This window comes from Bombus pascuorum, chromosome 7 (genome assembly GCF_905332965.1).
Source record: "Bombus pascuorum chromosome 7, iyBomPasc1.1, whole genome shotgun sequence".
Classification (NCBI taxonomy): Eukaryota; Metazoa; Arthropoda; class Insecta; order Hymenoptera; family Apidae; genus Bombus; species Bombus pascuorum.
Window position 1 is genome coordinate 2777662 of NC_083494.1, and position 231313 is coordinate 3008974.

Sequence of the window (231313 nt, forward strand, 5' to 3'; positions counted from 1 at the left end):
TATATATATATAATGTACATACATATACATATACATTATGTATATATATATATATACATAACATTATTTATTGTGCACTATGTTATAAAAGGACAATAAAAAAGGAATTAATACCACGCAGTGTCTTTTATAGAGTCTTAATTCTCACGTTATTATTTTAAATCTAAAAGATATCTGTAAGCGCAATTTCCATTTTAATTATTTAATTGATAAACAAAATTAAGGAGCGTGTCTTTTGAAAAATACAAGAATTTAGCCAAAGTTGTTTTATTTTCTTTTTTTTTTTTTTTGTACACCTTATAAGCAAGTGAAAAGAATGTAAATGTTTTTAGTACTACATTGAACGATACCTGTTTTACAGACGCCTGTCCATCGACGACGTAAAATCGATTCTTTAATCCTGCTACATCCTTGGAATCATCTTTTTATCTGATCGTGTCTGTTTATCAGAATATTTCTTACGATCGAGGGAAACACCAGTGAGGATCGTTATTGATATACGTAATTTTTCGTTTCAGTTTTGTGTTAAATCTTTCTTAGAAGATTTAAGACCTTTTGCTCGCTGAAGCAAGAACCAGATTGCAGCATTTACATCCGAGGGACGACAGTTAACGAGCAGCTCTTTGAGGAAATTAACGTAAGTTTTGAGATTCATCGTATTATTAATTTCAATTACTCGTAAATAATACGTCATCGTATTTCTAACGATACTGTTATGATGTCGATAATGACGTAATATGTAGAATGGGAAATACAAAAATATTATGTCTGCAAACATTTATTCTAATATAAAGTATCGAATAAAATACGAAATTATTTCATTTGATAGTTAAGCAATAAAAAAGTATGCAGGAAGATCATTCATGTAAATTAATGTATAAGTATTTGAAAATATCTAAGTAAATATTTTATTAGAATTATGCCCAAGCTTGCTACGTGCGTGTTGCACGAGATTCTATGCAAACAACAGATAACGAATAAAAATAAGCAGTCAAATTTTATTCGCCACTAACCAGAAAATATCCAATCGAACAGGTATTTATTCAACTAAGAAATTATTCGTGCGAGAATTTATTACAAACAAAATGTAATCGTGCAGTTTATTCGAATACAATTATGTATTATGTATAGATATTTATCTGTCACATCGAGGATAGACGTGGTACTAGACAGTAACGTTAGCTTTCGTAACTAACCTTTTTCAAATTCCACATTAGAAAGTTTATCGTTCTTTGGTAAATTACTCGTTTGATAAATTAACCCTTTACACTCCTATGTCGAGTGTAACTCGACATCAGTTATCTTAGGAGCTCTTTTGTTCAGTCTCACAGTTGACATTCTTTCAGCCCCACCTTTCTTTGTGCAACATGCGAAAGAAAAGCAGGATTGTATCCTGGAAATTGTTTCAACATATATCGTACACTTAAGAATTACAAAGTACAACAATAGTGCGAATAAAACTGGTATTTACGTGAATTTGTTTCTTCCTTTATTTATTTAAATTGTCTTGTTTTTTAGTTAAAGTAAATTTCAAATAAAACACTTAAAAGAGTTGGCAGCTGCTGGTAACGAAATCGAAAACCGAGTGCAAAAGGTTAATAGTAAGAACTGTACTAATATATGTATACCTGTGAAAAATTCAGTGGAAATAAACGATCATTCGTGTTCTTATTCGAACGACTCTACAATCGTTATTCAAACAGGTAATAAAAATAAATTTGTAAGATTAAATTAAAATAATTCATTGCGAATAATAAACGATAAACCCACGGATAAACTTATGAAATTTATTTCAATCTCTTACTCTGACAAGTATTTATCTTACTCTAACAAAGACTTATACATTAATTTACATGAATGATCTTACTCTAACTAATGATCAACTCTGCTACATGCATATTAACACTTTACCGACCGATAGCCGATTAATTCGTTTTTCGTCGCCTACACTTACCGACCGATAGCCGATTAATCGGTTTATGTCTCCGACGCTTACCGACCGATAGCCTATTTATCGGCCTTTTGTCGCCGACAATATTTCTCATTATTTGAGCAGTAATTTGTTATTCAGTACTAAGGTAACTTGCTCAGTTTCGTCAACTGTCCTAAAACGCGAGAGAAAAGTAACTGAAGCGGTTGATATGTTAAAAGAAGCATATGGAGTAAATACTATGAAGCCACTAGTCATTTACAATAGGCTGAAAAGGTTTCACAAAGGAACAGAAAACGAATGGAAGGTGAAGTAGTTATAAATTAATTTTTGCCCTTATGTAAACGCTTATTTTTAATATTCAACTCTGATTCGGTTGTAAATAGCTTTCCATTTGTTTCCATCATAAAAGATATAACTTAGGAAACACGAAGCTAGCACCCCGCTGGGGGTAGCCACCCACATGCTATATTTATTTTATTTTATTTTTTAGTTACCAATGAGATATAACACTTTACCAAATGTCCTTCAGGACAAATTGTAAAAACCAAAATAAAATAAAAAAAAAAAAATTTGTTTCCATGCTGTTTTCAGTTGCTGAAGTTTCTTGTTCATCGCACACTGAACAGTCTTCTTCTATGTCCTATTATCTATTTCTTTTTTATAATTTTTTTTAAAGTCTTGACATTTCTATGGTAAATATTTATCACAGAATAATACCACGTACGGAATACAAAATTATTGTCAAATTTGATATGCTTTATCTTCCCTTTTATGACAACTTTACACAAAACGCTCTGAGATGCTTTCTGTCCGAGTTTTAGGGATAACAAGTTTAGATGTCGACTAATTGACTAACAAACCGAGATGTATTCTAGTCGAGAAGACAATAGCAAGTAAAAATCTGATCTGTTATGCGATATTTATAAAAATATTGATGAGTATTGACCGTTCTCCAGCAACGGTTACTCGAGGGTGAAGTTAGGAAAGTTCTTCCCGTGTTTTATAGCAATGAGCAATAACCTTAAGAAACTTCTCGAGTTTTAAAATGTTTGTAACAATGGACTGTAAAAAATGCTAAATTTTGCTAAGGTTCCTTAGGATTATCATGGGCCTGAGTCGATATGTCTCAACAGCTGGTGGCTATCTTGAACGAGGGATGGATTGTTTCATGACAAGCTTAGGGATGTAACAGCTGTTATTATTTGTTATTACTGATTTTGTTTGTCATCTGATCTTGAGATAGCCTTTTCTTCGTACTAATTGCATTTATTTTAAGAATAACTAACATATTTTGTCAGACGGTCAAAATGACCGCTCACGGTATGCAAGGCAGAGTACAAATTTTTCTCAGAAAATAAACGAGCGAACTAAAATTAAATACCGACAAATATATGGTATGCATGTCTTAGGAAAAGTCAGAAATTATGAAGCTTAAATCCGGTTAAATTTGTGCAGAAGGTCCGTCAATTTGACCGCGCCGGTAGGTTTAGTGACAATCTTCCTCATTATTCGAGCAGTAATTTGTTATTTAATACTAAGTTACCTCGCTCAGTTGCGTTGTTTTGCAAGCTCCCACAGTTTTATACCAATTTGAAAAGCGATGAGCAAAAAGAATATAAATATAAAGCGAAACAGAGCCGGCGCCAGGGAGAATCTGCGCCTGAGCTTCCGGTCGGACAGCTCTGAAAGTGTTGATCAAGGACAAATGACACAGCTGTTAGTTTAAGGATGCAAAAGATGCACGTTTATTCGGTAAAATAATGTACAAATAAATAGTTGTGTGTTGGGGATGAATACAATGCTTTTCATCGATCTTCCTCGCCATCGCACATCCGAACGTGCAGTATACACGTTCTCTGTGCTTTAATGAGTCTCGCAAGGATCGATTATCGTGTCTGTTTCCTTCGCTCGCTCGTTTTCTCACACTCTCGCTCTCTCGCTCTTTTTCTCAAATTTTCTCAAGTACATACTCGCATCGGTGTCTCGTTTTATTCATTTATTTCTTCTTTATTTCTCGTTGGAAACGAAAGTGGAGGCTATAATATACGTACAAAATTTCTGTGAGAACGACGTCGTCCATAGTATTACACGAAAGACTCGATAAACGACGATTCGTCGTCGAGCCAGGGTGTAAAGAATTCGTCGGATGTTCTCTTCTTTCTCTTTTCCCTTTTCTCTTCTTTTTTTCTTTGTTCAAATGTTTTTCACGATATTCGAACGAACAAATTGCCGTGGACGTTTATTTCACTCGTTTTACTATGGATTCATCGAACGACGTCAATCTTCTTTATTATCAGTGTGGGGGCGAGGGAGGAGTGTACTGTTTATGTTCCTTACTGTACTGGAGCTTTTAGTCATATATAGCGATAACCATTAATATATGCATAGGTCTTTTCGACACAGATACCGAGTATAGGGCATACTATTTTTTACCTTTATTTATTTATTTATTTATTTATTTTTTTCCTTTTAATTCGATCGTGGCGATGACAGTGGTAATAACGACGAGTAACAATAATCGTAGCAATAGAAGTAATTAAACGTAATGATAAGAATAATAGCAGTAGAACGACACTGATTATTAACGTTAACGATAATCATATAATAATAATAATAATAATAATAATTGCAACAGACGTACAAACTAGGCTAGGTGGACTTTCATAACTGATCCATACATTTAGGGACAATTATAACGTAAGATCATGCGTCTTGGATTTACAAAACGTTCGCTGGATCGATCAATCAACCATCGACTACAAACCTCGTCCGCGTTTTTCTCAAAAAAGCCTCAAGCACAAAATGTAGATTATTCGGCAATGTTACCTATTTAATTATCAAATTGAAATATAAAAACGAATCTAATACACGTGTCATTGCTTTACATGTAAATTTGTCAATATTTATAGGATGAAACGTAGCCATCATCAAAGGAGATTCTAAAAGTCTGCACTGCGGATCGCGATAACGAAAGTGAAAATTCAGATTCGGATGGCAGGTGGATGGTCTGTAGTCGAGGGTTGACGATCGATAAAAGGAAGAGGAAATAGAGGTGCCTCCGGTTGGAGATGCCTCCGTTTACGACCGAATTCACAATCGGAAAGGTATCCCTTCTTCGCGATGCTCAGTTCACGTTAGCAACTGTACGCTCGTGGAAAAGTAGGCCGTATCGTATTACACCGCTACTTCCATCTACTTGGTATAAAAAAGAACCGTGGAAAACAGTAGTAACCGCTGTCGATATAAAAAATCGTTATGGCGCTCTCTATATCGGTTATTGATTACGTGATCGTCGAGAGAAAGTCTACGTACGGCCGTTGTAACATTATTTACGTACACTAGAAACGGGGGTGGATTTGTGGAGAACGGGGGATCGTTTCGTCGTATCTTCGATCCAAACGGAAGTCCTCGGTTCCTCGACAACGATCGATCGACTCTGGCCACGAAAATCGCCACTACTGATTTCCATACAAATAGATTTCAAAAGATCGATTCGCAAACTATACATATATACTCGATACGCAAGCATTTTTCGGCAGCACCTTCTTTAATTTAATAATTTAGCGTTAGTTATTTTCATTGTGTTTTGTTACCCGTTTAATATTTATCTTCGACTATTTCTTTTTCTTTTTTTTTGGGACGATGACAACGCGTCGTTCGTCATTTCGAAATTTCTGCTTAGTATCGTGTGCCACGAATGGGCAGACTGATACAACGATAGGTCCTTGGATGCGGTCATTTTTTGACTGTGTTTGCTTTTTTTTTTTTTTTTTTTGGTACTTGGATGTTCTTAGTCTAGGTGTTTTAAAATATTCAATGATCTTTTTTATTCTTACCCGCTTATTGGAATAGAATGTGTAAAAAATTGTATGATATCTGTATACTTCTTAGGGAACTATTAAGATAAATTATCTTTGCAATCATTTGAGACAATCGCTCGTTTTTGTAGTGTAACAGTTTGTTTAAACGAAATGTTACTCCAGCCAATTATCTATCGACACCGATTCGCGTGTAAAATTTTCACAGCGTTGTTAACAACGTTCGTCCGTTAACATCGCGGGAGAACGAAGATTGTAATTGGAAATGATCTCTAGCGAATTCGAGATCAAATAAATTTCCCGGCATTCTCAGGTCGAACGTTCCTTTGATATTCTTGTTTAAGTGGCGAATGCGAAAGATTGCATGTGTCTGACAAATGGCCATAATTGAAGTCATTAGAGACGTAATTTCTCTGAACTGATTATTGGTCAATGCTCCCGCGATAAATTACGAGAAAAGGCTATTAAGAAATTACTTTTACGAATACCACGATCTCTTTGCTCGAACTCGTTCACCTCGAATATCTTGAAATTACAACGACGATCGAGATTCCTAGAACTTCAGGATATTTCCTAACAAGTACAGAATAGAATATCGTCGAAAAATGTAATTACTTACAATGGGACACTTTGAACATTTTTAATAAGTTGAAGTTTCATTTTGCCACACTATTAACGAACAGTTTATTCATCTGTCCATATAAATATATTCTGCAATTATAATTCTCGTGAAACCTTACTCGTCTCATTAGGCTACCGCTCGTATCTCGAGTTACTTTTTATCCTAATTAAAATTCATCGATGACCTCGAAGATGTACGTTGACGAATAAAAAAGTGAAAAGTTTCTGAGCGAACTTTTTTACGTTTTACGAAAACCTTTCACGTAGCACTGAAACGGGAAATTACACGCGTCAACGATAATTTTCTAATATGTTCCTTAAAGCTAGGAGATACGTTAACTATAGGATGATCGAGTGGAGCGAAAAGACCACTCTGAAAAGGCGTAACAGCGTTGAAATTGTAAAATGTTCTTCGCAATGTTTGAGAACCTCCCACCGTAACAAACGTCACGCGATTTCACTTTCAATTGATCGAAGAGCGCCTGTAAAAATACCATGAGCGAGGCTGGAACGAGTATTGTGGAAATCAAAGACAACCTATGCATTGACGTAATGCAAATTTATGAAAAAGGAAAATGTATCTGCAAAGAATCCTCTTAGGTGCGAAGAAAGCCGAATGCCACAGACAGGAGCTGAAAGACAATTAACCGACGTCCATCGGCATTGCCATTCCAGCACTGTCGATGACCATTTGGAGCGTGAAATTGTCATACTGCAGTGTCTTCATTGGAACGTAGAACATGTTCGAATAAGAAATTAAAATTCTTCAGCTCTTCTGCCACCTATGGTGTTTTCTACGAGCGCTCTGGATCTCGAAGTTAGGAGATCTCATCTCGCTGTTTCACAGAGCTTGGGAAGCTGGCGCCGAACGACGGACAGATCTTTTGAAATCGCTTTGTCCACCAGTCGCTTGAAACATCGGACGATCGGAATTGAAGCAACATCGCGGTCGCGTTGAATTTCGAAAGAAAAAGAATAGAAGAAACAGCTTGCACGAAGAAAATCGGAATGACGCATGCGGAAAACCGGGCTTAGGGTGGGGTTAAAGGGGACAGTTTCCACCGGCGTTACATGTGAATTATAATCGTACATCTACCGTATATATGAATACGTACATTGTATATGTAATTCCATCGTATCGTTTAATCAGCCTCTTTCATCGACAGCTATAAAACCGATATTTGAACAGAGATCGCAGTTAATAATTAGCGTCGCGCGAATATCGCGTGCATGCGACTGATATAGGATCATTAACAAGTTCAGATTGGGTGATCGCTGCCACAGACATCTAAGAGCGTCCAGCTGATCGATCGCGATCCTCACGTGGATCGCCGATGTTTTTGGCCGATGTTTCCTGTGTTGCTTCACTCTCTTCGCGTCTTAAATGGTAGTTTAATTAATCGCTTAAAATCATAATTAATAACGCCTTAAGTTGCTACGCTTTTTTTTTCTATCACAATATTTCTTTTTCTTTTCTCTCTCTCTCTCTTGCGCTCGCTCTCTCGCTCTCTCTCTCTCTCTCTCTCTAGAAACAGAAACAAAAAAAGGGTGGGGGCAATGAGAACGTCTCGTCTCGTCGTTTAGTTCTTTCGAATCCGCAAAGAACGAAATCCGTTCGCCTAAGTTACGTTAGGTAGACGCGTGAAGGCGCGTCGTGATCTTCCGTTTCACGAGCGCGCGTCGTATGCTTCGTCTCGACCCCGGAAGAAAGGAATGCATCGATTCGACTCGCGTATTGAGCATACGTTTCATCAGCGAAGCTTCTTCGATTCGATGATAACGAGGATGGCCGTGTCGCGCGCTTCCAACACGCCACGCGTCTATACATGTGTGTATGTGTGTGTGTATGTGTGACGAGGAATAATTCTTAAATAATTAGCAACAAGGTGTTCTCTTCCGTTCTTTCGAATCAGTGATCATCGTCATCTCGGTCGCAATTCCTGTCGTTGGATGATCGAAAGCGCACCGGAGACCGAGAACGTCTCGCGAGCTTCGCGTATCGCTAAACAAGAACTCGACGCATCTTTTGGCACACGCTATTTCGCACGAACAAGCGCGCTTGCCTCGCTGAATGTAACACGATGAACCTCGACCTCTTTCCTTCTTTCTCTCGTTCGTCGCTTCCTATCCGCTCGCAGACCAATTTTAGGTCGATCACCGATATCATCCGTTTGGTACGCGGCTCCTTCGCGCCGAATCGTCTCCGCTCTGCGCCACTTTGCGCACGATCGTCTCTTCCTCTCGCCAGTCTTCCCTACGGGTGCATGAACAATCGCCATACAGCGAGCTACATACGAGAACGTGTACTAGACCGTTACGATTAGTGTAAATATATTGTCGGATATATCAGAGACCAGTGTTCTTCCTCTTCCGTAATATGTTTGTGGCTAGCGGCCGGATTCTGCACGATCGCGCGGGATTAAATGCAGTTGGTAAAGCAACTTTGATCTTCTCTTCGATCTTTGATTCACTCGAATGTATCAGATTGTTTTTTTTTCTTTCTTTTCTTTTCTCTTCTCCTGTTCTTGAGCAACGATATATGTACGACAGCATGGAGATATTTTTGATGGAAAAAGAATCTGTTTACGAGCGTGTTCGACCGTCCAACCGCGGGCGACGTGGAAATCGCTCATTTGCGCGATCATCGTGTTGCTTCGAGTTTGCGCAACATCCGAGCGATACTTCTGCTGGGTTCAATCGCATTTCGTATTTGAACGTACGCAGTCGTTATAGTTCATGGACTGTCTTTAAGAATTAGATTTCTCGCAGGAGACGCGTTTTTATGGAATAACATTTATGGTACAAGAGATAAACTCTCGTTCGGGGCATTTAGATCTCGTAGCGGGATCTTTGATACTCAGAATGGAAGAAAACAAAGGAAAAGACATTGTTTTTGTATACTATTGAAAATTTCCATACGATAAACTAGAGAAGATATGGACTAAAACACAGCATAGACAAAAAGTTTGGAAAAATTTGGAAAATCGCCCGCAGTTGTAGTCGAAAATCTTAATTCTCTTGCACGTAGTAACGAACGTAGTTGAATTAGAAGAATCAGTAGATGATGTACATGCTCGCACAAAGTGGGGCCCGACAAAAATAATGAAATTATATTGGAAAATATAAAATTACAGATTTTACTACAAAAAGTCGATTTTGGATTTTAAATACTACGCGCTGCTCTGCAGTTGCAAGCATTCTCAAATTATGATTCTTCCATGTTATATTTATATTTTGTTCGGTTGATCGAGCGAAATTTCGGTCTTCGAAATTGCCTTCCTCGCTTACGAGCCTCGTCATTCGACGAAACGGTTGCGATCAGTCGTCAGAATGGAATAGCTTGTTTTGCAAAATTCAAGATACAAAGTGACGGCTTAATCTCCATGCAAACCACAAACATTTTACACTTCGTGTCTCAAGATTCTGTTCTCAGGCCAACAGTTCCGCCGATCGTTTTCTCGTTTCACGTTTCGTCTAGCTACGTATTTACAGGACTAGAGTCTTATTTAAAATCTGCTGGTGCCTGCTCGGTCGCGGTTCCAATTGCGATCAAAAGCCGCATCGAGTCGAACGATGGTTGCGACCGTAAGTTTCGGCGAATCGAGAGAACGTGCTGCTGGTTTGGCGATACAAACGAAGCTAAAACTTAGGCGATCGGTCGAGCTAATTTCTTAGCAGCTTGCAGCTGATCGCGGCCACCGAGCAGACAGGCGAATCGTGAGCGACTCGTATGCGTTATCTTAAGTCTAGAATCTTAAAGACTATACGTGTAATTAGAGCCCACGATAATTTCCTACTCGAAGTAGTCGTCCAACCATGTGTCCTCGATTTAATTTTTCATCAAAGCACTAATCCACGAAGCACCATCGAAGGGATTTTTCAACGAATCCTAGGAGTCTCTTTTTCTCGATTAATTTCACCTAAGCGTTATTTGTATGTATGTGTGTATGTGTGTGTATGTGTGTATTATCGTGGGCAGAGATAGCGCTAGATCTTACGAAGATGGTGAAATTCGTTAATTTATCTAAAATGTGACAAACAAAAGAGTTTGAAACGTTCTTCCTCCATCGTTCCACTATCTTTGTCTATACCTTTGCTGATGTTCGTTCTTCCTTTTCTCATCAGAGAAAACTGCCTTTTAATCTAATTTCGTTCGCGTCATCCTTTTTCGTAGACGCATGTTGGACGATGACGCGCGAGTCATATCGGCGCAACGACTCGGTTATTATTCTTACACACGTAAGAACGTTTATTGTACCGATGCTGAAACAAACGGGGAACAATATTCCTCTATCGTCGTGAGACGGTCAACTATTCTAAGTAAATCACGAATGCACCGTGTAAAATCGAGTTCTCATCTTCGACAGAATTTGCTGCAGCAACAGTGGAATGACATTTATAAGTTTACATACAGTCGAATAGCAGTCGATGTTTCTTTGCGAATGTATAAGCATGGATTCCCTTCGATTTCTCGAAATCTCTTCTTTTCCCTAATCTCGCGCAACTTTCCCGCCGCTCTTTTTCGAAAGCACATGGCCAGTCTAGTGGCCGCAACGAAGTACGGATCAATTCGTTGCGAATGATTCCTAGGGGTCCATTGATTGTCGTATCTAAAGTTCTGATGGGGAAACGTTGAGTACATTCGACAGTATCGCGTCCATCGTACTTGGAATTCTTTAACACTAGAACAACCCACGATCAAATATGAGACCTGTACCAAAGGAGCGAAAGTAACAGATATAGAAAATTGTACATAATTGGAGGCAAAAGGCCACTTTGTCCATATACTTTACAAAGAATCACTCGAAATTCCGAAACTACTGCTTCGCCAATTTACAGAATTATTTCTAAAGGATCGTAAATTGGTCATTTTCGCCACTCTGGGTATTCTAGTGTTAAAATCGTTCGACTCGAACAGAAGAGTAATTCGTTTCGACATTGTATCTGGCTTCTCGACAATTTTGCCATCTTTCTGCAAACATATCCCAGTTTCCCATATTCTTGTCTCGGCGTGCAATCGAACACGAAAACAAACTGATTCAGATATTCGTCCGGTAGATTGTCAGTGAGCTTGAACATTTAAACCGCTCGATTCTTCGTCTTTGTAGCGATGCGGAAATTTACCAACGATCCATTAATACTGGCTTTAGAAACTTAAACTACACGGTTGAATTCTTATTCGCCATCGTCTTCTAGAAGCGTTACAAGCGATTACAAATGAAAGGTTTCGCACTGATCGGATCAGCCGATTATCCGAATCATCGCCGTGAAATTCAACGAGGAAAGCGAGGGATATCCGAAGCGATTCTACGTACAGCGTTACGCAAAGATCGTGGAATCGTTCGTTAAAAATTACAAACAGAACAAAGGCAAGGTTTATGCGCTTAGGTCCAAAGCCAAAAGCCGCGTCTCCGCCGAAGCAACACAACGAGGAACCTCCCGTTCCGTTGCCTGTTGTTGCTGCGTGTTCCACGTCAACTGGTACAATCACGTTGTTCACGCTGAGGAAATGTTCGCTTTCAATGTGTTGCTACGCGTTTCTTAGTTTTCATTTGATCTTTGCTGCCGCGATTCGAAGTGGACAACAAGCAGCAACATTCGTCACTGACAAACAGAGACATTGGACAACGAGCGCCACATTTTCCACAGACATAGATCGACAGGTCCTCGTCGTTGCTTCGGCGAAGACGCAACCGAAGGATCAACGCGTCGATCTTTTGCATTTCGTCTCGGCTAACGACAGCGACAGCGATCGATCTCGACGAAATCCTATGCATTCGGCCGCGATCTCAATTCCTGTTCTTGAAGACCGCCGTTTCGAAGCTTCCGCAGACTTTCGCGCAGAGAATGGCCGATTCGGTTTCTCGCTTGGCTTGAAACGAGAGTCTTCCGAAAGAGGAATCTTTCGAAATATCGCGCGAGTTTCTTTCCACCGATATTAGCTTAACTCTTTCACAATGTAAGCGTCGACAAGCTGGCAGATGCAGTTTTCGGCATACAGTTTCGTATCTTAACTCTGTGTACTCTGACGATATCGAAGACAGAAATGTGAAAATTGCTTCTCGTATCGTTTGCATCCATACGGTACGCTACGTAAATAAATTTACAAATCTTTAGGTACAGTCGTTGTTTCTTGCCAAAACCTAGCGTTCAAAAAGTTTCGTTGTAAAAATGAAAAATCCTCGGGACGCGTTAACATCGGCCAGAAGCCGAACACGCGCTTTGCTTAACGTTAATTATCCAATGAAAAGGCTGTCTAGGTTTGAAATTTGGGACTCTTCGTCGTGTTCTTACACCGTGAAAGAATTAAACTTGGACGATCGATGAACGCAGATTACTCTAAATACAGGGAATCTGACTTTTGCGGGTCGCGCTGTCGAGTAGTCGGAATTTCTTGTTTGTCCCATCTATTCGTCTACCTTCCACCTTCGAAGAGCCAGCGACGTAACTCGAAGAAAAATCACTTTTCCAAGGGAACAAGAGGCAGAGAGGTCCGCGTTAGTGTCTCGTATGACGTGATCGTGTTTCTTAAATTTATACGGTGTCCAATCACGCGAGGTTTAACAAATTACGTCTCGCCAAGAGACACGACGCTACAAAGCGTTCCAACTACAGAGATGTTGGCAACGACGTAGCAGTTAACGCGTTGCGCTTCCGCAAATTGTTAATCGTCTCGCTTTTTCAAAGAAGGTAGACGCATCTCGTGGGTCAGATCTTGATCAGAATCCTCGCGATTCGATACGCTTCTCCTTCGTAGCACGTATGCGCGTAAAGGCCACAGGTGAGAAGCATGATAAGTCTGTTATAGAAGAGAAAGATTTTAATTCAATACGTTGTCGACCAGTTTCATATTTGATTTTAGAATTAAATACAACGTTTTTTCATCTTCCTGAGCATTTAAAAAAGCTTTTCAACTGTTTCGTATGATCAAGTGACGTAGCAGTAAAGTAAGAAAAATTGAAGAGCGCTTGTAGAAGACACTGCGAGTGGCAAGGAACAAGCTTTTCAAAGAGGACAAGAAACTTTATGCGCTAATTTAATCGAAATTTTATGTGCTCCTCCTCTCAGTTGTAGAGCAAACTCAATTCCATCGATTGAATAACTGGCACACACCAAGAAACAATGAACCAATTTACGCTTAAACTGCACACTGCAGTGTTTTCATTAGTACGCGCAACGTATTCCACTAAGAGGTCAAGATTCTCTAAACTTTGCCACTTGCAAGCGCCCTTCGAATCGACTCATCATGTTTGCCCGCGTGGTCTTCACGATGCGACAGAAATAGCAGCGCTGTGCTGGCTCGAGCCGAAAGAAACGAAAAGGAGAAAAAAGAAAAAGAAGGAAGACGGGCCGATTTACGAGACATAAAACGAACGAACTACTAGCAGTTTGAAAGCGACTATGGTTGGACAAATCGTCGTTGTCTCGGCTATCACGCCGGCAGCGTGAATTATTCAGCAATTTGGGCTGGCGGGGCGATGCCGATGATCGAACGTTTGCCAATAACACGAATTAACTTAGCTCGTCCGGCCGTCTACTCCGTTTTAATTCACACAGCCGCGGAGTCTGATATCGCCGAACCCCTTGCTCGCGACAGAGATCTAACTGCCAAGAACGAATGGCCGTGGTAATTGCGCGCGATCATCGTCACGGCGTGGCAGCCAGATCTGGCTAGAAGCGGGCACCACGCCGTGACCGATGCTTGCCGCTTTCGAAACTCGAGCACCACGATCGTCCGACAAATCTCGGATGCCGGGTGTTCGTCGCGCAATCGAGCCTCGTCATCGTTGCTTCCGCCTTTCTCTTCGTTGCCGTAGCGGCCGCTTTTCTTTTGCTGGATTCCTAAATCGATGGCGGCTCCTTGTCGCAACGATGCACAAAGCCGTGTTGCTGCTCGGGTCATCCACTCGACTGCTCGGGCAGCAGTATGCTGACCGATTTGCGATTCGCAGATCCGTTACTGGCGTTGTTCGTGTTATTGACCGTGGCGAGGGCAGAAGGCGGTCGATGCGATGGAGCGACCACTCGCACTTCCGGCCGCGGCGAAGCTTCCCTCAGCGGGCTTCCTACATTCGCTAGGTCCTCTGCGCTCGTCAGCGTGGCCGTTCTGCGATAAACAATAGTCTTGATTAATGAAGTCATGAAGAGTGGAAGAAGAAAGTGTACAAATCAATGTATATGTCGTTTATAGTATATATAGTTAAGGAAGCTATGAAGAGTCAAGGAAGAAATTCTCCAGGTTAATGTGTATCTTATTTGTAGTATATGTAGTAAGTAGTATTTATAATATTTATAGTATATGTAATTAACGAAGTTAGGAAGAAGTAGAGAGGAAAGTCTACAAGTTTTTTTTTTTTTAATAGTTTATTTTTGGTTTTTACAATTTGTCCTGAAGGACATTTGGTAAAGTGTTATATCTCATTGGTAATAAAAAACATAAAATAAAATAAATATAACATGTGGGTGGCTACCCCCAGCGGGGTGCCAACTTCGTGTTTTCTAAGTTATATCTTTTATGTAAAGTCTACAAGTCAATGGATATGTCACTTATATTATACATGACATGTATAATATGTATATAGATAATGAGGTTTGAAGAATCAAAAATGGAAGTGTATCAGTTTATGCAGTGTTATTATTATACAGATAATAGTTAATATAATATATTTTTAGTATTATGCAGTTAATAGTTAATAGAAAAGTCTACAAGTGGATGGATATGTCACTTATATTATACATGACATGTATAATATGTATATAGATAATGAAGTTTGAAGAATCAAAAATGGAAGTGTATAAGTTGATCAGTTTATGCAGTGTTATCATTATACAGATAATAGTTAATATAATATATTTTTAGTATTATGCAGTTAATAGTTAATAGAAAAGTCTACAAGTGGATGGATATGTCACTTATATTATACATGACATGTATAATATGTATATAGATAATGAAGTTTGAAGAATCAAAAATGGAAGTGTATAAGTTGATCAGTTTATGCAGTGTTATCATTATACAGATAATAGTTAATATAATATATTTTTAGTATTATGCAGTTAATAGTTAATAGAAAAGTCTGCGAGTGAATGGATATGTCACTTATATTATACATGACATGTATAATATGTATATAGATAATGAAGTTTGAAGAATCAAAAATGGAACACCCACGCAGGCATTTGAACAGGACACTTGTACAGATCATACTCATTACTGTATAGAGAGTGGGGCTCAAAATATTTAAGGGATCATGGATCACTACCTATGTCTAGTCTGAGAGTAACTGGCCAACAATCAACAATTCTTCCATACTTTGTTAATTATATCACTCGCTTATATTTGGTTCTGTAGTTTTGTTTAATAAATATCACAGAATATTATTTTAACATAAACATTGTGTCTTCCACAGATTATTAATCTTAACTTTAAGATTAAATTCTAACAATAAATCGATCAGTTTATGTAGTTTTATTATTATATAGTTAATAGTTAATATATTTTTATAATAGTTAATATAATATATTTTTAGTATTATACAGTTAATAGTTAATATATATTATATTATATTGTTAATAGCTGATGAAAGGTAACTTTTAACTGTATATAAATATATTTTGTATCTCGAAAATTAACCCATTTTCCCGCTTTTCGAACATCTCTATGAAAATGCCTAATAGATGGGAGAAAACTCAATGTTTCTAATTATTTTGTTAATGATAATTCTATCAATAACGAAGTTAAACGCGTTTTAAACATGAAATAAACATGTTTTGGCCCAATATGAAGATAATTTTCGCTTTTTATTAATGTAATTAGTTTTCAAATATCGATTATTTTATTTTTTAAGTTTTAGTTGTGTTTCTGTAAGCATGAATAATTTAAAATACTACAGGCACGAACATATTTTAGCATATAAAATTTTTTCACATTATTATACATTGTTGAAAGTTATTTGCGAATTTACAGGAACATATATTTTGCAAATAGTAAAATCACGGACATCGAAGATATTTTGTCGTTCCAAATATGTATAACTTTCAATATTTGGACGAAATATCAGATTCAGAGGAATATTGAAACATTTTATTTATCGTGGATGATAAGAATTCTACCCTACGAAGATTTCGATTCGAAGATAGATGAACAGCCGTCGTAAAAGAGGAATTGAACCGTGTTTTCGCTGACACGTAGATTCTGCACGAAACGTAATGGGAACCGAGTAATAAACGAAGGAAATATAATATATTGAATTTATATATTAATTGTTAAATACAGATATATGTATTGTTTTACAGATTTTATTAAATTTCTAAATAATAATTGCAACTTCTCACGAATATTTCTATAATTCACTATTAATTATATAACAATAATTTGTTAATTCTATAATGTGTTAAATTAAACGTTTCTTGCAATTATTTTTGAGAAACTACCATAACGCTTCATGATATTATCAAATAACAAGAATAACTAGAAAATAACGAAGAATAATAAAAACTCAATTTATCTACAGTACATCCAAGTGATAATTAATTTTTTTTAAGCTTGTACTACGATTCGAAGAATTAAAAAATGGCAAGAAATAGGCAAAATAAGTAAACAGATCATGTCCATCTTAAATAATGTTAAGATCGAAGTGTAAAATGTGTTAATACTAGAACTACCGATAGTTAAGACGAAGCTATTTCTACTAAAACCAGACAAGATGACTGGTCTTTAAAAAATACGTAATAATAGAATATTTTTATATTTATTGATTTGTTACTTTCTTACAGAAGCATTTGGTATTATTAATCCATCTGCGACCATAATCTTTAAACAAGAGTTAACACATTTATAAAATTGTACACCCAGTCGTTTTGTCTGGTGTAGTATTTTTAGTATTAGCATCTAGCGATCGATCCGAAATTTTCCTGATAACTGATATCATCATATAGAATAATACGCAATAAAAATTTTAAAAACGTGTGGGAAGTTGTACAAAACGAGGAAACTAGTTAATTGGGGTTCGATAGACAGATTACAGCACCCTTTTACACTTTGACAAATACCAGTCATTTTTATTGGTATTGGTATAAGTATCCTTGATACAAAATTGTTTTGAGTTTGAATACATAAAAAACAAAATAAAATTCGTCATATTATTCTTTTAGTTATCGTTGCAAAAGTCATTACATCATCGCGGAAAAAAGACTTAACATGAAGTAGGAATTTTCAAATAAAATTGTAAAACGAGCCAATTTGACTGGTGTGGTAGTTCTAGTGTTAAAGAGTCTTACAGATCTTTAGATTATATATATATATACAGCTATAATTCTTCTTTAAATGCGGAAATACAGAATTTATTATATAATTTAATTTTTTTTTTTTTTTGTATGTGTAAGTTTAACGTCGCACTGCTTCGCGAGAGACACACTCTGTATTCTAGCAGCATTGGATTCGATAATTTAATTGCCTAAATCCTTTAAACCTTCTAGATAGTTGCAAATTTGTAGAGCCTGTATCGCATTTTATTCCGAGATTTGCAAGTAATTTCCCAGGCTTTGTTCGTTCGCTTCTAAATGACTGCATCGCTTTAACGGGGTCCTCTGTCTTCCTTAGTCTTATAGCTACGACAAGAATTGGTCTGGCGCTCTATGAAAATCAGTTTTCTTTAAAAGCGAGACGACAATGGCCCCAGAAGAAAACCATTAACAAGTGAAAGTCGTTCACGAACAATTGTGCTTTCGAGACAAAGATATTCCACCGGATTATGAAAAAAGTAGGAGTTTAAAAATAGATTCAATCGGTAATTGCATGTCCGTATAAAGATCGCGAAGGCCAAGAGTATAAAATCGACGTATAAAATCAACCTATGAAAACCCTAAATGAAATTAGAAGAGGTCCTGATATATGTAACTTCTGAAACAGATAGAAGCAGAAACGAAACAATTTCGATGACGAAGTAACGAAAAGACGACTTGAAAATTACACACAGTATTATTAAAACTACAAAATAAGGTAATGGAACTTTAATGCCTCGAATGATCTATATTATACGATTTTATTATATATATTTATAACATTATAAATATTATACTGTGCTGTTAGACGTACGTATTCCAGATTATAATATTAGTTGTCCGAAAAGTTTCTTTCGTTTCATAAGGTGATAATAATAGATGAACAACAATTTCTGTTTTATATTATTTTATTGAATTAGGTATGATCCATTTCGTTCTATTTCTATTATTATGTTCGTGCATAATTCAATAAACTAATATAAAACAAAAACATTGTGCGTCTATTATTTCCTTATAAAACGAAAGAAACTTTTCGGGCAACCTAATACATTGATCTGGATGAACACGGGCTGGTGATGACGGAAATAAAGATGTGACAATGTATTTGCCGAAGCGAAGTGCCTAATGAACCTTCAATATCCCAACGGTCCTTTCGTCGAATGTTCGAGAACGCCTAACAAATGCGTGGATAGTGGGGATATTGAAGGATGACAGAAAAAGAATCAGATTCCGCCGAAAGTCAAGTTATAAGAGTCTCAGTCTTGAAAAATCGCGTCTAGAGTTCAGAAGTAATTTGTAGCTAATGAAAAATAAGTGTTAAGAAATAAATCCTCTTCTTTTTTCTATTTTTATTTTTTATTTAGATCTTCGATTTCCTTTTTTATTTTACGTGACACAGGCGTCATCGATCTCACGACGATGGATAACGCGACGCGATTGTGAGAGTCACGTGACAGAGGCCGATGCAGGAAGCACGTGGCCCATCGCACGCATTCGAGTTCGATAGCTCGGTTGAATATGCAACAGCGCCGCCTTGCAGTTCGCATTCTAGATAGGTCAATATTCTTGCAAGCGCTTTGTGCGGCGCGCTTTTCGCTGATCGTTTATCTTGTAGCGTATGGCATGGTGCTCTAAGCATCCGCAGAACGATGAATATTAATCATCGGCGACGCGTACCACGGGATATCGATGCTGGCAACCTGGTTACTATTTTTTCCCAATGATTTATCGCATGCAACGAGAAATCGGATAACAACCTTGTTGCATACTTGCGACAGCTATCTCATAGATATAAGAAAGATCGATGATTTATCGCTTGCAATTGTTTAGCGTTAATGGCGCGTGCGAATATGTTTCCGAGGCTGGATAACTATTATTAATAACTATTATTTCTATATGTTTCATCATCCTCGAAAATGTATTTAAACAGACAGTTGAACTCTGTTATATAGAATTAATCTTCAAAATTACGAAAGATTAGTTAAACACACTTGTTATCTTTATCGTGTAAAAATTTCCAACATATACAGCAATCCTTGCATTATAAAATTATTAAAAGTGACTCGGTAGCCATAGTTCCTTTTTAGTTGTATAGTTGCTTTTGTAGAACCACGTGATGGTGCGTAATAATCGTCCAATGCTCTTGAAATGGTAAATATTGTTAAAGTAACAATATATAACGTTTTATTAAATACAAAATTTATATAGAACAGAATAACTATTTTATATGTAACAAAATAACTTGAAGCATTAACTAACACCGCTCTATTCTCTTATATATCTCAAACAGGAATGAATTTGTCGTACTGCACATTCATTCGTTCAATACATACACGATGCACTCGTCTCATGGCGTTTTCCCTTTGTCTTCCTCTCTTTCATTCCTCGCTCGTACAAGACAGATGTATATCTATTTTCTAACAAACCTAAAGAAAGTGACGAATGTCCTAATATTGTGGACATTTCTATTTAGCGATATTATTGAGATATGTGTAATTTTGTGTATTACACTGGATTAGCCGCGTAGTAATGACACACATATATGAGTATGAGTGTGTGAAGTATGTGCGTGCGCAGCGACTCGTAAAACACAAGAATGCAATGTTTCCTACGTTGGTGGCAAAAAAGATGGCGTGAGAAAAAGAGTGCTGAGACGCGTACAATGTTTATCTATGAGTATCTGGTAAATCACATATTATATAAATATGAAACTATTTTAATATCATTTCTACATATAATGTGAGTGTTGCTATACATTTATTTCAGCGACTAAGATCCACAATTCTCAACAGATATTATGGCCGAATGGCAAATTCGTGTCAGAGGAGAAACTTAACCTTTTACACTCGAGGACATTTTTGGTCGAGCGTAGCAGCTACTTTTGATGATTTAGCGTGTACGTGACGCGCGTCTCACAGCTAGCGTAAATATATTTTATATACAAATTAACTTACAAAAATATTGTATTCTAATAATTAGTCTATATTTAGTCTAGCATAAACAGGAACTGTCGCCTCTCGCTCGCCACTGGAGTTGCAGCACGGAACACCGCTTTTCAAGTGCAAAGGGTCAAAAATTTGCGGGAAACGATGCATCTCGTTCCAGCAGATTGTCTACATTTCTACGATAATTTCAATTAGCGACAGTAGAATTGTTAGAGTCGCAAATGGCTTCAACGTAGAACGCCTTGATTTTGATGCGGATATAACTGAATTTCCTGAATAGTATCAATCCGTAAAAAGTAAGCAATATTTAAAATAATATTAACTAGGTTACGCGCTATTTAATAAGCCACGGAAAAAGAAAAAAATAAACAAAGAGCAGAAATAAAATACACTCGATATAGGCGAAGCTGAATTCTGCTGGAAATCAAAATGTTTAAACTAACTTTTCTCGGTTTTAGGTCATTATAGGTCGGTAGGGTTCTGCACAAAAGAGTCTAATTATTCATTATATCAACAAGTCTCAACATTCGGTGGAACAGTTTTCAACGTCTATTTAATATGCTAATTCTTCAGTTCTACACTAATTCTTTACTAAATATATAAGCTGTTCGCAAAATTGTAGTACAAGCGGAAAGAAGATTCTGAAATTATCTTCATTTAAAAAAAACCGAATTTGAATATTCGTTAAGATCGTACGCATCTCCTGCCCACAAAGGTCCACAATTTTCGGAACACCTTGTACATATTCAAACGTTAAATTTCACAAATTCAAGTTAAAACATCTTCTAAACTAAAATAACTTTTCCACACAAATGAGTTAATTTCTTTTTTTGTAGGAAATACCTATATGAACTATACGATCAAATTAAAAAAAAGAAAAGCGTGTCACCTTCGTATAACCTCTAGTTGGCTGTCTACGAAGAAGCTAATTACACCGGATTATGTCAGCTCCGATACCATACAACCTCTGTTCGTAACATCTTCTCGTATTTTCGATACTTAGAGGAATAATCGCGTGTATGTACTTAAAAAGAACATACTGTGTATAAAAGTTTCCTAAGTGGCGATTTTCTAAGCTTTCCGTATAGTAGCCACTATGCGTAACATCCGTAAAAATGCGATTAATTTCTGTCGAACGACACGTGCTATTTTGCTGCTAGGATATTGGAGAATCTTTTTATTCGAAACGAATTTGACAGTCGAAAATCGAGCAGCTTTGACGGTTAACGAGAATATCGTTTACGCAGCTATAAAATTAATCGCGATAATGTTGTTATCACATTTATATCGTGCTGCTGCGTCGTTTAGGATGGCGCTGTTGATTTTCACGTATAATATCGTCAGGGGCGTGTAACGCAGCGCCTTGAGTTACGTAGATGCATTTGACGAGTTCCCCCAGTCCAATTAAGTATTCAATTTCGCCTATCGATTTCAATTTCTCATCCCACACCCTCGACGACGATGTGACTCGGCCGTCGTCTTCACCTTCCCATCGAAATAATCATCGTCGGCTGGGCGAAAAGCAAATTTCATCGCGGTCTATCGAAGTGTCGTTGAAACGTGAAACGTAAAGTCGTCGGTCCTTTGTTGTTTGCTTTCGTTGCGATTTCTTTGGCGCTTCAGAGATAATTGAGAGATAGTGGAACGAGAATATCGTGGAAACGCGGCAATTGTCTTGGTGGATTATGTTTGTTCTCGCTGACGAAACCTTTCTCGCAGAAAAAGAAAATATACTTATTCGTTTCCTTATGATTTATACTTTTTATATTATTGATTTATATTATTGATAGTAATATTTTGTACACGAAATCATGGCTTCGCTTATATCTTTCTAGGGAAGCTGGAGCATGTGCAATTGATGAGTTATTTTGCTCCTGAAATTTGATATTGTAAGATTGATAAATCGCTAGCAAAATTGTGAGATGCGAAGAAATATATAAAATCAGTTGTCAGTTCCGAGGCCTTCGAGTCCTCAGTTCTAAGAAAATATTTTCAAAAAAGAAGCAGCGACTGATAAATTTTATCAATATAGGTAAGACGCCACTAAAATATATGTAGTTATCACGTTATACATATAGGAAATCATTATACATACGCGATAGCTTCATAAATAATGATCGAAAATACATGATAAATATTTAAAACGAGCACAGAGTATTTTGAAAAATCAAATTAGTAAGAGATTCGGCGGATAAAATTAATTTTACGAATTTATGTTATATAATTCGTAGATGCTTTGGTGGATAAAATTAACGTTAAGAATTTATGTTATAATATTTAATATAAATTTCTACATATATTACATATAGCATATTTCTAATATAAATCTGTGTTTGTACACTGATCCCTCAACTGGTACACTCAATCGCATTACGTTTAATGACATTACTAGCAAGTCATTGTACGTGTACGTATTTTTTCTTTTGTACCGACAAACTTTATTCGCATTTTCACTTTCATTCGCGTAAATTGAAGGACGGGTGTGTATATCCCGGTTGAGATGAATTATTCTTCTCTACAATATTGACGTTTAGCATTAATAGCAATAAAACATTAGTGTAACACACACAGCCATGTCATATTGATACCGTCTATATCTCGATGTTTCCCAAATGTGCACCATAGACAATTGATCATTCCAAAAAATATCTGCAAAAATTTCATTCGAAAAATACATTAATGTACGCGTGCTTGAATTACGAGACTCTTTTTGCAAGGAGACTGGTCATACCGTTGTAGAAAAATAGCAGCTGGAAAACAGAATAACAATACTCAACATTTCTACGCATTCACAATGTCGAAGAGAAACTGGTACTGTTGTCGATAACATGCTCCTCTCGTTCACCTATCCCCTTTCCATTCTTTTTACGAAGCTGCATGGGATCGAGGGTACATTCAAATAGAAAGTTTAACACATGCGAGTAGTTGGCAATAAACGTTAACGAAGCCGCAGTTACTATTAGCCACGATCACGTCGATAGCCAAGGGATACAGTGAATGGATGCAGCTTTGCTTGCGTGTACGATAAAGCACGAGAGGTGTATCACTAGACTTTGAACAGTGTACTATATCAGCGCGGAATATAATTCTGAATAAATAACGAAGTACGAGCATTTGTACTACGCTGCATTCACTGTACCATCGATACAGCTTTTGTGTTTGTTATATACACGGAAATCATTATATCTTGGGAATGAACGCTCGAAATAAGATTCTGGAAGCTGGCGAAGTTTATTGATTCGTATGTTGAACATGTACTACGCGTACAGTGCTGTGAATAATTGCAGACTCGAACGTATTTTCCGCATTATTTCTTCGATATTTCCAAAAAATCATTGTTCATGTCTGAATATTGTTCAGTGAAGTTGTGTTTGTAGAGGGTAGATTGAACGCTATGGGATACGAAGCGATGTTACATGGCGAATTATTGTCTTTCATAGGCGAAATAAAAGACAAAAGACAATGTTTCAGCGAGACCGAAGCGTGCTTTCAAAATTTCCGGATAGAATACGAAAGTTTACAATAACAGGAAGCTACCTGTGGAAGATATCGCGCAACTTGGAAAAAAGGTAAATTTCCGCGTGGGCGGATATTCGAAACGGAACTTTAAATAAGTTAGAGGATAGCGTGCTTGGCAGATTAGTAGAAGTAATCAAAGATAAAGGAAAATCAACTAAATATCGAATGAGAAGGTAACGAAATTAACATTGAGTTTATATGTGTTCAGAGCGAGAAACAATTTTAGGAGAAAATTTAACTGTTTGCTGTATCTTCTGTTTTCTTTCATATTGTAATATGAAATTATATAAGCGATTTCACCGATTTTTGTTTTAATATTACAACAAACTTTAAAATAGGGCAGTGTTTATGATCAGTCGCTGTACATGGAACACAAATGCGTTCCTCATCCACAAGATTGCAAATAAATTGTTCATAGCAAACCCGCTAAAGATCTACAGGAACCTATAAGGAATCGTCATACATAAAAGATGAATTTTTCATAGTAAAAACACGAAGGATACAAGCAAAATGTACTTCACGTGTCTAAGAATTATCTACTAGATAAAAAAATGAATAATCCAAATTCTTCAGCGAAATTGAAAATTTATTAAAAAGGAAATACAGCCAGTTTTCCGGTCAAAATATACACCGTTGTTTTCTATAATTTTAAGTCATGTTACCATTTTAATGGTGTCCATCGTGGAGAAATGCCGACTTGTCTACGACAAGTTCCAATTATCGTCAAGCCCTTTTTTTTGTTTCATCTACTAATTGGAAGTGGATATCGGATAACGCGTGTTTCATCGATCGGAAATAATCTAATAATCCAAAGAAGGAAAATGTCTAGCGAACAAACTGGTTGCTGCAACGTTTTCCACCCAAGATTCGTCGTGATGTCTTTTGTGGCAGAAGCGCTCGGAAGAAGTTGTCACGCTGCAATTTCACAGAACGTTCTGCTTTGTCAATACGCTGTTGATTGGATCTTATTTAACCCTTTGAGCGCTGTGTTATTCGACGTTAAGCGTGTGCCGTGGGCTGCCCACTCTTTACGAAGAAGCACACCGTGGGCTGTGTATTTTTTACGAAAGAGCGCAAGTTGAGCAGACTGAATTTTTATTGCAAAATATATATTGATTGTAACTAAAACAAATGATGTAATGACCTCAGAAGCTTTAATAACCGTTTATTTCATTAAGCAATAATAACATGAACAATATAAAAGTTTGAAATTATATCTTTTAAATTGAAAATTTAATAATTTTGTATTGTATGGTAAATCTAAAAGCATCTGCGATTATATTTAGCGCAAACAGCGCATCTTCGTCGTGAAGAATGTTTATTATTTCCTTTAGTTGTGCAGGATGTGGGCAAATGCCTCTCCGTTAACCGAAATGAAAGGTCGTCCGAATGAACTCTTCCTCTTTTAGCCTTTACTCTGCGTGGTGGGTATTTTTGCAAAATATCTCTTATGAGAAGCAGATGAAAATTTTTAAGTGTTCCAGTTTTATTATTAGCATTTTTCTAAAGAATATATGAATTATATATAGCAAGGTCTAAGAGGTGGAAAAAATATCTTTTATACCATTTTGTGCTTTTTTGAAAGCAGTGAAGTTCTCTTTTTTTTTCTAGTTTATTTATTTAAATTTTTACAATTTGTCCAGAAGAACATTTGGTAAAATATTATATCTTAGCGAATAAAAAAAATAAAAATATAGCATGTGGGTGGCTATCCCCAGCGGGGTACCATCTTCGTTTTTTCTAAGTTATATCTTTTATGATAAAGCAGTGAAGTGAACTCAAAATCACATCGATTTTATCAACTGCGCCCATCAAGGCATTGCAGTCTGCTTTGGTTTGCCAGTTTGATAATTAATTTTTTTTGTTTCAACGAAATCATCAGAATGTCAGGTGGATAACATCTATACGTCTTTTTTATCACGCCACTTTAACGCCACTTTTAGCCTAAATTGAATGGTTATGTGAGAACGCATATATGCGTTTATAGCGCTCGAAGGGTTGTAGCGGCACATGAGTAGAGGAAAAATTGAAATCATGTTGTTGTTTTGCCTCGGAGTATCAAAATAATAAATAAACTCCGGACAAAACAATGTCGACGCTATGTGCAACCGTTAAACAAAGACAAATTTGAATTTTCTGACTCCCCCGTATAAACAAATGGACGCGATCGCGAGCGAATCAGTATATACAGAGTATTTACGAATTATCAATCAATATCTACGAGTTATCAGCGAGCGAATACGTTTGTACGAGCGTCTCTCGTCATTATTTATATCTATTAATTTATTTAATTATTTTAACCCATCTGCATCATGGCCCTTAAGTAACTTAACACGTTCGTCGCCACGTCGCACATATCTGTGGGGGGCCAGTCACCAAAGGATGGTGACGCTCTTCTTGTTCGAGTTAATTAAGTATACGATATTATATATAGGATATACAACATAAAAATATTAAAAACTCATTATACCATACTTTTTATTAATTTATATTCTGGATAATATATTACATTATTCTATATCGTATGGTATTTGTTAAAACATTCCAAACACACTTGGGCTGATTTTGGGAACTTCGAAAAATAGTTAGACTCCGTCATCACTACTCTCCTCACTTTCAAATATATTTTCACGCTGTTTACTGAACATTTTGAGGAGGAAAAAATCACCGATGTACGTCTCACAAGTATGCTTCTCGACTAAAGGAAAGATCTGAGATATCTGCCATGAGATCCCCTGGAATACTCTAGCTGGATAGCTTATCGCTTTCTCCATTTCAGAAATAAATAATATTTTCTTTACAATGAATCGAAGGGGATAAAGAATGAATTGAAGACGATAAACAATGAATCGAAAGCGATGGACGATGAATTCCCGCTTGTCGCTCTATTTACGTTCTGCGTACTGGCAGTCGGATTTGGGCCCCGCAGGAAACTTAGCCGAATCACGCTGGACAACGAACGTGTTAAGGGGACATATGAAGGTATCAGCGGCGTTTAACTGACGACTGGTCCCCATCACCGCGCGCGATCGGTCGTAGGTGCAGTAAATGATATCCGAATTCTTCATGCAGTTTATCGAAAGTTTACTGTTAAAAACGATTAGTAGACAATGTTACCTCGCAAACATCGCATCTTACATTCTTTATAACAGAAGAAAAAAGTAAAAATTATTTAGATTAAAATGAAAATTACGCAGATCGCGTAATAATCCGCGTTTGGCGATAGAAGACAGTCGCAGCGCGCGGATTAATCCGCACTTGGATGCAAATGGGTTAAATATATTTGACAGGTTGCAAGTTCTCGTTATTCTATATTACAATCTTCTACAAGTTAAAAACCCTCTACAGGGTTAAAGATATTTTTCCACGATCCAAATCATCCAGATCGAAGCGTTTTAAAGTTGCAGAAAGCAAATGTATACGACAAAGATATACCTTGATCGAGCAACTTGCGATACTTTTCTTTTGAATTTTACTTTGGAATATTTGTATCACTCATTTGTATCATTGATTTTTCTCTAACGATTTTATTTCTTCCCTTAACATTTCCCACCTTTCATTAATAATTTATTGGAGCGTTGTTACATTACCAAGAAAAATACTGTTATAAGTAAATAACAAACAGCAACAATTCTATATAAAATAATATCAATAGTAATAACAATATAAATAAACCAATACTGTTACTGGACTGTTAGCAAAATAAAATCAGCGTCAAATCAAATTTCGCAATTCGGAGAAATTATTCTCCAATACTCGATCATATTCGAGATCCAAATATTTGACATTTCAACTGCAAGCAAAAGTCAATGCAAAGGTTAACGCATGCAAATTAATTCTACAATTATGAACATTCGATGCATCCTAATTTTCTTCCACCTTACTTCGATTAACAATAGTCTTCGCTTTGGTATAACTCCAAAATACATAGTCGTCGCTATACCAGACATCGATCTCGTTTCTTCGTACTTTCTTTCGACTCGCTGCTACTTTTTTCTTTTTTCGAACGTGCACGTATCAGATTCGTTAAAATTCCCACTCTTAGGTCAATGATTTTTCATTTATCACGTACCCTTTCTATATACCGTATCCTAGTATCAACTTGCAGCGAACTGTGTTCGCTGCGTTACGGTATAGTGATTTATATCATGGTTCTACCGGTGCATCGATAATGTTGGAAAAAGGAACATCATGCGAATATATAGGAGCGAGTGTGCGTCTCGCTTCGCTTCGATGGCTTTCGTGTTTTTCCTCTGTTATTACGGACCACCTCGCTCTAATCGAATTCTTATTTCGTAGCGAACAATACGCTGGATATAAAACCGCGGGTGCAGAACACGATGCATGGAATGGAATATTGTACAGATCGTTTCAAAGAGTAGATATGGCTGTAGTTTACAGACGAATATGAATATGCTATGTACGTATTTATGCATCAGGTTGCCTCGTAAATTGACGTGGAGATTCTGCTGTGCTTGTTAAAAGTACACGAATCGTAAAGAATATTCTATGCAGGTAGAATTTAGAAGAATTTCATTTGCTACCTGTGTGACAAGAAATTGTACGAAATATCTAATGGCTGGTAAGATTTGGATTTATCGTAACAAGAAACATGAACAAATTGAGAGTTTTGTTATTGTGTTAAAGATATGCTCGCGAGGGACTGACACGTGTGTGCAAGAACGAACCTTTTTATTTAAATGATTCTATCACATCTACAGCAGATATCTCAATTTGTTTGATCTCATTATCGATGTGCGTAATTTCTCAAACATCTGCGTTACTATTTTATGGTAGACATAATTTATAATAAAGTTAAACTACGAAGTAGCGATTGTTTTATTACGATAGAATCAAAGCTGATACCATGAAAACGTATAAAATTACACGACTTACCTTTGCTGGATTCATTTTTAGGATTCATCGTTTATTAATCATTCCTTGGAATTAATGTTCAGAAATCAGACAGTTTTACGATGTGCACAGTTTCGTACGTATCGTAAAACTGGTTACATTTTTAACACACAACAAATACGGTATACAGTATATAAATAAAAATAAACAAATAAAATAAAAATAACAGACAAAATGAATAAATAGAAATGTAAAAATATATGTTTTAATGTAAAGCAATTTTATTGTTCGTGCTAGTAAGCAAATATCATATTTAAAGTATTCTATCTCAAAACCGACATCTTCCTTTCTAACACATGTAGATGAACGGTTTGGTGTGTGATTACCGACAAAATTTACATCGACACCAGTTTGACTGACACCAGTTTCATCCACATTATTTATTCACCGACATGTACAAATCACTGACAATGTTTTCGTCGACGTTCGTTTCACCGGCACAGAATTTTAATTTATATACAGGGTGCTCAGTGTTCACGTTGTTAGATCGTTTTTCTCGTAAACGATAAGAGGAATGAGTGAGTGGTTCAAAGCGAATTACATATTCACGGTATTCTTTTCGCAAGCGTTAAGGTCTGTGTGCGTTTTGTATACATCGAATCCTCTCGTCATTTTATGAAAAAAGCTACAGTGTTGTGGATATTTGTAGACTGAAACGCATTTTCTGCGTTGTTGCTTCAAGACTGATGGAAGTAATAAGAAACAAAGTGGAAACTTGTAAGGAAATTAACACTGAGTTTACACTTTTTCACGGCCAAAGATTCAGTCTCGCTATCGTGAAAATCTAAAAGTGGGCTTGAGTTTATAATTATTCACGACACAGTATATATTAGGGAAACATTGACGATGTTTTCACTCCAATTTTGTCGCATATCATATGAAGAAGAAGGAAAGACGAAGTACTTTTGTATTTGTGTTTCCTTTGTCTTACATGCGATAAATTTTACAAAATTAAAAATCCAAAAAGGAGAAAGAGAAAATTCTACAAAGTTAAAATATCAAAATTAAACCGATCAGTTTTCGACTCCGTTGCTCCAATATATTTTTTAAGGTTTCCATCAAAGAAGAATTTTTTTTTATTTAAAAAAAAAAAACATAATAATAATGCAACTGCGTAATATGTAGTTCACCTTGAACCATTCATCCTTTTCCTCTTTCATTTTTCCTCCTAACTTCACTTATCGTTTACGAGAAAAACATTGGGAACCAATCAATCTTGAACAGTGAACACACTTTATATATCTGTATATTTTCGAATATCATTAAAAAATAACCGAATCTGTCAAAGAAAAAGATATTTTTATCGCGTGACTTTGTTGATTATATATAAGAGAAAAATAAAAAGAAATACGGTAAAAATACGATAAGACAGTAATAAAGTTACCAATGATCACACATCAATCTTAAATGTATGAATACGACAAATGAAGTATCTTCCAAAATTATTAAAAACTAAATGTAAAAAATAATCGAGGGAAATAATATTTTTATCGCGTGACTTTGTTGATTATATATAAGAGAAAAAATAAAAGAAAATACGGTAAAAATACGATAAGATAATAATAAAGTTACCAGTGATCATACATCAATCTTAAATGTATGAATACGACAAATGAAGTATCTTCCAATATTATTAAAAACTAAATGTAAAAAATAATCGAGGGAAATAATATTTTTATCGCGTGACTTTGTTGATTGTATATAAGAGAAAAATAAAAGGAAATACGGTAAAAATACGATAAGACAGTAATATAGTTACCAGTGATCACACATCAATCTTAAATGTATGAATACGACAAATGAAGTATCTTCCAAAATTATTAAAAACTAAATGTAAAAAATAATCGAGGGAAATAATATTTTTATCGCGTGACTTTGTTGATTATATATAAGAGAAAAAATAAAAGAAAATACGGTAAAAATACGATAAGATAATAATAAAGTTACCAGTGATCATACATCAATCTTAAATGTATGAATACGACAAATGAAGTATCTTCCAATATTATTAAAAACTAAATGTAAAAAATAATCGAGGGAAATAATATTTTTATCGCGTGACTTTGTTGATTCTATATAAGAGAGAAAATAAAAGGAAATACGGTAAAAGTACCAGTGATCACACATCAATCTTAAATGTATGAATACGACAAATGAAGTATCTTCCAATATTATTAAAAACTAAATGTAAAAAATAATCGAGGAAAATAATATTTGTATCGTGTGACTTTGTTGATTATATAGGAGTGAGAAAATTGAAGAAAACACGATGGTAATGTAACAGTCTTGCAGATGTATCGCTACAGGTGTACTATCTGCCAATAATAAATACCTGTTATATGCACAAATACGTAATAGAAACAACGATAACAGATGTTACCTTCTTATTGCCTGGTGGATTCTCATGCAGCACAAGCCGTATCGGTCACGTAAAAAATTACAAGTATACTAGTGCATATCATTGAAGAAACAATCCGTATTCTACAGCGAGTTGCGCGTATAAACCTACCTACATACAAATTTGTATTTGTTGAAGCATCAATACGTGACTGAATTTTTCAATGAATTGCTTTATACCTCATACCACGAGAATGTACGTATTTGAATTTATTTTTATAAAACACTTTACAACTGCGTCAATATCGTATTGAAGACACGAGTATCATGATTTTATCACTATAGTTTGAAACAATGCAGAAACATTAAAATATTGTTATATCTATTACTATTAAACTATTATTACTATTAAATAGTGTTATATAAACAAACAATAGTGTTATAATAGTGTTATTTAAATTATTACTATTAAATAGTGTTATATCTATTACTGAATTTGGATATTTCTTCTTTAACTGTAGGTTAAGGTATCTTAAGGTGGCGATGTATCGTTTCATTGGTAACATACCAAGGTGCACCTATTAAGGATCTTAGAGTTTTTGATTGGAATTTCTATGTTGGAATTACTCGCTGTTCCCCTATATATATATAAGATATATTTACTTGCAGTGAACATTCTGCAATTTTTATGTGTATTTCCGAATTGGTTTCCTAGAAGTGAGTCTCACTTCTAGGAAAACCTACATCTTCTCTAGTGTTTAATTTCTTTTTTTTTTTTGGAGTTTACAATCAATTCTCACTGAGAATTATAAGTAAATTATTCTGCCGTGGTACTATAACGTGAATAATAGATGATTATCGTATGTTTGGTTCTAGCTGAATCTAATGTTTAGATCTAGAGGGTAATGTGTTTTTAGCCTGCAGATCTGATCCGTCGTGTCAAGTAATTGATTAACTTGCAGGTTTTAGTGGTTGTTAATTCTTATGTTATACCTATTACTGAATTTGGATAATTTTCTTTAACTGTAGGTTAAGGTATCTTAAAGTCGCGATGTATTGTTTCATTGGTAACATACCAAGGAGCATCAATTTTTGATTGGAATTTCTATGTTGGAATTACTCGCTGTTCCCCGTAGTTGATTCCCATAGGTCCAAACCTAATACTTAATATGGGTGTTTAGTTTTTGGCACAACTATTCTCTTTACAGCGGCTTCTTTCTCTATTATATGTTGGCAAATAAGTGAATGCGGATTTTGTCAATACTACCTAATGACAAAATCAGCAATCACTTAGTTGCCAACCCAATAGTACCGCGGAAAAAATCGTCGACATACAGACAATGTGGACGATAAGGCGCAAATGCCGACAAGCCGAAATGGTCGGCAAACTTCAATACGCCTAACGACTATCAATATATTTCGGTATCACAGTCGTTGATCGTTCAGTTAGCCACCGGAAAGTGAAGAGTGAAGAGTCGTTAATCGAGAGTTGTGATATCACACTATTGCATTAAGTCCAAGTTAAATAATCATCGTTTTCTGTTTAATCTACTGTAATAAATCCATCTATCAATACATTATCATACAGGATAGAAACCACCTGAGATGTAAAACCTCAACTATATCAACGTAGTACCTCAACTATATCAATACATTATCATACAGAATAGAAACCATCTGAGATGTAAAACCTCAACTATATCAACGTAATTTCGAGATTCATGTCCCATTGCAGTACTAACGCAACACTATAACACACACAATACATCCACGAAAATTACCTTGTGTAATAAATAATCAAACAATTTCGCGAGTATACTTCCATGGGGGCCCCGTCTCCCAAATATGGATGACGCGCTTCTTGATCGAGTTAATTAAATATAGGATATTATATATAGGATATACAAGATAAAAATATTAAAAACTCATTATACCATACTTTTTACTAATTTATATTCTGGATAATATATTATATTATCCTATATCGCATGGTATTTGTTAAAACATTCCAAACACTTTTGAGGTGATTTTGGCAACTTCGAAAAATAGTTAGACTCCGTCATCACTACTCTCCTCACTTTCAAATATATTTTCACGCTGTTTACTGAACATTTTGAGGATGAAAAAATCACCGATGTACGTCTCATAAGTATGCTTCTCGACTAAATGAAAGATCCGAGATATCCGCCATGAGATCCCCCGGAATACTCTAGCTGGAAAGCTTATCGCTTTCTCCATTTCAGAAATAAATAATCTTTTCTTTACAATGAATCGAAGGCGATAAACGATGAAATCCTGCTTATCGTTCTATTTACGTTCTGCGTATCGGCGGTCGCATTTGGGCTTTGCAGGAAACTGAGCCGAATCACATTGGGCGACGAACGTGTTAAAGAAAATTAGAATTTATCTTTCACAGGCAAATTATAAACGAAAAAGAAGTTTGTAATTTCAAAATATAAAAGTTACAGATGGGAATATATCACAGCAGAGATACGCGAGAGAATTATTCATGGCAAATTGATTGAATGCCTTGAGAAGTCTGCTAAATAAAGATTTTCCGGTATTTTTACGATGTGAAATATACATGGCGAAATGTAATACCTTCTTTCGGAAAGTTAGAATCGTGTAACTTCGTTTTAAAAATAGTTTTACCAATGTTGCCAAGGTACAGAAAAGCTTTCACGTTGCGTCTTACGCTTTAAAGTTGGAACGGATGAACTTTTACTTCTAGCTCCTAACTTTACTCAAAGGGAAAGCTTTCCTAGGATTTATATCGTTTATAAGAAAGTGCCCATCAAATATAAATAAGAAGTTTCTTTCAGAAGACACGAATATTTTTCTTTGCTACGCCACTCGCTACTTCCAACTATTTAAAAAGTAAATAAGCGCGATAAAATAAAAATATCGTTTACCCTACTCGTAAAAGCGAGGTGAAATAAAAATAAATTTCCTACATCTAAAGTAAATGGCTTGTCCATTATTTTACCTATAAACATCTTATTTATTGCTTCAGTGATATTTTTTCGATAAACTCTAGGTGTAGACTATATATACGTTCCAGACGAGCTATTCTACTTTCATTTATTATGGTGTTTCTTTCTTTCAATTCATCACTTGGACAATTACTATAATCTTTTCATAGAACTCTACGTTGTACTTGATGATATGAAAAAATGTAGAAATTCGAATAACTTGGTAACTTTCTTGCAGAGAAATTTCTAAAAAGTTTGCCAAGAAATTACTATATCTGATATAGCTAACACAGGACGACGATTCTCTGATTAGAAAAGAAAAATCAGCTGATCTGACACATTGTTGCGACAAGGAATGTGATAACGCCTTCATCGTGGACGTACGATTCCTTTGATATCGTTGTATCGATCACGCTCTTGTTTTCACTTCTCACATATGCATATTGCATACATAAAAACATAGTGATCGCACCAATGACAGGTTTCCATATTAGGATCTCTAGCGAATAAATTGCATTTAGTTACACAGGGTCGTCTAAAAATCAATCCCTACGATTTCTCAAACACTTCTGACAGTAGAGCAATTCGTATAAAAGAAACAAACAATTGTATCAATGTCTTTAACGTTCCTGTAGAAAATTAAGTACGATAAAATTGACGAACAACTGATGAAAGAATACTAATATATCATTTAATGATGTGATACGTATAAAATGTTATAATTAATGCCCACGTAATTTTCTCTCTTTCTCCAATTTCAAACTGCGTCGCATGTATAATTTCATTTTATTGTTAAAACATAGAAGCCTTGTATCTGTTGCGATTGTTGGATGAACACTTAAGGGGAAGTTGATTACGATTAATGCACGTTGATTATTAAGTTTGAGCCAATTGATTTCCAATCTCAAATTAATCTTGAAATTGAAATTTAATGAAAACTCGTAATAATTGTTAGATAAACGCCTAAGACCAAGTTGATTATTAATTAATACCCGCGTAATTTTAAGTCAGTTGATGTCAATTTCAATTTCACATTGGTCAATTTCAAATAGCGTCACACGTACAAGTTCATTTGATCGTTAAAACGCAGAAACCTTTGATCCGTAATAATTATTAAATAAACACTTAAGGTGAAGTTGATTACGATTAATGCACGTTGATTATTAAGTTTGAGCCAGTTGATTTCCAATCTCAAATTAATCTTGAAATTGAAATTTAATGAAAGCTCATAATAATTGTTAGATAAACGCCTAAGACCAAGTTGATCATTAATTAATACCCGCGTAATTTTAAGTCAGTTGATGTCAATTTCAATTTCACATTGGTCAATTTCAAATAGCGTCACGCGTACAATTTCATTTGATCGTTAACACGCAGAAACTCTTGATCCGTAATAATTATTAAATAAACACTTAAGGTGAAGTTGATTACGATTAATGCACGTTGATTATTAAGTTTGAGCTAGTTGATTTCCAATCTGAAATTAATCTTGAAATTGAAATTTAATGAAAGCTCATAATAATTGTTAAATAAACGCTTAAGACCAAGTTGATTATTAATTAATACCCGCGTAATTTTAAGTCAGTTGATGTCAATTTCAATTTCACATTGGTCAATTTCAAATAGCGTCACACGTACAATTTCATTTGATCGTTAACACGCAGAAACTCTTGATCCGTAATAATTATTAAACAAACACTTAAGGTGAAGTTGATTGCAATGTAAGTAGAAGGAACATGGCACGAACGTCTAATTCATGGAGATAGGTAATCTTGATATACCGTTAAGAGTACGCACACTTCACTGACCACGAATCGAGCTTCGAGTTTGCACGTGGCTAATATTCTAGCACGTGGAATGCGGCCAAGCTATCGAATAACCAAGTACAATCAACGTTAACGACCGCGTGTACGATGTAAGTAGACTTCAATATAACAAATTACCGATAAATCTACGTCCTCTGGTACTGTAACGTTAAGTGGGAAACATGTTCACTGATAAACCGTGTTGTTAGTATTTTAAGGCTACCACGTCCTAAGAATTTTTACATTTTTAATCTTTTTCTCATTTTATTGAACGAAAAGAATTTGGAATATTGTTAACCTCTTAGGTACAGTTGAATTTTGTTTGTTGTTTCTCGCTGTTGTCTTGCTGGTTGTTTCTCTATACGGCGGAGTTTGACGAGAATTGCGTGTAAACGATACAATGTGCGACGGATAAATTATAATTATAATAAATTATAATTTTAATATATATTTTATTATATTATATTATATTATATAAATAATATTATATTATAATTTTTATTTATTTATATTATATTATAATTATATTAATAATAATTAATTAATATTATATTAATTATATTATAATATAATATAATAATTAATATTAATTATTATAATTATTAATATTATTATATTATTATTATTAATATTATATTATATTATAATATAATATAATAATTAATAATATAATTTTTATAATTATATTATAATTTACATTAATTATATTGTAATTTTAATATATAATAAAAAATATAATAAATTATAATTTTTCTTAAAGATACGATGCATATACTTTAGCTTAAATAATTTAATTTAATAATTAATATTACAATTGAGTGTGATATATTTTAAAGCACTGTACGACACATACAATTTGTCACAATTTTTACACTCATAGCGCGATAGTGTTTTTCAAATTGCTCTTCGTTTTCTATTTTGAAACTATATTTTGAGGTGGAAGATTCTAAAAAATTATGAAGATACGGATCGGCATGTTAAAAAGAGCGTCTAACAATGGTATTTTTATTTTAACGAGAAGCAACAATTGATACCTCACACTGGCGTATCAAAATCGAAAACAAAAACTATATATTCTGTCTGTATATCGTTAACATTGTTAAAAAAAGTGTGAAGCAAGACAAACGAAAAAGATCATTCAGTTCAAACGGAGCGAATGAGTCAGTAAAGTGAGCCACCATAGTGGCGCATCGTACCTAAGAGGTAAGAAAATGTTCAACCCTTTGAACTTCATTGTCGAGTAACTCGAAATTAATTTTTCTCACAAGTACTCCGAGTCGTACTAGATATTTTTAAATTGTCAGGTTAAATAGGTATTATATTTGGTAATATTTTTTGTAATTAGATAAGCAATATTATATATCCAATGCCATTAGCAAAAAAATTGTTTAAATTTCTTCCTATCAATCAGCTGTTTGATGAAGTACATTTTAAATAAAATACTTAAGACGATAGAGTGTTATTGAAAAGAAAATTAGAAAAGAATTAGAAGTTGAAAAGGGATAGCATAAGACTGAAAGGAGAAATCGTGCATACAAATAAAAAGTTTGTTTATATTTTGTTCAAGTTGAAGGTATTTTATAATGTTAAAAAAATACAATCGGCTCGGAAATAACCAAAAGAAACATAAGAAGGTTAATAACTTTTTTTTATGTAGGTTTTAACGACGTATAAACTGCATCTACGTGGTATATTTACCATAGATCTCCAACTTTTAATGTAACGTTGCTTATTTTATGCTGATATTATACTGATTAGATTCATTCTATTTATTAGAAAATCTGATTCGTAGTTAATAAATTGTACGTAATTACGATCAGAAATCTTTTAGAAACATTTCACAATCAAATCAAATAATAGAAGTAATAGCGACAGGTCGCTTCGGTTCTCGAATTTCGTATATTCCAACGTCGCTTTAGTTTCAACTGAAAAGAGGTTTTTAACATTTGAAGAATATTCAAAATATTAAAACATTAATATCAAAACCTTTGATACTTCAATAATTCTTCACGCGCAATTTTTCCATTATTTTCCATATTTTCCTCGAGTATAAGTAGAAAAATGGTAGAAAAATAGGATGATACAATGAAAAATGCCACATTTGATAAAATACCTGCTCAGCCATAATGTTTCAGTATCTAGTTGGATATCCTTTAAAAGTTGGGCTTATCTCACACATCCTACGGGCATAGCTATTCCTCGTGATGGAAGCGTTACGCTCGAGTAAAGCGATATTTATTGAACGCGCCGTGGCGGCGAACGAAGCAAATGAAGAAAAATTACCTGCGTTGCGGAGGCGGCGTAGGCGTTCTTGATAGAGGAAAACTGGCGACTTCCCTCGTCACCGACAGCGATCGAATCGATCCGAATGTTTGGTCCGGAGATAAATTGGCACCAACACTTTGCACCATCCCGCTACTGAAACAGATCGATTCGCTGACATCAATTAAACCCGTAACGTAATAAGAATCTCTCAACTTACTTGGTCGTATCGGTTAATAAAAGATCTTTTATAGCACAATCATGTTGGCAGTCTTGTATTCCACTGATGTGCAATAGGCAAAAAGTAACAAAACAACGATTAAAGTTTTATTTTACAAATTCTGGACGCGTTGTGTTTAAAGTATCTGTATGTGCCTATATATTAAATTAAATTATGAAGAATCAAGGAAGAAATTCTACAAGTCAATGTATATCTCATTTACGGTACATATAGTTAACGAAGCTACGAAAAGTCAAAGAAAAAAATCCGCAATCTGTCAATCGATGTATCTTTTATTTATAGTGTAGTATAGTAAATAGTGTTCATAGTACAGCATTTATAGTATATATAGTTAATGAAGTTACGAAGAATCAAGGAAGAAATTCTACAAGTCAATGTGTATCTTATTTATGGTACATATAGTTAACGAAGATACGAAAAATCAAAGAAAAAAATCCGCTATCTGTCAATCGATGTATCTTTTATTTATAGTGTAGTATAGTAAATAGTGTTCATAGTACAGCATTTATAGTATATATAGTTAATGAAGTTCCAAAGAATCAAGAAAGAAATTCTACAAGTCAATGTTTATCTCATTTATGATACATATAGTTAACGAAGCTGCGAAAAGTCAGAGAAAAAAGTCTGCGATCTGTCAATCGATGTATCTTTTATTTATAGTGTAGTATAGTAAATAGTATTCATAGTACAGCATTTATAATATATATAGTTAATGAAGTTCCAAAGAATCAAGGAAGAAATTCTACAAGTCAATGTGTATCTCATTTATGGTACATATAGTTAACGAAGATACGAAAAGTCAAAGAAAAAATCCGCAATCTGTCAATCGATGTATCTTTTATTTATAGTGTAGTATAGTAAATAGTGTTCATAGTACAGCATTTATAGTGTATATAGTTAACGAAGTTACGAAGAATCAAAGAGAAAAGTCTACGAATCAATGTGTATCTCATTTATGGTACATATAGTTAACGAAGCTGTGAAAAGTCAGAGAAAAAAGTCTGCGATCTGTCAATCGATGTATCTTTTATTCATAGTGTAGTATAGTAAATAGTGTTCATAGTATAGCATTTATAGTGTATATAGTTAACGAAGTTACGAAGAATCAAAGAGATAGGTCTACGAATCAATGTGTATCTTATTTATAAGACTCGTAAGAATACAGTTTCGATGAAATTGCGATAGTATTAATTCCCTTTTACGTGATCGGCATGAGCCAAGCAGCGAGACTAACTGAATTCAATTGTACAAAGAATAATTATTATATTCATTCACGAGAATGCGCTTCGCTTGGCATTTTACGATGAAAATGTAACGGGGAAAATGATGTAAAGGATTTATGTAAATCAAGCTTTTGTCGTGTAAATGTATTTATGCAAATAAGGATGATAATGTAAGCCGCTTTTATTGCGTTTCCAGAGATTAATCATATAATGCCAATTGCGAAAGAAATATCAAGCGATATGTCACATACATATACATAGTTTCAATGGCAAAATGTGGTATTTCATATACGTCTGACGGGGTTCAATATGGGACAAAAAATTAGACATATAATTTGCTCCTGAGAGGTATCAATTTAAGGGAAAACGTATTTGTTTTTCTTGTCTTCTCATACGATAGGTTTTACAACATAAAAGTGAAAGTATCTGGCAAATTAATAGTTTTTACATATGAATTGATTATTATACGAATAGATATTTTTTCAAAGAGGGTGTCAAGACGAATCGATTAGTAAATTAAAACTTTTATGATTCCATTTAAAAGAACGTAAATCATCTGCATATCACCTGTACGCGTTTATCCATAGAAAATGTAATTGCACGAGATTATGTTCCTCTCGATATCATCCAATTCCTGTCTGACCATTTTTTTAATACTATGGATAGTTTATCGGTATCTCGCATTCATAGATTGAAAGGGCATAGTCTGTAGATATTTGAGACGTAAAATGCAAAATATAGTCACAAAAGTACACCATTACCAAGAGAAGAACTTGTTCAAAATTGGACCAAAAGACTTGAGCTCTTTTTGAGAAGCTAGAAGAATTAGTTCATTAGATGACGTGTGAAAGATAAAAAAATTGTACAAGGTGGACTTTACTATCTTCATCGCCATTCACATCAATTTCTCAAAATTTTCTCAAAATTTCTGCTGCACTTTATCCAGTGACTAAGTGATTGTGGATTTTGTCATTACCACCTAATGACACAATAGCTTCTCAAAAAACCTCAGCTCGTATGATCTAAGTTTAAAGAAGTTGATCTATTTTAAATAAAATTTATAAATAATAAATTGATAAAATAACTTCTTTAAATTTTACTTTAAAGATGTTATTAGCACTCATAACATAATGGCTATAATCTTAACTATGAAATGATAAGTTACATCACTTCTTAATATCATTTTTGTAATTATTTACTTACATAGTTGTAGTGCACTAAGCCATTAGGTTTTTTTTTGTAGGTCATGGCAAATACAGAACGTTTAAGATATCACAACGTGAACCATATACTAATTATAATTTTGGTACAATATTGAATTATATACAATATATAATTAACCTGTAAATTACTCTTAAACCGTATTGTTTTAATTGTAATTTGTAAATTAGATTATTTTAAGTAGGACAATGTAGATTATAAAATTGTCTTATATAATAAAGAATTTCTTATATTCTTGCACGAATACTTTTGTGATTGATCATTCGTATTTGTTGTTTTCGAATGTTCCATCGTTTCTGTTGTAGTTGACTGATAGAGGAACGAGTGGATGAAATTGTAATATAAAAATATGTTGAAATAAGTAGTGTACGCTGATCCAGATTCTCACTTTTACACTGTTACAATACAATAGGAAGAATCCATGACAGGGTTCATTATTATTAATAACAGGGTTATTGTCCTTTGCTATAAATATATAAATATAAAAATATTCTGTTTAAAAATAAAATAAATTCATATAAAATATATGAATATAAAAATATTCATATATTTATAGCAAAGGACATTAGCAAGAAGTTAACTTGTTGTATAGTTGTAGCTGAAGGCTGCAAGAAACTGCAATAGAAATCTACTTATAGCTCTTTTGTTTCTACACCTTGCAATGCAAAACAAAATTTATATTCAAGCGCACAATAATATGAAGCTCTCCTTATTTTGAATCTTTTTCATTGAATTCTATTCTTTTCGTAACAGCGGTGTCCAGATCACGGATATGCAAAAGGAAAAGGTGTAGAGTTTTTCTTGAAGTAATTACTTCAACAGTTTCGCGTTAGGAAGCGGAAACGAACCGCGTGCAGTTGTCGTTGCGAATCTGCAATGTGAAAATCAACCGAGAGTAATTATTAGAATGTAGAGTGTAATCTTGATTCTATTCGAAGAATAGCGTTTCACTTCTCTACATAAATAGTATTATATCACACAAGGTCTGAGATACGACTTGCTTCAGAATCAAATGAAACCTATTCGACATAAACAGTAACGCAAGGCGATAATTTAACACATTCTTTTACCGTTTCTCGGAAGTGTTTTTATAAATATTTTGAGCCGTTATAAGGTGCACGCAATATGCAAGTACATACATATATTTCGCGCTCTAGAAACAATTTTTACCGCTCTTCGTTGCCACTTTCGCGAACAATTTTTCTTAAGTAATTGGTTTCTTGATGCACGCTGAAACATGACACATAGTGCATCATTAGCAATAGGAAACACTGGAATTATGTGAGAGAAAGTAGTGGCATTTCACGTATATATTTTTCCTAGCACATGTCGGCCTTACACGTTCCATTATAATTTTCATATCGTGAAAATCTATTCTCCTTGTCACGTCTTTCACCTCTGTGACGACAAAAGCACGTGAAACAATTTTATTAGCGCCTAATTACGATCGTTTGCGCCTATGTATTATTAATGTACGGCAATTTGCAGCGCCAGTACGTCTATACTTATGCGTCTATGAATAAATTGATAACGAGATTCAAGGTTAGCCGATTGGCTAATTGAACATTTAAAAAATTACACTTGGAACGTTCAGTAACTGAATATTTTAAAAGTCATATTAAATATTTACATTCTTATTTTTTATTATTCTTTTATTATTTATTATTCCTTTAAGACACGTTTACTTCGAATAAAAAATTTTCCAGCGACGATATTTCAAAGATTTTACTATTTACAAATATATATAAAATTACAATAATATATATGTCGGGTTATCGTTAAGACTTGGGTTAGGGGCGTGTAATGAATCTTCACCGGAATTATTCGTCGTTGTCACACAATCGAGGTAGCGTTTATTGACAAAATTATGAATGTTACAAGATTGGCAAGTGGCCGCGGTAATTAGACACTAATGACAATGACCTTAGGTTCGATAACGAATCCGCGGTCAACGGAATAACAGATGTACTTTGCTCCAAAGTCTAAGTCGGACTCGACTTACTTCTCGCGATACAAGGATTACTTGACTAACTCTTTATTGAAACGTGGATTATTCACCGATCGTACAGATACTAGATGACTGACCAGCGAGACTGCAAGAAAAGGAATGACTTTCCGTCACGACGACGCTGCAGAGGAAAACTATGATGGGGTGTGCCTAAGAGCACGAGATCATCAGATTCGTCTAAGACAACCCCGTTCAGAAAGTGAGGGAAATGAACATTGCTGTTAATTGGTTAATTTCTATGTTGGTGGTTGGAAAAGAATGCTAGCCGTCCTTGAGAGGAAGTTTCTAGCGGGAAGCGTCGTACGTGAGGAAAGCAGATCTCCCGTATCTTCCCGTAGTAGGTGACAGATTTACGGACTCTTAGGATAAAGACTGTTTGTCAATTTGAAGAACCTTAATTAACTAAATCCTAAGATTTATAGCGCGTCCTCAGGCTAGCTGAACATGTACCGTGAATGATGCATCAACATCTGGCGATCATCTTGCCCGAAGAATAGGGTCAGTGTGTGGCGAGCCACAGGGCAGAGACCGTTGGAATGTTTACTGTTAGGTGTCCGTACAACTATTTCTTTTTTAGGGACAGCCCTACTACTCCATCCTAAAGTTCTACCTAACCAATGGACAATTCATGGTAAAACATTTAGACGCTATAATCTCAACATTTCCAATAGAAGCTGGCATACCCCAAGGCAGTGTCCTCGGACCCCTGCTGTTCAACATCTACACTGCAGACTTACCAACTTCGACAGATATAACCACAGCGACATTTGCTGACGATACAGCCTTATTAGCCTCGCACTCAGACCCGACAATTGCCTCCTCTACTCTCCAGCGAGGTATCGACTCTATGGAAGAGTGGTTCCACAAATGGCGCTTCAAAGTCAACGAAAACAAATCCAGCCACATAACTTTCACGCTACGAAAACAAACTTGCCCACAGGTGACGATAAACAACATACCTCTTCCAGATAAGGAGTCAGTCAGATATCTGGGCACGACTCTGGACAGAAGATTGACATGGAAACAACATATCTTAGATAAAACCAAACAACTCAAAGAAAAATTTTTAAAATTCTACTGCCTTATCGGCTGACGTTCCAACTTAAACACGCAAAGTAAAATTACACTATACAAAGCCATGTTAAAACCTGTTTGGACCTATGGAATCCAACTATGGAGAACAGCGAGTAATTCCAACATAGAAATTCTTCAACGATTCCAATCGAAAACCTTAAGATCCCTAATAGATGCACCTTGGTACGTCACCAACGAAACGATACATCACGACCTCAAGATACCCACAGTCAAAGAAGAATTATCCAAATTCAGCAATATACACAGCACGAGAGTTAACAACCACCAAAACCCTCTAATTACTCAACTACTCGACACGTCGGAACAGATCCGCAGGCTTAAAAGACATTACACCTTAGACCTAAGCACTAGATTCAAATAGAATCAAACATACTATAAACACTTATTAATCATGTCATAGTACCACGCCAGATAAATTTACTTAAAATTCTCTAACGAGAATTGATTGTAAAATAAACGCAAATAATAATTAAAAAAAATCTTTGATATTGTGAAACTTATCGTACGAAAGACAAGGAAAGCATAAAATCAAAAAAGCGTGTAAAATAAAAAATCCAAAAGGTATTACGCTATCTTTCATACGATAAGTTTCGCAACGGTAAATTTTCCGACTCAATTACCTTAAATTTTCCAACCCAAGTACCTTAATACCTTCCTGCAGAGGATTAAAGAAAATGCATCGAATGGAGTATAAGAAAACGTATTATTTCGTTTTAAAAAAATAGTAGCAACCTTGATATTTCATACAAGTAAAACATTTTCGTATTGCAATTTGCAGTCGATTAAAAGCTGATTAATTTACGTTCAAAACGTGTTTTCATCGGACTCACATACACTCACGTTATTCATACGTATATTATATTTATATCATGATGATGCGATGATGTTCACGCGACTGATCTCAAAAAACTGGAAATAATATGAACATAGTCTGTCCCTGATCGTCTTACAGCAACGACGATTCGCGTTTTCTTCTCAAACGCTTCTCGTTAGCTGTCCGTAAAGTTTGTTACAAAGTGGCGGTTTCCTACACGGATTACATAAGTAAGTACACGGTGTGAATCTGTTGGCGGAAATTCCTACAATATTAAGCGAGAAAAACGTGCGCGTACAATGAAATCCGCGTTGTTGAAAGCCACCGCTGTGTTCGAGGGTCGACCGTGTTGTTATCTACGAAAATCTAATGGAAGTTTCGTGTTAAATTATCGCACGAAGCAGCTATTTGCTTTTAAAGCTTCCCTTTAATTCGATATATTTCTCGAAACGTGAAAAATGACCGAAGCAGCGGAACAGTCTGGAAAAACAATGCATCGCGACTGGATCGATACGCTTCCCTCGACAGGTAGGAGAGTCCCATAGCGATTACCGTCTGCAGGAGACGACGAGAAGGGGCAAGTAGTCGGTTGAAGAGGACGGTTATCGATATATTACAGGGAAACCAGGCATTTCGAGATGCTGCGTTATGAATTATTCAGAACGAGGTGGCACGGCAGAATGTCGACGTTGTAGCGTTGTAGCCGACAAACCTCGAGCCTGCTAATACATTTTCTCGCGGTGAATTGGCCAAGTTTCCGCATGGAGAACTACCCTTCGTAGACTTGTTATGCCGACGTGTTCCATCCTGGTAATGATGTATCGATTTGGCAGTTCGTTAACGAAACTTTTAATTGCGAAAGAATCGCATCCTTTGCGACGATGGCGGAGCCTCGGCGTTTCTCGTTAGAAACCTGATTGGGGAAAATTTCCATCATTTATGCGAGAGACTCAGGAAGTTGACATTTGCAGGGCTCAATTGAATTGTTTGAGACGGAGTATTTCTGTGTATTATATTCTAATACTCTTTGGAGGATTTGAGAAAAAGAGAAAATGCCAAAGTTTTGCCATTTTGTACATAATGGCAAGTGTATAATGGGAAATGGAAAATTCTATTTGTGTCTTTGACTTTTCTATAACGTTTTTCATTTTCTATAGCAGTTTTCTGCTTCCTATATATCTTACTAGAGAAGTTGTTGGGATGTTTAACTTCATATATTATATATTTATTTATAACTATAAAATGTCTGATTATTATTATTATATTAATTATTAGAATGACGAAAGTGGTATTTTTCGTAAAATAATGTTCCGCGTATATTATTATAGAAAACGTGGAATATATACCTTTTGAAATTACAAAAACGTATATCGTCAGAAAGTAAAGCTGTGCTTTAATTAAATGTGAAATTAAACGGACGATATTTTTAGAAGCTGAAATATACGATTTATGTAAATGCAAACGAATTCATTAAAATTCTCAGAAAGTTTAACTCGCACCATTATCATTCCCAGCTCACTTAATACATAATTATATGCATTCTCATAATTCGTAAATATGAGACAAAATTATTAGTATCACAAGCTTATTTTTAAATTAATTTGCAAAAAATAAATTGAGTTGAATGCGTAATTTGTAATCCACTAATTATAATACAAATATTTAATTCATAATTATATCATTAATTCTATTGTGTTTTGAAGTTCTTGCTACTGCTTGGGTTTAATTACAAATAGCATAAATTTATTATCATTATATTAATTTGTACAAACGAAATTGAAAACTAATTGTGTAATTTGCAATTAATTAATTATAATACAAACACTTTATTTATAATCATGTCGTTAATTCTATTGTGTTTTGAAGTTTTCCTTGATACTTGTGTTAAATTACAAATAGCACAAATTTATTTTTATATTAATTTGCACAAACGAAATTGAAAACTGATTGTGTAATTTGCAATTAGTTAATTATAATACAAACACTTTATTCATAATTATGTCATTAATTCTATTGTGTTTTGAAGTTCTCCTTGCTACTTGCGTTGAATTACAAATAGCACAAATTTATTTTTATATTAATTTGCACAAATGAAATTGAAAACTAATTGTGTAATTTGCAAATAATTAATTATAATACAAACACTTTATTCATAATCATGTCTTTAATTCTATTATGTTTTGAAGTTTTCATCACTACTTGCGTTTAAAATATTCATTATTCATTGTAGCAATGATTCAAATACGACATTTCAACTGGAAAAAGGAATAATTTTAGATAAATAAAAAATTATCAGTCTACATCTGCTATAATCAAATACAAAATTGAAACTTTCTACTTGATATATATATGGTATGCGAGAAAACTGGATGAAATTGGAAACTTTTCTTTTATTACAATTTTCCATAACTTTTTCCCCAGAGTACTATAAATAATTAACGCGTAGTATTATTCTCATATTATATATTTATATATAAAATATAACTGCTCGCGTTGCCCTCATTTTATAAATCAATAGCCTTGAAAACACTTAAAAAATTGTGTGAAAATAACAAACGAAGAAATTTTACCGTTCCTCGGACTGTTCACTTATGAATTACAACGATAACAATCTTCTATACCTTGTGTTAAACAGAGCAACACACTATGAATAATAAACAGCCCATACGGTTTATCACATAACGAATAGTATGATAAATGACGCGGTTTCCTTTTTTACCGAGCTTTAAATATTTCATCCCATAATAATTTAACAACCGTTTGAACGACGTAGCAAGTGTAGAATCGAAGATCGATAAGAATCTATGCGCGAGTAAAATTAGAATCGTCACGGACTAACAGATTAATGAAGTTTATTCGATGCATTTTAATCTATTGAAAAAAAGAAAATAAAAAAACAAAGCAATTTTATCATTAGATACAATCATCTTGGGAAATTAATGGCATCGTCTGAAAATTATACTTTCATCTCTCCCTTAAACTACCCAATCCTATTAAAGTAAATTGTAAGTAAAAGTAAATTGTTGAAAATGTACGTTCTTTCGAGAAAAATTTTCAAGAAAATTACGTTGACTTTTATTGGAATCATTACATAATTATATCGAAACATCTATCTTCCTCGTATGCGCCACTCTAAATATTAGTTTGACCGAAAAGTTTCTTTCGTTTCATAGGCTGATAATAGATGAACAACAATTTCTGTTTTATATTATTTTATTGAATTAAGTATGATTTATTTTGTTCTATTTTTACTATTATGTTCGTGAATAATTCAATAAACTAATATAAAACAAAAAACTTTATGCGTCTGTTATTTTCTTCTAAAACGAAAGAAACTTTTCGGACAACCTAATACAACCATCTATATGCAATTATACATAGATACTATGAATATTTATTTGGCAATTACGCCGAGTAGGTTTCTGCAATATAAAGACAGATTGTTGATGAAGTGGCTAGCCATCTACCACTGGGAGATATTCTGCCTTCGAATCCCAGTCGGTCCGCTGATTTCTCAACAATTATTTACGAATGGTAATAATTGGCTTTATACGCGAATGGCCTTTAGCCATACAGAAACTATGCACGTTATATATATCCACAAGCGGTGTACGCGCAATGTCAAGCTGTGTTGGGCTATGGACACGATATTGGCCTGACGTCAGGTCACCCTATTGTAGTATCGGGAGGATGCTACTTAATAATCAATGAAGGTTTGTTTAAGAATACATGGAATGATACAGATGTTGATTAGACAGGAAACGATGGTTATTTAACGTGAACTAATCACAATAACGTACTATACTTTAGACAACTCAATAATTAATTTGCAACTCTCGTCACAACGGATCAACACTAGCTAGCAACTAGCAACTAGCGGACAACGCCAGCAACACTATATCGACAACGCAACTCGCACTCCCTGACTTCTCGATTCACACTCTTTGACTTCTCCACTGACACTCACTGTGAATTTGTCTCTCTGCCTTAGCATCCCTTTTGTCCCTTTGTCTTAGTCTCGCCACGCACGTGTTACGCAACCGCTCGTGGCCAGAGTGACATAGGTCTTTTTTCTACGAAAGTCTTCAACTGAAGAACCGACGATACATTGATGGGCCTGTCGGCACCTCGGCTCGCGACAATGTTTATGGTGTACCCGATATTTTTAGGCCTTTTTGTCCAAGATACTACGCTATGCTATTAGCGCAAGAAGAGAAGCGAGGCAAAGAGAAAAATGGACGTTTTACAAACAAAAATCACCAGAGGTGTAATGAAATGTGTAAATGGCCAGGGGCCTTTCGTGTTACAAGGCACGAATGTAAATGTTTAATTTAGACCTCTGGACCAATGTTTTTTTTTCTTTTTTTATTTTATTTTGGTTTTTTACAATTTGTCCTTATGAACATTTGGTAAAGTGTTATATCTTATTGCTGAAGAAAAAAAAAAAAAATAAAAATAAATATAGCATGTGGGTGGCTACCCCCAGCGGGGTGCCAGCTTCGTTTTTTCTAAGTTATATCTTTTATGTCTAGACCAACGTGAAAATAAATAAAAAAGAAAAGAAAAACAAGGAGTAAGCTTGTCATTCTAACGATCATAATTGGTACACGATCATCGTTTTTGGAATTATCATTGGATTGAATTATTTCCGGATCAATGCAACTCTGTAGTCTGTAAAGTGGTATTTTTGGCCCAACTTTCGTTTTACGACTTTCATATTGCAACTTCCATAATGGAATGACAATCATTGAAAGCATATTACTCGTCTCAAATAACTCTGTGATGAGAGATAACGTTTTAAACGGAGAATATAAAGGCGTGAAGTTGAAAGTGAAACTAACTGTTTCAATTATTTATTATGCTACATTAAAAGATGCACACGTGTGATATATTTTCATGCGTACAAGCAGCTATATTTTAGTCATTAGATTACAATATATGCATGCTTTTGTTACTTATAGAAATGTGCAAACTTGCTGACAATTTAAGGAGGTGTCCTGAATTAGAATGTTCTAAAACAGCGTCCTTTTGTGATTTTTTTAGAAGGGAAAGGATGAAATGAAGTTGTTGAATTTTGAGGTATGGTTTTATATATATTTAACGAATACAAAAAAATTTTTTTTAAATATAAAGAAGAATTATAACAGATTTCTAAGCCTATTTCATGGGCTGCTGTTTTCAATCGGCGTGAAAGATCAATCTCGTAATTCTTGACGGAAACGAAAAACCAAAAAAGGATGAAACTATTATATATTTTTCTTCTCGATGAACTAAAAGGGTTCGACAAAAAGATTATTTAAATAATTGTTATAGAAATTTAAAGTTTATTTTTTCTTTTTATAAAACACAGTTTTTCTTTAAACCCGCCAAAATTTTTAATTTCACGCTATTTTCTGCCTTTTTTTTAGTTCATCGAGAAGAAAAATATATAATAATTTTATCCTTTTTTGGTTTTTTGTTTCCGTCAAGAATTACGAGGTGGATCTTTCATGCTTGAAAATTGCAGCCCATGAAGTAGGCTTAGAAATCTGTTACAATTTTTTCTTTTATTCTAAACAATTTTTTTTGTATTCGTTAAATATATATAAAACCATACTTCAAAATTCAACAACTTCATTTAACAAATTCAACTAAAAAAAAAATCACAAAAAGACGCTGTTTTAGAACGTTCTAATTCAGGACACCCCCTTAAACTTCAAGAGACTTAGATTAGCCGAATCTAACGTTTATTTTTAATTACGTGTCCGGAATTTACAATAGTATAATCACTGTTTTAGTGCGCGTTATTTTAAACAGAGAAAGTACATAGTTGCTAGTAACTGTGGCAAGTGATGCGACGTTAAATAATAAAACAAACAACGATAACAAATAAATGAAAACGTTTGAACGAAGTCAGTACACTGTTTTTGCCTGAGTTCGAATTGAAACACGCGATATCGTAACGTGTCAGTATACTTTCTACAGCTGCTATGTCTCTGTTCGATTGCTGAATATAACCCCGTATGAAGTATAAATAAGAAAGGAGGCTTATTTTTAGCAGACACGACCTTTACAAGAGGCTATTCCGATTCGCATTTCTATCAAATATAAACGAAACGCAAACAGGCATTGTGCTTTGAAAGAAAACATCAAGATTCAAATTTAATTGATACAAGTTCGCTTGTAATCCCATTGCAAAATAGACTCTTGGTAACTGGAGCCTCAAGGAAACAGCTAGTTAGAGAAATCTTTATTGTTTAATGAACGAAAATTCGACACGTAGAAGTTTCGTTCGAAGGCACAATTACGTTCACATTTTCAACAACAGGCAAGCGTTTAGTATTTTAAGCTTTCTCTTGGAACTTGTTTCATTCGATGTGCATAAAATTACGCGTGCAATTACGCTGCCGATTGACAAAAACTCATTACCTTGCGTGAGTATGCACTTGGTCGAAGGGCGAAGAAGTAGGACACAGTTTGTGTTGTTTTACGTCATTTCAGATAATATTAGGTTGTCCGAAAAGTTGTTTTCGTTTGATACGGTGATAATAGATGAATAACAATTTCTGTTTTATATTATCAAACTTCGACTAAAACTTTCCTACGATATTGTATAGAAAATGAAATTTTGTATTTATAAAACACCTTTGTAGATGCACAGAAATGTTACTTGTGATTTGTATATGTTGTATATGTTACACGTTTGCAACAATATTCGATGAAATGGAAACCAGGATTGAAGTGTTGCATTTCTCCTTGCAATTTTCAAATCATATTCCAATCATGTACATGTCTAATTATATTCCAACCATTTACATGTCTAAGATATTAATCGAATTACACGTCTGCAACAATGTTCGATGAAATGGAAAGAGAAATGGAAACCAGGATTGAAGTGTTGCATTTCTACTTGTAATTCTCAAATTATATTCCAATCATGTACATGTCTAATTATATTCCAATCATTTACATGTCTAAGATATTAATCGAATTACACGTCTGCAACAATGTTCGATGAAATGGAGAGAGAAATGGAAACCAGGATTGAAGAGTTGCATCTCTCCTTGTAATTCTCAAATTATATTCCAATCATGTACATGTCTAATTATATTCCAATCATTTACATGTCTAAAACATTAATCGAATTACACGTCTGCAACAATATTCGATGAAATGGAAAGAGAAATGGAAACCAGGATTGAAGAGTTGCATCTCTCCTTGTAATTCTCAAATTATATTCCAATCATGTACATGTCTAATTATATTCCAATCATTTACATGTCTAAGACATTAATCGCATTACACGTCTGCAACAATATTCGATGAAATGGAAAGAGAAATGGAAACCAGGATTGAAGTGTTGCGTTTCTACTTGTAGTTTTCAAATCATATTCCAATCATGTACATGTCTAATTATATTCCAACCATTTACATGTCTAAGACATTAATCGAATTACACGTCTGCAACAATGTTCGATGAAATGGAAAGAGAAATGGAAACCAGGATTGAAGTGTTGCATTTCTCCTTGCAATTTTCAAATCATATTCCAATCATGTACATGTCTAATTATATTCCAATCATTTACATGTCTAAGACATTAATCGAATTACACGTCTGCAACAATGTTCGATGAAATGGAAAGAGAAATGGAAACCAGGATTGAAGAGCTGCATCTCCCCTTGTAATTCTCAAATTATATTCCAATCATGTACATGTCTAGTTATATTCCAATCATTTACATGTCTAAGACATGTAAAATAGAGATCTGCTTATTACTTTAACGATATCTACAACAGTTCTTCCCCTACAACTGCGTTTTTAGACTGTGGAAACTAACAATTTTGTTAGGAAGCAAGTGAGAGTATTTATTTACAAAGATAAAATTTTAATACATTTATACTTCAACCCGGTAAACACGTTCGATAAACATTTCCTTATACTTTATTTCTTTGAAGAAGATAAGAAAACTAACTAGATAATATTCACTTTGAGAGAGAGGAAAGGAAGTAACAACTGGTACAAAATAATTGTATTATTAATTGCAAATAATTGTAAATAATTATAAATAATTGTAAACGCGAAAGTCTAATACGTTTCTTTAGAATAACAAAGTAAATAAAAATAAATTACAAGTCTCTGGTCTCATAATTTCTTCATATTCAATTTTCAGCAATTTTTAAGGCGTGCAGAGGCTCGCTCTAAATACGAACTGCCTCTTATTGATAAATTAACAAATTAATACGAGTTCATAGGAGAAATTTGCCTAACACTTTATCTCGGTCGGTGAAAGCTAAAAATTCGGAATATCCGTTTCGATCACCGTTACGCGTGCGTGTTTTCTTTCCAAATGTAAATTCGAAACCAAACTGGTTGTATCCGACCCAAAAAAAAATTCAAGAACAAAATGAGGAGCATGCGACGTTAATGGAACATTTCTTACCAAAAGAAAAATTATCGACTTCGAGATGCGCCAAAAGGTATGAAATAATTTCTACCTTATTTGTACTTTATTTAGACAAATATACGCCAACGAGTAAGATTATTCATTTGTTTACTAAACGGCATATTAAATATATTACAAGCTCTTCGAAGGCGACAATATGACAATCAAACACTTGGAGACTCAAATTGTTGAATACGGTGTCATAAATGACATTGTGTGCGAGAAATGCCATTAAAATAGATTTAAGCATCATGCGAAATACGTCTAATGAGGTTCATCGTGAAAAAGAAAACAATTTGTGCGTGTTTATGCAGCCTGGCAGCGATGTGCGCGAGATAGGGAAATGCTTATTGTGTGAATATAATCCTCGATCAGAAGCGGTTAAGGTTATAACAGCTTGCATTTTACTGTTTTCCTTGTACGAAAATAAACATTTTCTTACTTTGCATTCAATAATGAAGCAAACGTACGCATTTCTTTTATTGATATTAAATCACAAAGATAAATATTAAACAGTAAATGAAAATGAAATTAAATGTTAGGATTAATTTTTTCAATTAAATGTTACGATTAATTCTTTTAATTAAATGCTACAATTAATTTCACTTTTATTTACTGTTTAATATTTTCTTAGTCTCGCCTTACCTTGCACTCAATAATGAAGTAAACGTAAGTATTTATTTTATCGATATTAAATCGCAAAGTTAAATATTAAACACTAAAAGAAAGTAGGATTAAATGTTATTAATTAATTCTTTTAATTAAATGTTACAATTAATTTCACTTGCATTTACTGTTTAATATTTTCTTAGTCTCGCCTTACCTTGCACTCAATAATGAAGTAAACGTAAGTATTTATTTCATCGATATTAAATCTCAAAGTTAAGTACTAAACACTAGAGAAAAGTAGACTTAAATGTTACGATTAATATAAAATTATAAATTTGTATTTAATCATGAGTTTCCTGCTTATAAAAATAGTGATTTAAGAATTGTGACATTTATGGAAAATGCAAGTCGTTTTATATTATATACAGTTAAACAACTTGAGTATAATTATTGAACCAGAAATTAATCATGCTTTTACTGATACGAATTTTATCATGTTCTGGTATTTATATTCCTTTTGTAAACCTACTTATTTATCAAGTTTTCATTCCATAGAACATCCTTTGTTTCGACGTTGAAAAATTAATTATTTCTCAACTGTGATGGTGTTCGTATGCTTCTCTGTATATGTCGATGCATAATACATATCGCAATTATAATTCTAAGACACACTTTGATACAAACAACAAGATCTGAATCTGTTTTTTATTACGAAAAGATTTTATTATGTACGTGACGATACCAGCGGCAGTTGTTTTAAATATTAACAATGATGAATGTAACATCTGCTGTATTTTGTAATAGGAATATAATTGTTGTTGTTGATGATGCTTATGGAATGATCTAGCAGGAAGCAGTTACGAAATTTGAAGTTAAGAGACGTGATTGAAGTGCGCGAATGTAACATTAGAATAATAGTTGGAAAATAAGAGAGAAAGAAAAGTGGCACAAAGTTGATTATACAAATCAGAGATATATATTCTAATTACGTGCTAAGTTTGAAAAATTAAAATTAAAGCAATAATCAATTTTTGTTATCTACAAACAGTTATCAAAAGAAATTGCTATACTTGAGAAATAATTTTATCCTCTTTAACTAATGTTAAACAATATGTATAACAAAAATATTATTTCAAAGTTACTAAGGAGAATTTGACAAAAATTTTTTTAAATTTTCCTGAGTAATTTACCTAAAATTAAGTTATAATAGCAAAATTCTTTACAAGATGTATGTGAATATCATTATAGAAAAAACATTTCATCCCCAACAATGGGGTGTCGCAATGGAGTCTGTGTTTAAATAAAAATCAAAATTTGAAGTCTGCTTAATGTTTTGCTAAAAAGATATTTTTAGTAACATTTTCAGATGGATTATAATTAATGTTAGATAGCATACATAACAGAAATATCACAAAGCTGATATCGATAAAAATTCATCAAGATTCTCATAACCAATTTACAATAAAATCAACTTATAATAATAAAATCCTTTACGAGAGATGCATATGAATACTGTGATAGAAAAAACATTTCATTGCCAAGAATGTCGTGATGGAGTTCACATTTTATTAAACAAAGGACAAAGCTTCAAGTCTTAGAGCTCTGTTCTGCTAACAAAATATCTCTCAGGTGGATTATTTTCAACAACAAAATTCTCACGTTACTACAATAATTGAACGCTAATTTGTAAGCAGGAAACAATTTCCTGTGGTATCGTAAAAATGAAGAAGAAAATAGGACTCATGAGAAAAATCGAAAGATCTTCACGGCTTCTCTGAACTTTTAAAAACGTTTAGTTTCCAGCTACACATGAAATAATTCAAACATCTCGTAATATGTTTATACAAAGCAACTGGTAGATCCCCGAGAGAATCATTAGACACGGTACGCTAATAATTCTGTTGGAATTCGTTCAAACGTTACTCCAAGCCCTGAAGCATGACTCGAGCCGAACAAAAGAATGACGCGCCTGTTGCGCATTACTGACATTATGATCCAAATTAGCTGGTGATTAAAAGAGTCTGCCGATATCTTTATTCCACTTGCAGCGAACATTTTAATGCACGTAATCGAATTTACAAGTTCAAGCTAACGAATAATTCAGTAGATCATGTAATTAGTTGCAGAAGAAACCTCGTATAGTGTTAGATATTCGAACACAGAGTACCAGAATCTTTTACTTCATCTGAAACTAACATAAAGCAGGCGAGATGTATATTATGCTTCCCTATTTTACCTGTGTATTACTATTACTATTATTGTGTTATAATTTATTGTTAATGTGACTGTGTATTATAATCTAGTCACTGATAATTAGACTACGGATTTTTATACAATTTTTTATTAATACGAACGGAACTAAAGTAACAGAACCTACACAAGAATTTGTTTCGTCCGCTGAAACCTATAAGGTGTACCCTACTTTGAGTATTTTACATGTTCTTGTACGTTATACGCAATTTGTGGATTTCTGCATCTTCAAATTTATTAAAAATCTACAGTCTATTAACAGATAATAAAGTAAGCAAGGTTCATTAATAAAATGAAATCTGTGATAGAAAAAACATTTCATCCCCAACAATGGGGTGTCGCAATGTAGTCTGTGTTTAAATAAAAAACAAAATTTGAAGTTGGCTTAATGTTTTGCTAAAAAGATATTTTTAGTAACATTTTCAGGTGGATTATAATTAATGTTAGATAACATACATAACAGAAATATTATTACAAAACTGATATCGATAAAAATTCGATAAAAATTGTCAAATCAAATGGTAAAACAGCAATGGAATGAAAAGACGAATAATTAATTTTTGCTCTTTGTCTTTGTTTTTCACGCATTTATAACGCTGTTTCGCTAATCCTGCTTCAGAGGTATCGCACGTCAAAGTCAAAGAATTTTATAAAAATTGTTCTGTAAGTGATGGACTAGTATAATCTTTTACAAGGATTAAATAAGTAAATAAATTTGGCGAATAAATAGAACAGATTGAAACTCACCTAACCGAGCCCGAGGTGACCAAAAATGGCATAGGTGTTGGGCATGGGCTCAATGGCGAACTGCTGACTGAACTACGAGTGCTGCTTAACACAGAATGTGGACATTGTGGCGGACCGCCATGTGCACCGGAAGATGCGTTTCCACCTTTGCTGGAGGAACGTCCCTTCAGACAGGGGATTTTCGACCAACCGCTAACATCGTTGCCCGATAAGCCTGTGAACAAATACGTTGATCGATCGTACTATGCAGGTGATAGCAATTTCACTGTATGCATTAGCATTGCACAGGATTTAGAGCGTCTGGGCGGTTGCTCTATTTAGTGTAGCGCTTTGGCATATCAGATGTACGCTTCGAGCGTTTATTTAGGAACACTTGACCAATTAATCTGTAAGATACATATTGATAAAACTGTGTTGGCGAGCATCTACCTTCGAAACAAATGTTCATTTCATGCAGTTAATTAATATCGAATACACGATGAAAATAAGTACCTCATACGCGGTCATCTGTTTGTGGTGAACAAGAGCGAACAATAACGTTGCCAAAGGCATTTATATCTAAAAACCGAAAACCTGATGCCAATCGTTTTGACTGGTTTGGAGGTTTTAGAATTAAAATAGGAAGGAAGAATAAGGATTTGGAATGAATAAATAGTTGCTTAAACTAATTTGTTACTTTCATTTTTCATAGCAAGATGAAATAAACACCTGATGCCAATCGTTTTGACTGGTTTGGAGGTTTTAGAATTAAAATAGGAAAGAAGAATAAGGATTTGGAATGAATAAATAGTTGCTTAAACTAATTTGTTACTTTCATTTTTCATATTAAGATGAAATAAACACCTGATGCCAATCGTTTTCACTGGTTTGGAGGTTTTAGAGTTAAAATAGGAAGGAAGAATAAGGATTTGGAATAAATAGTTGCTTAAACTAATTTGTTACTTTCATTTTTCATAGCAAGATGAAATAAACACCTGATGCCAATCGTTTTAACTGCTTTGGAGGATTTAGAGTTAAAATAGGAAGGAAGAATAAGGATTTGGAATAAATAAATAGTTATTTAAACTAATTGGTTACTTTCATTTTTCATAGCAAGATGAAGTAAACACCTCATGCCAATCGTTTTCACTGGTTTGGAGGTTTTAGAGTTAAAATAGGAAGGAAGAATAAGGATTTGGAATGAATAAATAGTTGCTTAAACTAATTTGTTACTTTCATTTTTCATATCAAGATGAAATAAACACCTGATGCCAATCGTTTTGACTGGTTTGGAGGTTTTAGAGTTAAAATAGGAAGGAAGAATAAGGATTTGGAATAAATAGTTGCTTAAACTAATTTGTTACTTTCATTTTTCATAGCAAGATGAAATAAACACCTGATGCCAATCGTTTTAACTGGTTTGGAGGATTTAGAGTTAAAATAGGAAGGAAGAATAAGGATTTGGAATGAATAAATAGTTGCTTAAACTAATTTGTTACTTTCATTTTTCATATCAAGATGAAATAAACACCTGATGCCAATCGTTTTGACTGGTTTGGAGGTTTTAGAGTTAAAATAGGAAGGAAGAATAAGGATTTGGAATAAATAAATAGTTGCTTAAACTAATTTGTTACTTTCATTTTTCATAGCAAGATGAAATAAACACCTCATGCCAATTGTTTTGACTGGTTTGGAGGTTTTAGAGTTAAAATAGGAAGGAAGAATAAGGATTTGGAATGAATAAACAGTTGCTTAAACTAATTTGTTACTTTCATTTTTCATAGCAAGATGAAATAAACACCTGATGCCAATCGTTTTCACTGGTTTGGAAGTTTTAGAATTAAAATAGGAAGGAAGAATAAGGATTTGGAATGAATAAATAGTTGCTTAAACTAATTTGTTACTTTCATTTTTCATAGCAAGATTTTGACTCGCAATTTTAAATAAAATAACAAATAATTTAATTTCAGTACTAATTGAAATTCCAGTTGAAATAAAATCCCTTTTGACAGGGTCTGAGGTCCAGATTCGACTCGAGACTGCGCGTTCTACGCCACAAAGCTTCTTGTAAATCTTTGTTGAATTAAGTTACGTTGATATAATACCAATGTATAGCAAATATATACACAGATATTATTAAAATACGTATAACAAGTTCGAATTCACAGAATTGTGTTTTATAACATCGCAGCATTCGGTGTGAAAATTCTCCTCGTCTCAATTACCTTCGCAATGACATTTGTGTTTCTGATACAGTTGACAGGATCAGAAATTATTTCCGGAAATATTTATTCAAATAAATAAAAAAATAATTGTCATATAATTATAACCGTAAGAATAAACCAAATAAAATGACGTTTTAGATATTGTATTTCGACTTTGCTTAACTTTGTTCCGAGAAAGGTCACGTTGACCTTTCTGCTGATTATTGGGTTGGCAACTAAGTGATTGCGGATTTTGTCATTAGATGGTAATGACAAACTCCGCAATCACGTAATTGCCAACTCGATAATACCAACGGTTTGCGTCACGTTTACAAAACGGATAAAACACGTGCGAGTTTCGAGAATTCCGATATTTTAATTAAGCGCGTCATTAGTTTTAGAGACAACAGTATTTTATATGCTTGTTGACATAATAACATTTATCATACATTTATTTCTCGGATTGTAGATTTGGTGCACAATGAACATATATATATATATATATATATATATATATATATATATATATATATATATATGACCATCTGAACTAACGGGCTTTTTAATTACCGTTGATTGGCATATGGACACATGGTGTGTCTGTTTTCGACGGGAGGCATCTGTGCAAGGCGTCAACGACTCTAATAAAAAACGCCTCGAAAAAAGAAAATTGTTTGTAGATTCGACAGGAATATTTTTCCATGCGACAAAAATTTTAACAAAAGCATATCCAAGTCCATTCACAAGAATATTTTATCACAGAAATAATGCATATGAATTGAATAAATTTAGAAACCGAGTGAAATTGAGATAATAAAGATGAGAATGTCGAAATACTTTGTTTTTACGTTAAAAGTTGAAACCACATAAATATGGATTTAACAATGTCGGAGAGGACACGTTAGAGTTAATATTTTTAATAATAGCAATGTAATGAAGCAAATTGGATATATTACTGACGAATTATTTAGTCAGAATAAAGTGATGCGAACAATGTGCAGTTAATTTCAAGAGTAATCGCGATAATTATTTTGTGTTCAAAGCAATATAGTGGCTAAAGTAGGGGAGCATATTCAACGTGATATCAAATTCCCTTGTTAATTACAACTTTATTACAATAATCGAAGGGGAAACACGAATTTGGTGATATAATTTATTACTCGATAATTAATTACATTTTTCCAAAATAATTGATAATAGACATGTAAAACGAGTTGCCTACGTCCGAAAAATAAATAAACTAAAAGCCAATCCTTTTCTTTTTTATTTGCGTTCATTTTACAATCAATTCTCTTTAGAGAATTTCAAGTAAATTTATCTGACGTGGTACTATGACATGATTAATAAGCGTTTATAGTATGTTTGATTCTATTTGAATCTAGTGCTTAGGTCTAAGGTGTAATGTCTTTTAAGCCTGCGGATCTGTTCCGAGGTGTCGAGTAGTTGAGTAATTAGATGGTTTTGGAGGTTGTTAACTCTCGTGCTGTGTCTATTGCTGAATTTGGATAATTCTTCTTTGACTGTGGGTATCTTGAGGTCGCGATGTATCGTTTCGTTGGTGACGTACCAAGGTGCATCTATTAGGGATCTTAAGGTTTTCGGTTGGAATCGCTGAAGAATTTCTATGTTGGAATTACTTGCTGTTGCCCATAGTTGGATTTCATAGGTCCAAACAGGTTTTAATATGGCCTTGTATAGTGTAATTTTACTTTGCGTGTTTAAGTTGGAACGTCGGCCGATGAGCCAGTAGAATTTTTTCAATTTTGATTTGAGTTACTTGGTTTTAAGCCAATTCTTTTGAAACGAAGCTAGCCAAACTGCACAAACAGTAGAACGACATAGTAGCAAAGATATTTTTATCTATACACGTTTAAGAAACTACAGTCGACTGTGCATATATTGTATGGGCTTTAATTATTCAAGTTAGAAATTACTTTATTTTACGCTTAAAAAAAAAAGAACAAGAAATAAAAATTACCAGCAGCTGCATAGAGATACATTATTATAAAAATCAGAGACAAAAGCTGGCAAAAGTCACAGGCAAAAGCTGGCCAAAAATCACAGGCAAAAGCAACTCGCGTTACGAACTGCATACGAAGTATTATCCGTGTGCGTTCTAGTTGCGCGCTCTGGATAATTCACATCCATAAATTATTCATAAAAAGTATCGCAACGTGCTAATTTTACGATATCGTGTTCCTTGTTATGTGGAGTGCTTGCTAATAAAACGTCTGCTCGGCAAGTTGCAAAATTTCCCTAACGTAGGAAGTGGAGACGAGGCGCGCGAGCGTGCGAGCAACCTTGACCGTAGAAGGTCGAAGGTTTTCGCCTAACGTAGAATGCGAAACGCTGCTGGTGGTCGTGGTGAACGATAGCAAGAGTGGTTGTTGGCGTTCACCGCGAAACCTCCACTTATCGTTAACAAAGGCCAAGCCTTCCGTGTAACTCGGATGAGGGCTTGAGCTTTAATGGCTTGCGACCTGTTTCTTTCCTGCGTTTTTAGCTGGAGAATCGCGAGAAGCCTCGTAATTATTTCAGCGAGACGGCATTACCATTAATTACCATTTTCTTCACATTTTGATTACACGTGTTATATTTGTCGGATTAATTCACAGTCTTTCGAGAAATATTATTTTCCACTTGAGCTACCGTGTATTTTTATTAATTAATATATCACAGGAAATAACGAGTTATCTTTTTTCAAAGAAATATCTTTTGGCTTTGTTGCTTTTCGTTATTTTAAATACAAAAGAAATATTATTAATAAGAAGGAATAGCAACACTAAGGCAACAAATTGCTAATTAACTTAATCTTGTTTTAATTTCAAGGGGAAACGCGCGGGTTTGAATTATTTTGGATATAATTAACAAAGAGAACAGCTGGATGTTAAAATATGAAAAAGTATATAACTGAAGTAACATTTGCAGGTAAAAATAACACAATATTTTACGTTGTTTTTATACTATGTACGAGAATTGATATTAAATTTCAACTTATTTGTCGTAGAAATTTTAATATCTACTTTTTATTTCTTTTAGTTCGTATAATTCAGAAAATATGAATTTCTATAATTGAAAAGATTTTTAATTTACGTGATTATTTTCAATAGTATAATATGCGATATAAAAATAAAATTGGTATTTATTGGTAATTCATCAATATTACCAACGACTCGTTTTATTTATAATACAAAAATTCAATCGTATTCAATTATTAAAAACGTCAAAATATTAGTCATATTTTTAAATAAAAACAGTTTATCCACTTTCTGTCCTAAATTCTTTATCGTTGAAAATGCAAAGCAAAACTAATCTCTGCTGCGAAACACTGTGTATTAAATAGAGTTTATATTTGTTACTATTTCACACGTTAAATATATCTCACGCGCATAGTTTGTATTATATAAATATTATTCAACAATTGCATCGCTTCTTTCGTGTAGAAATACAGATTCAATTATGCGAAAATGATATACTATAACGATTTTAACGTGGCAAAAATTAATTTTTCTGAGTATTTTTATTCTCGCTTGCAGATACTTTGTGATACTTAGACAAGTCACAATTTTTTTTCCTTTTCTACATTGTTTTTATTTTCTACAGAACGGTACAGGGAAAATAATGATCTATACTGTCATACATAATTTTATACTTATTATAGAGACAGTTAAGTTTCGTTTTATTATTAAGTTGTTATGTTTCCTTTTATTATTTGAAAACGCGTGGTGTTGCAAAATGCTGATATGGAACAGCTGATACAGTTCTTAGTTTCAACAAATTTTGTAAATATTATCTACCAACCATAAGCAGAGGAGATATTTAAACCATAATTAATTTATATCCTAACATGTGTTATCGAAATTAGTATAACTCTGTTAAAAATGCTAGAGATTGCGAGGAATTGTAATTTATAATAAGTTTCAACGTAGATCAAAATTTTGTTAATGTTAAAAATGCCAGAGAATGCTAGGAATTGTGATTTATAAGAAGCTTCGACGTAAATCAAAATTTTGTTAATGTTAAAAATACTAAAGATTGCTAGAAATTGTAATTTATAAGAAGTTTCGACGTAGATCAAAATTTTGTTAATGTTAAAAATGCTAAAAATTGCGAGGAATTGTAATTTTTAAGAAGTTTCGACGTAGATCAAAATTTTGTTAATGTTAAAAATGCCAGAAATTGCTAGGAATTATAATTTTTAAGAAGTTTCAACGTAAATTAAAATTTTGTTAATGTTAAAATTGCTAAAAATTGCGAGGAATTATAATTTTTAAGAAGTTTCAATGTAAATCAAAATTTTGTTAATGTTAAAAATGCCAGAGATTGCTAGGAATTGTGATTTATAAGAAGTTTCGACGTAGATCAAAATTTTATTAATGTTAAAAATGCCACAGATTACGAGGAATTGTAATTTATAAGAAGCTTCGACGTAAATCAAAATTTTTTTAATGTTAAAAATGCCAGAGATTGCTAGGAATTGTGATTTATAAGAAGTTTCAACGTAAATCAAAATTTTGTTAATGTTAAAAATGCTAAAAATTGCGAGGAATTATAATTTTTAAGAAGTTTCAACGTAAATAAAAATTTTGTTAATAATTCTATAATATCCTTCATTTGCATCTTCAATAGTTTGAAAAACAGTCAAATAACCGGAGGAATAGATCGAGAACCGACTGTAGCAGCTTGTAAAGCTCAGATTTAAATTAAAAATCGGCTGCATGTTAATTTGAATGCAATATATTTCTGCATATAATCGGTTGTAGGAAAAACACTGTAAAGAAGGTCATGAAAATCTTAATCTGGGAAAAATATGTATATTGGCGTTATTCCGAGAACGAGCAGATTCGAACTCCCATGTGCCTTCTTCAGAGAACGATAAAAGTTGAGGGAAAATAGATGTGGATGACCCTGCACGAGCGTGGCTGAGATTTCCTTCTCAAGACACTCGAGGACCACACAGTGAAGCTTCGCCCGTGCAATCAACAAAAGTACGACTTCCTGAAGGCGTGATAGAAGGTCGGATATCTGAGTGGATGTTCACTCGTGTATTCAATATTCCAGTATGTGCCTATACAGCAAATTTGAACAAATTCTCATCGTATGGTGCATACACAGCTGCTACTAATTTTCAAGTTATTTAAAATATCATTTTAGTTTTCTTCGTTTAAAAAATGGACGTGCGAAAAAATTGAAACTTGTTACATTATTATATTAATTAAATTATAATAACTATATTATAATAAGATTGAAGCATAGGTTTTTAAGATTTGAAAATGTGTGTGAAACATACGACTGGGTAATTATGCGAATAAATTAAAGTTCTATAACTGCACTGCGGATGTTTAATGGAATTTCATATTCTTTACCAACGTAATCAGAGAAATGGAATTTAGGTAGAAATTTGTTTCGTCTACTAAATATAATAGCGAGCACTCTACTTTGAATACTATAAATATTTTTGCAGTACGTGTTACACGTGCTCTGTAAATTCTTGGAACCTTAAATTTCCCAAAAATCCGCAAACATGATAACATCATTGTTATAAATAAACATTTCTGTTGTTATTATTATTATAATATAATGTGTTATAGGATAGTTTAATTGTACTACGTATATGGTTTATCCAGAAACTTTATTCCATTCACGATAATAATATTTGAAATATATTGAAAATATATAATATTTATCTTATTGTGAAGTCGACCGAGTGAAAATTAATATTGTTCACGAACAAGTTTGCCAGTATTACGTTACAATTAGATGCATGATTTATCACGTTTTCAAACATTCACATCATACATCAATTTTAGACATAGTTGTGTAAAGTAAGTACTGTGTCACTTTAGTTTTCATTTTATCAACATTTTCACTCGCAATTTGTTCTCCATCAATTTACATTACCGAGCTCTGGCTTATGACGTGCAGTCCAAAGAGAAATGCAAAAGATTTCCTTCATACTTTCTTTTACTATTATTCACCTTTCTACTATCGCTATACTATACAACTTTTTATTATCATTCAAACTAACATCTCTATATATCTCCAACCTAGATTCTACAGTTTCATGAAGATTGATGATGTAGAAGCATTTCTAGCACTATGATTTATATAGTCTACTACCGTAAAGTGTCTGTTATTATTAAACATTTATTAAGCAAGTCACTTTATCTCTACGTTTCTCGATAATATCGCGTTTATTTTATTACATTACTTCGCTGCTTTGCTCTTAACGCTTTTACTGACAGTTGTAAAATAGTATTGGGTCGTCCGAAAAGTTCCTTTCCTTTTATAAGGAAAGGAACTTTTATATTATATTTTATATTATTTTCTCGAATTACGTATGATCCATTTTGTTCCATCGAAACAAAGATCACAACGTTCGACAGATTAGGTTTCATGTTTGTACAAAGATGCGTCGTTGTAAAAGACGTGCCTGTAAAAGAAAGACACCTTTCGACAACCTAATAATTCATGATTCATTCCATCATTCACATTCATAATGATTCATAACAGAAATTTATTTGAGGAAACCGGTCAAGATTTCGAAACTGGTGTGTCATTTTTCATACCAGTTAGCATCCTCGTATGTTATTTCCAATAAGAAAGCATTCGACGGTTGCATTTCATTTCACGCGACTTCTTCGAAACTAATAAATCAATTAAATTAGAATTAAATCTAAATCGAAAGAGCCGTCTTGTGTCAGCTTACGAGAATCATCGGTCTACTGGGACAAGACAGCCGTAGCTATTTCAATTTAAACTCCATTGAAATTTAATCAAAATTTGAAAGAAATATCAGGTTGTCCGAAAAGTTTCTTTCGTTTTATAACGAGATGATAGATGCGTAGCATTTTTATTATTTTTTATAATTTTATTCAATCCACTTTATGATCCATTTTGCTCCAACAGGACAAATGTACATCTATTATTTCCTTAGAAGACGAAAACAACTTTTCAGACAAACTGATATAGTTTTACATTACCATAATAATACACGTCTTCTCTATTATTATTTTTCAAGCTGCCAAAGTAGAATAAAAACGTAATCTATTACTTTGCCATGGTACTCGCGATCTGTCCGACCCAACACGACTTTCCATTCTTCGCGTTCCCGACCGTAGAAAGTTTTCGCCAAAAAAACGACGAGAAAACGAAGCAGAGCAAACGATGGCTCGCCCAATAAGTCGATAGCATCGTATCGAGCAGATCGGCTGCGCAATAAGAGCCGAAGAAATACTCTTCAAGTTCCGCGTATTGGAAAACCACTCGGAGGAGGGTGGGCAAAATCCTGGAATGAGGATTTCTTTGATACAAATAGAACCGAGATGTATATAACAGTCTGTATCGTTCTTCCACTATCGTCGAAGTCCTTATACCTCGATAAGTTCGTTCCATTACAAGATCAGATACCTCGGTTCCAGGTAGAATCTATCGCTGGTCAACCGTGGCTGATTGTGAGAATATCGATACAAATACAATCTCGGTTTGTTAAGATTTTTAATTCGATCCATTCGATAGTCGTGTAATCAATTTCGTGGAAATTGAAGGAAGAAGGTTTCCCATCGAGACAATTATTTTATTTCTATCGATGATTCAACTACTCAGTCGTACGACTGGTAGAAAATAAAATTAAAAGGTGATGATGAAAGCGGAGATTAAATTGCGGATATTAACCCTTCCACGGTTCGTGTTGCGTACGATCGACAGTGTATTTTAACAAATTACTATCCAAGTAATTAAACGATAGATGTGCTCTCTTCTTTCTTCGAATTTGCTTTAACGTTGCTTCGACATTCAATGTTACCAACGCTACATAGTTCCTTGCTTGCTACAAGGAAAGAACAGCAACACATCCAAACCAGCTGGCTGCTGAAGCGAGCAAAACTCACATAGAAAGAAGACTAAGAAGAAACCTGACTTCACTAAAGAAATAAAATAGTCAAACTCGAAGATGGTATCCCGCTGGGTAGCCATCCACATGTTATTTAGCAATTAAGTTAGAAAAAATTACCAAATGTCCAGCTGGACAAATTATAAAGTGCAAATTAAATAATAAAATGAAAAACATTTGCTTTCTCCAATACCACTGCCCACTACCCGCTTTAAATTCAAAGCTTGAATCTGAATTGTCAAGTAAAATCTGCTTGTTCAGAATCTTTGGTCGGATTTTGAGAATGAGTATATCGCGAGATTTATTACTTTCTCTTTGTCCCTGTCTTTATCCGACACGTGTGCAAAATGAGAAGCTTCTTCTCTCCCATGTTGATTTTTAACGGTTGTTAGATTTTCGAACGATTTTCTCTAGACCTCGGTATATATTTTGTTTATTATTTAATTTGTACTTTACAATTTGTCCAGCTGGATATTCGGTATATGAGTTTCGACAGCTGTTTATACCGTGGATGATCAGTAGAGATGGCGTGCAAAATCGCTAACAGCCATTTGTCACAGCGACCGTAAATTCACGATCACGGTCGTGATATAACTTCATTGACGACCGTGATCGTGATTTATTTATCTTGATTGAATTTGCTCACTGTGATTTTAATTCTCCATCTGATTGAATTATTTCTTACAGAACGTTTCGATATAGTTTGCATAAAGATACCTGCGTATAATGTAAGCCTAAGAGTACGTTTCCTGCGTATGACAAAAATTTATTTAATATTAAGCAACCGGCTGTCACTTTTAAAGGGACACGAAAAGATCACTGGTGATTATAGATACAGTATAAAATTACACAAGTTAGGGATTTTTTAAAAATATATGTTTCCTTGGAGCTTCACCTTCATACTGTATGAAAAAAGGAAGAAGGAAAAGAAAAGGCAAGGGAATAAAAAATATGCCGAGTGCAAAGAATCAAAAGAATTCGATTTTCTTTTCTCTACCTCGCATCAGTGTTTTAAAAAGTAAAATACTAATTCTTCCCTTCGATTTCAAAGTCGTAATATTCACTCGATATCGTTGACATAAAATATACGGGTTATGTGACGCGCGCAGAGAACAGATATGCTCTCCGCCGATCAGAAGCGATCAGGAAAATCACAGATCGCTGTGAAAAATCATCGTGCTTGGAAACGAACATGATTCACAAGTAGAAGTTAGTATGATTTCTGTTCATACTCTAAACTCGGCATAGAAAATAAACTAAAAATCTACAAAGCGATAATAAAACCAATCTGGACGTACGAAATATCGCTATGAGGGACAACAGCAATGAGCCACATAAATAAACTAGAGTCGCTACGATCGAAGATACTGAGAACAATAGTCAACGCCCCATGGTATGTCAGAAACGAGGATATACGCAAAGAATTAAAAATACCAGCGGCGAAAAAAGAAATCGGCAGGTACGTAGAAAAATACAAGGAAAGAACTGCAACACATCCAAACCAGCTGGCTGCTGAAGCGAGCAAAACTCACATAGAAAGAAGACTAAGAAGAAACCTCACTGACTTCACTAAAGAAATAAAATAGTCAAACTCGAAGATGGTATCCCGCTGGGTAGCCATCCACATGTTATTTAGCAATTAAGTTAGAAAAAATTACCAAATGTCCAGCTGGACAAATTGTAAAGTGCAAATTAAATAATAATAAAACAAATTTGTTTTCTCCAATACCATTGCTCACTACCCGATTCAAATTCAAAGCTCGAACACGGTATCCTGCTGGGAGTAGCCACCCACGTGTTATTTAGTAATAAAGTTAGGAAAATTTACCAAATGTCCAGCTGGACAAATTATAAAGTGCAAATTAAATAATAAAATGAAAAACATTTGCTTTCTCCAATACCACTGCCCACTACCCGCGCTTTAAATTCAAAGCTCGAACATGGTATCCTGTTGGGAGATGCCATCCACGTGTTATTTAGCAATTAAGTTAGAAAAAATTACCAAATGTCCAGCTGGACAAGTTATAAAGTGCAAATTAAATAATAAAATGAAAAACATTTGCTTTCTCCAATACCACTGCCCACTACCCGCTTTAAATTCAAAGCTCGAACATGGTATCTTGCTGGGAGATGCCATCCACGTGTTATTTAGCAATTAAGTTAGGAAAATTTACCAAATATCCAGCTGGACAAATTGTAAAATGCAAATTAAATAATAAAAAAAAATTTGCTTTCTACCCTCTTCAAATTTAAAGCTCGAAGATGGTATACCCCTGGGATTAGCCACCCACATGTTATTTAGCAATAAAGTTAGAAAAATTTACCAAATGTCCAGCTGGACAAATTGTAAAGTGCAAATTAAATAATAATAAAAAAAATTTGTTTTCTCCAATACCATTGCCCACTACCCGCTTCAAATTCAAAGTTCGAAGATGGTATCCCGCTGGGTAGCCATCCACATGTTATTTAGCAATTAAGTTAGAAAAAATTACCAAATGTCCAGCTGGAAAAATTATAAAGTGCAAATTAAATAATAAAATGAAAAACATTTGCTTTCTCCAATACCACTGCCCACTACCCGCTTTAAATTCAAAGCTCGAACATGGTATCCTGCTGGGAGATGCCACCCACATGTTATTTAGCAATAAAGTTAGAAAAATTTACCAAATGTCCAGCTGGACAAATTGTAAAGTGCAAATTAAATAATAATAAAAAAAATTTGTTTTCTCCAATACCATTGCCCACTACCCGCTTCAAATTCAAAGTTCGAAGATGGTATCCTGCTGGGAGTAGCCACCCACGTGTTATTTAGTAATAAAGTTAGGAAAATTTACCAAATGTCCAGCTGAACAAATTGTAAGGTACAAATTAAATAATAAAAAAAAATCTCTGTTCATCAGCCAGCCCATTGCGTAACCAGATCCTTCTAATTGTCAGTAGGAAATCTTTGTCGTCTTCCACGTTTCATGGGGCACCGTGACTTCGAGTGTCTTGGAATTATCGGTTCCATGCACGTGGACAACGATGAGCATCGAACAACAATCTGTTGCTGCTCTGAAACTATAACATCCGCAGCTCTTAGAACCACGATACTCGTGAAGAGTATGCGCCGCTATCAGCCTAAACCCTGATGGCACATTTATGACTCAGGCTATCGGCAATACGATACTCTCGGGAATAAATCAACGAGCGTGCGACGCGTCGACCTCGACACGTGACGATCTCCTCCATAGAGAAATCGACGCTGATATACATATGCAATATACGTATTAATTTTCAATAAGGTTTTTCACTAATGTGGTCAGTATTATGGATCTTCCAGCTCTTGGCCTGATTTTATACAGTTTTGGGCTTTGAAAAATATTTGAAAAAATTCCGAGATACTATCATAGTCTTTAGTTTACTATACGAGTGATACCTTAACGAGATGTTTAGATCTTACTGCGATAAGAATGAAGATTTGACGGAAAATTACGGAAAGATGGAAATTTGTTTGAAGGTACACAGTTTCGCGTTAACACGTTCACGCCGTGGGGCGGCGCTCGTATTTATGTTTACGATAAGCTTACAATATTGAATTGTTATGTTTTTAAATAAATCCTACTTTTTTCAATTAATAAATGTTAAATTTGCATTGTTTAAATTTTTAATTATATGATAATTTTTTCTAGTTACTAAGCAAACCACATTTTTGATGATACGCACCATCTGATGGAACGTTCAAGCGTGAGCCACCGGTGGTGCACGCCGTCTGACGGGAGACTCGAGCGTGAGCCACTGGTGGTACGCGCCAGCGTGAACGTGTTAAACAAATATTTAGAAAAGTTATTGTAGGATTTTACGCAAGACTACGATCTTTTGAAGAGACGTAAAGAAATTGACCAACTCTTAGAAAAGTATAATTATTTCGAGATCTAAGTTTGCGGGATTTTTCAAATAATTATTTATTATTGGAAAATTATCCGAGACACGCGTCGAAAAAGAAAAACTCCGTATGTCATACTTGCTAATGTAGGAGAAACACAGAATTCATATGAGATGCCAGGGTCAATTTCATTATATATGTCGAGTTCTCATTGGGCTTAGGGGCGTGTAACAAATCTTCATTTGGATTAGCCATTGTTGTTATACAATATAGATGATATTTACTGTACAAATATGATTATTACAGAATTTGACAAGCAACCGTGGTGATAAGATACTCGAGATGCTAATGACAATGATCTTAGGTTCAATAACGAATCCACGGTCAACGGGACAGCAAAATGCGCTCTCTTCCAAAGTCTAAGTCGAACTCAACTTACTTGTCCACAATTCAAGTGTAACTCAACTTACTTTTCCACGGTACAAGTAGAACTCAACTAACTCTCTCGGTCCAAGTGGAACTGCACTTATATACTCTTCTCTGTACCTCTGTGTCAACTATATTTTTAAGGAGAGCTATACAACTACTCCATACCTCTGTTAGGTAAAAACGTCTATCCCGTGACTGTGGCTACGTTTAGCGACCAGTTGTGTCACTTCGAGCTCAAACTTACTGTCATAAATCTCGGGCACACATAATCGGATTAAGTTATAAACCACTACTAAGTTTTATTATTTAAGCACAGCTATAATAAGAAGTCTAGACTAAAGTATTGGGGGTCTTCCCAAAAATTCCAAAAGAAAGGCCCTGATATCCTTTATATGATCTTAATTTCTATTTTTCTTAAAAATATGTCGCGATCTTCCTACTAAAATCTGGACATTTAACACATTCACAATGTCTTGTGTACTAATAGGCGACAATGGGGGAGGCGGTATTAAACCAACATGATATTTTATTAATAATATTTATAGTTACTATTGCATACTAAGTTGCGTTTGCGTGTTGAAAATGTCTCTTGTCGGCTATGATGAACCAAAAATCGTCTTGCGATCTACTTGTTGGCCACTCCTGATACACACGAGAGATAAGTATATATATGTCGGGTTGGCGTTAGGGGCGTGTAATGAGTCCTCGCCGGTGTTGTTCATTGTTGTTGCACAAACGTTTATTACACTGATATAGCTGGTACAAGATTGACAAGCGGCCGCGGTAATTAGACGCTAATGACAATGACCCTAGGTTCGATATGGCGAATCCACGGTCCACGGGATAACGAATATACTTTGCTTCGAAGTCTAAGTCGGACTCGACTTACTACTCGTGATACAAGGACCGCTTGATTAGCTCTTTGCTAAGACGTAGATTATTCACCGATCGTACAAACACACTAGGCGTGTGGCTAATGAGACTGCCAGAAAGGGAATGACTTTCCGTCACGACGACGCTGCAGAGGAAGACTATGATGGGATGTGCCTAAGGGCACGAGATCATCGGATTCGTCAAAGAGAGCCTCCACACGGAGGGTGAGGGAAATGGGCGTTGCTGTTAATTGGTTAATTTCTATATCGGCGGTTAGCAAAAGATGCTAGCCGCCCTTGAGAGAGAGTTCCTGGCGGGAAGCGTCGCACGTGAGGAAATCTGATTTCCCACATCTTTCCGCAATAGGTGACAGATTTACGGGCGGATAGAATAAAGACTGTTTGTCAATCGGAAGGACTTTAGTTAACTAAGTCCTAAGATTTGTAGCGGCTCCTCAGACTATCCGAGCATAAACTGTGAATGATGCATCGGCATCTGGCGATCATCTTACTCAAAGAATGCGGTCTGTGTGTGACGAGCCGCGGGGCTGTTACAATGTTTTATTGTCAAGTGTCGGTACTGCCAATTCTTTAAAGGAAAGCTATGTAACTTCATATCTCTGTTAGGCGGAACGTTCATCCCGCGACCGTGGCTACGCTTCGGCGACCGATTGTCGCCTCGAGCCTAAAGGCTCATTGTCACAAATTTCGAATGACTGTGTTGGGTTATTTCTTAAATGTTACGGTATTGAGGTTTTCCAAGTAACTCCAACGGGGACCCGGTGTCCTTTCATCTCCGACATATATATCGAAAAAAAAAAAGAATTTGCATATAAAAAAATTCACTTAGCAATAAACTGGCGTGGGCGGTAATACGAGTCGCTAGCTTTAACACAGTGCTCACTTTACCTCCATGATATTCAGAACTGAATTGAACCAAGCAAATGATATTTGGACGGTCGAAGACTTGCAAGCGTAAGCTTTTCTACGCGTGGAAACCATGGGGTCTGACAACTTCCTTTCGGGGAAATTGAACAAATTTCATCTGGACCCCATTTGGACGACCCGTATTTTCGGCAGTGGGTTGACAGAGCTAAATATTCAATGGGACCATTTTTAACACTGATCGTATTTCTAAAATGGCCACAAATGCGTTGTATTAATTTCTTTACTACATTTTATTTCTGTATATATATAGTGTGTGTATAAGTATCTTGTAATTTCTATATACATTTTCAAATTGTTTCCAAATTTTACCATTATGATCATCACAGTCGTGTATTATTACAGTGCTGAAATTTCAAAATGTTTTATATTGCACATACGAGATATAAAATATAAATGGGAAATATAACAATTTTCTATGGTAAATATCCAAATACTTCCGCGAACCTCTGTCTGCGATATTAACAGTGGCAAAGTTGATCGTAAACTCTTCAGCGATAATTTAACACTAGAACTACCACACAAGTTAAATTGACTGGTTTTACGATTTTATTTCAAAATTCCAACTTCATCTTATATTTTTTCCCGCAATGATGTAACGATTTTCGCAACGATAACTAAAGGAATAATATAATGAATTTTATTTTGTTTTTCATGTATTCAAACTGAAAATAATTTCGTATCAAGGCTACTTATTGTTCGTAATACTTGCAACCAATTTAACACTAGAACTACCGCACCAGTCAAATTCACTGGTTTTACAATTTTATTTTAAAATTCCTACTTCATGTCATATTTTTTCCGCAATGATGTAACGAGTTTCGCAACGATAACTAAAGGAATAATATAATGAATTTTATTTTGTTTTTCATGTATTCAAACTAAAAATAATTTCGTATCAAGGATACTTATACCAATACCAATAAAAGTGGTATTTGTCAAAGCGTAAAAGGGTGCTGCAATCTATTTATCGAACCCCAATTAACCAGTCTCCTCGTTTTGTACAACTTGCCACGCGTTTTGAAAATTTTTACTGCGTATCATTCGACATTATGACATCAGTTATCAGGAAAATTCCGGATCGATCGCTGGATCGCTAGATGCTAACACTAGAAATACCACAGCAATCAAAATGACTGGTTCTACAATTTTATAAATGTGTCAACTCTCTTTTAGGGATCCCAGATGGATCAATAATACCAACAATGTACTACATAACATGGAATTGCTTCTGTAAGAAAGTAACAAATCAATAAATATAAAAATATTCTATTATTACGTATTTTTTAAAGACCAGTCATTTTCACTGCTTTTGGTAGAAATAGCTTCGTGTTAACTATCGATAGTTCTAGTGTTAATGAGATAAAAATCCACACTTGAAGCGGACAGTTAGCAAAATAGAATAATATGCTTTTTGAACACAGCAATGAAAAACGATTTCTGATTGTGGTAGATCAGTGATTTAACTCTGCTAAATGGCTCGTTATTTAACAGTGTCGAAAGTTATAATAGCATAATGTTCGGGGAATTATCACACTTCCAAGTATGAAAATATTTTGTGTTTGTGATAAGTAGACTTGTCTAGTTTTGTGAAAAAATAAAGAACAAAATTCCTTGAGAACAGAGATTCCGTTTAAGCGACGAGTGGCTTGCACATATTTTTCGATTATGCAGATACACGATTATATCTTGACGTAATAAATTTCCTGTATAAATTATTCATAACTTTCGTGTTATCTCGCCTCAAAACCGGCAATATGCAACAAGACAACATGGCAAAATGAAAATAGAAAAATGATTGAAGGGATAATGAGAACAACGAGTGGTCCAAAAGCTACAAAGCGTCACTAAATTATTCCGATCAATTTCTTGTTATTAAAAATTAAATCACTCGACTGAATTATTCAAGTTCGTACATTATATAACGTAATAACTAATGTAACGAAACAGACATAAGAAACGTCTTTAAAACGCGATAAAAATGAAGAAAGAAAATGACCAAAATATTAAGAAACAAAGAAATTTTTAACATACAAAAATATAACGTATCTTTTGTATTCGTCTTATTTATTTTGAATTTTCTGACAGTCGAACGATTCATACGATGCGGGCGATATTTTTCTATTATTCTTTTATCAATCTACGTTTATCGTTCGTCGTTCTTTAATAGCAACTTCGTAATCTAATAATGTTATGTCAAATGGAACTCGCCGATGTTCAACGATTAGACCACCGCAGTGACAGAACGAAATTGAACGTTACATAATCGCCGGTGAGTCCATAGATGAGCGATCGGGAAAGCTCTCGATCTTAATAAAAAGCGACCAGGCATTTAACCACTTACTTATGTGTTAAAAGCAAACCTGACCTACTTGCAGCGAGAAATGTTTACGATGTCGCTTCCGTTGTATTAATCGCCTTTCGTCCGTGTTCCTTTCCTCTCGCGTTTCTCCGCAAGAAAATAAACCTGCGGTTTGTACACAAATGGCCGTTTCTTACGATGAATTTTAAGCAGCTTGTTTAAAGTAAATTTTGTATATCGTGGCCCGATACAGCGAGCTATATCGCACGGCAAAATTTAATTTCTACAAAACATTGTGCTGTGCTTGCGCGCTTTTTCTCTGACAATGTCATATTCGCATTGTTGACAATTTGTTAGAAATTTATAAAACTTATTATATCGTGGTCAACGTGTTAACTTGTATAATAACATTAAACTCGACGTAATTATATCAATGTGAAGAAGAACGAAATTGAATAATAGTCTTGATGATATTTCTGGTACAAAACAAAAAAGAACAAAATTGAATAATCTTCTTAATATTTCTATAACAAGATAATACAGCTACTACACGCTGTATGATAACTAGATACATTATAATATAATTAGATATTATTACTATAGAATGTTATTAGTCATTATTATGAAGAAGAAGAAGAGAAGGAAATGACAGAATTAAAATGCACGAGAATGTGACGATTAATGGCACACGGTTGAAGTTTTACAGCAAACTGTCGTGGAAAAGGTTACTCAAAGATTATTTGTCTTTAGCTACAAACCGCAAACCCTTTACACTTTATGCTGCAAATCAAAGGGAAATGTTGTCGATGTCAAGTTTCTGGGCTCATGAGATAATAATAAACGGTAAAAAGTGTAATCCTAGGAACGTTCTAAAAATGTTAAAAAAGGACATCCAATTATACACCATTTCGTCTTTGCATTTTTAATATGCTGTAGGATGCTGCACATTGATCAACAGCGTAGAGCTATAAAGCAACGATGTTACAAACGCTGCTGTTTTTTAAATTTTCCTTGCATTTTACCATTATCTGTCACATTTTTGTCAGATCAATTAATTTATAAAAGTAAATCATTTGTTTCTCGAGGACTAGATATTACTTGTGTATCCACGTGATGAAATTAAGCAATTAGTCAACAGTGAAGTTGCTCGGTTTGGCTTCCGGCAGGATCAATCGTCGTTTGATAACGTGGAGCATGATCTGCTCCAAACTTTTGCACGACACTAACGCGAGAGTTGTGGAGTGCCGATTCCTCCGCAATAAAATAAGTACAATCGTCTTTTACTCAAAGCTGACATGTTATCCACGATAAAACTTGTCCCACTGTCGCTAAATTGTCATAGAAAGCGTTGTTGATACGCGAAAGAATGTCAGCAACATTTGTAAATGTGTACATATAGTCACGTTCAGAAGCATATTAGATTATCTTATAATGAGATTATCATATAATACCGTAACAATTGGCCCAGTTTATGAGAAAAAGTCTATCCATCGATGGGATTAAATTTTTTCTTAATGATTGCAACAGTTAACAAGTAATGAGATAGCAATTATGTTATTCTGTATGTTATTTTCTATTGAAAAATATCCAGAATGAATTAAATAGGAAAGTGCGAGAGGTCTGTGTAAACTTTGAATTCGATTTTGTAGAACCGCCCTTTTTTATTTTCAATAAAAAATAATTTGAACGTGGAATTGAGTGATAAGAAATATAGCAGAAAACTTAATGGAAAACTATTAGAAATATAGCAGAAAACTAATGCTAAATTAAATTATTTTAGTGAAATTAAATTACCAATCGACTGGCCAGTTGAATCATCGCACACGACAAAACAAAATAGCTTTTTGTAAAATATGCACGCATTTATGTTAATCTTACCTAAATAGAATCTCGGTATGTGTACGTTGCCTCTATTTTGAGGTTGTTAGCTCAAGCATCTTATTATAATATTTTTCCTTAATATATAAAGGAGGAGCTTGAACAAACACAAGGCAATTTTCATGAGAAATGTTATGAATAGTAACAAATTTCCCCTGAGAATTTTCATATTTATAGGATCCTTACTTGGAAGAAATAGGTTTCTTACTTGGCGATATTTCTTGTTATCATTTTCTACTATGAAATCTACGAGTTGAGCGTGTAATTATTCAGATCTCAGCAGCTTTTTATGCCGTGAAGTAATTTATGCATCATTTGTGGTAAATTGTATAAAGACATGCACAGATGTTATTGATAGAAGAAATTATGTAAATTTTTCGAAAGGCAAGTCAGGAGAAATTCTTCTAATAAGTATAACACGCATGAACAAGTATATAATCTTTAATTCCTATACTGAAATTTAGCTCCTGAAATGACGTATAGTATTAGATTTTACAAATTTCAATTAATAAAAAGACAGTACATTGTAACCAATGTACTTAATCATATTAAGTAACATGTAATCTTAAAACATAAGCAATAATACAATGATATTATTGACATTATTTTTAAAAACTACATTTCTCTGTTTAAACACATGATGTAGAAATATTGACGATAAACAATTAGACGTTTATTTGTATAATAAATATAAAATATTAATAAATTGCTGCAACACAAGTCTCGACGACCTTCCTGTCTAAATTCTCTCTGCCATACTCACACAACCCGAATGTAGCCATTCAATAATATGATATCACGTTAATACCATGTATTTCATTTATTATAATAAATTAACTACATTTATTCCCATAAAAATCGATATGTTTAAGGGACCCAAATTTCGTTCGCTGATGGATCTTTCTTGTTAAGTGTTCCAGCCTGTAAGTGGCGATTGGAATTTAAAATAGAAATTCCGCTAGTTCAGTGACAGCAAAAACGAAGGACTTCGTCACTAGGTTACGTCTTAATATTCGAAGTCGTATTCCAGCATCTAAAGTACGTGATTCTAGAATTTATTTTTGGCGATGCTTGGCATATTGCTCCTATTTTTATATTCCAAAGTGGCCATCTCGTTCCGTTACTTATCTATATTATTAGTGTTGGCAATTATATTAAAAAATGCCTTCGAAATTAGGGACGCGTGTTTCGGAAAGAAATTCGAAAGAGAGTCATCGAGTGAAAGCGGAGAAGATGAAAATGTGGCCTGTTTTATACGTGGCAATCAATTTCCGAACGATACGGGAGAAGAAAAATGTATTAGATGCTCCGCGTGCTTCAGACGATGCTATGAGCTGCGGACAACTATATCACAAGCTAACAAATTTCTATGTGATTTTTATATAGATCGTGAGATTTGTCTTATTTCATACGAACATATTTCGAGCGCATGAAGAGCGATTAATATAAACATTTTCTCGCCAAAACTAAGGGGAACAAGTTAGAAACGCTTCTTTTTAACAACTGAAAGACGCATTCTTTTACATGCATATTTTTTACTCTGCTTGTTTGAACTTTTATAAAACATTGATTATAAATCTTCGTTATTGAGCACTCAAGGTAATTAAATAAATATTTTCAGATTAAAAAATTGATTTAGTTTTGGATAAATGCTGAGGTTTTTGGGGGAAAATATTTGGGCACCTTGTCCTAAAATATTACAGTAATATACTTCTTACTGCATTTTCTGTACACGTTTTTGTCTACCTTTTACAATCACGAGTATGCAAAATAAATAATTCGTTAATTTAGACTCGCTGTTAGTAAAATTGCCAGAATCTTATTACGGAGTTTACTCTAAATTCTAATTTGAAATAGGACGCGTGCAGCGTAATTATAAAATTGCTAATGGTCCACGACCGATCTTAATTCGTTGATATTATCCTAATACCACAACGAGATTAATCCATTAAAAAAATGATAATATCGAACGGCAGATAGTTAAGCTCCTTATATCGAGCTTATAGCGAGCTTCCTCTATCGCTACAATTATCTTTCTGAATGCAAGTGGCTCTGCTAGATGTGGCGCGTCTGGTTTATTGTCGTCATTTCTCGAGCCAGCTGTAGCTAACACCTGTTATTACGAACTTTACCTCGCCCAGGTGGTAATCGCGCACCGTACTTTACAAATTACGACCAGCAATTTCACTTCTACGACGCAATTAGTTTTAATTATCGGAAAGAATTATCTACCACCCGAGAAGTGAGATCGTTCAACGAACGGCGGAGATTTTTTCTGTCGTACGCACAAGTCAAATGTAATTTTGGGGAAGTTTATTCAATGAAATTTAATAGCTTTGCTCTGGGTCTCGTGTAAAAATTATACTAAAATATAATATATTATTATACTATTACACAATCTATACTATTATATTATATTATACTATAGTATAGATTATACTATCTATTTTCAGCGAAATTGAAGTTTAATTAAAATCTAGTTAAACAACGTTTTTCAAAGTACATAAAAAGACGAGTCGACCTTCACTCTATTCCCTTTTTGAATTTGAATTTACGTAAAGATATCGTGCATTGTTTTATATTGACAACATAAAATGCTTTTTGTTTCAGTTACTGTTCTGTTTTAATGTTTCCTGATTTTGGATATTTACAGTCATAATTCATATATTTGAAAATGTGTAATAAATCTGACGTTCACAAAGAAACGAATAATGGAATTTAGTTGTTGTAATAGCTCAACCTAATTAACAGTAATTTGCAAATAACTAACGCTATTGACTTCTTTCAATGTGCAAGAAAGTGACAAATAACGTAAATCCTTAGGATAAATTAGACGACCGATTCTGGAAAATCGAGTTTATTTTGGGAATAATTAAATTAAATACAATAACAGTTAATAACAAATCTGCTATAAATTTTACCTGGAAAATAGAAAATCGATTTTCTATGTCCTAAATTACTGTTCTTCTCTTGTGATCTGTTCTATTCAGCAAATGACTGCGGTAAAACAAAATAAAAGTAAAAAATGTCGGTTAGCAGACAGTTTGAATTCTATAGAATTTACATATATTGTATATAATTACGTATAAAAATACAATTTTAATAGCAAAATCAGATAATAAATTTATTTGCTGTGGAACTACCCGTCGATAGTATTATCTGTATATTAAATTTTAAAGCGATTCTCCTAAAAAGTGATTTATGATATTTGTTCACCTATGATGTTGACGTGTTTACATTTTTGCAAGAATTTATCATACCACGATATATAACGAAATATTTAATATGCAAAATGATGGATAATACAATGTTATTAGCACAATAGAAAAGATAGACGAGAAAGGATTAGAAAATTTCTCGAAGAATGACAGGTCGTAGGCAGAAGAAAATACAACAAAATACGCTGTAATCAATTCAACAAAGAGACAAAACGAATTTGCGTACAGTATGTCCCTTTCAATAAAATTCTCCTGCACTACCCACTTGCAACACCTACGTGTATTGCTGGATACATTTCACAGACACGTTCTGGCCGTGCAAAATCGACTATGTAATTCCATACTATTTATAAATTTTGGTATATTTTATTGTCTGCCTACACACAAACGAAAACCATTACTGTGCGCGTAATTGAGTTGAAGAAAAAAAAAAAAAAAAAAAAGAGAGAAGAAACGAATGTTTGTTATTCTTTTCATTAGGCGCTATTTAATTCGGTTCTCTTATTTTCGCATCCATCAAATTATTGTTACGTGGTAGCCTAAATTTTTTGCAATAGAATATGTTTTTGATTTATTTTCTTATTATTGATTTATCGTTTACTCGTCTGTTGTATCATATTCCAGGAATATTTAGTTACGATACCAAAAAATATAATAAATATTATATATGAAATATAATATAATATATAGAATAAAATAAATAATGCGCAAAAATATTTTTTCCTCGGTTATTACGTTCATGAAGGTACACGTAAAATCAAACCTCTCACGTTAAATTTTCAAGAATAAAACTATGGATGACCTATCGATATTTCACTCTCTTGTATCGTAATTTACGAACATTTGAAGCAAAGGTATATTAGTAATAACGTAAAGTAAAAATATGCCAATAATGACATATTTTATTTGTATATGTGTGTTATGTAATATTTTGTAACAATGGTAATATCGACATTGTATAGAAATAAATGTATATCGAGGAATTGTAACGTGCTGTTAAAAAATGACTTTTTGTAAATAAATTCAGTATTAGTATAGCACATTAAAGAGGAAACGTGTTTGCAAATTTAGAGATAAAATATATATTTTTAAAGCAGATAATACAAATTTTTACGCAGTCGAAACTGCGAAACGCGACTGAACTAGTGACCTAATTAAATTAATCCTAAATTGCTTCTCGAAGTACTGACGCGTTCTATAAAAAGACAAGTTTTCATCCCATTTTTTTAACATTCCCTACGAATACATACAAAAGAAATGGTATGCTATATGAATGTATGTATCAGCAATTTTTATTACGTAGATCTTGCGTAACACTTGGAATACTTGGAACACACTTTTAAATGAAATTTGTATTTGCAATGAAATTTTCGATTTATAAACCTGATTCATAAACGCTAATTATAACTGGAATTATCGGATATACAAATATAATTATACTTTACCAGAAGAATTATATTAAACACAGTCACTGTTCTCTTATATTTAAAATTGAACGTATCTCGATTTCTCCATACTTTCAAGAATGAATAAGATGATTTGTACATTTTTTTCAATAATATTATAATAAATAAAATTACAGAGAATATGAAATGCAACGGGAAGTACATTCAATCTTTATATATCCGTTATCAAGTTTGTGGTTTCATACTGTTACGAATATTTGATAACAAAGCGTGAAACGTGAAAGGCAACAGAAATGAAAAATGCAGTTTTTAACGAAAGTGGAATATCGATTAGTTAAGTCGTTTCCAAAAATTTTCCACAGATCAGATGTCTAAAAAATATTTCATACTGTATGCAGTTATAATATAACAATATTATACACAGTGATATCATACGTAGAAGAACATTACTGAGAAAGGAAACATAATGAATTTAGGATTGTATTTCGATATAATATATCGATACGAATACACGAAAATGCAGGAAAATATTTTTTATTTAACTGAATGAAATGAACTATTTTTGAAATAAAATATACAATAATTCAGCGGGTTGCTTGCGAAATAAGATCATGTTCAATGAAATGAAAAGGATATAAAAAGAAGATAAAAAGATACTGTAATACTTGATCATAAAGTCTAGTTGACTATCATGTTCATACTAAAGAAATATTTTTATCGTATTTTCGCGAAGCTATTCACGTATAAAGTTAATAGACATGGTCATTTTTGTTCATGGAACGTCAATCGTTATACAACGAGATGTACGAAAAACTTAAAAATATTCAAGTTTCAACGTTTTTACGCTGCCCATTGTAAAACTAACAAATAACACGCCTGATTGAAATATACGAGTTTTCAAAGATACCAAACGTTTCATCCACATTATAAATTTTCCACAATCCGTTTTCTCTAACATCATATTTTTAAATTCTCGGAGATGTATCACGCATGATATAAACTATCTTCCCTTACGACATTTTTCATTAACGTTAACGTCTTACAATCTCGTACAATTTACAATCTAAAGCCACGTTCCGTTTGTTTTTAACCATTTGACTTTTTAAACCGTTTTAATCGAGAAAATACTGTTTACTGGAATATTTGTGACAACGAAAGAAATTATGTGTATACGAATGAATTGATGAAAGTCTCACGAAATTATATCAGGAAGAAACGACCAATTTTCCTAAGGAATCAGATTACACAGAAAGTAGTCGTCTCAGCACCTGAGGTTCTGTTGAAAAAATTACTTGTGCAAGATAAAAAAGGATACAAAAAAAAATCTGAAAATGTTAGTAGAAAAGTTAGGTGATTTACTCGGTATGATTAAACTTAAAGTTCCGGAGAAGTGGATTTAGTTTGAAGAAGCAATATCAGAGCAAGAATGAAAGTAGAAATAGCGTTACGTTATCCGGCAATTATTGGTTCTTCCAACTCAAGAAACAGCTGGAAGAACCGCAACTGCGCTTGAAACTTGAGAAATACTCCGGTTAAATAAATAACAAGTGGCGGAATGGTTCTAAATTACCTCTACACAAGCGACTTAAACCAAAGAGAACATTTCCAGTCAAATAAATAATATATTGGTAGAGTGAAGCAAAAAGTAAATTAGCGTTATATCGACAAAAAGATTGTTTTCTCTCTGCTACGTCATTTCGATTATTTTTGACCCAATTGTACTTTCCTGGCGTCAAAAAATATTTCAAATTTAAGTTAAATTTCAATGAAATAATAAATTAAATTTAGATAATAACTAAGTAAATTCAGATTAAATTTAGCTCGAGAAATCTCGAGACATAATATTCCAATTCCTAATGACGTAATCCGCGAAACAGTTCATGCGGTTTTCACATAATCGCTGTTTCTTGTTTAATCGATATCAGTTTATTTCCAAGCCGCATCGGTTACTTCAACTCTGGTCGATATCAGCGTACGATGCGTTGAATCTGATTGTCGTAACGCACCACTTACACGTAAACAAGACACCCGCCAAGAAACCCATAGAACGAAATCTGAACAATAGAATTACTCGCCAAGGGTGTGCATACTCATAAAAGATGTAACTTAGAAAAAACGAAGCTGGCACCCCGCTGGGGATAGCCGCCCACATGCTATATTTATTTTTTATTTTTTATTTTTTTTTTTCTTCACCAACAAGATATAACACTTTACCAAATGTCCATAAGAACAAATTGTAAAATAACCAAAATAAAATAAAAAAAAAAAAAAAGGGTGTGCATACGAGGAACGACTCATAGTCATCATGGTCAAGTCCCTAGGCTGTCCGCCAAGTGAAGAGGATGTTGCACAGAGCAACGAGGACTGAACACGTTCACTGTCGTGCGAAGTTTACGTAGTTTGTCTGAATAGATCGAAATATGAGATGGAATAAATACATTGAAATATATTGGAATACGTAGAGCCACGATAGATTGAAATATACTGCGCCATAACGTTTCATTCTTGCAAACTATTATAATGCATTTATGCACTTTGTTTCTGACAATGTCGTTTGAGCGATTCATATCGTAGGAAATTTCTTCGTACGTGAAATTTGTCTTCTTTTAACAATTCTAGAGAATTTAGTACCGTGGCTCACCGACGACCCACAGTGCCAGGTAACGCGTTATTCTTTTTCACCGTGAATTAAAACGATGATATGTTGGAATAAAACTACGTTGGGAAATTTATAAAAAATATTCTTTCATATGAATTTTATAAATATAATTATTTATCTGCTGATTAATAACCGTCCATACGGTAGATTTTGAAATAACAAACGTTTTATTTATTCGAGTATGACGAGTGCTAACGATTATAAATCTTAATGGCTGTAAATAAATTTTAATTTGTTGTTTTCTACAAGCTCGTGCGAGCTTCACGATGAAGAAGTTAAAGAGCGAAGAAAAGCACGCGTGGATTTTGCACATAATTATTTACCTGTTGATTAATAACCGTCCATACGGTAGATTTTGAAATAACAAACGTTTTATTTATTCGAGTATAACGAGTGCTGACGATTATAAATCTTAATGGCTGTAAATAAATTTTAATTTGTTGTTTTCTACAAGCTCGTGCGAACTTCACGATGAAAAGGTTAAAGAGCGAGGAGAAACACGCGTGGATTTCAGATATAACTATTTATTTATTGATTAATAACTTCCCAAACTCCCCAACTTCCCATATGACGGATTTTGAAATAGCAAACACATTAATAATTCATACATCGTCGTGATAGATATAAATCTAAACCACTTATAGTTTACCGTGTGCTCGCACAGGCTTCACAATAAAAAGGTAAAAGAGCAAGGACTATATCACGTGTAAATCTAAGACATAATTATGTACCCACTGATTAATGACAGCGAATGAATATAGAAGAAAGAAATAGCAAAGATATTAACGACAATTATAAATCTTAATAGTTCTAAATAAATTTTCATTTATGTATTTCCACAATGAAAAAGTTAAAAAGAGCGAGGAGAAGCACATGTGGATTTTGCATATAATTATTTATACAATTGATTAATAACTTCTCAAACGCTTCAACTTCCCATCTGGTAGATTTACAAATAGGAAATACATTAATGATTCGTGTATATTTATGACAATTATAAATCTTATAAGTCAAATTCATTGGTTTTACAATTTTATTTTAAAATTCCTAGTTTATGTTATATTTTTTACTACAATGATGTAATGACTTTCGCAACGATAATTAAAAGAATGATATAATGAATTTTATTTTGTTTTTCATGTATTCAAACTGAAAATAATTTCGTATCAAGGATACTTATACCAATACCAATAAAAGTGGTATTTGTCAAAGTGTAAAAGGGTGCTGCAATCTGTTTATCGAACCCCAATTAACCAGTTTCCTCGTTTTGTACAACTTGCCACGCGTTTTGAAAATTTTTACTGCGTATCATTCGACATTATGATATCAGTTATCAGGAAAATTCCGGATCGATCGCTAGATCGCTAGATGCTAACGCTAGAAATACCACAGCAATCAAAACGACTGGTTCTACAATTTTATAAATGTGTCAACTCTCTTTTAGGGATCCCAGATGGATCAATAATACCAAAAATGTACTACATAACATGGAATTGCTTCTGTAAGAAGGTAATAAATCAATAAATATAAAAATATTCTATTATTACGTATTTTTTAAAGACCAGTCATTTTCACTGGTTTTGGTAGAAATAGCTTCGTGTTAACTATCGCTAGCTCTAGTGTTAATAGATTTAAATAAATTTTAATTTATATTTTTCCACAAGCTCGTGCGAGATTCACAATGAAAAAGTTAAAAAATTCGAGGCAATGCCCGCGTGCATATTGCACACAATTATTCGTTTATTGATTAACAAGTTCCCATATGGCAGGTTTTGAAACAACAAATAAATCAATGATTCGCGTATCGTTGTGTCAAGTATAATTCTAAACGATTTAATTAATTCTAAAGGTTTTCCGTGTACTTCGCAATAAAAGGGTTAGAGAGCAAGAAAAAGGACAGATTGGAACGAACGCAAAGGGGATACTCGTAAGATCGAGGGCAACAGATGTCATGGACCCAAAGGGCGGTGCACGTCCTACTTTACCAGCCTCCTACCAACCCAACCAGCCACCAAGCTCTACCTTCCCTGGCAACTCCATTTCCTCGTGCTATTCTCGTTCAACGATTTATTATTTTCCAGCGATTGTGTTCGAACCTGCATCTCAATTTCCGACACTTTTTCGACATTTCACGTTCCAACCCTTTCAAAGCGTAAAATGAGGTAAAACTCGACCATTATCGATCCAATCGAATTTTTTTATCATCGAGAAATTTGTTGAGTTTAAGAGAAACACGACCGAATCGTTGTGATTTCTAATTTAGATTCAGTGTTGACGTATTTCTAGAGAAAAGAAAAGAAGAATTAGGTATTTTATAACTAACCTAAATCGGTTAGGTTGAGACACGAAAATTCGGGAAACTCGAGGGCCATTTTACATCTTCACGTCTTAAACGTCATCGTAGGTAACGCAATTATCAATAGATTATTTTCTACAGAAATTTGCAAGCTTTTATTTTTTGTCTTTGACACCAAAAAACGCAGGAAATTTTCACGATGAAGAGATAATTATTTTCTAAATTGCTCGTTCTAAATTTTCCATCGTTTTAAGAAGAAGAATTGGCTTTTATATCAAATGATATATTCTTGAATGATATACATTAGATTGTCCAAAAAGTTTCTTTCGTTTTAGAAGGAAATAACAGACGCATAATGTTTTTTGTTTTATATTAGTTTATTGAATTATGCACAAACATAATAATAGAAATAGAACGAAATAGATCATACCTAATTCAATAAAATAATATAAAACTGAAATTGTTGTTCATCACCTTATGAAACGAAAGGAACTTTTCGGACAACCTAATATATAAAGAATATTAATAATACAGGATGAGACATTCTGTGCTAATGCAAAGTTGCATAATTCATTGCTATGAACCTAAAAAATGAAACTTAGAAGTTTATCTAAACAGAGTGTAGATCCTCAGACTCTTAGACTCTAAATTGTCTCTACTTTATCTCGTTACATTGTCTTGGTATATTTTAAGTATTTCTCATATATCTCGTGAATTATTCGCATTTCTACACCTTCAAGATTTCCATAAACGGTAATTCCATAAAAATCGACGGATTTCTTCAACATTTCCATTCTTCGTCGCGATTATTAGCAAACAAATTTGGAGACTGCGTATTTTCATAGCTGCAGTCAGAGTGCAACAAACTTATTTCAAAATGCTGTAGTTTGGAAAGAAAATAGAAGTGAAACTTCTCGTAACACGATCAGTTGAATTTACATGGGAATGAGCAATTTCCTATGTACACGCTCAAACAAGAACAAGAACAGAAGTTCAAGCTATCCTCGCACGTATCCTTAGATTGCACGCGAAACACGTCCACATTTGCAGATGCTTCTATACAGTTTCATTCGCCGAGATTGAATATGTGTGTCAACGAGAGAACGAAAGCACGGATTAATCCGATCTTGACCTGAAACGGCTGAAACGCACAGCGTGGAAGACGAGAGCGAACGCGGAACGACGCTCGAGCGGTTGCTTTATTGATCGACGGTTCTGTAACGCGACGACAGAACGCGAATAATTCGTTGATCCGCCCGCTGTAACAAAGCTTCGAAAATGCACTCACAGGTCTCAATGAAATGTTCGGCTGGTCGTTTCTTCTTTCGGAAAAATGCCATCGTGCGTCGTATATTTCTGCTCCGTCTCAGAATCTCGGTAATTTTATGCAAAAAATGTTGACACCAAATGCAGCCAAGCGTAATATTCCGGCGTCCCAAATAGCGTACAGTAATTTAGGCAAATCGAGGATACGAGCGCAAATGACTGTCGAAGATGGTTTCGTGTATGTACTTTATCATCTTCCGAACTTCATTGCATAAGTTAGCCTCCTTTTTCTAAATCTCGATCTTTTTGTCGTTGCGTTGTGCTGCGTTTCTTCTGCAGTGTTAAAAAAGAAAAGAAAAGAAAAAAGGAGAAAATGACGATTTATCTCGGAAGCTTCCAACCGCGAAAAAGTGAATTTCTGACCAATGGTTTTTTGCACATCGAACGTCTAAAAGCTGTCCTGAGTTGTTCCAGTTGCCCTAAACATTGTTGCAAACTATCATTTCAATGTCATATTTGGTTTAGGTAGGGCTGGCGTGACCTTTTGCGGGGTCAGGTTAACAAATTTTGCGGGGCCTGAATATACATTGAAACCCTACACTTAAATTTTACAACGAGGAATTATTTATTTACAAATGCTGTTACACGTTATATATTTTTTGTAAGCAGTTTTTTTAAACAAATCCAAGTAATATTTTTTCGCATTCATCATTCGCTTTCAAGGGGCGAAAAATTCGATAAAAATAGAAAATCTGTAAACACGTATGACTTTTGCAAAAACTATTGATGTAGTTTCATTTCTCTAAAAAATACATTTCTCTGAAAGCGCCTGGATTTTTTTTATCTAAAATAGTTTCCAGGATATGAGGACTTTTCGGAGTTACACTGAACTTCCAACTTTTCATTTTTCTCACTCCCTTAAACTGAATCATCGCTACTAAAAAATGTCTTCTTCTGTTAATGGTATCGTCATTCTGTAAAAAGTTAATCAAAATCGGTGTTTTTTAATTGGGTAATTTTCGTAGACCGCGGGATCGGGTTCCTTAACCAACTGGCTGAACCTGCCTTGCGCCGGCCCTGAGTTTAGGAAATAATTTGGGAAAGCTGTACCCATAAAACGATGGGAATTTCTCTTCATTTGGTGAAGTTATTCTTGTATTTGTGTTCTAGTCTTCAAACTTCTGTCCTGAATTGTTCTAGGACTGTGAGTACGTGTTCTAAGAACCCTATACTTGTTCTAAGAACTCTAAACTATTGTTCAAACGAAGAGAAACGTTCATTGTCTTGCGGATACAGTTCTCCCAAATTATTTCGTAAACTAAATGTAAATATTGCAATAACACTTTGGAACAATGTGTAAAGCAAGCGGGGCAATCCAAAATAATTTTTAAATGTTCGACTTGCAAAATAATGTGAGTCTGGTGAAAAATTCACTTTTTCGTGCCTCTTTGTAGAAAATGAAGGATAAAACTTGTCCGTCTAAGGCCTCATTTTCAAGAAAATAGAATTTGAACGCGTCTAGTTAAGAGTCCGTCTGGTAGATTTTCGAATTTATTTTTGTCGAAAACAAAGCGTCTTATAAACAAATTTTATTCTACACTTTCCACTTATTTTCGCGCGTAGGATCACCTTCTGTCGATTATCTAGCCCTGCCCAGTCTGGAAATAGCCACGTTCAGGTATACTTGACAAATGTTCAAACTCAATTCTCTCAAAAATTATGCCAAGAATGAACAAATTGTGTTCTACATATTTTTCTTCCTTTTGCACAAGAAGTCACGTCGTGGCAACTTTTGCATGTTATTCGAGTATGTAGCTGAGGCGCCTATCTGGGTGGTTGTCCTTTTATTTTAAGAAAGTCGCTAAAATAACAGAATCCCCTTGCGAGCTTGAGTCATCGTACTGAAGATCCCGCACGATGACTTCAGATGATCACTATGCGTTCGTAGGAAACTCATATGTACTTGTAACCAGACCCATAATCAATCATCCTATGCAATTAATATGTCGACGGATAAGGCAACTGTGTTAAATCTCAATTGGTATAATTGTTCAGCCAGCATACATTAAGGCAGCTGCAGTCAGGAATAGCTTTCCATGTCACATTGGTTCTTGTATTTATTCCTTGTATTTGTATATTCTTTTTTAATTGCTATTCTAACATCAACCTTCTTCACAGTATCATACATATATCAATAACGTATCAACCAACCAAGCTCATAGTGCACTGCTTCATTTCTGTTCTCTCGTTCAATGCAAAAGAATTCATAAAAATTTTAAAGAAATAGAAGGAATTTTAAATGTGAAGATAAATTTTAATAGCAATTTTCCGATGCAGTGTGTGCGTTACTAAAATTAACTAAGAACTGTACAAACTGTATCCGTTTTACTGTGAACCAGAAAGAACTGCATTAGATATTAGGAGGTCTTTCCCATGGACGAAGAGTGTAAGAAAATTGACTTATGATTACGCTGCTCTTCAAATATTTTGATTTGCTGAAGGAAGCGAACGTCTTGTTAGAGGAAGAGCCAATGTTCTCAAAGAACCACAACTGGATCATTACCAATTTCGAGTTGGTAATTTGGCGTTCAGATTGAACATTTGCGAAGCGTGTGTGATCGAATCGGTGGTGCAATTTTCTGAAATGGAGCTCGTTTGGTGGTTTTGTCAGCAAAACTACGATAGCGTGAAGAGACATCGTTAACATTATTCTAAATTTTATTTTATCACCCTTCCTTCTTATGAACATATATTTATTTCCATTAATTGCGAATTACTCTCGAAAGTTTGCCTCTGTCTCTCACGGTTTTATTTGCAAAGAATTGCCAAGGCGATTGTTAACTGTATCACGTCACCAGTAAATAGAACATACAAATATAATACATCGAGTAGATATAAACGATTGAGTTTTTCAAGTATTAAAATTTATTTGCCTCCGTACAATGTTGTTCGCAATACTTGCAACCAATTTAACACTAGAACTACCGCACCAGTCAAATTCACTGGTTCTACAATTTTATTTTAAAATTCCTACTTCATGTTATATTTTTTTCCGCAATGATGTAACGAGTTTCGCAACGATAGCCAAAGGAATAATATAATGAATTTTATTTTGTTTTTTATGTATTCAAACTGAAAATAATTTTGTATCAAGGATACTTATACCAATACCAATAAAAGTGACTGGTATTTGTCAAAGTGTAAAAGGGTGCTGCAATCTGTTTATCGAACCCCAATTAATCAGTTTCCTCGTTTTGTACAACTTCCCACACGTTTTGAAAATTTTTACTGCGTAATATGATGATATCAGATATCAGGAAAATTCCGGATCGATCGCTAGATCACTAGATAACACTAAAAATACCACACCAGTTAAAACGACTGGTTCTACAATTTTATAAATGTGTCGACCCTCGTTTAGGGATCCCAGATGGATTAATAATACCAACAATGTACTACATAACACGGAATTGCTTCTGTAAGAAAGTAACAAATCAATAAATATAAAAATATTCTATTATTACGTATTTTTTAAAGACCAATCATTTTCACTGGTTTTGGTAGAAATAGCTTCGTGTTAACTATCGGTAGCTCTAGTGTTAAGTTACTGAAATTCGTAATCTACGTATTTGATATTTGCATAAAATTGAAACTAATAATGCAAGGTAGCAAAATCATAAAATATCGAAGTAATAATTTTACATTCCACAATAAAATTGAATATTTTATCGCATCTCTTTATCTTCTTCGCTATTCAGTGACTTGAAACGAAAGCTATTTCACGATAGTTGTTTAATATGCCTGCAATTACTCGGTGTGGATACAGATTTTTGACGCAAAGCAGTCATTACTGTTGAATATATCTAACAATATTTCGTGTACATGCGAAACTAAATTGCCATTTCCCTTCACCTGCATACGAAATTACGGTGTATCTACTTTTCGAAGCTATAGTCGGTCTTGTCCGGATTTATCAAGCTCTCGTTTTAAGCTCACCAAGGTCTCGTACCAAATAGATGATTTGTTAAAACGTACACGTTACATGTACGCCTATTCGTTAACTTAATCTTACTGCAACTTATTGGACATTTCTACGAAACCTACGTTCGCATATGCTTGTTTATGTTCGCACGTAAGTGCTACAAATTTGAAGAAAAAATTTTATTTCAGTAGAATGGACTGTATTTTAGAATTAGAGCGCATTAAAAGAAAAAGGCGTGTCAATTTTGTTATAGGAAATTGCCAATGAGATTCCTTCGTAAGTTTTATAGTATAAAGTATATATAATATGTGATAATAACTTCGTATTATTTACACTAAATTTGCGCACACTTTTGTTGCTCCATTAATCTCCAGTTTGTTACAACGTTCAAAGTGAATGAATTATACGAACAATTCATTTGCAATTATTATATTAGTAGACATAAACTGTTATGACATTTATTACGAATGTTTATTTATCTTTGCACTCGTATGCCGAGTGTGAGTCGACATCAGTTTTTATCTCAGGAGCTCCAAATCAATATAGATGTCCTAGAAAAGCAGGATTGCATCCTGGAAATTGTTTCAAGATATATCGTGCACTTAAAAATTACAAAATACAACAATAGCGTGAATAAAACTGGTATTTAAGTGAATATGTTTCTTCCTTTATTTATTTAAATTCTCTTATTTTTTTAGTTAAAGTAAATTTCAAATAAAACACTTAAAAGCGTTGGCAGCTACTGGTAACGAAATTGAAATAAAATTCGGAGTGCAAAGGGTTGAGGTAAATATGAAATTGTAAAGAGACCTGAAGAAAGTTATTTTTGAAACAAATAAATTGAAAAGCAGAAATCAACGTTTGTTTCGCCGCAGAGTTCCCCATTTTCAAGTTTCCACGAGTTTCCACTTCTGTTCTTATTATATTATGCATTACGCTCTATTCCATCATTCACGTTCCAAGTGAGCGATTACCGCGAGCAGACAGGTCTTGGTAAACTAGCGAATATCTCCGCACCCGTGAATAATTGTAATCTGAAATAGTCGAGAATAATCTCAATGCTTGGCTTGACTCACAGTTCGGACACACGCGGCAAGATTTAAGACTTAAATGCACTGCATAAGTTATTTTTATCTCAAGATAGATATACGAAAGTACTTAATGTAGCGGCAACATCAGACTATCACTGGACTGTGGATTTTTATGCAAATTTATATTTTTCAAACGTAACCAAAAAATGGAATATAAACGTAGATTTGTTTCTCCCATTAAAAATTATAACGAGCACTCTACCTTGATGAATATTTTATACATTTTGATATACTATACATATGTATATGTTCCGCATGTTCTTCCACTTTGCCAATGAATGCACCAACATTATAAACAAATTAATTGTATAAACTTCACTAATCGTATAAACAAACTAAACGTAATTAGTTCAAATATATATGCAAAATATCTTTTTTAATTCAAATTTCAGTACGGTAGGAAACATGTAAGTAAAATATGAATAAAATAAGATATACACAGCAAAACGGTGTAAGTTATCAATTTTACAGAATGAGGATTGAAAATGGAAGGGTTAAAGAATTCCTTTTTTATTTTCTTTCCAGTTAACGTATTCTATGCACACAGCTCAATGGAAATGATCAAGTAAACTATGACGTTTACCCATTCAATTTACGACTTAGTTCTCCGCAGGACCTGGTTCGAGCTGACGAAAACCGACCGCGGCTTAAACTAAACTGTTTATCTTGCAAATCAAATTATCGGCAACGTCGTGAATAATAACGATTCTGTTAATTAGACTATCCGATCTAATACGGAAAATCTTCTTTCAACGAACAAGAAGACTTTCAACGTCTTACGGGAAAATCCGGCGTGCGATTAAGATAAGAAACTTATATTCGCAACGATTTCCTCGTAATCTCTTAAAATTAAAAATTAAGATAAAGTAAAATTGTTGAAAATGACAACGTGAGTTCGTGCTCGCTATCCATATGCAGATGCGCTAGTTACAATAAACAGTAACTACAAGATTGTTCTAGATACAATCGATAGGTTTAAGATCTTCTTTTGTTTTTATCCCTAGTCCATGTAAGAATGGGCAATAAAGGTTCTTCGACTCAGAACGGTGGAAGGATTTATCCAAAGAATAAAATAATAGCTACTGTGATCCTACCTCTGAATATAGAAATAACAACAAAAATTATATGTAAAATAAAATAGAAATTTTCAAAAGAGAAAATAATATTCATAGAAAATACAAATAAAATTAAGAATTTCCCCACGACACGAAAGCGCAGTATCAAAAACAGCCGACAACAAATGGCAGAATTAAATAACTCATACCACAGTTACCATATTCCTATTCGTATCAGGGGCCTAATAAATTTCGCTCGAAAAATTCCGCTTGAAATTCCGAGTATCGTTGATATTTCGCGAGAGGAACGATCCATTGTTTCCGAAAAGTCTGTGAAAAGAACTCGACGTCGGATTTAATCCCCTGGAGGGCGCTCTTCGGTAATTTTTTCTTTCTTTTTTTTTTTTTTTTTCTTTTTTGAGGTGGTTTTACAGCGTTGTCTGGAGAAGTCTCTCTACGGAAGACTTTTTACGCTTCCATAATTAGTGCAACGCATTTCAGGTTCTCTTACGGAGAAGGATTCTGTCGATGTAGAAGCTGTAATTAACGTGAGAGCCGTTTGAATGCCTTTTCACGTTTTCGGAAGTACGCTGGTTTTGTGTTGGTACGTCCGCCTTCGTGCAAGAACAAACGTTGAGATAACCGTATCGGGATAATCATCATACTGACGCTTATTTTTCCTTCTCTGTTCGCCCGCTTGAAGAAAACAGGAGAGTTGAGAACGTGGTCTCCGCCCCGGCAGCAACTTTTCTACCTGACAGATAACGTATCTCTGGTCGTGGGAATTCATGTTAATTAACAATTCACTTAACGAGCTTGTTAACTTAGAAAAATGCTCTCGAAAGATATGAAAGAAAAGTTAAGTATCGTTACAATAGCCGGAGGTAGCTAAGTATCTTGATAACGGGAAAATATCTTTTGTAACTCGCATAACTTCTTTTTAATAGATGTTATTAGTAGTAAATTTGATATGAACGCGTGTGAACGAAAGTTTCCAAAATTTTTTAAATTCATAGTTACTAATCATGCTGCTATTTCATCCTCAAAATTTTTATTTGAAAGAAATTTATTTTGTGTTACTCTGGCATTCCAAAGTACCAGAATATTAGAAATAATTTTTTGGTTCATTCCATTACAAAATATATTCTTTTATGTACAGTATCATTTGCCATAAAATGGATAAAAATAATATTTTTTTAAAATGATTAAAATATAAGAGATACGGCTTGCTTACCTATGTAATTAACTTCACCTAATTAATTTTAAGTCACAGCAACTTTTATATTTCTTAAACTCATTAAGGCGACATGACGTTTGATATTCTTTTAATTAATTTGTGTCATCAAACTCTGTCGATGGACATTATGATTATGAGAAAGAATTCTAAAAATTTGTTTAATACTATTTTCGTTATCGTTTCTGTTTCAAATATGAAACTTGAAGATTGTTTTATGTCTTTAATGTTACGTTTATGCAATTTTACATATTCTTTCACTGCTTGGTTTTTAATGCTTTAATAAATTATCAATAAAGAATAAAAATCGATATTGAAATCGGCAGAGCGAAAAAGCAATAATAGAAACCGTATCAAATCGCAATTTACATTTATGCAATTTTGATATATTCCTATACTGCTTACTGTCGAATATGTTGCTAATCTTACAATACAGAATAAAAATCGATATTGAAATCGACAAAACGAAGAAACATTAGCAGAAACTGTCTTCAATACCATTTTATCTAAGAATTTACATTTATTAATAACGTTAAATTTCTGCAATTTTTACATCTGGGTCTTTAACGCGTTAATAAATTATCAATAAAGAATAAAAATCGATATTGAAATTGACAGAGCGAAGAAGCAATAGCAGTACTGTCTTCAATACCAATTTACATTTATTAATAACGTTAAATTTCCGCAATTTTTACAGCTGGGTCTTTAATACGTTAATAAATTAGCAATAAAGAATAAAAATCGATATTGAAATCGACAGAACGAAGAAACATTAGCAGAAACTGTCTTCAATACCATTTTATCTAAGAATTTACATTTATTAACAACGTTAAATTTCCGCAATTTTTACATCTGGGTCTTTAACGCGTTAATAAATTATCAATAAAGAATAAAAATCGATATTGAAAGTAACAGAGCGAAGAAGCAATAGCAGTACTGTCTTCAATACCAATTTACATTTATTAATAACGTTAAATTTCCGCAATTTTTACAGCTGGGTCTTTAATGCTTTAATAAATTAGCAATAAAGAACACAGAACGATATTAAAATCGACAGAGTGGAAAAGCAATAGCAGAAATTATCTCCAATTTGAATTGACCTAAAAATTTAATAACGAGACTTATCGAGTGTCTCAGGAACCAGTCTTCTCTACATATTGCTGTTTAATATTTTACGTGAGAACAGTATCGTTAGGGGCACAATAGGGCCTCTTCATCTTCCATTCAACCTCTTATTACTCGGCTTTGTGGACGGGTTTAATTAACAGTTACGTTACACCCTGTTTCCGTATTTCTGCGTAGTCTGACGTTAACAAGATTCCTTACCGCCCCTTATGGAATACGTCTCTTTAATTGCACGGACAAGGATATTTCGGCCACGTAAATGCCGGTAAATTTCGTTGCAGAATCCTCTGCTGGGCGGAATCTCGAATCTTACCAGCCCAATAGCCATTATCCGATTTAATAATCGCGCTTACTCCACGTCGACTATACGTGCTGCGCGTAAATTGACACCCGTACAGCTTGTGGATCAGCTGGATCTTTAAAATTCAATTACTCTTGATCAGTAACATCGCTACCAATGTAGGATAATACGCGGATGTTCGCTACGGACGTCCGCGCGAGGGTTCGTTTGCGAGCAAGATAACTCGATCACTATAAATGAGGACGATTTAATTTATTTGCCTCGTTGTCTACGTTCGCGCAAATTCTCGTTCAATTGCCTTTTGCATCAGCTAAAGGAATATTCTCGGAACACGTGTAACTTTTAGGATATTGAAAAGCTTATTTTTGTTATTTGTTTATCTGTTGCTGAATGTCCGATTCGTATGATCTGATAATTCAAAACGACGATCTCTACATTTCTCATCATCTTACGATCGAAAATATAACGTCAGAGTATAACATATGATTATTATGAAATATAAATATTGGTCGATATTTATGCAAATTCATATCTTTCTAAAAACAATGGTAAAAGCAAGACCTAAATAGAAATTTGCCTCGTCTTCTAAATATTTCTTTTTATAATAATTTGTCTAGACGTTTGTCCTTGAACAAAATTAACGATGTTGTAATTGTAGTACGTAAACGTTTATCCAGCTGGAGGGTAATAATAATTGCATAAATGCAATTGCGTTAATTCTAAGTACAGTAAGTTATATACTATACTAAGTATAGTACTTTCGATATTTTCCATATTTCTTCACACTGTTGCAGTATTTATACCTGTATTTTACTATATAACATTCGATGATAACATAAAATTGATATAATATTTTATTAACATCAGAGTCGTTTATTTTCACATAATTATTGTTTCTTCAATCCATTTCTTTTCCCTTTTCAAATTAGTCGACATACGACACTGTAAGTAGTTCGATGAGAGTACGTGATAACTGACGACTAATTCCACTAGAAATTAGAATTTCATGACGACATTTCCTCACACTGTTGTAGTATTTATACCTGTATTTTACTATATAACATTCGATGAAGTGTAAAATTGGTACAGTATTTTACTAACTATAGAAGTCGTTTATTTTCACATAATTATTGTTTCTTCAATCCATTTCTTTTCCCTTTTCAAATTAGTCGATATACGACACTGTAAGTAATTCGATGAGAGTACTTGATAACTGACGACTAATTCCACTAGAAATTAGAATTTCATGACGATATTCTTCACACTGTTGCAGTATTTATACCTGTATTTTACTATATAACATTCGATGATAACATAAAATTGATATAATATTTTATTAACATCAGAGTTGTTTATTTTCACATAATTATTGTTTCTTCCGTCCATTTCTTTTCCCTTTTCAAATTAGTCGATATAAGACACTGTAAGTAATTCGATGAGAGTACTTGATAACTGACGACTAATTCCACTAGAAATTAGAATTTCATGACGATATTCTTCACACTGTTGCAGTATTTATACCTGTATTTTACTATATAACATTCGATGATAACATAAAATTGATATAATATTTTACTAACATCAGAGTCGTTTATTTTCACATAATTATTGTTTCTTCCATCCATTTCTTTTCCCTTTTCAAATTAGTCGACATACGACACTGTAAATAGTTCGATGAGAGTACTTGATAACTGACGACTAATTCCACTAGAAATTAGAATTTCATGACGATATTCTTCACACTGTTGCAGTATTTATACCTGTATTTTACTATATAACATTCGATGAAGTGTAAAATTGGTACAGTATTTTACTAACTATAGAAGTCGTTTATTTTCACATAATTATTGTTTCTTCAATCCATTTCTTTTCCCTTTTCAAATTAGTCGATATACGACACTGTAAGTAGTTCGATGAGAGTACTTGATAGACTAGAAATTAGAAACGAGAGCTAACGCATTAATCAAATTCATTACATGCTATAAATTTCCTGTAAATGTTAAAGTGTCCTTTTCCCCTTTAAGAAATTGGCTAGCAAAAATTCTTTTGCTATCGGTTTCTATACCGCACAAGGTAGCAAATTAATTTAAAATATCACTGGCTATATTGCTGGTAAAGATACTGCTCGTTAGCTCCCTTGTATACGTAAGAAACCCACCACCCCATGTATATTTATAACACTAGAAATATACGATCGTTCCCCTATGGCTCGAAACTTCTTATTTCTGAGTTTGCTGCCATTTTTAGTCCTTTGACTATGTTGCTCACTACGCTCTCATTTTACATCATTCAATTCAAAGATAAAAATATGAAATACCCTGACGATTAAACGGAAAAATTGCAAAAACTATTTGTTTCATCAAATGATTATTTTATCGACATTTCGTTAGATAGATCAGGGATTTGTGGCGCAATTTGGCCAATATTGTTGCGTGCCAAATTTTACAAACCACAGGTCATGATTTAACAGTACCAATAAATTCTATTATACGACAGCAGAGAGTTTAACAAGGAAGAACGAATGGGATTGTACAAATAAATGTAACAAATTACAAATCATTTCAATTTACAAATCATCTCACTCGTTTGATTATAAAACTGCAAATTTCGGGTCTTCATAATAATATTAATAATATTCTTATAAAATATAATTTATTATTAATAATATTAATAACAAATTCGTGTTTTAACATACTTGGAAAAATAGTAGCAATAAATTTTATTACGTTACAGGGGCAATTTTCAAGAAAAAGCGACTGAAATTCTACAAACGCGTATGACAAAATGCCAATCGTTCGATTATCACGAGATTATAAAATTGCAAATTAATATTTTTACGGACATACTTGAAAGCTAGAAGCCAGGTAGAAAATTAATTTTTCTATTAAAAAGTACAAAGAGTACTTACAACATTTTGGATATTTTATATACAGGGTGAGTCACCGAAGAGTTTAAGCTGAAATATTTTCCATGTTATTAATTATATCGAAAAATGTTCCAGATAAAAGTTGAACGGTTTCGATTCAAGGGGCGCGTGTTTTGATGTTATTATTCTTTCCGTAGGTGGGCGCGTGAAGGTCACATGGAGGTCAATTTGTTTTTTTTTTTATATGCTTAATTTAGTAGATATTTTAACTTTCAGTTTTACAAACTTATCGTATGGAGGACGAGGAAAACAAATACAATTTTGCAAGCTAAAAATTCAAATATTTACTAAACTAATAGTCTTTCCACATATACAGCTTATTAATAATTAATTAATGAAATAATTAATTAACTTTTTAATAATCAATGTGCTAAAAAATATATGCTTCCATTTAAAAAAGCAAAGTTGACTTCCGTATCACCTTTGCGGGTCCACCTACGGAAAAACGAAAAACGCCAAAAATACTTCTTTCCAAGCCATTCAACTTTCATCCGAAACATTTTTCCATACAACTAACAATATCGAAAATATTTCAGCCTAAGCTCTCACGCGACTCACCCTACTTATTCGCATTCTGTGCATCTTTGCATCCTCAAATTAATTATTACTTAATAAACGATCGAACAAGAACACTTACAACATGCGACTGAAATTAATCGTACATTAATTTTTCACGTTCTCTATTCAAAACTGCCAGCTGTATTCATTTTTTCTTGTTATTTTTGATTACGCAGAACGTGTATGCATAACGTGCCTGAAAAATCCGGCGCTTTTACGCAACCAGCCACAGCCATCGGGTCAATAATGAATTTATCAAAAGAACGTGACGAAATTGTGCAGTCGCGTTTGAGATCGAGTTCGGCGAGTCTCAACGTTTACGATCCACGGAAGCAATCATTTCGCCGCGTTGTTGTGACGATATCAGTGGATTGCAACCATCCGTGCACGCCATTGCCATCAGCCAAATACCAGTCCGCTGAAACTCGAATAAACAGTCGTGGCCATCGACGATTCTGTAATTTGGTCAACCTGTCCGACGGCTATTCGAAACATGTTGCGCTTTTAACGGAGAAGGTTGAATCGTACGCGAAGAACACCGAGTGGATTTCGACGGTAAAATCTACGGAAAATTACGTACAGCGTGTGATGTTAAATTCACATCCATTTAATTGGAGAAAGGATAGAAACGACGAAATGTTTGATTCGAGGAAATTGCAGATAAAATTATATTTTAACGCAGACATCTGTATTCGCATATTCGAACGCTTAAAGTATGTTATATTAACAGATTGCACATGTTCGTACAGATTTATGTTTGTACAAATGCAACCAAAGAGATAAAAATGAGATTTTTATGTGATAACGATTACATTGCTTTGGATATTTTAAACCCGCCAGTTTACTTTTGCATAAATGCACAAACACCCGAAATCTGTTAGACAGAACCGTAAAGACTGGGAAATTTCAAATATAAATTTATAACGAAAATAAATTCTCGTCTTCCTTTTGAATTCATTTTCAATTCTAGCTAATTTTGCGTATGGGAAAGGCGTATCCATTTGCAGCGATTCCTTCAACTTTTAATATTATGTTATTCGAAATAAAATCTACTTCTCTGCTTGAGAAGCTTTTTCAACGCTTCCTATGGCGATTATAATACTATGATATAATAATAGAACACTATGGATCTATCTGTTTATTTGTTGTACTTATACTGAGCTGTATCTAGATACTATTCAGAAATAAATGTATTTATGAATGCATATGTATACAAGCTATTGTGACCTTTGGCCTTTGCACTCACGCTTTTTACCTTTTCTCGAATTCTTGTCAAAATATGTAAACAGTGCTCATAACCATGCACACTGTTTAATTATACACTGTTTAATGTTGAAGTGGTCACCACTTTTAAGAAAACTCTACATCTGCTCTTTTACATAAAAGACATAACTTAGAAAAAACGAAGCTGGCACCCCACTGGGGGTAGCCACCCACATGCTATATTTATTTTTATTTTATTTTTTTTTCTCACCAATAAGATATAACACTTTACCAAATGTCCTTCAGGACAAATTGTAAAAAAAACCAAAATAAAATTAAAAAAAATCTGGTCTTTTAGTTTTCTCAAGCACTGAAGCCATCGACAACGTACAAACAAAAGACTGGGTCGAAGGCAAACCATAAACTGTAGACAGGCGACGATGACTTTAGGGTTTTCAGTCGTAGGGTAATACTGCTAGCGTGCGGATCTGGATCAGCTCAATTATATTCCGAGTTGTATTTACACTTTAGTATCTAAAATATATATTTTCCACCTTACAATTTATACACGCGTTCCTTTGTATTCATATACATCTAATAACCTCAACATTTAACATACACATATTATTGTATAGTACGTGTACATGAAAAAAATAATTAGTCCAATAGTGTGGAAAATGTGAAAGTAAACCCATGTGGTGCACATAATACATTTAATTTGCAACGGTTTCAATCAATTTATATCATTCAATTCGCTGAATTCTTCTTTCCTACTATTTTCCCTTTTTATTATTTTACATTGACTTTACAATTTTATACAATTTTTGTATCTTCGGTTCGTTAAAAAAGCGAAGATTTTTTGTTCTAACATTTTCTACTTCGAATAACATAATTAATAATTCAGTTATAATTAATTAACGAAGTAATAATTAATTAACGAATGACCGACGTTCATATCGCGTATCCAATTGCTTTGATATCTAATTAAATTATTGACTGTTTCTAAAGCAATTTAGCGCAGCTGTTATGTATCTACGAATTAATTACGATGAAATATCAAGTTTCGCCACAAGGGCTCGACCAATGTTTGCTGATTTTCGCGGACCTTCCCAAAACTATTTCGATAGAGCTTCGTCTATACGCACAAGGTCCATTTATTTGAATGAAATTTTAGTTGGTATCCGATTAAACGATTTCCTGCTGATTGAATCCACTTGTCTAAACTCCTATTACACATATGAAGCCTAGTTGCATGAATTGCTTGCCCTCCGTCAGGTTCGTATAAACTAGCAGTAATTCTGCTGTAACTGCCCAACGTACCATCCGCGTATTATACTTAATTTCTCCCAGCCATATTCCTTATCTGTTATTTTCTATATCACAGAAACTCATATAATGTTCATATATTTCTGTGTACATTTACTTCCCGGCTCGAGTAAAAATTCCATTCCCGGTTTCGTGTGAGCACCATATAAATACGAATATTATAGCCACGTTTTCGAACTCATAAAGATATAACTTAGAAAAAACGAAGCTAGCACCCCCATGCTATATTTATTTTTATTTTATTTTATTTTTTTTCTTCACCAATAAGATATAACACTTTACCAAATGTCCATAAGGACAAATTGTAAAATAACCAAAATAAAATAAAAAATAAAAAAAAAGAAACGTTTTCGAACTCTAACATATACTGAATATTCGTGCAAGAATTCCGCACGAGGATTAATATTACGACACAAAGTTGCGACGATATACGAATGAAAACTATACAGGGTATCCCAGTATTTTTCGACCAAACGGTGTTAGTACATAGGCGAAGATAAGGAAAAAATATGGTATAAACATTCGTCGTTGGAAGCTTCGTTAAAGAATCATAACAAACGATACACGGAACGAGCAGTAAACAGTAAAGAACGTGCTACTATCGCACAGTGTCTTCCTAGCTGTGTGCAAAAATGTAAATTATATAAATTGTATGATATTAAATTATAAAAATGTAAATTTGTCTATGCGTTATCTTTCAAGAACAGATAATAATAAATCCACAAAGTTCTGCATAAAACCGATAGAATAACCAATGCTATCAATAATGCCGTGAAGCCAGCTTTTTGCTGTCTGACCGTCGCTACTCTTCTACTGAAGAAACAGAAGATTCGACTTGTCACGTTTCTCCACTAGTCTTCGTGCGCTTTTAGCGGGGGAAAAAATTGGAAAAAAGAGGGGAAAAAGCAAAGAGGAAGAAAATACACACGTCACGCTTCACTGAAATGAAGCCAGCATGGAGACAAGAGCGTCTGTCTGCATCCTGGTAGCATCGCTTCCAGGATAGACGTGTTGTGTCGACGCTGAATGCGCCAGGGAAAACGAAGAAACACTCTGAAAAATGAGATTTCTGTAAAGAGAAAGGAGTGAAAAGCAGACGTAGGCTGGCGTTGCGATGGAGACAAGGCAAGAGCCAGCTGCACTAGCGAGCATTGGTTCGGAGGCGAACTCTAGTCCTTGAGACGTGTCATCCTTTTCAGGATTCAGATAGGACGCAGATACGCGCACGGCGATGAATGCAACTGGTATACGCGAGGGCGCGGCTCGTTTGGATCGGAAAATGCACAGACAGAGGCGCAATCCAATCGGATAGAAATTAAGAGAGTGGAAGCTGAGCTCGACTCGGCTTGAGCGTAAAGCGAGAGAGACTTGGCTATCCCTTGGACAGTTGGACGAAGCTGGCGATCGCAGAAAACAGAACAGTGTTCGTTCGTCCATGATTTGCTCGGCTGAAATTTTAACTGTATTTAAAAAAAAAAGAAAGAAAACTACCAAATGAAAATATTAAAAAACTGATAATTTCTTTGGATGGATTTGGGTGGACAAACTTGAACAGAACATGGACGATCATATGCCACATAAACGTTAACGAAAAAGTTCATGTGGCGGTGATGTCAAGTGTTTTTTTAATTTTTATTCGCTAATAATTGTTTTTTCAAAGGCAGACAAATTAAAATTCTGGCTGGACAAACGCCAACGAATCGTGCACAATCGTATTCCACATAAAAAACAATGAAAACGTTGATGTAGCGGTGATGTCAAGTATTTTCTTAATTTTTATTCGCTAATAATTGTTTTTTCAAAGGCAGACAAATTAAAATTCTGGCTGGACAAACGCCAACGAATCGTGGACGATCATATTCTACATAAAAAACAGCGAAAACTTTCATAGGGTGGTGACGTTAGATTTTTTTAAATTTTTATCTGTTGATAGCTTTTTTCTTTTTTTTTTTTTGTTTTTGTTTTTGAGAGTGGACAAATGGAAATTTTGGTTGGACAAATGTGCCCAAGGATTATTGTTTGGATTTAAAAAAAAAATCTGGAGGTTTCACTCAGCGTTTTTGTCCGCTGTTGTATTATACCCGAATCATGAATCGAATTTAATCCTGAAATGGACACGAGAAACTAATGAAATCGGAAAGGTCCTTTTCGTGGACGTTGTTTAAAACGACCGTGCCGCGATATCTCGTTCCACCTGATCGAAATCCTGGAGAATTCCGTGTAATCTCTGATGTTTATAGACCTATTCAGCGATTCTCGCCATTGCACGTCGTAAAATTGACATAAAAGTTGGACGCTGTTCGTACTTTAGGATTGCTAATTATGCAAATTGGTATATTCGCCACGGACGAAAATGTGCGTCAAGCGTTTGGTTCTACCTATTCTAGATAAAGAGTCAGTCAGATATCTGGGCACGACTCTGGACAGAAGATTGACATGGAAACAACATATCTTAGATAAAACCAAACAACTCAAAGAAAAATTTAAAAAATTCTACTGGCTTATCGGCCGACGTTCCAACTTAGACACGCAAAGTAAAATTACACTATACAAAGCCATGTTAAAACCTGTTTGGACCTATGGAATCCAACTATGGGGAACAGCGAGTAATTCCAACATAGAAATTCTTCAGCGATTCCAATCGAAAACCTTAAGATCCCTAATAGATGCACCTTGGTACGTCACCAACGAAACGATGCATCACGACCTCAAGATACCCACAGTCAAAGAAGAATTATCAAAATTCAGCAATAGACATAGCACAAGAGTTAACAACCACCAAAACCCTCTAATTACTCAACTACTCGACACGTCGGAACAGATCCGCAGGCTAAAAAGACATTACACCTTGGACCTAAGCACTAGATTCAAATAGAATCAAACATACTATAAACGATTATTAATCATGTCATAGTAGCACGTCAGATAAATTTACTTAAAATTCTCTAAGGAGAATTGATTGTAAAATAAACGCAAATAAAAGAAAAATTTTGTCAATATCACCTAATGACAAAATCCGCAATCACTTAGTTGCCAATCCAATACTTTCAAACATAGTTATGAATAAAATATCTGGTCTACAATGTGATAAGAAAGGAAAGCTAAATTTGTGACACGCGAAGCGAAATAAAAAACACAAGTGTTCGCTTTGATATTACACTCACCAAGTTATCTCCAATCATTTCTACTTTACATCGAAAACAAAGATCGAAGAGATACTTTCACCAACGTTGTAAGCTCGGAACAACAAGCGGCAATTTTTGTCGCGTTCTGCTTTTACTGTAAATAACCGTGCAGTGCAAATGTTATCAGTCACGCACATTTTGCTGGTGCGTATCAACAAATGCGAATCGACAGTCCCCTGTCGAATTATTAATATCGTATCGTTAAAATTAAAATCGATTTCAAAAGATACGATCTTTGTACGCCCACCCATTTGCCTCGTTTATAGACAAAGCGTATTATTTACAAATTCGCGTATTATTTACAAATTCGAATTACCTTAATTAATTGGTAATTAATCGCATAAAAAGTTGGAAATCAGATACAGCAGAATGTACAGTTTACATTACATTAACATTACAGTAACATTATGGTTGGCTTGAAAATGAATTTTAGAAGGCGCTATCTTTATACGTACGCGTATTTGCAACTTAAACTTTTTATTCTGTTCAATATGGAATGTCAAAATACGTAATTCCTTTTTTAACAAAATCATTCGAAGATCACATCGAAGATCGTTTCCATTTTATAAGAATTAAATTAATAGAATATCGTTCATTTGTAGTTTTATTTGATTTACAGTAAGTATCGATTTATGGAGAAAATGTGTTGACAAATTCGACTTTGGAGATTACTAAACCACGGACATTATACATTTTTGAGAAATGAAAAATTCCACAAATCTACAGACTGCAGATAATATGCAAAAGTATATTTAAATGTGTATAATTGTTGAAAATGACAAGGTGAGTTCGTGCTCGTCCTTCATATGCAGATGTGCTAGTTACAAAAACAGTAACTGGGAGATTGTTCTAGATACAATCGATAGTTTTAAGATGTTCTTTTGTTACTTTGTTTTTTCTCCTAGTCCATGTAAGTGTGTGCAATAAAGGTTTTTCAGCTCAGAACGGTGCGATAGAATTATACATACAATATAATAATAACTATTGTGATCCTCTGAGTATAGAAATAACAACAATAATATTTAAAATATAACACTTACTGTGATATTTAGTAGACGAAATAAATTGCTATTCACATTCAATTCCATTCAAATTATGTTTACAAGGACAGAAATTTGCATAGAACATCCGTAGTCTATTAATTACGTAGAGAATAATAGGATAATCAAGTGGACCAGGTGCATCGATTAGTCGACAGTTGGCCTAAACAGGAAAGTTATGACCTAAAGTTCTATATTTATTTCAATTTGGCACGATCGTTGCTGATCTGCGAAACAAAACGTGCAGAAACTTAGCAACTACCCTTGTTCTCCTGACATGATCCAGAGACTTCGCTTACTATCCTTGGCAGACTTTCATTTAAAACATTTTAAACATTTAGCGAAGAAATTAATCTTCCAACGATTGCTAACTCTGCTTTAAGAACGAGACTTCCCTCTAAAGTTCAGGAAACGGTCCGTTTCACCCTCCAAATGCGAATTTCAAAGTCACTTTTCACTGCTACTTTATCACCATATTGTGTTATTAACATTATCCAATTAGTTATATTATTTTTTGCTATCTAACATATTTTTATACATATTAATGTAATCATCTTTTCATTAGAATCTTCGTAAAATCGTTACATATTATCTGGACGAATTCTAGCAATTTTGTAAACGCGTTTTCGTAATCGTATTTTTATTAGGTTGTCCGAAAAGTGACAAAATATGAACAACAATTTCTGTTTCATATTATTTTATTGAATTAGGTGTGATCCATTTCGTTCTATTATATAATAGAGTTATTTAGTAGTTAATTTAGTACTTGTAAATCTTATTGTGACTTTTTCATCCTACACTAAAGTTTAAAAGTCGAAAGTGTTTATTGTACGAGTTTTGTATTTATCGTAGATAAAACATATTACACATTTATTTTGTAAATATAAGATTTAAATATATAATATGTGTTGTCTACAGTAAATAAAAAACTCATATACTAAACACTTTTGGCTTTCAAATTTTAGCATAGGATGAAAGAATCACAGTAAGATTTACAAGTATAGTGGTTAAAATATCGACGCATATCGCATTTCTATCGAGCTTTATGTTCCACCTGCATGGCATGACATTTTTGCAGCCTTGTGAAGATATTGCTAGATATCATACAATTTAATGTACTTGGACCTAATTGATTAGTATTTGATGCTATACACTGGCGTGGTGATACCTTTTGCAGCCACTGTATCTACAGAATATCGGGTTGTAATACATCCGCGCAATTATTTCCTCTGCCAAATAATGATAAATCTATAATTTATCTAAAATATATTTACAAAATAAATGTACAATATATGCGATAAATACAAAACTCATACACTAAACACTTCTGATTTTTAAACTTTAGCATAGGATGAAAGAATCACAGTAAGATTTATAAGTACAGTGGTTAAAATATCGACGCATGGCATGGCATCATCTGCATGGCAACACATTTTTGCAGCCTTGTGAGGATATTGCTAGATATCATACAATTCAATGTACGTGGACCTAATTGATTAGTATGTGATGTTAGTATGTGTGTGCACTGACGTGATGATGCTTCTTGCAGCCACTGTATCTATAGAATATCGGGTTTTAATACTTCCGTGCAATTATTTCCTCAACTATTCGCTATCGAGAAAATGTTGCAAATGAAACACAGTCTGTTTCGAAGTGGATTACGGATGGCTGCCAATAAATTACTGGAACAAGTTTCGAGGGGTTGGAACTATTCAGGGTCAGAACGAACCAATATATTGATTGGCAAAGTTGTCCTCTCTAATACGCAAGATAAAGAACAATTTCTAGGCGGTTAGCGAAACGAGATTTTAAATGTTAACCCTTTGCACTCCGAATTTTATTTCAATTTCGTTATCAGCAGCTGCCAACATTTTTAAGTGTTTTATTTGAAATTTATTTTAACTAAAAAATAAAATAATTTAAATAAATAAAGGAAGTAAAGAAATTCAATTAAATACCAGTTTTATTCACACTATTGTTGTATTTTGTAATTTTTAAGTATATGATATATCTTGAAACCATTTCCAGGATGCAATTTTCTTCCGCACGTTTCACAAAAATAGGTGGACATGAAAGAATGTCGAGTGGGACGCGACAAAGGAACTCCTGAGATAAAGACTGATAAAAACCGACATAGGAGTGTAAAGGATTAACAAATTTTCAAATTTTCAATTTGTTAACAAATAACGTTGAACGATTATTGACTACTCGAAGGGCCAACTTTTCGCAAACTAGTGAATTCTTTTTTGGAAAGGATGTCATTTTCCTTGTGCTCGAAACAGGGTAAGTTGTACAGTGTCCATTTTTTAATTTGTCGTAATATATTAAATATATTGTAACGTATTATATTCTTATTAATAACATACATCGATGAGATATTAATAAAAAATTGACAAATTCGTTCAAATAATTTTACATTATAATACAAGACAAAACCGAAAATACAGCAAACGAAAGCTTTTTTCTTTCGAAACCTGGAAACAATGAACATTTCTCCTAAAATTGTGTTTTCGCCTGTGAAGAAATATAAACTCAACGCTAATTCTGTTACGTTTTCATTCAACGTTTAGTGGACTTTTTTCTACTTTTGATTGCTTCTACTAATTCATTAGGTATTTTATTTTTTTTCTAACTTACACGATATTTTCTAAGGTAATTTCTGATCGCAAATGTTTCTCGCTAGAATTCCCCGCAGGTTCTCGATCGGATCAGGATACGATGCTATTCTACGATACGATTCTACCCGGAAATGTTGGAACTAGTTTTTCCTAGCAACGGCTGTACGAGTAGTCGCTGAAGTCTCGTTGAAAAATTGTCTTTTGTCTTCTATTTCGGCTACGAAAGGCAACAATTCGCCGTGTAATATCTCCTGATATCCCATAGCGTTTAATTTATTTATTTAAAAAATAATTTCACTTAACGTATCCAGACACGATCGATGATTCCTCAAACATAATGCGAAGAAAATATGTTTGAGTCTACGATTATTCACAGTGCTATTTTTATTTAAACATACAGATTTGTTTAATAATCCCATCTTTGTAAACATGGCTAAAAAACAGTGTACGAGAGCAATATACATTATTTTGTTAATATTTCAGCAACATATATATATATATCAATGCAGCGTTTTGCTTAAATTTGTCGAGCCGTATATTCCACAGAAATATCTCAAATGCAAAGAAATATGTTACGCGTGTGCAACGTGCGCATGTTATCAGAGATTAATAGCTACATACATCAGCGATTTCTGTGAGAAAGTTCATAGACCTGCTATCACGCGTAACTCTTGATTGAACGATTTCGAGGAAGAAACATTCGACCTTCGATCCTAATAAATCACAGTTAAACGTTTACGGTGCGGATTCTGGTCGAGAGGATACGATCACGCAGTGAGAAACCGAATCCGGAGCTGTACAATTTAGATAAATTGTCTGGGTGGGCGCACAGGGGAGAACACGTGCGACCTCTAACACTGGCATTGCAATCTGCCAGCTGTAACTCATGCTTCGTACAAGCACCTACTTCACAAACTGTGAATATAGAATTCTTTTTCTTTTCTTTTCCTTCTTTTTTTTTTTTTTTTTTTAACCATTCGCATTCTATCATGAGAAATCCATCGAGACCGCAAAGTTCTATTTATCGAAAACGTGACCAGCTTGCAACACAGCGAGTGGCAGAATAGAAGAACTAGCTTACTTTGGTTTTATTACATAATTCTCCTTTATCCGAAAGTTTTACGTAACAGCTTCAGCGATTTGTTTAATGTTCCTACTTATCGTCAATTTTTTTTTAGATTTTATATTGCACGTGTATATACTGTATTGGGAAATTCAGTTTGATTGATAATTTTTAAGTAATTCGATAATTTCAATGGTAGTAGTAGTGTGTCATATTTCTCTATTGATTAATTCAACTTTGCTAATAAGAATAATTTCTCATATTTCTCTATTAATTAACCATTCAATGTCAACAGCAATGTCTCATATTTCTCGAGTAATTAATTCAATAACCTTAATGGTAACAATAATTATTCGTATTTCTGCAAGAGTTAACTATTTAATGTTAGTAACAGTATCTCATATTTCTCTATTGATTAATTCGATATCTTTGGTACTAACAACAATTCCTCATATTTCTGCATCAATTAACTCAATACCTTCAACAGTAAAAATATTTCATCCTTTTCCATCGATGATGTATCATATTCGAGGAACGAAAATATATTCTGCTAACATACGAGAACAGAATGGGTTTCACACCCATTTGTCTTGCGTTTCTCTATTGATTAATTCGATATCTTTGGTACTAACAACAATTCCTCATATTTCTGCATCAATTAACTCAATACCTTCAACAGTAAAAATATTTCATCTTTTTCTATCAATGATGTATCATATTCGGAGAACGAAAATATATTTTGCTAACATACGAGAACAGAATGGGTTTCATACCCATTTGTCTTGCGTTTCTCCATTGATTAATTCGATATCTTTGATACTAACAACAATTCCTCATATTTCTGCATCAATTAACTCAATACCTTCAACAGTAAAAATATTTCATCTTTTTCTATCGATGATGTATCATATTGGAGGAACGAAAATATATTTTGCTAACATACGAGAACAGAATGGGTTTCATACCCATTTGTCTTGCGTTTCTCTATTGATTAATTCGATATCTTTGATACTAACAACAATTCCTCATATTTCTGCATCAATTAACTCAATACCATCAACAGTAAAAATATTTCATCTTTCTGTATCATTGACGTATCGTATCGGAAGAACGAAAATAAATTATGGAAGCATAAAAGAACAGAATCGTCTCGTAGCCATTCGCCAAGAATTTTCACGTACGTTAGTTTTATCGTCCATCTAGTTGATTGCAACAGAAAAATAATTCAATAATATCAATATCGTCGTTGTATGTCTGTCCATTTCTACGACATTCTTGCGAACGTATTAACAAGAAACAAGCGCGCGTGTCGATGATAAAGTTCCGGTGTTGCTATGATTTTTGAAAAACGTAATCCCGCGTATCGCAACGAAAACCAATTGAATTTCGCGTGAAACTGAGAAACGTCATGTGTCTTCGATACGATACGGAAGAAGAGAAATGAAAGGTGCAATCTCACCGAAATATCAAAACGTCAATCACACGTGGCTTTCGAGAAACTAGCCACTTGGGCGCGAAAACGAGGCATGATATTCAGTTTCCTAAACAACGAGCAGCCTGGAAACTTCATGTTTCACCGCACGTCGAAAATTCAACGGGAGCGGCCACGTCAAAAGCAGCACTTCGGCCGCGTGTCTTGATAAATTGATGTTTTCCAAAGCATTTTTCTTTTTATTTTCCACGCTCCGCAGCATCAACGACGGTTACACACGTATTGCAGCCGAAATTGACGGCCGACATAACAAATTCCCGAGAAATTCCTTCTCTCACCTGCCGTTTATTTCCCGTTCGCCGAGCTTTTCAAATTTTTAAACCGCACCGACTGTGTCTGGCCTACGAATATTTAATGCCACTTCCCTCTACTATTCGGCGAGTCTAAGAAATTTACAGTCGCAACTTCGAGTTTACAGCTGACCTACATTCAGACGCTAGGTCGAGGCCTTTGCATTTGCACCTTTTTCGTCGATAATAATTTAATCTTGAACGTTGCTCCGTTTTTTAAGAGTTTTACAAAATCTTCCAAATGCAAAGAATTCCGGTGAAAAGTGTGGTAAACGATTTTTGCTGCTGTTACAAATATCTGAATTAATATCGAATGGTAGCGTTTCTCTAAATGAGGTTTAAGCTTCAGTTACGTTTTTATTTTACTTACATATGAAAATTGTATATCTTTTTTACGATGGATTCGTGCTCTTTCGTTCGACGCTTTTATCGCAAGACTTTATTGGAAAATTAATTTTCTATTACACACGCCTTTAAGATATCAGCTGAAACCTTTGTATTTGAAGCACATCCGATGTATGTACTACGTACAGGTTCGATGAACCCGGTTAAATATAGCGACGACAATGAATAATTTAGCGAGATCTAATCGTTTTCAGATTTCACATTTCACATTATTGTCCGTTTCTGGCGTATTCAACACGCCAGGCGAAAGATTCCAATAAAATAATATCATCGCAGATTGTAGCATCTTTGAAACCTATTATTCTTACTATTATCTCAGTCTTGTTATTATTATTATATTGCATCTTATACATGTTGTACAGAATTTTGCAAATTTATATAACTTCAATTGCGTCTTGCACATTTAATATATAGAATAATTATAAATTTAAATGTGTTTTTAGATTTTTCATAATATTAAAAAAAAATTGAGCAAGTCTTTGATATTATTTTATATTGTAACGTAAAACAAAGATGAAGATACAACAAACGAAAACTGTGTTCTCTTCAAGTCTAGAAACAATTCAAATTTCTCCTAAAATTGTGTTTCTTGCTGTGAGAAAACATGTCTTTGATTATTTCTATTGCTCTGTTAGGTACACTATCCACTAATTTATTTAAATCTTCGTTTCTTTCAGGTTCTCGGTCGAGTTCAGACCAGGACACAAAGTTGGTGACGATGATGATTCCATTGCAAAATCTTGAAGCCACTTTTTTGTAGCGGTGACAAGGTGAATAGGAGCATTGTTTCGTTGAAAACTTGCCTTTTATCTTTTATTTCAACAAACGTATCAAGATATCTTGAGGTTTCTTGAAGATATCGAAAACATAATGCGAAGGGAACGTGTCCAAGTGCAAAATTATTCACAGCACTGCATCTATAGCCAATTAATCAGCAACAGTATACTCAATTATCTTCATTTCTACAATCTAAGTTTTATTTGTCACTGTATGTCTTCGTATAAGTCCGGTGTATATTTAAACCCACGTTATAAATCACCGGAATCGCTGTTTAAGAAAACATCCACCTCGAAATATATCAAAGCTGGTTTAAACACTAAGAAAGATTTATCTGACATTTTTTAAATCCTACTTTATAAAACCAGAGCCGACTCTCTCGCCAGAATATTTGTACACAAAAGCGAACGCGCTACGTCAACACCGCAGGAACACATAGAGCAGATATCCGCAGATGAAAATTGTCGGGTTAACGCCGACAACAAGATGCTGCAGGAGTCGCAACGCGTGCGACTGGCCGACAGAATAATTTGATAGACTCGTATTAGCCTGAATTCCTACAATCCAGTTAGCTACCCTAGCCCTGATCCAGCCTCGTCCTGAATTTAGAGCAATTGACACGAACTGGAACACGCTGTGATAAACTAACGTTTCCGATAGGCTTCCTAAGACAGGTCGAACCGGCGTTCTCCACGCCGGAAAACTGTAAAATGCCCTCGAGGAACGTTCGAACTTGTTCGATTGCTGCAACTTGCAGATTTCGTTATTTCATTAACCGTCCTTTGCCTTTAATCGCGACCGATTTATATCGAGTATTTATAAGGTGTTGGCGAATTGAAAATTAAATAAGAAGAATTGTACAGCATTTTGCAAATTTATATAACCAATTGCGTCTTCTATATTTAATATATAGAATAATTATAAATTCAAATGTTTTTTTAGATTTTTCATAATATTAAAAAAAAAATTGAGCAAGTCTTTGATATTATTTTATATTGCAACGTAAAACAAAGATGAAGATACAACAAACGAAAACTGTGTTCTCTTCAAGTCTGGAAACAATTCAAATTTCTCCTAAAATTGTGTTTCTTGCTGTGAGAAATTGCTTGAGGAATTGCTGTAAGAAATTTTCTACTTTGTACTTTATATTTTATATTTTATACTTACAGAAGTGCGTGTTCTAAGAAACCGAAGAGTAGATTTTAGCGACTGGTATTTTATTGATGGTCGATCGGGTACAAGCATTTAATTTATGGTCGATGTCTCGGGTATTTGTATTGTTAAGACGCGTTTCTTTAGAGTTTCTCTATAAATTAATATTTGTTGCTATACCTTTCCCTCCTACAAATTTATATAATCTACTGAAACAATAATTATGATTACGCAAAAATAATCATGAATCACGTAACTGTGATTATGATAATGAAGTATTAGTAGTAACGCCATCAGTCGTAAATTAATCCGCTTAATTTCAACTTACCATTATTATTGCACGATTTTAACGAAATTTATTGCAGACAGGTCGCATTGCAGGTAAATATATTTTCTAAGAGAATATTTTACAATGTTTACGAATTTGTGGATAGCTCCATTAAATAAATCGTAATTTTTACAAATATCCTTTTTGCAGGAACAATATCGATAATAAAGCATTTGAAAATATGGAACTCGTATCAATAACGAAAATCATATCAATAATGAGAATTTATTCTTGCAGTTCGTATAATAAAAAATTATTGTATACTGTGTCTAAATATTTGGACTATTTAGACTATGTCTAGACGTTGATAAATATGCGTATACTATGTGTAGGAATCGTTTATTTTCACATTCCCATTTAGTAAGATACAATTACATTAAGAGAAAGTATTGCTGTTCTATAAATGTACGTCGATATTTTATTTTAGACATTTTCTAAACATGAAATAGTAAATCAAATATTTATACACATTTTCACATTTATTTTTCACATTTCAGATTCTTTTTCACGTTTAGCGGGATTCAATGAAATTAAGAGAAAGTTTCGCTACTCTGTACACGCACGTCGATGTTCAATTTTGAACATAGTCTAAATACGATAATTTAGTCGAATCTTCAAATTGAATATCGACGTGTATTATTTTACGGAACAGCAAAAGTTTCTGTCAATTTAATTAAGTATTGCTAAACGAAAATGTGAAAATAAGTGGTTCCTAGACATAGTAGCGTGACTATGTTACTATCAACAATATTTTATTACTTTTCAGCAACGTGGAGCGATGCATTGCGATAAATACGATCAGTACGTTCATTTGTTACTCGCCAATGACGCGAATAGCCATCTAATCTTGGAATATTAATCTGTGATGATTTTTTGCCATGTCAATCTGACACCAAGTGATATATAACTTGGAAAAGTGAGGGCTGGTTGATGGCTAATAGACATAACATAACATTGCCGTTATTTTCTTTTGAACTTTGCTCTACGACTGGCAGCGAAGATTATTCGAATTTGATGTTTGCTCCGCAAATTCAAGACGAACGTACAGTATACAGAATAGCGTTGAATAATAATGGTAGACATGTACGTGGGACCACGACTGAGGCGGAAAATTTTTCTGTTTCCTCGGACGTTCATCGAATAGCCAATGGAACTGCAAAGTATAAAGGGAATATACATTTAGAGTTTCTGGTCGAAGCAGAACGTTCTACGCGTGTGTGTTATACCGTAAACTGTAGAGTTAAACTTTGATCAGCCTCGTTGCTCGACAATGAGTGAACGGTGGAGCAGAAATTCTCATATTCGGAGCCGAGGAATAGAACACATTTTTGATACATCGTACGAAAACCAGGATCACCGTTCTGTTATTTGGAATTTATTCCCATCTTTCTATAAAATGAATTGTCGATATTGCGAGTTTAATGGAAATTCAATTTAATTTGCGAAAATTATCTTGCTAAATGAGAGTCGAGTTACGTGAAAATATTAAGGTCCAGTAAATTTACTTAGTCTAGTTAAGTTGATTTGAAAGTCGGATACACGAAGATAATTTCATTTTGCTTTACTTGTAGGTTTTACGCGAATGAATATGATACTTTCGAAATTGAACTCGTTAAGAACCAATAGACGTCTATATTACGCACATTCACAAAGATTTATTTACTTCTCTGTGTTAGGCTGCTTAGGTTAAAATAATTGCCTAAAAGGTTTATATAATCAACGAAGCATGTACTATTTTGCTTTAATATCCTTTGTGAATGGGCACGGTCATTCCAAAACTTTTGTTTTTATATCAAGAAATGTGGACTACATTTTTTAAATTATTTAACAATCACACGCGAAGAAAATTTCCAAACATTAAAATAGTTGATATTTCAATATTAATAGCGCGGAGGATATTCCGATAAATTTTTGAACGAAAGAATTAGAATTAGATTCAAAAACGATTCTTTTATGAAAAGCTCATAATTTGTTCTTTCATTGTTTTTATTAAATAACATGTAATTATAAACGATATTGATTCGTATTATTCGTACGTCCATCGTAGTTATATTTATAATACTTTACAATATTCTTCAACTTTATTATACAACCTAGTAATTAAAAAGTGATTGAAAGAAAATTCTACTGTTTGAAATTGCTTGGAAATTCTCTACGGTTTGCTGCAAAAATTCGTTACGTATTTTACATTGTGCGTTTTACGTTTAATTTGTTACAGTTCATTAATATTCAATGGAATGCCCGATCAGCTGAAAATTAACGCACGTGGAAAGTTCTTTGCTTTGGCATTAAATAGAAATCTTCCAGTCCTCGCTGCGATTCTGCTTCTAATTTTAACTTATTACATGTAGCCCAAGTAAACAGTTATCATACATTGTTAGTTAAACTATCACGTGTTGGAAAATTTGTTGGGTAAGTGGCGGCGAATGACGTATGCTGGCAAAACTTTCGATAGATGATGTAATTTAATCAGGCCATCAGATTTTTATGATCTTCTCTGTTAATCCTTCACAAGCGTATGTTGCTAATTACGCTCGAATATTTTCTGCAATTCTAGACATCAACATTTTCCGCTTCGTAATGTAGCAATCACGAGTACTGAAGATAATTTAAAACTCGAGATCAGGCATTTCCGAGATTTGTATTTTACGCGCAAGATGTTTCTAAAACGTCAGGGACTTGTGTATTATATAACTTCAATCTCCGTACGAAGTTTCAATTTTATCAGAGAGTAAAGTTTTATTATAATTATACTGCGAACGTTCGTTTACAACGTGTTTATTCGAAATGATAGCTATACCGTGGCTGTCGCTCTATTTATTATAACGTTTATATACTACTCGACTCCAAGTATACAGGGTGTCTGCGAAATTATACTACAAACGTTCGGATGGTGACTTTAGAGACAAAAATAGTCGAAAAAGAAGAATAACATTTTTCCCTTTGAAGCTTCGTTTTCCAGGGAAATTAAGTGGAAGATCCGTCAGATAGCCGTGTGCTAATTGTAAGTTTCCATATAATATAATTATATATAATTTAATAAGATAAGCAAAGTTATGTGTATAGCAACGGGGTCGACTTATTACGTAAATAAAATGATTTACAAAAAGTAATACCCTTGTCCTTATTTATAAAAGCATTCCAAAGGCGGGCAGTACGGAAATAAGATAAAAGCAACGATAGGAAGCAAACCGTGACACTGTTCACGTTGATAAATATCGACACGAGCGGAAAGAGAAGTCGGGTAACTAGAAACCTACAATTAGCACACGCGTATTGGCGGATCTTCAAACCGATTTTTCTTGAAAACGGAGCTTTAATCTCTTAGGTACGATGCGCCACTATAGTGGCTTTCGCGGATGTCATCTTATATTACGACGCGCCACTATAGTGGCTCACCCTACTTACTCATTCGTTCACCGTTTGAACTAAATTACGTATTTCATTTGTCACATTTCTTTTGCCCTCGCAATGTTTTATAACAGTGTTAACAATATACAGGCAGAATATATAGTCTCTGTTTTTGATACGCCAATGTCAGATATCAATTGTTGTTTTCTGTTAAAATAAATATACCACTGTTAGATGCTCTTTCTAACATGCCGATCCATATTCTTATAATTTTTTAGAATCTTCCACCTCAAAATGTAGCTTCAAAATAGAAAACGAAGAGCAATTTGGAAAACACTATCGCGCTATGAGTGTAAAAATTGTGACAAATTCTATGTGTCATAGTGCTTTAAAATATATATAAATATATTTTATATATTCATATATATATTTTTTATATATTTATATATTTATATATATTTATATATTTTTATATTTATATATATATTTATATATTTTTATGTTTTTATATTTATATATATTTATATATTTTTATGTTTTTATATTTATATATATATTTATATACTTTTATATTTATATATATTTATATATTTTTATGTTTTTATATTTATATATATATTTATATATACATTTATATATTTATATATATATTTATATTTATATATTATAAATATATTTTATATATTCATATATATATTTTTTGTATATTTATATATATTTATATTTAAAATATATCACTCAATTGTATTATTAATTAGCAAAGTAAATTATTAAAGTTAAAGACCTTCGTCGTACCTTTAAGAAAAATTATAATTTAATTATCAAAAACTTCCTTCTAATGTGCTTGCGTAGAGAACAGCATTATCCGTCACACATTGCAGTGCTGTACCGTTTTCGCGTCAAACTCTGCCATACAGAGAAACAACCCCGTACAAAAATCAAAACATTAAAGGAAAAAATGTTATTCCTCTTTTTCCACCTATTTTTGCGTGCAGAATCATCAGGCAACCGCTTATACCATGATTTCGAGGCACTCTGTATTGAATCTCCTATCGTTCAGAAGTAGAGATGAAACGTGTAGAACCTGACTGAAAAACGCGCCACTGGAAGACGAGAACAGGTGCAAATTGCAGAAGACTAAAAAGCCTTTGTATGTCTGAATGATTAACAACGTCTCACCGTCGAACGTGTGTTTACCAAACAGCAAATATTGCTAAAATCATGGAAAAACGTATCGTTGTACGCTCGCTAGCCTGGCATCTGAAGAGGGAAAGTATCGTTAAGTACAGACAGAATGTCGACTCACCAAGCATCTTGACGCCCTGAACAGGACTCAGAGGGTAAAAATCGCCGTGGAGAGGACAGTGGAAGCCAACCCTGCGCTCCCTTCTTCGCGCCCTTCTAGTCAGCATGCAAAGCAGCACACCGAGGGCGAGCATAAGGGCGCCCACGACTATGCAGATCGGTCCCAGGATCCGCGAGTTGCCAGTGAACGCGATTCTAGCTGCGTACGAGTCCTTGTCTTCATCCTGGCCGGGACCGCGATACGACGCAGCTGAAACAGAAAAATGAAGCTCGCGTGAGCACAGAGTCAAGCGATGTTAGTCATTTTCCCGCCCTCTGGTGAACGATTAATCGGCACCTTTGTGGCGGCAATTTCTCTCCTCTCTTTGCTTCGACTCTCCTTTCCGTCTCTTTCGAAACGATCGCCTCTTTTCTGTTCCTTTCGACCGTTTTCTTTTTTCTTTCTATCACTTTCAATTTCTTTCCCTTGTATTAAACGAGAACTCGCAAACGACGATGGAATTTTTAAGGCGCGGCGCATAAAGGGACGCGTAATGAGGTTTCGTAATTCAAAGCCCGGACCTGGGACCAGCTTCCCTCTACTTTCTTTCGGGATTTTCGGCCGCGTTATTAATGTTTCAAATTTAATCTTGCCGAGTGCTCGCGGCTAAGTTCACGCTTCCACGAACGTGCGCGCCATATCAAACTGCCGGGCAATACTCGCTGTGAAGAAACGGTCCAAAAGGGAACAAACAGAGAAAGAGAGAGGGGGAGGGAGGAGAGGCGAAAGAGAGAGAAAGGTGATTTTGCGGGGCAGGTGATTTTCAATTAAATAAGCAAGGAAAGACGATGGTGGGACGGCTAGTACCGTTTCGAACCCATTACGGGGAAATTGGTACTTGCCGCGTGAAAATTATGATCGACGGTAATATCCCGCCGTCGTGGTTAATTAAGCTCCTTCAAATTGCGATAGACGTTTGTTACAAGGACAAGTTAAAGAAACAAGCTTTCTAGTAGTGTTTTGCTACACGCTGCAGTTTCACTTCTGCAGATAGATGCAGACCAAGTGACCCAAATTTCGATCTGATCAATTTTTGTTGTTAAATGCTGTAGCCGGCAAACGGTAATTGCAGTTTGAAATAGAAACACCGTTGTTTAAGTGAGAGCAAGAACAAAGGAATTAGCTGTTTCCAGAGTTTTCTGTAAAGTGCTCTGTTTTTTTGTGTACCTTTTCTTTCTTAATATATAATCTTTAATTTCTATATTGAAATTTAGCTCCTGAAATGACGTATCGTATTAGATTTCACAAATTTCAATTAATAAAAAGACAGTACATTGTAACCAATGTATTTAATGATATTAAGTAACATGTAATCTTAAAACATAAGCAATAATACAATGATATTATTGACATTATTTTTAAAAACTACATTTCTCTGTTTAAACATATAAATGTAGAAATATTGACGATAAAGAAGTAGACGTTTATTTGTATAATAAATATAAAATATTAATAAATTCCTGCAACACAAGTCTCGACGACCTTCCTGTCTAAATTCTCTCTGCCATACTCACACAACTCGAATGTAGCCATTCAATAATATGATATCACGTTAATACCATGTATTTCATTTATTATAATAAATTAACTACATTTATTCCCATAAAAATCGATATGTTTAAGGGCCCAAATTTCGTTCGCTGATGAATCTTTCTTGTTAAGTGTTCCAGCCTGTAAATGGCGATTGGAATTTAAAATAGAAATTACGCTAGTTCAGTGACAGCAAAAACGAAGGACTTCGTCACTAGGTTACGTCTTAATATTCGAAGTCGTATTCCAACATCTAAAGTACGTGATTCTGAATTTATTTTTGGCGACGCTTGGCATATTGCTCCTATTTTTATATTCCAAAGTGGCCATCTCGTTCCGTCACTTATCTATATATTAGTATTGGCAATTATATTAAAAAATGCCTTCGAAATCATGGACGTGTGTTTTGGAAAGAAATTGGAAAGAAAGTCATCGAATGAAAGCGAACAAGAGCAAGAGGTGGCCTGTTTCAAAGTGACTTAAATGCATCGGGAGTATCGTTTTTATGGAACTTAACCACCATGCCATGCGACAGTTAAATCTCTATTGTTATTAAAATTCAACCTAGTCTCAATTTGCATAGTATAAGTGAAACAATTTAATTAATTTTTCTTCCAGGAGATGGAATTTCTCGCCTCTAAGAACTACAAATTCTGTGTAAAATCAAAAGTTTGCGAATGAAATTTGTTAGAAATCACGGAAAATTTAAATATCTTACTGACAAATGAACTTGAGCATTCGTTATGCTTGCATCGTACGAACGTGTGTTCTTATTGCCAAATTTTTTTACTATTGTACACGCAATAGAGACTTCCATCGTTTGTGAACAGTCTACAGCTGCTTATGCGTTTATGGGAAATTTAATGCTAAAACTATCACACCAGTCAAATTCACTGGTTTTACAATTTTATTTTAAAATTCCTACTTCATGTTAAGTCTTTTTTCCGTCATGATGTAACGAGTTTCGCAACGATAACCAAAGGAATAATATAATGAATTTTATTTTGTTTTTTATGTATTCAAACTGAAAATAATTTCGTATCAAGGCTACTTATATCAATACCAACAAAAGTGGTATTTGTCAAAGTGTAAAAGGGTGCTGCAATCTGTTTATCGAACCCCAATTAACCAGTTTCCTCGTTTTGTACAACTTGCCACACGTTTTGAAAATTTTTACTGCGTATCATTCGACATTATGATATCAGTTATCAGGAAAATTCCGGATCGATCGCTAGATCACTAAATAACACTGGAAATACCACACCAGTTAAAACGACTGGTTCTACAATTTTATAAATGTGTTGACCCTCGTTTAGGGATCCCAGATGGATTAATAATACCAAAAATGTACTACATAACATGGAATTGCTTCTGTAAGAAAGTAACAAATCAATAAATGTAAAAATATTCTATTATTACGTACTTTTTAAAGACCAATCATTTTCACTGCTTTTGGTAGAAATAGCTTCGTGTTAACTATCGGAAGCTCTAGTGTTAAGTTACTGAAATTCGTAATCTACGTATTTGATATTTGCATAAAATTGAAACTAATAATGCGAGGTAGCAAAATCATAAAATATCGAAGTAATAATTTTACATTCTACAATAAAATTGAATATTTTATCGCATCTCTTTATCTTCTTCGCTATTCAGTGACTTGAAACGAAAGCTATTTCACGATAGTTGTTTAATATGCCTGCAATTACTCGGTGTGGATACAGATTTTTGACGCAAAAACAGCCATTACTGTTGAATATATCTAACAATATTTCGTGTACATGCGAAACTAAATTGCCATTTCCCTTCACCTACATACGAAATTACGGTGTATCTACTTTTCGAAGCTATAGTCGATCTCGTCCGGATTTATCAAGCTCTCGTTTTAAGCTCACCAAGGTCTCGTACCAAATAGGTGACTTGCTAAGACCAGTCATGTTGACTAGTTTTGGTAGAAATAGCTTCATGTCAGCTATCGGTAGTTCTAGTGTTAAAGACGCGTACTGCACACAAAAACACGCTGGAATACATAAAATATTCAAAGTATGGAGCTCGCTATAATATTTATCAAGAGAGAAAGGTCTCTACTCAACTTCCATTTCCTTAGTCTTGTTCGTAAAAAATATAAATTCGCATGAAATATAAATCCGCTGTTTATAAGTAATTAATAAACACGATGAAATTTTCTTCAGACTACTGGCAAGTTTCGTAGATGCTTCGATTTTAGAATAATAAAACACGATGGCTAACGCACACACGGTCAGATGCAATTCACGGGACGTGTTAAAATTAACTTAACGCTGTACCAACAACACCAACGCGTTCGTGTCACCGTGCTGTTCACCTGAACTGTGAACGTCGTATTGCAAAGTAGTCCGTGTATGGACATATAATATGCGTTCTGTTGATAATCATTAGGTAAATCACGCGCTAATGATGCAAGTAAATTGATTGGAAAACTCCTGTTCCATGAACGTCAAAACCTGACTATACTGTTTTCGTCTAAATTTTCAGTATAATGGGACGTCGAGGGTCCTAGCTACAGTCGACTTGCTCCAAATTTAGAATACTCTTGCTCCTTTCTAATCTCCTTAGGCTATCTTCTCCTCTACCACGTTTTTAGGATTAAAGCAATTAATTCAATTTCTGCCTTCTCTTCTCAAAAGTCATCAGAATTCCTCCCTTGCTTTAATTCTCCAAAGAATAGAAGTTGGGAACTAAAATTATATAAAATTTCTAATTATCCATTGCAATTTATTACACGTAATTTAATGCTACTATTATATTCTAATTAATTTCCTCGGTATCGATATTTTTATCACCTAGATACAGATCTGCGTGTTCTTCTTTACAACAGATTTCTTTTACCTAAATAATTATCGAAATTGTTGAACAAATTAAATTTTGTTATTAAAGTAGCTATTATCTTTACGAAGATATGAAGATGAGCTGCTCCGCGTTAGTTTTACATACCGAGAACACTGTTCTATTTCGCAAGTGTTAACGATCGACATCAGTTACAAATGACGAAGTTAAATTGTGAAATGATCTGGCGTCTGTTAAGATCTCGTACTCTGACGACGTGTTTATGAGCGACTCCAAATGCTGACATTTCATTTGTATGCAAAAGTTCTAATGTAGTAGTTTATGTCAAAGACCTAAGAAACTTACCTACAACTTATCTCGTACCGTGTTAATTTGCACGATAACAGTACGCGCGTATGTTTGTCAAGTGGTCGTATATAAAACTGATAAACTCGCCTGACAGATCTTATTTCGTGTTTATTTTCATATTAATCCATTAATTCGTGATTCCAAAAGAGATACATTTTCTTCTAACGGGAACTATACGATCACGAAGAGGATTAGCATTGCAAAAGTAATGTGATTTGCGAGATCTCTCGTTGCATAAAGAAGACATATTTTTCTAATCCAACTAGGAGAAACCATCTAAATATGCATTTTGAAAAACACGTTCAAACATAGAAGCAGCCAGTTCATTGCATAAACATTGAGATTACGTCGTTGGTGGTCGTCAAATAAAATAGAACGTAGCTTAATACAACTAACTTGATCAAGCTTTATCATGTCAAAGGTTCAACAAATCCGATCGTAAAAAAAGACTTTTAAAGTGACACGTAGAGCCGTAAGCACAATCTCTTCGTTTTTAAATTCAAGCACTCAAGAGATCTCAGAAAAATGTGCCAGACGTGTATAATCCTCGAGAAACGTTCATCCTCCTTCTGATAGGATTTTCTCCAAAATGGGATGCTAACGATAAACATTGCAATCTCCGCGTAATTTCAAATTGCTTACATCAGCAAGGAGAATGTATTTCTTAGATAAAATCGTGATAAGCTACCGTCGTATTGTAAAGAACGATTACTTGGTTGATGGTGTAAATGTCGTAAATAGTAACTAACCATCTTCAAGGAAGACATTCGCAATCCTGAAGGGATAGCAGTTTTTATGATTATGCGACAATTTTCTTCACGCTCCCGTTAAAGCTTCTTCTCGTTTAACCGGAACGTATGGCTGTCTCGATGTCATGATTCGTTTAGAGAGACTTGTCTGGTTGAAAATCGTACGTTCAAAAGTATAAGAAATATTTAATCGCTTCTGGTGGAACATAGAGTAGATCGAGGAAATAGTTGAATTTTCTATTATTTGTATTGATATAGGTAATATTTATATTATAATATGATGTTATTATTATTATCATTGTTATTATTATTGTATATAATTAATATTATAGAATTATATTCAAGCTACACTCAGCAATAATATTACGTAATTAATATGGTTATTTGTATTGATATAGGTAATATTTATATTATAATAAGATATTATTAATATACTTATTATTATTATTGTATATAATTAATATTATAGAATTATATTCAAGCTACACTCAGCAATAATATTACGTAATTAATATGGTTATTTGTATTGATGTAGGTAATATTTATATTATAATATGATATTATTAATATACTTATTATTATTATTGTATATAATTAATATTATAGAATTATATTCAAGCTACACTCAGCAATAATATTACGCAATTGATATGGTTATTTGTATTGATATAGGTAATATTTATATTATAATTTGACATTATTAATATACTTATTATTATTATTGTATACAATTAATATTATAGAATTATATTCAAGCTACACTCAGCAATAATATTACGTAATTGATATGGTTATTTGTATTGATGTAGGTAATATTCATATTATAATATGATATTATTAATATACTTATTATTATTATTGTATATAATTAATATTATAGAATTATATTCAAGCTACACTCAGCAATAATATTACGTAATTGATATGGTTATTTGTATTGATATAGGTAATATTTATATTATAATAAGATATTATTAATATACTTATTATTATTATTGTATATAATTAATATTATAGAATTATATTCAACCTACACTCAGCAATAATATTACGTAATTGATATGGTTATTTGCATTGATATAGGTAATATTTATATTATAATTTGACATTATTAATATACTTATTATTATTATTGTATATAATTAATATTATAGAATTGTATTCAAGCTACACTCAGCAATAATATTACGTAATTGATATGGTTATTTGTATTGATATAGGTAATAATTATATTATAATAAGATATTATTAATATACTTATTATTATTATTGTATATAATTAAATTTATAGAATTATATTCAAGCTACACTCAGCAATAATATTACGTAATTGATATGGTTATTTGTATTGATATAGGTAATATTTATATTAAAATAAGATATTATTAATATACTTATTATTATTATTGTATATAATTAATATTATAGAATTGTATTCAAGCTACACTCAGCAATAATATTACGTAATTGATATGGTTATTTGTATTGATATAGGTAATATTCCTATTATAATATGATGTTATTAATATACTTATTATTATTATTGTATATAATTAATATTATAGAATTATGTTCAAGCTACACTCAGCAATAATATTACGTAATTAATACGGTTATATTATTATTTGTTATTAAAGTTATTCTCTTTCTACGAGTCTTACGTATTACACCAATATATTTCCAATATTACGTATTTTTGTGAATACTAAGCGTTCTGCCAGACATTTTGAAATTTCATTGCCAGTGTAATGAAACGCGTATAATATTGGTAAAATTTGAAACGGATCTGGAAATGCATATGCATAAAGTATTTATTGCAAGTATACGCTTCGCAGATATCGCCAAAGTATCTGAACATTGTATTAATAACTCACGATATTTAGTATCACTATGTTTAACATTGATATATATATTTGAGATTAAATACCATTCGTGTCATATAATAATTACTGGCTGTATGTTTGTCATAAATGTTTTGCAACTTCAGAGAATAACAATCGTTCTACATACTCGTACAAGAATACTTAATTAAAACATTTATAGCAAAACGAGATAAACCTGATAAATTGTTAGAAAATTATTCAATTAATTCTTCGATCGATCAAGCATTATTACCTCATTAAGTGTGAAATCTTAATAAAGTTGAATATGCTAATAATTCTTATTAATTACCATATATGTAATAAGGTTAATGCATTCATTGCTTCAGCCAATTTAAATATTCGTGTTAACAGGTTTGCAATTACTATAGAACTCTTATTATATTTTTTCTATCACAATGTATCGTATTTTATATATATCTACTGAAATTTCAACAATTGAAAAGATTGCAAATATCATTAATATAGAGATAATCAATACTAATGAACCAACAAGAAATTTCGTTTTATCGCAATGACAGAGATCAATTGTATACATCAAAAATATCACTATACTATATAAAATATGTAATGCACCTGATTGAAATCGCCGATCAATTATTAAACAAATAATTACGATTTGTTTGTTGATTTTTTAAAAACGTAATGAGTGACATTTTTCATCGTCTTTTTTTCACGTGCTACTGCTACTACAAACCGGTTAAACTATCCAGATCATTACGAGTTAACTATACAAAATATGTACTGTAATTGGAATACTGATCGACTTTTAAACAAATAATTAGAATATGTTTGTTGGTTTTTTAAAAACATGATGAGTGACGCTTTTCATCGTCTTTTTTTCACGTGCTACCAGCTACTACAAACCGGTTAAACTATCCAGATCATTACGAGTTAACTATACAAAATATGTACTGTAATTGGAATACTGATCGACTTTTAAACAAATAATTAGAATATGTTTGTTGGTTTTTTAAAAACATGATGAGTGACGCTTTTCATCGTCTTTTTTTCACATGCTACCAGCTACTACAAACCGGTTAGACTATCCAGATGATTATGAGTTAACTATACAAAATATGTACTGTAACTGGAATATTGATCGACTTTTAAACAAATAATTAGAATTTATCTCGTAAAAAAAGCGATGCTTTGGGTCATTTTTTATTCGTGTATTATTATCTACTACAAATCGTTTGATCCATTTGGATATTTATAAGCAACTATACGTATCGAGCTAAAAATGCGAAAAATACAGAAGAAATCTTACTTCTCACCGAGAAATCGGATACAGAGAATTCCCCTGCGTTTCAAGTTGATTCACGTTATACTTTCATTATCTTTTTCGATCCACCGGAAGATAGTGATTACTCATGGAAACACGTGGGAGAGTATTAAACGAGCTTTCCTGCGAGCCACTGGAGAAAGTTATTCTCCTATGCAGCGATCTTTATAAGGGAAGAAACTCGGAAGACAGAGAAGAAACGAACGAGGCATACGTAACTTAACTCGTTCTCGATTTCATTATACGCGAAATCTGTATGCAGATTGGAACGCGTAGGCAGGCGAGAAACTGCTTGTAGCGATTGAAAGAATCGTTTAAAGTTTAAAAACGCTTATTACGTGTATTAACGTTCGAAAGTAGCCAGACACTTGCCTGTTCCAAATGTACCATTATGTGCCTTACGGACATTAATATGTCACTTTTATGAATTTCATTCATCAATTTGTTGCATAACAAAGTATTTCTTTTCGCTTCGATTATGAAAGAAAATCAAGAGCAAATATCAAGGCAAATAATAATGGAACAAATATTACTTGTAAAAAATATTGAGCCTCTGTGTATTTAAAATAGATTGTAAACTAAAATTACTAATATCAATGGTAGATCCTATGAGAAAGTAGAACTCGTAAAACTTATATTTTTAGATAGAGTATGTACACATGCAACAGAGCAACGGGCTGTTCCCCTCGAAGCTTAAAATTTTCGTTCCATAATACAACCTGGTCAGGATGATTTTTAACGACTTAAACTGCAATCGTATGATAAAATATAGAGATGAGAGTAAAAGAAAAAATAGTAAGCAAAAAGATATTTTAAAAGCGCAACTAAGAATAGTGCAATTTCTAAGAAACTAAAGTAGTTTAAATCGAATCAAGTAAAAGTTTTTAGCCTTTCCCTTGACCATCTCGAGAACGAAACTGTGTATTTTAAAAATTTACGAAGACCAGTTCTCCAAATTCTATACAAATATTAAGACGAAAGCAACGTTTTACAATTTTCTGATCTCACAGCAAACCATTTACTTGCAGCAAATTACGTTGCAGCAAAGCAACTCGTCAACGCGAAACCTTCGTGGGCTCGAGCTGAAGTGAATAAAAAATCTCCTGGCTTCTTTTTCGACCATTTTAAGAACATTTCTGAAAACTTTATGAGAATCAGCTCCGCGTAGTCTCAACGAACTCCATATAAATGCAACTGAGACGAGAAAACATGCGACTTTTACCAGTGTGAGATTTAGCTGAAAGCTACTTGCGCATTGTTCCGAAGAAACCTGTCAACCTTAGACCTCGATAGCTGGTGAAAAATAAGAAATTTCCCGATACGTGATCCAACATGTAAAGTAGCCGGTTGGCGAGCGTAAAAGAAGCAAATGGCGAGGAACGAAAGGGAAATGGGCTACAGGACCGGTCTCATCGACGGAGCCAGAGGCAAGAAAAAGAATGGCGAAAGAGGTTGGAAGGACTGACCGGTTTTGATAAATCGGTTGGTAACAACGGTCCGGACCCGTATCCGAGAAACCGTGGCCAAACAAGTAAACGACCAGCTGTTGCCCGTTAGTGAGTCTTTCTTCCTCTGCTTCTTCTTCTGCTCCTTCTCCTTCTTCTTCTTCTTCTTCATTGCCCTCTCCTTCTTCATGACATAAACGCTGCATTGCCATCACCGAGTTCGATCACCTCAAAGAATAGTGGTTCTCAAATGGTGTACCGTAACGAGCCGAGCAAAATGGCCGATAGATTCTGAAGCGAAGATAAAGGCTGCGTGACGCGAATCTCAACAGCCCTCTTAGCCGTGTATCAAGAAGCAAGATTTCAATTTCCAAGCTGCTCAGTTTCAGAGAGTTGAGCAAATATTCGTGCGTCTGCTCGGTTGTTCTTTCGCGCAGCTTGAAAGTGCGCTTTACCTCAAAATTCCATTAAAATGGTAATTCAGCTGATAGGTCGTCCGTGGTGCTGCGAGATGTCGAAGAGGATTCTTCGATTATCCGTGTTACGGCGATTTCTTCGGATAACATCGAAGAATCTAATCGAAAACGTCGCTCGTGAGACAAAGACACTTTCTCTACCTGCACGATACTTGGGCAATTTTTCTTTGTATCACTAGGTTGCGTAGCGAGTTCGATATTTCTTCAATGGAACGTTGGCAATCACTGTGCGAGATCTAGGTAATCGATGCACGTGCGCATTATTCTGTCAAATTAATCTTTGCAAATGCATTAACACGTTCGTCGCCCAGCGTGATTCGGCTAAGTTTCCTGCGGGGTCCAAATCCGACCGCCGGTACGCAGAACGTAAATAGAGCGAAAAGTGGGAATTCATTGTTTATCGCCTTCGATTCATTGTAAAGAAAAGATTATTTATTTCTGAAATGGAGAAAACGATAAGCTTTCCAGCTAGAGTATTCCGGGGGATCTCATGGCAGATATCTCGGATCTTTCATTTAGTCGAGAAGCATACTTGTGAGACGTACATCGGTGATTTTTTCCTCCTCAAAATGTTCAGTAAACAGCGTGAAAATATATTTGAAAGTGAGGAGAGTAGTGTTGACGGAGTCTAACTATTGTTCGAAGTTCCCAAAATCACCCCAAGTGTGTTTGGAATGTTTTAACAAATGCCATACGATATAGGATAATGTAATATTTTATCCAGAATATAAATTAATAAAAATTATGGTAAAATGTGTTTTTAATATTTTTATGTTGTATATCCTTTATATAATATCCTATATTTAATTAACTCGATCAAGAAGAGCGTCATCCATACTTGGGAGACGGGGCCCCCACGGAAGTATACCCGTCACATAGATATGGGTGACGTGGCGGCCAACGTGTTAAGCGGCTCGTTTACTAACAACTTTGAAGATTTCGTTGTTTTATTAAAAACTTTAGATGCGTCTTTTATCAGCATCGTACACTTGGTTTTATAAATAGATCGGGTAGCTCATCTACTCCATAGCTTCAAAGATTTTGTTGTTTTATCAAAAAAGTCACCTCTATTTCTTTTCCAGGATTAACAGAGTTGAAGAGAGTTGGAGAAATTTATGCGAAAAGAAAAAATATTTATCGTAGACTTGGTTTTGTAAATGGATTAGGAGCTCATATACTCCATAGCTTCAAAGATTTTGTTGTTTTATCAAAAAATTCACCTCTATTTCTTTTCCAGGATTAACAGAGTTGAAAAGAGTTGGAGAAATTTATGCAAAAAAAAGAATATTTATCGTAGACTTGGTTTTGTAAATGGATTAGGAGCTCATCTACTCCATAGCTTCAAAGATTTTGTTGTTTTATCAAAAAATTTACCTCCATTTCTTTTCCAGGATTAACAGAGTTGAAAAGAGTTGGAGAAATTTATGCGAAAAGAAAAAATATTTATCGTAGACTTGGTTTTGTAAATGGATCAGGAGCTCATATACTCCATAGCTTCAAAGATTTTGTTGTTTTATCAAAAAATGTACCTCCATTTCTTTTCCAGGATTAACAGAGTTGAAAAGAGTTGCAGAAATTTATGCGAAAAGAAAAAATATTTATCGTAGACTTGGTTTTGTAAATGGATTAGGAGCTCATCTACTCCATAGCTTCAAAGATTTTGTCGTTTTATCAAAAAATTTACACACGTTTTTTGCCCAGGATTAGTAAACTTGAAGAGAGTTGGGGAAATTTTTGCAAAAAAGAAAAGGAGAATATTTGTTATTTATTGTGCGTGTACGTACAACTTGGACTCGACTCACGCGACTGTCCTATCCACGTGCAATCTCAAAAGCTGATAATTAAGCTACATATAATTTACCAATTACATCGACTTATTCTAACATCTTTGAATCCGATATGTTCGCTATAAATAAATATTCAACTACGTTTAATCACCGCAATGATAATCATATTAAATATTTAATTATAATTAACACTAGAACTACCACAGCAGTCAAATTAGTTGGTTTTACAATTTTATTTTAAAATTCTTACTTTCTTCCGCGATGATGTAATGACTTTCGTAATGATAACTAAAAGAATAATATAATGAATTTTATTTTGTTTTTTATCTATTCAAACTGAAAATAATTTTGTATCAAGGCTACTTATACCAATACCAATAAAAATGACCGGTACTTGTCAAAGTATAAAAGCATCCTGCAATCTGTTTATCGAACCCCAATTAACCAGTTTTCTCGTTTTCTACAACTTCCCACACGTTTTGAAAATTTTTACTGCGTATCATTCGATATGATGATATCAGATATCAGGAAAATTCCGGATCGGTCGCTAGATCGTTAGATGCTAACGCTAGAAATACCACACCAACCAAAATGACTGGTTCTACAATTTTATAAATGGATCCCAGATGGATTAATAATACCAAAAATGTACCACATAACATGGAATTTCTTCTGTATGAAAGTAAAAAATTAATAAATATAAAAATATTCTATTATTACGTACTTTTTAAAAACCAGTCATTTTCACTGGTTTTGGTAAAAGTAGCTTCGTGTTAACCATAGTTCTAGTGTTAAATACGTAATCCTAAATCCAGTGATTCTACTCTGCCACGAGAAAAGTCTGTAACCTGATCTACAGAATAAGAAGAACTTTTATATCAAATAGTCGTAATATTCGTTTTTTCTCCTGCTTCTCCGTTGCTGTCATTAAATGATAGAAATACAAGCGTAAGTTCTTGTAATATTTTTTGAAATGTATCAAAGTTGAACAAGCTCATTGCACAACTGACTATTTTATATCAAAACTCGGTAGACCGTGCAAAGTCACTTCCTTTGTCATAAATTACATCACAGACGATTTTTAGACATATGAATTTAATATGCGTTTCCTGATGTGTTTTCGATGAGGAGTATTCGTATATGGAAATGCGCGATTTGGTAAAATGGAATAAATTTTAAACAGCAACAAGAAGCAGAAAAAGAAATAGTAAGCCAGTTAAGCACGACTGTTAACGGCTAATTAATTCTGAATTATACGGGTGCGTAATAAATCATCTACATATTTTATTTATAAGATGCCGGGTTGGCATAGGCAAATCGATCCTCTTGAAACCTACTGATCATTTGCGATGCAAATAAGTATCTCCATTAGTTATGTATATTGACAAAGACAAAGTAATAGAATTTAAATAGAAAATTAAAACTCGTTAAACGCGCCATACCAATTGCTATTATTAATCGTCGTGTTACAGCTACGTAATTTGTCATAGGATGAGATTTTTTAAGGAGAAACATCCTTAAGCTGATACAGAAAATATTAAAGCCAATAGAATTTTATATTTTTAATAATTCTCAGCATTTAACATTGATCAACCTGAAAGCTCGCGTTAAAATACCAATAAGATGATAAAAATTAGAATTACAGAAAATGTTGTAAGTAAGTTGTACTTAAGTTTGATTGAGTTATTGAGTCTTTTTAAGGAGAAATATCCTTAAGTTGATACAGAAAGTATTAAAGCCAATAGAATTTTATATTTTTAATAATTCTCAGCATTTAACATTGATCAACGTGAAAGCTCGCGTTAAAATATCAGTACGATGATAAAAATTAGAATTACAGAAAATGTCGTAAGTAAATTGTAATTGTTTAAGTTTGATTGAGTTATTGAGTCTTTTTAAGGAGAAATATCCTTAAGCTGATACAGAAAATATTAAAGCCAATAGAATTTTATATTTTTAATAATTCTCAGCATTTAACATTGATCAACGTGAAAGCTCGCGTTTAAATACCAATAAGATGATAAAAATTAGAATTACAGAAAATGTTGTAAGTAAGTTGTACTTAAGTTTGATTGAGTTATTGAGTCTTTTTAAGGAGAAATATCCTTAACCTGATACAGAAAATATTAAAGCCAATAGAATTTTATATTTTTAATAATTCTCAGCATTTAACATTGATCAATGTGAAAGCTCACGTTAAAATACCAGTACGACGATAAAAATTAGAGTTACAGAAAATGTTATAAGTAAATTGTAATTATTTAGAACGTGAAATTCATAAATTAAGTTCATTCAAATTGGCTACTGCAAAAATAAAAGAAAGGGAGCACTGATCGTTCGAGAAACAATAATTTTGTAAGTGTAATATCCAGATATTGTACGACGTAAAATAAAACAGAAACATATTTCTATGTTTTGTTTAAACATTCGCAACCTTCATTGTGTCTCTCTATTTTTCGATATTTTTTATATTTTTCATAATTTTTAATTGCTATTGCTACATCATAACGTCTTTTTATTATTAACAGCTCTTTACCTGTGATTAAATAAAATAAAACTACGGATATTTATACATTTATAGAAAATTCGAAAATGTGAAAATACACAAAGTGCACGCGATAATCAAAAATACATAAAATATTGAGATCACAGCTTATACTGTTCAAAGAACGAATCTCTGTTTAAATTTCGCTGCTTCGGCTGCATTTATAAAAATATGAATTTTCGTCAACGTTTACGGTCTGTCTGCACCAAACGTTTAAAATATTATCCTTTGATAACAAGGCAAACTATAGTGGGATCAATTTACTATCAGGTTTTAGCAGAAAAGAGGGCTTCTGGCAGAAGGTTAAGCTCGCGTGGATCGGGAAACGAATGAAGGATTAAAAAGGAATTACGTGGCCGTATCCGTTCAAGACATATCGATTGCATTGAAACGAAAAAACGAAGCAGCATGTAACCAATGTCGCTTCGTTGTGACTTGTAATAGCATTGCGTAATAAGGATCGAGGATTCGTAACTAAAAAAGAAACGACTCCTCGTTTCTGTATAATTTCCACCGGCTAATGTTTGTCGATCGTACGAACAATCTTCGATTGTTCTTTCATAAGAAGCCTACCGTTTATTCGTCGTCCGAGTAACTCGATCGACGCAGTAATTTCCTTCGAATCGATCAGTCGCAATGACTTGGCCGTTCAAACATCGACTACCAGCTCAGCCTAGAAACAAGGCTTCTTATTCGACATAACTAATCGAATTCCGCGAATGCGACAGAGGCTTCCGTCAGATCACCGGAGAATGCCGAGCTTGGAATGGTAAACGTTTGCATTATGCTATATAACGCGTGTTTCCTAGTTCCTATGTGTTTGTCCAATTCGCAAAAGCCGTCTCTGTTGAGACGTTGATTAACCCTCGATATTGACGTCTAGGCGTCTGCTAAAATTAACTCCACCTACGGAGTAATCGTCTCTCGATGAAATTGAAATTTTTATTTTATTGTCTGAATATAGAGGGATTGAAATTTTTATTTTATTGTCTGATTATAGAGGGATTGAAATTTTTATTTTATTGACTGAATATAGAGGGATTGAAATTTTTATTTTATTGTCTGAATATAGAGGGGAATTTTGGAACCTCGGAAGCTTCATTATTAATTATGTTATTATATGTAATTAAGCTTGTTTTATTCAATTGTAACGAAAACGATATATTATTAAATGACACAGTTATGTCGAAGGGGAGGAGAATTGAATTGAGAAAACAGAGAGTAATTTAAAATATAGATGAACAATACCGTGAATAATTATAAGCTGAAGCCTATCGTTAGATTTTTCGTGATATCGAAAGCAAGTTCGAGGAAGTCGTTTATACAACTTGGTATTATAACATAAAGCGAAACTGAAGATACAAGAAACAAAAATTCTCTTCTTCGGAGGTCTGGAAGAAATGAAATTGTTCTCTTTGGCTGTGAAGGAGTATAAACTCGGCGTTAATTTTATTACATTTTCGTTAAATATTTAGTGAATTTTTCTCTATTTTTGATTGCTTCTACCAATACGTTAGGTACACTATCCACCAACCTATTTAAAGTTTTCTTTCGAATATACGCCCACGCGGATTTTATTCTTTTCCCAAGCTGCACGGTACTTTTTTTTAATAGCTGGCTTCTTCCGATCGTGAAATTTTCTCGCTAGAATTGCCCACAGGTGCTCGATCAGCACTCAATGCTGGCCATCGTAATAATTCTATTCCGAAATTGTGAAACCACTTTGCTGTAATTGCGGTTGTACGAATAGGAGCATCGTCTCGTTGAAGAACTGTCCCTTTGTCTTCTATTTCCCTTACGAAAATCCCATAGCGTTCAATTTATCTTTTACAAGAACTTCACTTAACATATCCAGTCACGATCAGTAGTTTCTCGAAAATATCGAAAAAACAACACAGTAAGCGTGTTTGGGTCTATGATTATTCGCAACACTGTACACATAAGTAGATGTTATTGTTAAGATTTATTTATTACGTATGCGTCTTTGTTTATGAGTAAGTTTATGTCTATTTTATTAGTAGCTTACGTGCAGGCTGCAAGGTTAATGTTCTATTGTATCTTGTAGCATAAATAATCCTATTCCATTGTATTCTAACTGAATCAATTTTTATAAAAATATTTCACAAAGTTACTAACACCATAGAGTTGTTATATAATCTGGGAAAATATGGCAAGTACATTTTTGAAGATTTTATAGCCCCCATGCCACTCGATGGCTAAAAGAAAGACTTTGATATGAAGTAGATGAAATGCACACATAATATATCAAGTATAACACACGGAGGGAAGTGTCGTACCTTAATAGTTACACTGTTCTTCAACAGATACCAATGCATTCGCAATTTGATAAATTTTGTCAGTGCATTATTTTCGGTATGTGCTATAGAGAAAATAATAGAAAATTCACTTTTTGTCCCTTTCGCGTTACTCGATGGCCAAAAAGGATATTTTAATATGCAGATGAATCGCCTAATATACGAAGCGTAACGAACAGAAGCAAGTACACGTTGTACTTTAACAACCTGTCCTTTCATAATCACATTTTCCTGCAACAGTTACATCAATGCACTCGTAAGTCATCAGATTGAATTCTGTTTGAGAAACAAAATTTGTTGTAGAGCTTCTGCTTAATTTTATGAGTTACAGTATGGAAACGTCCTAAGGTAAATATCGATGTTATGATAGACGCTTCATCTTGCATCACCGACAATCGACAGATGTCTCAGAAAAAGCAAAGTTGTGTTCGTTTTTTGCATTTGTTGACAAAGTGGAGAAAATATATTTGCAACTGAAACCATCGACTTTTTACCTTGCGCTCGTTAAAAAGGCATGAGAATTGAATGAAATGTGTAGACGTTGCGTTGTACATTGACATACACAGTTTACGTAACGAGCAAACTTGACACGACACGTCGAGAAAGAGTTGAATTATACTTCCTTACGTTCGTTTCATGATGTAATGACAATATGGCTTCGAGGAAGACTGCTATCCGCGTTATGTATGCCCCACAGCTATTACTTAACCTCAAGTTTAGCTTAATCTGGAGTTTACGAACTAAGTTCATCGGATTAACGTACGATCATGTAGCATGATAATGATCTAATATTGCGAGCAGGTAATTAGTTATCTCAAGATATTAGGGTTATCTTTAAGAAATGTATACAATAAACGAATAAAACGTTAACTTTTCAATAGTAACAATGGAACTGAAGAACATTAAAAAATATATATATGTCGGAGATGAAGGGACGCTGGAGCCTTTCTTTCGGAATATTTGGGAAGATCCCCAATACCTTAGTCCAGACTTTTTATTATAGTCGTACTTAAACAATAAAACTGAGAAATAGCTGTTAATGAGTTGAGTCAATTATGATTATCCGAGAATTATGACAGTGGGCTTGGGCTCGAAGTGACGTAATGGGTCACTGAACGTAGCCACGGTCACGGGAGAGACGTGTACCTAACAGAGGTATAAAGTAATTAAATAACTCTCCTTAAAAACAGGGATTGACCTAAGGAATACGGAGAGGAGTATATAAGGGCAGTTCCACTTGGACCGAGGTGCAGTCCGATAAGTTCGACTAGCCCAGTGAACACGTACATCGAGTTCCTAATCGCAATCGTCATCCCGTTGACCGTGTATTCGTTATCGAACCTAAATTCATCGTCATAGGCATCTCGAGCACTCGATCATCGATATCACTTGTTAACTTTTGTAATACATTCCTATAAACAAACATCATCTGGTATAAGACAACTATGGACAACTCGCAGCAAGGCTCATCACACGCCCCGTTTTCCAAAGATGATCCGACACACATATGTAAATTCTACAGAATCTAAGTACGCGCCAATCGACGTTTTCTACTTTTCTTTTGTTTTACCGGCAGTCATTTGCTGAATAGAATGGATCACGAGAGAAAAACGGTAATTTAATTAAACGGATTTTCCAAGTAAAATTTGTAATAGATTTGTTTTTAACTGCTATTGCATTGAATTTAATTATTCGCAAAATAAACTTGATTTTCCAGAATCGGTCGTCTGATTTACCCTAAGCATTTATATTATTACATATATATATTTTTCTTGGTTTTTTTTTGTAATTTATTATATTTATACTATATATATTTTTTATTGCGTATATATATACAGTTCAACAAAAGATAGTAGGAACACGTTTTCAGTTTGCTAATGTGCAACGAAACATACTTTTAAGCTGTATCTTCTTTTATGAAATCTAAATAGCCATAATTACCAAATATTGAAGCATACGATACCGATATCAATATAATAATCGAACTGAATGTAATGTGATTATTCATGAAACACTTATGCATCCAAGACAGATCAGTAAGAAGAGTAGAAAGTGAAATTTCATGAATACTAATTCAGTTGATCGCTTATTTCAAAAATTCTTTTCTAATAATACCACTAAAAATTTTTATCGAAAAAATCCTATAGAAATTAGGAAAATACGAAAAGCTTCCAAAAATCGTATTTCTCATCGAAGAAGGAATAATAATAATAATAATAATAATAATAAGCGGACGTAATAGGAGCGGATGTAAAAGTAAAAATACATAATTCAACAGAACGAAGAAGAATATGTTTTCTTGCTTATCTGCTCTTTTAAATCATCCTCATTGATATTATGCACGGTAGTCCATGTAAGCGTAAACGTATCATTTAAAATATAATAAAATAATATGCTTATCTGCTCTTTTAAATCATCCTCATTGATATTATGCACGGTAGTCCATGTAAGCGTAAACGTATCATTTAAAATATAATCAAGAAACACGTTGGAAGAGAAAGATGAATGATTCCAAAGAATACCATATCCGCAAGATCGCAAATTTTTTGCGGGTGCAGCACAATGCACAACGCGTGTGCACTTGAGAATTGCAATATTTTCCTCGTATTGTTTTACGTAAGCGATGATCGAGGTAAAGCGATCGAGAAGTAATTAGTTCGCGAAATACTTCAAGTAAATATCATCGTTTAAAGAGATATGAATTGCGAAATATTTTCTGCTTACAGCTGTGACTGATCTTATCTGTACTTTTAAATCTTCTAAAGAAACTCTAGGCCGCAGATATTATTCTTTTCATTAATTTTATGCTGCATTACACGAGATTAAAGAGAGACGCAATCTGACAAAATAAACGTTTCCACGTAAAAAGAAAAATATTCCTGTTATCAATACGCGATGCTTTCCTCTGCATCTGTTTTCATGAAAGAAGCGTTTATTTCGTGCAATACGCGTTTCTCTGTCTACGATAGAAAGCTGCAGAACATCAACTGAAAAAGACGTTGAATAATAAATCTCAGTTTACGCGAGAGAGTATGTAATCAAGCTTACACGCACGTATGGAATTATAATCCGAAATGTATTAGAAACCGACATTCATTCGAAAGTTGCTAGACGTTGGAATTACTCGTTCTGAATTTTCACTGCATACATTAGACTGGCTGGCAACTGATTTACGAGGGTCTCGTCAGGCTCGTATATCGAAAATTAAATTTTCCACGCCCCGGTATCTTGCAAAGAATTTTCTGGCGCCGTTATCTTCATCGAGGAGGAAAATCGCGCCATTATCTGCTTCGATATACATAGGGTTCGTCAGCTACTTTTATTCCCACTACTTTCCCACGAGTAATAAATTTATAAACAAGATAGAAGCTTCACGGCAGACCGAGCAATTTTTCTAATGTTCCAAACCTGGTTTTTGCGTAGTGGAAAAAAACATGAATATTTTTTAACTATCAGCTACGTATAACTTTCTTTGCGTTGTATGAAAACGATTAGTGAGATAAATTCAACGACTCGCAATGTATTATGATAGGAGACACAAAGTATATAAAATACAAAATAATAGAAAAATTACGAGCACTTAGCAACGTTAATAACATTGTTATTACTGTTTGGAAAATTCTATAATTTTGGACTCTGAATTCGCTAAAAACCTGAGGAAATTTTGCGTTTTTATATTTTAGTGATACTATCCTGTCGTAGTTTATTATACATTATAATACATTGTAATATATTATGTAACGTTGATATATATCTCTTTATAATTATTACGTTCAAGGAATTACAGCGACCAATTTAAAATCGCTTAAGTATCATTTACAACTTAAAATATCCAGTCGGAACATCGTATCTTCATCTTTTCTATTTTTCTCACAAATCTGCCATTTACGATTAAACGCTAAGAACTAACAGCTTAACTGTTTATGTGATGTGCAGCATAAAAAATGCTGGCGGAAGTTGGTGCAATTTCCTGTGATGGTTTCCTTGGTTCAAGATTCAAGGAAAAGTTCATTTCCGTGTAAAAATCAGATACGTCTTCAGCTGCAATCTGTTTCACAGTCGTACACGTTGCGAGTTGTGCTTTCCGAACTCCAGCCACGAGAAAAGTTTGCATGAATGACTATTTACGTGCGATATAACACGTACGAAAATATACACAGTAACGATAAAACTTTATTACACTCTTTTGAAGTGGGTGTAGTGTGCTAAAGCAAGAAAAACAAATGTCACTTTTATCTGAAAATGTTACATTCTCTTTGCCTTCTGAAAACAAACTTCGCTACTATTGCAAACGTTCAAACAAAAAGAAGCCAAGTTCAGCAAGCAAATTATAAAGTAAACCAAAGGCTGGGAAAAAATTTGCGTAGAAAACTTTTACATACCTGCACACATGTGCATGGTACATTTATACGGAATGTAAGAACAAATATTCCTACAAACCTGAACTCTTCCCACAATTTAAAAATTTAAGAAGAACGAAACCTTCGAAGACGTTAAATATAATATAACTAAATAAAATGGATATAATATAACGAAAAATTATTAGATATAATAATTCTTTTAACAATTATTATTTTATTTTATTTATTTTTGTTGAAGAACGCAAGCCTATCCCTCTATGAATTACTCTTTAAAAAGTGACTGTAACTAACCGAACAAAATAAAAAAAAAAGGCAGAATATCACTGTCCACCCACGTTTAAATAAAATGGATGTCGTGTGTCTCTCCCACTCACAATCCATGCATCAACCAACATTTACAACAAATATAATTAAATTTTTGCAGTCACACACACACACACACATACTGCTCACCGATAATTTTCCACATAAAAACCGATAATTTTCCACATAAAAAGAAAAATAGGGATAAAGACAATACTCTACGAGGAAAACTTAAACGGACTGACTGCAGACACCAGGTGGAGGTACAACATGGCCCTCCCCCAAAAAGACACTAAAGACAAACACAGAAAAAACACAAAAAAATATTGGTGGATTCCAAACCCATAAGAAAATATAAGTGAAAACTACCAATTCGACAAAAAACCATTCCTACCACCGTGTAACCTAGATGTAAGTACTGTAGATATGTAAATACTGTAATCATTGTAAATAATATAATTTAACACCCCCCTCCCCTTCCCTCTCATCCCCCCCCCCAAAAATCCCACAACGCATAAAAGTAATAGACCGAGGAGTCCTGTTTTGCGGCCAAGTTTCAGGACAAAATACAACACACACAAGAATACACAAAAATCACGCACCAATGCGACTTAAACCCAAAAAACAAAAAAATAAACGCAAAAACCGAAAATCCACGACACATATTAGACCATGGCTACGTCGTACCGACGCGTATCGGTACTTTTGCCTAAACACACTATACTCAAATTCATTGTTTATTGTGAATCTCAAAAATGTACAAAAAATCAAATATTGGCTAAATAAACTATTTAAAAAAAAAAAAAAAAAAAAAAACACATACTGCTCAAAGTAATGCAACGTTATGCCTTAAATTAAATATATAAAAAAATACTTTATACTTCTGATTTCAGAGATTCAGTAATTTTCAGAGAAATTGGGAACGCAGCTTCTTGGAGAGAATGAAATATAAAGTTGCAGCTCCTACGTGTTTGGTTGAACATCCTGGCTCCTAACCCATAGCTCGTGCTCGCGTCTAATTCTCTCAAAACAAGTTAATCTTTGATCATTCCTTAAAACAAAATGTCGAGAATCATGATAGACACAATGTTAATCTAACCATAGTTCTCCGAAGACGCGCTCTATAATTTGCAGTGTTACGTAACACGAAAACTACTGTGCATCATATCTCATCTTAGACCGCAGCAAATTTGCTACTGTTAGATCATAATTTAATAGTAATTCCAGCAGCGTAAGAGATTTCAGACTAAAACGCTTTAATTAAACGTTACGGTTGTTAACATTTTCAAAACAGACTAATCTTGCCGAAAAATTATAAAATTATAAAATTAAAAATTATGACGCTATAATTATTACTTCGACTAATTATAACTAATTATTTCCATCTACAATTTCCACTGAGTCGTTAATAGCCTGTTATAGTGATTGTAGACAGTCAGCTAAGAAATATAAATATTGATAAATATTGATGCATGGAAAAAATATTTTTATTGTACGCGCATACTATTCGTATTTGCGTATTGTATGAATCTACTGCTTATACTAACAGTGATATACGTATATCGATGTATTCGTCAACTTTCTCGTATAATTCGAGAATGTGCATCCTGTGCACTTTCTCCAAAATGGAAAGTACCGAGCCACTCTTCGCCACGGCGCAACAATTATTTTGCATTGAATTACCAGTTCAAGATACCGATCCATCGCTTACGCAAGTTTATTACGCTTGTGCATTTGTTTAGTCTTCGTTATATCGACTGCTTACTGCACTGAATATTAATGTCGTCGGTAAACAGCAGATTTTTATGCAAACTGGGATTTCCGAAATAATTTGAAAAATAGAGTCTCTGTGGAAAATTGTTTTACCTATGAAATGTTACACAAACCACCACATTTTGCATATTTGATACGCTTTTTTATATCACGTAGATTTTGCACAATTTTACATCTTCAAATTTGCCAGAAATGAATAAAAATCCGTCTAGTCATAAGCAATAATTGCTCGATACATTTTCACATAAGAAAACAAGCAAACTTGTGGAGAGAAGTTCGAAACGAATGAATTTGAACTTTAAACTGGAATGCTTTTTCTGGAAGATAAGAGCGCGTTTGAAACATCATTTTCAAACGATACGAATATTACATAATTCACGAGAGAATAATCAAGCAGTCAAAGAAAATCGAATATCGATATGTATTAAAATAATGTATTCAGAGCAGGAAATTTCATTTGTTCCTATTGAACATCGATATTTTTATCTTCCGTAGAGTTTAATAAGCGCTCGTTGATTCCAGTAAAATTAGATGAGAACATAAAGGCAATCAAACAAAAGAGGCGATTACGTGACGAGAATTTAACAAATGTTAAAATTTCAATTGAAAGAACATGGAAAGCACAGAACGTAAGAGCAACGCGAAAAGAATAAAGAGACGTTGAAACGCTTGGGTTTAGAGCTCTATGGAAAAACTAACAACGTGAATATTATACTACGAATTGGAGAAGTCACGGCGAAGAAGAAGACGTTGCAACACGGTCATTTGCTCGTGAATGTTCGCTGTTTCCTCTTATCAGAATAGATTTAAGAAAAATCTTTGTCTAAGGTTCTCGACGTTTTCGCGATCGATAACACGACAACGGCTTAATATCCTCTTGAAAAGAAAATGTTTCGTTGTTATGCATCCTTATTTCCCTGCTTGTTATCGAAAGAATATTCTCTTACTAAGAAACAATCTCGTTGTTATTGTGTATACCGATGTATATTGTGTATTATATGTAGCGATGTACTTTCTCATGCATCGATCGATGTAACTCGTTGCTTCTTCAAAAATATTCATTAAACTATCGATGCCGGGTAAATCATCGATTCAAAAGATGTTTTAACGTCGTGTGCAGTGGCTCACGAAACTATTCGAACGTCCCTAGAAACATTTTATGTTCGTATTATACAATTTGTACAACATATTATACATATTGTAGAATTTTGAAATTTCATTAGCACTGCAATTACGTTGGTAGAATCTGAATGAATCTGAAAATGCATATAAAAATTGCGAGATTTTTATTGGAAGCATACACTTCGCAAAAATCACCAAAGTGTTTCAACAGCTCATTAATCGGTGTGTTAATAAGCCACCATATGTATAGAGACTATCTGGTGCTAATTGTTGCTAATAAATAAATGTTTAAGAACTGTATAAATGAACTTGAATACTATTCAAATTGCATATCAATAAGTCTATATATATTCACAATAAATGTCTTGTAACTTCAGTATGCATTTTCAACTGTTCCTATTATAATGTAGACAGTCGCGTCTCGTTACAGTAATCAGGAAATTTTTAAAAGGTTTCATACAACGCATTCGATATATTCGCAAAATACCTTCGCGAGGCGCCGTATATTCGACGGAATTGTAGGGCAGAATCTCACGCTGTTTCTTTAACTACAAGAGCAAACATCTATTAGGTTAAAAGCGTTCAACCGTTTCTTGCTGTTCGGCAAGCGAAACAATTCTAATCGATGCTCGATACGAGCGAGTAGTTGTGGCATGTTGGCGTGCAGCTGGTTCGTTTGGTACGAGGACATTTTCACGAAATCGTTAACAACGGTCAAGGATCTGTCGTTCGTCACTTTGTCTCGATATTAGCAGACAATTGGAAGCAGAGTACAATGCTGGCAAATATAGAATATCGATATTATGTAGGTAGTTGAGTGGGTGGAAACAATGAGGAAGATACAAACCAGTGAGCACAGCGCCGACGAGCATGAAGAGAAAGCCGAATGCCGGAAGAGCAATCTGGCAGTTCGCAGCTATTACAACCCCAGCTACCATGAGACCACCCTCGATCTTCTCCACCCTTAAGCGTGATATAGGGGTTGGACATTTTAATTTCGCCCCGAGTCCGCCACTCAGCGCACCCTCCTCAGCCGCCATGGTGCTGGGCCTGGAATAATAGATAAACAACAATGCTTTTAGTCAATTGCACCCGCACAACAGGACGATGCTGATTCTCAATGAGTTGATAATAATGTTAACGAGTGACAATGGCGCTTTGTCTACGACGACGATCCGAGCGTTGTCGGATAAAAGAAACACCAGGTTCGACGATCATTTGAAATTTAACAGGTTCTCTGACATTTTTACATTTATTTGCTTCGTCTGAAGGAAAATATACTCGGTGACGATTAATTCATGATTCTTAGGCAATTGGGTGTATTCTATGTTCAATTATCGCCATGGAATCGTATTAGCGTAGAAATTTTATTATTATTTATATATAATATTCTATTATTATTTTATTATTTTTATTGCTTCTATAATATTTTATATTATTATAATAATTATTCTATAATATTATTATATTATTTTATTATTGTTACATATGGTCAGATTAAAACGCCCAAAGTCATATGTCTTGGAAATATTCTGGAAATTGGAAAGTATCTGTAGAAAATGAAGTAAGAATTAAATGCAAATTTAATACCGTAAATATTTATATCAGAATTGTAAAATATCCATTTCTTTGGCGAATTAAAATTTCTAGAGAAGCACGAAACATATGAGAGGAGCTGCTTGATTATTGTTATTCATCGTTAAAAAACGCACATGTTACGAATTCATTTCGATGTTTTGAGAAAATATACGAAATTCTGAAAAAAAAAAAAAAATAGAAATATTACAAAGCTATTAAAAGAACGATCTATAACGGAAAAAAAAAAAAATCGCGGAAAAAAAAATTGGGCTCAGCCGGGATTTGAACCCGGGACCTCTCGCACCCAAAGCGAGAATCATACCCCTAGACCACTGAGCCGCTCTGTTTATTCTTTGCTATACTTTCATCACAACGTACAGCTCGTACTAAAAAATTCGATTATTTTCCAAATTATTCTTTACACGTGTTACCTACTTACGTCAAAACGATCCAATTACAAGAAAAATATTTATACGTAAATATAAACGTACATATAAAAGAAGAAAAACATCATCTCAACATAATTTTGATCGTTTCTTTCAACTTTACTTCTGAAAATATTACGAGGACGATTCTTATGCTTATAGAGAATGTTGTATGTAAAAAATATATTTTTGCAAAAAGGTTGCGAAAAATTACACGGGCTCAGCCGGGATTCGAACCCGGGACCTCTCGCACCCAAAGCGTGAATCATACCCCTAGACCACTGAGCCCCTTGGCGGAACAGATTTCGGGGTGCAAAATTCCGACTGAGAAGAATTTTGCTTTATAGAATCACTTTTCTTTGTTAATTCGTTATCAAAATTAAACGATATCATATCCTAAATAATAAAGACGAGACATTTCAAAAACTGTACTATGTTAGACTCTTTTACACCGCTGTTATTCCAATAAGAATATCTTATGCTTATTACGTACATATATTTCGTATATTCTATGAAATATATACGTTTCGTACGCATGTAAGTTTTAAGCGAAGAGTTTGTTACTTTTAACTAATATAAGTAATACGTACTTTCTACAAAATAGGAAATTACAAGGAAACGATAAATTGTTTGGAAGGAAAATTTTCTTCTAGAATGAGGACTTCTTCCTTTGGGACATATACAAAATATTTTTAAGGCTTCTTAAAAGCATAAAATTGAAGCTTGAAATTCAATCTGATGCTTCACTTATTTAGAAACGACGCATTACAATGGTATTGAAACATCAATTTCTTTATCTGTCATTAGAATAACTTATAATTATATAATTCATTATAATATAATATAAATTATATTATATCATATTATATTATATTATATCATATTATATTATATTATATTATATTATATTATATTATATTATATTATATTATATTATATTATATTATATTATATTATATTATATTACATTATATTACATTATATTATATTATATTATATTATATTATATTATATTATATTATATATTATATTATAATATAATATATTAATATAATGTAAATAATATAATTAACTACATATTCTATATTAGAAGAATTAATCGTGGAAATTTTGTTCTAATTTATCACACTCGTTAACTATAGAACTTAATTTCGATAAGACGTATCTATAATTAGAAATATTCCGCAGCAGTTTTCTAAGTTTAGCAACTAATTAACACGATGCCCATCTTCTGCTATCTATAATATCTTATTTCCAGGTACTTTGAGTAATGAACATTTCATATAGATGAAAGTGTACGGATCGATAATATTAGATTATCAACGATCATTAATTTCTCGATGCTCTAACAATTAACATTAAGTAGTTCGCATACTGCAGTTCTTATTACATTCGCCTACAATTAGAAGAATTGTATGCTACTGAAGAGCATCCTTTCTAATTTTCTTCCTCAAATTATTTATGTATATTATTATTATTAGTTACTATTATTATTATTTGTATTATTAGTATTTAATACTATATACAAATTAAAAGAACGCAATATCGATAACTAACGATAACCGTAAGAGGAAACAAATTCTGATTTTCATAACTTTATCTCTCTTTCGGTGTATGCATTCGTCTTATTCCCCGTTATAAGTTTATCGACTTTTGTAACTGTCAGACTTTTGACAGTTGCGCACTTGGTGAATGGAAAGGGGCGATCAATCAAGTAGAAAGATTCCCAGTTAATTATCGCAGGAATACGCGAAGAGCAGCGTGTGTTCGTGACATCAAGGTAACAATGACAAATCTTGTAAAGTAGTTGAACGTTCATTGGACAGGAGCGCAGTGTTTACGAGGTCGAATAATTGAATCGGCCTGGCGTGCAGTGCAACGTCTGTTAATTCCATGGAGAAGCCAGAGCAGGCGATTAAAACGCATCTCCGTGAAGGAAAGATAATTGGCACAGATGCCCTTTGCAGGCCATCGGGTCGTTAAACGGCGCGTTCTATCGTTCTTCCTAATTCGAACAGTCGATTCATCACGAAACCGCGAATATTTATGCATACATAGGAAATTTACATTCATATACATTCATAGGAAATTTAAAATTGCTTATAGCAAAACTGCACAGATTATACCTTGCACGTTGCATATGATAAAATTCAAAGATAATTTATATAGAGCGAATTTTTAAATTCGATATGTTATTAATTAATTTTGCACGGTTTAGAGTGGAGTCTCGCTTATTCGAGTCCCATTTAACCGAAGTTCCGCGTTATCCGTGATGATTTGAATTTTTTTTTTATTTGCGTTTATTTTACAATCAATGCTCTTTAGAGAATTTTAAGTAAATTTATCTGACGTGGTACTATGACATGATTAATAAGTGTTTATAGTATGTTTGATTCTATTTGAATCTAGTGCTTAGGTCTAAGGTGTAATGTCTTTTTAGCCTGCGGATCTGTTCCGACGTGTCGAGTAGTTGAGTAATTAGAGAGTTTTGGTGGTTGTTAACTCTTGCGCTGTGTCTATTGCTGAATTTGGATAATTCTTCTTTGACTGTGGGTATCTTGAGGTCGTGATGCATCGTTTCGTTGGTGACGTACCAAGGTGCATCTATTAGGGATCTTAAGGTTTTTGATTGGAATCGTTGGAGAATTTCTATGTTGGAATTACTTGCTGTTCCCCATAGTTAGATTCCATAGGTTCAAACAGGTTTTAATATGGCTTTGTATAGTGTAATTTTACTTTGCGTGTTGAAGTTGGAACATCGACCGATAAGCCAGTAGAATTTTTTAAATTTTGCTTTGAGTTGTTTGGTTTTATCTAAGATATGTTGTTCCCATGTCAATCTTCTGTCCAGAGTCATGCCCAGATATCTAACTGGATTTGAACTTGACCATAGTTTCATTCTTTTCCCGAATTTTAACGCGAGGAGTAGGACAGAGCAAGGAGTGAGAGATATTGTGAAAGCAGCTAATCAAACTTCCAACCGATTAAGCAATGTGTTAAACCTAAGTGCGTGTATGATGTTACATTATCAACATTTTTCTATGATTTTATTATACGATTTGTAAACGTTAATTGACCTTTTCTTATTATCCGAATTTCACGTCGGATAATCGAGATTTTTGTATTTTTATATTACTGTATTTATTATTATTATTATTGCATTTATTATTATTATTACTGTAACATTATATTACCATATTTTCATTGGGTTTTCGGATTAAACGTATTTTTGTCACTCTGTCGAACATTTTAGTAAACTTTCATTTTAATAATCTCGAACATTCTAAAAGATGTTAATGATTATAACATTAATTACGTCATTGGTTTTATATAATAGCGTATTTCGTAGATGGACATATCTGCTCAAAAGTTTCAAAATATCTCCGATTTTTAATAATATTTTGGTACTTGGTGCAGATTATAAATTATAAATTATATGCTCTTCTTTACTAAAACTGTTAGTATGTCACGCTCTACTTGTTTCTTTATCATATAAAATATGAATTATAGTTATAACATGATTCGTCTATAATTTTTTCCAATTAAGAGCAAATATAATAATTGACCGGGGTATCATAACGTGCGATACTATGTTTATAAAATATCCAAGGTACAGTGCTTGCTATAATATTTGTGGATGAAACGCCGGATAGATTCCATGTAATCAGGTCTATAAAAATACCAATTTGCATAAACATCTGTAGTAGATTCGTCATCGTAGATGTCTAATCCTACCCATAAAATACACTTGAAAAGGCCTTCGGATTTTTAATTAATTCGTTTCAATTAACCGGTTCCAAGAATATTTTGATAAATTTTTTCGAATAGATGTGAGTGACGTAAGACTATACCCAAAATGGAATTTCGTCGAGGCGAAACTATTCTCAGCTGATGTTTAATGGTGAAACATGGAAACATTGTGACTGTGTTGGAAATCTATTTCGTAATTTACAATAGGAATATTTACCGTCTAATTGTAACGGAGATTTCTATTATCAAAATACATTTAACGTGAAATATCCTCGACACGTAGTAAATTCGGTAGTTCATGGATTAATTTAATCGGTGAACTACGGATTAAGGTATTTCGTAATTAAGGAATTTCGGCGTTGTACAACTTTGATATTCAAATGTAAATATTCAAATGAAGATATTCAAATGTAGTTTCGTCGTTCAGATGCACTATCAAACTCTCTGGTATAAATAGTCCAAGTTAAGTAACCTGACAAAGATTAATAGATTAGGATACAATTTTCGTGTTTTGTTACCCAAAATCTAAAAAAACATTCTTTTGAACCTATACGTACAATATTACGTACTGTTAATAGCACTCTTTAATAGCACGGAAAATATGTTCTTTACTCCTCCCACATTTCCATAATATTGCATAAAATAACACAGATATCAATCAGAGTATTAAATCTAATCCTAATTAATAACCTGATGTAACAAACTAATCCCAGTTAATTCGAATAATGAGAAAGAAATCTTATAAAAATTCACTGAATTATTAAAATTGTTGCAAACTACCATATTCAACGAATATTACGTGCAAAGATATAAATTATAAAACTAAATTGTGAAATTCTTTAGCGCTTTATCCCCAAAAAATGTCCATCATTTTCATTCGTTCTACGTAGAAGTCGTGGTAAAAGAGGTTACACATAAAGGATAGCCCTGATCTGTAGCATGGACGAACGTACCAAGTTCTACATACTAAAGCTTGCGGCAGTCGTGTTTTACAAGGAAGCCGAAGCTCGCTGTGAAAAACGGCGGGAGGAGCGCAAAGAATGGCGGGTGTCGCGGAAAAAATTTATCTTTCGCCAAGTTTTCCACAGCGTGCTCGAGCGAACCGGTTCTACGACGATCAACAATGTGGCATTCGCTACGAAGAGCTTGAAAAGAGCAGGGGCGTTGGTTTTGCGCGACGGAGTTAAGCTCTCGAGCTTTGAGCTCCCGTCGCCCAATTAACGTCGACCAACCTACCCGCTCTTCATTAAGCAAGCCGACCTCTTGCGTCGCATAATGAAAAGGGTACCTCGTTAAATCCATGTCGATGCACGAAAGAAAATAGAGAAAAAAGAACGAACGGAAGAAAAGACCGGCGAGAAAAAAATGAAAGTTCTCGTCGATACGCTTGTACACTTAAGGGTAAATAAATACCATAGTTTTTTGCTGGACAACAATCGTGTGGCTTGCGTGAAAATATTTCTCCCGTTTGTATAATCCTACTCTTCCTTCCTCCATCTAGAAACCACGCGGGGATCCTCCATCCTTTGCTCCGCGTGGAAAAATCCACTTACAAAGGATTTCGTAATTTTATGGTAAAACGTGACACGGTGAAAAATATTCAGAATCTAGACTATGCTGGGAGATACAAAAAATAGCAGGGTTTGAAAATAGTAGGAAATAGTTTGTACGGTAGAAGTTAAAATACTAACTAATTAAATAGTTAGTTTTTATTTATATATTATAGTACCAACTAATCACAGCAGTAACAACTATTGTACAAGCTAATCACGACACAAGCTGTTCGAATAATTGATCGATTTTATTTTCATAAGAGAGAGAGAGAGAGAGAGAGAGAGAGAGAGAGAGAGAGAGAGAGAGAGAGAGTGTGTGTGATGTTTTAATTGTTTTACGAATATTCGTTCTATAGATAGTTTTGAACACGAATGTAATACGAATTCTGGTTTACCAGTCATTGATTATATTAATTGCAAGGAATTATGCTTAAATTTTCCATTAATCGATATGTTGATAATTAATCGTTTCGTTGATTTGTTATTTAATAATCGATAAATAACACGATTTATTGTGTATGTATTTCTTCGGTTTACGATATATGAAGAATTTCATGTTTACATTTGCAGGAGAAATGCTAATTAGGAGAAAAGAAATACAAATAGAAGTGAACATAAATGCATATGTCTGTCCTAAATAAACATAGGAAAATATTTATGTGGTAGTAGACAAGACAAATTCGTATGATTTTATGGATCGCTGCTCTTTACTTTGCTGCACGCACGTGTTAAGATTGAATGTTAAAAATTGTGAAGAAGCGAAATTTGTCTCGTGAGTCTGCACGACCACACAACATGTTCTGACATTGTGGAAATACCATTACGCGTTGTGGACGTTTCCCTTTACATCCATAACATGATGTGACACTGTGAGACTTTCAACGTATTTCTCTTCGGTTATTGCGCGATCGAGCTGAGGATTGGTACTTTCTACGTGTTAATCTGTTAACATCGAGGTGAATCGGACAGACTCGAAAGTAGACGACAACGCATCGATAAAAGCTGCAAGTAATACGGTCGATATATATATATATATATATTTATACATTTATATTTATATATAAATATATATATATATATTTTTTATTTTATTGATATTTTATTGATATTAGGTCGTCCTTTCTTTTACAGACACGTCTACAACGATGCATTTCTATACAAACATGAAACCTAATCTGTCGAACGTTGTGATCTTTATTTTGATAGAACAAAATGGATTATACGTAATTCGATAAAATAATATAAAACGGAAAATATTGTGCATCCATTATTTCCTTATAAAACGAAAGAAATTTTTCGGATGACCTAATATAATGTAGATCTAATTAAATGCAATAGAAAAATTTGCAAATTTTGCAGTTTTTATCGATGCATATGTATATATATATATATATATATATATATATATATATATATATATATAGATAGATAGAATTTTGATGATTTATTCGCTAAAGCCTTCAATAATATTTTTGTACTTTTACAATTTTGTTTTATGAACAAACCATATTATATATTATTTTGACCACTGACAAATATATATATATATTTATATTTTTATAAATAATATTAAATATATATATATTTATATTTGTCTGTACTTGTACAATTTTGTTTTATGAACAAACCATATTATATATTATTTTGACTACTGACAAATATATTTATATTTATATTTATATAAATAATATTAAATATATATATATTTATATTTATCTGTACTTGTACAATTTTGTTTTATGAACAAACCATATTATATATTATTTTGACCACTGACAAATATATATATATATATCTATATCTATTTATATTTATATAAATAATATTAAATGTATATATATTTATATTTATATAAATAATACAAAATATATATATTTGAATTTGTCAGTGATCAAAATAATATACAGTATGGTTTGTTCATAAAACAAAATTGTAAAAGTACAAAAATATTATCCAAGGTTTTAGCGAATAAATCATCGAAATTCTACGATGAATATTGACAACGGGCCAGTAATTACGTTCTTAAACATCTAACGTTAATATCTTGCGCAAAATAACGTTTACCGATGTCATTTTCAAAAGGCACACACGCAAAGCATATTTCCCGAGAGATTTATCTGAATTTTATCGGAATTTAAAAAAGTAGAACCATTAAGCAAATTCAATTTTCGAAAAATTTCGGAGTAAAATTAACGAGCGAAATATATATTTTAAAAGAATACATTTAGAAGAAATTTCTGTGATCTTGCCAATTATTATATCGCTTGTAAAAATTTATTGTAAATGCCATTTATCATCCATTCAAATTCTCTTCTTTTTACTGATATTACATTAAAACTTGCCTATTGTTTTACACAGATGAAATAACAAATACTTTATATACTTCGGTATAAAAAACATACCCATTTTCTGGACCATTTTGTGTATAATATTTATTAAATTATATAATTATGCATTCAGTTATTCTAAATTAACAAGGTATTAAAAATATACTAATTAAATATTCTTTTCAAGAAGGTGGTTTCTTCAAATAATATTTCAATAATGATAACAGCGTTGAAACTGTACTCTCCGTTTAAAATTAATTACTTATTTTCAAACACATGCTTCTTAAATTTATTGTTATTATAAATTACTTGTCCCTTCGTTACTTGTGTATTTTACAACTACTCTTTGGTAAAAATATAATTATGCATAGAATACAATTTTATAGAAATTATTGTACATGAAATATACAAAGCAACAAATATGAACTAGAGCAAACTACAGATTAGAAAGATTTCAATACTTAGGAAATTCTCAGAAAAAAGAGGAGAAACGGAAGGAATAAATTTTAATAGATTAATTAAATCGAACGAATCGCATCGTTTCCCACGTTATTAAGCAAAAAATAAAACAGGTATCCATTGTTAATATTTCCCTTACCAGTATTTATGTTTCATGATCCAGAAAGATTAACGACAGATGTTGAAACTTTCGAAAGTGCACAGAAATAAATCACTTTCATGTAAAAATACCAAACTAATCTCTACAAATGTATACGTTTCTTCCAAAGGCAGCGCCTTAATCGCCATTTCTTGTAGCAAACTCAGATGGATATGCGATCTTAAGAAAACCTCATTAATCAGGTTGTGTTATAAGCATTTCACAAAAACTTGTATTCAATACACAATATATCTACGTGTTATAATATCTGTTTTTTATCTTCTTTGATAACAAGGAGATCCTCGAACCAGAACTCACGAAACGTTCGCGAGCTACGAAAACTAGCGACTACAATACAAAATTAATTGATTGGCTTAAAAGATATTTTAACTAAAGGCGAGGAAAAATATATGAAAGAAGATATTCTTATACGTTCGTTTCTTTCGTACGACAAATTATCGATACTTTTTTCTACAGAAGAAGAGGATGCATCGGTTGGTTTATGGAAAAATTTCCAGCTACATTTAAAAATATAGAACTATCCTTAAAACCTTCGAAAACTATTTTTGCTATTTCCCAAGTGCACACGCATGATGTGTCACGCACTGTTCCAAACCATTTACATTTTTCTTAATGAAATTAAGGATCTTGGTGTAAAAGCTGGGCAAGAGCAGCTTTTAAAAAAGTTGCAAAAAATTGAATAAGACTGAATTAAATACGACTCGTTTAAGCAATTAACATTGTTGAAGTGGTCACCACTTCTAAGAAAACTCTACATCTGATCTTTTAGTTTTCTCAAGCACTGAAGCCATCGACAGCGTATAGACAAAAGACTGGGTCGAAGGCAAAACATAAACAGTAGACAGGCGACGTTGGCTTCAGGGTTTTCAATCATAGGGTAACACTGGTAGCGTGCGGATCTGGACCAGCTCAATTATATTCCGACTTGTATTTACACTTCGGTATTTAAAATATATATTTTCTACCTTACAATTTATCTACGCGTTCCTTTGTTCGCATACATCTAATAACTTCAACAAATATTTTGGCCTTAGAAAGACATTAGTACGACAAATGATACAAGAAATGATACTCTTACATTTTTTAAAAATATGCCTATCTCCTCCGATATTTCGACTTGTCTGATTCTTGCACGAAAATGCCGAGTATTTGAAATGTAATATTTTTTCACATCTTTATTTTTATCATAAAAGATATAACTTAGAAAAAACGAAGCTGGCACCCCGCTGGGGGTAGTCGCCCACATGCTATATTTATTTTATTTTATTTTTTTTATTACCAATGAGATATAACACTTTACCAAATGTCCTTCAGGACAAATTGTAAAAAACCAAAATAAATAAACTATAAAAAGAAATTAGTATGCTTTTCTAATAAGAACAAACACACGAAAACTGTATAACTATACAAATAACATATTATTTTTCTGCTGCAAAAGAATCTCGTCGTAATAATATTTTTATCACGAACGATTCGATAATTTAGCCACGATTGTATTAATCATAAAAGATATAACTTAGAAAAAACGAAGCTGGCACCCCGCTGGGGGTAGCCGCCCACATGCTATATTTATTTTTTATTTTTATTTTTTTTTCTTCACCAACAAGATATAACACTTTACCAAATGTCCATAAGGACAAATTGTAAAATAACCAAAAAAAAATAAAATAAAAAAAAAAATCTTTATTTTTGCCCCACTTCCTTTCGTGCTCCATAAACAGTTCCTTAGATAAACCACTAATCGTCTCTCGTTGACACATGTTTACATCCCGATAACCGATACGATTATTGTTCATCCGAAAACATTTCTAATCGACAGGAAGAAAGACACGCGATTAACAGAACAGTTTACCAAACATTCGAAGCACGTTGGCTAACATTAACGCTACACTAGCGCCACCATTGCGATATTTTAGAACAGAAGCTGGACAAGTCCTGGACATGTCGGTTCTTCTTCCTAAAGATCATATGAGGTAAGTCGAGAAATTGTTATGAACGCATTAAACTTGCCTGATTTTTGCATAGATCGCTCGGCAATGTATAAAATACACAAAGCTTTTACCCAAAAAGTGGACTTGCCCGACCTTTGTATTTTAATTCTTCTCTAACTTGCAATATTTCAGAGCACTTTAAATATACAAGTCATAACACAGCCAATGATAAATCGTGTTAGTGTGAGAAATAATAAATTTATATAAAGAAAATACGTAGATATTAATATATTGATATTGCTATATCGATATGATACGATACCTATATATTTCTATACTTGAAATTACATTTCTCACTCGTTACAAGTGTCTTGCATCATCGTTCAATTACGTAAGCTGTGAAACATTAGCAATCGATCTAAAGATTTTATTCACGCGGGATAACAGAGGAGAATTTGAAACGTAGAAACATTCACATAACTACGAACGATCGTGAGAATTTCGGATACGTTACGTAATACTGCGATACAGCTGAGAGATCATCAATGGAGACACCCGATTTTCTCCACGTTAGCGACGCTTTCGTTTCCAAAGGAATCTCGCACGAGTGAAAGAAAGGTAGAAACAAAAGTTTGAATCGTCGCGCGTACCAATGAACGAGGGTCTCCGTTAGATAAATTGCGATCGGCGTGACCTCATTCTAAAGATCTCGATGAGATAACCCGTGTACCCTCGACTCTTGGCTCGCTCTTTGCCCTATTTACCGGGTGTGTAGGTCATCAGGGACGAAGAGGAACGACGAAGATAACAATTGGTGCAACAAGAACGAGTATCACTTATTCTCGGTGCTGCCGCTATAAATAAGATTCGACAGTGATGACTTAATTTGTCGAAATTATGGCTGAATCGCCACTGTTTCAAACATTATAAATACATGAGGCGGATGAAGGGATATAAAACGCTCTAGATACGCTATAGAAACGTACTTATAATAAATGGGTCTTCGTAAACCAACCGGATTATCTGATACTTTAGTGAAAAGGCAAGTATCCATTGAATGCTGAGTTTAAATGCGTTAGGAATAATCTCGTAAGGTCAAGGTTCACCATAAGGCTAAAGTAGCGACGAACGCTTTTCGAGAAGTTTGAATATTTACACGATTGATATATATATAAAATGTAATGGAATTATTGTTATATATAAAATGTAAAATTATAAAAAAATAATTGTTAGTTACAACTAATAAGTTGTAACGAATTTCTGCTCGGGAATTTATATAATTTTTTTTAATAATATGGCTGGCGATAATAATGTTTTGTGAACTTCTATTGGCTTGGTAAATGTTCTGCGACCTGTGAAACAGCGCCGGCTATCACGCAGCGAAGTCGTGAAGCTTGTGACATGACGCACGCCGAAAAGAGAAAGACATTGCTTGGAGGAGAAGGTCGTGTGGTCTAGCTATATCGTGGTAGCGATTATAAACAAAACACGATCGAAGCGAAGAAGGTCGCTCGTGCGAATATCCGCAAATTGTCTACTGTTTGTATTTTTGGTTCCTTTTGGCACGACCCTCTAACGCTCATGTCGCGAGTGATTCATACTTTAAAATCTTTCTTTAATGTGAAACATCTAAACCTTAGTCGTGAAACGCTCTTTAAAATGATCAAAAAGGCATTAAAATCCATCCAGTTTCTCACGAAGCTGGAGAAACTCAAAAGAAGGTTCTGAAGGTTAATTCGAACAGACACTTATCAGAATAATGTATAAATATATATATAGATTAAATAAAGAAAGCGAATTTTAAATAAATTTGAATATCCACGCGCGAGTTACTCTATAGTTATGTTTAAATTACGTGAAGAAAACTAATTATACTATTTAAAGTCGAACGGAGATAAAAATAATATTAAACCTTTGACCACAATGTAACACAATTGTTTGGCTATGTAGATAAAGTATAACTAAGGTTAAAAGAAAAGAAGGTAGTTATATAATTAAAGAAGAATATAACAATCGATTCTATTAGACTGTCCCGAAAGATTCTTTCGTTTTGTAGAGTAATACATGCACAATATTTTATTGAATTTTATATTTATTGCACATTATTATTTTATTGAATTATGTATGATCCATTTTGTAGTAATAGAACACAATGAATGTATCGTACGATATAAAGCAAAAAGATAAAATGCACATTTTACTGAATTTTATTTTTATTACACATTATTATTTTTTTGAATTATGTATAATTCATTTTGTAGTAATAGGACAAAATGAATGGATGATACATAATTCAATAAAATAATAATATGCAATAAGAATACAATTCAATAAAATGTTGTGCATTTTTTGTTTTATATTATTTTATTGAATTACATATGATCCATTTTGTAGTCATAGAACAAAATGAATGGATTATACATAACTTAATAAAATAATTACGTGTAATAAAAATAAAATTCAATAAAATGTAGTGCATTTATTGTTTTATATTATTTTATTGAAGTACATGATCCATTTTGCAGTCATAAAACAAAATAAATGGATTATACATAACTTAATAAAATAAATATAATAAAAATAAAATTCAATAAAACAATTTAAATCAATAAATGCTATGCATCTATTATTTTCTTATAAAACGAAAGAAACTTTTCGGACAACCCAATAAGAAAGATATAAGATAAATAAAATCGTAATTGTAATAATACGTAAATCTTTCTATAATGATTATTTGTATATGTAAATGTTATATCAACCTTACTATTTGTTTTACATTCTACTGATCTATCCAAAATATCTATCTGACATCTCCATACGAATTTCAATGTCGAGGAAATATACCGTACATTATACATTATGCGAAGATCGTAAATTTATGACACGCGTGTTACAATACCATTTTCAGTGTTTGAGCTGCTTTAAATCATACGAATCGTAGGTGTAATTTCCTCGTTATTCTATTCGACTTCTGAACGGAAGGAAAAAGAATATAACGTTATACGTTGATCGCGTACAAATCACATCGTTAATAATATAACTAAGCAAACTTCCACCTGATATGATTACGTAATGAACAAGACAATGTCGTAGATAATAGATGCAAAGATAATATACAATAAGAAAACGTACATTACTGCAACATTTCGAAATTTCTTTTGATAATCATCTTTGACGTGTAATTATATTTTAAATAACTTTCCATCATGCTGTTTGTATCTCTCGGAAATCATTTGATTATAATAATGTCATTAGACAAATATATACATTGGTGATCATATAAATGGGGAAAGTCCTTGCTCAATTAAAAAAGTCCTGAACAAATTAAAAAATGCTTTTTACCGTGTAACGTCACATGCCAATGGGCACACTGTGGCGTAGAAGTTAAGAGCAATTTCCATTTGTAAATAATTATTAATAATGTTAAAAGCTGGTAAGTCCGACATCGCCTCTGTATAAAACAATGTGAATTTTTCTATAACTTATAACAATTCTTAGTAGAAAATATACTTCTATAATAAAAATAAAAAGAACACCTTGAAGAGAGTACATTTTCTGGTTTCGTACAAGTTATCAGAGACAAATAGAAATGGTACCTACGGTGCTTCCAAATTTAAATGAATGGCACTTCAGTTTTCTCTACGACTAAACGGTGACTTTTTCTGATGAACTTTGTCTACATTAGCGCAAAATTTTAGTAGAAAATTTTGTGATGCGTTTGATGATTATCGTACGTTTAAGAGCATCATAACAATCAGACGAAATAATCAGAAAATGCTTTTTACCGTGTAACGTCACATGCCAATGGGCACACTGTGGCGTAGAAGTTAAGAACAATTTCCATTTGTAAATAATTATTAATAATGTTAAAAGCTGGTAAGTCCGACATCGCCTCTGTATAAAACAATGTGAATTTTTCTATAACTTTATAACAATTCTTAGAAATAATTTTAATTATTTAATGTGGAAATAATTTTAAATCAGAGAAGTTCCTTTCTCCGTTAAAAAATTTTACTTTATATGACTTTGTTAATAACTTTGTCATTCAGCTTATATAATTTAGCAAGTTGATTATTGCTATAAATAAAAGTTTGAAAGTCAGTCTATAATTATAACGTATATATCACAAAGTACAAACAAAGTATATTTAAATCTATTAAATATATTATATGCGATCGAATAGCAGATAGAAAAGAAAAGAAATTAGATTTTTCACAACGCAGTTAATTGAATTTAAAAGTAAGTACATCATGCACACACATACTTGTATATACTCTGGCTACTATACCATACCTCTGAACTTATTTCCTTGAAGGTTAATAAGGATAATAATACGGCTTACTTTCTTGACAAAGAAAAACTGCGTCTTACATTGAACTCGTGATTCATAAAAATTGCCTTAAGCAATCACATTTCCTATTAACCGAATGATGGTGTTTCTCATAACGTAACTATTTTCTTGACAACGTTGACACGTGTTTTCCCAGAGAATAGATCAAAAGAGATCGAGCGCTTTGTCCACGAAAAGAACGAAACGCTGAACTGACACGTGACGGTTCAAGAGACGGCTAATGTAACTTTCTAGCTTGATTCTTTGTCTTTGAACGAAAAGCGAAGTTTCGTAAGCGTGCTCTTTCGTATAGAAAATTACAAGCAAATGGTGATCATCTATTCGCAAAACTATACAATGACTTCATTGTATGAAATAATAATAGAGTAAAACATTAATTTATATTTAATTGTCCAACAGTTTACTGCAATTCACACCCATATTATGACAATCTATTGTCCAATATCAAAACACATCAACCTTTCTCTATTTACAAGCAATACGAGTTTGTATAGTACAAAACAGACACATTTTAACGTTATTCGATACATGAAATGGAAAATGTCACTGTGTTTTGTAGCATTTCGAGCAGTTTATTTATAACTTTCACTTCTTCTTTCTCGTCGTGGCTCCTCATAAACCGTTTTATATATAAGAAAATCTAATTTCCTATTCTTCGAAAAATGGTGAAGAAAAATTACAAAAAAAAATTGTCTTCTTTCCAAGTTTCCAAGAAATGAAATTTTCTCTTAAAACTATATTTGTGCATCTGCAAGAATATAAACCCGATGTAAATAAAATTTTGTTACCTTTTCATTCAGCGTTTAATGAATTTTTCTTTATTTTTTATTACTTTGATTCAAGTAACAACCATAAAGGTTCGTTGCTATGTACGCAACGCTGCGTGTAAATATTTCCTAAAAACATGATTGCATGTGAATGTGTAGCCTTCGACTTGTATGGCGTTATAATGGATTAACGCGTTCGATCACTCTCATGGTTTTATAACGAGATCGTTTGCCAAACTTGGAGGACGACCCTCCAACTTTTTAAGACTCGATGCTTCGTTACAAAGGCTCCGGGACAATTTGTTCCGACCTTCCGACGCTTCCAGGATTATTAATCGCGTCTCTCGCTTCAAAAAACTGGTTCACTTGTGACTTCCACAAAGCTTCTTAACTTTGGTGGGATTGAAACGACGAGCAGCAAAGCATCGCGCCCTCGAACAGGCAGATGACTTTAATGACTTCGTGAAAGGGAGTTATCACCGACGCGACAACCCTCATTACGTTTTCTTACGCAAAAGGGCGGAAAACTAATTAACTTGAGTGCAGCTTCTTCGCAAGACTTGTAGCTGGCTAAGAAAATTCGTTGAACTTGGCGGAACAGGGTTACTCGGAGGTCTTCGAACAACGAGTGGAATAATTTTCTCAATGTTCGTAAACTTCTCGAACGGTTCGAATTAAAGCAACGAATAGCGGAAAGTTCCAGCTATTATCGTTGCCGGCAACTTCGGATGAAATTTATCCCAACTTCTTTCCTTCCTCTCATTTCGCGATACCGTAAAGTAGCGAACAGGATATTTCAATGTTCGAGTTTCGTTGTCGTGTGTATGACAGGGGAAAAATCGATATTTCGAAACGATAAAATCGATAAGATATATTTTAAGAAGATACAGCGTCGCTAGAATGGGAAACGTTTCTTGATAAAGCTCGCTAATGCAATTAAGCGAGAAAATGAAGTTTCTTAAGCTGCGCTGCAATAGGAGAATCTGCATTAACCAAGTTTGATCGAAGTATGATTGAGATCGTTGTACAGAGTTTGAATTTCCATGACATTACTTGCGTCACAATTTTTAAATGCGATTTTTAGACAAAATTCTACGTTCTGGCTGGCTAGAAGCTTTCTTCCAAGATGCATTTGAAAATACCGTGGAAAAATGTAGAAATTTTCCAATTTGTCGTTTGTAAATCATAACCCATGTTAATAAATCAGGACTTTATTTATATTCTCATAACATCAATTTGATAGAAATTATTAAAGCGAGAAGCTTAACCGAGTTCAAAGCGGTATATTCAAGATTCATCCTTGGAATATTTAATCATTACAAAATAATTAATTCTCATCTACTTGCTTTTATGACTCACATTATCTCTGTCGTACTCAACTTTTGGTTAATTAGAATTCCAAGTATAATCACCTGAAGCGAAATGATCACTTTCATATGAAAAAGGGCAACATGAAATTTCCAAAGACCTTCGCAAAACATAATACAGGAAAAATGTTACACTTTAAAGAGCAAAGTTAATAAATACAAAAACACAGCATAAATTTTACAGTCTCATTTACCAGCGCAGAGACACTCCACCGGCGGACCCAATAAAGCAATGAAACGATAAAACGCCGAAAAGATAAACAAAGAAACAAGAAAACTACGACGCCGGTAGATCGACGCGACTGAATCAGCATATTATAAAATTATTCCGCTTTCGAGGTAGAACCACATCCGCTGGCGGGTCTTTAGGCAACCGATTACAAAATTCCCTATTCATCGAACGTATTCATCTCTCGGTCACGCGAGTGGCCGCGAAACAAAGGCAACGACAGGTCGAAAGAATACGCGCGCACTAAAACGAATCTAACAATAAGTAAAATGACCTTGCACAAAGAGTCGGCAGCGTGGCAGGTCGACGACCGGTTAGCACGACTCGCAAGATGCAATAAGGAACGCCTTTCTACAGCCTTGACTGCAACCTCCATTACGTTGCTGCCAGCTTCGTCGTCACGTGTAGACGTGCGTCGAATGACGTATCACTGTCGCTGTCCGATATCGTCCACGCATGTATCGGCGCAACAGCCGTTATTGCGTGGGTTAGATATTTTTATAATCAAGCAGCAAGCGTCGGCGATTTATCGGAGCGTCGTGAAGCGGACCGATACGCTCGAATACATTTAGCCTCTGCTAATTTCTATGGGGCAGTGTGCACGCTCGCACGTTTGCCGCGTGCGTTAGCCTCCGATTGATAAACACCTGCGGCCCCAACTGATTTATATCGATTTTTTCGCCTGTACCTTGCATTGCGTGTCTCGCAACGACTTTTTTTAGATAGCCGCTGCGGAGCAGCGATAGCATCGTACAGCCAACGAGTGTTTAGTGATAGTTGGAGCAGTCGATGACCGTTCGTAATAAAGTAAAACGTAACAACGTGAAATGTTTTGAAATTAGCAGGCAATTAGCTTTTTTCCTTCGCTTAAACTCGCCGCGCTTTATTTTATTGCCAGTGAACCGTTAGTCGGGCACTCGAACGTCACGCTCACGACTGTCGCTACACGGTGCGACCGGTACGTACAGATGTTGGACTTTCTCTATCCTGGAAACACGCATTCGCCGATTACTTATCCTCTCCACCCTCTGGATATCGAGAAAATGCCAAGTGAGGACATTCGAGTGTTCGTCCCCAGCAACTCGTCTAACTTCAACTCCTTTTCTCTTCGTCGGTCTGCGATAGAACTTAGTTTACTTTACTCGACAAGTTTCTTTTATTATTATTATTTAATTTGTACTTTACAATTTGTCCAGCTGGACATTTGGTAAATTTGTCTAACTTAACTGCTGAATAATATGTGGATGGCTACCCCCAGCGGGATACCATCTTCGAGTTTGACTATTTTATTTCTTTAGTGAGGTCAATGGAGTTTTTTTTTTTTTTTTTTTTTTAAGTCTTCTTTCTGTGAGAGTTTTGCTCGCTTCAGCAGCCAGCTGGTATACTCGACAAGTAAACGCACATTGCTTCTACGGATCCACGCGCCTACTCTGGCTTTTTCCCAACGGTCCTTACGCTTCGAAGAGATAATCGCGTTGAGTTTCACTTGCAGATAATCGAGCGATAATTGGCGCGAGCGATCTCTCTACGATAACGATGAATAGATTTTATGCTTTGATTTATAACGATATTATGATTGATAACGATAGAAACAAACTTCAAACCTCGTGTTTTAAAAAGATGATCTCTTGCTACGACATTCGAACAGATTAAATGAAAAAATGTATATCGTAGTTGACCAAAGAGAGAGTGTACCGCATGAAATTCAATATAGACGCATCTTGCCATGGATTGGTCGACTCTTGCCAAACTCGTTCAATAACATGTCAAATGTATCATTCGAAGATATTTTTACTGTTGAGAATTGTGGATCTTAATTGCCGAAATAAATGTATAGGAACAAGTAGATTACACTTAGAATTGATATCAAAATAGTTTCAGATTTATTTAATATGCGATTTACAAGATATTCGTCGATACACATTGGCACGCGTCTCAGCGCTCTCTTTGTCTCACCATCTTACAGTTGTATTCTTCTGTTTTACGAGACGCTGTGCACGCACGTAACCCTATACACTCATACTGATATATGTGTGTCACTACTACGCGGCTAATCTAGTGTAGCATACAAAATTACACATATCTCAATATTTATATACCGTATAATCGCATTGAGATTGAAACTAATGCTACAGACAATCTACACTACAGAAATAAACAAGTATTGTCTTTTTCCTGCGATCTTGAATTATAATTAGACTGCGGACTTTCAAGCAAGTTCCTTTCTTATGAGAATGTAATCGAAGAACTACAACCTTGGTAGAAAACTGTTTTATCTGCCAGCTATTACACACAGCGCTGTACTTCGAATATTTTACGTACTTTTTCGTATCACGTGTATCTTGTGCAATTTTGCACTTTAAAATTTCCTACAGGTGTATAAAAATCCGCGATTGAATTACAATGTACGATATTTAAGAGCTGTTCGTGGTATTAGAGTAGCGATTAAGCAGAGAAATAAGAGATGAAAACACCGAAAATGAAATAACAACTGATAATGAGAAAATAAGCATTCGGTGTGACGAGTTTGCTATTATCTCATTCCTCGGCTTTTTCGACGAGGCGCTCAAGAGTGGAACCTAACAGTCGCCTAACAGTCGAAAATTACTATCGTCATGCGATCCGTGAAACGCACAATGATGTACCATAACCTCAAAAAGGCATTACCGCCAAATAACCACAGGCGAACCTTTGCTTACAAAAGAACCATGAAACCTATTTGTACGTTTCTTTCACCGAGGCTTTACAAATATTTAAAGAAAGAAGAAAGTATCGAAGTTAAAAATAGAAAACATTCGTACTAATTAATAATTTGAAAAAAAATACGCCGTGGACGAAAATATCGACTGAGATAAGTCTTTCTCCATTCTCATAACTGCTGTATAATTAGGTTTGAAATTCTATTAGAATTTGAAATAAAAGGAATGTAGCTTGTATTATAGACACGAGTGCGGTTACATCACAGTAACTGATGACTTGATTACGTGAAAATTTGCATCGAATAACGAGCAAATCACTACATTCCTAAGTGATTACTATATTATAGTGAGATCAAATATCGTATTACAAAGCAATAGTCCTTTCCATCATTAAGTAAATATACAAATGATGTAATGTAATACAGTAATATGTAATTTTAAAAATTATGGAAACAAAATTTATTTACCTACTTTAACTGCTTGAAAGAACATCTTAAAATTAAATAAATTATTAGACAATTTTTATTCGTTGTAATTGTGTACATGATCTAAGAACAATAACTTCTGTAGGTATCCTATAGTCTTCGAATTTAATTATCGTTTCGAAAGCGAATTAAGAACTCTGCGATCAGAGGCAAAACCTAATTGCCAATTGACGATTTTTTCCATCCCTAAACAAATATATAAACAACGTAGCACGATACGATACTTGAAACCTACTTAGAAATTACAAAACCGAAATTTATTTACCTACTTGAGCTACTTGAAAGAACATCTTAAAATTAAATAAATTATTAGACAATTTTTATTCGTTGTAATTGAGTAGATGATCTAAGAACAATAACTTCTGTAGGTATCCTATAGTCTTCGAATTTAATTATCGTTTCGAAAGCTAATTAAAAACTCTGCGATCAGAGGCAAAACCTAATTGCCAATTGACGATTTTTTCCATCCCTAAACAAATATATAAACAACGTAGCACGATACGATACTTGAAACCTACTTAGAAGTTACAAAAACGAAATTTATTTACCTACGCGAAAGAACACTTTTCTATTCATGGTAATTTGTCTCTCGTCATTCTCGACGTATTACATAAACATAAATACGTCGATGATCTAAGAACAATAATTCCTCTATGCATCCTACCGTTTTGAAGTTTAACGATCGGTTTTAGAGTGAATTAAGAAGCCTGCGATCCAAGGCGAAACCATTGATCTGTCCAACGTCAACGACCCTTTTGAATTCGGCTAGCATCGTCGAAACGTCATCCTGCCCTGGCTATTTAGCGACGAAACGAAGTGCCTGTCCACACGCGAACGAATGACGTGGACGGATGTCGAACTGAATTGGCGCAATGACCATAACCAGGGTCTAATGCGGCAATAGATGTGCGACCTTTTCCTTGCCGTTTAAAAGAATGGAACGGAGTGGAACGAAACACGACAGTGGTTCGTTGCACACGAAAGAACTTACTGCTGTTGCTGTTGCTATTGCTATCCCCCCATCAAATGATTCCAGCCATGACACAAGCGTGAAACGTGTGACGAAAGATATTGCAGAATTCAGGAAACGTCACTTAAATGTACAAAAAGTCACAGGTTCGCAGGCTAATTACAATCGTAGTTGGGTATTATTCGAATTATTTTAAATAGATATTTACGTGGAATAATTACCTGAATGAATCTATATCGGTGGAATATTTTATTTTCTGGAATAATTATTTGTTTCCCGTAACAAATTTTGTATATTTACTCGAATAACGATTGCAGAATTTTTTTAATAATAATACGAATAATTCTTCGTTCGTGCATAACTTTGAACAAGTATATACAGACACCGGGTATAATTCTTAGTATTATTTTACTCAAGAAATAATTTACAGAGGACGATAAACTTTCTAAGCTGGCATTTGGAAAAAGTTAATTGTGAATATTGTTACAATGTTACAATAACTTGACAAGCTTGAAAATAAATCACGTTCAGTACAATGCTCATTCTCGACACGACACGTAAATATCAACACGTTAATATATAAGTTTACCGAATGTCCAGCTGGACAAATTGTAAAGTACAAATTAGATAATAAAGAAAAATGTGATATATAATTCTATGCGAATAGATTCTCATCGGAATAAATTGTTCGATTAAATTTTCATTCGAATATTGTTACAAAATTACAATAACTTGACAAGCTTGAAAATAAATCACGTTCAGTACAATGCTCATTCTCGACGCGACGCGTAAATATCCACATGTTAATATATAATTCTATGCGAGTAGATTCTCATCGGAATAAATTTTTTGATTAAATTTGAATTCCTAAATTAAAATAAATAAATTTCTGCACGAATAATTCCTTATACGAAAATATGTTTACTCGGATAAATGCTTGTTCGATTGGAAATAAAATTTCGTTCTTTATTTTTACTCGTTATCTGGCGTTGGAATAAAATTTTGCCCAACACTGATTACAATAGCCGTTTCTCTTCATCGTAAACAAAGCAGAGCAAAACAAAACAAACCGAAGAATTCGCTGGTAAGTGTAACTGGCTGAACGCGATTAATATTCTCGAACTGAATGAATTGAATGTAAATGGATTGGAATGAGCGTAAATATAAAAAATACGCATTTGTTTTCCTCGCGAATAAAATAAAGCGGAGAATTCGCTGGAAAGTATAAGTGACTGAACGATTAATGTTTTCGAAATGAATGAATTAAATATAAATGGATTAGAATGAATGTAAATATACTTCTAAGAACACAGAAACGAAAGTGTATGCTTTATTTATATTGCAGTCGATTGGCCTAAGTGGAAAGTTTTGCAATTTTATCACACCCAGCACTGCTGTATTATATTTACGGAATTGATGTATTAAAATTAGGCTGCGAATATTTATGCAGATTCAATTTTTTATGAAAAATATGTTGAAAATGTAATACAGAGACTTGTTTCACCAATCAAACCTTATGACGAGTACCATATTGTGTATTTTACATATTTTTACATATTAATATGCATTCCGGCATATTTCAATTTTCTGCAAATTCAAGTCCAATTATGATGTTTCACATTCGTTCGTCATAAAAACTTTCTTACTTACAAGTGAAATAATCTTGATCAAACGTTGTTGACATCTTCATTTGCCTTTGAACTCTGAACTTTTCCCAATTAAATGACCCTACAATCCAGATGCCGTTAAATCAATCGAATATGCGGTATGCTCCATAGGTTGGCAATTTAATCCTTTAATATTTCTCTAATTACGAGTAATAAAATTCACATATGGTCTAGCGGTGTTTTAAATGAGGATGAATTCTTCTTCATTAGCGAGATAGATGCAGATGGTTTTTCAAAACAAGTTCGTGACTGTAGTAGCTAACGAGACACTGGATAAGATTAAAAAACAAAAGGATAACTATTAGGTTGTTAGGAAAGTTTCTTTCGTTTTATGAGGAAATAATAGACGCACAACGTTTTTTCTTTTATATTATTTTGTCGAATTACGTACGATCCATTTTGTTCTGTTGAGATAAACACCGCGACATTTCACAGACTCGGTTTCACGTTTGTACGAAGGGGCGTTGTAAAAAACACGTTTGCGAAAGAAAGACACTTTCCGGACAACCTAATACTAACGAATTGTCTAGTTGGTAGGATGTTGCAGTAAAATGTAAAAACTTCCCATTCAATCAATATAAAAAGAACGCAAACACGATGGAAATAATTGATTTAAGTAGTTTAAATACTCGAAAGTTGAGGTGAAGCTCATTATCGATTGTCCTAAAATAGAGTAAAACATTCGCAAAACTAATGGCTTCTCTGCGGATATTGCATGACCTGAGAAGAGGCGAGTGTTATAAACACAGAGATTAATTATAAATTATTAGATCATAAAGACAAATATTAACAACTATATATAGTTTAAAGTAAATGTTTATCGCTAACGTACCATGCATATTTAGAACACAGAGATTAATTATAAATTATTAGATCATAAAGACAAATATTAACAACTTTGTATCGTTTAAAGTAAATATTTATCGTTAACGTACCATGCATATTTAGAACTTGTCTTGTTGGTCAATTTAAAATAATATAAATACAAACTTTGTATATTTACATAGATATATATATATTATATAGATATATAGCGTTATAAGAAATTGATTGTTAGCTTCTTTTGTTTTTAAATACTTTGTTCTTTTAATAACGAATAGAGTTAGCAAATAAAGCTCCAAAACAGCTTGATTTTTTATCAGGATATTCCTTTTCCCTTTATTTACCTTACTGAAAAATTATATTTTACGATATGGAAATAAAATAAACGATATTTACTGTTTCAAATGTACAGTACAAAGGCACATACGTAATGGATTATTATATATTTAAAAAATACAAAATATTTGTGCACGAGAAATATCAAGGGAATAGAAATGAAATAATATTTACACAGAACAAATTTCGATGTTTTTAAACGTTGGAAAATCGTGCATGTACCCCGTTGTTTGATTCCTATCTTTTTTACTTTTTTATTTGAAACTTGGAAATGTGTTCCGTATAACGAAGCTTGGAGATGTTTGCTTCCACGGAACATTGCGAACAAGTTTGTTTCGGATAAATAATGCGCAATCAACGTTCAAGTTAATACAGCGCGAATTATTAATTGCAACAAGGATTCTCACAACAGGCCTAAGTAATGCAGAAAGTTTAGTTCCTACTTTCTTTTCAGGAATTTCGAAATGTCGTCGTACGATGTAACGAAAAGTTTCCATATATAAAACGAATTCGATGTAACACGAATTCCAATTCATCGCGGTGATTTTACATTTATATCGTCGACGAATAAGCTACAAACTTTTCGTAAAAATAATTTCGTGAAAAATAAAGAAAGTAGACTATTGCATTGTTGTTCGTAAATAAGAGACGAGATGAAACATAATTTCTGCACTGATACAACTGCTTCATCCTAGTTACTATTTATTAGAATAAAACTGAAGCTTCAAACATATACATTTTAATAATTATGTAATTTATTTGAAGTACACAATTTGGGGAAATTAATTTTATTAAACACCTGAAAATTCCAAGTGTTCGTGAAACAGAAGAGGAAGCGTTAAGCAAGGAGAGATGTTCATACGTATAATCAATCGAAGGACTACAAAAACAAAGAACGAGTTCTGAGCAGCGCTCAGAATGAATGTTTCATACTCTCTTCTCTCGTTTAGATGTCGTTGTTCGAGTAACAGCATGTCGAGGATAATAAGGTCAAAGCAATCTACCCCAACGCGTCCTTGCCTCTGCGCTTCCATCAGCACAATAACGTCACATTTTTCTAGTTCACTGACCAACCTATCCACTCAAATCGGTCATATCGCCGCGTATTATGGATGAAGAATTTACACGAAACTTTTCATCTCGTCACCTGCATACAAAGTTTCAACTGCGTGCGAAACTTTTCCAATTTCACTTGTACATAACTTTGTAACTGCAGCGAGAATAACAAATTTAATTGTTACCTGTAACTCAAATTTTCGTGAAAAACTAGTTCTCTCTTTCTGAATTCGTTAAACTACCGAGATTGCGATATTAGTGGGTATTATTATAATGTATTATCTTCTGGCAGCGAGTAGGTGAAACGTTTTGTTACGCATTTTATTTATTGTTATTATTTATTGCCATATTATATTATAACATTATAATATAATAATATGTTATAATATATATATTATAACATTATAATATAATATGGCAATAAATAATAACAATAAATAAAATGCGTAACAAAACGTTATAACATTATAACATTATAATATAATATGGCAATAAATAATAACAATAAATAAAATATATAATAATAATAAATGTAATAATATAATATATTATATTATATTATAACATCAATCTTATCCCTTAGGCCCGGTCAAATAACCGGTTTCGAAATTTAATTTAAGATTCTACATTTATCGTTGTTTCTTTTGTTCGTCTAACTTTATGTAAATTCTTATATTAACAAAAATTGAGAAATTGTTTGAGCGGATAATGTAAGAATTTACATAAAGCTAGACGTACAAAAGAAATAACAAGGAACGTAGAATTTTAAATCAAACTTTGAAACCGGTCATTTAGCCAGGCCTGGTAAGATTAGTGTTACGATAGTATGGTAATAAATAATAACAATAAATAAAGTGTAATAGGCAACTAATAAATAAAATGCCTAATAGAACGTTTCACCTACTCACTGTCAGAAGATGTCCTTTTTTTGGATATCTACATATGTACCTTTACTTCTCTAAGTGCATAAAAACATAAATTTCCTCAGTTTAATAGAAATGTATCAGTGCAGCTCCTTTCAGATTCTACACTTTACTACTACAACAATAAAATCTGTATTAGTCTCGTTGGAATGAGTTAAAAATGTTTGAAAGTGTACAAAATGCTACAAAGTGAAAATAATATTTATTATCAATATTAACAAAGGAACTTCAAAAAAGTGTAATTCATTCAAAAATTATCTACAGTGAAATAACGTTATTATTATATTGCTACGGTACTTTGAAATTATATTTGTTATTAAAAAAAAAAAAAAGCTTTATCAGCACTTAGATACTCCTTTCGACAGATAACGTCTCCTTTAATCCCGATTTCAACCTGAATTTATGTGCGTCAGAATTTTTTTCATGGTCTACAATGCCATTGAGATTCCTGACGCGTAGCAACAGAACAAAGGAAGCGTCAGCACTGTATCAGAACTATCCTGTATCGTTCTCTGGTCATTTTCTCGAGAGCTGCATACCTTTTTACTGACGCTTTCTCTACTTCCGAGACTATAAAAATACAAGACGCTTCACCTCGAAGAATGATTCTTATGCGACCGTGTGAGTATGCGAGTGGCGTATCAATATGCATTAATCGTATATTGTGCAGCATTGAATGACGTTCGAATGTCCACGAACCAATGCCAAATTAGTCGCATAGGTACGCACATCCAATATGCACGTGAGACTGAAAATACGCTAAATTAACGTCACAGGTCTGTAACTGGTAATTATTTTCCACGTTACTTTAATATTTTAGATGAAAAGAGATGTCCATATTTTCTCACTCGAAGTCTCTAATAAATTAAGAAGACAGCGATACTTCGTCTCCGTGTTATTACGTTTTTCTTTTTCACGTAAACGTAGACACGCGTTTCCATAATACCATTGACCATTAATTTTGAGAAATCCAATGCGGTTTACAGACGAAAAGGAATATACAATATCATCTCGATTAAGTAATTTATGTTCGTTTCCTGAACAGCTATGTTTCCCACAGCTATAGCTACAATACAGCCATAGCTATAGCTACTGACAACTATACCACTATCAAATTTTATTCGAGTTACGTATTGTACGTATTCTTGGTTTTCAATCATTTTTATAATTGTGAATCTAATTGTAAGTCTATTAACGAAGCTTTTAGTACGTATAATGACAAATGTCTGATTTGTTCCTTGAAACAATGAACTTTGTACTTGAAACCTTCTTATTTGCTAGGAACTTGCGTAGAACATAATTATTATCGAAATCGTTAGCGTAGAATTGACTTCAAAGAATCATTTGCTTCTCCATCTTAATGAAATAATTCCACGGTTATTACGCCAGTTTCGACGTACGCGTTTCTGCAATTACGACCGTTAGTCAGATCATTGCTTCTCATCGACCATTGATACTCGTGTGTGTGGAAATAAGAAAATAGAAATGAATATATTGCTTTGCAACCGACACGTCATATTTAAAAATGGAATTATGTAATTTATTTATAAGAGATTACCAAAAACGATCAACTAATTGTGTTAACGATAAAAATGTTCCAAATACCGGGTAGCTTGTGCAAGAACTTAAGTCGTTAAATAACCGATGAAGTTGAAATACGAAATACGAAGAAATATAAAATGTGCGTTATTATCAAACTGATATATTCCTAGAATAATATCAATCAATACAAATAGGACTTCGTTATCATACTATTCTTTAGTATTGTATTAGTTTGCGACTATAAACATTTCCATGAAATAAAGGACTATGATTAACCGAATTTAATAAAGCTGATGTGTAATATGGTATCATTGTGATTTCCGCGATCATATTGAAATTCGTAAGCTCTTACGATATTATTACATACTTATTACAATTACTATAGTAAATTTTATACAATTTAGCTAGAGATACAGTTTTCCTAGAATTTAATAACCAAACTTTGTCAGTACATTTTATGGACTAAATCGACTGAGTAATAATAACAGTACAGAGCAAAGAAAACAATGCTTTAGCCTATAGTTTCGCTATATTGAATTTTTGTGTGCGAAAAATTTGAAAAAAAAAAAAAAGAAAGGAAAAGAATATATGTTATGAACTAATACAAACTAAATCAAAATCAACTTTGTGGGATAATCGATTCAATCTTTTTATCAGTTTCGTATCGAGAAGAACGGTGAACATTTTGCAATGAAATATTATCATGCTGATTGAAAATCTATTCTTATCTTATAACAGAGTTCCCACCATATTTCATATTTTTATGAGAACATTTTAATGGAGTTTTGAATGGCCCCTGCTTATGTAATATTTTTTGCTTAATTATATCCGCGTAATATACTGACAGAGTTTGACTGTCAAATTCTGGGACACCCTGTATAATGCGTTTAAGTAAATAGCACACAGGATGACAATGTAAATAATTAGACTGATGTATATGTAGCTACCATACATAATTACATTTTTTGTACAATCACATGAAACTAAATATCAAGCTTAATGTTTCATTGCTTGTGCTAAAATTTGTAATTTAAAAATAAATGTCTCTAGACACGATAAGTATCTTTAAACTGCTAACAAATAAGAAGCCACATAAATGGCTGAATTTATGAATTCCTACATATGCAAACGTTATTATGCGTTGAATACTGCAAAATTATGGATTAAGCGCTTAAGCATGTAATGTGAATACACTTCATAAAGAATAAATATAAAATTTAATATGTACGTATACATTTAATTACGTATACAATTTTTTCACAGAAAAAATTTAATATTTCAAGCTTAAACATTTTTGTCAATATATCTGTAACATATCCATTTTAAAGTCCAAGAACGGAAAATTTAATCTTTGGAAGATAATATCTTCGTATTTTGTTCAACAAATAAACTCCACTTCCGTTTTAAGTGTTGGTGTATTTACACAATGAAGCAATTTGTAAAAGGTTTGTAAAAGTTAAATAAACAAAAAGCCTGCGTTTTTATCTCAAAAAGGAGAAAACGAGTTCTTGTATATACTTCAATCTAAAGTTTCGTTACAAAGTCAAAACATCGAGTATCAATCTCGTAAAACCTTCGAATCTCACGATATACGTATATGTATTTGCCGAAACCGGTTTCTAACGACTGAAATATTGAGAAAAAGAGGGAGAGAAGTTGAGAGAACATACCGAACAGGGTTATCGCCAACGAACTGCGACTTCTCGGTGTGAAACGGCGTTCCAAACGTCATAACAGCACAAGTAGGCAATCTAGGTTGCTGTCGATTTTTAGGGTTCTTGCCGGTCTTCAGCCGATTCTCGTTACCGGCCGAGTTCTCACGACCGCCAAACAGTTCGGCTAGTCAGCTGATCGCGCGATGTTTCATTGCTTCGCTCACTGTACGCATTATCGCTGGAATTTTTCTGTAACCTGTCCTCCCTTTTACTTGCTTCTCGGCTGTTACGCCGCGAAGAATTCGACGTTTAAATTGTATGACTTTAGGAGCTCTGTAGATTGTAGAGTGTGTAAGAGTTTGATGTTCAACTTTCTCAGACGCGTCGTAACTCGTTCACCGTTCTGGTTAGCGTCGTTCAACGAGTCCCGACAGGCACTAAATTCTACGTGTCTTCCTGTCGACTATCCCGACACAACAGGTCCCTCTACGTGCTCTCGTGCACCGTTCTTGTCACGATCACTCTGTACCGTTCGTCGGCTTATTACAAATATGTTTGATACTTTGGACGCGTCTTCGCCACGATATACTTTGAAAATCTCGAAGGAAATTACAGCGTTTGATGTTGACAGAGCACGACAAGCGAAAATCGATCGAAGAGATGAAAAACACGGGAGACAGAACTCGCAAAATTTCGCACGGTCTGCTAGTGTCACAAGTAACGGTATTCAGGCGCGGCCAGTAAACACAAATCACGCACGGAAATTCAACGAAGCGACGACACTGATTGGATGGAGCAAGTGCAACGACCTGTCACTTACTCTTTTGCTCTTTTTCGCTGGTATCCACACGGCTCGAAACGCGTTAGTCGCGTGTCCGATTATTCAGATGTTTTTCGTGCTAAATTACACGAAAACATTCACAGTTGCAACGAACAGTATTCGAGCATCGGTCGCGAATGCAACGAATGTGCGAGTGTATGTGAAAAGCACGAGTAACCCGACAAAAGCCGATTAGGGCCGAGTCGAACCGAATATAACGAACCGACTCCTGCCACATCTAGCATCCGACTGGCTCGGAGGAAAGCTGGTCGCGACGTGGGGATTGTAGGGAACATCACCGCCCCCTTTCGTCCCTTGCCGCGGCGCCAGGGGACGCGCCATCGCACTACATAGGATATGTCACTATCCTCGTCCTCAACCCTCTGCAACAACGTGCCACCATCGATATCGGACGTATTTCAAAGACGCATCAAGTAGCTCCTTTCCAGTTTGTTCGCATTTCTCCTGTCCTCTCGAATCCCTTTCGCCTTTCTCGTCTCGTCGAGCGTAAATACGACTCACGTCACAGGAAATTATACGATCATGATTTTCGTCACTTTTTCAGCTGCCTCGCGTCACCTACACGACGTCAGCTGTTATTATTTTTATTTCTACCGGAAATATTATATCGATTGTATTATATCGTTATATGTATCGATATTATATTTTGGTATTATTTGGCGTCGGTTTCCTACAAGACAGCTACATTTTAAGAAATTATTAGATCTGAAATACTTATATAAATTAATTCCGAAAACGAGATATTTATTATGATGGACAACATTCAACAATTAATGGTTGAACGAACTTTCTATTCTAAATCGATGTTTTTAAAAATGTATCTTTCTTAGCAATGTTTTTTTTTTCAACAAACTATAGCTTTTCCTTACAGCCAAACGGCAGCCAGGTATGCCAAATACTGTTTTCTCGCAGGAAATAAATATCTGTTATTTTAGTTAATAATAGTGAAATTCCTCGAGTTAAATTCATGTCCATACCGGGGTTAGGCAACTCTAAAAATAAATACGATGTGATACAATTTGACATAATGAATCACTTCAACTGTCTTAGTATTTTTATTTTAGGAATGACACAGGGAGAGCAGTTCTATTGTGTGTTAATATATATATATATATAGATTGTGACGATTGAATAATTAAATATGTTTATTTTCAAGCAATATACATGTCACTATTTATATATATATATAAATATATAAATATGTATAATAATAATAATGATGATGATGATGATGATGATAATAATAATAATAATATGTATAATAATAATAAAAATTGAATAATTAAATATGTTTATTTTCATGCAATATACATGCCACTATTTATATATATATAAATATATTATATAAATATATTATATATATATATATAAATATTTGCATGTATATTGCATGAAAATAAACATATTTAATTATATATAATTATATTTAATTATAATATATATAATCATAAAAGATTATAAAACCTTATGAGATCGTATTATAAAAATAGTGACATGTATATTGCATGAAAATAAACATATTTAATTATTCAATCATCACAGTCTTCCGTGTCTTATATAATTATACTGATGATAGCTAATTAAACGTGGCAAGCGTTATTAATTGCACATTGCACGGAGACGTATGTACACACGTAGCAACAAGATCGGTTTAAAGTCACGCAAAATCGTCACGGTGCACGGTAATTTCAAGTATCACTGTACGTGGACATTCCCGTGAGGAATCGTCGAAAATAATCTAGTTTTCCACCTAGATATCATCAAAGGTAAACGGACGCGTGAATGAGGTAATTTACAGGTGCGAAATAAAAATAGGACGTACTGCGTGAGATATAGAGATTTTAAAAAGCTTGGAGCTTCTTGCGAGTTCTTTTAAGCTGCGGTATCGCCTGCGGCGCTCTTTTTTCTCGCCTGTTATCGCGTCTCCTAGCTTTTGTTACTTCTTCAAAGACGGTACGGTGTGCGTTATTCAGGAAATGGCAATAAAAGGAGCGCATTGATTTCGATAGAATGGGTGCGCGATGTCTATCTGAAAACGAAACAAGGACGCGATAGAGCCGGCTAGAAAAAGTTCTAATACGGCGCAGCTGACGTTGGCCTTTATTTGGCCAACCGTATAAAGTCTGTGTTCTAAGTATGATAATAGGAAGAACGTCGTTCTCTTAGCGCCCTTTGTCTAATCATCCGAGCAGTCGAACTCGCGCTCGTGTAATTTCTTCTCTTCCAGTGACAATGTTAATTTTAAAGAACTCGGTATGCGTTTTATTAGATTTTGTACGTCAATAAGAAAGTGCAGTGGCTGGTGAAATTTATTTTTATGAATGATGTATTAGAAATATGTTGAAGATTTGTATGAATATATAATGTTACACGAAACATTTTGAATTTCATTAACACTGTAACGAGCAGTAGTTGTAATGCGGATTTTCATCCGTTTTTGGAATATTTTGAAGACAAAAATGATATATGAAAATCCATAAAACGAAATATAATACTAAAATAAATAAAATGTAATATATATAATATTAGTATCTGTAATTCTGTAAATTGGTAAAATTTGAAAATGTAGGTACAGTTTATATTTATTATTATTTGTTATCATATACAATTTATTTTGTGCAGACATATATTTAGCAAAAAATATGCATTACACGAATGTAGACATAACGAAGATTGTTTACTTGAAAATAACTTAAAATAAGTTAAGACAAAATTATAATCCAACTATGACTATATAAGAATAGGAAAAATTAGAACGTAAATAAGAATACGTAGACTGTAGCAACTGTGTAAGATGATTTTTCTAGACACATTAGACCATAGGGGTGTATCTTAAATTCTTGATATTAAGGACGGTAGTTAATTGTACAGAAAATTACAGGCTGCACGGTTCTTCGAAAAAGTAGGGTATCGTCAATTTACGGCATAAGACGTTACCTTTTGTACGCAAAGAAAAGTAGATTTCTTCCGTCGCGTTTCTGAAGTTTAAATAAAATCTCCAGAGTATTAAAGCCGAAGTCGACGTGCGCATTTGCTCCGCTCTATTTCATTATTAAATCCCCCGGTGTAACACAAGAGGATATCTACATTCATGATACAAGAACGTCGAGTCAGCTTCGATCGAAAACACGATTTAGTTGGTTAACCTTTTCGAAAAATACGAGCTATATTTAAAAAAGGGAAAGGGGATAAGCGTTAGAACTACAGTTTTAAAATGCAACAAAGTTTTCAACGCGTAGATTACGTACACGATGCTGTGTCAGAGATGGAATGGTTAAAAATGAGAAAATGTCATTGACGTTGAGAAATTTATTGATGACGCAGTTTGCATCTCGTATCAAACGTCCCACGTCAGATCGTTAGTCCCAACGTCCGACGTAATTCCGCTAAGCCTGACCTACCACGAGATAGGCAGATATTTCTAAAACCAATGAATGAACGATCGATAAGGTGGGCTGACGGGTTGAAAGATCCAGTGATTCCGAAAATTGCTAAAGGAAGAAAGTTAAATCAAGCTAAAGCGGTAAAGCTGGTCTCATCCTTTCTTATTAAACCTATGGAACATGTATAAACCGTATCTAACGATTCGAAATTCGATATATGTAGCAGCTTTAAAATTTAAAGTCAGCCAATCTACGAGACGCTATTAACAACGCTTCTCGTTACAAGTTATGAGCGCCTCTATTTTCTCTGTACTCTTTTTCTTGTTACTTTTTGGTATTTGATGATATATTCTTGTAACTTCATGCAGCTTCATGGGATAGAAACAAGACTGTAATTGAATAAATTAAATTTTGGTAAAAGTAAGGAACTGTTAATGAAGAAAGATGAAGTGTGACTCTTAAATGTCGTTAAAATAAAAGCTACATCGTTTAACGTCCTATTGCTACGGAATTTCCTTTATTTTTGGCATAAAGAATCAGAATCGATTGAAGCTTTTTACTTTAATCTGAAATTAGGATTTAAAAATCCAATGAATATGTCCATATAAAATAGAACGATATAGCAACAGTTAGAAAAAATTTTCAAAATGTAATTTTCAAAATGTAACGTAAAGTTATAGAGGGCTAAAAATAAAGTAAAAGTATCAGGTTTTTTTTTAATGAGGATTACAACGATGGTACTCCTGTAAAATATGAAAATTCCAAGAAACGCGAGATTAATAAAGGTTCCTCTCTTTGAATTCCAAATAAATCACATTATTTCCATATGATTTCCAAATAAAAGAGTATTTAAAAATGTGAGCTTAATTATCGTAGAATCTATATATTAAAAAATCTTTTATTATTGATATTGCATTAAAAATGTTCTCTGGAATATTACGAAGCTTAAAAACAATACATTGATCTATATGGAAGATATGGAAGATTATTACCACATTTAGCAACGATATTTGAAATTTGTTTCGCGCAAGAACGTGTAATATATAATTCATGATTAATCGGATTCATGAAATCGATGATCAGAATCCTATTTCATTTTCCTTTGCGACACGTAACGCTAAATATACCACCGATCGTAACCGGATCCACGATCAAACGAATCAGTTTCTCTTTTTCAACATCTGATTCAACATAATACTCTTTTCTGTTAAGAGAAGAGGTAAATTTATATACAAGTTTCGAGAATTATGTAAAAAGAATCGAGACACCGATGAATCGACGACTATAGTAGAATTTCAAGTAGAATGCCTAAAAATAAACCAGAAATTCATCGTTGGTAACACGCCTGCTTGGAAATCTCACCGACCACCCACCCTTTATCTATTTTATTAATTTTCCATTCTCTGTTTTCCCGGTTTAACGCGAAAGCAGATAAGAGCCAAGAACTATAAAAGTGTCTCGTTCAAAATCAAAGCCCTCTGATATTCTCTGAATATATGTATAGAGTATGTATGTATATGTGTATAGTGGTTGCTGTTGAATTGGCAGGCCGTATTTCTCTGCGGCATGTTATCGAAAGTAAAACAGCGTGTAAATTCACGGAAATATGTATGTATCATAAATTCTTTCATGCCGTAAGTAAAAGTTGTATTATTACTGCATATATTGTAAATTAAAAGTCGTAGTATTTTTATTAGATATTTCTTCAATTTTTATCAATCATGAACACGTGTTTTGCATCTAAGGTACATTCAAACGATCAATACTGTTGCTAATATTAATTATTTATTTACGTATTTATTTATGAGTTTAGTTTAAGGTGTTTCCATTGACCATAAAGTCACTAACGACTACCAAACAAAATGAAAAGAAAAAAGAAACATAATTTTTAATTACTTGCTTGGAACATTGAATAATACCTAGTTACATGGAATCGTGTAGATTTATCTGTTTAAAAATCTCCATCGCGTCAACAATGCTTTGAGAATCGTTCAGTTGAAACCTCATTTTGGCTTTGACATTAAAATATGCTACATGGTAATGACGACGTTGATGATCCAATCGGAATAACATCAAAATCCAACGAGACATCAGAACGTGATTGTTTTGTTGTTAAATGTTCATGGGTTAGTCTACAACGTGATCTGTGTATGTCTGTGTAAGGGTAGCTTTATTTTTTCTGGTTTGTGTTGGAACGTTCGGTTCTTACGGTCTTGTCAATATTATTGTCAATATTGAAGGATGTAAACATTGTCGTACGTAAGAGATTTTCTAGCCGCTCAATGGGCCGAGTTTAAACCAAGCTCATTTAAACGTTTTAAAGCATGTTTATTTTTATTCTTGTATTAATTGTAATAACTCATTTTAATATTTCAGGTGGAGTCAACAGACGCAGAGACAGCGTCCTCTGTGGACGTATCTTATCTGATAAGTTCAGAACAATACGTTAGTATTGTTAACACGTCTAATAATAATCAATTACATAATTTAGGTAACAAATAAAAAGGTAAACTTGACTGAAATTGGAAACGAATTGCAGAACCTTCGTCTTGAAGTAAATATATTGAAGGCGAAGGCTGATGAAATGGAGAAATTATGGTCAAACATAAATTGCCAACATAAATAAGAACATCAGATTTCTGCAGAAAGAAATAGCGTTGAAAGTAACCGTCAAAATATGGAAGGCGATGGCGATGTGGTTAACGTTGGCTGGCTACAAAAATGTCAGGACTCTGGTTCGAATCCTCGCCTGTGTGTTGTCATTCTGTCTCCAATTTTTCAGAATGTCTCTTGCTTACTTGAACAAAGCTCAGCTCGGGATCAAAGGAGGAAAAGGGGGAAGGGGGGAACCACAATCGTAGACAAAAAAAACAACGGTTGCCAAGTGAAAAAAGTGAGAAAATCCCCGAAACAAAAACATCAAAAGGGAAGGGAGAAAAGAAACGTAGTGTAACTTTGTCGTGTAGGATTTTCTCCAAAATCGTCTCCTGTAGATCCTTCATAATACGAAGCTTGAAAAATTGAGTATAAAAATTTGTATTCACGATGATATTACTGACAATATTTGTATATATTGTCAGTACAATATTCAAAATCTTGGATATTGACAATATAATTGATCGTTTAAACGAGGCGAATGTGAGAAAGTTATTTCAATAAATAAATAACGTTTTTATATTTCCTGCGCATGAATTACTTTGATTAATTCTAAGCACTGAAGCGACAAAAATGGAACATGAAAGTATTTATATATAAAATATTACGTGAGATTTATTAATCACAATAATTTTATTGGTGAAATAAACATTATTTCGGAATTTATATCATCTGTTTATCTTTATTCATTAAACATTTATTCGTTTCTCTTATCCGTTAAGTTCCATTACTTGTATTCCTATTTATTTAATTTGTATAATTGTTATTCATCTCCAGTTGAACTTGCATCATCATTTGAAAATGCTTCTGCAATAACAAAGTAATATACAGTGTCTAACTGTAATTTCTAATTTTACTGATAATTACAATGAATATTTATTTAAGTCTCTCAAAGAGGCAACTTCATAAACGTTTATCCAAAATGTTTATCAGATATAGAAGAGAACACTTTTCCCAAGCAATTGCAATTTTCTCTGTTACCTAGCTTATCAAATCGTAAACTGGTTCAAGTTTTCAGTTTCAATGAATGGCAAATTGCAGAGGGCGGTAAACAAACAGTCACTTTGTATAAGGGCTCGTAGAATACTACGAACAGCTACTATTTGTTTCGCTAATCTTCGTACAATTCGAAACAGTCACGTCGAAAATAACCTTCGCTCTTCACGCTGCAAATCATATCGCGGCGCGAGATTTAGAAAATAAATTCCGCTGGCAATCGCGTTAAGAAAACAAATTGTACCCTTTGTTTCGCGAAAGTTCGTGTAACATTGCGTGCAAACACAGCGCAATCTTCTCAGTCGTACGTAACAACAGAGCTTTTAAAAGCATCGCGAAATATCCTCGTACTTTATGTTCTACTTTCCGTGAAACGTGCGGCGTTAATCAACGAACGATCAATGAGTTGCAAATGCCAATAGGAAACGTAGTACCTGCGAGCCGAAAGCAAACAGAAATAAAGCGCGGTATAATCCTTGCGACGTATAAAATGGCCCTGTAAAAGGCGTAAGGGAGCGCGCGTGCCGTCACACGAAAACTTGTCAGATCCTTCGAATGGAACTCGTGGGTGTTAAAACCTTCGATCGAGCTTGCTGACCGAGATGTTACAAGGACGGTGTTCCGCAGCTGCAGCTGCAGACTAGCCATGCATATAAAGATGCAAACGTGGAAGGAAGTAGCGCGAGCGCACATTAAGATAATTATTCAGCGCCGTTGGGAAAACGCTGTAAAGCCGATTGTCTTCTTGCACACCCTTGGCTATTTTAATTAAGTTCCTCGGCTAATTAAGCCGTAATTTTTTACGCAGCAAGATTTCCAAATAGCTGTGCCGAATAAACCTTCATTGTTCATCATCGAGAATATTTTTGTGATAATTGTTTGGATACCAGTAATGGTAACGGGACTCGTTAAAGCAATTTCGAGCACATCGTGAGTAAAAAATTTCATAATCGTGATACGATTCGTCATAGTAATTTTTAACATGTCTTAAATAAAAAGTTTTACAATGATCATAAGATTCGTTGAAGTAATTTTGAGCACATCGTACGTAAGGAATTAAAGTAATTTTAAAGTAATTTCGAGCACATTGTATTGGGTTGGCAACTAAGTAATTACGGAGTTTTCAATACCGCCTAATGGCAAAATCCGCAATCACTTAGTTTCCAACCCAATAAGTAAGACATTTCTCTGCATTAGATATGCAGAGCGGACCAGCTAAATGGAGTCATCGTAAATTTAATCATTCTAGATTTTCAGATTTTATATCTATTGAGATATGTGTGATTTTGTGTGCTAGATTAGGTTAGATGCGTAGTAGTACTACTTGTATGTAAATATCAGTGTGTAGAAGCACGTGTGTGCGCGGCGTCTCAAAAATAAATGAAAGCAAACTCTTCGGTTGGTTAACAGTCAGCTATGGAAGAAAGTGCTGAGACGCGTGCAGGTGTGTATCGATGAATATCTTTGGAATCATTTATCAAATAAACATATAACTATTCTAATATAAATTCCAAGTGTAAATTTAGTGTTCATGTACCATTATCTCGGCTATTAAGATCCGTAATTCTCAACAATACTCTTATTTATCGTTACATGAAAGCTTCTTAAGCCAAAGTTGGGCTATTTCGAAAAACGCATGTTATTGTGGAAAGAATCTTTTTCAAGGTCCTATATTATATCGTATACCAGTCGATACGCTTTTTATTCTCTGTATAAAAGTATTGAGACGATGTCGCAAAAAATTATCTTAAGAAGTGTTTTTTCTGCCGTTATATGTCTCAGTAAAATTTTGAAAAGGTTTTTTATACGACAATAAAGAAGATAGATATTTAGACGATTCCATTTAGATACTGCACGCTGTATAAAGAATTCAATAAATTGAATATATTCGTCAGTTTAGTAAAGCGTGATTTGTGGAATTTAATTGTAATTTAATCTGTTCAACGTAATATTTCTAATGGCAATCTGAAGATGAATATTGTTTTCAACTCGATGAAAATTCGTATTTCAGAATACTTCAATTTTGTTAACGAACGTAAAGGGATTAATTTTTCAATTAATTTTCGATTAATTAATTATACTAAATCGTTCTCATAAATTAAGAGAATTAGAATACAATATTTTCTACTTTATAGTACTTTTGCAATTATCGGGTTTTTATCTGGTACTTTTCTTTATCGAGTACTCAATCTATAGCAAATACTCTGAAGAATATCAATCGATATCGGGATTCTTGTTAGGATTCTTATTATTCCGGGCACGTAAAACGAACAAAACCTGTAAAAGCAATTTCTTCAAACTTCTCCATCGATTACAACGTAAACGTTTACTCGGAATAAAATATCAATATGTATTAAGATTATGTGTACGTATGTGTACATAAATTAGAAAAATTTAGTTTATATAAATAATGACATTTTTGGGTACATTAAACAGAACGTCATATAATGCTGAAAGAAAAAATTGTTAATAAATAACGATATTTATTTGATTTAAAAATATGACATTTATTATTAATACAAAGAGAATTACTGATACATTCGACTGTCAACAATTAATTAGTAGAAAGAATAATGTAAGAGATATTGGAATATAAATTTATTATCGATACTTTATCAATTAATCATCCTCCTACTTTCACTTTAGTAATCTCCTAGCATAGTACCTTCTCCTTTTCGTATTATATTAATTAATGTCTTGCTGACAGTTGATTGAGTATCGTCTTACTCGCATAATATTTCAGATTCTGAACTATGGTTATTTTTAACGTAATATTTTCTAGTCGTCCTTTTACTTCAACCTATAACAATTCAGGCGAGTTCACTTATTTTTTACTTATCTGGAAATTTACTTAGTTGGAAGTTTGAAGTTGTTTGAAGACATGTTTTGTAATAACCATTTCCTAGTATCCTTTGTTATTTTTTACAGAATTTGACTTCTTCTTCCTAAATTTTCTTTCCAAAGATGCAAATAAACATTTTAATCCGTTGATTAATTAAACAGCCACAAATTGTAACCCTGTTTCCTCCATGTTTATACATATGTTGGTGTATAACAGTATTCCAAAATTTGTCATTCTTGATAATGTACATTATCTAACAAACTTGATACACTTGTTCTTTAGTTACGTTAATAAAGGATTTGTTTCCTGACTATAGGGTCATTTGTAACCCACATCGCGAATCGTTTGAAAAAGCTTTCATATTATAATCAACTTCAATCGTTTCTACCAATCACGGGACTCTTGTTCGAGTATTACACTTTAGTGTTCATAAAATATCATGGTCACGATATGGTTTTATTTTTGTAGGCGTTCCGAATATTTTTGGTGTTCAGTGGAACCGGTTTCCCTATTTCTTAACAACAAACTGCGGACGAATTCTGCGCCCTTCGCACAATTTTTCTAAGCGATTGACCGCCTTTTCTCAATTTTACAATTTTATAATCGCGATTTATATAAAATAGTTGCACGCCTTTGTTGCATATTTACAAACAAGGAAATAATTTGTACAAGTGAAAATAAGTTACAAATAACTTGTACATAGATGTTCACCTCTGCAGTACTTTGGGTCTTCCTGAAGATGTTGCTGAATTTTAAGCACTATACCAGGACGTTACATTATTCTGTTTCTTTAATTTAATTATTGACAAGCGAATGTAAATCATTTTCATTTACACGCATAGAAAATATTTATATTTCTTCCGTAATAATTTAATTAATAATTCCATCATAACGCAATTAATAATCCGAAATGATTTTCAAATTACCAAAAGGCAGGCTGCGAAAGAATTTCAAATATTTATACCCAAACCTAAGCCACATTCGTATAACAAATAATAAAGTAATTTAAATCTGAAACAAGCTTTGTCTTTCTCCATGTCCAACTATCGAAGCTGCTCGTTCTACCGACTTCGTTGAGTTGCCAGTTCGAAGAGTCAAGTTCTTCATATGATTTTAATAAAATGATCTCATCGCGGACTCTGAAATATCAGTCACTCGAAACTGTTTTTCCAATAGTTTGATGAGAAACCGATATTACTTTCTCATCAAGCCAGCGCATCGTATTTACAATTATCCGTTTAAAAATTGACATTGTTCAATTGATGTTGGTTCGAATTGATCTTTCTGCAGGGCTGGCGTCACCTTTTACAGGGCCGGTTCAAAAATTTTGCGGGGCCTGAATACACATTGAAATCCTACACTTCAATTTTACAACGAGCAATTATTTATTTACAAATGCTGCTACATGTTATATATTTTTATAAGCAGTTTTTTTAAACAAATCCAAGTAATATTTTTCGCATGCATAATTCGCTTCCAAGGGGCAAAAGATTCAACGAAAGTAGAAAATCTGTAATCATGTATGACTTTTGCAAAAAACTATTGATGTAGTTTAATTTCTCTAAAAAGCACATTTCTCCGAAAGCGCCTGAATTTTTTTATCTGAAGTAGTTTCCAGGACTTTACGGAGTTACACTGAACATTCATGATTTTTCTCACTCCTTTAAACTGAATCATCGCTACTACAAAAATGTCCTGCATCTGTTAAAGGTATCATCATTCTGTAAGTCGGTGTTTTTCAATTGGATAATTGTCGTAGACCGCGAGGCTTCTCAAAACGCGGTGCCGGGTTTTGAACCTGCCTTGCACCGGCCCTGTCTTTCTGCATCAACTTTCATCTCTGCAGTTACAGGTTAGCATCTTCGCCACGTATCTCAGCACGTGCTTCGTCAACTGGTTTTCGCGACTGTTTCTATATTCGCGACAAACGCCAGGGCACGTTCTGAGTATCTGAAAGAATCTGTAGCGACACATGCGTCTTAGGTCGTTTCGATTCGAGGGCACCTCACGTAGTTGTTTTGCTACAGAGGATTAACACTGTACGACGCACATAATATGGTAAACAAACTCTGGACAAGGCAATTTCGCTGCTACGTGCAACCTACAACCAGCGACAAGTTCAAACCTTCCGGTACGTCCCTCGACCAGTATAAATAGACGACCGTGTCCTCCAGACACAGTCAGTAATGCGAATGAATATCAGTATCGAGTCAGTAAGTCAGTATAACGAAACAGTCTACCGAATCAGCATAACGATTAGTATCAGTACCGCAGCATTCTGCAATCACATGACGAATATCATCAAGCGAGCAACGCTTGCGATTAACTTTATATTCTACAGTTTGAAATACCTGTAAATATAGTTAATTAAGTGAACTCGTCTCGTTATTACTTTAACCAACAACACGTCACACCGTCCACCACAAATCGACCAGACATTTGCGGGATGCTCTTGGAGCATTCGGTTCGATTTCTGATGGCAACGATCGTCAAACGGCAAACGAGTGCTCTATACTTTTGTTTTACTGGGTTCTGCTACAGTAAGCGGAGGTGCTTTAAACGCTAGTAACACGGATTGTTGTCTGCGAGCGAGAAATGGTACCACGCGAGTTGCATCCGTTTTAAATTCCATTAGCAGAAGGAACAAGCAGAAGGAAAATTCTCTGAAAGCTGGCGCGCAACTGGTACATTTGTCATTGTCGTCCGGGGGCCTAGTAGCTTCGCTGTCGCTGTAAATGTTTGTTCATGCTGGACAAACTGGGTCGAACGAGTAACAACGCCGTCGAAATTCTCCGCGGAATTACCAACTGTTCCGCGCTTTCTGCTTTTCCTACTTTTTTCTGCTGCTTGTACGAAGAAGCTTTGATGGGCATCGTGACCGTGGTAGGCTAACGTGGACAAAGAGAATTCGGCCCATGTCGCGAGCTGGCTCCGTGCCGAGGAAACCGGTGGAACGCGGCATACAATTTCGATCCAACGATCACGGCCAGAATGCATCACAGCGAGCACCGTGTGCAGCGCGTCGTTCCTCTACATCATACGTCGAGTTCCTGTGATAGGGGCGCGTTAGCCTCCGGATGATGAGATGCCGAGGGAAATACGGATTGATATTCGAATAAAATCCTCTTCGGGGATATCCGGACGTGTCATATTTCAGGGAAACTTTAAAGCACTCCGAGTCACCCATATTTCTTACTTTCCTGTCAGGTTCTTATTTTTTTATTCTTTTTTATTTCTTTAGCGACACGACGTACAAACAAGACGAATTTACGATCTCGTGATTTACAGCAGGTATCTCTTTGTAGGGCTTTGTAAGTTATTGAAAAATGTTATTCTGTTTATGAAATTTGAAAAGAATCGATTAGAAAAAGAATTGGCTGAGTAGAAGGTAGAAAAAGCTCTGCGTCAATTTTGTAGCAGCTTCGTATCCAATTTTGTTTAATTAGAAATAATACAACAAATTAATGAGATCTTCTGTAGGTTTCTACATTGCTGAGAAATGTCATTCCATTTATGAAATTTGAAAAGAATCGATTAGAAAAATAATTGGCTGAGTAGAAGGTAGAAGAAGCTCTGCGTCAATTTTGTAGCAGCTTCGTATCCAATGTTGTTTAATTGGAAATAATACAACGAATTAATGAGGTCTTCTGTAGGTTTCTACATTGCTGAGAAATGTCATTCCATTTATGAAATTTGAAAAGAATTGATTAGAAAAAGAATTGGCTAAGAAGAAGGTAGAAAAAGCTCTGCGTCAATTTTTCAGCAGCTTTGTATCCAATTTTGTTTAATTAGAAATAATACAACGAATTAATGAGATCTTCTGTAGGTTTCTACATTGCTGAGAAATGTCATTCCATTTATGAAATTTGAAAAGAATCGATTAGAAAAAGAATTGGCTGAGTAGAAGGTAGAAAAAGCTCTGCGTCAATTTTGTAGCAGCTTCGTATCCAACTTTGTTTAATTGGAAATAATACAACGAATTAATGAGATCTTCCGTACGTTTCTACATTGCTGAGAAATGTCATTCCATTTGTGAAATTTGAAAAGAATCGATTAGAAAAATAATTGGCTGAGTAGAAGGTAGAAAAAGCTCTGCGTCAATTTTGCAGCAGCTTCGTATCCAATTTGGTTTAATTAGAAATAATACAACGAATTAATGAGATCTTCTGTAGGTTTCTACATTGCTGAGAAATGTCATTCCATTTATGAAATTTGAAATGAATTGATTAGAAAAATAATTGGCTGAGTAGAAGGTAGAAAAAGCTCTGCGTCAATTTTGTAGCAGCTTCGTATCCAACTTTGTTTAATTGGAAATAATACAACGAATTAATGAGATCTTCCGTACGTTTCTACATTGCTGAGAAATGTCATTCCATTTGTGAAATTTGAAAAGAATTGGCTGAGAAAAAGGTAGAAAAAGTTCCGCGTAGATCTTGCAACTGCTTCGTATCCAACTTTGTTTAATTGAAAATAATACAACGAATTAATGAGATCTTCTGTAGGTTTCTATATTGCTGAGAAATGTCATTCCATTTACGAAATTTGAAAGCAATCGACCAATGGATTGAGAAAAAGATAGGAAAAATTTCGTGTACATTTTGCAGCAGCTCCGTATCCAATTTTGTTTAATTAGAAATAATACAACGAATTAATGAGGTCTTCTGTAGGTTTCTACATTGCTGAGAAATGTCATTCCATTTATGAAATTTGAAAAGAATCGATTAGAAAAATAATTGGCTGAGAAAAAGGTAGAAAAAGTTCCGCGTAGATCTTGCAGCTGCTTCGTATCCAACTTTGTTTAATTGAAAATAATATAACGAATTAATGAGATCTTCTGTAGGTTTCTACGTTGCTGAGAATTGTCATTCCATTTACGAAATTCCCTGTAGATTTTCATATCGTTGGAAAGCGTCCTTCCATTTACGAAATTTGAAAGCAGTCGATCAATGGATTGAGAAAAAGATAAGAAAAGTTCTGCGTAAATTTTATTATTTAATATAACGTATTAATAAAAAAACAGGCGGTTAAATTGAATCCATCTGGAGCAACTTCGAGTACAGGAAGCGAGATGAATACACTTGACGCTTTACAGAAGGTATTTCCCTGTAGATTTTCATATCATTGGAAAGCGTCCTTCCATTTACGAAATTTGAAAGGAATCGATCAATAAATTGAGAAGAAGGTAGGCAAAGTTCTGCGTAAATGTAAATTTTACAGAAGATCCATATTCAATTTTGTTCAAAATGAAACAATAACTATTCCATTTGTTAAATGCTTAAAAAATCGACCGATCAATTTGGACCAAAAAGATTGCAAAAGTTCGTTGTCCATATTCAATAATTCTGATTAATTCACACATTTTGGTCCATCATCGAACGTTTCAAGATCGATGAATAGATTCTATTGATCCGCAAAAAGGACTGTAAGATAGCGTTACAACAAGATAACAAGACTGTGCAACAGAATATTTTGTCCAAAAATCCAATTTCTTTTCTCTTTTAAGCAAACGCTCTAGTCGACTTTCCTGCAGTATCCTTGAACCTTTGCCTCGTTATTAAATAAGCAATTTTCAGCTAAAACACCAAAATGTAAAGTCACGCGAGGCACTGTGAATTATCTCGGATACTTCGTGTCTTCTTGTATCGTCCGCAGGAAAATACCAAGCAACGTAGATAATTTTACCTTCACTCGTTCCTATTTAGCGTTTCAAATTATTTTTATCAAGAAACAAAATGGTTTTCTCGATGACAATTATATACCAGAATCTCACAGTGCGGAGTCGGCGTATTATAAATTGACAAAATGTGGACATTAATTGTGTTATCTCGTGTTATCGCGAGACAGGGAAATTTCTTTCGCGGTTTAGATAGTCGAAGCTTATTTTTAAGTATGAAAAATAATTGATATCTTTCAAGTTATCTTTCAATCTTATTTCCAAAGTCATTTACTTATTTATTATTTACGTCATATATCGCTCCTTAGCAGTGACGTTGCCATAAATAAACAAAGTCGATTTTACTTTTCTGTATATCATAAACTACATAAGTCACAGTTCTCTCAGCGCGCAAAATAGCATATTTCTACCTTAATTTCACGCTAATTTTACACAACAGAATAGATAGAACGAAGAGACGAATAGAATAAAACAAGCACAAAATTATTTAATCTTCAAGTGTGTGATATTGACTACCAATAACGAGATTTTGGTGTCGTTAATTTTACACGGAATAGATAGAATGAAGAGACGAATAGAATAAAACAAGCACAAAATTATTTAATCTTCAAGGGTGTAATATTGAGTACAAATATCGAGATTTTGAGAAACTACAGATGTCGTTAATTTTACACAGAATAAATAGAATGAAGAGACGAATAAAATAAAACAAGCACAAAATTATTTATTCTTCAAGTGCGTGATATTGAGTACAAATAACGAGATTATGGTGTCGTTAATTTCACACAGAATAAATAGAATAAAACAAGCACAAAATTATTTAATTCTTAAGTGTACAAATAACGATATTTTGGAAAACTACAGATGTCGTTAATTTTACACAGAATAAATAGAATGAAGAGACGAATAGAATAAAACAAGTACAAAATTATTTAATCTTCAAGTGTGTAATATTGAGTACAAATAACGAAATTTTGGTGTCGTTAATTTTATACAGAATAGATAGAATGAAGAGACAAATAGAATAAAACAAGCACAAAATTATTTAATCTTCAAGTATACAAATGACGATATTTTGGAAAACTACAGATGTTGTTAATTTTACACAGAATAAATAGAATGAAGAGACGAATAGAGTAAAACAAGCACAAAATTATTTAATCTTCAAGTGTACAAATAACGATATTTTGGAAAACTACAGATGTCGTTAATTTTACACAGAATAAATAAAATGAAGAGACGAATAGAATAAAACAAGTACAAAATTATTTAATCTTCAAGTGTGTGATATTGAGTACAAATAACGAGATTTTGGTGTCGTTAATTTTATACAGAATAAAAAGAATGAAGAGACGAATAGAATAAAACAAGCACAAAATTATTTAATCCTCAAGTGTACAAATAACGAGATTTTGGAAAACTACAGGTGTCAAATAACGAAGAAACTTCTGTTCTTTCTCTTCCTGTTAGTAGCAGTGTCATAGTTGGTAAAGGAAGATGCCACAAAGCAGAAGAGGAACATTCCATCCATCAAAATAGTGAATTTCATATGCAATTACTGATCTGATCAGAATTGATTTGACCGATATCGTATTTTGATATCGATATTAACTGAAGCTGTAGTTATTCAAACACTGTTATTTTTCACTAAAGAAATTCTAATTAGCCAGGTTTTCTTCACGAAAATCGAATGAAATCAACGCCACGAACGCAGCGTGTGATGTTTTCTGAAATAGATCGTGGACCTCCCAGCAAGACATTTACGCATATAGATCGCCATAACGTGCCTCCATAAAATACTAAAGTCACGTCTAAAGAAGAAAACAACATCTTGAAATGTAAATATTTCTTTCTCCCTCCGGTACACGTACCATAGCATAAGGATACTTCTATAAAAGTCGTTTAATTTCTGTAGAATTTTTATTCTGATTGCATTTAAAACATCTGCATGAGCAATGAGATACAAGTGGAAGAGTATCACGGACCAATGATAATAGCAGTCGTTTAGCTGACGCTTATTATCTCGGATTGAAACGATTTCTAACTCAGCAGACGTAATTTTCATTTCCAAACGACGTTTCCTAAAAACAAAATATTATAAAGAGAAAGAATATTATAAATTGCGATATTATGAAGAACGTTGGAAGAAATGAACAATACAGGGATGCAATTAGCAGTGAAACGAGAAACGTGAGTAGCATAATTACACAAACGATATACGATGTTTTTGCTTCTGGAATAAAGAAGTGGAGAAATTACGACATATTTTCATGAAACAAATTCAGACAGCTAATTTTGAGAGAAATTAATTTTTCTTCGAAATCCATTCGTGTATATGAAATGCAAAAGTCATCAACGAGTCCAAATCGCTAGAAACGTGAAATCTGCGCGATATATTTTTTTTACGACGCAAACTTGGAATAAGAAATGATTTAAATTATTATTAACATGATTATGATATAACAGTATAATATAATATAATAATAATATTAAATTATTATTTCAATGATTTAAATAATACGCTCCCTAAAGGGGAAAAACTGGAGTAAAAACTTTTTTTAAAACAACTCGTATCTCACGAGTGGCTGTGGTTGAGCGCTCATTAAAAATTCACTAGAAATCAGCGTCAAAAATAAACAAACGCGTGTTTCAGCGTTTTTTGAAATTCAACCCTTAATGGGGACAAAAAGGGGGTAAGTTGTTTCGTTGAAGGAAAACCGTATCTCTATATACGTTAAAGCTGGTGATTTAGAATACGGCAAATAAGCTGGTCGTTAGAAATAAATAATCTCGTGTTGGAGCGTTTTTCGAAATTCAAGTCCTAAAGGAGCGTTCAAACAGAGAGTAATAAACATAAATTCGAGGGTTGTGAGGACGAAGGCGCGGCCGGACAGCTAGTACATTTATGTTCCTCTTATTTTATATCTAGAAGTTGGAATAACAACTGAGAAACCTGAACAGAAAACAAAGAAATGTTGTTTACACTTCGTTAAACCTGAACGCTTCGAGGATGCGGGTTTTTTCCAACTCGATGCTTCTTTTTCGAATTTCGAAGTAGTTTGAACAAAGCGGAGAGAAAGTGTGTGCTTCTTGTTATTAATTTGGAACAGTCAAGGTGCAATAATCTGTACTTTATTTTGAAAAATTTCTCAATTAGCTCGGTACTTTCACGATCGTTATCTCTAATTACACTTTTCAACAAATCTTATCTTGCAACTTTCAGTAGACGTTTCTTCTAAACTTTTGCGAGTTAAACGCGAATCTGTAAACTCTGCTTTCTCTTAGAAGCCACACTAATCGAGAGAATTAGTTTTAAAAACAAAATTGTAAATTTTTAACTATTAAGATGTCTATGCTATGTCTGTTGTTACAGCAATAGCTGTAGTTGAGTTAAACGGTGTGAAAAAATCGATAATACAACACACAACGGTGAAGATTCGGAATATATCGATGGACACACTGGAAGTTGGTCATTGGGATTGGACTACTTTCGAATGGATGGCCAAACATCAGCTGAAAATAGAAACGCACAGTGCAGAATATCTAATGAACCGTGAAACACAAAAGCGAGATTGCTCCTAATCTCAACCCGATCAGACGAACTGGGAATTTAACCGCTGCCAATCGCGTTTAGACGAACTAGCAAATTGGCAAGTTAATAATTGAAGCCCTTTACTATTATTAGTGGAACGGCCACTAAATTTTAATTACCCGTTAAAATTGTAGTTAACAATATACGTAGATCTCTGATTGGTAGTTTAGAATTCAAATAATCGCAGAGGCAAACGACTTCCCAAATAAGGATGTTTTATGTAATGAGATTCAACAATTACAAATACTAATTTTCTATCTCCTAATTCTTTTATCTGTGCCTTTGTATCCTATCATGATTTTGTATCTGCATATTCCACTTGCATCCAAGCGCGGATTATTACGCGCGCTGCGAGTGTCTTCTATCGCCAAGCGCGGATTATTACGCGCGCTGCGACTGTCTTCTATCACCAAGCGCGGATTAATCCGCGCGCTGCGACTGTCTTCTATCACCAAGCGCGGATTAATTCGCGCGCTGCGACTGTCTTGTATCACCAAGCGCGGATTATTACGCGCGCTGCGAGTGTCTTCTATCGCCAAGCGCGGATTATTACGCGCGCTGCGACTGTCTTCTATCACCAAGCGCGGATTAATCCGCGCGCTGCGACTGTCTTCTATCACCAAGCGCGGATTATTACGCGCGCTGCGAGTGTCTTCTATCACCAAGCGCGGATTATTACGCGCGCTGCGAGTGTCTTCTATCACCAAGCGCGGATTATTACGCGCGCTGCGACTGTCTTCTATCACCAAGCGCGGATTATTACGCGCGCTGCGACTGTCTTCTATCACCAAGCGCGGATTAATCCGCGCGCTGCGACTGTCTTGTATCACCAAGCGCGGATTATTACGCGCGCTGCGACTGTCTTGTATCGCCAAGCGCGGATTAATCCGCGCGCTGCGACTGTCTTCTATCACCAAGCGCGGATTAATCCGCGCGCTGCGACTGCTTTTTATTTCAGTAGCTAAGTATTCTTCAGATGTGAGAAATCACGTTTGACCCGTTTGTCAGCATCTCGCCTATATCAGTTTCTTATTTTCTAGACAAGTCTTACTTTTGTTGTGAAAATCTTTTCAACTGCCACTATGAGTAAGTACTGTCAATCTTAATCAAATTTAACGAATTCAAATTTGAAAAATATTCTAATTTTATAATGTAAACTAAAATTTAGTTGCCCCAATGGATCTAAACGTACTCGAAGAGAAACGGTTTTTAAATGCCATATTTGCGATGTACCATTATGTATTGACCATTTTAAAGAATTCCACGAGAAATAATATGATTTAATTTCCATTTTAATCTAAATAATTTTTTAAAATAAATAATTCTTACCTTTTTCCTCTGTTATAAAGAATGTAAGATGCGATGTTTGCGAATTAACATTAATATATAAGGATAAGGACCAGTCGTCAGTTGGTCATATATATTATCTTTCAAAAATCAATCTTCTTCTGTTATTATATAATAATAATAATAATAATAATAATAATAATAATAATAATAATAATAATAATAATAATAATAATAATAATAATAATAATAATGAAACATAAGATCATTCCAGATTCCTGTATCTGCAATGTTTTAAGGGGTGTCCTGAATTAGAATGTTCTGAAACAGCGTCTTTTTGTGATTTTTTTTAGAAGGGAAAGAAAGAAATGAAGTTATTGAATTTTGTGGCATGGTTTTATATATATTTAACGAATACAAAAAAATCTTTTTAAAGTAAAAGAAAAAGTTATAACAGATTCCTAAGCCTATTTCATGGGCTGCAGTTTTCAATCGGCGTGGAAGATCCACCTTGTAATTCTTGAGCGAAACAAAAATCCAAAAAAGGATAAAATTATTATATATTTTTCTTCTCGATGAACTAAAAAAAAGGCAGGAAATAGTGTGAAATTAAAAATTTTGACGGGTTTAAAGAAAAAAAGTGTTTTATAAAAAGAAAAAATAAACTTTAAGGTGCTGTAACAATTATTTAAATAAACTTTTGACGAACTTTTTTATTTCATCGAGAAGAAAAATATATAATAATGTTATCCTTTTTTGGTTTTTTCGTCAAGAACTACGAGGTGAATCTTTCACGCCGATTGAAAACTGCAGCCCACGAAATAGGCTTAGAAATCTGTTATAATTTTTTCTTTTACTCTAAAAAAATTTTTTTGTATTCGTTAAATATATACAAAACCATACTTCAAAATTCAATAACTTCATTTCTTTCATTCCCTTCTAAAAAAAATCACAAAACGACGCTGTTTTAGAACATTCTAATTCAGAACACTCCCTTAATCATATCCTATTGTATGAAAAATAAAATAAAACAGCGTTTGTAATGTACGTACGTACGTAAGTATACTATCTACCTTACTATACCTCGTTCGTGTATCGCGTTGATTCAAATTTTAGCGCAACGGCTCCCGTTTCTACCAGTTGAACGTTAAACTCGACGATGTGTGTGATTGAAAGGACGGATGTTAGCAGCAGGACGTGGTTTACCAAAGAAAAAGGAGACACGCGTCATGTGTTCCCTCGTGTGGACAGTTTTATAACAAAAGCCGCCTGCAAATCAGTACAAACCTCGCGTTTTCCACGATGAATCACGCCGCTGCGCTTACACGTGATCCAACCAACGCCAAGAATATAATATTTCATTAACAATCGCTTATTCATCTTAACGATTCTTTGAGACTTAGCGACCACTGACTTCCACTTAGAATTTAAACGAAAATTAACTTCCCCTCGACGACTTCCTTCAACAAAATTTTGCAAATAGCTGATTATCTTTGCTCTTTCGTATCCACGTGTTTATCGGTGAATATTTAGATCATTATTGTTTTATTATCATTATATATTGTTATTACTATTACTAGATTATACCAAAACATTATTGTTGCTAAGTATGCCAGCAGAGATTCAGTTTTCTCGTTACTCTCTCTCTCTCTTTTTCTTTCTCTCGCTAACATCTTTCTTCGAACATTTTCTTTTTACAAGCGTGAAGATCAAACGTTTTATCCGCGCAGCGTTTTTCGCGATACTCGGCTAAGTATACGTACAGTTTTAAGCGTGTAGAGCCGAACGTTTCGATAGACGAAACGGACAGACGTGTGCATTTGACGGAAATCGCAGTCTATTTTCGCTAGCGGTCACGGATTTGGAGCATGGACATGGAAATAAATTGCGTTCGATCGCGGCTAAATTTCATTTCGTACCATCGACACCAGATCCTTCGCAATTTCCGCCCTCTGTCCCCGGCATTTCGCGTAATTAACGGTAACAGCGGATATAAAAATTCAACTGCCTGAAACGCTGTCTGTGTTGTTGGGAATAAGCTCGAACGATAATTATTGGCGCGCATTCCGTGAATCGGTATAGAACTCTGACTTAATTTTAGCGTTCGCTGGTATGTTGATTCTTGAAAATATTGGCGCCCACTCCTTGTTTCTCTCTCTCTCTTTTTCCCGAAACGCGTACCTTCGAATTCCAGCTAAACGTTAGACGGAGAGACGAGGATTTAGTTGAAGGAACCAAACGACACTTGCGAGCTTGTGTAACGTGATATTCAGAAGTTTTCCGAACTAATTTCCAGCGAATACAGTCGTACGTTCGTGGCTACTTCTCGTTACTAATAAATTTCCTGCGACTATACTGCTCTGAGTGTGAATATCTAACTTTGATCGGAAACGTAGATTCGTCCCTTCGATTCTTAGAGCTGCAATCCTGGTGCGATATAAAATTCTGCTAATTTCTATCTTCCTCGATGCGAAACTACAGGTTTCGTAGAATTTTTTTGAAACATATGTGGACACTTTTTGTAACTTAAAAAAGAAAATTGGATATGCGAGACATTTTTGTAATTTCTAGTAAAAACTGCAATTTTTGTAGAGTATTTTAATATTACCAAAAAAAAGGTAACAGCTAATCGTAACTTAGTCGAACCAATAGGAAAGAAAGGTGGCAGAATTTTAGAAAGGCTAACTCGCCGGAGGAACATGAAAAGCGCTAAGACTTTCAGGAAACATAAAAGACGATGGAAAAATTATATTTCATCAAGCATTTCTTTCTTCTTACATAAAGCTTTTCACTTTGTTTATAAAATCATTCGCGTCTTCTCTCCATAGGTTTCAATTAATTCTTGAATCAATGCTTTCTCCTGTCCAAATCTTTTTTCCGAGGCCACTCAGAGGCACTGCACTGTCGGTTGACAATCGTACGGATCAACTCGAACGAAGGAACACGTCGACATGGTCGTTTACTGATAGCCAAGCTTTCACCGGTTCAGAACGAAGGGTTCGGCGCCAGCCAGTACCCAAGCTTCGTAATTGATCCATTTGATGATTACGTAAAAGAAGAGCAAGCGATTGATCGTGCAAACGATCTCAAAGATGTTGTTCTCGACGGGCACACCGAACAGCAGGTTGCGAAGAGCAGGCGCCTCGACCAGCAACGCTTGCCTCCATATCTCGTGATCGAAAATCGTATCGTTCGTTTCGATCGTGATTTTCGTTTCGGCAATCTGGGTCCTGGGGATCGGCGCCTTGTGGCAGCTTTTCAGCTTCCGTATCCAACCGTCGACCGTCTCGAAAATCGAATGCACCTCGCCCATGATTATTCGCGGTCACGAAGCGATAATTCGTCGAAAAGCTATCATCGGCACAGCCGACGAATAACTGAATCCGTGTGGTTCATCGCTGCGCAGCGATCCCTCGTGTGAATGCCAACTTTGATGTACTTTCGGTTATCTAACCGCTCTAGAAGCGTCATCGGTTAAAAGTGCCTGGCACATTGCGAAACATCGGTTGTATACATCGGTGCACGATACGGCGGATCCAACGTTCAATTAGCATTAGAACGTTTGCTCACAAAGCGGCTGTCTGTTTTCATCGACTGAATGGCGAGGCTTATGGAGGATCGAAGCTGCGAGCGTTCGATCGGTTCGATTAATTCTCCTAAATACGATCGTATTAATAAACCGCGCTTCGACTTTATCCTTCCTTTGTTGTTACGTACGCTTCTATGGTTCGTGTACTCTCTGCTTAGTGTGTTTATTAGGACGTCGAAACAGCATAAGATATAGTGTAAATAAGATTGGAAGTTACTTGGAAGATATTAGGTTGTCCGAAAAGTATCTTTCTTTTACAGACCTGTCTTTTACAACGATACATTTTTATACAAATATGAAACCTAATCTGTCGAACGTTGTGATCTTTATGTAGCGGATCTTAGAGTCTTTGATTGGAATCGTTGGAGAATTTCTATGTTGGAGATCTTTATCTCTGAGATCCTTAATAGACGCAGCTTGGTATGTTAACAATGAAACAATATATCGCGACCTTAAGATACCCACAGTTAAAGAAGAAATATCAAAATTCAGTAACAGATATAACATAAGAGTTAACAACCACCAAAACCCATTAGTTAGCCAATTACTTGACACGACGGATCAAATCCGCAGGCTAAAAAGACATTGCCCTTTAGATTTAAGCATGACATTCAACTAGAATCAAACATACTATAAACACTAATAATCCAAGTTACAGTACCACGCCACAATAATTTACTTACAATTCTCAATGAGAATTGTTTGTAAACATTTTACCAAATAAAAAAAATGTAGCGGCACTCGATAGCAAAACTTTTCAATGATTTGTGTTCCGTGGCTTGCTACACAAAGACCCTATCTTCGACTGGACGACGGCAGAGCTGTGGTTAGAGCAGCTGGTTACAAACGTTCAAGACCAGGTTCGAATCCCGGCATTCACAGTCCGGTTTTTTATACAATTCCTAACTGAGAAGATGGCAACCCGGATGAAGACAAAACACTCTCTCATACACCAGCAGTACCTATCACGATCTATCCATCTCATTTATTTTGATAAAACAAAATAAATCATACGTAATTCGATAAAGTAATATAAAACGGAAAATGTGCATCCATTATTTCCTTATAAAACGAAAGAAACTTTTCGGACGACCTAATACAATGTCTTTCGACCGAAATATGTACAGAGAAGTACGCATAAGCGAACGTGGAATTTAATTTCTCGAGCGACAGAAAATAAATCAATCTATAGATTTACGTACATGGAACGAAATAAAATAATAAAATGTACAGCTGAGCGACAGGTCGTATTACACCAATTTGGCGTATGTTTCCAGTCGTGCACGCGTGGAAATACAAAGCACAGAATACGCGATTCACGCGTCACCGTGTAGATTCATAAGATATGGGAGACGTCGCTCGTTGATCGCTGCTACACTAACGTATTTCCTATTCGAATATGCGTGCGTTATTATGCGTACGAGCATTATTTATATATTGCTGCGTGTTATTAGACAAGAACGCAAGAGATGTCTATGCAGCGTTTTCTTTCTATTCCTACGTCGTTTCTTCAGCTCGCTCGTGCATTCTATCTTTACATCTGTACGAACACACAAGCGAGCTTCCACATCGTCTATTTACCAATCTACTACTACAACGACACCGCGTTTTTCGTGCGCACCGGCGTTTTTTCGAGTCACCGCGCCGTATCGCGTCGCTTCCTGTAATTCGTCAACACTGTCATTCTGAGATTTTCACGTTAACGAATTTACTTTGGGCGGTCGATCACCTGGCGAGGTTGATGCTCCGACGACGTCAACAGTCGGTGTCAGACTGGAGGAGAGTCAACCGGCTGTTTTGCGACAGCCAAAACACGCCAATGGTATGCGTGAATTCGTGTGCCCGAGGCTAGACCACCACGTAGAGACATTGATTCCAATTGCCAAGGATGTTCGCAACAAGCATTCAATTTCGTACCTTAGAAACACGGATTATCAGTTACTCGATGCGCGTTAAAAACTTCTCTTATCGCGTCTTGAAGCCGCTGTTGATAGTGTTGACACTTTGACTGCCACGTTGGTCATAAATGACCGGCCACGGTTTCTCCTGTGACGCCATGGTGGTCATTGATGATCGGAGCGCTTGAACTTTTTACAATTGTAAAAATTGTATGAAAATTGACAGTTAGGGCATTTTGAACATAACCGATAAATAGAAGATACTTTGAAATAAAAAGTGCCCCACTGAACAATTCGACATTTTTATTAGAACATCGATAAACAAAAATGAGGACAAATCTTGCATCTAACGGTGCACTGTGCTAAAACACTTTAAACATAAATGTGGCTCATCGATACAACCTGGACAATAGGTGGTCACCTTTTTGGTCCGATTCTTAGCAATTTTTGATCCTAACTGTTTAACATTTTTTTATAGCACCCTCTGCAAAATTTTTGTGCCAGGTGCGCTTGTCCTTCTTTCTTCTGCGTTTCGTGTCGCAATCTTTGTCGAATAAGTATATTTGAAGGCTCTGGTGAATGGCACTGTGTAAGGTGCTTTGCGAGTGCCATTCTAAAATCTGATACCTTGATTTTTGTTTTTGTTGCTTGTTTATAGAGTATTATCACGTTTGAGACTGATGTATTTAACAATAAATCCAAAGCTAATTTTATATGCCACTTGAGGGTTCTTCTATGTGGTGTAGAATATGCTATCATTTGATCTGATAAATCTACAGCACATTTTCCTCTGTTGTAATCTACCACTACCATTGGTTTATCACAAACATAATTTTCTTGCGGACCTCTACCATTTTAGCCGAATGTTTCGTCGAAATCATAAAAATAATCATAATACTGTTTACTAATATCTCCTACACGTTTCAACAATATATTCTGTACGTTTTGCTTACGACGAAATAACGAATGCAAATGGTTTGTTGAAATAAACGAAGCCTCATTACAATATGTCGCTATCAACAGTTACCAAGACGTCACGGTGGTCACCCGTGACCACCAATAAAATAAACGGTCTATTGGGGAAGAATGTTGTCTTAAATCATCAATTTATTATTATTTTGCCATTCTGTGCTTTGAATAATAAAAATACTCCCGTGGTATCCTCAGCGAAACATGTGATTTCGGCGTGGCAGTCAAAGTGTTAATGCGTGTTCGCATGTGTATCTAATGCAATTGTAATGACACGTCTGATGTGTAATCGAATGTAAGTTCACATGAAATTGGCACTGTAATAAATAAGCGATATCGGTGCGATTTAAACGTTGAAATATCGAACTTCTGTTGGCTCCTCTACCTTCCGCCGTAGGTCATAAGATAATACGCATTTTCTTTAATTTTAAGTCTCAAATTTCAGCGGAATATTTACGCAAAGAGAACATAGAGACGCATCGATGGATGGATGAATGGATCGAATATATTAGCTACGTAATCTACGTGTTTACCTCGCGCAGAGAAACACGGAAACTTCGTATGGATGTCTTGAATACATTTGCGAAAGATTTCTCATAACGAATTCTATTGAACAGTTTGCACGTGCATATCGCAGGAGGAACAAGCGATCGGTTGAATCGCAGGCAAATACATTTTTTAGAAATGACAGAAACATCTGTCATTGATTTAAATCGTCGGTCAATAGACACTAATTTGCTCCGTCTATTTCCAGCAACTACGTTGTTTGCTGAAACTTCGGACTCCATCCGATACAACCTTGTGTGCATCAACAAATACGTGACGATCGTTGATCGTTGATCGACGGAAGCTGATTCATTCACTATCGTTCATTTTCATTTAACAATATTCTGATACGTTGGTATCGTAATATATTATATAACTATTGTACAAATATTATACTATGCTGAATATGTACTTTATAAAGAATAAGCATTCTTGAATATATTTCTTCATTTTACGTATGTAAGAGGAGCTTGAGATGGGTATAATTAAAATTAATTATACTGATCAAGGTACTCGGAGGAAAAATGATATCGTGTGTAATCATAAAGTCACCATGTTGTGGAAATTCATAACAGAATTTTCTAGACAAACGCGGGTCTTGCATATAATGTTCTACATTTGTTGTACGATTTTTCCATGCGGCCTTCCAATTAATTCGTCTTGTGATAATAAAGGAATAAATACTCATTTTCTAAATATTATTTTCCATGGATTATAACGTCTAATATATCTTAACGATACAATTAATCACTTTTATGTTTATATATATCATAATCAACTGTAAAACAATTTACATATAAAAAGTACTTTATAACGATGCATGAAACATTCGACACTGAAGATCTTGTCGCGTTTAAAAATATACCTGCCAAATTAGTATGATCATAAAAGATATGACTTAGAAAACACGAAGTTGGCACCCCGCTGGGGGTAGCCACCCACATGCTATATTTATTTTATCTTATTTTTTTTATTACCAATGAGATATAACACTTTACCAAATGTCCTTCAGGACAAATTGTAAAAAACCAAAATAAATAAACTATTAAAAAAAAAAATTAGTATGCTTTTCTAATAAGAACAAACACACGAAAACTGTATGACTATACAAATAACATATTATTTTTCTGCTGCAGAAGAATCTCGTCGTAATAATATTTTTATCACGGACGATTCGATAATTTAGCCACGATTGTATTAATCATAAAAGATATAACTTAGGATAAACGAAGCTGGCACCCCGCTGGGGGTAGCCACCCACATGCTATATTTTTTTTTCACCAATAAGATATAACACTTTACCAAATGTCCTTCAGGACAAATTGTAAAAAACCAAAATAAATAAACTATAAAAAGAAATTAGTATGCTTTTCTAATAAGAACAAACACACGAAAACTGTATAACTATACAAATAACATATTATTTTTCTGCTGCAGAAGAATCTCGTCGTAATAATATTTTTATCACGGACGATTCGATAATTTAGCCACGATTGTATTAATCATAAAAGATATAACTTAGAAAAAACGAAGCTGGCACCCCGCTGGGGGTAGCCACCCACATGCTATATTTTTTTTTCACCAATAAGATATAACACTTTACCAAATGTCCATAAGGGCAAATTGTAAAAAACCAAAATAAAAAAAAAAGACGACTGTATTACTGGAATGAAAATCCTTCTCTGTGGTAAATCTTTCTCCAAAAGATGTAATACTTTAAGACAATTACTTTTAATACATCCAGATTTCCTCTTCATAGATACTACATGGAAGATGAAGAACCATCGTAGACCCTTAAATAATGCGATAAAAGGGAAGATAAAGCTACCTTATTCTCAAAACATTAAGAGAATCGTTTTCTTACTTGCCGAGGAAAAGCTTTCCCGATAGAGGTCTTATTTCAAAGTAACGACAAGACCGAACCGATGGCCCATTTTCACCTGTCTTAAATCAGTTCGGTTCGAGCATAGCCGTTATAATTGAGGTCGATAAGAGCTTCTCCAATGAAAGATCTATAAAAGCGGTATTATGTACTTACAAGAAGAGCTAGTACCCAACATTTTCTAATATTTCTCCAATATAGCGTGTCTCATACGTAATACACACAAATGTAAAGTATTTTTAGCAGAATAAAAGACGTAGATATGTTAAGGAAGTAATTAAAGTTTAAACTGTTTTACTTCGTGTATTCGGACACGATTCCAGTTTACGTGAATTTAATATTGTTTTCCTCGTAGTTACGAAATGAAACTTATTCTTATTACACTTTTCCATCGCTATGTTATATTTCGCAGTGAATTTATACGAACACTTCAACATTTTCGCAGTGAATTTATACGAACGCTTGAGTATCGAACATGGCATGAATTAGTTACCTTTTAAAAATACTGACAAAGAAACTTTGCATCTGTGCATTGTTAACGATATATACGAGGTGGTAGTTGGTGAAGGTGCCCATAAGAAATACTCTTGATGTTCAACAAAAGAGGTTTATTAAACTATTAACAATCAAGAGTTAATCATCACGTATCTCGAATTGTGTTTCCTTCGCTATGATGCTAAACCTTTCGCACTTCGCAGCTCGGGGCAGAGTGCGAAAGAACATTTTCGCAGTGAATTTATACGAACGCTTGAATATCGAACATGGCATGAATTAGTTACCTTTTGAAAATACTGACAAAGAAACTTTGCATCTGTGCACTGTTAACGATATATACGAGGTGGTAGTTGGTGAAGGTGCCCATAAGAAATACTCTTGACGTTCAACAATAGAGGTTTATTAAACTATTAACAATCAACGGTCAAAGATTAACAATCAAGAGTTAATCATCACGTATCTCGAATTGTGTTTCCTTCGCTATGATGCTAAACCTTTCGCACTTCGCAGCTCGGGGCAGAGTGCGAAAGAACATTTTCGCAGTGAATTTATACGAACGTTTGAGTATCGAACATGGCATGAATTAGTTACCTTTTGAAAATACTGACAAAGAAACTTTGCATCTGTGCATTGTTAACGATATATACGAGGTGGTAGTTGGTGAAGGTGCCCATAAGAAATACTCTTGATGTTCAACAAAAGAGGTTTATTAAACTATTAACAATCAAGAGTTAATCATCACGTATCTCGAATTGTGTTTGCTTCGCTATGAAGCTCTTCGCTCTTCTACTTCGCAGCTCGGGGCAGAGTGCGAAAGAACCGTAGAGATATCGATGGTACATCGGGCATGTCGGCCTTACGCTTTGAAGGTATAGCGCTTTGTGTCGCGAAGCTGTTGGAAAATTCCGTGGTCGAATACCGCCACATATACAACGTGAAGATGGAATGAAAATTACGCTGAAATATAACAAGGTTAGCCTTTGATAGATGTAAGAATGCTGACATTTAAATCGGTAGCAGTATTTTCATGGATAGAGAAAATTAAAGTAAGCCTTGCGTGAGAGAACTTCTGCATAATTCTTTGTTTAAAACTTCGTACTGTTTTATCAGTCGTTGTTATCTTTCACGATGAAACGCAAACGTAGGTAATAGGATTAAATCATTCGATTAACAGGTTCTTACAAAAAAGAGAAAAAAAGAGATAGAGGACGTGAAATCGTTTTTCTCTGGCGTAGCAGAGGATGTTAATAAAAGATCAACATTAGGTTAGGCGAAACGATGAAACATCTTGAAACTTGATTCCTTCTATTTTCCTTAACATAAAGACGAACATAGTGATTCACTCTTTGAAGAAATTTTAATTTAAGTGCTGACTGTGCGCTTCTGAAAATTCAACCACTTGGTTAATCACACGAGTTCTGTCAGCCCAAAAATAAAATCTTTTTAATTAGAAAAAAAATACTACGTGAAACATATAAAAAGACGAACGTATAAACGCAGCTAAAAAGTGGATTACATGGAAGGTTCCTGTTTGTAAAAAACGTATGGCATGAAATTATACGTTTTTAATAGGTTTGTTAATTATGACTTTTTATTTTCCGCTTTTATTACGTTTTCCACGTTTCAATAAAACTGCGAAAGTTTTCAATATAACGCAAACTGCTACAAATATCACATTGCTAGCACGATACTAAACTTTCAAACTAGACTTTTAAATCAATTTATTAATCTGAATTTCGACATTGCTTTCATCGTACTAAACTCTTCCTAACTGCAGGTGTAATTCGTTTAATAGCTTTTACGTTAGCCGCGAGCCGTGTTTCACCTTTTTTCGTACAAGAGCCCACCTTTCGCTCACCAACTCAAATTTTCCGACAGCGTTTGGAAACTGTTAAATGGCACGAACGAGAGCAGACAGCTGCTTGGTTAATTAAAATTCCTACCACATGTACAACTTTTGTTTGCATATCAAACAATAAAGCATTGTCGAGCAAGCGTTAATGAAAGCACGAGGATATTGTGTGCTGTAGAAAAGATCTTTTAATGAAACTTTGCCGATAAAGGCGCGAAGATATCGCGCTGTAGAAAATATTTTTCAATAAGAAATTACAAAGATATAAATCACATGATTCTTGTGACATGCGAAAGTATGCGTTTGTGCACTTATCATGGAAGATTTTCATCATCGCATTTTCAAATTTCGTCAGCGTTGTGACGAGACGCGATCATCGTGATCATATTGGTAAAATCTGGTCTATGCATGTGTAGAAATATAACTGACTTACTGCAGTACAAAATTAGTATACAGCCTGAACATACGTGATATATTTAAGAGAAGTTTCTGTAAGTGTTGTAGTACTCGGTCGAATTACTGTAAAATGCAAACTGACGGATAAGTCGTTTAGGTCATTGAACCGGGTCATTCCTATAAATAAAAGGGCCAACAGGGCGCATCTAGTCTCTCGAATGTTCCTAAAATAGCGAGAATGTCGTCGGGACAAAATAGAACGTCTCTTGATTCGACGTTGCGAGTAGCAGAAAAGAATCTCGTACGAAGATTATTTAAATTCGTTCCTCTAATAATTTAGATCCTATCGATAAAAATCAGTTTATGATATCGTAACGTTTAATTTACAATCTTTTTTAATTCAAGTTATTAAATTCTGTTTTTTAACGCTGTGGTTATAGAAGAGAATTTCGATGATTAATTTGATCATCTTTTCTCTCCATTTATCTCTTTTATCTAAATCTTGTAATTTTGTGAAGTTCGAAGAAATTTAAGTACGAAACTCGTACCACTATGACGAATGTATACAATTCTAATTATGAACGATAATATTAATTACAGTATTAATTGTGAAAGAGAGAATGAGGCAGATGTTTAATCGTAGAGAGTGTCGTTTTTCAAAAATAGAAATCTTTTCGGTGTCTGTGATTTGTATGTTTAAACAGACTCTGAGAAAACAGTGTGTGATTTATCTTATTTATATTTTCCAATAATATTGCATTTGCTAATTTTATGTATAATTTCCATACTTGAAAGGTGAGTATCAGCAATGCTGAGAATATTTTTTCTTATCGTCAGTCAACACTGATTGCAAAATTATACAGAAATAGTTAAATAATAATTGTATTCAATATTATATAATAATTATATAAAATATAAAATAATACAATACAATACAATACAATAATACAATAGAAGATATTATATAATATTGTATAGAATATTGAATACAATTATTTTTTAATTATTTCTCTGTTTAATTTGCAATTACCGTTAACTGCCAATTATATACAATATTATACAACAATATTTATCTGTTACACGATTATTTTTCATACATCACATTTTAAAACTACAGACCTATGTCAATGGCTACTTACCAAAAACCTGATATCTTTTCATTATTTCTACTTATGCTCTAAGCCTAAACCACATTATATTAACAAATTTCCTTAGATACACATCAGTATAACGTCAGTCCTTGATCTTATTTACACCAGCAGGACATTAGTTGCGCGACTAGTGCTCCAATGTCAACTCTGTCACCTTCATTTCTGCCGGAATAAAGTTCACCAACTATTTTCCTTCTTAAATGTTCCCTACGATCACCATTTCTGAGGAATCCCATTCTTCTTGCCTCGCTCTATACGGTTCGGCCGTGGGCAATCACTTAAAAGTTAAAGCTCTCTATTTCTTTGCGTATTACACAGTCGACGAAACCCAGTCATTTAATTTCAGCGTACTTGCACCACCACATCGACCCACGTCTCGTGCCTTACGGGCTGATCTTAATTGAGCTATAACTCTGCTACAGACAATTTAGGAATACTGAAATAGAAATATCACCATTTAATCGAATCTATGCTTCTGGCGCGCAATTTTTGCCGAAGTTTAATCGACTATGGCATGGAAAATTGCCAGTAATTATACTAAAACAGTACGGCTGCTAAATATTCCTAAATACCTATTAAGAGGAGAAAAAGTTTGGCCGAGAACTACTAGCCCGGTTTTCTCTTCCACGACCAAACAAATATATTCAACGTATGTTCCCGATGGGAACTGGTTTCTAAAGCTTGTCAAAGCGATCTTTGGCTCGCATCCGATCTTTTTTCAGTAAATTGTCCTCTCATGCCCGCGTTCAATCTGCAGGGTCCAGGCCTTGACCTTAACTTTTAAAATTACTCCCACGTAGGGAGAATTGCACGTTTTAAGCCTTTCAAAGAGGTGGCTGTTGCATGTGTTCATACGTGTGTAACCCTTAGTCGTTGCCTCTGTGAATAAAGCTCGCTCTAAATACAACAACGCTGGTTCAGGGCTGCGAACGAAATATTTGTTACGTGAAGGTTATCAAATGATATCAGCAGACAAGGTCAAGGATGATCCAGGCAAGAAATATCTGGCCTGACTCGCCACACATAAGAGATACGATTCCTGGTCGGTATATATCCTGCCTTTCGTTATCCAGACTTTATCGAATCCTTAGTCACGCTTATCAAATTTAATTGATGAATAACGACGTTGCGTGAAAGTTCAACAGGTTACGACAGGTGCCATGGAGAAGTTTACCGAGCACGAACACACCAGTCATTGAACGTTCTTTCGGATTTAAATGTTGTATTAGTCGCATACTCGTTTCTGTTAACAAAATAGCATTCGTGCTGCATCGTAATCAACGAGAAAACGCGGATATTTGAAAAGACTAATTTGTTGGCGAACGTTCTTAAATCTCTCTCTTCCTAACTAATTCTCCATCTGCTTGTCTGTGTTCTTAAAGGGGGAATTAAGATATTATTGCATGGTAGATAATCAGAGTACATTTGCAACAGCTAGAATTTCGGTGAAAATGAATTTTTCGAAACATCAGCTATTGACGCCTTGATTAAGCACTTAATTAAGCATTTAATTAGGTACGTCTCGAAGGGGTAAGGGGTTAGACAATAAAAGAGAGGTGGTTTTGTATTTAGGTAATTAAAGGAAACCAAAAACCCGGTCTGCAAGTAAATTTATCAAAAGTTTAATCTGTTAAATTAAACTACTGAATTAAATTACTTTATCAAAATGTTAAACTCTGCATTGTATTCTTTGTTTCAATGTCTTAAATAAATCAATATTACACCACGTATTGTGTACTGAAATTTTCAACGTTGCAAACATTCTGTAACTCCCGTTTCTCATTTATCGTCTTGCTCCATTTAACAACCAATACGCGAATTAAAAAGTGAACTTGCAATCTCCTAAACTGAATGCTTCATTATTAGGCAGTTAGTTGGAATATCGGAACTCATTCCGACATCATTACTTATATATTACCGTATTCCGATGCTTACTTAAATTAACGCGATATACTTAAATCAAGTAATTTTAGAAATTAAAATTCGCTTCTCGAAATTGTCCTTTTCCCAAATGATTATAAGAGAGATAAAAAGAGAGAGGGATTGTAAAATATAAACGAACAACGCCAGCGAATGAGAGAATAAATTAACCCTTTACACCCCTATGTCGAGTGTGACTTGACATCAGTTTTTTATCTCAGGAACTCCTTTGTCGTGTCCAACTCGACATTCCTTCATTCCCATCTTTTTTTATGAAACGTGCAAAAGAAAAGCAGGATTGCATCCTGGAAATTGTTTCAAGATATATCATACACTTAAAAATTACAAAATACAACAATAGTGCGAATAAAACTGATATTTAAACGAATTTGTTTCTTCCTTTATTTATTTAAATTGTCTTATTTTTTAGTTCAAGTAAATTTCAAATAAAACACTTAGAAGCATTGGCAGCTGCTGGTGACGAAATTGAAATAAAATTCCAAGTGCAAAGGATTAATGTTTCGCTGCAAGAAGAATCTACCTAACGTTCGCATGTCAGAATTTCGTTTCTGCTAATGGATTTCGGCTTTATCCTTATCAGCAAAATTAAATGGTTACTCGATTCGCTTAATGAACATGAAACGCGGGAAACGCAGCGTTTACAAGCCAACCGGAACCCATCGATGCGTTCATTGCGATATCGCAATTAATTGCTATCGCATAGTGTACTTATGGGATCAAGTAAAGTTAGCACGAGCCGAAATCGATGCATACGATTCTCTTTAATTGGATGCAACGATAACCTTGCGAAGCAACCGAGGAAAGACGAAGAGCGAGAACTGAAAAGGGTTGATTTCACCTACTCGTCCGCGCGCTTCCTTCCTTCGAGCAATCGTATCCGATTCTCCGGAGCTTTGCAAGGTGACGAGGAAGGGAGATAGAGGATCTCCTGTTTTCAGTGATGGCCTCAAATTGCCAATAGGAAGCTTTGTAAGTACGCTGGCGTACAAAATTAAATCGCTAAATCTTCGGCGAAAAATTGCCGATGTTCGAACTGTCGTAACTTGGCGAAGAAATGTCGTACAATGATCCACCTGAGCTCGTTTTTACCCTCAGCCATCCTTCATTTTCGTAATTCGACGCGTCACTCGTCTACGAGATTGACACGATAGTGAAGGATCAATAAAATGGAAAGATGAATAAAGAATTTCACTCTTCGTCACAAGCATTCGCACCAATTCGCCTAAAAGGGTATCGCATTTCATTCGCACGTGAAAGTCAAAATGCTGTGGAAAAATTGCTGAATGAATGGTGGAGTAACGTAATCTTTCAGCGAAAAAGTATGTGAGATTGACACGGGGGTGGAGGTCAGAGCATGAAACCTGCACTTTCACAGTTCTGAGTTGATATTTCTCAAAGATGTTTTTACATCATACGTGTGGGAAGATGAAGGTGCATCTGCTTCCCAAGAATTTTACAAACTCAAGCGTCTCTACGGATATCGGAAGAGAAGAAATAGAAGAAATAGGGAAACTTAAACGCGTCACGTTCGAACGAACTATGAGCAGTTCGAGGAGCGAACAAATTTTTCCCAAACCGAACAGTTCCTTAAAATCATTTTTCCTGGTTATCCGTGAAATCCATAGGAATTTTCATTCGTAATCCAATTCCACACTCAAAAATAAGAGAAATGCTTCTCTGACTCTTGTGACTTGTTTTAGCGTTTGTAAACTATCGAATCATTGTAATATTGAAATAAGTACAATAGAACCTCCGTTATGCGAACGTTCTGTTATTTGAACGTCCTATTGCATATAAACCGTATACAGGGTGCCCCCAGCAACTGGAACAAGCCATAGAAAAAATTTCATTAGGAAATATTAATTGTTATGGTTTCCTGTGTTGCATCGCGTGTTACATGTGTTTTCTCTGAAAGTGAAGGCATATAAAAAATTTCTATTTTTTTAAATGGAACTACACCTTGTTCTGTAGCGACACTTGAGTCAACGGAAGATTCGAATCGGGAGAGACTCATATTGTTGTGCCTTGGAGTGCCAACGTTGTTTTGGTTTGGTAGGTTGAAAGGTAAACAAACTCCGGATAAAACATTATCGCTGTTATTTGTAATCGTCAACCAGAGTTACATTTGAACTTACATACAAATAGACGAACATGCTCTCTAGGATAGTGATTTTAGTGAGTCATACAGTCGAATAGTGAGCGTAGAGTTCAACAGTAACATTGAGCGAGCGACGATTACGACCGACATACATTGTTTCTGTACTGGTATTTAAAGTGATTTTAATATACACTGACTATTACAGTTTTATCATTGGTCTCTTTGATAAACCAATACGTATAATAATCCACCTCAGTTCTATACACCGTACGATGCATTTTTTGATTCTCTACAAAGAAGCATCGAGGTGCTTGGGTCGAAAAATAATTAGTTTGAAACATATTTCGACTTCAATCTTATAAAACTTATCGTACGAAAGACTAGGAAAGGAAATATAACGCAATGTGCTTCTCTGTTCGTGTTTTCCTTGACCTTCGTACAGTCAATTTAAGAAAATTATCATTGAAATATCTTTTGAACTTGACATTTTCAGACACAAGTATCTAATACTTTCTTATAGGGAATTAAGAAATGCATCGAATAGTGTATAGAAACATATAGTTTCATTTTAAATTATATTACATTACTCAGTCACATTGGCAATGAGATTTCTATAAATAAAAATATGAAAAGAATCGAAATAGCTTATTAAGTTTCCCCCGTGAGGTCAAACGACTTTCATCTCAAACATTTTCTTGCACTTCTGATATTTACAGAAATAAATCACGTATAAACATTTAAAACGGATATACTGTATAATAATGACAGTTAACAGTTAATAATAACTAATACAAGAATAATAAAAATAAGAATATATTGTTATTATTGTTACTGTATAATAATGACAGTTAACAGTTAATAGTAACTAATACAAGAATAATAAAAATAAGAATATATTGTTATTATTGTTACTGTATAATAATGACAGTTAACAGTTAATAGTAACTGATACAAGAATAATAAAAATAAGAATATATTGTTATTATTGTTATTATTATTATTCATAATCTTTGTCTTCTGACTCATGGCGGTTTCCAGTTCACATTCCCTCTCATTTTCCTTATCTCTTAAATCTATTCCTCAAATCTATTTATTATTCTTTGTATATTTCATATCCTTAACTACTACACTGTTTAATTAATTAATCTAATTACTCGTTCATGATACTCTCAACTCCTAACAGACTTTCCTCTGTTTCTTGACCTCCCACACCCACAACTTTTTGATTTTTGTTTTCATCTTCTATTACTCCTCTTTTCTTGCTCCAACTCGCTCGTTTTGCTTCCACTATTCTTTTCATGTTTGCTACCCTGTTTATATCGTGTACCAACACCTCCCTTGTTTATTTGTTGCATTTAATTTCCTCGCATCGTTTCGCTATATATTTCAACTCCGCATGTTACGCATCTCCTGCTATCATCCTCTGTCCAGTGTTTGTTCGCCAGTGTTTATTTCCCACTCTGAATCTGCTTATTAATTTTCTCTCCCTTTTTTCTCGTTTTCCTCTTATGTATGATGGATTTACGTACAATTTTATATATTTGTAGTATTCCTTATAATTTGGCTCCTGTATCCTCCTCTCCTTTAACTTTCATCTTCTCTGCTACTATGTACAATTGCTGCTATCTATTTCTCTATAACGCTATGCTTTCATCCAAGCAGATCATCCCCTTTCCTTTTCCATTTGTTTCTTCCCCTTTCTCCTTTTCTTTTTCCACTTCCTTTACACGTTCCACTTTCAGCTCCTTACTCGACATCCTCCTCGCTTCTTCCTGATACTTCATTGCCTCTTTATCCGCTACAGTACTCAGTTCCTTTGACTTCGTTTCCTGTCTTATTATATACTTTGGTATGGCTCTTTTCACACCTAGGATTCGCTTCAAATTACCTTCTCTGTATCTTATCCATTCTTCTCTCCCCTATCCTCAGATCTCCGCTCCGTACAATGCCACACTCCCTACCAGAAACCTGAACATCTCCTGAACAGATTCCCGAAACTCGCAACTGTTCATTCTGTGGCTTGAGAACGATCTGTACAATGAAACAGTACAATGAGTGAACCGTCAGAGTATATAGTACTTTGGAACGAACACTTTGACTTTGCAATTTTTCACGTTGATTGAATAGCTTTATTACGTTTACAAGAAAGCTTCTTGCACTTCTCAAGTGTTACTTGTTTATCTGACGTTGTAGAGCCACAGGAATTTCACCGTATCAAATAATAACCAGGTTATTGATAAAAAGTCAGAAACGGAGAGTGTTACGACCATCGTTGACCCCGGGTCGACCGTAACACTGCATGACCACGATAGTAACACATTTAACTTTGCAAGACTAAGATATGTATCCATTTAAGTTATGATAATGAGCAGAAGAAGAGTAAAACTTGTAACCAATCACATTGCGACAAATATAAAAGACGTTTTGATCGGTGCGTGTTTCATGTGCCCGATCCTTACACTCGATACATTTTCATTTGGTTTCCTCGTGCTGCAGGATACCGTCCACACCAGACGATAGTATTCCTCACCTTCTCACTTACTTTCGGATTTAAATTATAAATTTTGACCAGCGAGACGCTCAAAACTGCCGAGTTACGATAGGAATTACTTGGGAAAAGGCCAGATGAGAGATTAACAAATAGAAAATTAACTACTTGCAAGGGAAATATTTATTACAATTTCAAGTGAATAAGAAAAAGCTACTTTGGTGTATCGAAAAATTATTTTCTTCGCTATGTACATGTTTCTCCAACATGGATGGGTGTATTTTCGTCCAGTCGCGTTGAGGCGCGTCAACGGGAGTCGTAAATTCCCGTTACGACTATACGAATCGACACCGCGAGCAGGGCGATCCCCTTATTTCTTTTGGGATAATAGGGGTGTTTGTTGTTGAATAACTATAGTCTACAGTTATACAATATAGATATATTCACACGACATTACAACACTTAGAACGTAGACAGAAATGTTTGACGTCGTCGTATCGTTTGACTTCGTCGTGTCGGAAGTACAATGATTGACCCGAGGGTTGATAGAGTTAGCGCGTTGAATGCTGAGAACGTGTTAGAATAGTAGACTTTTTTTTTTTTATTTTATTTTGGTTATTTTACAATTTGTCCTTGCGGACATTTGGTAAAGTGTTATATCTTGTTGGTGAAGAAAAAAAAATATAAATAAAAAATAATATAGCATGTGGGCGGCTACCCTCAGCGGGGTGCCAGCTTCGTTTTTTTTTCTAAGTTATATCTTTTATGAAGTCTATTGGGTGTTTCCTTTTTAGTCTTCTTGCGATATTTGTTGTGTTTAGTAGACTTGACTGCCCGATGAGCGAAAGAACAGTAGAGTTGACTATCCGAGGAGTGTAAGAGCAGAGACTGACCCATTTCGTACTATTTAGGAGGAAAGCTCTAAGTGGGTGTACCCTATCTGAACTAAGGACGCGGATTCGTTGTTCACACTTTTCGGTAGAAAAGTGAGGGTAACGATCCGCGATGCCCATTGGTTATAGCCAATTGGTTAATAAACAAAATACGAGGAGAAAGTCTCCTGCAGATGTGACTCATGGGTGTCCTTGTTCTTGGTAAAAACCAGCTGTTTCGCGGGGCACATCTGCTTTCTCCATAATTAGCAACAAACCCAAGGACTGTTCAAAGGACCATCCATAAACCGAAAATACTTGTGTGAATAGAAGTTAAGCTGGAAAGATTCGGTTCCTTGGATTTCTTGCAGGTCAGTGTAACGAGGGGTAAGCCTTGGTGGCCAGACAGAAAGGGACGTCGCACGGACCATCTCGCGCGACGTAACGATGGGTGTATTGTATATTCAAAATTGGTATTAATATCTATGATATGTTTCAGATATTTAACGTGAACTATCTTAGTATTCGGATCATTCGAAAATCCTATGGAGCGAAGCTTGGGTATTGGATTCGATTTGATTCGGATTTATGAATACAGATATCGTAAGGGTATTTTCTTGCAACACGGATTAGCTGTACCAGCTTCGAGAATTGGAGAAATCCGTAGAAGCAAAGGAAGGCAATGAGAATTTTTAAACGCAAGCACCGTCGTTCGATGTTCCTTAATGGAGCAAGCGTATGGAATTTTTGAATATCGAAATTTTTAATCCACTTTTACTTTGCGGAATATTAATCCTTCGCATTGGAACATTTTGTTAGGAAAGTAGCAACTGCAAGCTTCTCGGATAAAAAGTCGATGGCATTGATCACATCTAACATAAATAATATGGATGCTTAATACTTGAAATTAATCGTTGATTATTTTAATAAACGTATTTCTCTTAGCATCATAAAAAATGAAATATGTACTTTTCCTAACCGTCAGCACCTAACCACCACTTTTGCATTAATTCTCCATCTCGTGTAACGCGTTGTCGCAAGACTCAGCATTTTTCCATCTACTTTTTATCTACCGCGTTACACGCCAAATTCCCACACATATGGAACTTCATCCTATCGCTACCTGTTCCTCGCTCGCTGCACTAGGATATTCCGCTCGAGGACAGGTCGGAGAAAGAAAAAGAGAAATAGAGAGTGGAAGGGATGACGGACGAAGCACAAAAGGTAGAAGAGGACAGAAAAGACACGAACAAGGGAGGATAGGGAATCTACCGCTCGAAGGCACAGAGATAGGGCGCTAAGGGTAGAGGGTGAAGGGTGACTGAAAAGAGAAGGTCGAGGAGATAGGGGACGTACTTGTACGAGGATGGAAGAACGCGAGAAGAAAGAGATGGACGGTACGGAGGATGAGAAACGAAATTAGATAAAGAGGGACAACTAGAATGGAAAGGGGGTGAGCAAGAGAGAAGGAAAGAAGGAGAGCGACGAAAAGGAGGGAGAGGACATGAATGAGCTAGCGAACGATCGCTGGAAAATGGACAGAGACGCCTAAAGTTGGTGAAGAGCGAGATGAGGAAGGAGCAGCGGGCTGAGGGCCAGAGGAGGAAGAGGGAGAACTCCTGCCAGCTGCAGATCGATAGAACGGAGCTGCGTGATGCTCTCGGCTTTCCACACAGGAAACCGATAGACGCGATGGAACGCCATGAATGAGATACGTGGGTTACGTGATGAACATGCTTCGAGGAAATTACAAGTAAGTGTGTACGAAGGCCGGCGTTGTTAATACAAAGAGCGTGTGCCACGTTTCTCGCCAGTTGGCAATGTAAAATGAGATTTACCGCGTGGAAAACGTAGTCCGCCGGCGAGCTCGCGCTGAAAACTGTTGCACCGCTGATGATCCAAATAATTCTGACGTCACCATGTGCATATACGAGATTGTTGTTTGTTTGGTCGCGAGATCGCGTAATTACTTTTTACTTCAACGATTTCTAAAACGCAACCACGTTGTTCCCGCTACGTGTTTTCACTTTCTTTCGCGTTTCACGGTTTTATTGGCTCGTTTGTCAAATTTCCATCCCTAACTGAAAACAGATACACCACGCGGTCCGTGAAAATTACCGCGAGATGTTTTTCCCTGAAATTATTAGGGTCAATGGAGACTTGCTGCTCGTGTTCTGGGTTCCTCCGATGTCTTTCAAATGATTCAATGAGACTTTCAAAAGCAACATATCACCTTTATTGTATACTATATACAGGAAGAAAAGAGATCAAGGATATGTGTTGAGAATATATACGTAATAGATTTGTTTATACATCACATGTATATTTTAATTCTTTTTACGTAATACACGGCGCTTGTTTTTTTTTTTATTTTATTTTGGTTTTTACAATTTGTCCTGATGGACATTTGGTAGTGTTATATCTCATTGGTAAATAAAAGAAATAAAATAAAATAAATATAGCATGTGGGTGGCTACCCCCAGCGGGGTGCCAGCTTCGTGTTTTCTAAGTTATATCTTTTATGTCGGCGCTTGTATATAAAATTTTTTAATTTTATATACTTTGCTTTACATTATTTTGCGTAGAAGGAATAAAATAGTTTTTAGTAATCTTACAAGAAGTTTGGAAGACATTAGAAGATTTTGGAAAACCAACGTAACATTTATACATCTTTGCTTCAAGACAGATATATAATTAAAGAACTATAGATAATATCTTTGTATATTAAATCAAAGTCCATCTTCCACGTCTCGCAAGAAAAAATTTAATTCTTTCATTAAAAATAATTTTACTTAACAAGAGATCTTTATTTTTCTTCTTGTTAATACTCGACCAGAGATACATTTCCCGCTGAAAGAGATTAATAGAAATAAATATAAAATTCTGCCTCGGAAACTTTACTCTTTAAATAGCTTTTACTATCTGTTCAATTTTTTATTATCTACAAATTTATGAATCTCGTTATTCAAACGCTATTAAGAATACTTATAATCTTCCACTTCCTGAAAAGAAGCATAACAAAAGATAACTTTTCGAGTTATTTGCCTTTTGATCGAATTCAGACATATTTATTTAATCTTAGTATTCTTCTTTTTAAATTTATCATTTACAATTTACAGCACATACACAAACGTTATCACATGTATATATAAATAGCAAATTAACTGATCAATTGAGTACATTATAGTTGCCTCGACGTTTAATTTATTTAAAAAACGCTAGGAAGCTTTTTAAAATTTTTATTAATGGCTAGAATATATGTATAAATTCCATGTACAATCTTAATATGCTCTGATCCTCACGTTCAAATACTGAACATAATGCAAGTAACAGCAGATTTACGTTTATATTTGTTATATTTATTTTATGTAATGTATAGAATGAAATTTTGCATACTTGTGTGTATACTTTATTCTCATTGTAGAAACAGTTAAAATTCGGTATGGATTTTGGAACAATCCATGTTGTGAACATATTGATGAAAAATTTATCGACGTTTCAAAAATTTTAAAACAGCTTTTTCACACAAGTATATACGCGATTCGATAGATTTAACAGATCTGCACAAAGCTCTTGTTAAATATTATCTAATGGCGAACGTGTGAAAAAGCGTGGTCGTATCCGAGCAAGTCTTTTTTCTTATGAGAACAGGTAATTGGAAGTTGTTTTATTAAAAAAACTGCTACAAAATACGTTTGGTTCATGCACTTTGAAAATTAAATTTCCTGTAGCTAAATATGCTATAACTATTCAATATTTTACTTTCACATTCATAATACTTTATTAAAAAATTATTTCTCTGCTAATGATTATCATTTGTTACTCATTGTGTTATCTCGTAATTTATATAGACTGTCAATACCGATAGGACACTATTAAATTTCGATATTTGGAAAATAAATGTAATTCAGTGCAAAAAAGGTATAATTTGCATATTAATTTATGTTTTCGTAAGTACTCATTATGTGCAACAAGTAATTCTATAAATACAAAGTTTTTACAAAATACACAGATACATGTATTGTGTATATTTCAATTATATATCATTTAGTTCAGTTATATTTAATTAAATCTGATTTACTGCATATTAAATTATTTCTAAGAGGTTATTATCTGCAACGTGTACATTAAAAACATACAATCGTTCATGAATATAAAACGCGAAATGATATTTTATAAATTATTAGGATCTGTTATTTCCATCTTATGATTAATTAATCCTGCGCGCTCCAAATATTACGGTATCGTCAATGTTGACTCTTTACTCGATGAGTAATCGTACGTCTATTACTTGTATTATATTCACGATTAAAATTATAGCATAGTTCAATATAAACTAACAAACAAATTGTTCATAATGCGAATCCATTCATTCGTTCATACTTCGTTAAAAAGACGCAGGTATACGATTATAAGTAAATCAAACGTATATACGTTATATACGTTTGACGCAATAGGTCTGACGGTGGAACATGCAACAAGGATTAAAGGCCATAGATGCTCCACTCTCTACAGATGCGTCGCACCTCCTATACCGACCTATACAGTGACACAAAAATAAACTCCCTGGATGGAGGCTACAATCAATGACGTCATGTTCGGTCAGAGTTCACCGGTCAGTGACCTCTGCTCGTTCCAGTCACCTGGCAGCAGTAACAAAAGACTCGGCGCAACTGCTCGCGAAACAATATTTCAACTGTACGATCCTTCGTTGGCTATATTTCCGCAGCGTAAACACGCCGCGCCGAGTAGATCAACGATAGAACCACGCGATAGTGCACGCGAAAACCAAATTGATCCACATAGTGAACACCACATTTATACGAAAAACACACACACATGCCCATATATATATGTATATATAAGTGCATGCATCGACTGGCAAACTACCGAATCTCTCTCTGTTATTCTGATATTCCCTCTTTATCGCTCAAATTGCCGCGTCGATATTGTTTTGGACAATCACATTACACAATTAGAACAAAACTAACCAGTTACTTGCATCTACAAACACACTAACCAGCCAAATCAACACGTAACCATCGTACGTTAAATATCAATATAATCATTGAGTGATGTTCGATCGTGGATTATTTCGAATGATCGAAAACTCGCGCGATGATGTATGCATATGCAGGTAGAGAAATGTTATCGACCATGAGATCATGTAGGTGAAAGAAATAAGACAGAAGGGCGGTACGCAGCAGCAACATGATGTTCAACTACTTACTTACTTGCTGTCGACGTTCCCTAGCTGATAAGACGATGACGATTCGTCGCTGTCATTGTCATCAGCCTCCTCAGGCAGGGGTTGTGCTGCGGCATGGCTCCTGTCGCCGGTCTCCAGGTCAGCGACGAGAGTGTACATCGACGATTTTTAAATAAACGTAGAACGTCGCCTTCTGGACGACATTGTCGTCAATCCTACAGATCAACGTGCAAACCACTTTTCGCGTGTTGTCCCTCGCGTTACACGACAGAAACGTAATCGCCTAGGTCCATGAAGAGGGCCAATTTCGTCCACGAACCCTTATACACCCGATTGCAAGTAGCGCCCTCCCGCCATCAAACTGTCTGATTGTGTACAAATAACGCCGGTGGCACCACCTTGCGCACGAATAACGAAAACTTTCACGAAGTTAGTGATCGATTCATGTAAGTACACTAGTTGCATGATCCTACGAAAAAGACGGTTTCATGCGAGATATAGTGAGAGAATAACTTGATTCGTCAATAATTAGTGCTATAGCGATAATATACTGAAATTATTAATATAAATTATTTTTAAATCATTCAACATAGAAACATATGCAATTGGTGTGTTTGCTTTGTTATTGACCTTAAGTGGAATATTATATATGATTAGATACTTATAGATATGTATAAGTATTAAAAATATGAAAAAGTATAATTGTCTTCTAAACGTAATATGTTACTGGATATCTGATTAAATTCAATCGCACATATTCTTAAAAGCCCTAATCTTAAATTTCTCATTATGTGAATTGCAGTTATCATTCGTCATCCGATGAATTCCAATAAATGAAATTTTATTATATACCATTGCAGAAAAATATGAACAGCAATATCAATATCATGGAATTCCTTGTTATTTAACATCAATTAAATGTTTATTGAAGTCAAAGGAAAACTGATATTGGACGTGTAACATAAATCGCACAGTGATTAACCTATCCCCTTCAAATGTTTTTCAAATTGAGGTTAAAAATGTATACACATGAGAATTTGGTAACAAATATCAATGAATCTACTATTAGCATTTGCAATGATCTTATCGATATTCAAAATAGATACGGTTAATGTGAAAGCCATCTTACATACACAGGAACACGAAATGATTAATACATTATGTCAAAATCGAATACAATGTTAAATATGAACAAAAATTAAGTACCTTTAATCCATATAATTAATTCTGGTTTATATCTCAATATACTTTCCATATCTCAAAATCAAAGACAAATTAACCGATACATTCTGAATGCGCTGACAAAGTTTCTCCATTTGTTCGCGGGATACCTTATGTATTGTATAGAACAATACACGTGTAAACATATATTAATTGTTTTCGCCAATTATAAACATGTATTTTATAAAAGTTTGTTCTATTAAACGTAGATTCTATTTAACTTTATAATATAATTCTATTATGCTGTAAAGATAGAAATGAATAAAACGAATATTTTCCAAATTTAACGGAACTCAATGACTATACAAAATTTTACTATAAAATGACATATAAAACGACACTAAAATAATGAAACTCAAAAGTGATTACAAATTTCTATACATTTCTTTGCAATTACATTACTTATAGAACGTATATTGATAAATCTATAATCAACTTTGTAATGTGACTTAAAATAAAAGTTACATCCTGAACTAACAAGTTTTCCCTGTTTCTTGTTGAAATTCATAAGTAGCTGCATTTGACGGAATTAATTTATCATTAGGACAGGATATAGCTGCATAAAGCATTTCCACGTTGCAATCAGCGATTCATTACGAAAAATTGATGCTGAAGGAAAAAAGTCATGGCCGACAGCTGAAGAAAAATGATTCGTGCACATGCCTCGGCTGAATTAGACCCAATACATGTTTAGAATGGCGCAGCGACCTCCATCGCCTCGCAGGCAAAGAAAATAATCGTTGCTCCAGTTGGATGTGCGCCAGCAAATGTAGCTCCTTTTTAAGTTTGCCCTTCGAGCGTAGCCTTGACTTTCAGGCCGTAAAACGTGTGTATATCTCTCCCGGTATCTTGCACCTGCTTCCCAAGGTATCGTAATTGGAACATCTAGATACAGTTGTTGCATTTGTTCATGTCTATTCTCTAAAAATACTCGTGAAAATCAATCGATAAATTTTGATTAAACTTTCTCTTTAGATAACAAACTTTGATAATTACCGCTAACGCAACCAGCCCTTTCTAGTGCACATTCGTAAAATTCTCAACGATAAGAACATATCATAAGAACATGAAATTATTTCCACATATGAATTAATCCTTTTCTTAGCTGATTATTTCTACAGTTGTATCAATTGTTAGTTTAGATTATTAATGACTCGATTGAAAACAGATGTCGAGTTGAGACGCAACAGTCTGCTTATCGATCTTTTTATTTTCGAATTAGGTGTGCATGCGAAGAAGCTTTTGATCGTAAGAGAAATTTGGCCCAGCCGTGAAAGGACCTTAATTTATTTATTGCTACGCTACGACGCGCTACGTGCGGCGGAACCGATGACTCCGGCACTGTGCGCATCATTTTGCAGAAGGCCTCCAAGTGTTTTCCCGGACCACACCCTCGTCAAGGCCGTTTTTCGGCAATTATACCGACCACAAAAAATATAACCTAGCAAACACGAAGATGGCACCCCGCTGGGGGTAGCCACCCACATGCTATATTTTATTTTTATTTTTTTTTTTTTCTTTCCTAATCACTAAGATATAATACTTTACCAAATGTCCGTCTGGACAAATTGTAAAAACCAAAATAAAATAAAAAAAAAAATTATACCCAGGATGCGTTTTCGCGGAAGGACCATTGTGTACTTCTTTTTACAAATTTCACTAATGGTATTCCAAGAATGATAAGTTATTTTTACATTTAAAAAGATAGTTCACATAGACATGATATGTTTTCTCCAATAACAAAAGATTCTACGTGTATATGATTTATTGAAACTTATTTCATTGGATACATTTTCATACAAAAATGTTAATAATAATGATTAGTAGTAAAATTGAAACTTAAGAAGTTCTTTTTATTTTACATTTATTTAATAATACTGTGAGATACCAAATGATAAATTAAATTTAGTTAGATACGATCTAATTAATAAGAATTTCAAGATTAATATTAAGTATATTTGGTGTTCTTACTTTTGTCATTCAAACGATACAAAGATACGTACATAGATGTATAACACGTCTGAACAATAAATAGGATTTTGTTGATGTACATGCATGTAAAAAATACGGTGCATTAGTTGCATACGAAATCACACTTAGTTTATATATTATTATATTCAGTTCAATTCATTTTCCTGGTTAGAGTTGGTAACTTTAAATATTTGTTATAAATATTATAAAGTTTACACTTTACATTATGTTTGATAAAAATCCAGTACAAAAATATCATAATTGTTCTTTCCATATGTAATATTTCGATAAATTAACTCTGTTAGGTATTATAAATTCGATTTTTTAAATATATTAGTTTCATTTGCTTTTCGTGTATGTGTTCAGTCATCTTTAAGAATATATCTATTCTATTTTTATAAGGACACTTCTTTAAAGTCTCAATACGTGTACAGCACTAAATAATAATAATAATAATAAATATAACAAAAATATATTAAAATTATTAATATCGTAATACATCTTCTATATTATAATATAATAATTTTGTCATATTATAAATTAATTAAATGAATTCTTTAAATTACTGTAGGCTAATGATTGAAAAAGTCGATATATCCCTTGATTACATTGTAATTTTAAAGAGGCACGTGTATGTAATAGATTGAACTTTAATTTTGAATTGTGTTTCTAATATATATGCACTTATTTTACATTTTCGTGACAACAGGTAATTTTTCGAAAAAATTGTATATTTAGGTACGTACAATACAATGCATTTACTCGTATATCGTTGCAAATATAATTAAGTATAGGTAGAATCAAACACTTAATATGTATTAATTACTAAATTCTTGTGCCTCGTAGGTGAATATGTGGACGAAACGTATTAAGATTAAAACTGTTTATGATATTAATTATTAAATGACCGCGGCAACAGCAATACATTGAAAAACAAAATTGTTAAAAATTTTGTCACAGAATTAATAATTACTATTTCTTCTGTCTGTTTTGAAATGTACACATATTTATCTCGTTGCATATTTTTTAAATACTTCGAAACAAATTCTTTAAATCTTACGACTTTATCTACGATTTGTAGGAACTAAAAAGATTTAGAACATCTTCAATCTGTTATCATAGATGCCGTTACGTTCTTACAGAGATAATTATTTGTCCTTTTTCTCCTCCGAATTGGCTACTTGTTCGATCACGTTCGTGCTTGCGTTTATTTTACCATTAGGTTCATCTATAGAAATTTCGTCATCTTGAATTTCTGTTATACTAGCTTCCTTCTTTTCATCATCTTCCAGAAGATAGTCCCAGTCTTGTGAATTATCACCGCCATCGCGAATCTTACTTAATTCCCTCTTCAACATTTCCAGGCATTCTCTTCGTTCTTTCCATTTTTCCGCTTGCTCAGGATCACACTTGGCATCCCCGCCTTGCATTTCTTGTTCAATCTTTTCTCTTCTTTCGCATTCCAAAATGTACTTCTCATAGCCCTCCATCTATACAAAAATGATTATTAATTGATGGTTCACATGACTATAGGTATCTTTAAATAAGCATGTAAACACTTAAAAGGTAGTGGAATATTTATCCATTCACGCAGAAAAATTTTCTTTCAAGCATTTTTTCGTATCGATAAGTGTAGTGAAAATATTAAAGCAATTTCAATTTCGTAAATTACAGAATAATTTTTTAAAACATTTTTTTAAAAGCCGATGATTCTCATAACAATAGATAAAAAAGGCAAATATCTCGGAAGGTATAAAAAATATAGGAATATGTCTCGATCGAAAGTGATAGGCTGCAGATATTTGTGAAAATTCAGATTTTTTGCGAATATAACTAAAGAAATACAGGTCGAATAGAGATTTGTTTCATCCTCCAAATATTATAACAATTACTGTACTTTGAATGTTTTATGTATTTCTGTACATTACTTGCATTCTATAAATTTTTCCACGTTGAAATTTTCCATAAATGCAGAACAATCCTCAGTCTAGTTATAAAATATTGAAAGAAACAGATTATACTGACATTTGTTCGACCCTGTGATGATTTTCAACTCCGAATTTATAGATGGCAATGTATATTTTTCTAATCACTAAATCGTGATATTTTCGATAAAAACTACTTTGTATCTTTTGTTTGAATTATTCTTGGGATATGAATTTTCGAAATGGGCATGTCAGTATTAACCATAATTACATTACCTCGTTTAAAAAATATAGTTTACTGGATTAAAGCTCTAGGACATCTGGAGTTATAAAGCGTAGAATTGTTAGGATATGTTGGGATTTAACTGCAGCAATATTGCAGAAGGTAGAGTACAGAGTCGAATATACATATACATATTGAAAATCTCTGCAGTGAGAAATTAGTCTAAGATTTTAAGTAATGGGGCCTTTTCAATGCTGCGACATACGTATAAACTTATAATATATTATGTGTATACGCTGTCACATAAGTAAGGTAGGCATGGAGGTTCAGTCGTGCAGTTTCTATGTGTCTTGGTATTATGCTAATATCCATTATGGTAATGTCTCAAGAATATCTTGTGTGAAAGAAACAAACAAAAGTATTCTGAAAACGTTCCATATACAATGAGAAATGTAGTCTTCTTTTTAAGAAAAATTTTTTTATTCTTTCCTCTCTCGATGTTGATTTAGGGATTTTTAAAATAATTGGAAGATCACATAACCTCAGCACGCTTGATATATTACAACTTTCATCCAAGCACTTCTTAGACTTTCCATATATTTCCCATTTTGATACATTTCATACTTTTGAAGACATTTGAATACTATCTTCAATTTTTAAAAGAAAGAAATAATAAGAATAACAGATAATCTGTTTAAATCAAGCATTCATCAATGAGTTCCGTTTTATGAAGTTCCAACATAAAAATTCAAATTTCACTTATGAATCACTCGATCAATGTCCAGTATTCGACACGTTCATTTATCACCGGTCAGACATGTGAGGCTGAGAACAATGAAACAATGACCCCCTGCTATTCGCTTTGGTTCATAAACAAAGTGTAAAGGTAATTTTACGGAGCTTTAATCAAGGAAAGATGTGATTGCTTATTCAAAAGCTACTGTAATATTATACTAAAATATTTCACCACTTAATCCGCTAACAGACTTAATATATTAATATATTTTTGTTAAAAGAGAATAGAAATATAGAACCTTGTCTTGCAGCATTCGTTGGACATTATTTTGTCTTTTCAGATGGCGTGGTAACCAAAAGCACGCCTGGATGAGTCGTAAGAATATCCAAACGACTCCAGCGAGAGCCAAGTACGAACAAGCGGTGTACACCATGCTTATAAAATCAACCGAGATCTGCTGGTACTTCATACCGATAATTTATTAGTCTTAGCAAAATCTGTAATCACCGTATAAATAAAAAACAGATAAGATCATCTCCGACGTATGAAAATTCAAGTGAAACAAATAGGTGAATGACATATGTACGTATATGTATACCTATTCTTATTGACTTAATTTTATCTTGTGTAATATTAAAAGGTGATATATTTTTATAATTTTTATAATATATTTTTTTAATATAATATTTTTATTTTTATAATATAATATTTGTTGGTTGTAGTATATATTTGTATTATATATTATATTATATATTATTTATGTAATTATATTAATATATTATATAATATATATATTATATAATATATATTATTATATTATATACTTGTATTATATGTGGTATTATTTTTTATTATTTGTATTGTATGGTTTTTGCAGTAACCGTATTAAATAAATCAACGTACACAATAACTACTATTATAAATATATTTATAGTGTTCGAACTTGCAACAGTTAATGACCAACATGCTAATAATATTTTAAATATTTACGATATAATCTCATCACATCACTTTTAATTCTTACGTCGATATCAATAATTGTACGAATTATATTGACTTATACAATAACTATATAAATATCATATTAGATGCATTTATTACTACGTTGAGCAATGTTAAAAATGTGATATAATAGAAATAAGTGAAGTATATCAAGTATATGTGAACAGTGAATTAATAAATTTACGATGCTTACTATACATATTTTGCATCAAACGTAACTCTTTAAGAAAGAAAGATATGACACTAATGTATAATGTGCAGTGCATGTAATAAACGTCAATGATATTACGACATCCATCTATTATACTTGTCGACGATATACTCTAACTGTATTGATTATGCTTGCTTAGTTTGTTAGAGCGATAAATGTGCACTATGCTTTATGGAGATATTCTGTACTATTGTAATATTCATTAAGCATTTGCCATTTACTATCGCTGGTAATTTTACCAATAATCAACGTTGTTTTGCGTCTTTTTTTTTTTTGCCTCATTCCAACTGACTGCTTTTTTTTTGTCCAAGTGAATGATTTTTACATCCATAGTGTTTCACATCGAAATACGTACATTCAATGAAATTCTTATATGTTACACTCACCATGTCATTATACAAATTGACGTTAAATTGTTACTGTTGAATAAAACGCAGGTACGCAGTTTACTCGCACGTTATGCAAATAAAGAAAAACATTATTTCAAATAATAACTATGTATATAACTAATAGAAGAATATAAGTCATTAAAACGGTAATAATAACAGTAAAAATTGATTTTTCCTACAACACTTTCATATTCATATTCTAATATTTATATAAATGATTAATTTTAAAAAACAGACAGTTTTGGTAATTCAATAATTAGCTTAAATAGTAATTACTTATTAACGTTACCGATTTCAATATTACGCAAATACAATGTCTTCCTACAAGTTTTAATGTTTTACAATCTATCATATTTAACAATAAATATAACACGAATATAAAAAATATATACTCACGCTATAACGTATACATGAATGTTCTACTTTCGTTTAAATTCTGCTTATTCGTAGCGCGTAAATTTGATTTCATTTAAAAACGTTAAAATTTGTATACAACTCTATATACGATTGACTTACCTTTTCTTTAAAGAAACAACGATGCAATCATATCCAAGTAGGAAAACTTTTTATATTAAAAAAGGCGGAAAGTTAAATGTATTTGTAACGCGAGTTGTAAGTAGAAGAAACGACAATACGTCAGGCTGGCAGGTGAAACACGACTATTCACTACTGACCCCTATCGAAACAATCGATATATGTATATAGCCACGTATGATTAAACTGATATCCTGACGTTTTACAAATATGTATTTCAACGTTTTACCCAATTAATAATTCACTGTTCTTTGCTCTATTTCATTCTGTTATTGTTTAACAACAATCGCTTAACTCCGACATCTTTAAATTAGTTCTTGGACGTATAAATATTTATTACAAAGTATGTGTCATAGTGATTGATTTTCGCACATTTAACAGTGATTATGTATATAATAATTAAACTTAAATTAGAACGATTTCAAATGCAAACATCTTCGGCAAAAAATCTGGAATTATCTTTTTTTTTTGTTTAGGAAATAAAAGTATAAAAATTATACGTTTAAAGAAATATATTTATAATTTAATTTAAAAATATAAAAGGAATATATTAT

At 33.9% G+C, this 231313-nt stretch overlaps 2 protein-coding genes, 2 long non-coding RNA genes and 2 other non-coding genes across 12 annotated transcripts; 2 read left to right on the forward strand and 4 right to left on the reverse strand.

Annotated features, from left to right (window-relative positions):
* Positions 1 to 3654: 3654 nt before the first annotated feature.
* Positions 3655 to 222886, reverse strand: LOC132909004 (uncharacterized). 7 transcript variants are annotated; one of them, XR_009658473.1, is made up of 7 exons: positions 222573 to 222886; positions 145687 to 145889; positions 120059 to 120307; positions 57041 to 57254; positions 38431 to 38565; positions 37344 to 37429; positions 36908 to 37093 (listed from the first exon to the last, which is right to left on the reverse strand). XR_009658473.1 is itself a non-coding variant. In XM_060963568.1 (6 exons), the coding sequence occupies exons 1-6, from the start codon at positions 222704 to 222706 to the stop codon at positions 14272 to 14274; spliced, it is 1140 nt and encodes a 379-aa protein (XP_060819551.1). In that variant the 5' UTR covers positions 222707 to 222886; the 3' UTR covers positions 3655 to 14271. The 7 variants fall into 7 exon arrangements, 6 of the variants coding, with proteins under 6 accessions (XP_060819551.1, XP_060819550.1, XP_060819554.1 ...); XM_060963568.1 differs by lacking the exons at positions 36908 to 37093; positions 37344 to 37429 and adding an exon at positions 3655 to 14479 and having other exon boundaries at positions 38431 to 38562; XM_060963567.1 differs by lacking the exons at positions 36908 to 37093; positions 37344 to 37429 and adding an exon at positions 3655 to 14479 and having other exon boundaries at positions 222573 to 222885.
* LOC132908831 (uncharacterized) lies at positions 20126 to 24731 on the forward strand. Its single transcript, XR_009658425.1, has 4 exons — positions 20126 to 20394; positions 20448 to 20578; positions 20646 to 20896; positions 22436 to 24731. It is a non-coding gene; the product is annotated as an uncharacterized LOC132908831 (long non-coding RNA).
* Trnap-ugg (transfer RNA proline (anticodon UGG)) lies at positions 146685 to 146756 on the reverse strand. Its single transcript has one exon. It is a non-coding gene; the product is annotated as a tRNA-Pro (tRNA).
* Positions 147059 to 147130, reverse strand: Trnap-ugg (transfer RNA proline (anticodon UGG)). The gene has a single exon. It is a non-coding gene; the product is annotated as a tRNA-Pro (tRNA).
* Positions 222887 to 223001: 115 nt separating the features above from the next.
* LOC132909047 (uncharacterized) lies at positions 223002 to 225822 on the forward strand. Its single transcript, XR_009658479.1, has 2 exons — positions 223002 to 224635; positions 224991 to 225822. It is a non-coding gene; the product is annotated as an uncharacterized LOC132909047 (long non-coding RNA).
* Positions 225703 to 229092, reverse strand: LOC132909034 (uncharacterized). The gene is made up of 2 exons (XM_060963629.1): positions 228922 to 229092; positions 225703 to 227229 (listed from the first exon to the last, which is right to left on the reverse strand). Exons 1-2 carry the CDS (start codon positions 229090 to 229092, stop codon positions 226888 to 226890), a joined length of 513 nt encoding a protein of 170 aa, XP_060819612.1. The 3' UTR covers positions 225703 to 226887.
* Between the last annotated feature and the right edge of the window lie 2221 nt (positions 229093 to 231313).

Coding starts and splice junctions, on each gene's coding strand:
- LOC132909004 (XM_060963567.1), bottom strand. CDS start 222,706: ATGTACACTCTCGTCGCTGACCTGGAGACCGGCGACAGGAGCCATGCC. Junction 120,308..145,686: donor CGTCGGCGCTGTGCTCACTG/GTTTGTATCTTC, acceptor TTTCTGTTTCAG/CTGCGTCGTATCGCGGTCCC. Junction 14,480..38,430: donor ACGCCGCCTCCGCAACGCAG/GTAATTTTTCTT, acceptor TGTTTATCGCAG/AACGGCCACGCTGACGAGCG.
- LOC132909034 (XM_060963629.1), bottom strand. CDS start 229,092: ATGAAGTACCAGCAGATCTCGGTTGATTTTATAAGCATGGTGTACACC. Junction 227,230..228,921: donor AACGAATGCTGCAAGACAAG/GTTCTATATTTC, acceptor ATTTTTGTATAG/ATGGAGGGCTATGAGAAGTA.